The sequence below is a fragment of the Schistocerca piceifrons genome, chromosome 6 (genome assembly GCF_021461385.2).
Source record: "Schistocerca piceifrons isolate TAMUIC-IGC-003096 chromosome 6, iqSchPice1.1, whole genome shotgun sequence".
NCBI lineage: Eukaryota > Metazoa > Arthropoda > Insecta > Orthoptera > Acrididae > Schistocerca > Schistocerca piceifrons.
The window spans coordinates 406,447,366-406,735,723 of NC_060143.1; the positions used below are offsets into that span (position 1 = coordinate 406,447,366).

The following is a 288,358-nucleotide window of genomic DNA, read 5'->3' on the forward strand; positions in this document are numbered from 1 at the left end:
GAGTTGTGGTATTCTTTTTGAATCACCCTGTATTTTATTTTATTTTATTTATTTTATAAGCGTCAAGCAAACGAGCTGTCTGTTCCCCAGTTGTCAGACAAAGTGACGGGTGATCCCCTGTTTTAAGGTTTCGTGCGGGTGACCAGTTTAGAGTAGAATAGAGAAAAGAGTGGTGAGTTTAGCACATACGCAAATCTGATTCAACAACACAAGATAAGAAGAGATGGAAAAAAACCTCTAAGCAGATGGCAGGTTGATATCATAAGAAATTTAATTGAAAAGCAAAAATCATAAGTAAGAGATTGTCTAAAAAGTTACTGTGAACTAAAAAGTCATAACAGCGAACAGTTCGCCTGTGTATTGATCACTGAAAGATTTCGATATAAGTATGAAACAGATGTGATTTATCGGTTTGCGTAGTTAACCGGCATGATTAACCACGCCGTAGATGCAACCACATTGGATCCGCGCCTGTACAGACGTCAGACTAACATATAGTTTCTGAAGAGGGCAGCAGCATTTTCAGTAGTTTCAGGGCAAGAGTGTGGATGAACGACTGACGTGGCCTTGTAAGACTGTCCAGCACGTCTTTGCTATAGATGCTGCAGACGACTGAAAGCAAGGGGGAACTACAACTGTCATATTTTAGAGCGTATAAAACTCTAGTGTATGCGATAAGGATGAAGGAATACATTCAGGTAAAATATTCCGTACGAAAAATGTCCTCCATTCTGATTTTCGCGATATGACAAATTTTGTACCCAGGAAACTAAGTTTATGCGGTTCATAAAGTGGAAGATGAGATGATTTAATTCGTTTAGTGATGCACTACTACTTAGTGGCTTGCACCATCTTATATTTAAGACTATTATACCAAAGACACCCCCCCCCCCCAAGAACCGTGGACCTTGCCGTTGGTAGGGAGGCTTGTGTGCCTCAGCGATACAAATAGCCGTACCGTATGTGCAACCACAACGGAGGGGTATCTGTTGAGAGGCCAGACAAACGTGTGGTTCCTGAAGAGGGGCAGCAGCCTTTTCAGTAGTTGCACGGGCAACAGTCTGGCTAATTGACTGATCTGGCCTTGTAACACTAACCAAAACGGCCTTGCTGTGCTGGTACTGCGAACGGCTGAAAACAAGGGGAAACTACAGCCGTAATTTTTCCCGAGGGCATGCAGCTTTACTGTATGGTTAATTGATGATGGTGTCCTCTTGGGTAAAATATTCCGGAGGTAAAATAGTCCCCCATTCGGATCTCCGGGCGGGGACTACTCAGGAGGACGTCCTTATCAGGAGAAAGAAAACTGGAGTTCTACGGATCGGAGCGTGGAATGTCAGATCCCTTAATCGAGCAGGTAGGTTAGCAAATTTAAAAAGGGAAATGGATAGGTTAAAGTTAGGTATAATTGGAATTTGTGAAGTTCGGTGGTAGGAGGAACAAGACTTTTGGTCAGGCGAATACAGGGTTATAAATACAAAATCAAATAGGGGTAATGCAGGAGTAGGTTTAATAATGAATAAAAAAATAGGCGTGCGGGTAAGCTACTACCAACAGCATGGTGAACGCATTATTGTCGCCAAGATAGACACGAAGCCCACGCCTACTACAGTAGTACAAGTTTATATGCCAACCAGCTCTGCAGTTGGCGAAGAAATTGATGAAATGTATGATGAAATAAAAGAAATTATTCAGATAAAGAAGGGAGACGAAAATTTAATAGTCATGGGTTACTGGGATTCGGTAGTTGGAAAAGGGAGAGAAGGAAACGTAGTAGGTGAATATGGATTGGGGCTAAGAAATGAAAGAGGAAGCCGCCTGATAGAATTTTGCACAGAGCACAACTTAATCATTGATAACATTTGGTTTAAGGATCATGAAAGAAGGTTGCACACATGGAAGAAGCCTGGAGATACTGACAGGTTTCAGATAGATTATATAATGGTAAGACAGAGATTTAGGAACCAGGTTTTAAGCTGTAATACATTTCCAGGACAGATGTGGACTCTGACCACAATCTATTGGTTATGAACTGTAGATTAAAACTGAAAAAAATGCAGAAAAGTGGGAATTTAAGGAGATGGGACTTGTATAAACTGTCTAAACCAGAGGTTGTACAGAGTTTCAGGGAGAGCATAAGGGAGCAATTGACAGGAATGGGGGAAAGAAATACAATAGAAGAAGAAAGGGTAGCTTTGAGGAATGAAATAGTGAAGGCAGCAGAGCATCAAGAAGGTAAAAAGACGAGGGCTAGTAGAAACCCTTGGGTTACAGAAGAAATATTGATTTTAATTGATGAAAGGAAAAAATATAAAAATGCAGTAAATGAAGCAGGAAAAGAGGAATGCAAACGTCTCAAAAATGGGATCGACAGGAAGTGCAAAATGGCTAAGCAGGGATGGCTAGAGGACAAATGAAGGATGTAGAGGCTTATCTCACTAGGGGTAAGATAGATACTGCCTACAAGTAAATTAGAGAGATCTTTGGAGAAAAGAGAACCACTTGTATGAATATCAAGAGCTCAGATGGAAACCCAGTTCTAAGCAAAGAAGGGAAAGCAGAAAGGTGGAAGGAGTATACAGAGGGTCTATACAAGGGAAATGTACTTGAGGACAATATTATGGAAATGGAAGAGGATTTAGATGAAGATGAAATGGGAGATATGATACTGCGTGAAGAGTTTGACAGAGCACTGAAAGACCTGAGTCGAAACAAAGCCCCGGGAGGAGACAACATCCCATTAGAACTACTGAAAGCCTTGGGAGAGCCAGGCCTAACAAAACTCTACTATCCAGTTTGCAAGATGTATGAGCCAGGCGAAATGCCCTCAGACTTCAAGATGAATATAATAATTCCAATCCCAAAGAAAGTAGGTGCTGACAGATGTGAAAATTACCGAACTATCAGCTTAATAAGTCACGGATGCAAAATACTAACGCGAATTCTTTACAGACGAATGGAAAAACTGGTAGAAGCCGACCTCGGGGAAGATCAGTTTGGATTCCGTAGAAATATTTGAACACGTGAGGCAATACTGACCCTACGACTTATTAAGGAAAGGCAAACCTACGTTTCTAGCATTTGTAGACTTAGAGAAAGCTTTTGACAATGTTGACTGGAATACTCTCTTTCAAATTCTAAAGGTGGCAGGATTAAAATACAGGGAGCGAAAGGCTATTTACAATTTGTACAGAAACCTGACGGCAATTATAAGTCGAGTGACATGAAAGAGAAGCAGTGGTTGGGAAGGAAGTGAGACAGGGTTGTAGCTTCTCCCCGATGTTATTCAATCTGTATATTGAGCAAGCAGTAAAGGAAACAATAGAAAAATTCGGAGTAGGTATTAAAATCGATAGAGAAGAAATAAAATCTTTGAGGTTCGCCGATGACATTGTAATTCTGTCAGAGACAGCAAAGGACTTGGAAGAGCAGTTGAATGGAATGGACAGTGTCATGAAAGGAGGGTATAAGATGAACATCAACAAAAGCAAAACGAGGATAATGGAATGTAGTCTAATTAAGTCGGGTGATGCTGAGGGAATTAGATTAGGAAATGAGACACTTAAACTAGTAAAGGAGTTTTGCTATTTGGGGAGCAAAATAACTGATGATGGTCGAAGTAGAGAGGATATAAAATGTAGACTGGCAATGGCAAGGAAAGCGTTCCTGAAGAGGAGAAATTTGTTAACATCGAGTATGGATTTAAGAGTCAGGAAGTCGTTTCTGAAAGTATTTGTATGGAGCGTGGCCATGTATGGAAGTGAAACATGGACGATAAATAGTTTGGACAAGAAGAGAATAGAAGCTTTCGAAATGAGGTGCTACAGAAGAATGCTGAAGATTATATGGGTAGATCACATAACTAATGAGGAGTTATTGAATAGAATTGGGGAGAAGAGAAGTTTGTGGCTCAACCTGACTAGAAGGAGGGATCGGTTGGTAGGACATGTTCTGAGACATCAAGGGATCACCAATTTAGTATTGGAGGGCAGCGTGGAGGGTAAAAATCGTAGAGGGAGTCCAAGAGATACATACACTAAACAGACTCAGATGGATGTAGGTTGCAGTAGGTACTGGGAGATGAAGAATCTTCCACAGGATAGAGTAGCATGGAGAGCTACATCAAACCAGTCTCAGGACTGAAGACCACAACAACAACAACAATACCAAAGACGGGGATGGAAAACGAGATGGTCGACCAATAATTATGAAATGATTTGAATGTTTCTGTTTAATGGTAAATGTTTATTTAAAAAATCATGCACTGGATCCGTTATAAATAACGTTATTGCAACAAAAAATGCTTTAAAAAGTAGGACTCTAGGTGCCTGTGACGAGGAGAAGGACATTCAGACGTTACCGACGAAAGCGATGTGGTGCCTGACCAACCGGAGCACCGAGCCTCAGAATGGGGCTCATATATAGCTTAAACACATAAGTTTACTCCAGTATTATCAGGAACCAGAACCGAATTGTAATGGAGAGGGATCACTCTGAAAATGAAACAGCAAGATACGTGGCCCATGAAATCCGAAATACTAAGTACAGTGAGGGTGCATCATTTCATCTTCGCACGAAACGTGGTAGAAAGCCATGCTGCAAGTGAGTATAATAGGTATCTGACTGAGATGTCTAACACGTATCCTCAAGTGCCTAACACACGGTAGTGGGACCACATCAATTCACCACATACTCGAGACTTGTTTGGACAATATTTGTCGTGAAAAGGTTGAAGACAACGAATTATTCTTTATCCCATAATTACTATGGGCAGCAGCTATTTGTATTGCCTCCTACCTACTAAATTAATTTAGTAACTTTTAGTAACTCACGCAGTTGCTAAATATTTTAGCCTTCTATCCAAAATATTGATTTTTAATGCATTGCATTACCCAAATATGTTTTGGCACCTCATGGTTTCGTCACACATTATAAAAGCAAGAAACATAAAGAAGGAAGGTAGTGAAGATTGAGTTAAGTAGGTTTAGAGTTTGGGGGTTCCATTATAACTGTATGGATATTTTTTTAAGTCTTACTTTCAGTCGCGCGTTTTGGCTTACGAATATTCACTTAACAAAGGACGGAAACACATATCTGAATCTCGATAAATATTTAACATTCTAATAAACAACCGATACAATTGTGGAATATTCGAACAATCCAGCTCGTGAGTCGAACGTGTCATCAGAATAAGTGAATTAATCTTTATTCTACTACTGTGATTCTTTTTCTCCTCATTGGTCCACGTCTTTTTCAATAACTTGCGAAACAAACAGAGGGAACAGCTAATTTGGAAAAACAGAGCGGTTGGGAAAGAGATTTAAGCGTAATCAACAATTTAATGATGATGAATTTGTGCCGGTTGTTGAAGATTTAGCTGCAGAGCAATTTATAACGTCAAAGATATTGGCATGTGGAATGGTGTGCTCCAATTATGGACATGTGTCACCGAGAGCAAGAGGTAACTAATTCAAATAGTCCACTAATTCGTCTTTTGAGGGTACTAGAAGATGTGTCAATAAACATTAGTACTGCCATTATTATGGAAAATTTCAACACATATCAAGATCAACCGTGGTTTTCTTTCTCACAAACTGATAATTCTGAACTGAAGTAGTGGCATTTGAGTTGAGATGTGTCAATAAATACTAGTATTGAATTTATTTATTAAAATTTCACCACATATCAAGATCAAACGTGTTTTTTTTTTTTCACAAAATTCTGAACTGCAGTGAACTAGTGGAATGTGAGATTATGGGCAGTAGTTCTTAAGTTATTTTACAGAAGTAGTGACTGTGCTACTATTTGTTCTTGCGATTATTGAATCTGTCACAATCTCAGAAGGTATGGCACTTCTCCAATGGGGTCACATAACATTGGGATTAACAATTTGGAGAGTAAGGTAAAGAACAATGCAGTCAAAATTTAAAGTCGAAGTGAGATCAGTTGGAACGCGTCTTGCATGGGAAGTGCTAAATGAACAATATGGACATTTCAGCCAGCGGGTGCTGAGTACGTGTTTTGTGTACTTTGCATTTCCCATGTGGGCACTGGGCAGCATCGTCATTGTTCCGTTAATGTAACAATGTGAGCTGCAGCTTCCGTCGCGACGGATGAATGTTGCATGTTGCAGTGAGTGGGGATCGCGACATACCGTGATAAATAGCGACAATCGTACAAGTGTCCATCTGAAAATTAAAATGAAGAGTAGCCATCATCTAGCAGAGCTTTGTTTCTATAAAATTATGTGCAATCAACGTCTTTGTGAGCACTTGCATTAGTCTCTTAGACGAATGTAGATATCAGACTGAAGTGTGAGTACTTTCTTTAAATTTCAGATCACCTTCGGTTTGAATAATTCCTTTCTGGGGGATCTCCAGAAGCGTGAACACATCATCCCCGAACGTAATCCCCTGCTCATCCAGTACTTTGAGGAGTGTTCAGGGAACATCAGATACTGTGAAAGAACTTCATTGACTTGAAAGAATGGAAGACAACTTATTTACCAATATGGAATCAGATAACAAACTGTTTCAGTTTTAAATAGTTTTATTGGAATAATCACAGCCGGTTTCTGGAGATTTTAAGCGTATTCGTATCCGTATATGGACTTTCAGGTGCTGCTCTATCTGCCCACAGCCTCATGTCCAGTGTGCGGCGGCCGCGCGCCTTACGGTTCTTGTTCACCTGAAGATAGGCTTATAATTCCCGAAACCGCTCGTAAACGAACCAGTAAAACTATTTAGACTAAAGCCTTTTACTATCTCATTTTAAGATGCTCAGGTGCAGATATCCAACAAAAAATATTGTGATTTGCGAAGCTGTTATGTCATATATACAGAGAAGACTATAGGGTCTGTAAGAAATTCTGAGTTCCGTAAAGTGACAAGTCACGGACCCTTATCAAAGTTAATTAGACAGCTGAATGATATACAGTATTCATACCCGAGTTACAGAACCATTTTATAGGATGAAAATTAATGTTGACATCACTACAGTACATCCACAGATTATAGGAAACGTGAACCACCCTGAAATGAGTTGAGATATTGTCGTAACAGGGAATTTCAGGAAGTGAACTCTCCTATAACTTCAAATCATTCGATGGTTCTCATATAAAACATCGAACATGAACATGCAACTTTGGTAGTATGGCTGTTACTCATTTTGCATACATATAAATACATTAAATGCAAGACGTACAGAGGTAAGGAAGAAGAGCTTACTCTATATCGACCACATAAGGGTGGATGCCCTATTCACCCCTATAACAACGTATTTACTCTCCTGGAATGTACGCGATTCGAGTAGGAGATATTCAACACCTCCTTAAGAAAAATATATCCAGGTTTAGAATGTAAGGAATAGATTTCTACATGTAGAGAAAGAAATATCGTATATCACTTCGACAGATAATGCGCCTAACTCTTTAATCAATTATGGTAATTTAGCTTCATAAATTTCAGTTTGTGATAAATCAAGAAGTATAATCATAGACTTTGAACTCTAGGTTATTAATAATGCCTATGTATAAATTTATCATCCAACACATTCTCATTCTTAATTTATACTTCAAACCACTCCAAGTTCTCAAGTAAATTAATACACTGTATAACGAACGTGTATTAAATAGATAACTTTTTTCCTGCATAATTTCCTTACAGATGAACTGCGTAAAATTTTGAATCGTCCCAGTGTTGACGATAACTTGCAAGTGAAAGGAATTGCCGTCGCAATACTAACGTATATTGGAAAAAAATATAATATTCTGTCCTACAATTCGTATTTTCCATCAGCTTTGTCAAAATACTCAAAAGAAGAAAAGGTGCTATAACTTTAGAAACATGTCTGTCATTGATTGCTGTTACCATAACTACACTAAATAATTCTCTCCGTCTTAGGTCTTTGACACAAAGTTGGTTTGTTGAACGCGGAGGGTAATGGAGTGAATAGTTTGAAGTGTGACATTACTAGTAAGAAAATGACAGCTTCAAGAACATAAATATATCTACCCGTGTCGGATTCACCTATAACGAACTGAAGAAGCTATTGCAGATGCCTTCGTGAGAAACTACTGGAGTTCAGCACCATTCACCATATTTTTCATCCAAGTGGAATGTAGACCCCTAGTAACATATATGTACAATCATTATGCGAACTGACTTTCGTGTCTTTGTGGATTCGTTCTCATCATATGCGTTTTCATTTCTAGAGCTTCAAGGACTGCAGTTGTTACCAAAAACGATGTTAAACTATAGGATATATTAAATGTTTGATTAATGATCGATACATTTAAACATAAAAAATCACAGAGTCCTCAGTAAAAAAAAAAAAAAAAAAAAAAAAAAAGAAAGTCCGACTGACAGTATCTTCTTCTTCTTCTGCTTCTTTGTTTACCCTGTTTCGCTACGGGGTAGGCATGTTATATTGGTCGTGGAAATAACACGTGTCACTAGCTAGCCATGTGCTATTCCTGACACATCAGACTGACAGTATATTCGCATATATATGCGACACTTCTGAAATTATTGGGACACGTATATAAATATCATCAAGTTTTCTCCCTCTGTTGATCAAACGCCACCCTGGGTAACGCTTGCACGAAGAAGTGAACATAACGTACTAGTAATAAATAGGATCAGAAGTGCTGTGATACTAAAACTGTTCTTGGCCGAACTTTCAAATATTTAAAATAACTACTGAAAATTAAGTCTACTTCAATACTTTGACATACGCGAGAAAGGAGCACGATTATTAACCCATGTAACTACAAATCTACAGATAGCTGAGGATATGCGCGAAGCAATTACAAACGTCTTATTTAAGTAACCTTGACATTCCTCGTGGGATGTCCAACACACAATTTCTAACAGCACTTTGAATGAAAGGGTATCACTCAAACGTATTTCAGTGTTGGATATGAGCGTAGAGACTCTGCTTGCATTCACCATTGTTTTATTTTCAGTGTTCCGCTATTAAGTTAAACACTTGAGATATAAGGAAAAGGAAGTTTCCTTAGAAATACTACATCCGATTAGTATTAGTACGTACATTAAAACGAATTTCTGTAATTGCAAATACCGGGCATATAACTCACTGTAGAGTGATGGAATGAAAGCAACAGTAATATGATGGAATACATTCTCAGATTAAGGACGAATGTTAGTTAATCGTTAGTCGATGTTACGTCTTCTTTGACGTTGCCGATGCTAATATTTAGGTGAACCTTAGCCCAGTGTCATTCTGAGACGGTGCAGAAAATGAGGTATTGAACTCACGGCTAATGATCTTGAATCAGGAATGGATATAAGTTCAGCAAATGACCCTTTTTTCAATGACTTTATATCGCCTTTTAAAACCCTTAATCTCTGCAAACAGCCGAGCGGTGACGGAAAGTCTAGTTTCACAACTGACTAAAGGTTGATGTTATAGGTGGGTAATTAGTACAGTGATAGCTCCCACTTATTATTAACACTAAAAGCAAGGAATGATAGTGAGGTGCTTCGGAAATAAAAGTGGGAAAAGGAAAACAGGCCATCAGTATCCTAATTTACCTTAATAACACCACTCCTATCTTGGGAGACCAATCTGTAAGTGGACAAGTGCTTGCGACACACCGAAACATTACCCCTTGGTGGCAGATACGCAACCACTTAAAATACATATACAGACGTTAGTTCAACAATATAAACAAGATTAAGAAATAACTCACAACGAGATATCTCAAGGAAGGCAAAAATCAACACAGTGCCACGCTGCTTATGTTCAGTACGCAAGTAACATCAAAACACACTACGAGAATGTTAAAGACAGACAATGGTCAAGACAAACCAAACAAATAACTAGATACGACCATGTACGTGCAATACGCAGACAACTAAACTAAAAACTAAACTCCTCCCGAACAAGCCATGAAGGCCCAACGGCACCGACCGGCCGCCGTGCCATCCTCATCCCACAGGCGTCACTGGATGCGGATATGGAGGGGCATGTGGTCAGCACTCCGTTCTCCCGGCCGAATGTCAGTTTCCCAATGAAGTAGCTCCTCAGTTTGCCTCACGGGGGCTTAGTACACCCCGTTTGCAAACAGCGGTCGGCAGACCGGATGGTCACCCATTCACGTGCTAGCTCAGCCCGACAGCGATTAACTTCAGTGATCTGACAGGAACCGGTGTTACCATTGCGGCAAGGACGTTGGCAATACGCAGACAACAAAGAATGAACATGTAGACCTTAACTCGTACCGACACAAAGTTCAATGCTCGCTAGGACAAGGCTCTCAAACAACGAGTTGTTGGACAATGGACACAGGGGACGCACCTGACAGAGTGACAGCTCAAACCACAATGGTGGATTCTGTGGTGTCACCGCCAGACACCACACTTGCTAGGTGGTAGCCTTTAAATCGGCCGCGGTCAATTAGTACGCCGGAACATTTGATTCACCGTGCACGGATGTTTGATTGTGTTGGTAGCCAGAATATCGGTAGAGACCTTACTGCGCCACTAACGGTTCTCATAGCTGCTCTGAAATGAACGACAACTTCTGCACACGAGCGCCGCGGAGCCAGACTGTGAGAATCCTCCTGGTCCGCGGAGGTATGATGTGTTTGTTTCCCATGTATAACCAGCCAGTTTCCTCAACAGATTTACTCGAGTTTTTATTGTTTTACTGTGTTGGAAAGATCTTCATGATTTGTCACCGTTCTGTCTAACGTGACACCTAGGTAGTTTCGCTTACAGTCGTATCTGACTATGCAAACGAAATTAACCCTGGGGCTGAAATTAGTTGATACTACACGATTACAGAGGTGGAGAAGACACCATTCAGATTTAGAAAAATTAGTTCTACGTCAAACTGTCTCAAAATAGAGTTCAGTAAGGCTGTATATTAGGTTTTCGTCGCAATCAGAAAGATCTTCGCTTGGATATAAAATTACAGGGTCAGCAGGGCATTGGAATTTCCACAAGGTCGAGTTCGGCAGGTCTGCTATGTAGGGACTGAATAAAACCGTAGTAGATAGAGAGCCGTGATGCAAGCAGTAGTTCAGTACCAGCCGGCTGCTCTTCTTTTTACCATGGTATACTTCAAACAGCCGTTAGCTGTTGCTGAAGAGGTTACCTAGATTTGTACAAGCTAATGTTTTCTGAGACTTCACAATTAGACTCTCGAGCCACACCGTTTCACAGGTCAACGAAAACTATCCCAGTATTGAGTTATTTGTGTTAGCCACTTTCTATGTCGGTTAAAATATGTGTGAAATCTTATGGGACTTAACTGCTAAGGTCATCAGTCCCTAAGTTTACACACTATTTAACCTAAATTATCCTAAGGACAAACATACACACCCATGCCCGATGGAAGACTCGAACCTCCGTCGGGACCAGCCGCACAGTCCATGTACGTCGGTAGTCAAAGGAAACACTTGCTCGCAGGTGTTTGTTGAGGTACTACCATAGAATAAATTTGTTCAAATGTTCGGTTTATATCATTCTGTCCGAGTTTTGTAAGGATAGCTATTTAATGATATTGTGCGGTAGCGCTCTGCAACCTTTCCGTCCTTCGTGTGCTTTTTGATACTGATAAATTAGTTTCCCTTAAATTTTGCAGAGAATGAAACTACGCTAAGAATTTCCAGAAAAATTGAAGACAGCTAAAATTGTTGCTATCTCGTGTATCTTAAGTATCACCTGGGAAATAGCTTTGTTTACGTAGCTTGTTCTGATGCATAATGTAAGGTACTGATCATAAATAAACTGCAATTTTTCCTGCTACAATTAGACATCAGCAACTTTAATATGACAACAACTACAAATGTACTAGGTGGCTTAGAAAGTGTTTTTAGTACTGACTTCGCGATCTGCTTAAGTTCCATTGATGTTTAAATTATTCTTGTGAATATAAAACCGTCACCAGAGGCATCATTCCTAATCTGTATTCATACGTGTACGTTTTCTTTGTATCTACGACAAATAAACCGTTACACTTTTACTAAGTAGATGCTGAATACTGCAGATCGATATTTCTCTTGATGCTATACAGGGTATTCGGATATTCCCGTTACCAAGTTCTAGGACTTGTAGAGGGGATTGAATACATAACATTTTGAATGAGAACTGTACCGTTTCCCTAAAGCCGTTTGAAAACATGTTGGCTACGTGGGTATGTAATAGGGTAAATATGGTGGGGGGAGGGCTGGTTACTTCAGATCGCTGACGTCATTTAACGTCTGTCCTACCTCTCTGGCCTTTTTCGAACGACATTCACGCGTATGTGAGTGTTAGAGCAACATGGGCGAGTGTACGTTTGCAGAATCCACAAACGTGATCCTTTTGAATGACGAAACTCAACGTAATGGAAGAGCTTCTCGTCACCTTTATCAAGATCGCTCCCCCCAACTCCGACTGAAATCACATGCTCTGTTCGCCACAATTACGTAAGGGATTCAAGAAAAGGTACCTTCACCGTCACCAGACGTGACTGTAGTGCTCCAAGAGACGTCGTGGACCGAAATGGAAGAGGCCGTACTGCGTCGCGTTGAAGAGAACACGTCAACGAGTACACGAACAATTTCTTTGACTATTAGAGAGTGAGATTGTAAAACAAGCAATGTACTGGGTTACGCCTAATCAGTTACTTGCAAAACTGGTGGCATTAACAACATGTTTCAAATGGTTGTAGCACGGAAATGATACGTTTCCGGACATGAATTCCACTTCAAACTCTTATTTGCTCGCTATTCTCTACGTGTTCTAGAAATTTGTAACGGGAATTTCCGAAAACGCTGTACATTCGAACATCCATCAAAAGTGGTACGGCGTTACGTATTTAAATAACCCTTTCCGATTTTAAATCAGTCGATATCAGTTGATAAAATGCAGTGAGGTTCTCACAAGAGGGATGTTACAGATATATCCCTTAAATCGATAATGAATTTATTGGAGGACTATCTATGTTTCAAATCTTGGAACTTATTGTCCCATTACGTGTTCATGAGATTCCATCCTGTTGCTTACTTGGAAACATAGCAGTTACTTTCATTAATGCCCCATTTAACTCATAAATTGGCGTTGGTGGATCTGTCATAATGAAACTTAACATACAACATGAAAATTTGAAATCTACAGACACAGCTTCTAACAGCACCACGTAGTTGTGCTTGCGTCACTGACATGTATATTTCTTTATGTTTTATATTATGTATGTTTTGCATCAACGGAGCTGTCAGTCTGATTTTTTATTTATGGAATAAAACGAGATTATAAAAGATTGGCCATCCATTAAGTTTTACGTGTTTATTTGTGAGGTTCGAATAGCCATCATACTCGCTTCCTACTATAAAGGTCGTTTCAGCTACGTTAGTACGGAAAATGAGAGAGTTCCCTGAGATCCACAACTAAATTTAATAATTATAGTTTCCAAATTATGACATCTACATTTTATTGGTAATATACACATTTTTCTGTTATAAAGAGGAACAACGAGCTGACGGGAGTGTAACTTGGTCATACAGGACAAAATCACAGCGTAGAAAATCAGTTTACCCCTCTCAAGAGAAGTAGTCTACAACCAGCTACCTATTCTACCAAGAAATATGCACACATTACTGAGGTGCAGTCCATATGTTTACCCGTGCTTTTCTGTTGTAAAGACAAGATAACTTGCTCCTGAGTAAATTCGAACTTCCAAAAAGTATACCAAACTTTGAGAGATGCATACTATTTTCACGATTATGAGGAATGTCTCCTAAATGTTGAGCAGTATGGCACCATATGGTAAAAGTTACTGTGATCGTGCAGACACATCATGTTCTGTCTTAGCTATTACTATGAACAATGTCAAGAAATCGGCTGCTTGAAGGGTGTATTAGACCAACGGAAAAGAATGCCTACTGATGATAGAAATATAACTTAATTATACATTTAACGAGTAGAACCAGATAATACAAATGACTTACCAGGTAGGACGTACAAGTGGGGTGATCCAAATACTACTTTCCAACAAATTTCATCTTCTCACATTTCGCTACATGATCTGCTCCATGGCGAAAACTTAAAAAAATGATTACAGTCTCCGAAATGTGTCTTTGTAGGCTTGAAAGTATTTGTTTCACGGATGCATAGTAGTTAATACTGCAGTAAATTTGAAACACCTGTGACGGAAGGTGCGACACCAGTGGAACCGTGTGGTCCACAGGAATCCCCGACAGTACAGTGTCTTCTGATCATGTTTCCAACCCGTCACGTCCCCAAAACGACGAGCTGCGGGCTGTGGTTACTTGCTGAGCCAGCCTGCCGCCTCTGCTCCACATCTGCAAATAAAGATCTGAATTCAGCTCCGTTTTTATGGACTCTGCAGGATCAGGTTCTCAGGGCTCTGAAATAATGTTCGAGCTGACCCTAGAACCTACCTATCCGTTATTTTAACCTGGCGTGGACAGCTCCGTATTATGAGTCTTCGGACTGAACACCACAACAGCACGAACATAAGAACATGGCCGTTACAATTTATAGGTGTGTGTGTGTGTGTGTGTGTGTGTGTGTGTGTGTGTGTGTGTGCGTGTGTGTTTTCCTAATCAGGCATGTATTACGTCTTAGGTAATTGGGTTTGACTCGATTGCAAGAGTTCCCACGACGACTTGTGCTTGTTAACTATAGGTTACATTTTGTTTTTTTTTTTTCTGCAGGCAAACCGAGTAGCCGATAAGTTATTAGTAGGTTGAGTGGATGGTGGTTAGTACGAGACATTATGCTTTGTGATGGTTGACTTTGCCGAATCCGATTGAAATCTTATATGGATTCGCTATGTCGGATGAGCCTTCCACGTCATTCGGGAGGAAAAGTCTCGCCTCTGTGATGTGTGGAGCCGTGAGGAAGTGTAGCTGAATGTGGTGGTCATAATTAAGACAGAATCCACCATTGTGGTTTGAGCTGTCACTCTGTCAGGTGCGTCCCCTGTGTCCATTGTCCAACAACTCGTTGTTTGAGAGCCGTGTCCTAGCGAGCACTGAACTTTGTCTGGGTACGAGTTAAGGTCTACATGTTCATTCATTGTTGTCTGCGTGTTGCCAACGTCCTTGCCGCAGTGGTAACACAGGTTCCCGTCAGATCACTGAAATTAAGCGCTGTCGGTCTGGGCTAGCACGTGAATGGGTGACCATCCGGTCTGCCCACCGCTGTTGGCAAGGGGGGTGCACTAAGCCCCCGTGAGGCAAACTGAGGAGCTACTTCATTGGGAAACTGACATTCGGCCGGGAGAACGGAGTGCTGACCACATGCCCCTCCATATCCGCATCCAGTGACGCCTGTGGGATGAGGATGGCACGGCGGCCGGTCGGTGCCGTTGGGCGTTCATGGCCTGTTCGGGAGGAGTTTAGTTTTTAGTTTAGTTGTCTGTGTATTGCACGCACATGTTCGTATCTAGTTATTTGTTTGGTTTGTCTTGACCATTGTCTGTCTTTAATATTCTCGTAGTGTGTTTTGATGTTACTCGCGTACTGAACACAAGCAGCGTGGCACTGTGTTGATTTTTGCCTTCCTTGAGAAATCTCGTTGTGAGTTATTTCTTAATCTTGTTTATATTGTTGAACTAACGCCTGTGTATGTATTTTAAGTGGTTGCGTATATGCCACCAAGGGGTAATGTGCGTTCGCCATTAAGATCCGCTTTGCTCAGTGGGTATCGTAAGTTGCCTACAAGCAAACACAAGCAGCATCAGCTCTCTCGTCTCTAGCAGCGAGAAATCAGTGCCGAACGCTGACTATTAACAATGCTTCCGGTTGTGCTGGTATACTTCTGTTAGTGTTCATAAGGCTAATAACTGCCTAATTTTACAGGGGTTTAAGCCCCTGCTCTGAATTGGAAACCTAATTAAGCTACGCCGATTCTAACTGGGTACATAATAATATCCGTTACGCATGTAACTACTTTGTTGTGAATGTTGTTTTTCCTAAACATATTACATTTTTCCTGCATATTTAATGTTTATTGAGGTCAAAAAGTTTGAAATCTCTAACGATTACTCAATGCGTGTCTGCTCCAGTTTTAAGGCATTGATCGATTCAGTGCTTTTATTTCGTGTAGCTTCAGATGTTGTCAGCCAGTCGTGGTGGTCGATGGAGTGAGAATAGTTCATTCAGATGTCTGTTTCGGATGAAGAGAGCTACTGCTTTCTACCGGTCTTATACTCTCAGCAGTTGAGGGGTGTGCGCCGTCCTTGCGACCGAAAGTGCGATGGTCGAGGTTGGTCAGGATCTTATATCTCGGTCCTGTCTTTCTCCAACAGACGCCGTGTGTTTCAGATCTCTAACAGATCTTAAGACTCGTTAATGAAATCTGAGAACGCAAAAAGGAAAAAACCTATTGGAACGAAATTTTTCAGCACAAGTGGGTCGCCCTTGCTAACAAATCAACGCTCCTCTCACCAGTTACGTTCTCTGGTACAAAGCTTAATTCAACGTGTGGATTTCATGGTGGAAAAGCATTAATGTAACTCTCATTATCGGAAACATTCTCTCTATTGGTGCCTGTAAACAAATAATTCCAAATGTGAGGAATCAACCGAGCAAAAACCGTATATGTGAACAATAGCAATTGCAACAATAATGTAGCTGTTTAAAAAATTAGATGAATTTTTTTTTCTGAAATGTATCACAAATATTTACGTTTAATGAATTACTTTCAGTTTATGATTACGGTTCGTAATTGTATAATTTCATTTTATAATAATTGTTCTTAGCTTTTAATTTTCATTTTAGAATTATGGTTCTTAATTATTTACTTTCATTTTAAGATTAGTGCTCTGAACGTTTGCCTTTTGATTTTCTATTTAGGATGGCTCGATAACGACAGACGTGCAGTACCCTTCAAACAGGAATTTCGGTCTCTTAGTACTTCACGTCTTATGACGAAATACAGCAAATGATTATCGCTCCACTGCTATTTCGCTAACTATTTTAATCTCGACTTCAAAATTTCCGCTTTCAGAGCTTAGAGAACTTACAAAAGAAGAAGTAAAAGAACATTTTACATATGACCGTATTTTGAATCACAACCTTTTTCAAGAAGATAAATTAATCTTAAGAAATAATAAATCAGTACTACATAGGAATGTGTGATGTTACAAAACTTAACTATTAGTGTACATGGTGTATTATATTTTGACTTACATAGGCTGTCGAGAACCGTAAGAAAAATGGCAAGAAATCTGTTACTTTCTTAAAAGTGCCTAATTACAACAATATGAACTTTTATCGTATCATGGACTTGCAGCTTCTCCTCAACTTCCCTTTGTGACTGCTAACAATTCATTTCAGTGACCTGGCAACTCTTTAAGGTACATTACTTAGAAACCTAGGTAAAGAGAAAATGTCTGTGTATCATTATATGTTTGAATAGGTAACGCTTCATGCCAATTCTGCAGTTTATTAGTATTTACAAATGGAGTTTAACAGAGAAATCATACTTGCGAAGAGAGTAGCTATTTATCTAGTCTGCGTCACCGCAGCAGATAATTCCATAGGAAGGCCTGGAGTGATAGTCTGATTAGCGCCGCCGCGATATTGCTAAGCGCGAATCACCCAGAACTAAGCTTCGTGGTGGATCACTGTACTCTCTCAACTTTAACGCCCTTTTCACCTTCTCTCTACATTTAGTACTTCATTTAATGTAGCACCATGGACGTTTTTCTTTGCTATGGCGGCGATTATCTGCATTTTCTTCTTCGCCTTCTAATTGTAACCATAAATCCTCTCAGTATTCTAGTTGTGAATTCAATGTTTGGTGAAGATAGCGGAATTTATAATGTGGTGTGATACGTGGAAGATACATATGCATGCCCTACTCAGGGACACTTAATTCAAATGCTTTCAGACGGAGAGTTGGTACCTGCATGTGGCAACTTAGAAAGTACATTTCGGTGTGTCGCAAGCACTTGTCCACTTACAGATTGGTCTCCCAAGATAGGAGTGGTGTTTCTAAGGTAAATTAGGATGCTGATGGTCTGTTTTCCATTTCCCACTATTATTTTCTAAGCACCTCATTATCATTCCTTGCCTTTAGTGTTAATAATAAGTGTGAGTTATCACTGTACTAATTACCCACCTATAACACCAACCTTTATTCAGTTGTGAAACTAGATTTTCCGTCACCACTCGACTGTTTGCAGAGATTAAGGGTTTTAAAAGGAGATAGAAGGAGATATAAGGTCATTGAAAAAAGGGTCATTTGCTGAACTTATATCCATTCCTGATTCAAGATCATTAGCCGTGAGTTCAATACCTCATTTTCTGCACTGTCTCAGAATGCCACTGGGCTAAGGTTCACCTAAACATTAGCATCGGCAACGTCAAAGAAGACGTAACATCGACTAACGATTAACTAACATTCGTCCTTAATCTGAGAATGTATTCCATTATATTACTGTTGCTTTCACTCCATCACTCTACAGTAAGTTATATGTCTGGTATTTGCAATTACTGAAATTCGTTTTTAATACCCCTACTAATACTAATCGGATGTAGTATTTCTAAGGAAACTTCCTTTTCCTTGTATCTCAAGTGTCTAGCTTCATAGCGTAACACTGAAAATAAAACAATGGTGAATGCAAGCAGAGTCTGTACGCTCATATTCAACACTGAAATACGTTTGAGTGATACCCTTTCATTCAAAGTGCTGTTAGAAATTGTGTGTTGGACATCCCGCGAGGAATGTCAAGGTTACATAAATAAGACGGGTGTAATTGCTTCGCGCATATCCTCAGCTATCTGTAGATTTGTAGTTACATGGGTTAATAATCGTGCTCCTTTCTCGCGTATGTCAAAGTATTGAAATAGACTTAATTTTCAGTAGTTATTTTAAATATTTGAAAGTTCGGCCAAGAGCAGTTTTAGTATCACAGCACTTCTGATCCTATTTATTACTAGTACGTTATGTTCAGTTCTTCGTGCAAGCGTTAGCCAGGGTGCCGTTTGATCAACAGAGGGAGAAAACTTGATGATATTTAGATATGTGTCCCAATAATTTCAGAAGTGTCGTATATATATCGGAACATACTGTCAGTCTGATGTGTCAGGAATAGCACATGGCTAGCTAGTGACACGTGTTATTTCCACGACCAGTATAACATGCCTACCCCGTAGCGAAACAGGGTAAACAAAGAAGCAGAAGAAGAAGAAGATACTGTCAGTCGGACTTTTTTTTTTTACCGAAGATACTGTGATTCTTTATGTTTAAATGTATGGATCAATAATCAAACATTTAATATATCCTATAGTTTAGCATCGTTTTTGGTAACAACTGGAGTCTTTGAAGCTCTAGAAATGAAAACGCATATGATGAGAACGAATCCACAAAGACATGAAAGTCAGTTCGCATAATGATTGTACATTTATGTTGCTATGGGTTTACATTCCACTTAGATGAAAAATATGGTGAATGGTGCTGAACTCCAGTAGTTTGTCACGAAGGTATCTGAACAACATCTTCAGTTCTGGCGTTATAGGTGAATCCCACATGGGTAGATATATTTATGTTTTCATTTTCTTACTAGTAATATCACACTTCATACTATTCATTCCGCGTTCAACAAACCAACTTTGTGTCAAAGACCTAGGACGGAGAGAATTATTTAGTGTAGTTATGCTAACAGCAATCAATGCCAGACATGTTTCTAAAATTATAGAACCTTTTTTTCTTTTGAGTATTTTGACAAAGCTGATGCAAAATACGAATTGTAGGACAGAATATTATCTTTTTTTCCTGTATACGTTAGTATTGCGACGGCAATTCCTCTCACTTGCAAGTTATCGTCAACACTGGGACGATTCAGAATTTTACGCAGTTCATCTGTAAGGAAATTATGCAGGAAAAAAGTTATCTATTTAATACACGTTCGTTATACAGTATATTAATTTACTTGAGATCTTGGAGTGGTTTGAAGTATAAATTAAGAATGAGAATGTGTTGGATGATAAATTTATACATAGGCATTATTAATAACCTAGAGTTCAAAGTCTATGATTATACTTCTTGATTTCTCACAACCTCAAATTCATGAAGCTTAATTACCATAATTCATTAAATACTTAGGCGCATTGGCTGTCGAAGTGATATACGATATTTCTTTCTCTACATGTAGGAATCTATTCCTTACATTCTAAACCTGGATATATTTTTCTTAAGGAGGTGTTGAATATCTCCTACTCGATCCGCGTACATTCCAGGAGAGTAAATACGTTGTTATAGGGGTGAATAGGGCATCCACCCTTATGTGGTCGATATAGAACAAGCTCTTCTTCCTTACCTCTGTACGTCTTGCATTTAATGTATTTATATGTATGCAAAATGAGTAACAGCCATACTACCGAAGTTGCGTGTTCATGTTCGATGTTTTATATGAGAACCATCGAATGATTAAAAGCTATAGGAGGGTCCACTTGCCGAAATTCACTGTTACGACAATAACTCAACTCATTTCAGGTTGGTTCACGTTTTCTATATTCTGTGGATGTACTGTAGTGATGTCAACATTAATTTTCATCCTATAAAATAGTTCTGTAACTCGGGTATGAATACTGTATATCACTCAGTTGTCTAATTAACTTTGATAAGGGTCCGTGAATTGTCACTTTACAGAACTCAGAGTTTCTTACAGACCCTATCGTCTTCTCTGTACATATGACCTAAACAGCTTCGCAAATCACAATATTTTTTGTTGGATGTCTGCACCTGAGCATCGTGAAATGAGATAGTAAACCGCTTTAGTTTAAATAGATTTACTGGTTCGTATACGAGCGGTTTCGGGAATTATAAGCCTATCTTCAGGTGAACATGAACCGTAAGGTGCGCGGCCGCCGCACACTGGACATGAGGCTGTGGGCAGATAGAGCAGCACCTGAAAGTCCATATACGGATACGGATATGCTTAAAATCTCCAGAAACCGCTGGTGATTGATCCAATAAAACTATTTAAAACTGAAACGGTTTATTTTCTAATCCCATATTCGTAAAAAAAGTTGTCTTCCATTCTTTCAAGTCAATGAAGCTCTTTCACAGTATCTGATGTTCCCTGGACACTCCTCAATGTACTGGATGAGCAGGGGATTACGTTCGGGACCTCTTTTGACGGATGATGTGGAGGTTCCCCAGAGAGGAAATATTCGAATCGAAGGTGATCTGAAATTTAAAGAGAGTACTGATACTTCGGTCTGATATCTATGTTCGTCTAAGAGTCAAATGCAAGTGCTCACAAAGACGTTGATAGCACACAATTTTATAGAAACAAAGCTCTGCTAGCTGATGGCTACTCTTCATTTTAATTTTCAGATGGACACTTGTACGATTGTCGCTATTTATCACGGTATGTCGCGATCCCCACTCACTGCATAATGCAACAATCCTCCGTCGCGACGAAAGCTACAGCTCACATTGTCACATTAACGTAACAATGACGATGCTGCCCAGTGCCCACATGGGAAATGCAAAGTACACAAAACACGTACTCAGCACCCGCTGGCTGAAATCTCCATATTGTTCATTTAGCACCTCCCATGCTAGACGCCTTCCAACTGATCTCACTTCGACTTTAAATTTTGACTGGATTGTTCTTTACATTACTCTCTAAATTGTTAATCCCAAAGTTATGTGACCCCATTGGAGAAGTGCCATACCTCCTGAGGTTGTGACAGATTCAATAATAGCAAAAACAAAGAGTAGCAGATTCACTACTTCTGTAAAATGACTTAGAACTACTGCCCAGCATCTCACATTCCACTAGTTCAGTGCAGTTCAGAATTATCGTCAGTTGGTGGGAAAAAAACACAGTTGATCTTGATATGTGGTGAAATTTTAATAAATAAATTCAATACTAATAATTATTGACACAACTCAACTCACATTCCACTAGTTCAGTTCAGAATTATCATCAGTTTGTGGGAAAGGAAACCATGGTTGATCTTGATATGTGTTGAAATTTTCCAAAATAATGGCATTACTAATGTTTATTGACACATCTTCTAGTACTCTCAAAAGACGAATTAGTGAACTATGTGAATTAGTTACCTCTTGCTCTCGGTGACACATGTCCATAATAGGAGCACACCATTCCACATGCCAATATCTTTGACGTTATAAATTGCTCTAAAGCTAAATCTTCAACAACCGGCACAAATTCATCATCATTAAGTTGTTGATTACGCTTAAATCTCTTTCGCAACCGCTCTTTCTTTCCAAATTAGCTGTTACCTCTCTTGCTTTCGCAAGTTGCTGAAAAAGAACTGGACCAATGACGAGAAAAAGAATCACAAGAGTAGAATAAATATTAATTCACTTATTCTGACGACACGTTCGACTCAAGAGCTGGATTCTTCAAATATTCCACAATTTTATCAGCTGTTCATTAGAATGTTAAATATTTATCGAGATTCAGATATGTGTTTCCGTCCTTTGTTAAGTGAATATTCGTAAGCCATAACGTGCGACTTAAAGTAGTGCTTAAAAAAATATCTATAGAGTTATATTGGAACCCCCAAACTCTAAACCTGTTTAACTCAATCTTTACTACCTTTCTTCTTTATATTTCTTGCTTTTATAAGGTATGACAGAAATCATGAGGTGCCAAAAAATATTTGGATAATGCAATGCATTTAAAATTAATATTCTGAAAGAAGGCTAAAAAGTTTAGCAACTGCGTGAGCTACTAAAAGTTACCAGATTAATTTAGTAGGTAGGAGGCAATAAAAAGAACTGTTACACTTGGTAATGATGGGATAAAGAATAATTCGTTATCTTCAACCTTTCCCGAAGAAGAACTGTCCAAACAAGTGTCGAGTATGTGGTGAGTTGATGTGATGTCATTACCGTGTGTTAGGCACTTGAGGATACGTGTTAGACATCTCAGTCAGATACCTATTACACTCACTTGCAGCATGGCTTTCTGCCACGTTTCGTGCGAAGATTAAATGATGCACTCTCACTGTACTCAGTAGTTCGGATTTCATGGGCCCCGTATCTTGCTGTTTCATTTTCAGAGTGACCCCTCTACATTACAATTCGGTTCTGGTTCCTGATAATACTGGAGTAAACTTGCGTGTTTAAGCCATATATGAGCCCCGTTCTGAGGCTCGGTGCTCCGGTTGGTCAGGCACCACATCGTTTTCGTCGGCAACGTCTGAATGTCCTTCTCCTCGTCACAGGCACCTAGAGCCCTACTTTATGAAGCATCCTCTTTTTTTTTGTGCAACAACGTTGTTTATATCGGACCCAGTGGATGAAATTTTTGAAATAAACAATTACCACTAAACAGAAACGTTCAAATCATTTCATAATTATTGGTCGACCATCTCGTTTTGCATCCCCGTCTTCGGTATAATACGCTGTTCATTCTCTTAAATATAAGATGGTGCAAGCCACTAAGTAGAAGTACATCATTAAACGAATTAAATCATCTCATCTGCCACTCTATGAACGGCATAAACTCAGTTTCCTGAATACAAAATTTGTCCTATAGCGAAAATCAGAATGGAGGACATTTTACGTACGGAAAATTTTACCTGAATGTATTCCTTCATCCTTGTCGCATACACTACAGTTTTACACGCTCTGGAAATATGACTGTTGCAGTTCTCCCTTGCTTTCAGTCGTCTGCAACATCAATAGCAAAGACATGCTGGACAGTCTTACAAGGCCACTTCAGTCGTTCATCCACACTCTTGCCCCGAAAGTACTGAAAATGCTGCTGCCCTCTTCAGAAACTATATGTTAGTATGACGTCTGTACAGGCGCATATCCGATGTGGTTGCATCTACGGCGTAGTTAATCAAGCTGGTTAACTACACAAGCCAATAAACCACATCTATTTCATAGTTTTATCGAAAACTTTCAGTGATCAATGTATAGGCGATGTGTTCGCTGTTATAACCTTTTAGTTCGCGGTAACTTTTGTGACAGTCGCATACCCATGATTTTTGCTTTTCATTCCAGTTCCTTATGATGTCAACCTGCCATCTGCTTTGAGATTTTTTCCATCTCTTCTTATCTTGTGCTGTGATTCAGATTTGCATATGTGCTACACTCATCACACTTTTCTCTATTCTGCTATAAACTGGTTCACCGCACAAAACCTTAAAACAGGGGATCATCAGTCACATGGTCTTAGAACTGGGGAACAAACAGCTCCTTTGCTAGACTCACCGACAGTTTAGTATGTGTTGATAAGTAACTAAAAAATGTTGTACTTTAATCTCAAAGATAGAAGAAGAAAATTTGTTCGACTGTCATACCAGAGGAATAACCTAAAAAACTTTTTTATCATTGAGAGACAAAGGACTAATTTCGAGATTCTTTTATTACTTCTAGTATTAACTACATTTTTGTTCTGATGTGCTGGCGTAAAGACGTACTGTATAGTTTCATGTCTATGTGTGTGTTAAATGAAATGTTAAATGATGAAAAATGTGTTTTATAATATCTGTCAAGATCAAGCCTAAATCCCATACCAATGGAGCACAAATTATTCTGTTAATTCGAGAAGGCAAATTTTAGATGGAGGCGACGATCTTTACGACGCCGCTGCTCAACAATAGAGGTACGTAATTGTGCTAACTACTTTCCTTTGGTGGCCGCTAAGATTAATTTCCATGTGTTTTCGCCGAGACATTCAGAACCTGCAATCTTCCTTTTCGTATAAAAATAGGAGTCCGATTGAAAAAGAAATATTCTTAAATTTAAATAATTGCAATTCTTTTACCCAGGCCACGGGGGATGATAGAAAGTACGTGCCTCTACCCTGATTGTACTTTCGCAATCTTCGAGTGTGTTACAACGTAATTATTTTACACAAAAACAAATTAAGATAGATCTTTCTCATCAGATCGCAACCACGCGTACGCGAATGTACGTACCCTCTGAATGTGTCTAGTCAGTCGTGCGCATTGTTCTAAAGCTTTTCTGTTAATATTCTGTGGATTGCATCACCGAACTTAATTTTTGTTTATGCCGCGAATCGCACTTCACGCGAAATATTTATTAAGCAAGTTTCAGGCTCCATTAAATGTCAAAAAATTCCGAAGTACGGCTGACTAAGCAAACCGCTACAATAATTTCATATCTCCACAATTACAATAACAAAAAACAATAACAAAAAAACAAAAATAATAACAGAGAGGGTACGTTACAGTGTCTATACAGGCGAATTTCCGGCGTAGACAGCACATTATAGGGGTACATTCTGACACAGTTAAATGAACCGTCCTGATTACTATTATCAAATTCTTTTCCTTTGCCTCCTAACGTTTTGGATGATTCGATTGTTCTCTCGACATTTTCACGTCAGATGATTTCTCCTGCAGCGAGCACGAGGCTACTTGGGCTGGTCCACGTTTCCGTTGGGTTCTCTTCAGAGTATCGCTGTAGCTTCGTGTGGTCGCTTTCCTCGAGGTGGCGCGAGTGACGCGGACTGTGACGACAGGTATGGGGCAGTCACCTGCAGCGCGTCTAAGGTGGATGTTACCTATGTAGTAGCGTGGTCCCGCTTGCCATTGCTATAGGCACGTGTGTCTCGAAGGGCTCTGTTATTATCCTGAAGAACAGAGCTATTTGGGAATTCTGAGGGGTGGGTTCTTGTGAAGTCAACAATGAATTGCTGATAAATTGGCAGACTGTTGTGATAGTGTTGTCAATTATTCTTCCACCGGTATTCTGTCACCACCATCTTAATTACAGGCGGTCTTGAGAGCTAAGCTATGTGCAGATTGTTTCCTTCTACCGAGCTCTCCAGAAAGGGGCGAGAATTTTTGTACTAAGTATACCGTTCCCGCGCTCTAGTTACATCTGTAAGCCAAGCCATATTTATACTCATCTGAACACTACTGTGACCTCAAGTTGGTCGTGTTTGTTAACATTCTAACCAATAGCTACTGCACGTAACGTGTCTATAAATGCCATCCCTGATGTTTTAGTTACGTATGTCGATTGTGGTAACAAATATACGTTTTAGCTATTTCTACCCAGATATTCTTCTTTGTTAACGCATTGTAAATGTCACCTTGATGATGTCTATGTGAGTCTGTTTACAGATTTTATGTTTTGACCGCTTTTTACTTCCGATCGCTCGGAATTAATGTTGTGCTTTTATCAAATCCTGCTTTGTTTGCTTTTAAGGATTATGAGAAAGCTCATCAGCGTTTACGACTATTTCATTTCAGTTGCTAGAGCAATCTAATAACCACTAATAATAATTGATTTTTTGAACGACGACTCCCTGAACTAATTTGTCAAGCAATTTAATTTTCTATTCCTTGCGTTGCGCATTGTCTTCTCTACAGGCAACAATGGGGAACATCATATTCTTCAGTCAATGCAGATCAAAGTAGAGGTGATCAACAAGCAGTAATCTCTGAGGCACCTACAACTTTAAATAATTTCAAAGCAACCTCATAGCGAAGTTAGTGGACCAAAATCTTGGTAATGAACTGAGGTATAGTGTGATACTGAAGGAGGTTATTGGTAAAGCTGGATATCCATAGCTCGCATGTTGATTATAGTCTCTGAAAAACTGTTTTCACATGAAAAAACCAAGACCTGATGCGCCTTTCAGTGATCTGAAGAGAAGAAGAAAAAAAAATGAGAGGAAACCGTACAATATGGTATCACCAATTACGTACATTTTGAATGTGTGGTACTGAGTGCTTTTAACTACTGAATCAATTACTGCACTAGAACGTAGGGGATAACCGTATTTAGTGTTTTGTAATTGTAATTTTGACACAGCTATCAAAAGACGAATATAGTTTTCAAAAATTATTCCTGTATTATCATTTCCTGCATGGCGGATCTGTAGCAATATGGTTTGCAAATGAAAATGTAAATATAATTTATCTTATTCGAAATCGTTATGTAACGATTACCGATTATTTCTTTTCGGAGTCTTATAATGACTGTAAAAACACAATTATTTGCTGGAAGCCGCTACCTCAAATACGCGAATAAATAACCTCTATGAGTTTCAGGTAATAGGATAATAGTGTTAGTTCGTTAACTGCATTCTTTTTAAGAATTTCTACAATAAGAGGGAAGAATTAACAGCTACGTGTTTGTTTGTGTCTTGGAATCCCCCCGTTTTATTTTATCAGTGTCTTTTATTGCTTGTACGATCGTCTATCTGTGCGGTTTCAAATGCAAACGTTTCTCAACACACGCTAAACAGTCCTATGTGGGATTTGCAGCTCGCGAGGTGCGCACCGTGTCGATTGCTTAGGGCTGTTGACAATACGTTGTCTCACGCGCTCAATGACGTCGTCAGATGAGCTTGGACGTCGTGATTATTTCCCATGTCTTACAGAGCACCCTGCTTCTGCAAAATCTTTATGACACTTGTAAATTGTAGGTCTACTAGGAAGGTCTTTAGCGTACTTGGTACGGAAATCACGCTGAACTGTTGTCACAGACTTCGATTCCTGAAATCAAAACAGACAGCTAGCACGTTCGGGCCCAGTGAAGGAAGTCATCTTTAGCACAACTGCCGCTAGCGCTCCTGCGGTGTGCTTCGCCACTAGCGAACTACGCGAGACATAACTTCATGTATTTCCCTACAAATTTCCCTACACTCGCCTCTGTGAGTATTATGAATTAATTTATATACATTTTCTGAGTTGTAAAGTCCTTTTTGAAAACCCCTGTAGTTGCTGTTTGTGTGTTCTTAAAATGTATCATGGAGAGCTGCATAGCACTAGTCTCTGGACGGAAGACCACTGCAGCAAAAACAGCGCTATTACACGTTAATAGTGTGAGTACATGTGTGTGTGTGTGTGTGTGTGTGTGTGTGTGTGTGTGTGTGGATGACGATTGACTTGTAAATAGCGAGGAAGATGTCTCGATGTGTAATGCTTTCCAAAGATTTCAGAATCCAGCCCCTAACAGGTAGCGATGCTCTCTGTGACTGTCGGGCTCCCTGACGGCCGTTTTCGCTAACCGAGCGTTGCAGCGAATGGAGATGTTGCGATGCCTATCTTGACAAGCAGTAGAGCGGATCTTGCCAATAATATTGGATACCTCTGGGGTTTATGTGATAGGTTTTCCTCCATAAAACGCCGGAGCGTGAAGTCACGTCTGCAGACGATGTTGTTGCAGGTTCCCATCCCGCTATCACGTGCAGCAGAGTAGAGTTGGATAGTATCCACTATCCGACTAAGAAGCGGAAATGCTTCGAGTATTTTACTCAGTAGTTCAGTTGTGTAGCTACTGAGTTTTTAATTAAGAAAGCATTGCCTAGTTACGCTATATTCTACCAGCTGTAGTTAGTGGCTGACGTCTGTGTGGATTCGTGGTGAGTTAAGTGTGTGTGTGTGTGTGTGTGTGTGTGTGTGTGTGTGTGTGTGTGTGTGTGTGGTGTGTGAGTACCTAGTCATGCATGTATTATGTCTCTGGAAATTGGGTTTGGCTCGGTTGCGAGTGTTTGCAGAACAGCGTGTGATTCCTGATTAAGAGCAGTAACGTTATCTTTGTTTTCTCACACGGATATTGGGTGCAGTGTCAGTCACTGATAGGGTGACTGCCTGGTGTCTTCTATTACCTATTCTTTTTCCAGATCGCTGACTTTGGTAAATCCAATTGAAATTCTGTATTGACTCTCTATATCGGATGCGTAGTCAGTTTATATATGGAAGAAAAATGTTTTGCACGTCATTCTGGAAGAAAGGATCTGTAAGTCTCGCTCCTGTAGTGTGTGTAATCTTGAACAAGTATACTTGAATGTGGCTGTCGTAGTAAAAACTGACTACACAACTGTAGTTTGAATTGTCATTCGAACGGGTGCTCCTCTGTATGCGTTGTCAGAGGACGTGTGGTTTTCCGCAGCCTTGTCCGGTGAGCATTGAGATTCGTTTGGCTACGAATTATGAGTTGGTTTTAAGCTTCTTGGCTGTGTGTGCATTGCTCGCACGTGTATGTGTCTTATGTTCTTGCTTTGTCCTGATTGTATCCGCGCATCCGCTCTTGAGTATTCCCGTGGCGTATTATGGTGTTACTTGTGTATTGAATGTATGCCTCTGGATCGATTTTAAGAGCTGCCATTGTGATGATTGCAGCATGCCTTGAATATTCTCGTCGTATGTTATTTCTTAATGTAGCTGGTGTTACTGCACGAACTTCTGTATATCTGTTTTAAATGGCTACGTTCGTTTGATCAGAACCTGGTAATTAGGAGCAACGTGCGGTTCTTCATTAAAATCTGCCTTTCTCAGTGGGTATCCTAACCTGTCACTCCAAAATTTATAGCAAGAACTGTTCCATCTCCAGCAGTGATTAATCAGTGTACATTGACGACTAATGGCAAGGCTTCCGCCGTTTTCTGGTATGCCACAGTTAATGTTCTAACGCCGGTCTAGGTAAAAAGCGATGAAGTCCCCATTCTAAACTGGAAACATAGATTAAGCTAGGCTTGTGCTGATTATCGTTTTTGTAAGATAAATGGCTGTTGCCATACTGTAAGTGACCTTGTCACTGAAGTTAACAAACAGTAAGGTACAGCTCTAGCCAAAGTATCTCTTTAAGGACGTTAGGTGATCATATTGGCAGCGGTTCCCAAGTCTTGTTAACGAAATTTGAGTTAGCAAAATTTAAAAAAAGGCGACTGAAATAAGTTTCCAGCACAACCAGTTAGCACACGCTAACAAACAAGCGCCGCACTCCCCAACCACATCATCTGGCTCCTGGCTAAATTATGATGAAAATGCGTTAATGTAATTATCATTTTGGGAATTATTTTCTGTCTTGGAAATATTTTCTCTATTAACCACATAAACTGAAAAATGTAGTATCAATTGGGCACAATGCATCTATGTGACTACCAACAAATGCTAAAATAAAACAACTGTTTAAAAATTTAAATCTGTTTTATTTCCTAAAAACATTCCAGGACGAGTGAAATTTAATGTATTACTTCCATTTTATGATTATGATTCTTATTAATTTACTGTCACTTTAGGATTGTGAATCCTAATTATTTACTTTCACTTTAGGATTATCGATCCTCATTTTTAACATTAATTTTAGGATTATGGTTAAATAGGAACACACATAAAAGTATCATTGAAACAGGAATTTCGGCCGTTTAGTGTTCCAAGTCTTGCGACAAAACACAGCAAATGATTACGGCTCCGCCATTTCGATTACATAGTTGTAGTACTCTTCAACTTGATTATCTGCTGCGGCTCGAACTATGGGCTCCGAATCTGCTAACAAACTCTGAAGCACTCCGGCGAGACGTGATTTGAATGTTTGCACTTTCAGAGCTTTCAGAACCTGAAAAAGAAGAAGAAAAAGAACATTTTACTAGTGGCCATATTTGGAACGAAATTCAGTTGAAGAAGATATATTTGAGGGTTCTTAATGTAAGTTTTTTAATATATAACCAAGTGATAACTTATAAATAAACTCAACTTAAAACTGGATGATGTAATAAAATTTTGCTGTTATTGTATTTTTCTATATTATGTTTTGGGTTACACATTCTATAAAGGATCATGGGAACTATGATAAAGCTGTTACTATTTCAGGAACGCCTAGTTACTACAATATTTATACTCTAAAGGATTTGCAGCTTCTCTTTAATTTCCTGCTGTGTCTGCTAACAATCCATTACAATTCACTACTAGATTATTTGCAAAATGTAGAACTTTAGAAGAAAATATAAAGTCACTGGAAAAAAGGGATGAGACAGAAGTTATATCCAGTCCTGATTCAAGTACATTGTTTCAGTACCCAGTTTCTCAAATGGTGCACCATGACAGTATGACACTAAGCTGTACAACATCTGTGTATGATAACTCCCGTTAGAATCAGACTAATTTACGTTATCAAGTAGGGTATAATGCTTCACATAAACGTTAGTCTCACCAATGTCAGAGGAGACGTAAAATTTGCTAACCGTTAACTATCAGTGTTCCGTCATACGAGAAGCATGTGGTGTTTCTGAAGCTACTGACTGAGCAATAACTCTTAAACTTTGTCTAAGCAGCTTCTGAACGAGTGCTGTACCATCACTCCAACTAAAAGTCTGGTATCGATTACTTTCATTTGGTTCCGTACCATGACTTTACACGAATTTTTTCTTTCGAAACTGTCTGTAATACAACTACTAACTAATACAAATTCGATATAGTATTTTTAAGAAAACTTCATGTTAACAGTATCTAAAGTGTCTCAGTTAATAGCGCAACGCCCAACGTACAATAATCGTGTCAATGCAAGTAAAAATGCCTGAGGCTCTACGTAAATATTCAACACTAAATTATGATTGCGTGATACACTTACCTTCAAAATGCTGTTAGCAATCATGTGCCGGATTTCCCACGAGGAATGTCTTGAATACTTCAGCAAGACGGGTATAACTGCTTCACGCATGTCCTCCGAGAGTTGTGGATAAGTGGAAACGTCGATTAGTACGCGTGCTCCCTTCTCTCGTGGGCCAGCCTATAGAAATGGACGTAATTTTCAGTTTTGTTTGACTGATCACACATAGCAAAATCTTGACATTATGTCTAAAAATTACTTAAACAAAAGGATTAGTAACTTAGAAATGTATTCTCAAGTTAGCCCAAGAATGGATTTCGTATCACAGCATCTCTGATCCTATACCTCAGTAGAAGTTTCTCATATTATGTCCTTTTCCTCCCGCAAGTGCCAACCAGTTTCATTAATACAAGGAGAATACTTCATCCAATATAATTTAATATGTGTGTCCCTGCATTTTCACAGGTGTCGTATATGTAATGTATATGGGCGTACTGTCAGTGTGTTGGTTTCAGGAACGATGCATGTCTAGCCACTGTCAGATATCAATGTCACAACCAATTAACAATGCCACCCAGTACGGAAACTGGAAACAGTAAATAATAATATGAAGAAGAAAAATAAGAAGAGGGGGAGGAAGAAAATACTATCAGGCGAATTCTGTTTGCCACAAAGAGATTGTAGTTCGTTACGTTTAAATGTATGAACCAATTGAAACATTCAGTATATTCTACAGTAGTTTCACGAGTGTTTTGGTAACAACTAAATCCTTTGAATCTCTATAATTTGAACACGCAGTTGATTAGGCGGAATCCAGAAAGACTCAGTTGCCACTCCGAACAGTGATGGCACATTTCTGTTGCTAGGAGAATAAATGCCACTTTAATGGACGAGAGGTCTGATGAATGGATCTGATCCCCAGTAAAATATCACGAAGGTATCTGCACTGGCTTTATCAGTTTTTGCATTGCTGGTAAATAACAAAATGGTAGGTATATGTATGTTCTCTAAGCTGTCATTTTTTTACTAGTAATACCATATCTTCTACTCTTTACGCCAACGCCTTCAGTGTTCAACAAACCAACTTTGTGCCAAACACGGTTTGTGGAAAGAACTATTCAGTGTATTTATCCTAACAACAATCAATGAGAGATATATATGGTGAAATTATAGTACCTCTTCTTCCTCTGCGTATTTCTCCAAAGCTGATGTGAAATACGAATTGTAGGACTGATTATCCTCTTCAATTTCAAAGTAAGCTATTGAAGTGGTGGCAATTCTTCTCACTTGCAACTTATCGTCCACGCTCAGACGATTCATAATTTCACGCAATTCATCTGTAAAATAAATTTCCTAATGAAGTACAGCACTACAATTTTCTAACACATTTGTTATTAGCCTCAAAAGTTGAATTTCTCAACTATGCGAGTTACTTACCTCTTGCTCTCGGTGACACACGTCCATAATATGAGGACGCTAATCTACATGCCAATATCCTTGACGTCATAAATTCCTCTGCAGCTAAATCTTCAACAACCGCGACAAGGTCGTCATCAATAAGTTGTTGATTACGGTTCAGAGTCAAATCTCTGTCGGAGTCGTGCTGTCCCACCAGCTTAGTCGCTTCCTCTAAAGGATTCGCAGGCAACTGAAAAACGATAAGGACAAATAATTGAAAAATATAATCACAAGAATAGAATAAATATTAATTCATTTAGTCTATTGATACGTTGCTCTCAACTGCTGGACTCTGCAAGTTTTCCGCAATTCTATCGGCTATGCAAAATGATTCTATGGTTATTGCAACGTCAAACAATATATGGAATTTCAAAAATATTTTTCCGAATTCAAAAAATAAATTTTGGGAAGATGCAACATGCTGCTTACAGTACGATCTAGGAAATTACCTATATAATAAATTCCACATACTCTAGACCCGTTTCACTTACAGTCTTTTTTTCTTTATATTTCTTGCTTTTACAAGATGTTATGAAACATCTTAACTTGGATAAGAGTTTAAATTTACTATCCATATTTTGCAGAGATGGCAGGAATGTTCAGCAGAATTCAAAACCGTTAACATTGAGGAAAACAAGAATAGTTGGTTATTGTAATGAACAGATTGATGAGGAGACGATACTCACCAGTAGCAACAGAGGAACAGATTTATAAGAAAATCAGTTCATCTGTTGCTACATGCGAGTATAGTTTTCCTCATTAATCTGTTCAGTATAGTAACCATCTATCACGATTTTTCTATATGATAATGATTATGAAGTATTTTTAGGTAATCGTTTGATTTTCTGATGAAGATATGCGAAGTCGCTGCCGAAACCAGGTTAAAGTAAAATATAGTTGCAACCGGTTGGCTGTATTATACAACTCATATTGTAGCACGGTTGCCGTCTCATAGCCATGTTAAAAATCGTGTGCTTAGTATTTGTCGTTTCATTATTCATAGACTCTGTATTTACGGCTCCACAGTTCGGCTCTGTTGTATGAGCCTGCTGGAATAAACTTGGCTGCCTTACATCAACACAATGTTAGGCTGGCAGCAGGCTCTGTGTCAACGAGCCCTCCTTGTGTGGTTCGGTGATGCTGTTGTCAGCCACTATATCGCTTTGGACGGCAACACCTGAGTGTGGTTCTCCTCGTCACATATGCCTGGAGCCTTATTTCACTTATTGTTTCTTTTCTTCCGAAACGGCATTATTTATATCGGATTATATACATAACATACTTCATTAATGAACGGTTAACACTGCATAGAAACGTACAGATCTACTCTTGTTTATTCGTCGATCATCCGGCTCCAACGCCTTACCTGTATCTCGTCTTACGTCTTGGTCATCACCAGAATACTGTGTTTATTCTCTTAATTCTAAGCTAGTAAGAGCCACTGAGGTGTAGAATAGAGTATCTTTTATCTGTTTAGGGACATATTCGTCATAGTTTTGTTTTCCTGTAAGGTATTCTCACTATCTGGAAGGATTTGCAAGGGAGGTTAATACCTCTAACTTAAGATGTCTTGTTTCTACGGTAATCTACCAGCTACACGCAGCTATTTGTTTCAACAATATTAATAGTGAATCAGTCTATCGTATTTTCCATTAGTAGTTACCACTCAGATAAAACTGCGATGGTGTGACGCCTGATACATTGATTGTGACTTTCGGCATACAAATTATTCTCTCGCATGTTATCAAGTAGGGTTTCGTCACATTGTCAACAGAACGAAAACACAAAATGTCTTTCGAACTGCAGTGTAGAGACTGTCTATCGCAATTGCAATAGGAGCTAAGTAAATACCTCAGTTACCAGTAAGCATTATGTCTGTTCAATAGTTGGTCCATGCACTCTACCGATTGCACATGGTATCTCTGCGTTAGCAGAAAATCGGATATCCCGTGTTTGTTAATACCTTGTGCGCCTTCTCTATACATATATGGATTGATTGACTGATTCATTCATTTATTCGTCCAGTTGATTATCACTCCAATGCAAGATTCATAATTAATTTTTTTACAGTGGCAACAATACCTGCAAATAATTCGGCAAAGTAAAAGAAAATGAAGGGACGCTACAGCTGTATGAAATCCTTTGCTGCATTCCACACATTGTGACAGTCAAATATTTCCATACTTACAGTTCCTCGCCGATTTAAACTGAGAGTATAAGTTTGCTATATCAGTACTAACTTAACGGTGACTCAGTTACACCTAAGAACTCTTAACTGTCCTTATATGTAAATCTGACAATGTGAAACGAGAGATATATTCAGTGAAACCCACATCGACATATCATCATATACCGTAACTTAAAGATTCTCTACGCTTAGCTCGGTTAGGTATGATGTAATAGCGTCGTATGGCTAACCTGTGATTCCTCTCTCGTAACATCCTTGAAGTAGAATTCCTCTTCCTCTGGTTCTTTATCGGAAGTACGCCTCTTCCTCTTGTAGAGGCAGCCAAAACAGCAGTCCAGCTCCTTGCGGAACAGACGGCTCAACACACGACGAAACATCTGATACAGAAAAGTAAACAGTCTTACGAAGTGTTTAAGAACACCTTAAACATAGCTGATCTACAGTATCACAAAGCAGAATTAGTCCTGTTACCTCTAAACAGTGAAATACCGTGAGACATAGAAATAAACAGAAAAGCTAGAAACTTTTTCCTCTCGTGATTACAACCTTTAGAACAATACAGGTATCGTCTCCCTGTTAAAGTACTCACACAAATGACGAGATTCGTCTAATTACGGTATACTGTCAAATTGTTGACACCAGTTTATCCAAGTATCCCTGTACCTTTCAGAAAAAATCACAAATCTTCTCGATTTCGGTTTTTCATTTCATCAGCCTCTGTAGGACATTACTGAAATATTCAGTTTTCCTAGTCGGAAGAAACAATTCATTGATCGGAAAAGATATTACCCCACAAAAAATAAGATGGTAATACCGTAATATGATATGCAAAATTATACTTTCGTGGCAGTTACATCGGGTCTGTTAAAGTCACACAAATGAAGTATTTTCAATGTACGCTTTGCAAAATTGGTTATAATTTCAAAATCAGTGTGTGTAATTTTAGATGATTCAGAACCCGAAATGTTTTGGTTACTGCTGTAAGTACCTCTCCGTTCGTAAGTAATAGCACCATAGTAAAAGTTCAGCAAATTTAATGGCATCTGCTTAGACTGTTCTCCAGGACAATGCGGTTTGTTTCTTACCACACATTTCTCTTTGTATCATCCATTTCCATCCAGTGTTCGAGTTACGGGAAATGTAAATAAAATTTTCCTTGAAGCGTTGCCCAAAATATTTACGAACCTCCCAAGATGTTACCCTGATGCATTATTCAGATGAGTGGGAAACTATTGTACCTCTCGGTCACTATCCCATTATGTCTATGGACCTGTGTCTTTAATGAATGCTATGAAATAACAGTTTTCTGTCATTCAGTTCGACTGAAATATAAAATATTGCAACCAACAATTAAGGAGAATTTCTAATAATAACTCAAGACTGTAATATGTCAACAAATTGGTTGGTTGATTGATGTGGGGGGAAGGGCGCCAAACAGCGCGGTCAACGGTCCCACCAAATTATGGAAGGGTAGGGAATGAATTCGGCCGTGCCCTTTCAGAGGAACCATCCCGGCTTTTTACAGAAGCGATTTAGGGAAATCACGGAAAACCTAAATCAGGATAGGCGGACGCCGGATTGAACCGTCGTCCTCCCGAATTTGAGTCCAGGATGTTATCAGATTGCTTAAAGCAAATATGATGAATATAAAATACTAAATTATCGATTGACTGACACATCAGTCGAAAAACAACATACGTGTAATCAAGACGATGGGTCAGACACCGCCTTAAATTAGATCCACTCGTAGCAGTCAGATTTACAGTACCATGTCCTAACGTAGATGCAACCGTAGGATAAGATATGTTTTATTAACATGTGTGATCGGAAAGAAATGCTAAACATCGTCATAGAGTATCTCCCCTACCGAATATTCCGTCTAATCAATATTTTTCACTGTTGTGCTAAAACACGAAATACAACAAATAACGAACCATGCGAGTTTAGACATTTTCCTGGGTCAATGAACCAGTGACGCGAGAAACGTATCGATGATTTCCAGAGTTTCATGTGAGAGAACAGTAAATCCCTTCCCTTAACGCACACTTAGTAAACACTTACGCCAAAGATACTGCGCTCTCTACAAATCTCGCACGCCACTAGTGGACTGTTCAACTGTGTGCGAAATCTTATGGGACTTAACTGCTAAGGACATCAGTCCCTAAGCTTACACAGTACCTAACCTAAACTATCCTAAGGACAAACACACACACCTATGCCCAAGGGAGGACTCGAACCTCCGCCGGGACCAGCCGCACAGTCCATGACTGCAGCGCCTAAGACCGCTCGGCTAATCCCGCGCGGCTCCACTAGTGGACTACCTAGCCTTGCTTCCCAACGGCGTAGTGTATCATTGAACCCTGAGTGGGCTGCGTCTATTTTCATATTTCGAGAGTCAAACCGAGAAACAAGTAATGACAGAACTGGCTGGCAATAAAATGAGTGACAGATGACGCTTACCGTGTAAGATACGTAATCTTTCCACGGCAAGCACGGAGAGATTCGTAAGCAGCGAATTAACTCTTTCGTTTTACGCCTCAGACTGTTTCCTAGCAACGTCACTCGCCGCCTCCAGTCATTGCCTACTGCTGGCCACCGATGTTCTTCCACCGCAGGAGATTATCTTTCCAACCCACATGTCACTGGCTGTAACTGATTGATATCGTTATATACGTAACGTAAACGAAATAAACGATAAAATGCACTTTTATTCTCGTTCGTATTTTCAATGTTCTGTTGGTGTTACTTTAGTGATCGCAGTAAATGATCTTTATAATTGTGATCTGAAACTGAAAGCATTCATCTTCCACAGCAGTATCGATTGTTCCACTTCCTCGGTCATAATCGTTTTTCTGTGTTTGTATTTCTACTCCATATAGTGAAACCATACAAAGTGAATATCATGGCCTTGCAAGAAGTAAGATGGACTCTACAGGGTACCTTCCAGAAACAGCAGTCACAATAGTGAACACATATTATTTGAGCGATTTCTGGCCAGTCAAAGCACTGTACAACCAGAGATAGGAATTAGAGCAATAAGTCCAAGGATACGTATGTGCGAGTAAAGGGTAAAATCTTTAACTACAGTCCTCCAGATGTGCTTGCCATGCGACTACTGAACATAAGACAGCTGAAGAGAATAAGAACTCGTATGAGAAACTAGAGGTAGCTTATTAAGAATGTCCAGGAAAAGATTTTTTGATGATGATTGCAGATAAGATTGGTAAGGTAGGGCAGAAGCGTGTCTTCCGTGCTGCCACTGGTAAATGCAGCCTCCATTAACGAGAGTAATATCAGTGGACTCCGCCTCATAAATTCTGCAGCATCACCTAACATGACAGTTTTTACCACGAAGTTCCAGTACATCGATATTCATGAAACGACATGAGTGTCACCAGACGACAGTAATGGGAATAAAATTCGTCCCACCAGTTGGTTGGTTGGTTGGTTTGGGGAAGGAGACCAGACAGCGTGGTCATCGGTCTCATCGGATTAGGGAAGGATGGGGAAGGAAGTCGGCCGTGCCCTTTCAGAGGAACCATCCCGGCATTTGCCTGGAGTGATTTAGGGAAATCACGGAAAACCTAAATCAGGATGGCCGGACGCGGGATTGAACCGTCGTCCCACCAGTCATTGCTCTGATGCACAAGACTGTTGTAGTTTAGGATGTGCTAATATGGACAGTAATCATTACCTTTATGTACAAAAATGACGGTGATAATTTCAAATGAACATAAAGTCAAGGGACAAAGAAAAAATTAGCAAAAAACCTCAGATCGTAAGGGCTCAACGAAGGCTGAACACCAAGCTATTTTTGATGAATAAATTGACTGGTATCCCGCAGAACTATACACATAACATAAATGAGCCGTGCTGTAAAACCAGACACAAATTACAGGCAGTTGTAGACATACAACAACAGGCCAGAAGAAATGATGAAGAGTATGAGGAGGCAGCAAGACCAAAGAATGAACCATAGAAAAAAGATCCGGCCAGAAAAACAAGAGTGCCAGTGAATAACTATAGAGAAAAAAATGCCTGCGGTTAATGGAATTCTGAAGCAAAGAAGGAGAAGCATTTTCTAAAGGCTGTTACAGGACACTGAATAATTGAACGAAAGCATGCTATTTCAAAAATGGTTCAAATGGCTCTGAGCACAATGGGACTCAAAATCTGAGGTCATTAGTCCCCTAGAACTTAGAACTAGTTAAACGTAACTAATCTAAGGATATCACACACATCCATGCCCGAGGCAGGATTCGAACCTGCGACCGTAGCGGTCTCGCGGTTCCAGGGTGCAGCGCCTAGAACCGCACGGCCACTTCGGCCGGCGCATGCTATTTCAGACGTGATCAGAAACCTTAGAAAGGAGTTTCTAGAAAAGACTAGACAATGTACATGAAAAGATGTGAACTAATACCATCTCATAAAGGACTGCCACGTCGTTTGGAAAAGGAAAGTGAGCTGACATCGATGCGAGAGATTTGGCTAACAAATGCGAAATTAGCCAACTATAAGTCACCAAGGAATGACAGCTTGCCAACTGAGGTTATTAAGTGTGATGGAAAACATCTAATTAAAGCGTGTACTCTCTGATCTCAGATATCTATACACAGAAAGTCACCCCAGATGATCGGAATATGGCGGTAACATGTGTTCTACATAAGAAACGGGACATTCTGAATTGTACAGACTATAGTGTCATTACACTATTGACCACTGCATATAAAATCTTATCTTCCCGACTTTAACCCGTACAAAACCTTTTGCAGAAAAAGGAGTTGGGAGATATGGTGTAGCCGTTAGATCTGGCACATCAAGTAATGACGAATCATCCACCCTGCGGCAGATCCTTGAAGAAACCGGGGAATACAATATCGAAAACAATCACATTTCTCTTGATTTTAAAGCAGAGTGTGACACCTTTAGAAAAATATGGTTACCGAACCCATGAATCAACTTGGCATACAACACCAGTTAATGTACTTCATATGCCTCAGAAGTTTGGGCGTAGGAAATGTAATATGTAATTAACTGTGGATACAAGGGAATTTAATGCCAGATTTAAAAAGTAACTGTACAATAAGGCTAAGTGATGCACCCGCACGTATGGTTTTTACCATAGCACAGTTCAAATTAGCTCAACAGGCACAATATACAATAAAATGCTGGAGATTCGGTTCCATGCGGATGATGTGGATGTTATTGAAACAACAGAATTAGTTTGCATGACACCATGTAGAGCCCTGGCGAAATCAACAATAGAAATGGATGTGGAAGCAATCATCAATAAAACGAAATTCACGCGAGTAATACGACCAAAACTAATTATGGGATTATAAATTATCCACGCACCAATAGAATCTGTTAGTGAATTTGTCTATCGGCGCAGCCACCTGCCTAATAATTCCTGTTCTCGACTGACACACAACTAAAACCCAGAAATCACCCATGGAGAACAGTGTCAATTGTACAAAACCTTAAGAAATCCAGAACTAGACATGGACACTGGCACACTGACACAGAAGTGTAAAAAGCTAATAGTGTGCTTCGAACGAATGGTGTTACGCAACATCTAAGGGGCGTCTAAAGAACATGGAGCACGGCGTAGACGATGTAATTTAGAACTGTACAGACTATGTAAAGATCTTGAAATCATAAATTTCATTGAAATGAACCGCCCCAAGTGTGTCGGCCACGTTTTTCTCATAGAACATGAGAACCCCACAAAAATAGTGCTGCTACAAAACCCTGGTGGGACGAAGAAGCCGGGGAAGACGAAGACTTCGATACTTTGGTGACAGAACAATGTTTAAAAATTATTGGTGTCAGGGGATAAAACATAAGACAATGGACAGGGACGTATGGAGAAATGTCCTAAAGGAGACCAAGGCACATGAAGGGCTGTAACGTTAGGAAAAGGAAGAAGTCAAGTACTCTATAGCTTTTACTAACAGCGAAACCAAGTCTCTTTGATGTATTCAACAAATTTGAGAAACCTTTCAGAATTCCGTCTTTCATCAGTCTCTGCAAGTCATGGTACAAATATTGTATTTCATTAGTCGGCAAAAGCGACAGAAAGAAATGATGCAGGAGGATCAATTAGCTGTCAAAACATGCAGAACCTAAGAAATATGATACAGTCGTATCGTTATGATATGCAAAAGTATACTTTCGTGATCATTTCAGCGGCTCTGTTAAATTCCCGTAAAGGAAGTGTCTTGAATACGAGGTCTGCAGTATTGATGAAAACTTCAAAATTAATTTGTGTGTTCATTCAGCTTATCCGCATTCCTTCAAACTTTTCTTTCCTGGTGTATGCGTTCTTCAGCATCTCAGCACCAGGACCACTTTTTATGAGATCAAATTGGTGCAGCATTGCAAAAACGTAATCAAACTTAATTGGATCTGCTATGATAGTTCTTTTGCACAGTGCGATTTGTTTCTTATTTTACTTTTGTCTTCATATCATCCATTTCCATCCAATATTCGAGTTGCGGGAATCATAAATAAAATTTTTCTTAAGAGTATTGTCAGAAATACTAATAACTCTCCCCAGGGGTTACTCTGATGCAATGATCATATGATTTAGAACACTCTTGTACGTCTCGGACACAACACAATTATATCCACGGAATTTTTATATGACATGACAGTTCCCAATGACTCATTTCGATTAAAATACATATTGAATCAAACAACTGTGGAATATTAATAGTCATAATTTAAGACTGTAATCATCATTAAATGGTTAAAGCAAATATACTGAAAACATAATACTAAATTACAGAATGACTGACACATTAATCGAACAAACAACGTATGCACAGTCAAGAAGGCGAGGCAGATACGGCCTGAATTAGCTTCGCTCGTGGCAACCAAATTTGAATTACACGTCCTAACGAACATGCAACCGTATGATAGGATATGTATTATTAACATGTGTGATCAAAAAGTAATGGCAGGCTCCATCGTAGACTAGCTCTCACAGAGAATGTTCGATCTAATCAATATATTTCACTGTTGTGATAAAATACGAAATACAACTAATAACACAGGTCTGCGACTAAAAAACTGCATAGAATTTCTTAACATTTTGTTACAGATTTTGACCTCCCAATAACAGGAAAAAATTCAAAAAATTATCTCACATAGGTTTTTATGTATATTGCAGTTTTTATGTTCATTAGTAATAAACCTATGCGGTTTCTTTAATCTAATATTATTAAAAATTATATCAATTATAATCGTTAAAATAAACTAAAATTTAAAATTTTACAGTGTTAACTATTAATTGTTACCACTTGCAGGTTTTACCGTAAACTCCTGGGCGCCAGAAGCAAATGCAAACTATCTTATTGTTCAATTTTATCGTTTTGCGACAAGTCAAGTAACGATTTGTATATCGCAAGAAATGAAGAGAAACTCTCAGTAGACATATTGCTATTCAAGTAAACAGTGCTGTTGTTTCTGTCTAGTCACTATTGAAGCAACAGAATTAGTTTGCAAGGAACCATGTAGGGCGATGGCGGAATCAACAATAGAAATGGAATTGGAAGTAATCATCAATAAAACCAAATACACGGGAGTAATATGACCAGAACTAAATATGGAGTTATAAATTATCGAAGCACCAATAGAATCTCTTAGAGAATTTGTCTATCGGCGTAGCCACCTGCCTAATAAATCCTTTTCTCGACTGGCCCACAACTAAAAGGTTGTGTTATTTCTCCAAACAGTTTTTGTTACATCTGTGGTGAATACATTATTAAAAGTCAACAGAGAAACATAAGTGATTTTGTGAGGTAAGTTTATTTTGCTTACTTTAAATTAAAACTTTGTGATCAAGATAAAACATGGGCCCACCATAAAGTGTGTAGAAGATGTGAAGAAGACCTTCGTTTGTGGTTTAAGGGTAAGAAAAACGCATTTAGATTTGAAATTCCTATGATATGGTGTGAGCAGAAAAACCATACCACTGATTGCTACTTCTGTTCAATTGACGTAAAGGGATTCAATTCAAAAAACAAAAGAAGCATAAGTTATCCTAACCTTGACTCAGATATACGTCCAGTACCCCGTAGCTCTGAAATTCCTATCACACAGCCACCTTCCAGTTTAGATGAATACTCAAGAGATATATTACCTCCTCAGGGTGAATGAAGCTCAGATTTTTCATCAGACGAAGATGAAAGGACGCAACTATTTTCTCAAAGTGAGCTCAGTGATCTAGTAAGAGATTTAGATCTTTCAAATGATGCAGCCGAACTGTTAGGTTCCAGATTAATAAATAAAAACTTTTTATCTTCCGGCTTCTCATTTTCACGGCACATACATCGAGGAAAAGTATTTTCCAAGTTTTTCTCAAAAGAAAGAAATTTTTTTCCATTGATGTGGAAGGACTCATGCATTGCTTTGGTATTCAGTATGGCTCATCTGAATGGCGCCTATACATTGATTCATCCAAAACTAGTCGTAAGTAGTATTATTGCACAATGGAGATAAATTTGCATCGCTTCCCATGGAACATCCTGTGCACATGGACGAAAGCTATAACGATTTGGCCATTATCCTAGAAAAAATCAAACATCGGGACCATCAATGGATGGTTTGTGGGGACTTCAAAATACTCACGATGCTTTGGGGTCAGCAGGCAGGCTATACTAAATGCCCATGCTTCTTATGCTTGTGGGATAGTAGAGCCAGAGAACAGCACTGGACTAAAAGTGATTGGTCACCCAGAGAATCTTTAAAACCTGAAGAGAAAAATGTTATCAGTACTACTTTGGTACCACCAGAAAAGGTTTTATTGACCCCTCTCCGTATCAAATTGGGGTTACTGAAACAATTTGTGAAATCTCTACAAAAGAATGGGGACTGTTTTAAATATCTGTGTACAAAATTCTCGAAGCTGTCAGAAGCAAAGTTGAAAGAGGGAGTTTTAACTGGCCCCGACATAACAAAACTTTTAACCGACACCCTTTTTGTGTACAGTATGAATGAGAAGGTAAAAGACGCTTGGGTGTCGTTCAAGGATGTAGTGCGAAAGTTTTTGGGAAATACTAAGGATCCTGACTACAAGACCATTGTTCAACGCATGCTAGCAGCATACGAAGCTCAAGGCTACAAGATGAACTTGGAGTTCCATTTTTTACACTCCCACATAGACAGTTTTCCTGATAACCTGGGAGCTTCCAGTGAAGAACAGGGAGAGCAGTTTCACCAGGATGTCCGTGATATCGAGAGACGGTACCAAGGAAGATGGGATGTCACTGTGCTTGTTGACCACTGTTGCATGCTTAAACGGGGAACTAAAGATGGAAAGCGGAAAAGACTCAGCGAAGTATCAAGGAAAGGAAGAAAAGGTTTCATAAAAAACATGAATAAGTATAATGTTGTTACTATATGTCTCAAAATAAAGTTTCATTGGTCGTAAACAAGTATTATGTTTAGCAATTTTGAATAAACGAGTCCTTTACCAATTCTTTGTGTTTGAATTTGCAAAATAAAACATGTGACAGAGAACAATAGACATCACCACTGAAATCATAGCATTATAAAACATATAATTCTTTAAAAACATGTCATGCAGCTGACAAATGCGAGAAAAGTTCGATGATTTCCATAGTTTTATCGATGGGAACAGAGACACTTTCCCAATGCACATTTAGAAAACACTTGCGCCAACTATACTACGGTCTCTACAAATGTCTCTTGTAGTTAGTGGACTACCGAGATAGGAAACTATGCTGTGTACTCCTCAACAGCTTCGTTTATCATTGAACTCTGAGCGGGCTGCGAGTCTTTTCAAATTTCTGGACTCAAACAGAGGAACAAGCAATGACAGCATTAACCGGCAATAAAACAAACGGCTTATCGCGTAAGAGACGTAGTCTTTCCAGGCAAGCACGAACATATTCGTAAGCAGCGAATCAACTCTTTCGTATAACGCCTCAGACTGTTTCCTAGCAACGTCACCCGTCGCCTCCAGCCATTTCCTATTGTTGACAGATTTGCTGGCCACCGATTTACGTAGTGGAAAGAGTGCTTTTTCGTCGCACGATGATCTTTCAATCCACATGTCACAGACCATCACTGTTTGAGAGCGTTATATAAATGAGGTGAACGGAAAAAACAAGAAAATGTAGTTTCTTTATCGTTCATATTTGAAATGCACAGTTGGTGTTAGAGTAATAACTGCATCATGTAGTCATATTTGTGAGCCTTGAATTGAAATCATTCACCTTTCACAGCAATGTCGGTTGTTTTAGTTGCTAGGTTGTAATTTTCCCGAGTTTCTGTTTTTATTCGAAATAGTGAAACCATGCAAGGTGAATACCACTGCCCTGCAAGAGATAAGATGAACTGTACAGGGTACCTTTCAGAAACAGAAGTGTCCTATGTAATACAGCGGCCACAATAATGAACACGTATTTGTTGTGCTAGTTGTAGTCAATCAAAGCATTGAAGAACTAGTGATATGTTTTAAAACAATATGTCCAAGGACATTTCGTATCCTAGTAAAAGGGAAATACCTTAACTATAGTCTGCTAAATGCACATACCAAACCACTACTGACCTGTCGGTGAAGAGAAGAAGGCCTTGTATGAGGAATTGGAGCTAGCGTCTCAGCAGTTTAAGGTAGGGGAGAAGCGAGTCTTCCTTCGTGCAATTGGTTTACGCAGATTCCCTGCACAAACTAATATCAACTGACTCCGGCTCCTAAATTTTGCTGCGTCACTTAACATAACCGTTTCTAGCCGAGGTTACAGCATAGCAGTGTACATAAAATGGCATTTGTCTAACCATATAACAATACTAGGAACCCAGTCAATCTTCTATTAATAGGTACCAGTATAGATCTGATGCACTAGGCTGCCATAGTTTCAGAGGTGCTAATATGGACACTAATCATTACCTCAACATAGCAAAAAATACGGGGACAATTTCAAATAAACAGAGCCAAGGCAGAAAGGTAAAATGAGCAAAAATCTCAGAATGTAAGGGCGCAAGGAAGGCTGAACACCTAGTATAAATTTTGAGAAGAAACACTTTAAAGAAAAACTGAGAATAATAATACAGAGTTGTACTCATAACCAAAGTGAGCTGTGGAATAAAATCAGAAAGACATTACTAGCAGGTGCAGAGGAAGTGATTAGTATGGATAAACAGACCAGCAGGAGTGACTTATATGATGAAGAGTGTAACGAGGCAACAAGACCAAAGAATGAAGCATAAAATGGATGTGAGCTAGAAGTACAAGAGTCTAGTGGATAACTATAGAGAAAAAATGAGTGCGAAATATCGGGTTATGAAAGCAAAGATGAGAGGCATTTTCGAAAGGCAGTTATAGGACACTGAGGAAGAATTCGTTGATCAGAAAATGTACTACCCTAGAAAAAATGGTCATATTGTACTATGAAATGCAAAAGTTTACTTTCGTGGTCGTTTCAGCGGCTCTGTCGAATTTCCTTACAGCAAATCCAGAAGCCTACAAAGTACGCGCTCCTCAGTTCGTTAGCGTCAGAAGCACTTTTAATGTTATCAAACTGCTGTAGTTTAGCAAAAAGTTCAGCAGATTTAACGACGTATGCTATGATGGCTCTCTTGGAATTGCGATTTCTTCTGTCCCCATTGTCCCCATGTCATCTGTTTGTATCGACTACGCAATTCATTGGGATCATAAATTCAAGCTTATTTAAAGATTTTCTGGATATACCAGTAACTCCCCTCTGATGCTCTATTTAGGTCAGCAGAGGAAACACTGTAGGTCTAGGACACTATACTGTTATATCTGCAGAACTTCTGTATTTAATGAATGATTCGAAACGGAAGTTCACAGTGATTCAGTTCGACTGAAATATGAAACGGCGAAATTAAAAATTAAGGGTAATTCCTAATAATAATAGAACATTGTAATACTTTATCTAAATGAGAAGGGAAATCTACTGAGTAGAGGATACACAATTATTTTGTGTCTGACTCACTAGTCAATGAAACATCATTTGTGTAATCAATATGATGAGTCAGATGCCACGCTGAATTAGCTCCGCTCGTTGCAATCAAATTTAAATTAGCGTGTCGTGTCATAACTACAACCGCGTGATAATGTATATGTTATTAACATGTGCAGTCAGATAGCAATGGTTAGCTGCATCATAGAATATTCGGTTTAATCAATATTTTTCAGTGTTATGATAAAGCACGAAATGCAGCTGATAGCAAACCATCCAAGTTTAGACATTTTCCTACATCGATGTTACCAATGACACTAGAAAGGTATCGATGATTTCCGTCGTATTATCTAAGAGAACAGTTAAGGTCCATACCTAACGCACAATTAAAAAATATTTGCGTCAACGATACAGCGGTCTCTACAAATCTCACACGTCGATACTACTCTTACGAGTTGCGAAATAAAGCTGCGTATTCCTCAATTGCATCCTGTATCATTCAACTTTGAACGGTCTGCGTCTGTTTTCAAATCTGGCACTCCAACGGAGATAAAAGTAAACACAGCTTTAGTCGACAATAAAGCGAAAGACAGCTGACGCTTACCGCGTACGATTCGTAGTCTTCCACGGCAGGCACGAAGAGATTCGTAAGCAGCGAATTACCTCTTTCGTTATACGCCTCAGACTGTTTCCTAGCAACGCCATTCCTCGCCTCCAGCCATTGCCTATTGTTAACGGCTCTGCTAGCCGCCGATATTACGTTACGTTCCACACGGCACTGCCTGTCACTGTTTGACACCATACTATAGATGACACAAACAGAATAAGTAATAAAATGCAATTTCATTCTTTTTCATATTTCCAATAAAGAGTTGGTGTTATTTAGAGTAGTTATAACAATATCAAGTACTCATTATTTGTTAGAGATCCCTGAATTAAAATAACTCGTCTTCGACAGCAAAGTCGATTGTTCCATATTCTTGTTCGAAATCATTTTCCCGAGTTGTTATGTGTGTTCGTCGCTTTACCTTTGTTAGAGTTTCCTTTCTACTTTCGGAAGGCTGCAAGAAATACATTGCAGTAAAACCTAGAAATATACCGATTTCTGTGCTATTGACTGACATAACACTTTACGGAACCCTTCCCTACTTTCATAAGAACACACCTCAGGGGCACTTACTCGTACTGTCATTATACACATCGTTTTGCGAACGACGAATATAGAAGATATACTGAAACCTGCAACACGAACAGAAGAGAACACGTACTTGCTTATAGCAGCATGGATGCAATGATGAAGTGTGTCTCTCTTCTTCTTCTGTGACTTTGTATTTCTCACTGTCAACTACTCGTAATGGTTTGTAATATTTCACGTCAGTTCCATGCGTCTTCGTCGCTATACTTACACCTTTATTAACCCATGTCCTGATCGATGCTTTGAAAACAAAATAAAGGAATTTGTGAATGCTGCAAATGTACCGTCATGAGTGGAAACAAACATTGAATATACAATGCTGATATTTCAATTGGTGACTGAGTACGTCGTACTGAACAACATTACATCAGTATTTATTTCGTTTACTGATTAGTTAGTGCCTCCAGCTACTTGTGGAAAGGGCAAGCCATTAATGTATATTTTCCCTGGGCAGCAGGTCATCTGTTGGAGTGTGGGCACGTTGACTATCAACGGTTAGTCTATACTCATTGCCGTAATCGATTTAGTGGAGCAGCTACAGACATACCGGACACATTTTGGGCAACAACGAATCGTTTGCAGTGGACTTACAATTTTACGTGTTGGCCAGCTCATATACTGTCAGTGCAAGGACCTTTCTGTCGAACACATAAGTTTGATCATAAATTGATTGTATCGTTCGTCAGCTCGTAAAGTCCTAGACGCTGGAGGGGTATTCCGTATCTTACTACCTCTAGCGATTTTCTAGTTTACAGATTGACGGGCATCGCATCAGACATTGGAGAATCTGTCTGGCGCTAAAACGTTGAACGGAATCCGATACGTAAGATGGAAGATCTCGCATATTTCGATTTTGGTACTGATTTGCAATGTATGGCGAAGTTAATTATCCCCCATAACATACTGTCGATAAATGGTTCTATGTAGCAACAGTTAGCTGTGAGTCACTAATTCATCACGTTGGTACAGTCCAATGCAGTTAACGACATGTTGTGAAGAGAGCACTGATGTTCCAGGTGGCGCCCATGCTTGCTCAAAGACAACACAGAAGCGACTGACGCAGTTCAAATGTGCCATCCAGCAGACGAATGATGTCTCAGGCAGTAAGGGTTCGTTGTTCCAGAGCCTGCACGTCTGCAATGGGTTTCGCATATACATCTTTCATGTGCTCACAGAGTTAAAAATATAAAGGTTTGAGCTCGGGTGACTTGGAAGGCTATGCGTATGGACCACCTCATCACTTCTGTGGGCCAGGGTAGATATGGTCGAGGTACCTCAAACGAAAGTGCGAAATTGAGCTGTAACATGCACATGTAGTAGCCACGTTACCCTTCATTCGACCAGAGTCACGTCTTCCAATCGGGCAAACGAAGTCACTCGCAGTAGGTGCAGACATGTCTCTCGTCTAAGAGATGGCAGATCGCACGAGATGGTCGCCAATGATTCCCACACCTTGGACTTTTCCGTAGCCAATAGGGGGATGTTGCGAATGTTGAGAATACTCCCCCATGCAAAATTATCATCGTCAGTGATTACAATTGACTACAATATTGCACCGTGGTGGTCCTGAGCGACAAAACAAGACATTGAGACAAGTCTGTACGTAATAAGGTCGACAGCGCTGTAAAATAATATGCATTGTGTCATATCTAGTGGAGGCGGTCGTCTGTGTTACATCATTGTGGCAGGCACCCTGCATGGTTCCAGTACCGGGACCATGTTCTTCTGTGTTCAACCTCTGTTCCCCCGATCTGCAGCCGCCTTTCAAGTTTTATCCAATCAGGGAAGCAAGCCTATCTCACACTAACAACGAAACAAAATTGCTAACGGTTTATGGTGCGGTTGTGTCGGCAGGGATACTTTTCCCATTCATGTGCAAAGGCCTTCTCGGCGTGCTGCTGCTTGGTTGGTTGGTATATCGGACCATCACTCTGATTACTGCACTTCACGACACACATCAGACCAGTGTCAGTCAGCAACATCAGTGAAGCCGATGTCCCTAACGCTGATGTGTGGGCGCGTCGCCGATCTAGAAAAAATTGCAGCCGTACGGAGTGTGGGCTAAAATGCTAGCAAGGATAGAACGTTCCCAGTTGGCAAGTGAATTCTATGTATGCCATCAGCCATTGAAGCCTACACTGTACACTGACAAAATATTTTTACCTCCATCTTCCAGTGGGTGTACCCTCTGCAGTGTCGTCGACTGTAGGAACTCGAAGCAAGAGGTCGACATCAAGAAGACGCTCATATCGTGGACATTAACATATATATATATATATATATATATATATATATATATATATATATATATATATATATTAGTTATCAGTCTTCTGGTTGGTTGAGACGTGGCCCATCGTGAAATCATCTCCTGCTCCAATCTCTTCATCTCAGAGTAGCACTTGCAAGTCAATCATTTGCTTGATGCTTCCCAATCTCAGTCTTCCTGTACACTTTTCATTCTCTGCAGCTCCCTCTAGTACCATGGAAGTTATTCCCTGATGTGTTAACTGGTGTCCTATTATTCTGTCCCTTCTTTTTGTCAATGTTTTCCACAAATTCCTTTCCTCACCGATTTTGTAGAAACTCCCCTCATTCCTTACCTTATCAGTCCACCCAATTTTCAGCGATCCTCCGTAGCACCAAATCTCAAATGCCTCAATTCTCTTCTCTTACGGTTTTCCCACAGTCCGTGTTTCACTACCATACAGTGTTGTACTCCAAACGTACACTCTGAGAAATTTCTTCCTCAAGTTAAGGCTTATGTTTCACAGAAGTAGACTTCTCTTGCAGGAATGCCCGTTTTGCCAGTGCTAGTCTGCTATTTGTGTCCTCCTTGCTGTATCCATCAAGGCTTATTTTGCTGCCTAGGTAACAGAATTCCTTTATTTCATCTAATTCGTGACCATCAACCCTGACGTTTAGTTTGTCGCTGTTGTCATTTTTCCTGCTCTTAATTACCTTCGTCTTTCCTCGATTTACTCTCAGTGCATACTCTGTACTCATTAGACTGTTCATTCCATCCAACATAGCCGGTAATTTTTATTTCCCTTTCACTGACGACAGCAATGTCATCAGCGAATCTTATCATTGATATCCTTTAATGCCAGTGTTGAACCTTTTATTTCCATCATTGCTTCTTCGATGTATAGACTGAGCAATGGGGGCAAAAGGTTACACCCCTGTCGTGCAGACGGTTCAATCCCCTAAATCGCTCCAATGCCGGGATGGTTCCTTTGATAGGGCACGGCCGACATCCTTCCCTAATCCTATGAGACCTATAAGCTCGCTGTTTGGTCTCTTCCCCCAAAAAACTAACCAACCACCCCGTCGTGCACCGTCTTTGATCCGAGCACTTCGTTTCTGTTCTTCCTCTTTCTTTATTCCCTCTTGGCTGTTGCAAATGTTGTGTATTACCTGTCCCATCCTTTAGCTTACCCCTATTTTCTTCAGAATATCAAACATCTTTAACCATGTGACATTGTCAAATGCTTTCGCCAGGTCGACAAATCCTAGGAACGTGTATTGATTTTTCTTTAGTCTTGCTTCCATTATCAGCCGCAACGTTAGAACTAGCTCTCTGGTGCCTTTACCTTTCCTGAAACCAAACTGGTGGCCATCTAACACATCCTGAATTTTATTTTCCTTCCTTCTATATACTATTCTTGTCAACAGCTTAGGTGTATGAGCTGTTAAGCAGATTGTACGATAATTTTCGCACTTGTCAACTCTTGCAGCTCGCACTTGCAGCTGATCCATGGTCAATTTAAAACTATTTGATGGACGATGTCTGTTACTTGCCGCTACAGTATTGCCATATCGGCTGCCGGCTACCGCTCTGTTATGGGTGACACACAAATGCTGTTAATGTGTAACGTGGAGCAACGTTGGAAGTGGCCGCCTTGAGGTGTGTCGGAAATGCGAGATGCTCTTTCGACTGCTGATTACAAGTGACAAATGACTGAACTAAGGCCGACGATGCGTTCTGTCGACCTGAATTTAAACTCATGTTCAAAGCCAACCACAAAATCATCATGTTCGATATATCCGAGGAAATGTCAGTCAAAAATGTGCGGCCGAACTAAAATCGCGATCGCTTTGTTCACGGCGATTAAAGGTAACTTTTAAGAACACACCGGAGATGGGAACAATTCAGTTTCAGCACTAAAAGCAAACCGTATTTTTTCGCTATCATTGGTTACCTGACACTATCCTCACACTATCTACACGAGCTGCCGGGCTTACCAACCGACGAGCAGTTCTTTTTGGCAGTGGGTTAGAGGTTAGAGGCGACACATCCAGACCCCAGACGAAGAAAGGATGGTAGGAAGAAATGTAAGAGCATATAAGAAAGTGAATACGACGATGAAAAATGATGCGAAATAGAATCAAAAATTTAAAAAATTTCATGAGGACCAATTAATCGAATAAAAATTAAAATAACAATGTAACTCTTTTAGTTGGACATAGAAAAAAAAAGTTACATTTCACGAGATTTGAGGCTGCTGCCTTCTACGCACATCAAATTAATACGCCAACCATTGCGATGCGGGTAAAGTAGTTACTTAAGACTGTTGTGACCCAGTCGGAAAGATAAACTGGAGCCTTAAAAAGTTCTGTTTCACGTTGTATTGTGAGAGGCTCATCTAACGTAAACCTTTCTCTGCGGGTATGTCAACTATATATGCGACGCTAGCACATCTTGAAGTATTCTGTTGTGTATGTTTAATGCTGTGTAAGGAAAGTGTGTTTTGCCATTGGCACCGCTGTGTGTGTGTGTGTGTGTGTGTGTGTGTGTGTGTGTTTGTGTGTGTGTTGTTTTTGGTGTGGTTTCATGTGTGGTGAAATACGAAATAAAAGCGCCAGTCCCATGATTCGTGATTCAAATGCATCAAGAAATAATGACGGAGAAAGAACTGAAAGTGAACTGACAAATTTTGGCGACAGAAAACGGCGAACGGTTCGGGTATGATGTTGAGCGCTGTGATTGCAGGAAACCAGCTCCAACGCTTGAAGTGTCAATATCAAGTAATTTTACTCGGTCTATGGTGAACCAGGAGTCTCCTTGAAGTTACAGTGTACCTCTAGTGTTATTAGTTTGTTACCGTCGTCGAGGAAGTTTACAGAACAGTTGTCAGGCTAATGAGTCAAGTGATTCTTGTTGTGCACTAAGCCTGCAGCTATTACGTGTTGACTGTACGCCTTATACTACTGTCTTCAAAGTTTATCAATTCCGAGCAGTGCACCTACTCATCCGAAGCACTGGGCTGCATTTTTCAGGCCCCTTACCTAATGGCACAGTTGTTATTTGGCTGCTTCATACTTGAGACAATTTGTCCACCAAGCATCAAACAACCACACACACTGTTGTAAACTGCCACACCTGGAGCTATTCGTGAATGATAAATTGTTCCTTAACTGATTAAGTGTTGGTTTTTAACGTGAGTTAAATGTTTGCTGATTTCTTTCCTTAGCGCTGACACTACATTTCCCTAGGATCGCGTTTCTAGCCTCATGGTCCAATAAAGTTATTGCTCCTTATACTCTCAGGAATCCTTTCCTGCAGCTTGTCCCCATTTAACAAAATTACTCTGTATAAATTACAGTTTAAACTTTTACTACGTCGACATTCCACCACATAACTTCTGTGAAATTGTGTGTGTGTGTGTGTGTGTGTGTGTGTGTGTGTGTGTGTATGAGTTTAATTTAAGACATTGTGTAAACAGACAATATGTCTGAGTGCGTTTAAGTCAACTTTGATAAATGACCTCCTAGTGGAAGCTGAAGAAATACCTCACGATTTAAATTACAATACCTTACGGCCAAACTGCTACTAAAGCAAGGAGAAGACCATTTACCACAAAGTTATTGCTTTCTCAGATATGAAACAGAGAAGGTATAAACGCTATCGACCTATCACTCGACAATCCTTAATATATAAATATTTTTTAATATTATAACCAAATCTCTTACAAGAATATTAGAATCAAAGGAATTACTTCTCTTCATCTCTCCACAGCTATTGCAACATACATCTAGTTGCACGAGATCGCTGCTATCAAGTACTGGAGTTCCTCTGCTATTCATCCTCCCCCCTCCGCCCTTGGACTTTCTGCCACTATCAGCGTAGTTACTCTTGATGACTTGGACTGCATCCTATCACCCTCACACCCTCTTTTACGTCAAGTCATGCCATTAATTTCTTTCTCGTTTTGAGTACTTCTTCATTTTTTACCGAATATTTCTACATTTTTCTATAACACCAACCTTCAAAAGTATTTATTCTCGTCTTTTCTGAAGTATTTACAGCCCAGTTTCAGACAAACGCTTCCAATAAAATCATCTTCGTAGCGAATTGCGAAAGTGTTGCGGGTGCAGGACCTGCGGACGAACTATACTCTCGATCATATCCCAAAAGTGTTCGATGGAATCCATGTCGGGGGATGTGGATGGCCAAATCATTCGCTCGAGCTGTCCAGAATATTCTTCAAACCATCTCGAACGGTAGTAGCGCACTAACATGACAACATGACATCGGTTTTTTTTTTAAACATGAAGTCTATGAATAACTGCAAACGTTCGCTGAACATAGTCATTTCCAGTCAATGACCGGTTCTGTTGGACCGGGGGTCCTAGTCCATTCCATGTAAACAAAGTCCACAGCATTATGGAGTCAGCTTGTACAGTGTTCTCTTGACAACTTGGCTCCATGTCTTCTTCTGGTCTGCGCCACACTCGAACACCACAATCAGCTCTTACAAGCTGGAATCAGGATTCACCTTCCCAGGCCACCATTTCACGTTTGTCCAGGGTCCACCAAATACGGTCCCAAGCCCAGAGTGAGAGGCTGCAGACGATGTCATGCTGTTAGGAAAAGGCATTCGCGTTGGCCGTCTGCCGCCACAGCTCATTAACACCAAATTTCACCGCACTATCCTACCGGATACGTTCGTCATGCGTCCCACACTCATTTCTATTGTTATTTCACGCATTATTTCTTGTCTCTTAGCACTGAGAACTCTACTCATTACGCTGCTGCTCTCGGTCGTTAAGTGAAGGCCTTCGGCCATTGCGTTATCTGTGATGAGAAGTAACGGCTGATTTTTGCTATTCGTGGCACATTCTTCACACTGCACTGTGGATCTCGGAATATTGAACATCATAGCAATTTCCGAAATGGAATCTCCCAGGCATCTGGCTCCAGCTACCATTGTGCGTTCATGGACTGCTAATGCCCGTAGTGCGGCCATAATCACGTAGGAAACATTTTCTCATGAATTTCCTGAGTACACATCACAGACCCGCCAATAGCATCTTATACCTCGTGTATACGATACTACAGCCATCTGTATGCATGTATATCGCTAGTCTATGGCTTGTCACCTCAGTGACATGGATAGCGATGTGTTTGTTGTGCACGGGCACAAATGAAATTGTCGCTGCCGAGAGACAAGTAGAGACTGCGTTGGCTATGGTTGAAGCGCTATAGGCCGCTGCGCCAAACACCTCTGGAGAATGCTGCGACACCTGGGGTACCGTTGGGATCCTCAGAAGAGCCCGTTGACGTCGTTCCTTGTGCTGAGTCATGCTGGGTGCTCGTTTCAGACGCTCAGCCCAGGCCTCTCTGCCCCCAAGGTGCACGGGCTTTCGGGGCCCAACAGGCGATCGCAATCTGCCGACCAGGCCGGTCTGCTTGTTTCGCCTCGCCTCGTCTCGCCGGCGCGTTGCTTCCACAGAACAGTTACACGCGCCAGGCTAGTCTACCGCCTCCGCTTCGGTAGGTTGCTACGTCCGACAGCTAAGCCCTGTACGTATCTGACTTCACTGCCGTTTTGATGAACTATGCAGAGGCAGCTTAGTAGCGATTCGTTGAGTGTTCGACCTTCACTGTAGTGTCTGCGTGTCCATTCTTTTTACACACGGTCTGTTGCAGCACGAGTCAAGCAACACTGACCAGATGTGGCGAACGGTCATCTCCACATTTTCACTGCAGTGCCAATTGTCCAGTCATTTTTACATCCATTCAGTTACCGTAACACACCTAAGATGTGGCAGACTGTTATCTCAACATCAGAATTAAGTTAACTTGTGATTCACAAACCCCTCCAGGTAACAATGTAATTTACATATGAACAAAATTTTACTTCAATTTTGATTCATGTTTTACTTGTATTACGAAGCCAGACGACAGAAACCACATAGACACTAATGGAGATGTAAATCATAATAATTTGTTGCAGTTACAATCAACTCAGAAGTTAGTAATTTTCGTCAAGATGGGCTTATCCTTTTGCCTTTGTGCCAAGTTTGACCAGTCCTTCACGCGTGAGTACACCAGAGGGTAGCCCGAAAAGCTGATATGATCACTGGAAGTAGCCAGTGTCTGACCACCTTGCATAACTAAGCAACCTGCCTAAAACTGTGCAGGTTACCTCTGTCTATTAGTCTAGACAATGAGAGCCCTTTACGCATCGTGAAATGCTCTAGTGTGAGCTCTTGTTCAAGCCTCGCAGGTGGGAATACTGTTTCACCTTTTTCCATATCCATACTAATAATAAATCTGTAAGGCAATAGTGTCTCTTTGTCTGTTTGAGCCTGCTTCCCCAAAACTACCAGACGAATTTCAATGGAATTTTGTAGGTAACTTAAGCGTAACCTGGGACACTGTATGCATTTTATTTCATCAAAACCGGATTGAAAAAATCGTGTTTTCAAGTGTTACTAAAACTGTCTTGTCTGTCTGTTTGTCTGTTTGAACACTATAATTTCCTAAATAATCTCCAGAACTACCGGACTAGACGAACCTCAGCATAGCTTGGCCACTGTATAGGTAATATTTCATCAAGGCTGGGTCACCGAAAAAAGATTCGTGATTTAAAGTTTTATGCAAAACCGTCTTTTCTGTCTGTTTCCCCGTCTCAAGACGCTAATATCGTTAACGGGGATTTCATTAGTAGCGTGGGCAAAGCTTGATGCGCCGTAAAGGCTTTATTTGATCAGAATCGGATCAAGCAAAAAAGATGTAGTAACTATAAGTTTGTAAATATGTAAGTAAGACATTCTGCTACGTTATCACAACTATCTCGCTCAACCGTTTTGATTGACTTTGGTATGAATATAGACTGAACCATTACGAAGAACATGCGGCACTTTAGAAAGTGTGTATTACAAAATATTTATTGATTTGGGGAATATTACGTTAGTTAACAAAAACTATTCACTACTTAAAAAAAACTACTTACTCTTCGTCATATGTGTGTGAAAACGCTTTCGTGGTATAATACAGTATGTGATACATGATGCAATTCAAGTTAATGAATACAGTGTTTACATAATTTCAATGTGTTTAATTCATACTTCCACATACTAGATGCATAATGTACACGTTGTATGATGTATAGCTACTTCAATAGTATTGTATATAAATGCCCTTCTATACGCATTGCTCGCTGGCGACATGCGGACGCATCATGCTTCGGGAGAGCTTGCAAGGGGGGAGAATTGGGCACGTGTCAACAGCCATGGTTAGCTGAAGAGACAGACGTATGAGGGCAGCTGACGTTGCTACACGTACAGCAGCTTACTTACTCACCATTTCTCATAAAAGAGGACAGCCACAAGTACAGCTACTGCAAAATATTTACGTTGGTCTCGTATTTTGTGATTAGCAGTATTAATCACAGATTAATAAATTTTTCTAATTATACTTCTCCATTCCCGTATAACGCAAATCAAGCATTTCTTAAAGGATTTTGTAGACATGCATTCTTGATTGGTAGACCATTACAAAACACAATACCAAAATCTACTGATGTACAACAGAACTCTCGCAGCACACAATGTAAAAAACATGTTTTTTCGTAAGTTTTCGGAAATCGCAGACAGGCGTACATGCAAGGCGGAATGGACGACGTCCTCTCAAAATTGTTGACTTCGTTTTGAGAGTATACTATGACTAAATAATCAAACTGGTATGTAAAACACATTTGACATTGCAAATTCCATAATACTTTAAGAACATTGCAGTAACTATAGCTCCAAGAAATTTTGACGCGGAAAGGTGTGAATATGACTGTAAAATATTGACACAAGTTATCTACATGAAATAGAGAGGCTGATAGTATCCCCACAAGATAAGATCGGTTTTGGTCAGATAAATGTACGGACTCCCCATGTTGTACAACGTATGTCAGAATACAGACTAATGAAATACAAACGTAAGTTTCTAGTAATGTATATTTACAGAAAGTTCTCGAGAACATTGATTGGAATACTTTCACTTTACGCATGTATCTGGGATAAAATACAGGGAATGAAGAGTTATCTTCAGCTTACAGATATGCACCACCGCAGTTATAAAAGTTAGAGGACATGAAAGGAAATCAGCAGTTGAGTAGGGGATGAGACAAGTTTGTAGCCTATTCCTGGTGTTATTCAGTCTGTACACTAAGCAAATATTAACGTAAACCGAGACGAAACTGGAAAGGATATTGAATTTCTTGAAGAAGAAATCAAACCTTTGAGGTTTGTAGATGACACTGTAAATCTGTCAGAGTCTCGAGAGGTTGCAGTAATCATACAGATAGGAGAAGATTTGCACAAGATACTTCAGAGCTGCATAACACCAGTCTTTGGGCTCAAAAGAATAACAACAGCAGCAACACTTGGAAGGAAGGCTACTAACATTTCATCAGTGTGTATGAATGTGTGCCTTTTGTGTATGTGTGTGTTCAACAATAATTACGTACAATAAAACAACTGTTTAAAAAATTAAATATGTTTTATGTTCTGAAAGGTTCCAGAATGAAAGAAGTGTAAGTACTTGCTTTCATTTTATGACGATGGCTGTTAATCATTTACTTTCGTTTAAAGGTTATAGTTCAATAAGAACAAATGTACATGTATTCTTAATACACGAATTTGATCTTTGCGACAAAATCCAGCAAAAGATAACGCTTCTCTGGTATTTCGATTAGATAATTGCACTAATCTTCAGTTTTATTCTCTGAAGCCGTACAAACTATGGGCTCCGAATCTACTAACAAGCTCTGAAGCACTCCAACAAGACATAACTTGAATATCTGCGCTGTCAGAGCGTTCAGGACCAAAAAAAGAAGAGAACAAGAATATCGAACTAATCACGTTATTTGGCACCACCATTTATTCAAGAAGATAAATGAATTTTAATAAACTACTGAGTCGTCCGATCAAGACACAGCCAGGGCAAAAGCACCACAGGCGCAAAGATGCGAGCTGATGCGAGTGCCATAGAGACTCGCCGCTTGCGCGAGTTCTACTAGCCGCCACGAGCAACTCTGAGGATGAAGATATTGACTTCACCTCGGCTTAATTGTCGGTCGAGTACATTCCGCAAATGACCGGACGACAACAGACAGAAGCCTACTCGGAAGGCAGAAGAGCAGCTCTCACCCACTTGGTTATAGATCTTCGTCCAGGGCTGACTTAGACAGAGAACGTCGTTTAGTGACATCTTAGAAGTGAACAGGAGCTGTTCTAAATTGCATTTGCTATATACTGTAAAGTTTACCTACGATTATTTGCACTTAGCCATTGAGGGCCGTTTTTGTGTTATATTAAATGCAATGTTGTAGACGTCATTTTTCAGCAAGTCACAAAATTAAGTAAACCTTTTAACTCATTTGTATCACTTTGTTACTAATTTGTTGGAGTGTTGTAGAACCTTCGTTCTCCTATCCTGTCACGAGACCCTGGTTCACAGCTGTGTAACAGAGGCAGGGAGAAATTGTCTTAGCGGTGTACGGCACCAGAAGCCACTTTACGAACTCACAAACTCGGCCTACCCTACAACAGTGGCAACTCTACCTCCACAGTACTATCGACGTGGCCTTTACAAAACTGGCGACGAGGGTTTACAAAATAAATAATACATTAGCCGTAGGACTCTATGATGTTTCAAAACTACTATTATTTTACCTACTATATTGTAGATTTTTTCTTAGCAAGCTGTAAAACGTAATGAATAGGAACAGTGGCAGTTTTTTCTCAATTTCCCTCTTTATGGCTCCCAATAATTCATTACAGAGACCTGGCTACATTTTATAGATTCTGTCTTCGAACTCTAGACAGAGAGATGACATCTGTGTTCATGTTATATTGTTTATACAGACAAAAAGTAGTTATTTACTGAGTCGTGTCACCCTTGCAGATAATTCCATAGGAAGAAATGGAGTGAGGATTTGGCAAATAATTCATCATCGTATAATTCAGATGACTGCAATATTAGTAAGTTTGAATAATACAGAGCTAAGCTTGTTGTGGGTTCTACAAACTCTTTTAATTTTAGCACACTATTGAGCTCGTCTTGCAATTGGTACTCCATTTCATGTATATGTATTATATTATGTATTATGTAATATATGAATGTGTATGTATGAAATTATTGTACCAGCATACTCTTACAGGAACGTGTCTGGTATACAGTCTGGAACGAAGTCCTTGCTCTTCTTATATGTTTTAAGCTGATCCGTTACACCGTGGATATCTAACTTTTAAGTTACACATGTTGGTGTAGTTCCTGATCCGATTTCTAGAAAATTTGCTTTTCTTTCGTGAAGAAATTTCGGTAAATTGTGTTTAGTAACTCTGCTTCAGTGGCACCATTGTTATCGTGAAGTAAAGGAATTGATTGTGCTTTGCCACTTATGTACATTACAAACGACGACAATCTCTTCAGATATTCAATGAGATTTTGAGACTGAGTTTCGTTTTGGAAACTATTAAAAGCATCTCTCATGGAAATTCGCTCTAAATTTCGAGCTTCTGTTAAACTTCGAAAATTTGGTGGGTTTTGCTTTCTTTGAAATATGGCTTGCTTTTTTCGTTGCTTCTGCAATATTATTGTGACTTGTTTTGTGTACCATGGGTGATCAGTATCTTTCCTTATTAGTTTATATGCCGTATCTGTCGCAATAACCATCGATACTACTTCTTTGAATTTAAACCACATCTGGTTTACGATTAGGATTGGGAGGAATGGAGATGGTCTCTTAGGAAGGTGTTAAGCGAATTTTGATCTGTTTCTTTAAATAGGTTTATTTTGCGTTCATTTTTGTTTGGTTTTGATGTTACGGTATTTACTCTCGTTACAACAACCTTGTGGTCACTAGTCTCTGTACAAAGCATGATGCTCCCTATTTTCACGTGATTATTTGTCGCAAAGAGCTCAACTACGTTGTCGCAAACATTTACACTTCGAATGCGCTCCTAAACTAATTTTTCAAAATAATCTTCTGAGAACCCATTGAACGATTTCGGACGACATTTTATGCCTGAAACCTACTTAAAACATGTATATTCGCCTAGATATCGAGCGTATACTGAAGTCACTACAACTATAATTCTATGAATGTGGTAACTATTTGAAATGAGACCCAAGTTTTCTTTGAACTGTGCGGAAGCTAAATCGTATGAGTCGGGGATCGGTAAAAGGAACCAGTTATTCATTTATTCCAGTTGTAAAGCATAACCTGTACCCATACCAACTCAGTGGAACTATCTGTTTCAATTTCACTACAAGGCAAACTTTTTCTGACAACAGCAAACACTACATCATCAAGTGAAACATAGAATTTCTGAACATATTAAGGTCCTTTGTAAAAATTTTCGGACATAGCCAGCTTTCCACACCCATAAAGATTTGAGCTCTTGTGCTTGCTATTAGTGCTTGGAGCTATGGTTATTTTCCAGCAAAGCTACGACAGTTCACAGCTACAATACCGGCTGTTGGTAGTTTGTATTGCACCATTTGAGACTGACGACCTTTCTGTAGTTTCTCGAGACCCTCCAACCCAAAAAACCGCTCAGTTCCATCCAAACAGCCCCCGCCATCCCTGTTCGATATATGTATACTGATGTTCGAAGAACCCTGATGGGGTAGTTGGTGCATACTTCAACATTTGACGCTGTAGCGTCCCCAGTGAGATAATAAGAAAAGACTTAAAAAACAGTATTTTTAAAGTAGAGACATTTAAAAGTTGAATAATATATAGATTTTTTATCATGTACCCGTATTATAATAATTTCTCTCTGTAAGTTTCGAGTGCAAGGAAACATAACAAAATGATCTAAAGAGGCGACAAGATACGCTCTTGTGTTAATTTTTTAGTCGTCTTCACTTCTTCTCTTGTCTTTGTTGCGTGTAGACGGACATCTTGCGAGTGCTGGCAAATGTAAGCATATTTGTGCTAATTAAGAAGATAATATATTGACTTAATATTATTGTTCACTTTTAATTTGTAAGAGGTGATCCCGATTTCATGTCCGCCTTCCTTTGAATTAACCTGCACTCGAGTAATATACAGTTCAACAATCGCAGCGGCCGATACAGCCAACGACGCCATTACGTGGCGATATTAACTTATAAAGAATTTGCGGAAGGGAAAAACTCGAACGCTATTAACATAATAGACATTTTTCTACACAGCCGCCCGACGTTGCAGAAAATACGAGAGCCAGAGCAAGGACTCCGACTACAATGCAATGGTTAACGGAGGTGAGAAAAAATACTCTCGCGCGTGTGTGGGCCGCAATTGTAATTAATAACTAAAGATTTTTTGCTTTAAAATGAACTGACTAGCCGAGGAAATTAATATGAAAAGTTTATTCGATTGTTCAACTTATATGCTCATGTTTTGAGATTTAGCGAGTCTAACATTCATTAACGTAACAAATAATTTAAGATTAATATTGTTAAAAAGGAAAATTGAATGAGATATCATTTTTATTAAGGCCCACCACGTAAATAGGCAACAATGAAAAATAATAATAATAATATGTTAAATTACGACTGCCGACGGACGCCAGAACGTGAAGGTTAGGAAAAAGTTACAAAAATGGCGAGGTAATTGATGTCTATCATCGAGTGTCGACAAATTCTGCTCCTTCAGTATTTCGGTGACACACTGGTATGACTTTGAGCAAGAGATATGTTTTACGAACGGTACGTTTTACGTAAGTGTCTCCCATAAGTCCAACCCCTCGTCCAAGTCGTGGGAGATGGGCAACGGCACAAAGTAGGGGATTGCCTTTAGGGGCGATGTACAGCGGGGACTTCGTGTGCCCCAGGACCGCTACGGTAGCTGAGAAGGCCCTATGGGAACCCTGAAACGTGACGGCTAACGGGGCTCTGGTGAAGCTGCGATAGGCCTAGCAAGCCAGTAGTGGATAAATCAACTGCTTTCAAAAAGGGAACATGCCTCGGATCACGGAACGGATTTAAAGGAAACGGACCAAGCAATGGAAAAGGATTACGAGATGGTTTACGGCTGGGCACCTTAAACATAAGGACTCTAACTGGGAAGTTAGAAGAAATTGTAGAAATGATGGAAAGGAGGAAATTGGACATCTTGGGACTTGCTGAGACTAGGTGGAGAGGAGTTGGTGAAAAACCACTAAGTAAAGGATGTAAACTGTACTGGATAGGGAATGAGAGGGGAAGAAATGGAGTGGCAATAGTGGTCAGAGAGGGTCTGCAGGAGGAGGTGGAAGGTATCAATGATCGAATGATAAAAGCCAGAGTACGGGTGAAAGGAAAAAGCATTGAAATCATCCAAGCATATGCCCCACAGGTGGGGTGTACAAAAAAGGAGAAGGAGGAATTTGAAGATGACATGCAAAAGCAGCTAAATGGAGGAAATCAGATTATAATAGGGGACCTCAATGCACATGTTGGCACAGACAGGAAAGGATTCGAGGAGATAATGGGACCAGAGGGCTGGGGGAACCGAAATAGAGAAGGAAAATTGTTGCTGGAATTCTGCAAGAGGAATGGGCTGGCGATCGCAAATTCGTGGTACAAGAAGAAGAGTAGTCACAAAATAACTTGGTACAGTGGGGACTGGTCCCAAACTTCAGTAGTAGACTATGTACTAGTGGATAGGCAGATGATGAGCAGCCTCACAGATGTTAAGGTCATACCATCTGAGGCCTTAGACAGCGACCATCGGCTGTTGGTAGCCACCCTAAGAGAGAGAAAAGATAGGAGGGCAACAGATATACAGGAGAAAAGGTTGAAGACATGGATGCTGAAAGAGGATGAACGGAGGACCCAGTACCAGACACTGATCAGGAAGAAGCTGCCAAAGGAAGATCAGAGAACAGTGGAAGAAGAATGGGGCGATTTTAAGAGGGCTCTAGTTGAGGCAGCTGAGACTGTGTGCGGAAGAACTAGCACAAAGAGGAGAAGTAGGGAAACCCCATGGTGGAACAACATATGTAAAGAGGCAGTACTTCGAAAGAACAAAGCCTTCAGAGAATGGTTCCAGACCCGAACAGAGGAAGCTAGGGTAAAATATAAGGAAAGCAAGAAAGCGGCACAGACCATAGTAAGGGCGGAGAAGAAGAAGTGGATGGAAAAATGGACAAGAATGTTAGAAGAGGACAGTGAAGGGAACAAAAAAGTACTTTACACCATGGTAAGAAATAAGAGGAATGACAGAAGCGAGTGCCTGAGGATCATGGATAATAATGGAAGAGTTGTGGAGGAAATGCATGAGCTCAAAAAGATTTGGAAGGAGTACTTTGAAGATCTGTTGAATGCTGCCAAGCAGGTAACTAACAGCGATGGAGAGCCTAAGGCAGCAGACGATTATAATAGTGGGGAAATTGATGATCTAACTTGGAATGAAGTGGAAGAAGCCATAAAGAGGATGAAAGGGGGCAAGGCACCAGGTTGGGACGAAGTAACAGTGGATATGATACGAGCAGCAGGAGAAGTAGGAACCCAGTGGCTATACAGAGTGCTGAGGGTGGTGTGGAAGGAGAACAGAATTCCTGAGGATTGGAAGAAAGGAATTATAGTCCCGATCTTCAAGAAAGGGGATAAAAGGAGATGTGAGAACTACAGAGGAATCACCCTGCTATGCCACTGTGGAAAAATCTATGAAAAGATGCTGGAGAAGAGAATAAGAAGCAGTATTGAAAGTAGACTGCAAGAGGAGCAGTACGGTTTCAGACCGGGAAGATCAACAACGGACCTCATATTTGCGGTAAGGCAACTGCAGGAAAGGCACTATGAGTACGGGAAGGACTTAATCATGGCCTTTTTGGATATTGAGAAGGCGTATGATAGTATCTGTAGGGACAAGCTCTGGGATGTGCTGAACGCAAAAGGGATAGATGAAGAGATTACACGAAAAGTCAGAAAAATGTATGAGGGAAGTGAGAGTTGTGTGAAAGTGGGGAGGGAACGTACTGCATGGTTCAAGCTGGAAAATGGGCTGCGACAGGGAAGTGCACTTTCGCCTTTATTGTTTATTATTGTTATGGATGAAATCCTACAGCAAGTATCAGATGCAATTGGAGATCATAAAATGAAAGCAGTGCTTTTTGCCGATGACCTGATGTTATGGGGAAATTGCGTGAAGGAGGTGCAAGAGCAGTTAGATGCATGGGAGGCAACGGCAGCACAATATGGAATGCATTTCTCTGCAAAGAAAAGTGAAATAATCGTCACAACAAGGAAGAAGAATAGGCCAAATGTGGATATAACTTGTGGAGGGGAAAAACTACAAGTGGTAGAGAACTTCAAGTACCTGGGAAGCGTGATTGAAAGTAAGGGGGGAAACGCAATGGAAATAAATGAAAGATGCAGAAAAGCAGGGCAGTTCTACAAACGCATTAGGGGGCTTATTTGGAGCAAGGAGGTGCCACAGAAATCCAAGGGAATTATATACCGAACCTACTTTGTCCCCATATTGACATACGGAAGTGAGACATGGGTAATGCACAAAAGCGACAAAAGTAGAATACAGGCTAGTGAAATGAAGTTCCAGAGGAGCAGGTTGGGTGTAACAAGACGAGACAGATTGCGAAATTTGTATGTGAGGGAAAGACTAAAGGAGGAACCAGTACAGGACAGGATAGAAAAATCAAGACTGCAGTGGTATGGACACATGAAGAGAATGGATGAGGGAAGAATTCCAAAGAGGATGTTTGATCTGCAACTGGAGGGGAAGAGGCCCAGAGGAAGACCAAGAGATAGACGGGTGAAGGGAGTGAAGGAATGTGTGGTGAGAAGAGGAGAGAACTGGACGAAGGTGGAAGAGGGGGAATGGTGGAAAGACAGAACACGGTGGAGAGGCTTGTGTTCCCGACAGACCCAGCCAGTGGCTGGAAACTGTCCAAGATGATGATGACGTTTTACGTAAGTCCCATGTGCGACTGTAACGAAAGAAGCATATATCATACAAAAGAAGAAGTAAACTGTTAAAGACAAGTCGTCATTTCCAAGCGCGAAATGGGAAGAAGCATGAAGGAAAAGCAGAATTTCAAAAAAAAAAAAAATTGTTAGGAAATACGTTCGTAAGAAAAATAAAAGACTAAACCACGACGAACTACGAAGGAATTGTCGGAATGGGATGTGTATTTACACACACGGATATGCTCACAGTTCAACAAAAACTGAGTAATTTCTTCAAGAGAAAAAGCTTCATAAATTGATCAAATCAATGACAGGTTGGTCTTCTTCTGGGCGTAATGGTAGCTTTTGTTCAACTTGACAATGATTGACAGAGTTGTTGGATGTCTTTCTAAGGGATATCAATGACACGTTGGTCTTCTTCTGGGCGTAATGGTAGCCTTTGTTCAACTTGACAATGAATGACAGAGTTGTTGAATGTCTTTGTAAGGGATATCGTGCGAAGTTGCGAAATTTTGTCCAACTGACGCATTAGGTCATCAAATCCAGAGTTGGTTGAACGTCGTGCCCATAATGCTCCAGGTATGCTCTGATAGGCAGTGATCCGGCGACCTTGCATGAAGAGAAGCAGCAGAAACTCTTGCCGTGTGTGAGCGAGCGTTATCCTTTCAAAATGCAAACCGAAAATGAGTTGCCGTGAAGGGAAACACAACGGGGCTTACATTATCGCCGACATTCCGCTGTGCAGTAGAGGTGCCGCGGACAACAACTAAAGGTGTCCTCATACGAAAAGAAATGGCGTCTCTGATAATCACACCCGGTCGTCCGACGGTATGCTGCAGTCAGGTTAGTGTGTCACCACTGACCATGGAGTCTCCAGACATGTCTTCACTGGTCATCGGAGCTCAGTTCGAATTGAGGCTCATCACTGAAGATAGTTCTACTACAGTCACTGAACCTTGCACGTCAGCAGTTGGAGATCACAGGCAAAAGAGTAGTTCATCAGAACGAAAAAGTGACGCATGCAGCAGTTGGAAACGGAACACATGTGGGTAACCTGAAATCCGTCTCAGCATAACAAATATGTTACTTTTTAGTCTGGGGTAGAGCATAGTGAAAATCACCGGACTACAAGATCATATACGAGGAAAACTATAGACTCTGCTTGAAGGTAGTACCAGAAGCGAGTTACTTCAGTGGCATTTGGAAATTAACTGTTGCTTATATGAGAGTAAATAACACAGGGAATGAGGGATAAATTGAAAGTAATATGTATTGAGGGCGTTGTTGAATAAAATTAAGTTTGAAGATAATTTTTTGTCGATACACTATGTGATCAAAAGTATCCAGGCACTCTGTTGAAAATGACTTACAAGTTCGAGGCGCCCTCCATCGGTAATGCTGGAATTCAGTATGGTGTTGGCCCACCCTTAGCCTTGATGACAACTTCCACTCCCGCAGGCATACGTTCAATCAGGTGCTGGAAGATTTCTGGAAAAATGGCATCCCATTCTGCACCGAGTGCTACCCTGAGGAGAGGTGTCGATGTCAGTTGGTGAGGCCTGCCACGAAGTCGGCGTTACAAAACATCCCAAAGGTGTTCTATAGGATTCAGGTCAGGACTCTGTGGAGGCTAGTCCATTACAGGGATGTTATTATCATGTAATCACTCCCCCATTATGAAAAGGTGCTCGATCGTGTTGAAAGATGCAATCGCAATCCCCGTATTGCTCTTCAACAGTGGGAAGCAAGAAGGTGCTTGAAACATCAATGTAGGCCTGTGCTGTGATAGTGCCACGCAAAAGAACAAGATGTGCAAGCCCCCTCCATGAAGCACACGACCACACCTTGAGATAACCGCCTCCGAATTTTACTGTTGGCACTACGCACTCTAGCAGATGACTTTCACCAGGAATTCATCATCCGATCGCCATATTGTGTACCGTGATTCGTCATTCCACACAATGTTTATTCATTGTTCAGTCGTCTAATATTTACGCTCCTTACACCATGCGAGGTATCGACTGGCATTTACCGGCGTGACGTGTGGCTTATGAGCTGCCGCTCGACTATGAAGTTCAAATTTTCTCACCTCCCGTCGAACTGTCATAGTGCTTGCAGTGGATCCTGATGAAGTTTGGTATTCCTGTGTGATTGTCTGGATGGATGTCTGCCTATTACACATTACGACCCTCTTCAACTGTCGGAGGTGTCTGTCAGTCAACAGATGAGGTCGGCCTGTATGTCATTGTGCTGTACGTGTCCCTTCACGTTTACACTTCACTGTCACATCGGAAATAGTGGACTTAGGGATGTTTCGGAGTGGGGAAATCTCGCGTACAGACGTATGACATAAGTGACAGCCAATCACCAGACAACGTAAGAAGTCCGTGAGTTCCATGGAGCGCCCCATTCTGCTTCCTCACGAAGTCTAACGACTACTGAGGGCGCTGATGTGGAGTACCCGGCAATAGGTGGCAGCAAAATGCACCTAATATGAGAAACGTATGTTTTTGGGGGAGTCCGGATACTTTTGATCACATAGTGTATGTTAGTGTTTTCTATAGAGCTCGCAGGATAAAGAACAACAGAAGAGATGTTGTGAATATTATGCAGATAAATATTACATGCATTGCTTGTTTGGTTTGTTAGTTTGTATGTTATCTTTCTTTAGAAGCAGAAGGATTTTATTGGATTGTTTTCAGGTTATTCTTTCGATAAGATAGAGATTATGTTGTACTTGTTATGATAAGCGTCGTGCTGTTCGGTATGCGCCAGTGGCAGACACTGAAGTAGCAGACCACCAGACGGCAGTGGGACTGAATGGGACGTCCTCACAATGGGGAACTTCCCAAGCGGGCAAGGCAGCTGTGCTCCGCACAGGAAAAAGTAGATGGGCAGACAGCAGGAAGGTGCTGAATAGACTGCATTCCTATCCTTCTGCCTACTAACAACAGAATATGCATACAGGCGCCATCCAGTCAGCGAGAGCTAATCTTATGTCTGGAGCGGACCATATGCACCACTCTGCGAGTACTATAGCAAATGACGACTGGACCAGGTAGCGACAAGGACAGCAAGCATGCCGCAGAAAGAAGCAGCAACATGGGTGTGACTGTTTGTAACCCCTTCAAAGTGCAGACTATGAACTTTGAGGATATCTCTGCAAGCATCCTGAGGCATAGCCAGCACTAAACTATTTTTATGATAAGGAAAATTTGTGCAGTCTGCCATACTGGGCACCACTCTACCGGAGAAAGCAACATTTATTTTCATCTCTATATTGAAGGCACCTGTATTCTCAACCGTAACTCAACGGGTGGGAGATACGTGATTTTTTTACAACTTCTGGACGGAATAACACGTCTGGCAATCTTGTCAACATCTTCCTGTGCGCCATGAGTGTATTACTACCATTTTGCTGACGACAGTGCAGTTAGAGAAGCAGCAGCATATCAATGATGTTAGCCTATTAAACCAAGGTAGTATCATGAATTTCCATTTGTCTCTGTGGGCATAGATGTCTAGCTTCAGTAAAACAGCAAAAGGCATGGCGTAGAATAAGAGTGTAAGTCCTTTGGCAATTAGGATAACTGAGACCACTGAGTGACAGTAACTAGCCCTGTAAGAAAAGTTTCTGTATTTTAGTCTATCATTACAAACTTGTTAGATCCTAAATTTACCGGTTTCGGCCAGGAATGACTATCTTCAGGTCTGCAGCAAACATGGAAGAACACAAAAAAATGGTTCAATTGGCTCTAAGCAGTATGGGACTTAAAATCTGAGGTCATTAGTCCCCTAGACTTGGAACTACGTAAACCAAACTAACCTAAGGACATCACACACATCCATGCCCAAGGCAGGATTCAAACCTGCGACCGTAGCAGCCGCGTGGTTCCGGACTGAAGCGCCTAGAACTGCTCGGCCACCGTGGCCGGCTGGGAGAACACAAATCCGTTTGTTTTCTGCAGATATGAAGATGTTCATTGCTGACCGAAATCGGTAGTCTGAGAACCTAACAAGTTTCTAACATAGACGGATATAAGAAATTTATTCTACACTTTCTGGATCACTCTTCGATTCGCGAAAATGAAGCAACTTGTGAAATTGTTATCTGAGTAAATAACTGTCTGTGGTTAAAGAACATGATTATTTTTCTTCTCTGCCATAAATGGAAAGATTAAGGTTTTAAAAGCTTTCAGTTTACAAGTGTTATTATATTATTATCTAGATTTAAAGTTTATTTCCTATTCTGTATATATTATTTCGTGATGTAGCTATCGATAAATGTGTTGAGGAACGAATCTTAAATATTGCAGAAGTGGAAAGCTGTAAATGGATAACAAAAGGGCTGTGAATAGAAAGAGTATTCAAGCGATTCTGACAATTATGGCTGATTATTTGTAGCTTCACAAGAATGAGAAGATAAGGATCTTTGTAGCAGAATTTTGCTTAGGAAAGGAATGGAGTATGAACTGGTTTCCCCTTTTTAATATTTGCATATAAACAATAAGGCCGGTAACTCACTCTAGAATTCACAGTGAATGAAAGTGATGGCCCTAAATCAAGGCGAAAGAGGCAAAGCAACACTCTACTTATTTTCCATCTCATCCCCCTTCTTAATTAACAGTAGAACATGTAAAGCATGAAATCTTTTGATGATTGACACACTATGGTCTGTCTAAGTACGACATAATTTGCACAAACGTTCCCCCGAGTGATGAAACGCTCCACGCTGGTGCCATAATAAACCTCTAACTATAATTAATTTTTCATCAGTCAGTGTGACGGTTATTTTTTCCTTTTTCTTCTCGATTATTTCAAACTTTGATGTTAACAATAAGTGATACCGATGATTGAAGAGATCAAACAATTTCATTGTTATAGAAATCTGATTAATTCCGAGTATTTACTAGGTCTACATCTTTGCTTCCGCTGTTTTTTTCTCAAAGTTCGGAGCTTTATCATGAAAAACTTAAAAATAAATTATTATTCATAGTATTGGCCATTGCTGGTCACAACATTCGCCCATCTTTTTGATAGCATACGGATCCAGTGGCGGAATAAGTGGGCGTCTTTTATGGGGATCGATGAATCGATTCAATTTTACACTTGTTCATACGATCGGAAGTGCTGGTCAGCCAGACTGTACGCCACTGATTGGAAAAGGCGGTAGTCAGAGAGAGCAACGTATGGAGAATACGGCGGGAGGGACAGGACTTCTCATCTAAACGTTTCCATGTATATATTGGCGGGTTTTGCGACATGGGGTCAAGCACTGACCGGCTGCAAATTTACCTTTACGTGTCTATCGCTGTATTGTGGCCGTTTGTGTTTCAGTGCTGAGCTCGAACGCATAAATTGCATACGATAATGATATCCTGTGACTGTCTTCGTCTGTTTCAGTAGCTACGAAAACGTTCTGTCTTCGACATCAAAATCACCGTTCTTAAGAAGTTTAAAATATTCTTTGCACATCCTTCCACTAATAGTTCCCTCACCACTGGTCTTACACAGCATTTTAAGAGCCACAGCCACAGCTTTGTTCATGTTACAGCAGAAAATTAAAACTTCCCGCAAGTGGCGAGAAATGGGTACTTAAGTTGACGTACATACTAGAGAGTAACCTCATGATGCGATCACAAATCGACTAATATTTTTATGGCATTATGTTAACAGATGCCTAAGCTTATTGTATTACACCTATGACCAACCACCTGAACCTCACTTGCCGCTACTGCCGTCTATTGCAAAACGGCGGAAGCAAAGTTGTAGACCTAATAGTTTGAGTGGAGTACGAGGCTAGAGACATTCACCGACTCTTGGCGAGCCATACGAGTAGGTACTACTTGCTAGTCAGGGGCCAGGGAGATGCTCTCAGGTGACAACTTAATCTCAAATCTGAATATTCTCACCGCGAAGAAGAGCTTTCGCAGCAGAACTTTTCGAAGAAATTTCAGAGGCCATAGGAAATCAGGAGTCGCCAAATAGCAATTAACAATGTGCACTAATTAGAAACGTTTGACTGTACGAGACCTCCTCAATTCTTTACATGGTGCCCTGTACTGCTAAAGCAGTATAGCGTGGTGCTAGCTGGCTACATGGAACCGCGTGACCGCTACGGTCGCAGGTTCGAATCCTGCCTCGGGCATGAATGTGTGTGATGTCCTTAGGTTAGTTAGGTTTAAGTAGTTCTAAGTTCTAGGGGACTGATGACCTCAGAAGTTAAGTCCCATAGCGCTCAGAGCCAATTGAACCATTTTTTTGCTGGCTACACTGTTCGTAAAAAAAGGGTGGTCAGATAGAGATATATAAGATCTTATTTAGCTCATCACAGTGCATATCCGTGCGATGTCAGCCAGTCTTTGTAAGAATTCGGGGTGCGGCACTGTGTCACTATGTCGTGGACTTCCTACACTTCCATTCAAGCGACTTGAGAGAACAGGGAGAAGAACGACAATTTGCCCGTTCTTCGAAACGTAGCTTGACTGGGGGATTGGGCGCGATTCGTCAAAAGGCAAGTGGGTTAGTAGTTACTCTTGGGTAGCGCTATAATGTTAATCTAGCAAGGTAAATGGTCGATAAAATTGTTGACGTTTTCTCATAGTGGAAAAATAAGAGATGGGCTAGATATTAAATAACTTTTCGCAGAAGAATGGTTAAGTTTTGCTATCAGGTACTTTTTCCATGCTGAATTGAGAACAGAGAGGATTTTTCGGAAGTTTAGTTGTCAGGTAAGTAGTCGATTGGTTGCTCGGGACAGACGTACCTCCTCATTAGTCTTGAATGTGGATGCTAAACTTTGAAAGATAGAGACTTTTAAGAGAGGAACATTCAGTGGCTACAGTCTTCAGATGAAGCTGGCATCCATCACCCCACATGCAGGAATATAGTCCGTGTTGCAGCGGAGAAGGAAGACAGTAAAAACTTTTTGCAATGGCGAACGTGGTATGAAGGCAGTTAGGAATACGTAGGCGTTAGTTAATGAGAGTTAACTTCAGAATTCCGATAACTAGCTCACTAATGATTCCGGAACTTTGGGGTCCTTTCTCCCTACGGCAGATCGTGGCAATCATCATTTCCTCAGCGGAATCGTGCATTTGCTCCTTTTCATGAAGTACGAATTATTAATCTGATCCTTTTCCTCGCGCAAACCTTGTGGTATTTGTCATATTACATTCGTGTCTAACTGAGAAGGTTTAAAAATTTTGTGTTCTGATTGTCTTTTAATTCTGATCGGTTAGAATTAATCTTCTGCTTTAGTGAAATCGTGTTCGTTTTCCTTCAATTAAGATAGTAACAAAATTTTAACTTGGAGCACACTTTTATTTAGGGACTGTATGAATCCAATAACAACTAATTACCAGCGATTTTTATAAAGCTCAGACCCTAGACACATTTGTTAGGCTCATTAACTTTCTAACTTGGCAGCAGCTTCTCATTTCAATTGACATGTGAGTCAGGGCAGGAGGCGGCGGTGGGGAGGAGTGGTAGGGAGTGATCAGTGTCTCGACAAGGATCAAGTCTGTTGCATACCAAATTGCCAGCAGATTAGAAGTCGTGTGCTTAGTGACACCTTACAAGTTTAAATCGTTTCAAGATTCTCTCACAGCAGAGCTAACTAACCAAAAACATGGTGACAGACTAAGATGTCGTCTGATACACTACTGTCGCACGTAAGACGGTCCGAGAGAATGGTGGATGCCAGTCCCTTAAATAGTGATTGTAACCCCTGAAAAACAGTTCTCGCAAGAAAAAACGAAATACTCTAGTATTCTCTCAAATGGAAATAAGCTCCTTTCACATACCTTTCAGTAATCCAGAGGGACAATAGTTCCATCTCTGGAATAATATAAGGAGTGGAAATCCTAATTTTATGAGTGCATTGCCTACCCCTTACGGCGTAGGATTTGAGGGTGAGGTATTGAGTACTACTGACTGTTGGATAATTTCTGAACTAAACCGTAGGGGACGCAATCATTATGGACAAGTATCTATGGCGTAACGTTGGTATTAAATGACAACACATAATCTTCAAAAACCATTCTGATAAATCAATCTTAAGGAGTGCATGGTTAGCAGTAGGATTCATTTACGAAAACATAATTTTTTTTCAGAATTTCTAATTTAACAGGGAAAAACTAGCAGCTAGGGGTTGGCTGGTACCCTTGATTTCTTTTTTCTTTTTAGAGAGCAGTTACAACTTACGGCAGCGAAACTTCGTTACTTCCATCTCAGAGAAGGTTTCAAAGACTATCATTATTATCGTATACATAAATTCCGAAAACAAATTCAATAGACATTAAGAAAATACAGACGTGCAGCCGGCTGCTGTGGCCGAACGGTTCTAGGTGCTTCAATCCGGAACCGCGCTGCTGCTACAGTCGCAGGTTCGAATCCTGCCTCGGGCATCGATGTGTGTGATGTCCTTAGGTTAGTTAGGTTTACGTATTTCTAAATCTAGGGGACTGATGAGCTCATATGTTAAGTCCCATAGACCTCAGAGCCATTTGAACCATTTTTAGGAGGCGTTTAGTATTTGTATCCGAATGGTGTCGACTTAGAATGCAAAGTGATGCGGATTTTCGACGCCATATTTGGTTTACAGATTAACCGTAGTTTACGAAACATGGACAAATCTATTTTCGCATATATAGATGATGTCCATTTATGATCGAGAGCAGAAATGAGCTTACAGAAGGTGGACCAGCAGCTTTTAGCTCATACGTATCGTTTCGTTTTCTGTACTCCTCACGAGCTTCTGAACAGAAGTGAACACCCTTTTTTTTACATGTTTCAGCTGTCCCACATATTTAACTTTGCAGGTTATATTTTACAGGTGTTTTTAATTTGCTTTATTTTATTTCTTTTACTTTTCTATTTTTTATTTACTTTTTGCTTACTTGCTGCATTTACCCAAATTTTAGCAGGGCCACAGTTATACAAGGCATATATACGAAAGCAGTAGGACATGAAAGGTTTTTTCTTCTTTAATTATGTTGCTATAAAGCCAATTTTGAAGCCGAACCTAAGAAAATAGGTATTTGCTTCTCAGTCAGAAATAAAGAAATAAATGTTTCAGTATTTTTAGAAACTTAAGCCCCATGGTTATGAAATAGGGGGAGCAATTTTTTTCTTTTTTTTAATGAATCTTTATTACATAACTACTAAAGCTTTTAAAGCTACGTCCATGATATTTTGTACATGTCTTATAGCTTGGAAATAAAAATATATGTTTCAATGTTCTTCGAAATTCAACTCCTAAGGGAGAGAAATGGGGCATGGCATGTTTTGTCAAATTATGAAAGCGTTTTAAAAGCTAAATCTACGACAGTTTTTATTTCATTTGTCTGTTGGAAATGAAAAAAATACGTGTTTCACTGTATTTGCAAATTCCACGCCTAATAGGGCGAAACAGGGGACGAACATTTTTGAGAAAATATTACATGGATAAAGTAAAGCTAAATCTATGAAAACTGGCATATCACTTCTCGGTCAGATATAAAGTACTATGTGTTAGCGGATGAATGTTTCTGCGGAGATATCACCACAAGGACGCAGAAAGCATGACTGATATAAATCTTGGACTCCAGCTAACTGAAATGCTTTTTGTCAGAAGTACATTCGGAAAAGACGATTTTTCTATGGCCTTAATTAGCGTGAAGAATGTAGTTGTGGCAATTCGTGAACAACATAAAATACGATTACAGAAAAAGAAAAAGAAGACGTTTGTGTGGACTATACATTCTACGCGAGGGGAGCAGCGGGCACTAAGCTAGTCACCAAATAAAAATTAAACGGTGCCAACAACACACGAATGGCGGAACGCTCAGTCCACCTGGGCGCCTCGTCGGGTGCTACATGCAGACTCTTGATAGCACTAGGTAATCCTATACTGCACCACCGTCGTAAACACTGTCAGTACAAAATCCCCATTTGTGCATTTTCTATTCGCACATATCTTTTCCTGACCGCTACGTGTTAAGCTGTACCCACATTTACGTGGGATGAGGATAACCTGAATCTTTAACAGTTTGGTTGTCAAAAAAGTCGTGCTTCTGGGATTTCATGGCTTACCAGTCACGTTTCAGTTCATTGTCTCGGTCGAATCAAGTGGACAGCATTTTCACTGGTCTTCAAGTGCCAGAATTCTGTTCTTCAGGCGAGTCCTAGGTAGCAAGAATAAATCTTGGTGAGTACAGATTGATTCATTCTTAGAAACTTGATATCAAATGTTGTCGGGAGCCGCCTTTCGGCGCATTCATCGTGGACGGATGTTTCATTGTGTTGGTAGCCAGCATATCGATGGAGACCTTACTGTGTCACTAATGTTTCTCATAGTTGTTCTGAAATGAACGACAACATCTTCACACGAGCGCTGTGGAACCAGACTGTGAGAAAATATCCTCCTGTTCACGGAGGTATACTATATTTGTTTTCCGTATATTACCAGCTAGCTTCCTCAACAGGTTTACTCGAGTTTTTACTGTCCGGCGTGATAGCTAGGTATTTTCCCTTACAGTAGTATCTAACTATGCAAACGATACTAAACCTGGGGCTGAAATTAGTCGAAACTACACGATTACAGAGCTGGAGAAGACACCATTCAGATTTATAAATATTAGTTTAAGTCACCATGTCTCAAAATAGAGTTCACTTGTTAGGTTTTATTCGCAATCAGAAAGATCTTCGCTCAGATACAAAATTATAGAGTCAGCAGCGCATTGGAATTTCCGAAAGTTCGAGTTCGACACGTCTGCAATGTAGGGACTGAATAACACCATAGTAGATAGAGAGCCTTCATGCAAGCAGTAGTTCAGTACCCGCCAGCTGCCCTTCTTTTTACATTGGTATACTTGAAACAGCTGTTAGCTGTTGCTGAAGAGATTACCTAGATTTGTACAAGCTATTGATTTCAGAGACTTCACCATTAGACGCTCGCGCCTAACCGTTTCACAGATCAACGAAAACTATCCCAGTATTGAGTTATTTGTGTTAGCCACTCTCTATGTAGGTAGTCAAGCGAAACACTTACTCACAGTAGCTTGTTGAGGTACTACCATAGAATAAATTTGTTCAAATGTTCGGTTTATATCATTCTTTCCAAGTTTTGTAAGGACAGCTATTTAATGATATCGGGCGGAAGCGCTCTGCATCCTTTCCATCTTTCGTGTGCTTTTTGATACTGATAAACTGGTTTCCCTTAAATTTTGCAGAATTTCCAGAAAAACAGCTAACGTATCTTCAGTATCATCTGGGAAATAGCTTTGTTTACGTAGCTTGCTCGGATGCATGACGTAAGGCACTGATCATAAGTAAACTGCAGTTTGTCGTGCTACGATTAAACATCAATAACTTTAATACGAGAAACAACAACAAATATACCAGGTAGCTTAAAAAGTGTTTTCAGAAACGACGTCGCGAACTGCATAAGCTCCATTGATGTTTAAATTTTTCTTTTGAATACATAACAGTCACCAGAGGATCATTCCTAATCTGTATTTGTACCTGTACGTTTTCTTTGAATATGCGACGAATGAAGCGTTACAATTTTACTAAATAGATGTTGAATAGTGCAGATCGATATTTCTGTTGATGTTATACAGGGTATTCGGATATTCCCGTTACAAACTTTTAGGGCTTGTAAAAGGGACTGAATGCATAATATTTTGCATGAGAGTCTACGTGCGGTAGCGTACCGTTCCCCCAAAGCAGGCCGGTCGTTTGACCGAGCGGTTCTAGGATCTTCATTCCCGAACCGCGCTGCTGCTATGGTCGCAAGTTCGAATCCTGCCTCAGGCAAGGATGTGTGTAACGTCCTTAGGTTAGTTAGGTTTAAGTAGTTTCTAAGTCTAGGGAACTGATGACCTCTGATGTTAAGTCCCACAGTGCTTAGAGCCATATGATCCCTAAAACCATTCAAAAAGATGTTGGCTACGTAGATATGTAACAGGGTAAATATGGTGGGAGGAGGTCTGGTTACTTCGGATCGCTGATGTCATTTGACGTCTGTCCTACTTCTCTGGCCTGTTTCGAACCCCATTCACGTGTCTGTGAGAGTTAGAGAAATATGAGTGAACACACGTTTGCAGAATACACAGACATGATCGTTCTGAATGGCGAAACTTAGAGAAATGGAAGAACTTCTCGTCGCCTTTATCAAGATCGTTCCCCATAATGTCCGACTCAATCGCATGTTCTTTTCACCACAATTACGTAACGGCTTCAATAAAGGGTACCTTCACTGTCAAGAGCCGTAACTGTGGTGCTCCAAGAGAAGTCGCGGACCCTAACTGGAAGGGGCCGTACTGCGTCGCGTTGACGAGAGCCCGTCAATGAGTGCACGAGTAATTTCTTTGGCTATTAGCGAGTGGGATTGTAAAACACGTGATGTACTGGGTCATGCCTAATCAGTTACCAGTAAAATTGGTTGCATTACCAACATGTTTCAAATGGTTGTAGCACGAAAACGGTACGTTTCCGGACAAGAGTTCCACTTCAAAATCTTATTTGCTACGTGTTCTAGAAGTTCGTAACGGGAGTTTCCGAGCACGCTGTACATTCGAACATCCATCAAAAGTGGTACGACGTTATGTTTTTTTAAAAAAAAAGGTCTTCCAATATTAAATCAGTGGACAAAATGCAGTGAGGTTCTCACGAGAGAGATGTTACAGATATATCCCGTAAATCAATAGTGAATTTAGTGGAGGACTATCTATGTTTCAAATCTTGGAACTTAGGGTCCCATTATACGTTCATGAGATTCCATCCTGCTGCTTACTTCGAAACATAGTAGTTACTTTCATTAATGTTCCGTGTAGCTCATAAATTGGTGATGCTAGATCTGGCATAATGAAACTCAACTTGCAAAATGAAACTTGAAATTCTACAGACACAACTTCTAACAGCACCACGTAGTTGTACTTATGTCACTGACATGTACATTTCTTTCTGCTTTGTATTGTGTATGTTTTGCTGTCCGTCTGATTTTTCATATCAAGAATAAAACGAGATTACAAAACGTTGCACATCCATTACATTTTCCGTATTTACTTGTGAGGTTCGAACAGTCGTCACACTCACTCCCTACTCTACAGGTCGTTTCAGCTAAGTTAGTACGGACAATGGGAGAGTTTCCTGAGGCCCTTAACTAATTTTAATAATTATAGTTTCCAAATTATGACGCCCACTTTTTATAGGTACTACACACATTTTTCTGTTATAAAGTGGATCTCAGCGAGCTAACGTGTGTGTAACTTCGTCATATACGACAAAATTACAGCGTCGAAAATCACTTTACCGCTGTCAAGAGAAGTAGTCCTGTGAGCAGCTACCTATTGTACCAAAAGATATACAGACATTACTGAGGTACAATTCATATGTTTACCTGTGCTTTTCTATTGTAAAGTTCAGATAACTTGCTCCTGAGTGAATTCGGACTTTCAAAAAGTATACCAAAGTTTGAAGGATGAATACTATTTTCGATTATGAGGAATTTCTCCTAAGTGTAGGGCAGTATGGCACCATATGTTAAAAGTTATTGTGATCGTGCAGACACATCACGTCCTGTCTTTGCTATTACTATGAACAATGTCAAGAAATCGGCAGCCGAAGGCTTTATTCGACGAACGGAAACGTATGCTTACTGATGACAGAAATAAAACTTACTCATACATCTAACGCGTAGAGCAGATAATCCAAATAATATATTCCAACAAATTTCATCTTTTCACGTTTCGATAAATGAACTGCTCCATGGCAAAAATTTTGGAAAACGATTACAGTCTCCGAAATGTGTGTTTGTAGGCTGCAAAACGTTTGTTTAACGGATGCGTAGTAGCTAATGCTGCAGTAAACTTGAGACACTCGGGACGGAAGGTGCGACATCTGTTCCTCCGTTATGTTCCACAAGAATCCCCGTTACTACAGTGTCTTCTGATGATGTGTTGCGCATTTCCAAACCGTCTCTTTCCGAAAACGACTAGCTGCGCGCTGTGGTTACTCGCCGAGCCAGCCTGCCGCCTCTGTTACGTTACGTTGCTACATCTCCAAATAAAGCCATGAATTCAGCTGCGTGTTTATGGACTCTGCAGGATCAGGTTCTCAGGGCTCCGAACTAATGTTCGAGCTGTACCCTGGAACCTAACTATCCGTTATTTTAACCTGGCGTGGAGAGCTCCGTATCATCACTCTTCGGGCTGAACACCACAACAGCAAGCACATAAGAACATGGCCGTTACAATTTATAAGGGTGTGTGTGTGTGTGTGTGTGTGTGTGTGTGTGTGTGTATGTATGTTTGTGTGTGTGTTTGTTTGTGTGTGTTTCCCTAATCAGGCCTGTATTACGTCTTAGGGAATTGGGTTTGACTCGATTGCAAGAGTTTCCACGACGACTTGTGCTTGTTAATTATAGGTTACATTTTGTTTGTTTTTCCTGCAGGCAAACCGAGTAGCCGATCAGTCATTAGTAGGTTGAGTGGATGGTGCTTAGTACGAGACATTATGCTTTGAGATCGTTGACTTTGTCGAATCCGATTGAAATCTTATATGGATTCGCTATGTCAGATGAGCCTTCCACGTCATTCGGAAGGAAAAGTCTCGTCTCTGTGATGTGTGGAGCAGAGAGCAAGTATAGCTGAATGTGGTGGTCATAATTAAGACAGAATCCACCATTGTGGATTCGGCAGTCACTCTGTCAGGTGCGTCCCCTGTCTCCAATGTCTAACGACGCCTTGTCCTAGCGAGCGTTGAGATTTGTCTGGCTACAAATTGTGTGTGTGTGTGTGTGAAATCTTATGGGACTTAACTGGTAAGGTCATCAGTTCCTAAGCTTACACACTACTTAACCTAAATTATCCTAAGGACAAACACACACACCCATGCCACAGGGAGGACTCGAACCTCCGCAGGGACCAGCCGCACAGTCCATGATTGCAGCGCCTTAGACCGCTTGGCTAATCCCGCGCGGCTGGCTACGAATTATAGTCTACGTTTTCACTTCTTTGTTGTCTGCGTATTGCACGGTCATGTTCGTATCTAGCTATGTTGTAGGTTTGTCTTGACCATTGTCTTTCTTGAATTTTCTCGTAGTGTGTTTTGATGTTACTTGCGTATTGAACACAAGCAGTTTGGCACTGTGTTGATTTTTGCCTTCCTTGAGAAATGTCGTTGAGTTATTTCTTAATCTTGTCTATATTGTTGAACTAACGTCTGCGTATGTATTTCAAGTGGTTGCTTTTGTTCCCTTAGTAGCAATGCTACCGCTTGTGCTGATATACTTCTGTTAGTGTTCATAAGGCTAATACCTGTTGAAACACGTATGTAACATAGCAGCGATGGCGAGGCATTGTAGCATCTGTGACCAGAGAGTATGCGCTTGACCGCGCGAGTGTTGCGAGCGGTTCTCAGTCGGTCAGTCAGTCGTTGCGAGTCTGTCAGTCAGTCTAGTTGCGAGCAGTACTCAGTCAGTAGTCGTCGCGTGCAGTACGCTAATAGTCGTCATGGAGAGCGGTCGGCAATACTGGTCAAGATGCTGAATAAGGTATACTGTTAATTAATATAATCATTAGATAATGTAAAAATTTATTTATTGTAACTATTCTCCAACAAGTCCCCAATAATAATTTTTATTTCAAAAGCATTTTTTTCAAAAATTTAATTTTTATTGAACTAAAGATTTCGTTGCACTTCCCATTTCACTCCACTTCTTTAAAAGAAAATTTTTAGTAAAATCACAAAAAAAGAGAATATTATTATTTGCAATGCAGTTCCTCCAAGCGGTGCGCAACAACAAGAGCAGAAATGTGACATCCATTTATTCTGAGGTAAGACTTTAACTCTGATTGTTTTACACAGGGCCAAAGACCGATATTTCGGTTTAATTGAATTTCCTTATCACGGAATGGACTTTAATTTTTTTTGAAGGATTTACATTCGAGTCAGATTGCGTATTTCACATTTTTGTTGCCATTGTCAGTACATTTCATTGTGGGCAGGTTACGCTTACAGCAATGTCCATTAGCATCCCTAATTAAATATTGTCGTGTTACTTTCTTTCAAATTTTTGTGGGGAGGTTACACTCGGCTCCCATTTGTATTAAGTATTGTCATGTCTTTTTTTCTTTTAAATTTTTGTGGGGAGGTTACACTTGGCGACACCCAGTCCAGGATCGTATTTCGTTGAGAGTCTTTTGAAAAACAGTCAGATATCTGCTCTTATTTGCTTAAGTATAATTAGAATTTGGCGCAACGCTTTTATTAATCTTGTGACTTTCTTTCCACAGATCAACGACAATTCGTTTGCTCTGTTGTATTTGTGTGTTGCTTTTGCATTGTGCTTATTTATTTTGTGAATATTTGTGACTATTGTGAAAATGCCGCGAAAGACTATGAATAGTGTATCGCGAGGTATTTTGAATGAAATTACCGACTTAAACAGCGTGACCGATAGTAATTGTGACACGCAGTGTAATGATGACAATCCTGCGTTCACCAACAATCAGTGCATTACAACCACTAATGATGACTTTTACCTTAATGATGAACAAACGAACCCAATTGTCTCGTCTGTTAATTTAACGACAATTGATGACGCGGAACGCTCTATTGTAATGCGCGCTACCCAGCTTAACATACCCGATTTGGAAAATTCAGATAACGTACAGACAAATTTGTCTAATGAAAATGAACAGGATACTCAAAGTACGACGGATTTATTTAATTCCGAAATAATGTCTGACAGTGTACATCCGACTGACAAACCTTTTTCTAAATCTCAGAATAACCAAATGGTTACAGTAAGCGAGAAAATTCCAGATCCACCACTAAACAGCACAGAGAATATAAACGCTAGTTTTGACTTGGTTCGAATTATGAGAAGTTTGCTACAACAGCAAAGTGAGAAAATAGACAACAGTAGTAAAGATTTCAAACAACAATTTAGTGAACAGAACGAAAATTTCAAACAACTTAGCGAACAGGTCAGACAACAGAGGGAAGATAACAAACAAGATAACGAAAAACTCAAACAATACTTAAATGAAAAATTAGACGACAATTCCAGACAGCTTAGTGAACAAATTAGAGCCGTTGCCGCGCAATGTCATGACACTAAGGAACAGTTGCGCGTGGAAATTGAGACTTGTTCACGAAAAAATAGCGAAGAAATTAAGTCTGTTGCGCAGGAATTAAGGGAAATGCAAACAGCCGCAACAGACACACTCAGAGACGAAATTAGCGGAGTCGCTAAACAATGCTCTGAAAAAGCTACACAATTACGGGACGAGTTTAAAGCAATGACGGTAGAACTTTCGCGCACAATGGACGCAAAGATAGACGCGAAATTCGAACAACAGAACACTCAGATGAACGAGCGCTTTAATCAGCACATACAAAACAGTGATACGCGTTTCCGCAAATTTATTCAAGATCAAAACAAAGTAAAACGACAAGTCATGGAAACAATCACTGCACAAAGACAAGAGGACAAACGTAAAATGTTCGCGAAAGCGAAGACGTATGTAGACAATAATATTACTACAGTGTCCGACAAAATTAATACCATAGAACAATTGAACGCCGAATTACGGGATGAAATTTCTGATCTTAAATCAAAAACAGATACACACACAGTAAATATTCAAACAGTGACAGACAGATTCGAACAATTAGATCTAACACAGGATTGCGATGTCATCAAAGCTGATGTTAAAAAACTGAGCGAAACTACGCGTAAGTTGCAAAAACAGATTAATGCGTCTGATTCTAAAACCGATGATCAGGTTAAAATATTGACTGAAAAATGTGATGAATTGGCCAGTCGTATTGATGTTATCGAAAATACTAATGACAATAAATCAGACGATACTGCACCGGTTTCATTTAACCAAACACCTGAATTTCAAAATTTACAGCAGACAATTAATGAGATCGATTCATCTAACAACACGTTACGTAGGAAGTTGTCAAATTTACAACAAGAAGTAACAGAGATGAAAAACATTTCAGTTAATAACATACCACAACAGACACCACTTTATGAACATTTGTCACTCACGCAGCGCGTATAATTTGGGTAATCTACAGAGAGTGCGGGACTTAGATTCCGATCAACCACAGTTCAATAGATTCTCTTACGATCCTGAACCTGTTCCATTACACAGAGATGATAATTTCGACTACAAACATTTTCTGTCAGTGAGAAAGTTTAAGGTTTTCAAAAACGATAGAACGCAGATTCACCCACTGGATTGGATTCAACAATTTAGCTTTGCTCTTCCACCGACTTGGCCAGTAACACACAAACTTGAATTTATTTGCAGTTTTTTGGAAGGCGAACCGGCAACTCGTATGAGACCGATCGCGAGACAGTGTTACTCGGTAGAGGAATTTCAGAATGCTTTTCTGTCAGCGTACTGGTCGAAGACGACACAGCGCGGAATTAAAGATCAGTTAATTAGTTTGCCGAATTACGAGAACTCAAATTTTCCCAGTGTGACGCAATTTTTTGAGCATATGGTACAACAAAACCAGTACCTAAGTGAACCGTACAGTGAATCCGCACTTATACAATTATGCATCTCTAAATTACCACGGTCATTACGAGTGTCACTTCTAACGGGCCAGCAAAAAGAAAACATTTCAGCATTCAGAGATCTTTTACAGCTCTTGGAAGTACAGCAATCCGATTACTCTTTTGTAAACAAAAACTTTTCTTATAATAACCAAGGTCAACAAAAGTACAGCAATTATGATCAGACACGTAATTTCAATAGGAAAAGTAACAGACGCTTTAGGAACGACAACTATCAGGACTTAAATCACAGACAGAATTCTGTTTATCAATATCGTCAAAATCCTCAGCAACAGGAACCACATTTTGGTAATAATAGAAGTTTTCCACCGCAACAGCATGAAAGTCAGACGGTTAGCATACCTAACCAACAATGGAATACACAAGGTCAACCAGGCTTTAATGTTTCGCCGCGTGGACGTATAGCCCCTGGTCCAACAAATAGTAACGCACGGGAGCAGAGAAACAACTATGTACAAAGAAGACAGTATTTCAATTCCCATCGCAATACACCGTATAGGAATGACTATTACGACAGACGTAAAAACGACGAGCACAATTATCAGCGTACATATAATAACAGTCGGTCTCACCAACAGCAAAATTATTCACAAGAACATATTCTCATGAATGAACCCGACAGTAGATACCATCCAGAGCGTAACACGTCTGGAAGAAGTAATAGGACAGTTCAAATAGTCGAAATGCCACAGAATCCTCCTAATAATAATAACACGTCAGATAGAATCTGACTAGATAATGTACAGGACGCATCTTCCAATAATACAAGCACTACCTTAGACACGCAAAATGTTGTTCACGAAAATGTAATTACTTTTGACGACATCAGAGACACTCTTTTACAGGAAAGACCAGTTATTCAGAAAACCATTTCACATCCTGTTATCGAAATTAAAATTGGTTCATCGAAATTCTCAGCAGTAATTGATTCCGGCTCACCTCTATCAGTAATAAACGAGGAGACTTTTAATGAGTGCAACAAAGAGAATACCTATCCGACACTACCTTTAGGCAAAACAAAAGTGAAAGGAGCAGTATCGAGTAAAGGTGTAGACGTTAAATTACAGACGCATTTATCATTTTGTATTGGAGGTCATACTTTCCACTCTAATTTTTGGATTGTTCCTTTATTGACAACAGACATTATTTTAGGCACGAATTTTCTGGTACAACACGACGCAGTTATCGACTTTCAGAATTCTTATTTAATGTTAAAGGATGAAAATGTACAATTGGCTTTAGAATTTCAGCACTCTTTATCTGCGGAAGAACAAACAATTAACCGCACAGAGGTCATTTCCGCAACACGTAACATAGACTGTAATCCCACATTGTTCACGGATACGTACGTACATAACTATAATACTCCAGACGAAGCTGACTACGACGTTATGCAGTTAATTTCTGATAAGGTTAAAGAGAGCAGTGCAACTACAGACGACGAACGAACGCAATTACACAAAATTCTTTTACAGCAAGCTCCAGTTTTTGACAACATTCCTGGTACTATGTCCGGCTTTATGTATGAATTTCAAGTCAAACCGCACGACACATTTAAAGCAAAGCATTATCCCATTCCATATATTCACAGAGAACAAGTTAAAAAAGAATTGCAGGATATGCTCGACCAAGGAATTATTGAACCGGCAGTTAGTCCGTACATAAACCCGCTACATATTGTTAAGAAAAAAGATGGCTCACTTCGCCTTGTACTTGATTCACGTCACATTAATGACATTATTATTAATGAAACAGACCGACCACAGACATTAGAGGAACATTTACAGAAATTTCACGGCACTGCTATTTATTCCACATTAGATTTGAAATCGGGATTTTGGCAAATTCAACTTCATCCGAATTGCAGAAAATATACAGCTTTTCTCTGTTTCGGCGACTGTTATCAATTTTGCAAATTACCGTTCGGCTTAACTATTTCTTCTGCAGCTTTTATTCGCGGTTTGAACACAATACTTCCGACAGAACTTAAAGACAGAATTACGACGTATGTAGACGACATTCTTATCGCAGAAGCTAACTGGTCTGAACACAATCTGATTCTTGAACAACTGTTACAAACTTTCCATGCACAAGGACTTACAGTTAATCTTAGTAAATCGCACTTTGGCAAAACTTCTATAAAATTTCTTGGACACGTAATTTCAGCAGAAGGCATTGCACCTGATCCAGAAAAACTTCAAGCTCTACGTGACATTACTGTTCCTACGACAAAGAAACAATTACGCAGTTTTTTGGGCTTAATTAACTTTTTTCGTAAATTTATTCATCACTCTGCTTTAGACACACCCAGATTATGCCAATTAACAGGTAAAAACACTATTTGGTCATGGGATAAGCAAGCACACTCTGAATTCATGAACCTGAAACATGCTTTGTTGAATGCACCACTTTTATCGCACCCAGATCTTACCAGAAATTTTTCCATTGCCACCGACAGTTCCAACACCGCTCTAGGCGTACACATTTTTCAGGAAATAGAAGAAGATGGTTCAACAGTAATTAAAAACATCGCATTTGCGAGTCGCATTCTGTCACCTGCTGAGCGAAATTATTCCGTTACAGAACTGGAAACATTATGTGTTGTATGGGCTTTTACGAGATTTCGGCATTTTCTTTATGGCAGACATACCACCGTTTACACAGACCACAGAGCGATACAATTTTTACTTTCGGCTAAATTTACTCACGATAGACTAAGTAGATGGAAACTTTATTTACAGGAATTTAATTTTACGATAGTTCACATTCCCGGCACACAAAATGTTATAGCAGACGCACTATCGCGTTCTCTCGGCAACAATCAGCAAGACGTAGCAACCAACTTCTGCAAAACAAATTTCAGTGTCATGTACATTCAGCAAGTTGCATTTGAAAACTTTATTTCATCGTCATTACAGGACATAGCACAAGAACAAAACAAAGACAATGTGTGGAAAGAAATTAAACACCTTTGGCAAGATAGGAATAATGTTACGATTAGGAACCACTACACTGTACGCAATGACATTTTGTTTCGCCGCTCTCATCCTGACAGCAACAATTGGTTATTATGCATACCTGACGAACTGGTTAACAAATTAATTTGGTACACTCATTTAAGCTACGCACATTACGGAGCAAGAAAATGTTTTCTTATACTGAGACAGAACTGTTATTTTACCAACATGGAGAAACGTATACGACGAGTTTTAGCGTCTTGTAAAATTTGCCAGAAAGCTAAATCAGACACCACTTCACATATTCCTCCATTATATCCCATTATACCTGTTAAATTAAGACATATGGCCGCTGTAGATATTTTTGGTCCGATTCCCAGAACTAACAGAGGTTTTTGCTACATTTTTGTCGCTGTTGAGCTCACTTCAAAATTTGTTACTTTCACTCCGTTACGCAAAGCTACTGCTAAAACTGTTTCGAAAGCATTTTTAAAACATTTTCTATCTCATGTAGGGCATGTAATGAAAGTAATTTCTGACAATGGATCTCAATTTCGTAGTAGCGTATGGACACGCATGTTACGAGCCAGAAACATTTCTCCGATCTATATATCCAAGTACCACGCTTCTTCGAACCCCTGTGAACGATTAATGAAAGAAATTGGTAAACTGTGCCGAATATACTGCCACAAAAGACATATTGATTGGGACACACACATATTCTCATTCCAAGATGTAATTAATTCCATTCCAAATGAATCCACTATACTATCTCCGTCTGTTATACTGAAAAATGCTGAACCACCTAACAAAATTAAAGAATTAATAACATTTCCTACATCTCGTCGGTTACGACACCACGAAATAATTGACATTGCGCTGAACAACATCAAACGTGCCGCAGATCGTCGGAGAAGACAGCAAAAACAGGTTTGTACACGCCGTGACTTTCACGTTGGACAGAAGATACTAGTACGTACACACTATTTATCCAGTAAATTAAAAGGTAAGTGCAGTAAATTTGAACTTCTATACGCAGGTCCATATCGGATTCGCAGCATCCCTCACCCCAATGTTGTACACGTCGAAACTTTGAGAACCAGAAAATCGAAAGGCAATCACCATATCTCAAACATTAAACCGTTTATTGAGTGAAACCACTGTATGATTCAACACACTATGATGCCATTTACTAACGCAATTATTTCACGTGACTAATTACTGATGATTATCGTATTTTTTCTTGGCAAGTGCCCGGCAAGGTAAGGTTAGCAGGTCGCTCTTCTTGTCGTTACACATCAGACCGTGCATATTTTTTCAGACACACTTACGTATTTTATGACTAATTATGCAATGTTAGCTAATGACATGTTAATTTCATTATATTTTTTTATTAAAGTCTTTAATTCTCGCCTTGATTAATTACACTACATACAAGCTGAACACAACGAACGTCACATTTGTCTTTTTATGTACGATTGTAATCCAGTTTTGTTTGTATGCACTGTGAAATAGTTAAGATATAACACACCTGTTGACTTTGACATTCTTTTTGCCCTATGACATCTCAAGATCGTGACTGTTTTACATTTTTTGCTGCTGCATTGTGATATTCTCTGTACATTTTGGCTTTGAACACTGTCAATGTCTTTGACATACTACGTTTTCTGTCATGTTATGCTGTATGGTTAATTGTGTCACCATAAACCAGTCATTATTTAGTGGGTATATGATTTAAATGCAGGACATTAATCTTTGTTCATCAATTTCAGAAAGGAATGATGTATGTAAGAAATAAATTCAACAGAAATGGGAATTTCACCTACGGAATAAACGAAAGGAGATGCAATAACTTTATGAGGAAGAGTAAATGGATCAGGATTAACAAGCATTAACAAGAATATACAATACTCATCGTAGAATAGCAGTCTTAACTAATTTTTTCTTTCAGAATACAAGGTGATTGATGCAGGCTGTCAGACTGAACTACACATCTTAGTTTTAGTGATGAAATATGCTAGAGATAAGGAATAGTTGTATAATGAGTAATGAAGTGATTTTTTGCAGATGATAATGAATACTGATGAATAATGATGAAGGAAATGGTATTATGAATAATGAAGTTTTTCTTTACAGGTGATGATGATAATGAAGTTATGATGATATGGATAATGAAGTTTTTTCTTTACAGATGAGGATAATGTTGAAGTTATGTGTTTATGTTATGTAGTTATTTAAGTATTTGTTGCAGTTTGCTTTGACAGCAGGTGTTATATTGCATAGTAGGATCACGGAAAGTTTTGGAAAGGACAGCTATGGAACACATTTTGTACACATTTCACTACCTGTTAATTCGAAGTTCACTACTTTTCAGCATAGTGTGCGTTTCTTCTTTCTGGTCAATAATCCGTTTTTGTACTTTTTTCCAGGAGAAGCTTTTCATGATACTTACTAAACCTGTTAGTTATTATACGTGTTCTAGTACTTGCATTTTATTTTTTTTACCCATTTGTGTTTATCATTTATAAATGTGATCACATATACTGCCTTGTTGCATAACCTTGCTACAGCTGACTCATGACGAATGACGTTACCTACCCTCATTTGCAGCAGTAGGTCAAAAGCAAATAGTGTTATGTCTCAGCAATTAATTATCGATCCCAACGCAATGCATTGCTAACAAAAAAAATGTATTACCAGTCCCAAATAGTGATACCAGTTTGAGAAAATTCTGACTAATACTGATTAGCTCTGAATAGTATGTCACTTGAGTAATGACTTCTTAATGAGACAAAAAAAAAGTATATATTTAAAATAATGCTTTGTCACTAGTTAATAACTGCCACTGTTTATTGTAATGAGACTACTTATAATGCCTATGATTACTAGTGCTATGACTAATTAACTGATTTTAATAATGACTTTGTAATGATCTGAATACTACTGAAGGAGAAACACTGTTTATTGTAATGAGACTACTTATAATGCCTGTGATTATTAATGCTATGACTGTAATTAACTGATTTTCAATAATGACTTCGTAATGATCTGAATAATACTGAATGATGAACTATGTTTTATTCTATTCAATACTTGCTGGCCACTGAGTGCCAATAATTAATGTCACTTGAAGAATTGTTATTAATTATGCCATTGATTAGCTCTTGTTTCCAATGTTGATACTTTGTAACCACAAAGGAATGTGACTGTTTAATAATGCTTTGTAATTAGGAGAAGACTAATGATTCTTACCTTTGGAATGACAAATGATTAATTAACGACAAATGATTAATTAACTGTAATTAGACAAATGATTAATTAACGACAAATGATTAATTAACTGTAATTAGGAAAAGGCTAATGATTGTTATTGGAATGACAAATGATTAATTAACTGTAATTAGGAGAAGGTTAATGATTCTTAATTACACTCTGTAACTGAAAAGAATGCGATTATTTAATAATGCTTTGTAACCAGGAAAAGAAGGCTACTGATTCCATGTAAAACAATTAATGAACATTTTTCTGTAATACTACATACTTGGTACAGAAATGTTCAATAACTGGGCTATGAATGCCACAAACTAATTAAGTCTCTAATTGTCAATATTATGTGACTTGATGTCCTTCACCTCATAAGCTGACTACCCTGAATTATTGCAATGTCCATTTGTCCTGTTTATCCTAGTGATCATGGAGCACTATATTTGGTTTTGCACTAATTCTACATTGGTGTGCCTTGTAAGAGTGTGGTGTTGACACGACATGCTGTCCACCACCATGAGCGATGAAGACATTATTATGGTCCCACTGTTTGGTGTACCTAATGTACTGCCAAAATGAAAACATGGAATATTACTACGACAATTCAGTGTCTTGGGTACGCTGATAAATTCTGATGGGAAAAGAACTTCAAGTTGTGTCACTTGGTGTTGCACTTCTGTGGAAAGATATGGACTTTCAGAGCAGCTGTGTGCAATCTAAAGTGCTACAACCATGATGCAATCCTTCCCTTTCCTATCCTGATTCTTGTCACATAAAAAAAAAAAAAAAAAAAAAAAATTTTTGTTCGTAGGTTATACATTTTTCGATTTGTTGAATTCCAGTGCGAGTACACTTGTGGCACTGGTCGACATGATTTTTTGCCATTATGTTTATTTGTTGTGAAAATGCTAAAGACATTTCTCCAGTGTGTGTGCACTTTGGACATGATTTTTTGCCATTATGTTTATTTGTTGTGAAAATGCTAAAGACATTTCTCCAGTGCGTGTGCACTTTCGACATGATTTTTTACCATTATGTTTATTTATTGCGAAAATGCTAAAGACATTTTTTTGATTTGTTCTGAAGTACAGTATATGTACACTCTTGTCTTTTATATTGTATATACATTTTTATTTTTATGATATGTTCTGAACTACAGTGCATGTGCAGTTCTGTTAGGTGTTAATATGTTTTCTACTGAACTTCAGTGCCTGTGCATTTTTCTCATTTTTCAATATGATTTCTACTATTCTGTATATTCAATACTTTAATGCGAATGCACTTATGCCATTTGTTACTAATTGTACATACATTTCATCAAATACTGATATGTTCTCAACTGCAGTGCATGTGCACTCATGTCACTTGTCAACATAATATTTTTTGCCAGTCTGTTTATTTGTTCTGAATATGCTAAAGAATTTTTTCAGTGCCCGTGCACTTTGTTATCTGTCAAATAATTTGTATATACATTTTTCTGATTTGTTACTATGTTTTGTACTCACATTTTGTCTTTGTCTGATATATCTTGTACTTAGTGCGTGTGCACAACATTTACTTTATGTACTACATCTAATTATTCTGTAAATTGTAGAAGTTTATTAGTTAATTAAAAATTTTGCCGCGATTGGCAAGTCCAAATGACTCACCATCGCTGCCAAATTTTTGCCCCCCCAGTGGAGGGTTATGAAACACGTATGTAACATAGCAGCGATGGCGAGGCACTGTAGCATCTGTGACCAGAGAGTATGCGCTTGACCGCGCGAGTGTTGCGAGCGGTTCTCAGTCGGTCAGTCAGTCGTTGCGAGTCTGTCAGTCAGTCGTTGCGAGTCTGTAGCTCTGTCTAGTTGCGAGCAGTACTCAGTCAGTAGTCGTCGCGTGCAGTACGCTAATAGTCGTCATGGAGAGCGGTCGGCAATACTGGTCAAGATGCTGAATAAGGTATACTGTTAATTAATATAATCATTAGATAATGTAAAAATTTATTTATTGTAACTATTCTCCAACAAGTCCCCAATAATAATTTTTATTTCAAAAGCATTTTTTTCAAAAATTTAATTTTTATTGAACTAAAGATTTCGTTGCACTTCCCATTTCACTCCACTTCTTTAAAAGAAAATTTTTAGTAAAATCACAAAAAAAGAGAATATTATTATTTGCAATGCAGTTCCTCCAAGCGGTGCGCAACAACAAGAGCAGAAATGTGACATCCATTTATTCTGAGGTAAGACTTTAACTCTGATTGTTTTACACAGGGCCAAAGACCGATATTTCGGTTTAATTGAATTTCCTTATCACGGAATGGACTTTAATTTTTTTTGAAGGATTTACATTCGAGTCAGATTGCGTATTTCACATTTTTGTTGCCATTGTCAGTACATTTCATTGTGGGCAGGTTACGCTTACAGCAATGTCCATTAGCATCCCTAATTAAATATTGTCGTGTTACTTTCTTTCAAATTTTTGTGGGGAGGTTACACTCGGCTCCCATTTGTATTAAGTATTGTCATGTCTTTTTTTCTTTTAAATTTTTGTGGGGAGGTTACACTGTCTAATTGTAGAGGGGTTTAAGTCCCTTCCATGAACTGGAAAACTAATTAAGCTATGGCATGTGCCGATTCTAACTGGGTACATAATAGTATCGGTTACGCATGTAACTACTTTGCTGTGAATGTTCTTTTCTATACATAGTGCATTTTTCCTGCATATTTAATGTTTATTGAGGCCAAAAAGTTTGAAATGTCTAACGATTACTCAATGCGTGTCTGCTCCAGTTTTAAGGCATTGATCGATTCAGTGCTTTTATTTCGTGTAGCTTCAGATGTTGTCAGCCAGTGGTGGTGGTAGTTGGAGTGAGAATCCATTATTCAGATGTCTGTTTCGGACGAAGGGAGCTACGGCTTTCTACCGGTCTTATACTCTCAGCAGTTGAGGGGTGTGCGCCTTCCTTGCTACCGACAGTGCGCTGGTCGAGGTTGGTAAGGTTCTTATGTCTCGGGCTGGGCTTTCTCCAACAGATGCCATGTGTTTGAGATCTGTATCAAATCTAAAGACTTGTTAATGAAATCTGTGTACGCAAAAAGTAAAAAAAAGTAAAAAAAAACCTATTGAAATGAAATTTTTCAGTCTAAGTGGGTCACTCTTGCTAACAAATCAACGCTCCACTCACCAACCACCTTCTCTGGAACAAAGCTTAATTCAACGTGTGGATTTCATGGTGGAAATGCATTAATGTAACTCTCATTATCGGGAAAATTCTCTCTATTGGCGCCTGTAAACAAATAACTTCAAATATGAGGAATCAACCGAGCAAAAAGCGTATATGTGAACAATAGCAATTGCAACAATAAAGAAGCTGTTTAAAACATTAAATGAATTTTATTTCCTGAAAAATTTAAGAATTATTTAGGATTAATGAATTACTTATTGTTCTCAATTGTTTAATTTCATTTTATAATTATTGCTCTCAGTGTTAATTTTTCATTTTCATTTTAGAACTATGGTTCTTAATTAATCACTTTCATTTTATGATTATTGTTCTGAACGTTTAACATTTGTTTTTCTTTTTAGGAATTTGGTTCTATAACGACAGACGTACATGTATCTTTCAAACAGGAACTTCGGTCCCTTAGAACTTCAAATCTTGTGACGAAATACAGAAAATAATTACTGCTCCGCTGCTATTTCGTTAAATAGTTCAATCTCGACTTCAAATTTCCACTTTCAGAGCCTTCAGAACTTACAAAAGAAGAAGTAAAAGAATATTTTACTAATGACCGTATTTTGAACCATAACCTATTCAAGAAGATAAATTAATCTTAAGAAATGATAAATCAGTACTACATAGGAATGTATGATGTTACAAAACTTAACTATTACTGTATTACATTTTGACTTACATAGGCTTTTGAGACTCGTAGGAAGAGTGGCAATAAAACTGTTACTTTGTTAAAAGTGCCTAGTTACAACAATATGACTTTTCATTGTATCATGGACTTGCAGTTTCTCCTCAACTTCTCACTGTGACTCCTAACAATCCATTTCAGAGACCTGGCAATTTTTGACGGTACGTCACTTGGAAAACTAGATAAAAAGAAAATATCTGTGTTTCATTATCTGTTAGAATGCAACAGTTTGTTACTGGTTACAAATGGAGTTTAGCAGAGGAATTATACATACGAAGGGAGTAGTTATTTACCTAGTCACCACAGCAGATAATTCCATAGAAAGGCCTGGAATGATAGTTTTATTAATGCTGCCGCGATATTGCTAAGCATGAATCAACCAGAACTAAGCTTCGTAGTGGATTCTCTGTATTCGCTCGCCTTTAACGCACTTTTCACCATCTCTTTCCATTTAGCACTTCATTTAAGGTACCACCATGGACATTTTTCTTTGCTATGGTATCAATTATCTGTATTTTCTTCTTTCCCTTCTAATTGTAACCATAAATCCTCTCAGTATTCTAGTTTTGAATATAGTGTTTGGTGAAGTTGGCGGAACTTATAAGGTGGCGTAATACGTGGAAGATAAATATGCATGCAGTACTCAGGTATACTTTATTCAAATGCTTTCAGACGGAGAGTTGGTACCTGCATGTGGCTCTTAGAAAGTACATTTCGGTGTGTCGTAAGGACTTGTCCTATTACATGTTAATCTCCCAAGATAGGAGTGGTGCTATTGAGGTAAATTAGGATGTTAATGGGCTAGTTTCCATTTCCTACTATTATTTTCTAAACACCTCATTATCATTCCTTGCTTGGAGTGTTAATAATAAGTGTGAACTATTAATGTACTATATATGCAGCTATAACATCAACCTTTATTCAGTTGTGAAACTAGATTTGCCGTCACCACTCGACTGTTTGCAGAGATTAAGGGTTTTAAAAGGCGATATAAAGTCACTGAAAAAAGGATCAAGATTTGCTGTCACCACTCGACTGTTTGCAGAGATTAAGGGTTTTAAAAGGCGATATAAAGTCACTGAAAAAAGGGTCATTCGCTGAACTTATATCCATTCCTGATTCAAGATCATTAGCCGTGAGTTCAGTATCTCAGAAGGACGCTATGCTAAGGTTCACCTAAACATTAGCATCGGCAACGTCAAAGAAGACGTAACATGGACTAACGATTAACTAAGATTCGTCCTTAATCTGAGAATGTATTCCATCGTATTACTGTTGCTTTGATTCCATCACTCTACAGTAAGTTATATGACTGGTACTTGTAATTACTGAAATTCGTTTTTAATACTCATACTAATACTAATCAGATGTAGTATTTCTAAGGAAACTTCCTTTTCCTTATAACTAAAGTGTCTGACTTAACAGCGGAACACTGAAAATAAAGCAATGGTGAATGCTAGCAGAGTCTTTACGCTCGTATTCAACACTGAAATACGTATGAGTGATACCCTTACATTGAAATTGCTGTTAGAAATTATGTGACGGACTTCCGAAAAGGAATTTCAAGATTACATTAGCAAGTCGGGTATAATTGCTTCGCTCACATCCTTAGATATCTGTGGATATGTTGTAACATGAGTTAATAATCGTGCTCCTTTCTCGCTTATGTCAAAGTATTGAAATAGACTTAATTTTCAGTAGTTATTTTGAATAGTTTAAAGTTCGACCAAGAGCAGTTTTAGTATCACAACACTGCTGATCGTATTTATTACTAGTATGTTACGTTCATTTCTTCGTGCAAGTGCTACCCAGGGTGGCGTTTGATCAATTGAGGGAGAAAACGTGATGATATTTATATGTGTGTCCCTGTAACTTCAGAAGTGTACCATATATATCTCAACATACTGTCAGTATGATGTGTCAGGAATAGCACATGGCTAGCTAGTGTCACGTGTTATTTCCACAACGTATGTAACAGACCTACTCCGAACAGGGAAAACAAAGTAGCAGAAAAAGAAGAAGAAGAAGATACTGTCTGTCGTTTTTTTTTTTTTTACCGAAGACTCTGTGATTCTTTATGTTTAAATATATGGATCAGTAATCAAAAATTTAATATATCCTATAGTTTAACATCGACTTTGGTAAAAAGTGAAGTCTTTGAAGCTCTATACATGAAAACACATATGATGAGAACGAATCCAGAACGACACACAAGTCAGTTCGCATAGCGATTGTAAATTTATGTTGCTAGGGGTCTACATTCCACTTGGAAGAAAAATATGATGAATAGTGCTCAACTCCAGTTGCGTGTCACGAAGGCATCTGCAATAACCTCATCAGTTCTGGTGTTATAGGTGATTCCCAAATGGGTAGGTATATCTACTTTCTCGAAGCTGTCATTTTCTCACTAGCAAGGTCACACTTCATACTGTTCACTCCAATGTCCTCCGCGTTCAACAAACCAACTTTGTGTCAAAGACCTAAGACGGAGAGAATTATTTAGTGTAGTTACGCTAACACCAGTCAATGACAGATATGTTTCTAAAATTTTAGCACTTTTCCTACATTTGAGTATTTTTTAAAAAAATGATGCAGAATACGAATTGTAGAATTGAATTTTATCTTCTTTTTCAATATATGTTAGTATTGCGGCGGCAATTCCTCTCAACTGCACGTTATTGTCAACGCTGGGACGATTCAATGTTTTACGCAGTTTATTTCTGAGGAAATTAAACAAGAAAAAATTATCTATTTAATACACGTTCTTTAAACAGTAAATTAATTTCCTTGAGATCTTGGAGTGGTTTGAGGTATAAATTAAGAATGAAAATTTTTTGGATGATAAATTTATACATAGGCATTATTAATAATCTAGAGTTCAAATTTTATGATTATAGTCCTTGATTTCTCAAAAACTCAATTTTATAAAGCTAAATTAGCATAATTGATGAAAGACTTAGGAGCGTTGGGTGCCGAAGTGACATACACTACTTCTTTCTCGACATACAGGAATCTATTCCTTACAATCTAAACCTGGATATATTTTTCTTATTGAGATGTTGAATATCTCCTGCTCGAATCGCGTACATTACAGAACAGTAAATACATTGATGAATTCTTCTCGGATTATCAGCCGAGTGATGGCGTCGTCTTGTCGCAACGTTTCAATGAGTTTCGTACCCATCATCTTCTGGCGAAGAGTCGGGATGTTGTGTTCTGCACATCTGTATAGCTGCTTGGCCGTCGTCCGCTACTGTAGGCCGGCCAATGCGGAGCGGCGTCGAGACCCGGTGGCTCTACAATCTGTCTGCGGACGCTGCTGCCTTCAGAGCGGAGCGTTCCTGGCGTATTTTGTCAATTGTGGAATTCCACACTGCACTGAGCTGAAAACCACTATCCCTGTTTACTAAATTGTTGAGCAGACGTATCTTCACTGCCTCTTTGAAGCTCGAGTCCCAGAAACCGTTGGCGCTGCACAGCTTCTTCGTTTCTTCGAATTCGAAGGTGTGTCCCTCGATAATGCTATGTTCTGCTACCGCGGACTTGTTTGTCTGTCCAAGCCGTACGTTCCTGATGTGTTCAATACAGCGCTGGGAGATACATCGTTGTGTCTGCCAGATATATTCTGTCCCACATTAGCACTCAATACTAAAAATGCCCGGCGTCTGCAGCGCCAGTTGGTCCTTGGTTGAGCCAAGTATATCTTCAACTTTTGTCGGTGCGCGAAAGATGGTCGTTATTTCGTGCTTCTTTAATAGTCTTGCAATCTTGGCTGTTGGCGGTTCAGCAAACGGTAGAAACGCCACAAGTTTTGCTTCGTCTTCTTCTGGTTTCTCCTCCCGCCTCTCGTCTGCACGCAAGGCGTGTCTTATTTGTGTCTCGGTGCAGCCATTCTTACGGAAGATTTTCCGCAGATGTGCTAACTCACGCGGCAAACTCTTGCTGTCACAGATCGACCTGGCTCTTTGTACTAAGGTGTTACGTTGTGCTGGATGGTGGCAGATCCGAGCTTTGAGATGGAAGTCCGTGCCCGTCGTCTGCCTGTAGACCGAGTGTCCCAACGTACCGACCGGATTCTTCTTGATCAAAATATCCAAGAAGGGAAGGCAGCCATTCTCTTCTACCTCCATGGTGAATTTGATGCTGTCATGTATGCCACTGAGATGGCGTACGAACTCCTGTAGTTTTTTCTTGTCATGGGGCCACACTACAAAAGTGTCGTCTTAGTATCTGTAGAACACGCCACGCCCCCCCCCCCTTCCACTACCGACGCAGTACCCCTTCACGGAGGAACGTGATTGGCCGGCCTACAGTAGCGGACAACGGCCAAACAGCAATATACGCGTAGATATGCAGAACACAGCATCTCGACACTTCGCCAGAAGATGATGGGTACGAAACTCATTGAAACGTTGCGACAAGACGACGCCTCCACTCGGCTATTAACCCGAGAAGAATTCATCAGTGGAATACGCCGAGAAAGACTGCAATCGCTAGAGTAAATACATTGTTATAGGGGCGAATAGGGCATCCACCCTCATGTGGTCGATATAGAGCAAGCTCTTCGTCGTGACCTCTGTACGTCTTGCATATAATGTATTTATATGCATGAAAAATTAGTCACACACCATACTACCAAAGTTGCATATCCGTGTTTGATGTTTTCATATGAGAACCATCGAATAAATTTATGCTATAGGGGAGTCTACTTCCTAAAATTCCCTGTTACGACAAGTGACCCAACTCATTGCAGGATGGTTCGTAACTCCGGTGTGAATACTGTATATCATTCAGCTACCTGATTAAGTTTGATAAGGGACCATGATTGGTTACAACTCAAAGTTTCAAAAATGGTTCAAATGCTCTGAGCACTTTGCGACTTAACTTCTGAGGTCATCAGTCGTCTAGAACCTATTAAACCTAACTAACCTAAGGACATCACACACATCCATGACCGAGGGAGGGTTCGAAACTGCGACTGTAGCGATCACGCGGTTCCAGACTGAAGCGCCTAGATCCGCATGGCCACAGCGGCCGGCAACTCAGAGTTTCTTACGGACCCTATAGTCTTCTCTGCATACATGAGCTAAACACATTCGCAAATCACTTTTTTTTTTGATTGGATAGCTGCACCCAAGCATCGTGAAATGAGATAGTTAACTTCTTCAGCTGGAAAAATTTTTATTGGTTCGGTTACGACCGGTTTCGGGGTTATAAGCCTATCTCCAGATAAACAACAACCATAACGCGCGTGGCCACCGCACACTGAACAAGAGGCCGTGGTTATAATCTCCCGAAACCGGTCGTGATTGATTTATTAAAACCGTTTAGAACTGAAATGGTTTATTATCTGATTGCATATTCATAACAAAGCTGTCTTTCGTTCTTTCAAATAAGTGAAGTTCTTTCACAGTATCTGATGTTCCCTGGACACTTCTCAAAGTACTGAATGAACAGGAGGATTACTTTCAAATGGTTCAAATGGCTCTGAGCAATATGGGACTTAAATTCTGAGGTCATCAGTCCCCTAGAACTTAGAACTACTTAAACCTAACTAATCTAAGGACGTCACACACAGCCATGTCCGAGGCATGATTCGAACCTGCGACCGTAGCGGTCGCGCGGTTCCAGACTGTAGCGCCCAGAACCGCTCGTCCACTCCGGCCGGCGAGGATTACGTTGTCGACCTCTCTTGACGGATGATGTCTTCACGCTTCTTTAGGTCCCATCGAACGTAATTATTCCAATCGAAGGTGATCTTCTGAAATTTAAAGAAAGTACTGACAGTGCAGTCTGACCTCAATGTTAGTCTAAGAGTTTAATGTACCTGCTCACAAAGACGCTGATAGCACACAATTTTGTAGAAACAAAACTCCGCTAGATGATGGCTTCTCTTCATTTTAATTTTCTGATGGACATTTGTACGATTGTTGCTATTTATCACGGTATGCCACGATCCCCACTCACTGCAACATGCAACGTTCCACCGTCGCGACGAAAGCTACAGCTCACGGTGTCAGACTAACGGAGCAGTGACGGTGCTGTCCAGTACCCACATGGGAAATGCAAAGTACACAAAACACGTACTCTGCAGTTGCTGGCTGAAATCTCCATATTGTTCATTTAGCACCTCCCATGCTAGACGCCTTCCAACTGATCTCACTACGACCTTAAATTTTGAATCCATTGTGCTGTAAGTAGGCTGTTTAGGTTTTTATGTTGGTATCGCCACGTAGTGCTCTGTATGAAAATCACTGACTGTGCTGTGTGCAGTTTGTGCCTGGCTGGACTCATTGTTGGAATATTCGCTCGTGTAGCGTTTGGCAGTTAGATGTGAACATCAGCACGTAGCGTTGGGCAGTTGGAGGTGAGCCGCCAGCAGTGGTGGATGTGGGGAGAAAGATGCCAGAGTTTTGAGAGGACGATCTCGACGTGTATCCGCCAGAAAAATGAAATTTTTAAAGATGGATGTCATGAATTGATAGATATACATATGATGACTTTTGAACATTATCAAGGCAAATACATTGTTTGTTCTCTGTCAAAATCTTTCATTTGCTAACTATTCTTATCAGTAGTTAGTGCCTTCAGTAGTTAGAATCTTTTATTTAGCTGGCAGTACTGGCGCTCGCTGTATTGCAGTAATTCGAGTAAGGAAGATTTTTATGAGGTAAGTGATTCAGGTAAAGGTTATTGTTAGCCAGGGCCTTTCTTTTGCAGGGATTATTGAAAGTCAGATTGTGTTGCGCTAAAAAAATATTGTGTGTCAGTTTAGTGATGATCAGAATGAGTAAAGAAAAAACTGTCTGAGTACTTCGAGTTTTGCTCAGGTGTTTGTAAATCAAATAACGTAAGAGGTTTACCAGCACAGTAATTCATAATTTTTCCAAGGGGACGTTTCATAGAACTTTACCTTACGCTCTACATTTTTAATCCCAAAGCTATGTGACCCCATTGGAGAAGTGCTATAGCTTTTGAGATTATGACAGATACAGTAATCGCAAGAACAATTAGTAGCACAGTCACAAATTCTGTAAAATACTACCACCCATCAACTCATATTCCACTAGTTCACTCCACTTCAGAATTATCATCAGTTTGTGGAAAAAGAACCACAGTTTATCTTGGTACGTGTTAAAATTTTCCTAAATAAATGCAGTGCTAAAATAAATTGACAAATCTCAACTCACATTCCACTAGTTCAGTTCACAACTATCATCAGCTTGTGGAAAAAAAAACCGCATCTGATCTTTATATGTGTTGAAATTTTCCAAAATAATGGCAGTAGTAATGTTTATTGATACATCTTCCAGTACCCTGCAACAATTAATTAGTGAACTATGTAAATTAGTTACTTCTCACTCTCAGCGAAACATGTCCATAATAGGAGCACGCCATTCTAGATGCCAGTATCCTTGACGTTATAAATTGCACTGCGGCTAAATCTTCAACAACTGGCACAAAGTCATCATCATTAAGTTGTTGATGACGGTTAAATCTCGGTCGCAATCGCGCTCTTTTTCGAAATCAGCTGTTCCCTCTGTTGTTTTCGCAAGTTTTTCTTAAAGAACTGGACCAATGAGGGGAAAAAGAATCACAAGAGCAGAATAAATATTAATTCACTTATTCTGGTGAAACATTCGACTCAAGAGCTGGATTCTTCAAATAGTCCACAATTTTATTGGCTTTACGAAATGATTATCTGGCTATTAGAATGTTGAACTTTCATCGAGTTTCAGGTATGTGTTTCCGTCCTTTGTAAAGTGAATATTCGTAAGCCGCAACGTGCTACTTAAAGTAAGACCTAAAAAAAATCTATATAATGAAACCCACAAACTCTAAAACTATTTCAATCAATCTTTACTACCTTTCTGTTTTATATTTCTTGCTTTTATAATGTATGATGAAATCATGAGGTGCTAAAACATATTTGGGTAATGTAACGCATCAAAAATGAATATTTTGCATAGAAGGCTGAAATGTTTAGCAATTACGTGAGTTGCTAAAATTCCCAGACGAATTCAGTGGGTAAGAAGCAATAAAAGTAAATCTTACACTTAATAATGGCGGGATAAAGAATAATTCGTAATCTTCAAGCTTTTCCCGAGAAATATTACTCAAATAACTCTCGAGTATGTGGTGAGTTGATGTGATCCCATTACCGTGCGTTATTCAGACACTTGAGGACGGACACGTGTTAGACATCTCAGTCAGATAACTGTTATACTCACTTTCAGCAAGGTTTTCCGCCATGTTTAGTGCGAAGACGAAATGATGCACCCTCACTGTACTTAGTATTTCAGAGTTCCTCGGCTACGTATCTTTCAGTTTCATTATCAGAGTGATTTCTCTCCATTACAGTTCGGTTCTGGTTTCTAGTCATACTGGAGTAAACTCGCGTATCTAAGCCAACTACTGGTCCTGTTCTGATGCTCGGCGTTGTGGTTGGTCAGGAACCACATCGCTTCCGTCGGCGACGCCTGAATGTTCTCTTCTTCTCAGGCACCTAGAGCCCTACTTCTTTTATGCATTTATTTCTGCGACAGCGTTATTTATATGTGATCCAATGCATGAATTTTTTAAATAAACAATTAGCACTAAACAGAAACGTTCAAATCTATTCATAATTATTAGTCGATCATTCGACTCTAATGCTACACCCTGTATCTCGTTTTACATCCCCGTCGTAGGTATAATTGTTTACTCTCTTATATATAAGATGGTGCAAACCACTAAGTGGTAGTACATCATTAATCCAAATCAATCATCTCATCTTCCACTCAGTTTCCTAAACCAACTTTCGCCCTATCGGGAATGTCAGCATGGAGGACAATTTTACATACAGAATATTTTACCCGGAAGCATTCCTTCATCCTTACCCCAAACACTAGTTTTATACGCACTGGAAATATAATTGCTGTAGTTCCTCCTGGCTTTCAGTCGTCTGCAGAATCAATAGGAGACATGCTCGAAAGTCTTACAAGCCCACTTTAGTCATTCATCCAAATTCTTGCCCTGAAAGTACTGAAAATGCTGCTTCCCTCTTCAGAAACTATATGTTAGTCTGACACCTGAACAGGCACCGATCCTATATAGTTGCATCTACGGCCTGGTTAATCATGCCGGTTAACTACACAGACCAATACACCACATCAACTTTCATAGTTATAACTTAATCCGACAGTGATCAACGTATAAGTGATCTGTTCGCTGTTATGACCTTTCAGTTCACGGTGACTTTTGTAACATTCGCTTGCTCATGATTTTTGCTTTTCATTCGAGTTTCTTGTGAGGTCAACCTGCCATCTGCTTAGAATTTTTTTCCTATCTCTTCTTATCTTGTGCAGTTGATTCAGATTTCCATATGTGCTAAACTCATCACACTTTTCTCTATTCTGCTCTAGAATAGAGGTCTAGAGAGCTAAACTACGTGCAGATTGTTTCCTTCTACCGAGAGCTCCAGAAAGTAGCGAGAATTTTTGTACTACTTACACCGTTCCCGCGCTCTGGTTACATCTGAAAGCCAAACTATATTTATACTTATGTGAACATCTGAACAGTACTGTGACCTCAAGTTGGTCGAGTTTGTGAACATTCTAACCAATAGCTACTGCACATAACGTGTGTATAAATGCCATCCCTGATGTTTTAGTTACGTAGGTCGCTTGTGGTAACAAATATACCTTTGAGCTATTCCTACCCAGATATTCTTCTTTGTTAACGCATTGTAAATGACACCTTGATGATGTGTAAGTGGGTCTCTTTAAAGAATTTATGTTTTGACCGCCTTTTACTTCCGATCGCTCGGAATTAATATTGTGCTTTTATCAAACCCTGCTTTGTTTGCTTTTAAGGATTATGAGAAAGCTCATCAGCGTTTACCACTATTTCATTTCAGTTGCTAGATATAATTGAGGTTTTGAACGACGACTCCCTGAACTAATTTGTTAAGTCCTTTAATTTTCTATTCCTTTCGTTGCGCATCGTCTTGTCCACAGGCAGCAATCGGGATCTTCATACTCTTCAGTCAATGCAGATCAAAGTAGTGGTGATCAAGAAGCTGTGATCTCGGAGGCACTTACAACTTTAAATAATTTCAAAGCAACCTCATAGCGAAGTTAGTGGACCAAAATCTTGATAATAAACTGAGGTATAGTGTCATACAGGAGTTATTACCGTAGCGAAACTGAAGGAAGTCATTGGTAAAGCTTGATATCCATCGCTCGCATGTTGATTACAAACCCTGAAAACCCGTTTTCACACGAAAAAGCCAAGTCCTGACGTGCCTTTCAGTGATCTGGACAGAAGAGAAAAAAAAAAGAGAGGAAATCTGTGGCGTCACCGCCAGACACCACACTTGCTCGGTGGTAGCTTAAATCGGCCGCGGTCCATTTAGTACATGTCGGACCCGCGTGTCGCCACTGTGTGATCGCAGACCGAGCGCCACCACAAGGCAGGTCTCGAGATACGATATAGCACTCGCCCCAGTTGTACGACGACATTGCTAGCGACTACACTCACGAAGCCTTTCTCTCATTTGCCGAGAGACAGTTAGAATAGCCTTCAGCTAAGTCCATGGCTACGACCTAGCAAGGCGCTATTAGCCTTACATAGCAAGTGATAGTTTGATAGTTATCGTACGAAATGTCTCATCCGGAATGCTGTATTCACAACAAGGATAAATAAAAGTTAAGTATTCGAGGAGCTGCATACTTTTCTTATTAGCATTCAATACTTATCCTGTTCCAGAATTCACGCCCGTCTGCGTTAGATAGCTTCCTTTTCGGCCGCCTCTATCTACAAGGTGTTGGTACATTTACCAACACATCATTGGCGACGAGACAACGAAAAGGGTCTTGTCCTTTCTAATTGCTTACGTTTACTTGTGTCATGGCTTCGCCAGATGTACTGTCCGAATTTTATCGCTTGCAGAATCAGCAGACGCAGGCGTTATTGGATGCCCTTGGACAGCTCGTCCAGGGTCAACGTGCCATTCAAACCGATGCGGCAGCCGCCGCTTCACCGCTACCACAGCCACAACATGCAGTTGCACCGCCTTTTAGGCCCTATGACCCTGACGTGGAATCGTGGACCGAGTGGTCCCGCCAGTTTGGATTCCATCTCGCCGCCTACAGAATTCAAGGTAATGAGCGGCAGCCATTTTTGCTTTCGTATGTAGGTGTGTCCACCTACCGTGTGATAGTGAAATTATTTCCCCGCCGCGACGTAGCAACTCTGTCCTACGAGGAAATTTTGTCGGCATTGGACGCCTATTTCAAAGAAACAGTAAATGTAGTTGCCAAAAGGTATACGTTCTTTCGTACGAAATGTACGGCCGGTCAAACTAATAGGGAGTGGGTTGCAACTTTGCAAGGCCTTCCTAGGGATTGTGCGTTTGAATGTGACTGTGGCCTTTCTTATTCAGATGCAATGGTACGTGATGCAATTGCACAGAACGTTTCTGATATTCGCATATGGGAGCAAATTTTGAAACTAGTTAATCCCTCCCTTCAGCAAGTGATAGACATATTGGATAGGCAAGACACACTTGACTGTGCTCAGGAATCTTTTGAAACTTCGCCAGCAGTGTGTAACATTAACCGGCCCGCCGGCCGTGCTGCGCGGCCCGGTAAACTACCCTCGCACACGTCTGCGCAGCTGCCGCCACGCTCTAAACCAGGTGAGCCGCACCAGCACACAAATGCAGTGAAATCATGCCCGCGGTGTGCTACTAGACATTCGCGTGAAAATTGCCCGTCACGCCAAGCTATTTGCTTTTTCTGTAATAAGAAAGGACATGTTCAAAGTGTTTGCCAGAAAAAGCTCAGATCAGACAATCACAACCATTCCAGGCCCTTTGCTTCGCGCCGGAATCGAACCAAGAATACTCAGGCTCGTGGACCTTCGCCCATGGACATTCATGTAGTTAATTCCACTCCGCCCAGTGCCACTTTCTCTAACAGTGACTGTGTTCGTCCCACAAAAAGTGTGCGCCGACGTCGCCGGAAATCACGTCAATTAGCAAGTTATTCTGTACCAGTGTCTGTTCCAATTGCACGAGACAGTCGCTCTTGTCATCAGCGGGACAATAAACTTTATGTAGATTTGGACTTTAATGGCAAGGTCGTACCATTCCAGCTCGATACCGGAGCTGCAGTTTCACTGCTCAATCACGACCCGTACAAACAACTGGGCAAACCTCCGTTGCGTGCCGCAAATGTTCAGTTAAAAAGTTATTCAGGACAGCAGATCCCTGTGTTAGGACAGTGCACCCTTCTTGCCACATACAAGGGACAAACAAAACTTGTGTCATTTTACGTTCTTCGTTCTTCTACTGCAGTGAACTTGTTTGGTTTAGATTTATTTCAATTGTTTAACATGTCTATAGTAAATCAGGTCCTATCAGTGAATCAGACTGTGCCTTCAGACAGTGTTTCTCGCCTGTGTGAAGAATTTGCAGACATTTTTGCACCGGGCCTTGGTTGCGCTAAAAACTATGAAGCACAATTGGAACTGACAGTCAACGCGCAACCGAAATTTTTCAGAGCGCGCAATGTTCCTCACGCATTGCGTGATGAGGTCGCAAGAACATTACACGATTTCGACTCACAAGGTGTGAGTGAATGTGCGCAATGCCTCTTCCATTTCAGCTCCGCTTCATCGCTTACGCCGTACAGGTGTTCCGTTTCTCTGGACGGCGGAATGCGAACGCGCTGTTCGCCAGTTGAAATCGGCGTTGCTTTCAAATACTTGCCTTACGCCATTCGATCCCCAGAAACCCCTTTTGTTGATGGTAGATGCATCGGATTTCGGGATCGGTGCTGTGCTTGCGCACAAAGTTGCCTCGCGTGATCGCCCTATTGCCTTTGGGTCAAAATTGCTCTCGTCTGCGCAAAGAAATTATTCACAGATAGAGAAAGAAGCTTTGGCTCTCGTGTTTGGTGTTACTAAGTTCCATGATTTCTTGTATGGTCGTCACTTTACCATCTTCACAGACCACAAACCTTTGACGTCGCTTTTTCATCCGAACAAGCCTGTACCTCCGCGTACAGCGCAGAAATTCATTCGCTGGTCTATTTTTCTCTCACAGTACCGCTACGATATCTTGTATCGGTCCACTGCTAAGTACGGAAATGCTGATGCGTTGTCCCGTTTGCCTGTTGCTGAGGATAAAGCATTCGATTCTTCCGAACTTGCTTGCATGTTCATTGATGCGGAAACCGATGAAGTGGTCGAATCGTTTCCGATTGATTTTCGTCATGTAGCTACGGCCACAGCTGCTGACCCGGTCCTTGCTACCGTTTTGCGTTTTGTTGCTACGCAATGGCCTTTGTCAACGTCTCGGATCGAGGATCCGTTGGTTCGCCGATTTTTTGCTCACAAGGAGAGACTTTTTGTTCGACGTGCTGTTTTGTTGTTGCGTTCTGATAATGATCAGTCCAGAGTCGTGGTCCCACGTTCGTTACAGTCCTCTGTTTTACAGCTTCTTCACCAAGGACATTGGGGTATAGTGCGAACGAAACAACTTGCTCGTCAGCACTGTACTTGGTTCGGAATCGATGCTGCGATTACGAATATGTGCTTCTTGCATGGCGTGTGCCGAACAACAATCCGCACCGCCGTGGAAAGTCTTTGCATGGCCAAAAGCCACTTCCCCTTGGCAACGCTTGCACATCGATTTTGCTGGTCCATTCTGGAATGCTCGATGGTTGGTTCTGGTAGATGCCTTCAGTAATTTTCCTTTTGTTGTTCGGATGTCTTCCATGACGTCCTCTGCCACCATCCAAGCGTTGTCTGCTATCTTTTGCATTGAAGGTCTTCCGCAGACTATTGTTTCCGACAATGGCACACAATTCATGTCCGCCGAATTTCAGTCTTTCTGCAAGGCCAATGATATTCAACATCTGACATCCGCGCCGTTTTCGCCTCAGTCAAACGGTGCCGCTGAACGATTGGTCCGGACTTTCAAGTCACAGATGTTGAAGTTGAAAGAGTCGCATTCTCGGGAGGACGCGTTGTTGCACTTTTTGTCATCGTATCGCTCTCAGCCCCGAGATGGTGGCTCGCCGGCTGAGTTGCTCCACGGTCGTCCTCATCGAACCTTGATGTCTTTGCTGCATCCGCCGCATCAGGTTCCTGTGCCGCGCTCAAGGCGACGTTGTATTTTATCGCAACTATCGAGGTTCACGGCGTTGGCTCGCAGGGCGCATTCTTCGCTGCCTCAGCCGCGCGATGTATTTGGTTTTGGGGGCCTCTGGTGAGGTGCGTCGGCATCTCAATCAGCTGCGCCTCTGTCGTCGCACGGGTTCTGCCGCTCCCCGTCTGCTTTCAGCGACCGTGCCGTCCGGTCAGCGCCCTGGGGACCCATCTACTGGCTCGCCTCATCCCCAGGTGTTACCGACGATGCCTTCCATTTTGCCCCATGGCGACGCGCCGCCGCAGCCGCCGCCGCCGCCGCCGCCGCCGCCGCCTGTCCTCCAGCCGGCGCCGCCCGCATTCGACACTTCGCTGCAGCCGCCAAGCGCCTCCCTGGGTCACGCGCCGCCGATCGCTTCCCGTGACCAGCTGTCCTCCGACATGGAACTCTTGCCCGCTCCGGACCGCATGGCGTCTTCGCGCGTCGGGTGCCCCGACACAATGGAGGTCGACCCTTCGGCCCCTCCTGTCTCTTTACGGGCGCATACACCGCATGTTGACGTGCACCCTGGACTAGGTTTTCAGGCGTTTCCTAGCTCCCCTCGGCCCGCCGAAGTGGCCGTGCGGTTAAAGGCGCTGCAGTCTGGAACCGTCAGACCGCTACGGTCGCAGGTTCGAATCCTGCCTCGGGCATGGATGTTTGTGATGTCCTTAGGTTAGTTAGGTTTAACTAGTTCTAAGTTCTAGGGGACTAATGACCTCAGCAGTTGAGTCCCATAGTGCTCAGAGCCATTTGAACCAAGCTCCCCTCGGACCGAATGGCCGGGTGCGGGTGGCACAGCCTCGCCTGTTGTTAGGCTCCCCACCTCATCGCATACGTCAACATGGGGTCCTCCCCACAGCGGGCGGAAGCCTTATCACACGACCGTTTGCCGATTTGCGGGGGAGGAATGTGGTGTCACCGCCAGACACCACACTTGCTCGGTGGTAGCTTAAATCGGCCGCGGTCCATTTAGTACATGTCGGACCCGCGTGTCGCCACTGTGTGATCGCAGACCGAGCGCCACCACAAGGCAGGTCTCGAGATACGATATAGCACTCGCCCCAGTTGTACGACGACATTGCTAGCGACTACACTCACGAAGCCTTTCTCTCATTTGCCGAGAGACAGTTAGAATAGCCTTCAGCTAAGTCCATGGCTACGACCTAGCAAGGCGCCATTAGCCTTACATAGCAAGTGATAGTTTGATAGTTATCGTACGAAATGTCTCATCCGGAATGCTGTATTCACAACAAGGATAAATAAATGTTAAGTATTCGAGGAGCTGCATACTTTTCTTATTAGCATTCAATACTTATCCTGTTCCAGAATTCACGCCCGTCTGCGTTAGATAGCTTCCTTTTCGGCCGCCTCTATCTACAAGGTGTTGGCACATTTACCAACACATCAAAATCGTACAATACTATGTCACCAATTACATACATTTTGGAAGTGTGGTACTGAGTGCTTTTCACTACTGAATCAATGTCTGCTCTAGAACGTAGGGAATAACCGTATGTAATGTTTTGTAATTGTAGTTTTGACACTGCTATCAAAAGACGAATATAGGTTTCAAAAACTATTCCTGAATTATCATTTCCTGCATGGCGGATCTGTAGCAATATGGTTTGCAAATGAAAACGTAAATATAATTTATCATATTCGAAATCGTTATGTAACGATTAAGGATTATTTCTTTTTGGAGTCTTATAATGACTGTACAAACGCAATTATCTGCGGGAAGCCGCTACCTCAAATACGCGAATAAATAACTTCTCTGAGTATCAGGAAATAGGATAACAGTTTTAGTTCGTTAACTATATTCTTTTTAAGAATTTCTACAATAACAGTGTCTTGGAATCCCCCCGTTTTACTTTATCAGTGCCTTTTATTGCTTGCACGATCGTCAGTCTGTGCGGTTTCAAATACAAACGATTCTCAACACACGCCAAACTGTCGTATGTGGGATTTGCAGTTCGCGAGGTGCGCGGCGTATGGATTGCGTAGGGATGTTGACAATACGTTGTCTCACTCGCTCAATGACGACGTCAGATGTGCTTGGACGTCGTGATTGTTTTCCATGACTTACAGAGCACCCAGTTTCTGCAAAATCTTTATGACGCTTGTAAATTGTAGGCCTACTAGGAGGATATTTAGCTTACTTGGAAAGGAAATTAATAGGAACTGTTGTCGCCGAGTTTGATTCTTCAAACCAAAACAGACAGCTAGCACGTTCATGGGTATTATGTGCTGTCCTTAGGTTAGTTAGTTTTAAGTAGTTCTAAGTTCTAGCGGACTGATGACCATAAATGTTAAGTCCCATAGTGCTCAGAGCCATTTAGCACGTTCATGCCCAGTGAAAGCAGCCATCTTCAGCGTAACTGCCGCACCGCTCCTACGGTGCAAATCGGCGCAAGCGAACTACGCGAGACAAAACTTGATGTATTTCCATACAAATTACCACCCACTCACCTCTGTAGGTATTAACAATTAATTTATATGATTTTTCAAAGTTGTTAAGTCCTTCTTGATAAACCCTGTAGTTGCCGTTTGTCTGTTCTTTAAATCTAGCATGGAGAGCTGCATAGCACCAGTCTCTGGACGGAAGACCACTGCAACAACAGGACTATTACACGTTAACAGTGTGAGTACATGTGTGTGTGTGTGTGTGTGTGTGTGTGTGTGTGTGTGTGTGAGTGCGTACCTGTTTACAAGTGGATGACGACTGAGTTGTTAATAGCGAGGAGGATGTCCCAAGTTGTAATGCTTTCCAAAGATTTCAGAATCCCGCCACTAACAGCTAGCGAAGCTCTCTGTGAGTGTCGGGATCCTTGACGGCCGTTTTCGCTAACCGAAAGTTGCAGCGAATGGAGATGTGGCGTTTCCTATCTTGACAAGCAGTAGAGCGGATCTTGCCAATAATATTGGCCGCCTCTAGGGTTTATGTGATAGGTTTTCCTCCCTAAATCGCTGGGGGCCTGAAGTCACGTCTGCAGATCATGTTGTTGCAGGTTCCCATCCCGCCGTCACGTGCAGCAGAGTAGAGTTGCATAGTATCCATTATCCGACTAAGAAGCGGAAATGCTTCGAGTATTTTACTCAGTTGTTCGATTGTATGGCTACTGACTTTTTAATTAAGAAAGCATTGCCTAGTTACGCTATATTCTACCAGCTGTAGTTAGTGGCTGACGTCTGTGTGGATTCGTGGTGAGTTAAGTGTGTGTGTGTGTGTGTGTGTGTGTGTGTGTGTGTGTGTGTGTGTGTATGTCAGTACCTAGTCATGCATGTATTATGTCTCTGGAAATTGGGTTTGGCTCGGTTGTGAGTGGTTGCAGATATTGGAGTATCAGTCACTAATAGGGTGACTGCCTGGTGTCTTCTATTACCTATTCTTTTACAGATCGCTGACTTTGGTAAATCCAATTGAAATTTTGTATTGACTCTCTATATCGGTTGCATAGTCAGTTTACATATGGAAGAAAAGTGTTTTGTACGTCATTCTGGAAGAAAGGGTCTGCAAGAGTCACTTCTGCAGTGTGTGTAATCTTGAACACGTATACTTGAATGTGGCTGTCGTAATAAAAACTTACTACACAACTGTAGTTTGAACTGTCATTCGAACGGGTGCTCCTCTGTATGCGTTGTCAGAGGACATGTGGTTGGCCGCGGCCTTGTCCGGTGAGCATTGAGATTCGTTTGGCTACGAATTATGAATTGGTTTTAAGCTTCTTGGCTGTGTGTGCATTGCACGCACGTGTATGTGTCTCATGTTCTTGCTTTGTCCTGATTGTATCCGCGCATCCGCTCTTGAGTATTCCCGTGGCGTATTATGGTGTTACTTGTGTATTGAATGTATGCCTCTGTATCGATTTTAAGAGCTGCCATTGTGATGATCGCAGCATGCCTTGAATATTCTCGTCGTATGTTATTTCTTAATGTAGCTGGTGTTACTGCACGAACTTCTGTATATCTGTTTTAAGTGGCTACCTTCGTTTGATCACTACGTGGTAATTAGGAGCAACGTGCGGTTCTTCATTAAAGTCTGCCTTTCTCAGTGGGTATCCTAACCTGTAACTCCAAAATTTATAGCAAGAACTGTTCCATCTCCAGCAGTGATAAATCAGTGTACATTGATGACTATTAGCAAGGCTACCGCTGTTTTCTGGTATGCCACAGTTAATGTTCATCCGGCTAATGCCGGTCTAGATAAAAAGCGATGAAGTCCCCATTCTAAACTGGAAACATAGATTAAGCTAAGGCTTGTGCTGATCATCGTCATTGTAAGATAAATGGCTGTTGCCATACTGTAAGTGAGCTTGTCATTGAAGTTAACAAACAGTAAGAGCTCTAGCCAAAGTAGCTTAAGTAGCTACATTCTTTAATAATGTGTGGCAATTTTTATTACTAATTGGGCATAGTAATATTCGTTACGCTTTTAACATTGCTGTGAGTACTTTTTCTTAGTAATAGTGCCTTTTAATTTCACATTTAACATTTACTGAGGCCAAAAATTTTGAAGTCTAACGATTGCTCAGTGCGTTTCTGCTCAACTTTTGCGGAATTGATTGATTGACCGCTTTTATTTGATGAGAGTTTAAATGTTATCAGCCAGTGATGGTGTTACTCAGAATGAGATCACTTCAACGTCTGTTGAGCAAAAGAGCTTCCGCTTTCTGTCGGTCTTATACTCTCAGCAGTTCAGGAGTGTGGGCCGTCGTTGCAAACGACAACGCGCTTTTCGAGGTGTGTAAGGTTCACATATCTGGCGCCAGGCTCTCTCCGAAGGACATTAGGTGTTCCAAACTTGCATCGAATCCCAAGTCTTGTTAACGAAATTTGAGTTAGCAAAATTTTAAAAAAAGGCGACTGAAATAAGTTTTCAGCACAACCAGCTAGCACACGCTAACAAACAAGTGCCGCACTCCTGAACCACATCATCTGGCTCGTGGCTAAAATATGATGGAAATGCATTAATGTAACTATCATTACGGGAAATATTTTCTGTCTCGGAAATATTTTCCTCTATTAACCACATAAACTGAAAAATGAAGTATCAATTGGGCACAATGCATCTATGTGACTACCAACAATGGCTAAAATAAAACAACTGTTTAAAAATTTAAATCTGTTTTATTTCCTGAAACATTCCAGGTTGAGTGAAATTTCCATTTTATGATTATGATTCTTATTAATTTACTGTCACTTTAGGATTGTGAATCCTAATTATTTACTTTCACTTTAGGATTATCGATTTTCATTTTTAACATTAATTTTAGGATTATGGTTAAATAGGAACACACATGAAAGTATCCTTGAAACAGGAATTTCGGCCGTTTAGTGATCCAAGTCTTGTGACAAAACACAGGAAATGATTACGGCTCCGCCACTTCGATTAAATAGTTGTAGTACTCTTCTACTTGATTATCTGCTGCAGCTCGAACTATGGGTTCTGAATCTGCTAACAAACTCTGAAGCACTCTGGCGAGACGTGATTTGAATGTTTGCACTTTCAGAGATTTCAGAACCTGAAAAAGAAGAAGAAATGGAACATTTCACTAGTGGCCATTTTTGGAACCAAATTCTGTTGAAGATATATTTGAGGGTTCTTAATGTAAGTTTTTTAGTATATAACCAAATGATAAGTTATAAATAAACTCTACATAAGACTGGATGATGTATTAAAATTTAGCTATTATTGTATTTTTCTATATTATATTTTGGTTTACACATTCTATAAAGGATCATGGGAACAATGATAAAGCTGTTACTATTTTAGGAACGCCTAGTTACTACAACATTTATCCTCGAAAGGATTTGCAGCTTCTCTTTAATTCTCTGCTGTGTCTGCTAACAATCCATTACAATTCACTACTAGATTATTTGCAAAATGTAGAACTATTCCTGTACCCAGTTTTTCAAATGGTGCACCATGACAGTATGACACTAAGCTGTACACCATCTGCGTTCTGTAACTCCCGTTAGAATCTAATTTACGTTATCAAGAAGAGTATAAAGCTTCACTTAAACGTTAGCCTCAGCAATGTCAGAGAACACGTAAAATTGACTAACCGTTAACTATCAGTGTTCTGTCACACGAGAAGCATGTGGTGTTTCTGAGGCTACTGACTGAGCAATAACTCTTAAACTTTGTCTAAGCAGCGTTTGAACAAGTGCTGTACCATCACTACAACTAAAAATCTGGTATCGATTACTTTCATTTGTTTTCGTACCATGACTTTACCGTAAGTAAATTATACTACTCGAATTTGTTACTTTCGAAACTGTCTGTAATACAACTACCTACTAATAGAAATTGGAAATAGCATTTTTAAGAAAACTTCCTGTTAACAGTAACTAGAGTGTCTCAGTTAATAGCGCAACGCTGAACATGCAATAATCGTGTCAGTGCAAGTAAAAATTCCTGAGGCTCTACGTAAATATTCAACACTAAATTATGATTGCGTGATACGCTTACCTTCAAAATGCTGTTAGCAATCATGTGCCGGATTTCCCACGAGGAATGTCTAGAATACTTTAGAAAGACGGGTATAACTGCTTCACGCATGTCCTCAGAGAGTTGTGGGCTTGTGGAAACGTTGATTAGTAAGCGTGCTCCCTTCTCTCGTAGGCCAGCCTATAGAAATGGACGTTATTTTCAGTATTGTTTGACTGATCATACGTAGCAAAATCTTGACATTATGACTAAAAATTACTTAAACAAAAGGATTAGTAACTTAGAAATGTATTTTCAAGTTAGCCCAAGATTGGATTTCGTATCACAGCATCTCTGATCCTACACCTCACTAGAAGTTTCCCATATTGTGTCCTTTTCCTCCCGCAAGTGTCACCCATTATAGTGTTTCATTAATACAAGGAGAAAACTTGATCCAATATAATTTAATATGTGTGTCCCTGCATTTTCACAAATGTCGTATAGGCCTATGTAATGTATATGGGCATACTATCAGTGTGTGTGTTTCAGGAACGATACATGTCTAGCCACTGTCAGATATCAATTTCACAACCAACTAACAATGCCGCCCAGTGCGGAAACTGGAAGCAGCAAAGAATAAGAAGAAGAAGAAAAATAAGAAGAGGAGGAGGAAGAAAATACTATCAGGCGAATTCCGTTTTCCACAAATAGATTGTAATTACGTGACGTTTAAATGTATGAAGCAATTGAAACACTCAGTATATTCTGTAGTAGTTTCACGCGTATTTTGGTAACAACTAAATCCTTTGAATCTCTATAATTGGACACGCACTTGATTAGGCGGAATCCAGAAAGACTCAGTTGTCAGTGCGGACAGTGATGGTACATTTATGTTGCTAGGAGAATAAATGCCACTTTGATGGACGAGAAGTCTGATGAATGGATCTGAACCCCAGTAAAATATCACGAAGGTATCTGCACTGGCTTTATCAGTTTTTGCGTTACTGGTAAATAACAAAAGGGTAGGTATACGTATGTTCTCTAAGCTGTCATTTTTTTAGTAGTAATACCATATCTTCATAATATACTATTTACTCCAACGCCTTCAGTGTTCAACAAACTAACTTTGTCTCAAAGACGGTTTGTGGAAAGAACTATTAAGTGTAGTTATCCCAACAACAATCAATGCGAGACATGTATGGTGAAATTATAGTACCTCTTCTTCCTCTGCGTATTTCTCCAAAGCTGATGTGAAATACGAATTATAGGACTGCTTATTCTCTTCATTTTCAAAGTAAGCTAATGCAGTGGCGGCAATTCTTCTCACTTGCAACTTATCGTCCACGCTCAGACGATTTATAATTTTGCGCAGTTCATCTGTAAAAAATATTCCTAATGAAGTACAGCACTAGAATTTTCTAACGCATTTGTTATTAGCCTCAAAAGATGAATTTCTCAATTATGCGATTTACTTACCTCTTGCTCTCGGTGACACACGTCCGTAATATGAGGACGCTAATCTACATGCCAATATCCTTGACGTCATAAATTCCTGTGCGGCTAAATCTTCAACAACTGCGACAAGGTCATCATCAATAAGTTGTTGATTACGGTTCAGAGCTAAATCTCTGTCGCAGTCGTGCTGTCCCTCCAGCTTAGTTGCTTCCTCTAAAGGATTCGCAGGCAACTGAAAAACGATAAGGACAAATAATTGAAAAATAGAATCACAAGAATAGAATAAATATTAATTCATTTATTCTATTGATACGTTGTACACAAGAGCTGGACTCTACAGGATTCCCGCAATTCTATCGGCTATGCAAAATGATTCTATGGTTATTGCAACGTCAAACAACATATGGAATTTCAAAAATATGTTACTGCATTCAAAAAATAAATTTTGGTAAGATGCAACATGCTGCTTAAAGTATGATCTAGGAAAATATCTGTATAATAAATTCCACAAACTCTAGACCCGTTTCACTTATTGTCTCTTTTTCTTTATATTTCTTGCTTCTACAAGATGTTATGAAATCATGAGGCCTGCCATAACTTAACTTGAGTAAGAGTTTAAATTTACCATCCATATTTTGCAGAGATGACAGGAATGTTCAGCAGATTTCAAAACCGTTGACACCGAGAAAAAAAGAGTAGTTGGTTATTGTAATGAACAGATTTATGAGGAAACGATACTCACCAGTAGCAACAGAGGAACAGAGTTATAAGAAAACCAGGTCATCTGTTGGTACATGTGAGTATAGTCTCCTCATTAATGTGTTCAGTATAGTAACCATCTATCACGATTTTTCTCTATGTTAATGGTTTTGAAATATTTTTAGGTAATTGATTTTCTGATGAAGATACGCGAAGTCGCTGCCGAAACCAGGTTAAAGTAAAATATAGTAGCAACCGGTTGGCTGTATTATATAACTCATATTGTAGAACGGTTGCCGTCTCATAGCCATGTTAAAAATTGTGTGCTTAGTATTTGTCGTTTCATGATTCATAGACTCTGTATTTAATGCTTCACAGTTCGGCTCTGTTGTATGAGCCTACTGGAATAAACTTGGCTGCCTTACATCAACACAATGTTAGGCTGGCAGCAGGCTTTGTGCCTACGAGCTCTCCTTGTGAGGTTCGATGATGCTGTTGATCAGCCACTATACCGCTTTGGATGGCGACACCTGAATGTGCTTCTCCTCGTCACATTTGTCTGGAGCCTTATTTCACTTTTTTTCGAAACGGCGCTGTTTATATCGGATTATATACATAACATCTTTTATTAATGAACGGGTAACACTGCATAGAAACGTACAAATCTACTCTTGTTTATTCGTCGATCATCCGGCTCCAACGCCTTACTTGTATATCGTCTTACGTCTTGGTCATCGCCAGAATACTGGTTTTGTTTACTTAATTCTAACCTAGCCACTGAGTTGTAGAATAGAGTATCTTTTATCTGTTTAGGGACATATTCGCATAATTTTATTTTCCTGTAAGCTATTCTCACTACCTGGAAGGATTTGCAAGGGAGGTTATACCCCTAGCTTAAGATGTCTTGTTTCTACATTAATCTACCAGCTACACGCAGCTACTTGTTTCAACAATATTAATAGTGAATCAGTATCTCGGGTTTACCACTCAGATAAAACTGTGATGGTGTGACGTCTGGTACACTGATTGTGACTTACGACCTACAAATTATTCTCTCGCAGGTTATCAAGTAGGGTTTCGTCACATTGTCAATTACCGTCGATTCCCAATGGCACAGAACGAAGACACAAAATGTCTTTCGACCTGCGATTTAGAGACTGTCTATCGCAATTGCAATAGGGGCTAAGTGAATACCTCAGTTTCTAGTAAGCATAATCTCTGTTCAATAGTTGGTCCTTGTACTCTACCGATTGCGCATGGTATCTCTGCGTCAGCAGAAAATCGGATATCCCGTGTTTGTTAATACCTTGCTCGACTTCTCTATACATTTATGGATTGATTGACTGATTCATTCGTTTATTCGTCCACTTGATTATTTCTCCAATCCAAGATCCTGAATTAATTTTTTTACAGTGGCAGCAATAACTGCAAATAATTCGGCAAAGTAAAAGAAAATGAAGGGACGCTACAGCTGTATCAAATCCTTTGCTGCATTCCACACATTGTGACAGTCAAATATTTCCTTACTTGCAGTTCTTCACCAATTTAAACTGAGAGTATAAATTTTCTATATCAGTCCTAACGTAACGGTGACTCACTTACAACTAAGAACTCTTAATTGTCCTTATATGTAAGTAACAGTCATTGACACGTTTGTTCAGTTTCCTATCTGACAATGTCAAACGAGAGGTATATTCAGTGAAACCTACACCGACATATCTTCATGAACCGTAATTTAAAGATTCTCTACGCTTAGCTCGGTTAGGTATGATGTAACAGCGTCGTATGGCTAACCTGTGATTCCTCTCTCGTCACATCCTTGAAGTAGAATTCCTCTTCCTCTGGTTCTTTATCGGAAGTACGCCTCTTCCTCTTGTAGAGGCAGCCAAAACAGCAGTCCAGCTCCTTGCGGAACAGACGGCTCAACACACGACGAAACATCTGATACAGAAAAGTAAACAGTCTTACGAAGTGTTTAGGAACACTTTAAACATAGCTGATCTACAGTATCACAAAGCAGAATTAGTCCTGATACCTCTAAACAGTGAAACACCGTGAGACATAGAAATAAACAGAGAAGATAGAAACTTTTTCCTCTCGTGATTACAACCTTTAGAACAATACAGGTAACGTCTTCCTATTAAAGTACTCAACAAATGATGAGATTCGTCTAATTACGGTATACTGTCAAATTGTTGACACCAGTTTATCCAAGTATCCTGTACCTTTCAGAAAAAAATCATAAATCTTCTCGATTTCGGTTTTTCATTTCATCAGCCTCTGTAGGACATTACTGAAATATTCAGTTTTCCTAGTCGGAAAAAATAGTAGAGAGAAGTAATTCGAAAGAATCAATTCGTTGATCGGAAAAGATATTACCCCAGAAAAAATAAGATGGTAATATCGTAATATGATATGCAAAAGTATACTTTCGTGCTAGTTACATCGGGCCTGTTAAATTCACACAAATGAAATATTTTCAATGTACGCTTTGCAAAATTGCCTATAATTTCTAAATCAGTGTGTGTAGGGTCCCGAGTTCGAGTCTCGGTCGGGCACACAGTTTTAATCTGCCAGGAAGTTTCATATCAGCGCACACTCCGCTGCAGAGTGAAAATCTCATTCTGGAAACGTCCCTCATGCTGTGGCTAAACCATGTCTCCGCAATATCCTTTCTTTCAGGAGTGCTAGTTCTGCAAGGTTCGCAGGAGAGCTTCTGTAAAGTTTGGAAGGTAGGAGACGAGGTACTGGCAGAAGTAAAAGCTGTGAGTACCGGGCGTGAGTCGTGCTTCGGTAGCTCAGTTGGTAGAGCACTTGCCCGCGACAGGCACAGGTCCCGAGTTCGAGTCTCGGTCGGGAACACAGTTTTAATCTGCCAGGAAGTTTCAGAGTGTGCAGTTTTTGATAATTCAGAATCCAACATGTTTTGTTTATTGCTGTAAGTACCTCTCCGTTCGTCAGTAATAGCACCATAGTAAAAGTTCAGCAAATTTAACGGCGTCTGCTGAAATTGTTCTCCAGGACAATGCGATTTTTTCCTTACCACACTTTTCTCTTTGTATCATCCATTTCCATCCAATATTCGAGTTACGGGTAATGTAAATAAAATTTTCCTTGAAGCGTTGGCCACAATATTAACGTACCTCCCAAGATGTTACTCTGATGCATTATTCAGATGAGTAGGAAACTATTGTACCTCTCGGTCACTATCCCATTATGTCAATGGACTGGTGTCTTTAATGAATGATATGAAATAACAGTTATCTGTCACTCAGTTCGACTGAAATATAAAATATTGCAACCAACAATTAAGGATGATTTCTAATAATAACTGAAGACTGTAATACATCAACAAACTGGTTGGTTGATTGATTTGGGGGGGGGGGGGGGGGGGGAAGGGCACCAAACAGTGCGGTCAACGGTCCCACCAAATTAGGGAAGGGTGGGTAAGGAATTCGGCCGTGCCCTTCCAGAGGAACCATCCCGGCACTTTCCAGAAGCGATTTAGGGAAATCACGGAAAACCTAAATCAGGATAGGCAGACGCCGGAATGAGCCGTCGTCCTTCCGAATTTGAGTCCAGGATGTTATCAGATTGCTTAAAGCAAATATGATGAATATAAAATACTAAATTATCGATTGACTGACACATTAGTCGAACAAACAACGTACGTGTAATCAAGACGATGGGTCAGACACCGCCTTAAATTAGATCCACTCGTAGCAGTTTGATTTACATTACCACGTCCTAACGTAGATGCAACCGTAGGATAAGATATGTTTTATTAACATGTGTGATCAGAGAGAAATGCTAAACTTCGTCATAGAGTATCTCCACTAGCGAATATTCAGTCTAACCAATATTTTCACTGTTGTGCTAAAACACGAAATGCAACTAATAACGAACCATGCGAGTTTAGACATTTTCCATGGGTCAATGAACCAGTGACGTGAGAAACGTATTTATGATTTCCAGAGTTTCATGTGAGAGAACAGTTAGTCCCTTCCCTTAACACACACTAAGTAAACACTTGCGCCAAAGATACTTCGCTCTCTACAAATCTCGCACGCCACTAGTGGACTGTTCAACTGTGTGTGAAATCTAATGGGACTTAACTGCTAAGGACATCAGTCCCTGCTCCCCAACGACGTAGTGTATCATTGAACCCTGAGTGGGCCGCGTCTCTTTTCAAATTTCAGGACTCAAACCGAGAATCAAGTAATGACAGAATTAGCCGGCAATAAAATTAGTGACTGACGACGCTTACCGCGTAAGATACGTAGTGTTTCCACGGCAAGCACGAAGAGATTCGTAAGCAGCGGATTAACTATTTCGTATTACGCCTCAGACTGTTTCCTAGCAACGTCACTCGCCGCCTCCTGCTTTTGCCTATTGTTGCTGGCCACCTATGTTACGTAACAGTGCGTTTCCACAGCAGGAGATTATCTTTCCAACACACATGTCACTGGCTGTAACTGATTGATACCGTTATATACATGACGTAAACGAAATAAACGATAAAATGCACTTTTATTCTCGTTCGTATTTTCAATGCTCTGTTGGTGTTACATTAACGATCGCAGTAAATGATCTTTATAATCGTGATCTGAAACTTAAATCATTCATCTTCCACAGCAGTATCGATTGCTCCACTTCATAGGTCATAATCATTTTTCTGTGTTTGTATTTCTACTCAGATAGAAACCATACAAAGTGAATATCAAGGCCTTGCAAGAAGTAAGATGACTCTACAGGGTGCCTTCCAGAAACAACAGTGTACTATACACTACAGCGGTCACAATAGTGAACACATATTATTTGAGCGACTTCTGGCCAGTCAAAGCACTGTACAACCAGAGATAGGAATTAGAGCAATAAGTCCAAGGATACGTTCTGTGCGAGTAAAGGGTAAAATCTTTAACTACAGTCCTCAAGATGTGCATGCCATGCGACTACTGAAAATAATACAGCTGAAGAGAATAAGAACTCGTATGAGAAACTAGAGCTAGCTTATTAAGAATGTCCAGGAATAGATTTTTTGATGATGATTACAAATAAGATTGGTAAGGTAGGGCAGAAGCGTGTCTTCCGTGATGCCACTGGTAAATGCAGCCTTCATTAACGAGAGTAATATCAGTGGACTCCGCCTCATAAATTCTGCAGCATCACTTAACTCGGCAGTTTTCACCACGAAGTTCCAGTATATCGATATTCATGAAACGACATGGGTGTCACCAAACAACAGAGATGGGAATAAAATTCGTTCCATGTTAATGGACACCAGTCATCACTCTGATGCACAAGACTGTTGTAGTTTAGGGTGTTCATATGGACAATAATCATTCCCTTTACATAACAAAAATGACGGTGATAATTTCAAATGCACATAAAGTCAAGGGACAAAGAAAAAATAAGCAAAAAGTCTTAGATCGTAAGGGCTCAAAGAAGGCTGAACACCAGGCTATTTTTGGAAAATAAATTGACTGGTATCCCGCAGAACTATAGACATAACATACATTAGCCGTGCAGTAAAACCAGACACAAATTACAGGCAGTTGCAGGTATACAACAACAGGTCAGAAGAAATGATGAAGAGTATGAGGAGGCAGCAAGACCAAAGAATGAACCATAAAAAAAAAGATACGGCCAGAAGAACAAGAGTGCCAGTGGATAACTATAGAGAAAAAAAATGCCTGCAGTTCATCGAATTCTGAAGCAAAGACGGAGAAGTATTTTCTAAAGGCTGTTACAGGACACTGAGTAATTGTACGAAAGCATGCTATTTCAGACGCGACTCAGAAACCTTAGAAAGGAGTTTCTAGAAAAGACTAGACAATGTAGATGAAAAGATGTGAACTAATACCATCACATAAAGGACTGCCACGTCGTTTGGAAAAGGCAAATGAGCTGACATCGATGCAAGAGATTTGGCTAACAAAAGCGAAATTAACCAACTAGAAGTCACCAGGGAATGACAGCTTGCCAACTGAGGTTATTAAGTGTGATGGAAAACATCTAATTAAAACGTGTACCCTCTGATCCCAGATATATATACACAGAAAGTCATCCCAGATGATCGGAATATGGCGGTAACATCTGTTCTACATAAGAAACGGGACATTCTGAATTGTACAGACTATAGCCTAATTACATTATTGACCGCTGCATATAAAATATTATCCTCCCCACTTTAACCCGTACAAAACCTTTTGTAGGAAAAGCGGTTGGGAGATATGGTGCAGCCGTTGGACCTGGCACAACAAGTAATGACCAATCATCCACCCTGTGGCATAATTTGGAAGTAACCTGGGGATACAATATCGAAAACAATCACATTTCTCCTGATTTTAAAGCAGAATGTGACATCTTTAAAAAAATATGGTTACTAAAGCCATGAATGAACTTGACATACAACACCAGTTAATGTACCTCATATGCCTCAGAAGTTTGGCCGTAGGAAAAGTAATATGTAATTAACTGTGAATACAAGGGAATTTAATACCAGATTTAAAAAGTAACTGTACAGTGAGGCAAAGTGATGCTCCCGCACGTATGGTTTTTACCATAGCACAGTTCAAATTAGCTCAACAGGCACAATATGCAATAAAATGCTGGAGATTCGGTTCCATGCGGATGATGGGGATGTTATTGAAACAACAGAATAAGTTTGCAAGAAACCATGTAGGGCCCTCGCAAAATCAACAATAGAAATGGAACTGGAAGTAATCATCAATAAAACCAAATACACGCGAGTAATACGACCAGAAATAAGTACGGGATTATAAATTTTCCAAGCACCAGCAGAATCTGTTAGAGAATTTCTCTATCGGCGCAGCCACCTCCCTAATAGTTCCGTTCTCGACTGGCCCACAACTAAAATCCAGAAATCACCCCTGGAGAACAGTGTCAACCGTACAAAACCTTAAGAAGTCCAGAACTGGACCTGGACACTGGCACAATGACACAGAAATGTAAAAAGCTAATAGGGTGCTTCGAACGAATGGTGTTACGCAAAATCTAAGGGGCGACTAAAGAACATGGAGCACGGCGTAGACGATGTAATTTAGAACTCTACAGACTATGCAAAGATTTTGAAATCATAAAATTCATTAAAATGAACCGCCCCAAGTGTGTCGGCCACGTTTTTCTCATAGAACATGAGAATCCCACAAAAATAGTGCTGCTAAAAAGACCTGGTGGGACGAAGAAGCTGGGGAAGACAAAGACTTCGATACTTTGGTGACAGAACAATGTTTAAAAATTATTGGTGCCAGGGGATAAAACATAAGACAATGGACAGGGACGTATGGAATAATGCCCTAAAGGAGACCAAGGCACGACGGGCTGTAGCGTTAGGAAAAGGAAGAAGTCAAGTTCTCTATAGCTTTTACTAACAGCGAAACAAAGTCTCTATGATGTATTCAACAAATTTGAGAAAGTTTTCACAATTCCGCCTTTCATCAGTCTCTGCAAGTCATGGTTCAAATATTGTATTTTATTAGTCGGCAAAAGCGACAGAAAGAAGTGATGCAAGAGGATCAATTAGTAGTCAAAACACGCAGAACCTAAGAAATATGGTACAGTCGTATCGTTATGTAATGCAAAAGTATACTTTCGTGATCATTTCAGCGGCTCTGTTAAATTCCCGTAAAGCAACTGTTTTCAATATGAGGTCTGCAGTATTGCTGAAAACTTCAAAATTAATTTGTGTGTTCATTCAGCATATCTGGAATCCTACAAACTTTTCTTCCCTGGTGTAAGCGTTCTTCAGCATCTCAGCACCAAGACCACATTTTATGAGGTCAAATTGGTGCAGCATTGCAGAAACGTAATCAAACTTAATTGGGTCTGCTATGATAGTTCTTTTGCACAGTGCAATTTGTTTCTTATTTTACTTTTGTCTTCATATCATCCATTTCCATCCAGTATTCGAGTTGCGGAAATCATAACCAAAATTTGTCAGAAATACTAATAACTCTCCCCAGAGGCTACTCTGATGCAATATTCATATGATTTGGAACACTGTTGTACATCTAGGACACTACACAATTATATCTACGGAATTTTTATATGACATGACAGTTTCAAACGACGGAGTTCGATTAAAATACATATTGAATCAAACAACTGTGGAATATTAATAGTCATAATTTAAGACTGTAATCATTATTAAATCGTTAAAGCAAATGTACTGAAAACATAATACTAAATTACAGAATGACTGACACATTAATCGAAGAAACAACGTACGTACAGTCAAGGCGAGCCAGATACGGCCTGAATTAGCTCCGCTCGTGGCAACCAAATTTGAATTACACGTCCTAACGAACATGCAACCGCACGATAGGATATGTATTATTAACATGTGTGATCAAAAAGTAATGGCAGGCTCCATCATAGACTAGCTCTCACAGAGAATGTTCGGTCTAATCCATATATTTCACTGTTGTGATAAAATACGGAATACAACTAATAACACAGGTTTGCAACTAAAAAACTGCATAGAATTTCTTAACATTTTGTTATAGATTTTGAACTCCCAAAAACAGGAAAAAATTCATAAAATTCTATCACAAAAGTTTCTATGTATATTGCAGTATTTATGTTCATTAGTAATAAACCTGTGTGATTTTTTAATCTAATAATTATTAAAAATTACATCAATTATAATCGATAAATAAACTAAAATTTAAAATATTACAGTGTTAACTATTCATTGTTACCACTTGCAGGATTTCCCGTAAACTCCTGGGCGCCAGAAGCAAATGCAAACAATCTTATTGTTCAGTTTTATCGTGTTGCGACAAGTCAAGTGACGATTTGTATATCGCATGAAGTGAAGAGAAACTCTCAGTAGATATATTGCTATTCAAGTGAACAATGCTGTTGTTTCTGTCTAGTTATTATTGAAACAACAGAATTAGTTTGAATGGAACCATGTAGGGCCATGGCGGAATCAACAATAGAAATGGAAATGGAAGTAATCATCAATAAAACCAAATACACGCGAGTAATATGACCAGAACTAAATGTGGAATTATAAATTATCCAAGCACCAATAGAATCTCTTAGAGAATTTGTCTATCGGCGTAGCCACCTGCCTAGTAAATCCTTTTCTCGACTGGCCCACAACTAAAAGGTTGTGCTATTTCTCCAAACAGTTTTTGTTACATCTGTGGTGAATACATTATTAAAATTCAACAGATAGACATAAGTGATTTTGTGAGGTAAGTTTATTTTACTTACTTTAAATTAAAACTTTGCGATAAAGATAAACCATGGGCCCCGCATAAGGTGTGTGGAAGTTGTGAAGATCTTCGTTTGTGGTTTAAGGGTAAGAAAAAAGCATTTCGATTTGAAATTCCTGTGATATGGTGTGAGCAGAAAAACCATACCACTGATTGCTACTTCTGTTCAATTGACGTAAAGGGATTCAATTCAAAAAACAAAAGAAGCATAAGTTATCCTAACCTTGACTCAGATATACGTCCAGTACCCCGTAGCTCTGAAATACCTATTCCATAGCCACCTTCCAATTTGGATGAATACTCAAGAGAATTGGAAGACGAAGTTACATTACCTCCTCAGGGTGAATGAAGCTCAGATTTTTCTTCAGACGAAGATGAAAGGACGCAACTATTTTCTCAAAGTGAGGTCAATGATCTAGTAAGAGATTTAGGTCTTTCAAAAGATGCAGCCGAACTGTTAGGTTCCAGATTAAAAAATAAAAACTTTTTATCTTCTGGCTTCTCATTTATCTTCTGGCTTCTCAGATATCGAGAAAAAGAATTTACCCAGATTTTGTCAAAAGAAAGAAATTTAGTTTTTTTTCCATTGATGTGGAAGGACTCATGCATTGCTTTGATATTCAGTATGACTCATCTGAATGGCGCTGTAATATTATTGAGATTTCTGTAGTACGAAAGCTGTGAGTACCATTGGATAGGCATTCACCTATCTGTATATTAAATGATTAACTTATGAGATGATATCTAGTTTTTTGAAAGACATTTGTTTTATATAATTTACGTAACTGTAAAGATGCTCATCTAGCGCGGCCACTAATACATCGATTGCGCAGTCAAAGAAACATTTTAGCAGAAGCTGAACTGAACGTTCCGCTTCGATCCAAATAAAAGATGACAGTAAAAACTTTTGTAGATCTTCAGATTTTATCGTACTTCTGCTTGTAATGTAAAAGCGTAAAGAAGGTCGTCTTTAAGCCACAAAAGTGAGCGGTCTTGCCAGGGTGCAGACATTATTAATTAATAAAATTCGTGTAATTTATGTTCGATACTGTAAACCGGCAAGTTATTGTTATGAAGGTGTTGAACGGTGCAAGAACTGTCTCGAAGGAAGGATAAAAGTAATGACTTTAATTTGTGACAAAAACGTGAACCAAGAAGTTAGCACAGGACAGGCTGAAATCTGATCGCACCGTACAGTTATAGAATTACTTATGTAAGTTATACTGTTTATAAAGAAGCTCGAATTCCTTGTGAGAATTATTAGAATATATTTAGTGTTTACCAGATTTCTTATTCTATTCTTTTCCTTTTTTTTTAACCTAAATGTCATATTGTTTTTGTAAATGTCAGACAGCCTTTACTACAGCAGAGTATACCGCGGCATCCTGGTCGTAGACAGAAGGCCATTCCTTGTCTTCTATACAACTCATAGTTGCCCCATTTATTAATGATTTCATTTGCAAATGAAAATTTTTTTTTTGTTCATTGTTAAAGGTACCTTAGGTAATTATAAATTTCATACTGATATCGTAAAGAAATCCGGGTTGTTCTTTTCCAAATAATAGAAGCCTTTGCGTAATCAAAAACTAGCCTCCTTCTGACAACGATCAGGAGCCGACCAGAAGACGATTGTCTTCGACCGCTTTCGTGTATAATTATCAGATTAAAATTGAAAAAAAAATTCAAATATATTTAACCTATTTTTTGTCATACTAGAGCGCCTATTCATTGATTCATCCAAAACTAGTCGTAAGTAGTATTATTGTACAATGTAAATAAATTTGCATCGCTTCCCATGGAACATTCTGTGCACATGGACGAAAACTATAACGATTTGCACATTATCCCGGAAAAAATCAAATATGAGGACCATCAATGGATGGTTTGTGGGAACTTCAAAATACTCACGATGCTTCTGGGCCAGCAGGCAGGCTATACTAAATACCCATGCTTCTTATGCTTGTGGGATAGTACAGCCAGAGAACAGCACTGGACTAAAAGTGATTGGTCATCCAGAGAAACTTTAAAACCTGAAGAGAACAATTTTATCACTACTACTTTCGTACCACCAGAAAAGGTTTTCTTGACCCTCTCCATATCAAATTCGGGTTGATGAAACAATTTGTAAAATCTCTACAAAAGGATGGGGACTGTTTTAAATATCTGTGTACAAAATTCTCGAAGCTGCGAGAAGCAAAGTTGAAAGAGGGAGTTTTAACTGGCCCCGACATAACAAAACTTTTAACCGACACCCTTTTTGTGTACAGTGTGAATGAGAAGGAAAAAGACGCTTGGGTGCCGTTCAAGGATGTAGTGCGAAAGTTTTTGGTAAATACTAAGGATCCTGACTAAAGGCCATTGTTCAACGGATGCTAGCAGCATACGAAGCTCAAGGCTGCAAGATGCGGCTGGAGTTCCATTTTTTACACTCCCACATGAACAGTTTTCCTGATTTCCTGGGAGCTTACAGTGAAGATCAGGGGGAGCGGTTTCACCAGGATGTCCGTGATATCGAGAGACGGTACCAAGGAAGATGGGATGTCACTATGCTTGTTGACCACTGTTGCATGCTTAAGCGGGAAACTAAAGATGGAAAACGGAAAAGACTCTGCGAAGTATCAAGGAAAGGAAGAAAAGGTTTCATAAAAAACATGAATAATTATAATGTTGTAACTATATATATCAAAATAAAGTTTAATTGGTTGTAATCAAGTATTATGTTTAATAATTTTGAACAGACAGGTGCTTTTACCAATTATTTGTGTTTGAATTTGCAAAACACATGTGACAGAAAAAAATGGAAATCACTTCTGAAATCAGCGCATTCTAAAACATGTAATTCTTCAAAAATATCTCATGCAGGTGACAAAAGAATTTTTTTTTCAGACATGTGTAATAAACCATGCAAGCTTGGACAATCTCCCGTGTCAGTGTTACCATCGATGCAAGAAAAGTTCGATGACTTCCATAGTTTTATCCATGGGAACAGGGACCCTTCCTTTAACGCACATTTAGAAAACACTTGCGCCAACTATACTATGGTCTCTACAAATGTCTCTTGTAGCTAGTGGACTGCCGAGATCGGAAACAATGCTGTGTATTCCTCAACAGCTTTGTTTATCATTCAACTCTGAGCGGGCTGCGTCTCTTTTCAAATTTCTGGACTCAAACAGAGAAACAAGTAATGACAGCAATAGCCGGCAATAAAATAAACGGAAGATGTCGCTTACCGCATAAGAGACGCAGTCTTTCCAGGCAAGCACGAACAGATTCGTAAGCAGCGAATCAACTCTCTCGTATAACGCCTCAGACTGTTTCCTAGCAACGACACTCGTCGCCTCCAGCCATTTCCTATTGTTGACAGATTTGCTGGCCACCGATGTTACGTAGTGGAAAGCGTGCTTTTTCGTCGCAGGATGATCTTTCAATCCACATGTCACAGACCTTCACTGTTTGAGATTGTTATATAAATGAGGTGAAGGGAATAAACAAGAAAATGCAGTTTCTTTGTCGTTCGTATTTGAAATGCACAGTTGGTGTTAGATTAATGACTGCATCAAGTAGTCATATTTTTGACCCTTGAATTGAAATCATTGATCTTCCACAGCAGTATCGGTTGTTTTACTTGCGAGGTTGTAATTTTCCCGTGTTTCTGTTTCTATTCGAAATAGTGAAACCACACAAGGTGAATACCATTGCCACGCATGAGATAAGATGAACTGTACAGGGTACCTTCCAGAAACAGAAGTGTCCTATATAATACAGCGGTCACAATAGTGAACTCATATTTGTTGTGCTATTTGTAGTCAATCAAAGCATTGAACATCTGAGAAAACTGGTGACACTACAAAATGATGTTAGTATGGAAATTAAGTGGGGATCTATCCAGGCAATAAATGCTACTATCGCCACGCCGCTCCACTTTAGTCTAGAGATCTGTCACGAAGAACAAAAAGTAAACTGTAAAAATCTATAAGAAACTCAGTATTAACATACGGCCCAGAAACCTGGACACTGACACAAAGAGCTAATATGATGTTTTGAACGAATCTATGAGGCGACTAATGAAGATGGAGGATGGTGTAGACGATATAATTTTGAACTTCACAGGCTATATAAGCTCTTAAAATCATATAGTTTATTAAAAAGAATAGCCCTAAACGTGCCGGCCTTGTTTCTTATCATAGAATATGAGAACCCCACAAAAATAGCGCTGCTACAAACTCTACTTGACGAAGGAGGAAGACGAAGACTACTATAAATGGATGACATACTACAAGATTTAAAAATTGTTGGTGTCTTGGCATGAAAATGGAAGATTTCTGGACAGGGGCGAATAGATTGGTGTCCTAGAGCACGCCAAGACTTATCCAGGGCTGTAGACGCAGGAAGAAAGAGGAGACAAGTTCTTCGTAGCTTTTCCTATTAATAGTCAAACAACGTCTCTCTTTAGTTTCAATAAAGATCAGGTACCTTCCAGAAGTCGGTCATCCATCAGTCTCTGTGGGTCATGGCCCAAATATTTTATTTTATTACTCAGATAAAACAACAGAAAGAAGTAATGCAGGAGTAATAAGTCGTTGTCAAAAAAATACATAGCCCCAGAACAAGACAATACGGTCATACCGCAACATGATTTGGTAATTTATAGTTCGGTGATCATTTCAACAAAGAAAAAATTACAGAAATGCTGTCTCGGGAGTTTCTAAACACAGTACGAGACAAAGAAGGACCTGATAATGCCAACGAGTACTCGAATTTGCTGAAAGAAGGAATCATTAAAGCAGGACAGCAAAATATAGGATATGCAAAAGGGAAAAGCTCAAAAAAAAACCATGGATCACACATGAAATGATTTCCAAGATGGAGGAGAGAAGAAAATTGAAAAACACGAACACTGAAGATGCAAGAATGATATACCGTAGGTTAAATAATGACCTGCGAAGAGAAATTGAGCAGGCTAGGAAAAAATGGCTAAAAGAGGAATGTGATGAAATTGAAGAACTGGACAGGAAGGGAAGATACCACTTACTATTCAACTGAGTGAAGACTATGACATGGGAAGAAAACAGAGCAGAAAGTGCTACTATGGAAATTTAGAGTAAAGACGAAGAGGTAGTGTACAAAGATCGTGACGATGTCCTCCAGAGATGGGAAGAATATATAAAAGAGCTGTATGACACAAATAGCTAACCAGAAACTCTGGAACTTGAATCACACAACAGTGTAAGTGATGACGAGAAACGACCGACCATCATAATAGAAGAAGTAAAGTCTGCCACAGCTGCAATGAAAAATGGCAAAACGGTAGGTACAGATACAATACCGGGAGAAATACTAAAATGCTTGAACCACGAAGGAATAAGAGAAATATTGAGGTTATGTAATAAAATACATGACAGTGGTGAATGGCCTGAGGATTTTCTGACAACAGTAATGATTCCATTACCGAAAAAACAAGGAACCAAGAAATGCAACGAGAACAGGTCAATCAGCCTCATTTCACATGCAGCCAAAGTGCTGTTAAGAATAATTTTTTTAAAAGACTTGAAAAAGTAATGGAGGAGAAACTTGCCGAGGAGCAGTTTGGCTTTAGACGAAATACGGGCACCAGAGATGCAATAGGGCTCCTACGAATCTTGGGAGAAAAGCTTATTGAAAAAGGAAGAGACCTATATATGTGCTTCATCGATCTTGAAAAGGCATTTGACAGTGTGGTTTGGGGCAAGCTGGCGACTATAATGGAGGAAAAGAGAGTGGACGGGAAAACTAGAAGACTTATAAACTCATTACATCTTAATCAAAAAGTTTCAGTTAAAGTGAGAGGAGAAAGTACAGACTGAATCAGACTAGGAAAAGGAGTAAGACAAGGATGCTGTTTATCACCTACTCTTTTCAACTTCTACTTGGAAAATATGATTGACCAATGCACAATTGATGACAAAGGAGTAGAAACTGGAGGAAGAAGAGTAGGGTGTTTGAGATTTCCTGATGACATGGTCTTTCTAGCCACAGGGGAAAAAGAATTACAGGATTTGGTGGACACCGTTGCAACTAACGGAAAAAAATATGGAATGAAAATTAACACAAATGAAACAAAAGTACTGGCACTAGGAGGAAATAAGAAAATAAAAATTATGCTGAATGGAGAAATACTAGAACAGGAGCAAAATTTTAAGTATTTTGGACGCAGGATAGACACCGACTGGAAGAGCACCACAGAAATTAAATGGCAAAAGAGGCGTTTTATAAGAAAAGGAGAATCTTCTGCAGCGGTCAGGACAGAGAACTCAGAAAGAGACTCATAAAATGTCTTGTATGGAGTGTTCTTCTATGTGTCGCTGAAACATGGACTATGAGGAAAAAAGACAGAGAATGGCTTGAGGCTTTTGAGATCTGGACACGGCGGCAGATGAAAAGAATAAGTTGGATGGACAGAGTAAAAAATGAAGAGGTACTGAGAAGAGTGAGAGAGACAAGACAGTTACTAGATGTAATAAAGAGAAGAAAAAGAAATTGAATTGGGCATGTATTAAGAAAGAATGACGGACTGATAAAAACAGTTTTAGAAGGTTATGTAGAAAGCGAAAGGAAGCGAGGAAGGAACAGATTCCAGATACTGGATGACATGATGGTCGGTACAACATAAAGCAGCCTTAAGAAGGAAGCAATGGATCGCAGAAAATGGAGAGGCAAAGGACCTGCTAATATAGCAGATAACTGATGATGAAGATGATCATTTCAGTGGCTCAGCTAAATTCCCGTAGAGTTACTGTTCTCAATATACGTTTTGCAATAAAGCCTAAAAGTTGAAAACCAATTGTTTGTTAATTTAGCTTATCCGGAGTTCTAGAAACTTTTGTATCTCGACGACAGCGCTCTTCAGATCGTCAGTGTCAGAAGCACTTGTTAGGATTTAAAAATTACTGCAGCATAGCATAAAGGAAAGAAAAGTTAATTCGATCTGCTATGATAGTTCTCTCGGACAACGCAATTTCATCCATACGTTACATTTGTTCACATGGCTCTGAGTACTATGGGACTTTACATCTGAGGTCCTCAGTCCCTAGAACTTAGAACTAGCTACTTCAACCTAACAAACCTAAGGACATAACAGACACCCAAGCCCGAGGCAGAATTCTAACCTGCGATCGTAGCGGTCGCGGGATTCCAGACTGAAGCGCCTAGAACCGCTCGGCCACACTGGCCGGCTTTACATCTGTATTCGTAACATCCATTTCTATCCGATAATCAATTTATGGGGATCATAAATAAAGCTTTCTTTAAAGCGTTGCCCGAAATACTAATAACTCTCCCCAAACCCTCCTCTGATACACTATTTAAATGAGTAGGAACACTATTGTACACCTCGGGCACTTTACCATTATTATATGTGGAACCCGTCTCTAAAATAAATGATATGACATTAAAGTAAGTCAGGGGCTTTAGTATGGAACCGCGTGACCGCTACGGTGGAAGGTTCGAATCCTGCCTCGGGCATGGATGTGTGTGATGTCCTTAGGTTGGTTAGGTTTAAGTAGTTGCACGTTCTAGGGGACTGATGACATCAGATGTAAAGTCACATAGTGCTCAGTGCCATTATTTTTAAACTAGTACCCAACCATGCAAGTTCAGGCATTTACCTACATCAATTTTACCAAGGAGGAGAGAAACATATCAAAGATTCCCATTGTTTCATCTATGGGAACATTAAAGCTCTTTCGTAACAACTAACAAATGCTTCAGCCAACGATACTGCAGTCTCTACGAATGTCACACGCAGCTATTTCTAGACTCAAACAGAGGAACAAGTAATGTCACCATTAGCAAGCAATAAAATGAACGACAGATTGCGCTTACCGCGTAAGATACGTAGTCTTTCAGGCAAGCACGAACAGATACGTAAGCAGCGAATCAACTCTTTCGTATAATGCCTCAGACTGTTTCCTAGCAACGTCACTCGTCGCCTCCAGCCATTCCCTATTGTTGACAGATTTGCTAGCCACCGATGTTACGTAGTGGAAACAGTGCCTTTTCGTCGCACGATGATCTTTTTTAATCCACATGTCACAGACCATCACTGTTTGAGATCGTTATATAAATGAGGTGAAGTTAATAAACAAGAAAATGTAGTTTCTCTGTCGTTCGTATTTGAAATGCACAGTTGGTGTTAGAGTAATAACTGCATCAAGTAGTCATATTTGTGACCCTTGTATTGAAATCATTTACCTTCCACAGCAGTGTCGGTTGTTTTACTTGCGAGGTTGTAATTTTCCCGTGTATCTGTTTTTCCTCGAAATAGTGAAACCATACAAAGTGACTAAAATTGCCCTGAAAGAGATAAGATGAACTGTACAGGGTACCTTCCAGCAGCATAAGTGTCCTATGTAATATAGCGACCACAGTAGTGAACACATATTTGTTAGCGATTTGTAGTCAATCAAAGCATTGAACAATTAGTGATAAGGTTCAAAACAATATGTCCAAGCATATATTGTATCCTAATAAAAGCGGAATACCATAACTATAGGCCTTGTATGAGGAACTGGAGCTAGCTTACCAGCAGTTTCCAAGAAAATATTTTCAGATCATGATAGGACACATGAATGGTAAGATGGGGGAGAAGCGAATCTTCCTTCGTGCTATTGGTTTACACAATCTCCCTGCAGAAACTAATATCAACTGACAACTTTGAACATGGCTGACGTTTGGAGCAAGCTATATACAACTTTAAAAAATACGTAAAAATCAGCCAACTGGATGCATAGGTTTTCTATTTGCCTTGACCCGGTTTCGTCACCTCTAAGGGTGACTTCGTCAGATGGTAAGGTAATTGACGATATATTCTTCATGTAACTACGACCTATACTTGAGTATTGCTCATCAGTTTGGGATCAGTACCAGATCGGGTTGACGGAGGAGATAGAGAAGATCCAAAGAAGAGCGGCGCGTTTCGTCACAGGGTTATTTAGTAACCGTGATATCGTTACGGAGATGTTTAGCAAACTCAAGTGGCAGACTCTGCAAGAGAGTCGCTCTGCATCGCGGTGTAGCTTGCTCGCCAGGTTTCAAGAGGGTGCGTTTCTGGATGAGGTATCGAATATATTGGTTCTCCCTACTTATACCTCCCATTGTTTCATCTATGGGAACATTAAAGCTCTTTCGTAACAACTAACAAATGCTTCAGCCAACGATACTGCAGTCTCTACGAATGTCACACGCAGCTAGTTGTCTACCAAGACAGGAAGCGATGCTGTGTATTACTCAACAGCATCATGTATAATGGAACCTTAAGCGGGCAGCGTTTCTTTTCAAATTTCTAGATTCAAACAGAGGAACAACTAATGTTACCATTAGCAAGCAATAAAATGAACGACAGATGGCGCTTACCGCGTAAGATACGTAGTCTTTCCAGGCAAGCACGAAGAGTTTCGTAAGCAGCAAACCAATTCCTTCGTATTACGCCTCAGACTGTTTCCAAGCAACGCCACTCGTTGCCTCAAAAAAATATGGTTCAAATGGCTCTGAGCACTGTGGGACTTAACATCTGTGATCACCAGTCCCCTAGAACTTTGAACTATGTAAACCTAACTAACCTAAGGACATCACACAACACCCAGTCAACACGAGGCAGAGAAAATCCCTGACCCCGCCGGGAATCGAACCCGGGAACCCGGGCGTGTCGCTGCCTCTAGCCATTGCCTATTGTTGACAACATCGCTGGCCACCGATGCTACGAAGTAGAAAGAATTCTTTTTCGTTGCATGGGATGATCTCTTCAATTCACATGTCACTCGCCGTAAATGTACTAGAGCGTAATATACGATGACGAAAACAGAATAAACAATAAAATGCTATTTCCTTGTCTTTGGCATTTGCAATATAGTCCTGATATCATTTACGGTAGGTATAATAAGTTCAAGTGGTCTTTATAATTATGACATCTGATTATAGTCAGTCATCTCCACTGCAGTGTCGATTGTTCCACATTTTTAGTAGTAATTATTTTCCTGTGATTTTATTTTTATTCGTAACAGTGAGAACATACAAGGTGGGTATCACGGCTGTGCAACAGATAAGTGGAAATGGAAGGTGCAACTTCCAGAAACAGCTGTTTAGTACGTACTACAGCGGCTACAATACTGAACACGTATATGTTGTGCTGTTTCCAGTCAGTCAAAACACTGAACAAGTAGTGACAGGATTTAGAACAAAAAGTATAAGAATGTATTAAAAGCGAGTGGAGGGAAAATTTTTAACTGCAGTCTTCATATGCCTGCCTCTACTGAAAAGAAGGAAGCAGAAGAGAAGGAGACCTTGGATGAGGAACTGAAGCATGCTCATCAACAGTGGTCAAGAAATGATATTAAGATGGTGATGCGAGACATGAATACTAAGACAGAGCAGGAGCGTATCTCCTCTAATAGCATTCGCAAATACAGATTCCATAAAAACAATAATATCAATGGGGTCCGAACGATAGATTGTTGGAGCATTGCTTAGCATGATTTTTTTTAGCACGTGATTACCTCATATGAATATGCATAAAATAACCTTGGTATCATCAGAAAACAGTGTTAGAAATTCAAAGTGATTGTTTATTAAAAGGCACCAGTCATGGCTCTGAAGTACAAGACCGAAGTAATTTCAGAGTTGCTAATATGCATCTGATCATTACGCCCCATAGCAAACATTTATGTAGAAGTTCAAATGAACATACGATCACTAACCACCATAGCAAAAATTACACGCAGAATTTCAAATGAACATTAAGTTAAAAGTGAAAGACAAATTAAGCAGCCGGCCGGGAAGGACGAGCGGTTCTAGGCGCTACAGTCTGGAGCCGCGCGACCGCTACGGTCGCAGGATCGAATCCTGCCTCGGGCATGGATGTGTGTGATGTCCTTAAGTTAGATAGGTTTAAGTAGTTCTAGGGGACTGATGACCTCAGCAGTTAAGTCCCATAGTGCTCAGAGCCACTTGAACCAACAAATTAAGCATACTATCTCAGAATGGAAGAACTCAAGCAAGGCTGAACACCTAGTCGTTAACGTGGAAAATACATTGACAGATATCCTGCTGAACCATGTTCATAACATAAATGAGCTGCTGAATAAAAACATAAATGAAATACAAGCAGCTGCAGAGAAGGTGATTGGTATGGAACAACAGACCAGAAGGAATGAATGGTACGATAAAGAGTGGACATCCTGGAATGTACAAACTATAGGGGAATTATATCATTGTACACCACATATAAAATATTCTCCTCACTGCTCTGTACCTGTGTAAAATCTTTTGTAGAAAAAGAAATTGGGAGATGTCAGGGAGGCTTTACATCCGGCAAAATAGCTGTTGGCTAAATGTGCGTCCTGAGGCAGACACTAGAAAAAACAAGGGAATACATTACAAAAATACCTCAAATTTCTACTGATATTAAAGAAGCATGTTACACTGTGAAAAGAAGTAAACTATTGACGCACTGAATGAACTAGGCATACCACAACAGTTAATAAGCCTCATGTTGTTGTTGTTGTGGTCTTCAGTCCTGAGACTGGTTTGATGCAGCTCTCCATGCTATTCTATCCTGTGCAAGCTTCTTCATCTCCCAGTACCTACTGCAACCTACATCCTTCTGAATCTGCTTAGTGTATTCATCTCTTGGTCTCCCTCTACGATTTTTACCCTCCACGCTGCCCTCCAATACTAAATTGGTGATCCCTTCATGCCTCAGAACATGTCCTACCAACCGATCCCTTCTTCTGGTCAAGTTGTGCCACAAACTTCTCTTCTCCCCAATCCTATTCAATACTTCCTCATTAGTTATGTGATCTACCCATCTAATCTTCAGCATTCTTCTGTAGCACCACATTTCGAAAGCTTCTATTCTCTTCTTGTCCAAACTATTTATCGTCCATGTTTCACTTCCATACATGGCTACACTCCATACAAATATTCAGAAACGAATTCCTGACACTTAAATCTATAGTCGATGTTAACAAATTTTTCTTCTTCAGAAACGCTTTCCTTGCCATTGCCAGCCTACATTTTATATCCTCTCTACTTCGACCATCATCAGTTATTTTGCTCCCCAAATAGCAAAACTCCTTTACTACTTTAAGTGCCTCATTTCCTAATCTAATTCCCTCAGCATCACCCGACTTAATTAGACTACATTCCATTATCCTTGTTTTGCTTTTGTTGATGTTCATCTTATATCCTCCTTTCAAGACACTGTCCATTCCATTCAACTGCTCTTCCAAGTCCTTTGCTGTCTCTGACAGAATTACAGTGTCATCGGCGAACCTCAAAGTTTTTATTTCTTCTCCATGAATTTTAATACCTACTCCGAATTTTTCTTTTGTTTCCTTTACTGCTTGCTCAATATACAGATTGAATAACATCGGGGAGAGGCTACAACCTTGTCTTACTCCCTTCCCAACCACTGCTTCCCTTTCATGTCCCTCGACTCTTATAACTGCCATCTGGTTTCTGTACAAATTGTAAATAGCCTTTCGCTCCCTGTATTTTACCCCTGCCACCTTTAGAATTTGAAAGAGAGTATTCCAGTCAACATTGTCAAAAGCTTTCTCTAAGTCTACAAATGCTAGAAACGTAGGTTTGCCTTTCCTTAATCTTTCTTCTAAGATAAGTCGTAAGGTCAGTATTGCCTCACGTGTTCCAGTGTTTCTACGGAATCCAAACTGATCTTCCCCGAGGTTGGCTTCTACTAGTTTTTCCATTCGTCTGTAAAGAATTCGTGTTAGTATTTTGCAGCTGTGACTTATTAAGCTGATAGTTCGGTAATTTTCACATCTGTCAACACCTGCTTTCTTTGGGATTGGAATTATTATATTCTTCTTGAAGTCTGAGGGTATTTCGCCTGTTTCATACATCTTGCTCACCAGATGGTAGAGTTTTGTCAGGACTGGCTCTCCCACGGCCGTCAGTAGTTCCAATGGAATATTGTCTACTCCGGGAGCCTTGTTTCGACTCAGGTCTTTCAGTGCTCTGTCAAACTCTTCACGCAGTATCATATCTCCCATTTCATCTTCATCTACATCCTCTTCCGTTTCCATAATATTGTCCTCAAGTACATCGCCCTTGTATAGACCCTCTATATACTCCTTCCACCTTTCTGCTTTCCCTTCTTTGCTTAGAACTGGGTTTCCATCTGAGCTCTTGATATTCATACAAGTCGTTCTCCTATCTCCAAAGGCCTCTTTAATTTTCCTGTAGGCGGTATCTATCTTACCCCTAGTGAGATAGGCCTCTACATCCTTACATTTGTCCTCTAGCCATCCCTGCTTAGCCATTTTGCACTTCCTGTCGATCTCATTTTTGAGACGTTTGTATTCCTTTTTGCCTGTTTCACTTACTGCATTTTTATATTTTCTCCTTTCATCAATTAAATTCAATATTTCTTCTGTTACCCAAGGATTTCTACTAGCCCTAGTCTTTTTACCTACATGATCCTCTGCTGCCTTCACTACTTCATCCCTCAAAGCTACCCATTCTTCTTCTACTGTATTTATTTCCCCCATTCCTGTCAATTGCTCCCTTATGCTCTCCCTGAATCTCTGTACAACCTCTGGTTCTTTTAGTTTATCCAGGTCCCATCTCCTTAAATTGCCACCTTTTTGCAGTATCTTCAGTTTTAATCTACAGGTCATAACCAATAGATTGTGGTCAGAGTCCACATCTGCCCCTGGAAATGTCTTACAATTTAAAACCTGGTTCCTAAATCTCTGTCTTACCATTATATAATCTATCTGATACCTTTTAGTATCTCCAGGGTTCTTCCATGTATACAACCTTCTTTCATGATTCTTAAACCAAGTGTTAGTTATGATTATGTTGTGCTCTGTGCAAAATTCGACCAGGCGGCTTCCTCTTTCATTTCTGTCCCCCAATCCATATTCACCTACTACGTTTCCTTCTCTCCCTTTTCCTACACTCGAATTCCAGTCACCCAAGATTATTAAATTTTCGTCTCCCTTCACAATCTGAATAATTTCTTTTATTTCATCATACATTTCTTCAATTTCTTCGTCATCTGCAGAGCTAGTTGGCATATAAACTTGTACTACTGTAGTAGGCGTGGGCTTCGTATCTATATTGGCCACAATAATGCGTTCACTATGGTGTTTGTAGTAGCTTACCCGCATTCCTATTTTCCTATTCATTATTAAACCTACTCCTGCATTACCCCTATTTGATTTTGTGTTTATCACCCTGTAGTCACCTAACCAGAAGTCTTGTTCCTCCTGCCACCGAACTTCTCTAATTCCCACTATATCTAACTTTAACCTATCCATTTCTCTTTTTAAATTTTCTAACCTACCTGCCCAATTAAGGGATCTGACATTCCATGCTCCGATCCGTAGAACGCCAGTTTTCTTTCTCCTGATAACGACATCCTCTTGAGTAGTCCCCACCCGGAGATCCGAATGGGGGACTATTTACCTCCGGAATATTTTACCCAAGAGGACGCCATCATCATGTAATCATACAGTAAAGCTGCATGCCCTCGGGAAAAATTACGGCTGTAGTTTCCCCTTGCTTTCAGCCGTTCGCAGTACCAGCACAGCAAGGCCGTTTTGGTTATTGTTACAAGGCCAGATCAGTCAATCATCCAGACTGTTGCCCTTGCAACTACTGAAAAGGCTGCTGCCCCTCTTCAGGAACCACACGTTTGTCTGGCCTCTCAACAGATACCCCTCCGTTGTGGTTGCACCTACGGTACGGCTATCTGTATCGCTGAGGCACGCAAGCCGCCCCACCAACGGCAAGGTCCATGGTTCATGGGGGGGGGAATACGCCTCATAAGTTTGACCATAGCAAAAGTAGTATGTACAGTACGGATACAAGGGAATTTAACACTAAGTTTTGAAACTAACTGTGGACTGAGGGAAGGGGATGCACTCTCAAGTATGCTTTTCACCATAGCACTGGAGAAGGTAATAAAAAAAGCTCAAATCAACATAACAGGCACGATATACGAATGAACGGTGCAAGTTCTGGCCTAAGCGGATAATGTGGGTATTATTGCAAGAACAGAACTTGCTGCTAAAGAAATATATAGAGCACTGGCGGAAGCAGCAAGAGAAATGGGACTGGGAGTGAACATCAGTAAAACTAAACAAATTACAGTATTAGAAACCGACCAGGTGCAAATAGCATCTGTTAGTGAATTTTTCAGTAAGGCAACGCTGATAACATAGCAAAATTGTATTAGTACGGAAATAAAGTGGTGCATGCGCGTAGGTGATAAATGCAATTATGGGGTGGCCGCACAACGTAAGTCCAGAAAGCTGTCCGCAAGAGCAAAACGTCAACTGTATAAAACTTTGAGAAGTTTAGTATTAACATATGGCTCAGAAACCTGGACATTGATACAAGACTGTGAAGAGGTAATCGGATGTTTTGAACGAAGAATGCTATGCTAAATCTATGGGCCAGTCAATGAAGACTGAGCTCGGCGTGGATGACATAATTTTTAACTTTACAGACTATATAAAGTTCTTGAAATCTCAATGTTCATTAACCCCTTCAGGTCCTCTGCCTACAATCGTGCACGTTAACTTTTACTGTGTCTTAGGTGCAGCAGAAATATTTTTTTCCAAATAGTGAACGTTCAACATTTTCATCAAGTGAAAGTCTTGCCAACTGTTGGACATCGCTATGAAAATATCAACAGAACACTGTAGCAGTGCGCAGCTGCTCATGACCGCCAGAATACACGGAAATGTAATTGGTTCATTATATTCCATGGTATAATTGAATGTTGTTACTTTTGTTTCGCTTGGTAATAATGGAATGATCATTTTACTATTTATTACAATAGATGATATTTCGTAATTAGTTATTGTGTTCCATTAAATGAAGAAAAGTGTATAAAGTTTGTTTTGAAATTAGGTACATATTTTTGTGTCAGTCTAGCCTCTAAAAATCATTAAAAATTACCACGCTTGGTAATAATGGAATGATCATTTTACTATTTATTACAATAGATGATATTTCGTAATTAGTTATTGTATTCCATTAAATGAAGAAAAGTGTATAAAGTTTGTTTTGAAATTAGGTACATATTTTTGTGTCAGTCTAGCCTCTAAAAATCATTAAAAATTACCAAAGAGCATTATCACATAAAGAAAAATTTTAGTTCCTGTAGAAAACATTCAATTCTGAAAGGATTAAAATAAACGGCATGAAATGGGTAGGCCACGTTCTCCTCATGGGACATGAGAACCCCAAAAAATTAGAACTGCTACAAAACCTAGTGAGACAAAGAAGCTGGAAAAGAACAACGTTTCATTACTTGGCTGACATACAATAAGATTTAAAATTATTGGTGCCAGAGGATGGAGACGCAAGACACTGAACAAAAATGGTTCAAATGGCTCTGAGCACTATGGGACATCTGAGGTCATCAGTCCCCTAGAACTGAGAACTACTTAAACCTAACTAACCTAAGGACATCACACACATTCATGCCCAAGGCAGGATTCTAACCTGCGACCGCAGCGGTCGCGCGGTTCCAGACTGTAGCGCCTAAAACAGCTCGGCCACCCGGCCGGCGAGACACTGAAGAGGGACAAACGGAATGATGTCCTAGAACACGCCAAGACTCATCAAGAACTGCAGGGATAGGAGGAAGAAGTGAAGTTCTTGTAGATTTTTCTGTTAACAGTCAAATCAAGACTCTAGTTTTCAACAGATATCAGAAACCTACTTGAATAAGAGTTTTTTTTCAGACCCTATGAGTCATTGTTCAACTCTTGTATCTCATTAGCGGACAAAAAGCAACAGAAAGAAGTAAAGGAAGAGGATCAATTCGTTGATCAGAAAATGTACTACACTAGAAAATAATGGTCATATTGTAATATGAAATGCAAAAGTTTACTTTCTTGGTCGTTTCTGCGGCTTTGTTAAATTTCCACACAGCAAATGTTTTCACTAGGTATTTTTTAACACTGCCTAAACTTTCAAAACTGATTGTGGACAGTTTCGGCTTATCTAGAATCCCACAAACTTTTGTTTCCTGCAGTAGGCGCTCCTCAGTTCCTTTGCGTCAGAAACACTTTTAATATTATCAAACTGCTTTAGTTTAGCTAAACGTACAGCAGATTTAACGACGTCTGCTATGATGGCTCTCTTGAACAATTCGATTTCTTTTGTCCCCACATCATCTGTTTGTATCCCCTATGCTATTCATTGTCGGCCGAAGTGGCCGTGCGGTTAAAGGCGCTGCAGTCTGGAACCGCAAGACCGCTACGGTCGCAGGTTCGAACCCTGCCTCGGGCATGGATGTTTGTGATGTCCTTAGGTTAGTTAGGTTTAACTAGTTCTGAGTTCTAGGGGACTAATGACCTCAGCAGTTGAGTCCCATAGTGCTCAGAGCCATTTTTTTATGCAATTCATTGGGATCATAAATAAAAGCTTCGTTAAAGATTTGCTGGATATACCTGTAATTATCCCCAAAGCTACTCTGACGCTCTATTTAGGTCAGTAGAAAAAAACGGTGTAGTTCTAGGACACTATACTATTATATCTGCAGAACGTTTGTCCTTAATGATTGATTCGAAGTGACTCAGTTCGACTGAAATATGAAACGGCGAAATCAAAAATTAAGGGTAAATCTTAATAATAATAGAACATTGTAATACATTATCTAAATGAAAAGGGAAATATGCCGAAAAGAGGATACACAATTATTTTGTGTCTGATTCACTAGTCGATGGAACATCATTTGTATAATCAATATGATGAATCAGATGCCACACTGAATTAGCTCCGCTCGTTGCAATCAAATTTAAATTAGCGTGTCGTATCATAACTACAGCCGCTTGATAAGGTATATTATTATTAACATGTGCAATCGGTTAGGAACGGTTAGCTGCATCATAGAATATTCGTTTTAATCAATATTTTTCAGTGTTCTGATAAAACACGAAATGCACCTAATAACAAACCATCCAAGTTTAGACATTTTCCTGCATCGATGTTGCCAATGACACGAGAAAGATATCGATGATTTCCGTCGTCTTATCTTAGGTAAAAGTTAAGGTCCCTTCTTAACGCAGACTTAAAAAATATTTGCCTCAACGATACAGCGTTCACTACAAACCTCAAACAACACTACTACACTACCGAGTTGCGAAATGAAGCTGCGTATTCCTCAACTGTATCTTGTATCATTGAACGATGAACGGTCTGCGTATGTTCTCAAATCTGGCACTCAAGCTGCGATAAAAGTAAACAAAGCAATAGTCGACAATAAAACGAAAGACAGTTGACGCTTACCGTGTACGATTCGTAGTCTTCGACGGCAAGCACGAAGAGATTCGTAGGCAGCGAATTACCTCTTTCGTTATACGCCTCAGACTGTTTCCTAGCAACGTCATTCCTCGCCTCCAGCCATTGCCTATTGTTGACGGCTCTGTTGGCCGCCGATATTACGTTACGTTCCACACTGCACTGCCTGTCACTGTTTGACACCATACTATAGATGACACAAACGGAATAAGTAATAAAACGCAGTTTCATTCTTCTTCATATTTGATAAAAAGAGTTGGTGTTACTTACAGTAGTTATAACAATATGAAGTACTCATTATTTATTAGAGGTCCTTGAATTGAAATAACTCACCTTCGACAGCAAAGTCGATTGTTCCATATTCTTGGTCTTAATCACTTTCCCGAGTTATTATTGGTATTCGTCGCTTTACCTTCGTTAAAAGTTCCTTTTTAGTTTCGGAAGGCTGCCGTGAAGAGAAATATATTGCACTAAAACCTAGAAATATACCGATTTCTGTTTTACTGACTGACTTAACACTTTACGGAACCCTTCCCTACTTCCATAAGAACACACTTGCAGAGGTACTTACTTGATACTGTCATTACACACATCGTTTTGCAAACGACGAATATAGAAGATATACTGAAACCTGCAATACGAACATAAGAGAACACGTATTTACTTATAGCGGCATGGATGCAAAGATAATGTGTGTCTCGCTTCTTCTTCTTTGACTTTGTATTTCTCAACTAATCGTCATGGTTTGTGTTATTTCGCGTTTTTTCCATGTGTCTTCGTCGTTATACTCATACTTCTATTAACCCATGTCCTGATCGATGCTTTGAAAACAAAATAAAGGAATTCGTGCACGCTGCAAATTTACCATAATGAGTGGAAACAAACATTGAAAATTCAACGCAGATTTTTCATTTGGTGACTGAGTGCGTCGTACTGAACAACATTACATCAGTATTTATTTCGTTTACTGATTAGTTAGTGCCTCCAGCTACTTGCGGTTAGGGCAAGCCATTAATGTATATTTTCTGTGAGCAGAAGGTCATCTGTTGGGGTGTGGGCGCATTGACTATTAACGGTTAGTCTATACTCATTGGCATAATCGGTTGGAGCAGTTACAGACATGTCGAACACATTTTCGGCAACAACGAATCGTATGCAGTGGACTTACAATTTTACGTGTTGGCCAGCTCATATACTGTCAGTGCAAGGAGCATTCTGTCGAACACGTACGTTTGATCATAAATTGATTCTGTCGCTCTTCAGTTCGTAAAGTCCTAGACGCTGGAGGGATATTGTAAGTTGTAGCATCGCTACGTGCAGTACATATTATTGGCACTTTTCTGTAGTTGTTTCAAAGCCCGACAGAGGTATCACATGAAGCTGTCGAGCAGTTATGAGTAAATATAACGTTTGCCTCCATAATCCATTTGAACAGAATGCAAATCAAGTTTTGACATAAAGTTCTGCTCCCTACTTTTGATTGTAAAAATCACAGCGTAAGCTTCCTCGTTTTTCTGTATCTTACTACCTCTAGTGATTTTATCGTTTACAGATTGACGGGTATCGCATCAGACATTGGAGAATCTGTCTTTCCCTGAAACGTTGAACTGAATCCGATATGTCAATGGAAGATCTCGTATATTTCAATTTTGGTACTGATTTGCAATGAGTATTCACAAACGTAAAGGAAATGTACGGCAAAGTTAATTATCTCACATTACATACTGTCGATAAATGTTTCTATGTAGCAACAGTTAGCTGTGAGCCATCATTCACTTTACCGTGTTTCTGTCTGTAGTTTCTGATATAGTTCTAGTATACACGGTATACCTTGTAGGGTAATTGCACATTTATTTTAATCCATCGCTTGACCACTATCCGTAACTGCAGTCATTGGGACAATGTACCACATTTAACAACGAATGTGAACATTTATTTCTCCGCTATAATACGAGGTGATCTTAGTGAGGACTATCTGCACAAAACGATCCCTTAGATGATAGGAATAAAAAAAGGGATCAGACGGACATATAGAAGAAAATGCATGGGTCTTATGCAACAGACGATTTACTAATTGATCATACTAGTGCAGTTCAATGCAGTTAACGACATGTTGTGAAGAGAGCACTGCTAAACGTGATGTTCCAAGTGACGCCCATAGGTCATTTTGCTTGCTCAAAGACAACACAGAAGCGATTCGCGCACACGTTCAAATGTGCCATCCAGCAAACGAATGATGTCTCAGGCAGCAATAGTTCATTGTTCCAGTGCCTGCACGTCCAGAATGGGTTTCGCATATACATCTTTCATGTGCTCACACCGGTATAAATATAAAGGTTTGATGTCGGGCAACTTGGAAGGCTATGCGAATGGACCACCTCATCACTTCTGTGGGCCATGGTAGAGATGATCGATGTACCTCCTACGAAAGTGCAGAATTAAGGTGTAGCACGAAAATGTAGTAGCCACGTTACCCTTAATAAACCAGAGTCACGTCTTCCAGTCGGGCAAGCGAGGTCACTCCCAGTAAGTGGAGACATGTCTCTCGTCTAACAGGTGGCAGATCCCACGAGGAGGTCGCCAATGATTCTCATACCTTGAACTTATCCGTAGGCAACAGGGGGATGTTGTGAATGTTGAGAATACTCCCACTTGCAAAATAAAATCGTCAGTTTTTATAATTGATTATAATATTGCTCCGTGGTAGTCCGGAGCGACAAATCGACGCACAAAAAGCGTCGCCATTGAGGCATGTCTGTACGTAACAACGTCGACAGCGTTGCAAACGATATGCATTGTGTCATATGTAGTGCAGACGGTCTGTCTTAACTCATTGTGGCTGGCAACCTGCATGATGCTGGTACCGGGACCATATTCTTCTGTGTTCAACCTCTGTTTCCCCGAGCTGCAGCCGCTTTTCATGTTTTACCCATTTAGGGAAACAAGCCTGTCTCACACTAACAACGGAACAAAGTTGCTAACGGTTTATCGTCGTGCTTGCTGCCCACCCACTTCCACTCGCCTATTCGTGTGTAAAGGCCTTGTCGGCGTGCTGCTGCTTGGTTGGTTGATATATCGAACCATCACTCTGATAGTTCCACTTCACGACACACATCACACCAGTGTGAGTCAGCAACATCAGTGAAATCGATGTCCCTAATACTGATTTGTGGGCGCGTCGCCGATCTAGAAAACATTGTAGCAGTACGGAGTGTGTGCTGAAACGCTAGCAAGGATAGAACGTTCCCAGTTGGCAGATGTATTCTATGTGTGCTTTCAGTCATTGAAACCTACACCGACAAAATTTTTTTACCTCCACCTTCAACCTTCAAGTGGGTGTACCCTCTGAACTGTCGTCGACTATCGGAACTAGAAGCAAGAGGTCGACAATTCATCTCCTGCGCCTATCTCTTCCTCTCAGAGTAGCACTTGCAACTCAATTATTTGCTTGATGCTTTCCAATCTCTATCTTCTTGTACAGTTTTCACTCTCTGCAACCCCGTCTAGTACTATGGAAGTATTCCCTGATGTGTTAACAGGTGTCCTACCATTCTGTTCCTTCTCTTTATTAATGTTTTTCACAAATTCCTCTCCTCGCCGATTTTGTGGAGACTCTCCTCATTGCTTACCTTACCAGTCCACCTAATTTTCAGCAATCCCCTGTAGCACCACATCTCAGATGCCTCGATTCTCTCCTCTTACGGTTTTTGCACAGTCTGTGTTTTTTACTACCATATAATGCTGTACTCCAAAGGTACACTCTCAGAAATTTCTTCCTCAAGTTTCATGCTAGTAGACTTCTCTTGCAGGAATGCCCTTTTTGCTAGCGCTAGGCTCCTATTCATGTCCTTGCTCCGTCCGTCAAGGCTTATTTTGCTGCCTAAGTAGCAGAATTCCTTAATTTCATCTAATTCGTGACCATCAATCCTGACTTTTGGTTTCCTTCTGTTCTCATTTCTCCTACTCCTAATTACCTTTGTCTTTCTTAGATTTAGTCTCAGTCCATACTCTGTACACATTAGACTGTTAATTCCATCCAAGAGAGCCCGTAATTTTTTTTCACTTTCACTGACGACAGCAATGTCATCAGTGAATCTTATAATTGATATCCTTTCAGCCTGACTTTTAATGCCACTCTTGAACCTTTTTTTTCCATCATTGCTTCTTCGATGTATGGACTGACCAATGGGGGCAAAAGGCTACATCCCTGCCGTACACCGTCTTTGATCCAAGCACTTCGTTTCTGTTCTTCCTCTTTCATTATTCCCTCCTGGCTGTTGAATGTTATGTATTATCCTTCTCAGCCATTAGCTTACCCTGTTTTCTTCATAATTTCAAACATCTTTAACCATTTGACACTGTCAAATGCTTTCTCCAGGTCGACAAATTCCAGGAACGTGTGTTTTCTTTAGTCTTGCTGCCATTATCAGCCGCAACGTTGGAACTAGCACTGCAGTGCCTACAACTTTCCTAAATCCAAATTGGTGGTCATCTAACATATCCTCAATTTTTTTTTCCATCCTTCTGTATACTATTCTTGTCGGCAGTTTGGATGTATGAGCTGTTAAGCTGATTGTACGATAATTTTCGCACTTGTCTGCTCGCACTTGCAGATGACCTATGGTCAATTTAAAACTATTTGATGGATGATGTCTGTCACTTGCCGCTACAGTATTGCCATATCGGCTGACGGCTACCGCTCAGTTATGGGTGACACAGAAACACGGGTGGTGCTTCGCAAATGCTGTTAATGTGTAACGTGGAGCAACGTTGGAAGTGGCCGCCTTGAGGTGTGTCGGAAGTGTGAGATGCTCTGCCGACTACTGATTGCAAGTGGCAAATGACTGAACTGAGGAAGACTATGCGTTCTGCCGCCCTGAATTTAAACTCATGTTCAAAGCTAACCACAAAATCATCATGTGCTCGTGCTTGGGTAGCTCTGTTGGTCGGAGGTACCACGTCTCGAGTGGTAGTCAATGGCCGTGTGGCGGGCCCTATTAATGTCATGCGATCGGTCCGTCAAGGCTGTCCGCTGTCGATGCTGCTTTTCGCCATCGCCCTTGAGCCACTGTTGCACGGTTTGAGGATAACAACGAGGGGGAATGCTTTCATCTGTCGCGCCTACGCAGATGACGTGGTGTTCTTGGTTCTTCCGGAGGATGAAGTGCGAGAAGCACTGGCATGGATCAACCTGTACGGGACTGCTGCGGGCAGCCGTGTGAACCTGACGTAATCTAGTGCTATGTCCGTCGGTAGAGGTCTACCAGCAGAGAGTGTGGCTCCATTGCTATTAATGTACAAGCTCAAATTTTTGGGGATCACCTTCACGCATGTTATACAGCGCACTATCTCATTTAACTATAAACGCCCACTTCAAGCTATCCGCGCAACGTTCGTGGCAACCTTTGAGAGCATGGGACATGTTAAAAAGGGTGGATTTTGTTAACACACATCTCGTCTCGCGACTGCCACATTTAGCACAGATTTTACCGATGCCAAAGGCAATGGCACACAAACTTCTGGCGGCCTTCGGCTACTTTGTACGCGCGGGTCTTATCCTCAAAGTCCGCTACGACACGCTGACACTTCCTCCCCGAGATGGCGGCCTCGACCTTGTCAACGTCCAAGCGAGAGCAGCTGCCCTTTATGTAAGTACGATGGTTAAGTCGTGGACCCGCCGTCGATTATAGGGAAGCCTGATTGACGAACTGCCCCCCCCCCCCCCCTCTGGAGTGGCACCCGTTGCAGTAGCCCAAGTTTCTTCGTCGCTCTCATGTGTCACGACCTTTTCATCCAATACAGTGACGGCCATGCCGACTTGTCTAATACCAGGAACCCTACGCCACGTGATGTTTACCGCCCAATGATGAGACACCATACTAGAAATGTTGTGGAAAGCCGACATCCTACGATCACATGGCCCGTGGTTTGGCGTTCTGTGCACCATATCCTCTTCGACACGAGCGCTCGTCCGACCTGGTATCTGGTCCTTAATGGAACATACATGACATAACTTCGTCTACATGCCTAAAAAATGACAGATTCGCCGCTTTGTCCTCGTTGTCACACGCTTGATACGGACGTACATCGACTGATGTGTGGATCTTCTGCAGAGGTGTGGCAGCTGGTACAGAAGATGCTTGCCTTTCTTCTACGTACGGCTCCCCTTGCAATTACACCGAAATCTCTTTTGTTCCCAGATGAGACATACTTCCCACGTACGAAGACCAACGCTGTGAACTACACAGGGTACCAGGTTGAGATTTATTGAGAGAGTCCTTAGAAAATGTAGTCCATCAACAAAGGTGGCTTACAAAACACTCGTTCGACCTATACTTGAGTATTGCTCATCAGTGTGGGATCCGTACCAGATCGGGTTGACGGAGGAGATAGAGAAGATACAAAGAAGGGCGGCGCGTTTCGTCACAGGGTTATTTGGTAACCGTGATAGCGTTACGGAGATGTTTAACAAACTCAAGTGGCAGACTCTGCAAGAGAGGTGCTCTGCATCGCGGTGTAGCTTGCTCGCCAAGCTTCGAGAGGGTGCGTTTCTGGATGAGGTATCGAATATATAGCTTCCCCCTACTTATACCTCCCGAGGAGATCACGAATGTACAATTAGAGAGATTATAGCGCGCACGGAGGCTTTCAGACAGTCGTTCTTCCCGCGAACCATACGCGACTGGAACAGGAAAGGGAGGTAATGACAGTGGCACGTAAAGTGCCCTCCGCCACACACCCTTGGGTGGCTTGCGGAGTATAAATGTAGATGTAGGTAGAACTGGATAAAAAGCCTCTCGATCTCTTATTTGTTCCATGAACGTGATGAGAGTATTTTTGATTTTTGGACGTTCCTGTAAGATCGCTTTACTTTTCTCGTGCACCATCCACGATACCGTCAGTACTATGCCAACTTTTTGGGTAGTGCCTTCTTCGATCCCCCCTGCAGCTGGGGTGTCCCAGGTATGAGAAGGTGCTTTCAGTGAGGTTGTGTAATAGCAGGACTCGACCCTATATATCGGCAAATGCAATATTCTTCGTGAAGACGTGCCTGGAACTTGCCTGACTGCCTTGGGATTCAGTGTGCGTCTGCCCACAAGTTGACGGGATGCGGATGCCACTCTGTCTGTTCTGCCAGGAGGGCGTTTTCTTTAAATTCTATAGTTTCCTTTTTATTTTGTTTGTTATTGATGGTAATTACACATAATTTTTTGTCGCCTGGAAGGCGCCCTATGTTATGTCAACAAATATAATTAAGAAAAGTTGGTACAGCACTTGACCCCCAAAGGCAAAGGTCCCGAGTTCGAGTCTCGGTCCGGCACACAGTTTTAATCTGCCAGGAAGTTTCATATCAGCGCACACTCCGCTGTAGAATCAAAATCTCATTCTGTGTGTGTGTGTGTGTGTTTTTAATTTAAGACATTGTGTAAACAGACAACATGTCTCAGTGCGTCTAAGTCAACTTTGATAAATGACCTCCTAGTGGAAGCTGAAGAAATAACTCACGACTTAAGATTAAAATACTTTACGGCCGAGCCGGCCGGTGTGGCCGTGCGGTTAAAGGCGCTTCAGTCTGGAACCGCGTGACCGCTACGGTCGCAGGTTCGAATCCTGCCTCGGGCGTGGATGTGTGTGATGTCCTTAGGTTAGTTAGGTTTAATTAGTTCTAAGTTCTAGGCGACTGATGACCTCAGAAGCTAAGTGGCATAGCGCTCAGAGCCAATTGAACCTTACGGCCGAATTGCTAGTAAAGCAACGAGAAGACCAGTTCCCGCAAAGTTATTGCTTTTCCAGATACGAAAAAGAGAAGGTATAAACGCTATCGTCCTATATCTCGACATTCCTTAATACATAAATGTACTTAAAATTATCACCAAGTCACTTACAAGAATATAACAAACAAAGGAATTAGTTCTCTTCATCTCTGTACAGCTACTGCAGCATACATCTAGTAGCACGATATCGCTGCTGTAAAGCATTGGTGTTCCTCCCCGCCCCCTACCCCCCCCTCCCCTCCCAACGGACTTTCTGCCACTACTAGCGTATTTACTCTTGATGACTCCGGCTGCATCCTATCACCCCCACGCCCTCCTTTACCTCAGGTCATGCCATGAATTTCTTCTCTTGTTTTGAGTACTTCTTTATTTTTTACATCTATTCTACCATCTGGTGGGCAAGATGTATGAGACAGGCGAAATACCCTCAGACTTCAAGAAGAATATAATAATTCCAATCCCAAAGAAAACAGGTGTTGACAGATGTGAAAATTACCGAACTATCAGTTTAATAAGTCACAGCTGCAAAATACTAACGCGAATTCTTTACAGACGAATGGAAAAACTGAGAGAAGCCGACCTCGGGAAAGATCAGTTTGGATTCCGTAGAAATGTTGGAACACGTGAGGCAATACTGACCCTGCGACTTATCTTAGAAGAAAAAATAAGGAAAGGCAAACCTACGTTTCTAGCATTTGTAGACTTAGAGAAAGCTTTTGACAATGTTGACTGGAATACTCTCTTTCAAATTCTGAAGGTGGCAGGGGTAAAATACAGGGAGCGAGAGGCTATTTACAAATTGCACAGAAAGCAGATGGCAGTTATAAGAGTCGAGGGGAATGAAAGGGAAGCAGTGATTGGGAAGGGAGTGAGACAGGGTTGTAGCCTATCCCCGATGTTATTCAATCTGTATATTGAGCAAGCAATAAAGGAAACAAAAGAAAAGTTCGGAGTAGGTATTAAAATCCATGGAGAAGAAATAAATCTTTGAGGTTCGCCGATGACATTGTAATTCTGTCAGAGACAGCAAAGGACTTAGAAGAGCAGTTAAACGGAATGGATAGTGTCTTGAAAGGAGGGTATAAGATGAACATCAACAAAAGCAAAACGAGGATAATGAAATGTAATCGAATTAAGTTGGGAGATGCAGAGGGAATTAGATTAGGAAATGAGACACTTAAAGTACTAAAGGAGTTTTGCTATTTGGGGAGCAAAATAACTGATGATGGTCGGAGTAGAGAGGATATAAAATGTAGACTGGCAATGGCAAGGAAAGCGTTTCTGAAGAAGAAAAATTTGTTAACATCGAGTATAGATTTAAGTGTCAGGAAGTCATTTCTGAAAGTATTTGTATGGAGTGTAGCCATGTATGGAAGTGAAACGTGGGCGATAAATAGTTTAGACAAGAAGAGAATAGAAGCTTTCGAAATGTGGTGCTACAGAAGAATGCTGAAGATTAGATGGGTCGATCACATAACTAATGAGGAGGTATTGAATAGAATTGGGGAGAAGAGGAGCTTGTGGCACAATTTGACTAGAAGAAGGGATCGTTTGGTAGGACATGTTCTGAGACATCGAGGGATCACCAATTTAGTACTGGAGGGCAGCGTGGAGGGTAAAAATCGTAGAGGGAGACCAAGAGATGAATACACTAAACATATTCAGAAGGATGTAGGCTACAGTAGGTACTGGGAGATGAAGAAGCTTGCACAGGATAGAGTAGCATGGAGAGCTGCATCAAACCAGTCTCAGGACTGAAGACCACAACAACAACAACATTTTTCTATAACACCACACTTCAAAAGTATTTATTCTCGTCTTTTCTGAAGTAGTTACAGCTCAATTTCACTGGAGACAAACGCTTCCAATAAAATTATTCTTACTCACCAATCTGTATACGATGTTACTGTTATCTTTTTTTCTTATATGTGCAACTGTACAAAAGTCCTACGCTTTCGCCAGTCGCACTTAACTTATTTCCATTATAACTACTTTCAATCCATCGATATGCCTTTTCATATTCCCTAGGCTACCTATGACATTAAGGCATCTCTACATCAACATCATACTTCGCAAGCCACCTAATGGTGTGTGGCGGAGGGTACTTTCGGTACCACTATCTGATCCCTCCAACCCTGTTTCACTCGCGAATAGTGTGTGGGAAGAATGATTGTCGGTAAGCCTCTGTTTTGGCTCTAATTTCCCGAATCTTCTCCTCGTGGTCAATACGCGAGATATATGTGGGGGGGCGGGGGGTAGTAATATGTTTTCCGGCTCCTCCTAAAAAGTGCTGTCCCGAAATTTCGATAGTGAATCTCTCCGTGATGCACAGCGCCTCTCTTGTAACGTCTGGTAGTGGAGTTTGTTTAGCTTCTCCGTAACGATCCCATGACGAAACCCTCCGCTACTCGTTTGACATTCTCTATCTCCCCTACCTGACAGGGATCCCAGATAGATGAACAATACTCAAGCATCGGGCGAACAAGCGCCTCATAAGCCACTTCTTTCGTGGGTGAGTTACATTTCCTTAAGATTCTTCCGATGAATCTGAGTCTGGTGTCTGTTTTTCCCAATATCTGTCTCTTGTGGTCGTTCCACTTAAGGTCGTTCTGGATAGTTGTTCCTAGATATTTTACGGGAGGTGCTGTCTCCAGTTATTTGTCATCAATAGTGAAGCTGTACAGTAGTGCATTTCTTTCCTATGTACCCGCAATACGTTACATTTATTTACGTTCAGGGACTACTGCCAGAGCCTGCACCATACATCAATTCTCTGCAGGTCGTTCCTCAAATTCTTACCACTTTCTGGCGTTGCTACTTTGGTATAGACAACTGCAACATCTGCGAATAGTCATAAAGAGCATCCTACGCTTTCTAATAAATCGTATTGTAAACAGCAGCAGTCCTATCACACTTCCCTGTGGTACTCCGCATATTACCTTTACATCTTTCGATTTAGTTTCGTGAAGAGCGACGTGTTGAGTTCTATCTGCAAGAAAGTCTTGAATCCAATCGCAAGTCTGCTCCGATAATCCGTAAGCTGGAATTTTGTTCATTAAATAGCAATGCAGGACGGTGTCAAATGCCTCACTGAAGTCAAGGAACACGGCATCAACCTGAGCGCCGTTGTCCACTGCGCTGTGGATCTAATGGAGGAACAGAGCGAGCTGAGTTTCGCAGAATCTTTATTTTCGAAATCCATGTTGATTTTTATAGAGGAGATATTCATTTTCCCAAAATGTCATAATTCTTGAGCATAAAACATGTTCCACAATTCTACAACAGATTCACATCAACGATATAGGTCTATAATTGTGGAGATCTGTCCTACGGCCTTTCTTGAAAACGGGAATGACCTGGAAACTTTTCCAGTCGTTAGGTACCTTCCGTTGCTCAAGTGATCTACGATAAATTACTATTGGAAGGGAAGCAAACTCCTTAGACAATCTTGTAGGTATCTCATCTGGTCCTGACGCCTTTCCACTACAAAGCAATTGTAGCTGCTTTTCAATTCCGCGATCGGTTATCTCAATATCGGCCATTTAGACGTTTGTAAGACGATTGAAAGGAGAGAAAGTGTTACGATCTTCTGCGGTGGGACAACTTTGGAAGACTGAATTCAGTGTTTCGGCCTTCTCTCTGTTATCTTCCGTTTCGGTGCCGGTGTGGTCGCTGAGAGAATGAATAGATGATTTTGACCCACTTACTGATTTTACATACAATCAAAATCTCTTATGATTTTTACTCAGGTCGGTTGACAAGGTTTTACATTCAAAATCATTGAACGCTTCTCTCATTTGATGTTGACTGCTGGGGTACTTTGAAATTTGTATCCTGTCACCCTTGCTGAGCAAATATATCTTCCTACCTTTCATAGCATTCCTTGTAGTACCCGTCGTCGTAGACGCTGTCACAGCCTTATGATCACTGATACCTTCCTCTACGTTGACTTATTCGATTAGTTCAGGTATGTTTGCTGCCAGGACGTCTAAGACGTTATTCTCACAAGTTGGTTCTCTAACTATCTGCTCAAGGTAATTTTCGGACAAGATATCCAGAACAATTCCACACGAGTCCCTGTCTCTGGCACCAGTTGTGATGGCATGACACTCCCAGTCTATATCTGGCAAGTTGAGGTAACCTCCTATTACAACAGCATGATTCGGAAAATTACTAATGATGTTCTTCAGGTTTTGTTTGAAACTCTCTACAACTACACATCCTGATCCCGGTGATCTATAAAAGCATCCGATCACCATTTTTGACCGTTCTTTAATATTCAATTTCACCCAGATTAATTCACATTCGGAATCCGTGATAACCTCTCTAGGTTGTATCGAATTTTTACTCCAATAAACACGCTGCCGCCATTGGCAACTAACCTAGCCTCACCATAAACATTCCAGTCTGAACTTAGGATTTCCTTGTCATTGACGTCTGCTCTCATCCAGCTTTCTGTTCCCAATACTATCTGTGCATTATAACCTTCAGTAAGCGATCCTAGTTCTGGGACGTTTCCTTGGATGCTCCTGCGGTTTACTAAAATCATATTAATATTTTTTATCTCTGATCTGCGAGGACCAAGATTCTCTGAGGTCACTGTTGCTGATTTAACACTCAAATCGTCTTTGATCCCGTGGGAGTGGTTCTCTAACCTAAAAACCCCATGTGCATGCCACACGTACTCCACTACCCTAGTACCTGCTTCCTGCGTGTAGTGCACGCCTGACCTATTAAGGGGAACCTTACAGTTCTGCACCCTATAGCGGAGGTCAAGAAATTCGCATCCGTTATGGTCGCAGAGTCGTCTGAGCCTCTGGTTTAGACCTTCCACTCTGCTATGAAACAGAGGACTGCAATTAACCATCGGTACCATGTTACAAATAGACAGCTTCACCTGCACCCGGCTTGGGTTGTTATTTGTCTTCACCAAATCATCCAGCCGCCGAAAGGAGCCTCAGAACTGAAGTGGCAAGCACCACTCGTGCCGACATGTGCCACTACATACAGCCAGTGGCACCCAGTGCGCTCGATAGCCGTAGGTAGGGCATCCTCCACATCACGGATGAGACCTCCCGGCAAACATACAGAACGCACACTGGAATTCCTTCCCGCCTTGCCTGCTATCTTCCTGAGGGGCTCCATCATCCGCCTAACATTGGAGCACCCAATCACAAGCATACCAAGCCCCTGTATGTGTCCAGACTGGGCAGGAAAATCGACTGCTGGCCCAACAGGAGAGGCAACAGGCTAGCTCAGAGTTATCATCAACACTTGGTAGCACCTCATATCTGTTGCTGAGACGTAGGGAGCCAGCCGCATGCCGGTCGTTGTGGCTGAGCGGTTCTAGGCGCTTCAGTCCGGAACCGCGCTACTCCTACGGTCGCAGGTTCGAACCCTCCCTCGGGCATGGATGTGTGTAATGTCCTTAGGTTAGTTAGGTTTAAATAGTTCTAAGTATAGGGGACTGATGACCTCAGACTTTAAGTCCCATAGTGCTCAGAGCCATTGGAACCATTTGAGCCAGCCGCACGGCCTGCTCCCTCTTTTTGCCTTCCACCCAGTGACACGCGAACGCACCACTGTCTGCCACCCACTGTCGAGTGAGAACGGAGCGGTCAAATGGTGCATATCAGAAGCTGCAGCGACGTCCGGGTCACCACAGATTCCAGTGACAACAATGGTGTCGCACGTCTCGTCACTGCCGCCCAGACGCCACCGCAATATTGTGCATTAGCTAGAGGCTTGTCAACGGTAGCTAACGCAGCTTCCAGCTGTTTACGGACAGAGGTCACCTCTTCTTGTGTCGGCTCACAACAAGCACAGTCCCTAGTCATACCGTACTGTGTATAAAATAGATATACGGTCTCAAACGGCGCTACTGAGTTTGAAAATATACCAAAAGAGAATAAAGTAACACTAAAAGTTGCCGGCCGCTACGGTCGCAGGTTCGAATCCTGCCTCGGGCATGGATGTGTGTGATGTCCTTAGGTTAGTTAGGTTTAAGTAGTTCTAAGTTCTAGGGGACTGATGACCTCAGGAGTTAAGTCCCATAGTGCTCAGAGCCATTTTAACCAACACTAAAAGTTGCAGTGCAGATTTCTCACTGCACTCTGAGACCGCAAGCTATTGACAGAAATAAATTTCTCTACTGAAGTTGATATATTTACAGAAATCCGTTATTGGAAATCCTGTTTACCGAAAAGTTACTGCTCGAGATGAATATTCGAACTAGAATACACTGAACTAAGCTGTGTGCTTTCTACTAGCACAAAATTAAAACTTAGTGGTGTGACGGAGTTTCCGCCGACGGGAAAGTTTACACTAGGTTTTCCTTGCAGAACATAACTATTCATATAAGCCATGCCTTGATACAAAATGCCATGATGCAAAATGATAACAAATTTATTGAAATATTAAACAATTTATCACGTTGAGTAAGCCAAATTTGTGTTTCCAGTAGCATAGAAAAGATGCTACATCTATACTGGTATGCCACAACTAACTCATGTAGTGTGTTCTTAGAAGTGATGCAATGAGTGGCAACAAATTCTTATAACACATTATGTAAAGACTAATGACTTTTTATAATTTTATTATTTAAAACAAGATTTCTTCAAACTGTGACACCTGCTTGAATTTAATCTGGTAATGAAATACAATTACAATCAAATTGCATATCTAGAAATGGTTATCAGAGAAGTGAGCATTTTTTCTGTTATAAATTCCTTTTGAGATGAAAATAAATAAATAAAAAATTTTAACTGGAGAAGATACTACAACTTCACGCATTTATTTCATAATCAGAAATGTCCTTCCTTAAGAAATTATTCCAGATAGTGAGAAGCTCATACTTCCGTTTTTACATATCCAAAAAGATATTAGGATATCGGAAATTATGATTTGAGTAATGTTCTGTGTCTCAGTGTTCAAGAATGAGACATGTTTCCACAAGTAACCATATGAATAGAAAATTCATTTATGTACTGATGTAGTGCACACGTCATTAGTTACGTAGAACATTACGTATCATTCTCAAACATGAAATTAAACCCATAACTTGCAATTTTGAAAGTACGAAGGCTCATAGAGAAGCGGAACTTAGAAGCGTTTTCCACCATGAAAGAAAATGGTTTGTAATTTTTGCCAATTCCAGTGCCACAAGATTTTCTCCATTTATTAATAGCGTGTAGCATACAATTTATACAACATCTATACTGAAAAACGAAAGGAACAAGGAGGGTACGCTTTTCGCAGTGAACGTAATGTTTGAATAAATTGTGAGAATGTAGGCAGTCGACCTGGACACGTTATCGAGACTCATTCAAACAAAGGAAGACACAAATGGCATATCCTGATCAATTAATTAATGAATCAATAGTGATTCCGAAGTTGATTCAACCCCCACCAGTGTGGTCCCATCCCACTGTTTACACAAAACACCCACCCTCTGACAATCATAACAGTGATTGTAACAAGTCTTATCTACAGTCAACGTCAGCCAAACTGCACTGCCATTAGAGGTAGCACTGCATTGTTCATTATTCAAATTGCGACACAAACAAAACAATTCAATTTCAGCCATTGATTTGGAGGCTGCTGGTGCAAAACGACAATATACATTTACAGTTGTCATTTCGGAAATTTGAATGTGTTTCTTCATTATTCACTTTAATTTTCCAGTACTGTTGAAAGGATGAAGTCGTACATTGATCAATTTTTCATAAAAATGAACAATATTTTCATCCACGTGTATCACTTTCAACATGTTTTTCCTTTTTTTTCACACTTGGTGGTAATGAAATTATGTTTCCTCCCTCAATGTAACATTTTAGATACCACGTGGATATCAACACCCAACCTAACAAGAGGGTTCGTGCAGCCAGACTTCCTGATTTAGGATTTATTCAGAGTGCTTCTATTTATAGTAACATAATGCTGGCCAGATTCTGTTTCTAGTGGTAAAACGGGAGAAGAATATTTTTTCGAAACTTTCACCTTTCTTTATGCAAAAGGGTTAGAGGAAACCTGCGGCACTTTCAAATCAGTCACGCGATTGTGCAATTGGACACTGTTGGTGGGAACTTCTCATTCCCAAAACGCAACGAGTCTTCACAAAATTACATGTCTTCGGGAATATACCATTGAAACAAAGTTACACATCTCTTTCAGCTGCAGCAAACGAGTTGCTTCGTTCAGAGACCTTGTAAAATTTTCCAAATAGGAAACTGAAAGCTGATTGGGCCCAAGAAGATATTGTGGACGTGAGAAGTACGATGAAAAGGTTGTATGGCGATCTGGAGTAGTCACACTCATTTATCCCTACTTTGAATAGCACAAAACTTTCAAAACATGTCAAGGCAGGTTTCCTTCGCTTAAGTATGCAGCCCTATGTCCCCATCTCAATATACTGTTTTCAATGCTATCGCTTTGGGCACAACACTTTAGGATGCAAGGGCGAAGCCACTTGTTGCAAATGTGAAGGAATCGTTTGTTACTCTCCTTTGAACTGTATGAACTGTTCTGGGGCTCATCGTGCCTGAACCAGGACTGGTATCCCCGCCCAACGAGCTAGAAAGCCAGCCAGAAAGCGTGGACCAAGATGACAGCCGCTAGGCTTCGCTCCTAATATTTGCGAGCGCTGATGTCGCCGCCTCAGCGCTAGGCTCACGACCCCTCCTCCTCCCTCCATTCCCCCCCCCCCCCCCCCCCCCCCCGTCGGCGCCCTCGGCCACGCTACAGAGATTTCATCAGCGTAAGAACCCGAACCTCAGTTGTGTTACGATTGCGCTCTAGTGGTGTTCACTGTACTCTGCGTTGCTTGGTTCCTGATGTTTCTGCGTTTAGGCTCTCGATTAAGTTTACTCTTGGACTCGTCATTCTGTCATGTTGTCTTTGTTTTCATCCTTCGCTGTTGTTGGCTTTCTTGTTTTCCAAGAGACTGCATCTGGTCATGACCAAATCCGATACAACATGTTGCAGAACTTGAAACTATTGTTAAAGGAAGACCTCTTACAATGTTTAATTCGATACGGCAGACAAGTCACTTCCCCAACTCCTGAAGGGACCTGCCCTCAGACCAGGAAATGACACAGTATTTACTGGAGCGTCGGCTTAACGAACTGTGTAGGAAAGAACTTGAATCGAATGGTTAATAGTCGTTTGATCTCGTTGTTAGAGAACAGGCAGTTTCAAAGTTACTCTCATTGTGGATTCAGAAAATGCCGATCCACTGTCGACAACCTGACCTTGTTAGAAGTTGTTATCCACCTTGCGTTCCTACGTAAACAGCACTCTACATGTATATTCTTTAAGATCAGTACAGTGTAAACACTACTTGGAAACACAGTAGTCTCGGGAAGCTCCACCAATGGGGCTTCTATGGCCATCGTCCCATCTTTATTCGGTCTTTCTTATCAAAGCGTTTTTTTCAGTAAGAGTTGGTGACGCGCTGTTGAATAGTTTTGAGCAGGAGAATGGTATTCCTCATGGTAGTGTCTCAATACTCCCTCTTCCATAGCCATAAACAGTATCACATCTACGGTAAGAAGTCTTGTGCAATGCTCCTTACTGTTGGACGATTTTGCAGCTTTCTGTTGCTCTTCCAGTATTGCTACAGCAACTCATCAGTTGCAACCTACAGTGAATACGTTGTAGGAGTGGGCTCCAAAGACTGGTTTAAAATATTCTGCAGAGTATGCGTTCATTTTAAACGTACTCGTTGTATTTTTAATTTACTTGAATCTCATAGGCCCAACACTATTCTCCCTCTTAAAGACTCTGTCAGGTTTCTGAGCCACATTTTTGACTCCAAACTGTCGTGGTTACCACACCTGATAAATCTGAAGGCAAGAGACCAGAAGGCACTGAGCTTTTTGGAGTGTTTTAGCCAAAGGTCTTGTGGGGCAGGGAAGACGCGTGTCCTCCAGTTTGATAGGGAATTCGTGCGTTCGCACGAGTCAGCGAGGCCATCTTACCTAAAGCTCAACGATGCTATACGCCACGAGGTGATCAGGCCGGCCACAGGCGCTTACGGGACCAGCCCCGCAACCAGTACCTGTGCTGAGACTGGTACACGGACACTTACCATCTGTCAGGCTTATATGTTTCTCGGTAATCCCACTTCACTAGCATATCACACCGCTGTTCATAAAGCTCTGAAAGGCATCTTTACCAGTCTTCCAAAGGCAATGGCGCCGTTTGGAATCTGCACCAATTTTAGGCTGGATTCTATTCATGTGGAGCACACACAGGTTCAAATCCTTGGCTTTAACCCACTGCCGCTCTAGTTACTGCAGAGGCTCAGAGTCATTTTGGATTCAGCGTATCAGAGGAGAGTTTACTCTCCTGACTCTTATTTTAATACGTTATTTTCCGACATTTCAAATGAGCACAACACCCGTGTACCTGTCGTCACGAATGGGTCCAAACAGCAGGTTCCGTTGGATGCTCTCTTGTTTTCCCTGACCGTTTCCTCAGTTGTCTCGAGTGCTCGCTGTATTCGATACCGAATTATCAGTGATCTTGAGGGCGCTGAAGCACATGAGGTGGTACAATTCCTGCTGAATTCCTCGTCTATTCCGACACCCTAAGCGCCTCCCAGTCTCTTATTTCTAGCCAATAAAGGGATCCAGGATATGCTGGACCCCTTTTACCACTTACAAATGCTGGGGATGGAGATGTCTCTTTGCTGGGAGCCAGGACACATGTCTATTGCGAGGAATGAAACAACAGATGTAGCACCTAAGGAGGCTTGTCATGATCCTCAGCTAGTTCAGCCTGCCGTCCTCCCGCATGCTATCACCCTGCTGTTGAGGTAAAGACACGCTTTGCTGCGAGGAAGAGTGCCTGGAAGTAACACAGAGTATACTGCTTCTAATAAGATTCACAATGCGGCAGTGACATACCTCCTTCTAGCCTTGCAGGCATGATGATGTCCTCTTTGCTCATCTTCGTACAGGTCACAGCCCTATGAGACATGACTTTTTGCCCAAGCAGAGGTCATTGTGAGCCAGCAAGCCCACTGAACGTTGGCGCACCTGTTACGAGTGCAGTGCGGCCGCCATTTTTGCACTGCTGTGCAGGATGTAACAACTAGTGACCGTTCAAAACCATTGACGAATTACGCACGTGGCCCGAGGAATAAAAGGTTGCTTGTGCTCTTTCAGTCCTTCTGTTTCGCGTACTCGAAGGTTAGGGTTGGTTTCATAGATACCCTTTATACAACCCCTGCACGTACGTTCCGAGCGGTGGTGTGTCTGAAATATTTTACTCGTCGACTGAGAAGAAAAACCGCATGATTTCAATGCTTGGCGTCGCGGTGCTGCCCTCCATCACACGGATGTCAAAGAAAGGGTGAAATGTGGGTGAAACTGGGTGTGATTACCGCATTGCGTGACTCATCCTCTGTGACGTTAGGCTGAATTCTGAGGAATCTGGCGACACTGTGACTTCATTACCCCACCCCACAACCCACATGAAGTTCTGAGCTCTTGCCTTTCTTTCAGTCGTGTCGACAAGTCAGTTTGAAGCTTAGCTGAGGTCTGGGGTGACGTCACTGTGCGCCATGCCTTTGCGTCATTCCGGAGGAAAGTTGTAGGCATCCGTGAACCAAATTTCGTACTTATGCGCCGCAATGGGAGGCAATTACGCGGTTTCGAAAAACCGATCCTTTAATTGTGTTGCTAAGTGTAGTTCACAGTCTGTGGCTAAGCCATGTCTCCGCAATATCCGTTCTTTCAGGAGTGCTAGTTCTGCAAGGTTCGCAGGAGAGCTTCTGTAAAGTTTGGAAGGTAGGAGACGAGGTACTGGCAGAAGTAAAGCTGTGAGTACCGGGCGTGAGTCGTGGTTCGGTAGCTCAGTTGGTAGAGCACTTGCCCGCGAAAGGCAAAGGTCCCGAGTTCGAGTCTCGGTCGGGCACACAGTTTTAATCTGCCAGGAAGTTTCAAATCTAAAATTCTTTGATTCGATGTTGATCGTGTAGAATTTTGTGTTTCACCTTAAAGAAAGTAGTATGGCAGCTAGTCGATATGTTGACATCACTTTGGAATCCTACAAGTACACCATAATTAATCATTTCTAGAATAAATTTCTTTCTTGCCTCATGGCTCTCTCCTAGTATTTTTTTCTTTCGTTCAGAGCACTTAACGGTACCGTCGCTCCAGGTGCAGTGATCCCATGTTTTTCTTGCTAAACATTATGCACTGAGGTGACATAAGCCATGGGATAGCGATATGAACATATACATATGACGCCAGTGTCGCGTACAAAGGTACAAGAGCATAGTGAATTGGCGGAAATATTTTGTATTCAGGTGATTCAAGTGAAAATCAACGCAGTTATGGCCGCATTACGGGAACTAACACACTCTGAACGCGGAGTGGTAGTCGGAGCGAGAAGCGTGAGACATTCCATTTCTGAAATCGTTAGGGAATTCAATATTCCGAAATCCACAGTCTCAAAAGTGTGACGAGAATACCTAATTTCAGGCAGTACTTCTCATCACGGATAACGCAGTGGCCGACGGCCTTCACTTAACGACCTAGAGCAGCTGCGTTTGCGTAGAGTCGTCAGACGAGCAGCACAGCATTAAATAATTTCAGAAGTCAATGTGGGAACTACGACGAGCGTATGTGTTAGGACAGTGCGGTTAAAGTTTGTGGTAATGGGCTATGGCAGCAGAGAATCTATGCGAGTAACTTCGCTAACAGCGTAACATCGCCTGCAGTGCCTCTGCTGGGCTCATGACTATATGGGTTTGAACCTAGACAACTGGAAAACCATGGTCTGGTCAGATAAGCTCCGATTTCAGTTGGTAAGATCTGATGGTAAGGTTAGAGCGTGGACAGACAAGACGAAGACATGGATCCATGTTGCCAAAGAGGCACTGTGTGAGCTGGTGGTGGCTCAATAATGGTGAAGGCTCTGTTTACATCGAATGGACTGGGTCCCAATGGACTGTGAATGGTTATGATCTGCTTCTTGTAGACCATGTGCACCCATTCATGTCCTTCATTTTTCTAAACAACGATGTCATGTCACCGGTCCACAATGGTTCACAACTGGTTTGAATAACATTCTGGATAATTTGTGTGAATTATTTGGACACATATGTCACCCAGTATGAATCCCATCGAACATTTATGGGATGCAATGGAGAGGTCATTTCTTGGACAACAGCCTGCACTGGCAACACTTCTTCAATAAATTATGGACGCTTATAGAGGCAGCATGACCTCTGCATAGGACTTCCAATATTTTTTTTTTTTTTAGTCTATACCTCGCCGAGCTGCATTGGGCAAAAAGAGGTGGGACACGATATTAGGAAGTATCGCATGACCTTTGTCACCTCAATATAATTTTCGCCTCAGGTGAGCAGTACTTCAAACTGGCTCTGAGCACTATGGGACTTAACAGCTGAGGTCATCAGTCCCCTAGAACTTACAACTACTTAAACCTAACTAACCTAAGGACATCACACACATTCATGCCCGAGGAAGGATTCAAACCTGCGACCGTAGCGGTCACGCGGTTCCAGACTGAAGCGCCTAGAACCGCTTGGCCACCACGACCGGCTGAACAGGACTTATCAATAATATGGGAGTGTCTTGTGAAAACTGACATGTCACCAACAATATGGATGACTATATAAAGCAGACTATCACGGCCCCATTACTGCTGATTTTTGTTTTATTGGCGTTAGGTCTGGTACAAAACGTATTTTTGTCTCTAAAACTTTGTGTCCCAGTGCGGCAGTCATCATCGGAGGCTACAAAGACTGAGTAGAAATTGGAAAGTTAAGCATGCTCAGCAAACCTAACTGTTTGTTTCAAGCAATAGTCGTTTCTGAAGTCATCAGGCCGCTGCCTAAGATCACGGACCGCGCCGATGTATGTTATGGAGCCTTTAATGTGGAAAAGAGTTGTGCTGTTCCCTTTACCGAGCATTAAGGTCCACAGATTCTCTTAGCCCTTCTTCTTTCCTGTTAATATCGTTGCTGTGCTTCTGAATCTCTTTTACCTCTCTCCACATCCCAGCATAGTAGCGACTCGATCTTGAGCAATCTATTGCTCGTTTAACTTTGAAACTGTTACCTGAATCTTTATAGCCCCCTTGCGTCATGAGACGAAACTCGAGGTACGGAAATACGTCATTGACCTCGGTGTAATGCTCAGGTATACTGATGTTAAGGGTCCCTATAAATAAAATCAAATGTCTCATAAGGTAGAAGCAAGACTCCTTCTTGTTCCACCTCTGTAATACTTACTCAGTAAATATTCCACGTAATTTGATGCCGCCGCCACCCAAGCCGTTTTGTTTTTAATTCTGCTGCGGAGTGCAAGGTGGACGCTCTTAAGAGGATTCTCGCTCGGCTGGATAAAGTGTGCTGGAGAGCGCTGGGAGGATTCCAGCCACAGGCGCCTGCGGCCGAGCCACAATTACATTCAAGAGGATGGCACCAGGTAATGCTGCGCCAGACGCAAAGAGCGCAACCAACATGTAAAGCCGCACTGCTCGGTCCGATTTCCTAATATTTCTCTAGTCACTGATACCTCTGCCTCTTAAAGATGAACTCTGTAAAACACCCAGTAAATTCGTGCAGCACTCAATCTTCCTTATTCGTCAGCTGTTCCACTGTCTGTCATCTTGTTTTCGTAGTTTACAGACGGTGACAGTGAAAGTTACATAGCGGAAGTCTTCACAGTGAAGTTGATGAGGAAACTAGAAAATTTAAGTGAAACATATTGCAAAACCACACACCCACACAGAATGTTCCACATAGGATTAGTTAACGTCCAGCCTAACCATAACATTCTCGTAAAATTTCAAAGTAAATAACTTTTCTACATTAAGTTCTACATGGTTGCAGATGACACATTGTGAAATAAAGCAAGTTCAATAAAAAAAAAAAAAACGTAAAATCGCAGGGAAACCGCAACATATGGTACAAGGTATGTACGTAAAACTTTGTTTGCTCCTCGAATTTATGAATACTGTCTTAAAAGCTGAAATTTATGCATGTTACATGTTTAGCAGGAAGAAAATAAAAACCCCACTGGTGATGCTGAATCTTCAGCAAAATATGTCCAATAAATAGAAGAAAAGATAAAATGGTGTTCTGCTCAAAGTGAACCCCTCCAAAAGCAGATCTATTTGTAATCCACATGTTTTCGAAAACAGCTCGGAAACAGATGAAAGAGTTAGTGTCCTCAAAATCTTTATAAAACTAGTAATTCTTTCAAGGCCACAATGAATTCTTCAGACTTCGCCTTTTTTAACACCAGTGAGCTTTGCGGAACTTGACTTCCTTTGTCGGAACGTGTCCCTTCTACAATGTGATTTTCTTTTTAAATACATCTCCATCAACTCAATTATAAATTACCCTGCGCTGTCTTACTTCGGGCAGAGTGCAGTCAAGTCCACTTAAAACGCTAAGTCTGCACTCCATTCCGGCTATTTTAATTTTAGTTCCTGCACCATGTTTCCTTCACAGATTCAACAATAGCAAGTTTAAAAACCCAAAATCGTTCCAGGCATGCCCCTTGACTTAACTAACTACTTCGCAGTAATAGATGAGGTCTCCATACTCTTCAGTTAGTTCCATTGGAAAGTGTGACAACTGACAATGGAATATTGCGCGCGACATCACCAATTTCTTCACATGCTCCTGGACTGCAAATGTAGCTGAAAGTGCTTTCTGATGTGCAGAACAATTAATCCCGTCTGACGATCGTTATAACTTTCTGCTCTTTCATTGTAAACTAAATCTTTAAATCCTTTCTGCTTCATCTTTATATGTTTCATTGCAAATATGCAGTCCGTGTCACTAATGCGAATTGAGAAATCTCACGCCTCTCTTCTGTCATTCCCATTCTTTTTAACGGATGGCTACAACAGATCATTAGACTTCCTCTTTTTGGGCAAACAACCACTGGATCTGTGAACGTCTTTCATAATAGGAACAGATAGCGAAGAAAAACCAGTACTGCCAACAGGATTCTGCCGAACTCAGAGAGTTGCGCCGACCGCAAAATGCCTCACTGCAATGCTGAATGAAATGTCGCGCTGTACTGAGTACTGCCGGGAAGGACCGAGCAAAGCCACAAGACAGACTAGGACTTAACCCACCCGTAGCCCGCACACGCTGCACACGTGAAGCTCGGTACGCCGTGGTCGGCCGTTCTGATAATCGATCTCCTCCCTTACTGACAAAGGCTCCACTGTCGCTGAAATGAATGTCCAAAGTTTATTAGGAAAGCATCTGCTTTTAGTTTGCAACCGTCTATTAGTCCACCTATCTCTCCTCATCTCCTCCTCCTCTCCTCCCTCCGTCAATATCCTTTTGGCCCTCCCCCCTCCCCACCTCCCTCCTGTTACTCTGTAGATTCCATCCAACCTATCTATCCACCTACTCAACACCTCATCCTCCATCCATTTCTTCCTGCCCCTCTCTCCGATCTCCACCCATCTGATCCTACACCTCTCTCTGTTTATCTGCTCTACCCTCCATCTCTCTGTCCATCTGCCCCTCCTCCCTCTGTCCATCTAGTCCTTCACCCTCTGTTGATCTCCTCCTCTCCATAAAATTCCATCTCCTCCTCCCCCTCTCTTTGTCTATCTCCTTCTCCCCTCTTTTCATCTCCTTCTCCTCTTTGTCACTTTCCCCCTCCCCTCTGTCTGCTGCTTCCCTCTATCTGTGTCCGCCTCCTTCTTCAACCTCTTCCCTTCTCTGTCCACATTATCATCCCCTCCACAATAGGAGTCTAGTGGTTGTTTCCCCCACTGCATTTCGTTCCAGATCTTAATTAATATTTGTACCAAGTTTAGTTGAAATCTATCCAGCGGTTAGGAATGAGCCTTCTACTCGTAGATTTGCTCAATCGTGCTCATACCAAATATACCTTATATATATTTAACATATTTCGCAAGTATTTGTACAAATCTCTAACAGTTTCATTTTCAAGCAGCTCAATGTTTATGGCGTCGTATGTTATTAACTATGCGTTGTACAGTGATATAATTTTCCCTGAACATCCAGAGGTTCACGTAGCTACTGTCTGCGAAACTGTGTTGTGAATAGAGTTAGTAGTAAAGAAATATTAAATTAAAATGTCATACATGATTCAGCACTTTTCACGCATATTTCCTGAACTATATGTCGTACGAAGATATAATTTCGCTACTCCATTCAGTGGTAAGTGGGAATACTGCCTGCAAACCGTGTCGAGAATACAGTTAATTACAAGGAAGCAGGAACAGCGAAAATGAAATGTAGTAAGTGATAATATTTTTCCTTTCATTATTTTCGGTGGTGCGGTAACCGGTGGCGGTGGTGGTGGAGGGGGGGGGGGGGAGGGGAACCAGAGGCAAACGGTTAATCAATGAATAAAGTATGGATGTTCGCACGTAATGGGCTATACTGATTTTGGCCTCTACCCCCAGCCCTGTGATAGGTAGCGGTTCTTTGCAGACAGTAAGTGATATGTGCACCAAGTTTTGTAGAAATCGGACCAGTAGTTTACGAGGAAATGCGGAACATTTATTTTTATAATATGTATTGATTTCATCAAATAAAGCCGAACACGTACGACAGAAATTTTGTGATAGCAAACGTGCCCCTACGAAAGTCCGACGTGAGGAACTTAATCGTCTGCTTTATTGGCAAATATAATCCTTTTACTTAAATAAACAATGGAGAAACTGCACGTGCTCCGCAAATTACATTACATATCCTAAGTTCAGTTACTCACGCCTTTGCTTTCAGATTCGCGGTTTTGTATAGACACTGACATCCGTTCCACTGTACCGTACGGCCCATCTATTCCGACTTGCAACTAGCAACTTCCGTCTGGTAGCAGGAATAGTTTCGCTGTGTGGCAATTCGATGCATAACCAGTGACATACGAGGAGAACTTTGTTGCTGATCTACTCTTCAGAAATTAATATTAAAAGTGCTTGTCATGGAGAGTTTTCCCCCACCATTATAAACTGAAACTTATTATACTTAAGTAATTATTCATAGGTTTTAATTTAAGTTTTGGAACACTGGCACGGCGGCAGTTTATCTGTGATTAGTCCCAGTAGCCAAACAGAGCACAAGATTATTTACTTGGTGCTATTCCTCAATGAAGTTATTCTTGTAGTACCATTTTCTGCTCGTACCTCGCTCCACTTTACTGCGTAGTTCGTCAGCCACAGCATTTTCTTTCAATTGAGTTCGTGCGAATAACTCTTGCTTCAAAATTTCCCGATGCGTCTGCGTATCTGCCTGTCATCTTCGTGTGGGCCCTGGAAAATCGAAACAGCAGCAGCCTCCGACGGCTCACCCGACAGAGTTTGACAGGTTCCAAGAGGAAAGATCGCTCGTGGTGGAAAACGTCGACTAGTTGCACTCACAAAGTACCATCGAGTTTTCAGGAATTATTTGCACGCTGTCGACAGAACGCAACCAAACAGAGACTCACAGGAAAAAGAAAATGACGTTGGACAACTCGGACTCTTTAAGAACAGTCGTAACGTAGTGCGTGTCGGGGCACACGAGATTATTGCTCTGTGATGTGCCGCGTCTATTTCAATTACTATGGCGTATCATTAGTCATCACAAAACGGTTTTCATGTTTTAACGGATAATACACACTCATATATAGTCGAACTGGAGAAAGCCATCGCGTTTGAGGTAGAGGGCACCATGCTCAGTGCCGTAATATATGTTGTCATGTGACTTGTATGTCGCCAGACATCGTACCAGCCTTCGTCGTAACAATACAGAGTAGTACGTGTAACATGCGCGATACGAGTGTGATAACGAGCAAGTCGACAGAGCTATCAAGGGGAAGCCGCCAATTGTGAAATTCAGATTCGATTCATACTGCGCATAGTAAAAGCTCATGGCCAGATGTGTAATGTGGCAAAGCACCAAGATGCACTTCTCAGCCGTTGTCGAGAAAATCGACAGTTAAAAGAAACCGTTGCGGTGAAATACTCTCTACGATTAATAACTTTCCACAGCGTCGTGGCGCAACGGTAAGCGCTTGGGTTTGTAATCCAAAGGTCACCGGATCGAATCTCGCACCATGCAACTTTTTTTTTAGTATTTGTTTTTTGTAATTCAAATATATATATATATATATATATATATATATATATATATATATATATATATATATCCCCAAGAGCGAAAGATTGTACAGAGGAGTGACAACCAGAGCTCTCCTATTTGCTGGATGGATATATTTCCCGGCAAACTGTTGCAACAATTGTGCATATAATAAGTTGTTGAAAGTCGTTTGTCGTGGAAAAACTGGCGACTTGGAACATCATTATGTTTTCCGCAAACAAAGTTGTATTTCACAAATGTTATTAATTGTCTTCATAATGTTAACCACGTACAGTTAACGGAAGACGTAGAAACGATATTCCGAAACGAATACGTATAACGTAAGTCAACGTTCGAATTAGAAATGAGACCCCACGAACACAAATTCGCTGTGGCAGGTATGAAATATAAACTCCGTTACACGCTCGTTACACTTGAAGGACAGATGTTGAATGGGCCGAAACGAGCCGCCGCATAACAGCGTAGTTGCCTGCTAACTTCGAAAGAAGGTAGATGTGGTCCCTAGCGCAACTTATAACATCGTCGAAGATCAGTGCGGACAGGAGAGTTTTGATACATCCTGTTAAAAAAAAGGAAAAATGGAGGCGGTACAATTGGAGAGCGATCCGCCTTCACCAACATGCATAAGCAATAGATTAATAGTTTATATATATATATATATATATATATATATATATATATATATATATATATATATATATATATACACTCCTGGAAATTGAAATAAGAACACCGTGAATTCATTGTCCCAGGAAGGGGAAACTTTATTGACACATTCCTGGGGTCAGATACATCACATGATCACACTGACAGAACCACAGGCACATAGACACAGGCAACAGAGCATGCACAATGTCGGCACTAGTACAGTGGATATCCACCTTTCGCAGCAATGCAGGCTGCTATTCTCCCATGGAGACGATCGTAGAGATGCTGGATGTAGTCCTGTGGAACGGCTTGCCATGCCATTTCCACCTGGCGCCTCAGTTGGACCAGCGTTCGTGCTGGACGTGCAGACCGCCTGAGACGACGCTTCATCCAGTCCCAAACATGCTCAATGGGGGACAGATCCGGAGATCTTGCTGGCCAGGGTAGTTGACTTACACCTTCTAGAGCACGTTGGGTGGCACGGGATACATGCGGACGTGCATTGTCCTGTTGGAACAGCAAGTTCCCTTGCCGGTCTAGGAATGGTAGAACGTTGGGTTCGATGACGGTTTGGATGTACCGTGCACTATTCAGTGTCCCCTCGACGATCACCAGTGGTGTACGGCCAGTGTAGGAGATCGCTCCCCACACCATGATGCCGGGTGTTGGCCCTGTGTGCCTCGGTCGTATGCAGTCCTGATTGTGGCGCTCACCTGCACGGCGCCAAACACGCATACGACCATCATTGGCACCAAGGCAGAAGCGACTCTCATCGCTGAAGACGACACGTCTCCATTCGTCCCTCCATTCACGCCTGTCGCGACACCACTGGAGGCGGGCTGCACGATGTTGGGGCGTGAGCGGAAGACGGCCTAACGGTGTGCGGGACCGTAGCCCAGCTTCATGGAGACGGCTGCGAATGGTCCTCGCCGATACCCCAGGAGCAACAGTGTCCCTAATTTGCTGGGAAGTGGCGGTGCGGTCCCCTACGGCACTGCGTAGGATCCTACGGTCTTGGCGTGCATCTGTGCGTCGCTGCGGTCCGGTCCCAGGTCGACGGGCACGTGCACCTTCCGCCGACCACTGGCGACAACATCGATGTACTGTGGAGACCTCACGCCCCACGTGTTGAGCAATTCGGCGGTACGTCCACCCGGTCTCCCGCATGCCCACTATACGCCCTCGCTCAAAGTCCGTCAACTGCACATACGGTTCACGTCCACGCTGTCGCGGCATGCTACCAGTGTTAAAGACTGCGATGGAGCTCCGTATGCCACGGCAAACTGGCTGACACTGACGGCGGCGGTGCACAAATGCTGCGCAGCTAGCGCCATTCGACGGCCAACACCGCGGTTCCTGGTGTGTCCGCTGTGCCGTGCGTGTGATCATTGCTTGTACAGCCCTCTCGCAGTGTCCGGAGCAAGTATGGTGGGTCTGACACACCGGTGTCAATGTGTTCTTTTTTCCATTTCCAGGAGTGTATATATATATATATATATATATATATATATATATATATATATATTTGAATTACAAAAAACTAATAATAAAAAAATTGCATGGCGCGAGAATCGATCCGGCGACTTTCGGATTACGAACCCGAGCGCTTACCGCTGCGCCACGACGCTGTGGAAAATTACTAATCGTAGAGAGAATTTCACCGCAACGGTTTCTTTTAACAGTCGATTTTCTCGACAACGGCTGAGAAGTGCATCTTGGTGCTTTGCCACATTACACCTCTGGCCATGAGCTTTTATTATGCGCAGTATGAATCGAATCTGAATTTCACAATTGGCGGCCTCCCCTTGTATGTGGCGCGGTGGGTCAGCACACTGGACTCGCATTCGGGATGAGGACGGTTCAGACACGCGTCAGACCATCCTGATTCAGGTTTTCCCTAATTTCCCTAAATCGCGCCAGGTAAATGTTGGGATGTTTCCTTGGTGCAAGAACACGGTCGTCTTCCTTCCCCATCCTCCCTCAATCCAGTGGGACCGATGACCTAGCCGTTTGGTGCTCTCCCAAGAATCAAGCAACCAACGGGCAAGTTGACGCACTGAACGCTCCATTTCGGCCTCAGACTATAATTTGGTTTGCCACTGGTCACGGAATCACGTGTCCCTTAATTTTGGGAAACATTAAGCCGTCAGAACCAACTGCCGTTGACAACAATGTGTTAACGAAACGGGTCACAACCAAGAAACTCACAGACCGTTAAACAAAGTTTACGGAATTGTGATGGATGAAAATTCGTAAATGGTGTACCATATTCAATAGCAAACGAAGGGATGTCTATGATGAAGAACGATCACGCAGACTTTCAATTGTAACTGAAGAATAGTAGTCAAGGACTGTGGAAAATATTCAAGTTGGTCCCGTTTTTCAACCACATTGTTCCTGGCGACGAGACCTTGGTTCCGCATCAACGTCCTGAATCAAAGTACCAATCAAATTAAAGGCACCATTCACGATCCTCAACAAAACAAAATCAAGCATCTTTTGGAACGTTGTTCTTCGGAAACAGCGATCAAAAAATTAAAATTAAAATGTTAAATGAATACCGTCTACGTTCGGATTAAATTGTTAAAATTTTAAATTTATCAACCAGGTGACCGGGTTAGATCGTGCTACAACCACTGTCAGGCCATTACAACTCTGCGAAATGAGTAATACGAAGTTTCAGGTGACAAGATTCAAATGGTTCAAATGGCTCTGAGCACTATGGGACTTAACTTCTAAGGTCATCAGTCCCCTAGAACTTAGAACTACTTAAACCTAACTAACCTAAGGACACCACACACATCCATGCCCGAGGCAGGATTCGAACCTGCGACCGTAGTTGTCGCGCGGCTCCAGACTGTAGCGCCTATAACCACTCTGCCACCCCGGCAGGTGACAAGACATAGGTATAAGTTTAAATAATGTAATTAATTCGAAGTACGATTCCATATCAACAAGATAACGGCTGGAGAGAGTGCTGCGGAGCGGCCCGATATGAACTCTGCAAACCACGAATGGACACTTGCAGTTATGTAGCAGATGCTCCACCCACTGTCTCCCACGTAACAGTTTGATACTGCCTCAGTGTCTTGAAAACGAAATGGCATTTTTATGATGTCAGCATATTTATCTTTGTAGAAGTACCTACGGAGCACAGTCACTCTGTGAATGTCAATGACACTTTTTATTTTCTTGCTTGCTGCTATTATTTTATTGATTAAAAATAAGTAAGTTCAAGTTGGTCCTGTTACCTGTATAAGAAACTGGCGTTCATACGAGGCCATATCTAATACGCTAAGGTAACAAAAGTCACGGGTTAGCTACATTCACATACATACATGTCGGTAGTATCTCGTACACGAGGTGAAAAAGGTGTAAGTAGGCTGTTTAGGTTTTTATGTTGGTAACGCCACGTAGCGCTCTGTATGAAAATCACTGACTGAGCTCTGTGCAGTCTGTGGCTGCTTTGCATTGTTGGAATATTTGCTATTGTAGTGTTGGGCAGTTGGATGTGAACAGCGCGTAGCGTTGCGCAGTTGGAGGTGAGCCGCTGGGCAGTTGGATGTGAACAGCGCGTAGCGTTGCGCAGTCGGAGGTGAGCCACCAGCAGTGGTGGATGTGGGGAGGGAGATGGCAGAATTTTGAGAGAGGACGATCTGGACGTGTGTCCATCAGAAAGAGTAAATTTGTAATACTGGATATCATGAATTTATATATATATATATATATATATATATATATATATATATGATGACTTTTGAACATTATTAAGGTAAATACGTTGTTTGTTCTCTATCAAAATCTTTCATTTGCTAACTATGCCTATCAGTAGTTAGTGCCTTCAGTAGTTAGAATCTTTTATTTAGTTGGCAGTATTGGCGCTCGCTGTATTGCAGTAGTTCGAGTAACGAAGATTTTTGTGAGGTAAGTGATTCATGAAAGGTATAGGTTATTGTTATTCAGGGCCATTCTTATGTAGGGCTTATTGAAAGCCAGATTGCGTTGCGCTAATAATATTGTGTGTCAGTTTACTGTTGATCAGAATAAGTAAAGAGAGAAATGTCTGAGTACGTTCAGTTCAGCTCAGCTGTTTGAAAATCAAATAACGTAAGAAGTTTATCAGCACAGTAATTCCTTAATTTTTCAAAGGGAATTTTTCAAAGGGCAGTGCATTGGCAGAACTGTCATTTGAACTAAAGAGATTTATGCGAAAATGTATTCGATGCAATTATGGCCGCATGACGGGAACTAACACATTTTGAACTCGAAACAGTAGTTGAAGCTAGTCGCATGGGACATTTCTTTTAGGAAACCGTCAGGGAATTCAGTATTCCGAGGTCCAAAGCGTCAAGAGTGTGCCAAGAAAGCCAAATTTCAGGCATTAGCTCTCACCATGGACAACGCAGCGGCTGACAGTCGTCACTTAACGACCGAGAGCAGCGGCGTTTCGTTGAATTATTAGTGCTAACAGATAAGCAACACTCTATGAAATAAGCACAGAAATCTGTGAGCGACGTATGAGGAACATATCCGTTAGGGCACTGCGACGAAAATTGGCGTTATGAGCTGTGGCAGCAGACGACCGATGCAAGTGTCTTTGCTAATATGGGACGACATCTCCCAAAGTCTCCCTCCTGGGCTCGCGTGCCTGGGCTGGTCAGATCAGTTCCGACTTCAGTTGGTAAGAGCCCAAAGTAGGAGTCGAGTGTGGTGTAGACTCCACGAAGATGTGGACCCAAGTTGTCAAAAGGCACTGTGGAAGTTGGGGTGGCCGGTGTTTACATGGAACGGACTGGTTCCTCTGGTCCAACTGAGCCGGTTATCGACTTGAAACGGTTGTGTTCGGCTACTTGGAGACCATTTGCAGCCATTCATGGACTTCCCAAACGACGATGGAATTCCTAAGAGTGACAGTGTTCCTTCTCACCGGACCGCAATCGTTCGCGATTGGTTTGAAGAACATTCTGAACGATTTGAGCGATTTATTTCGCCACCCAAAACTTGCAACATGAATCCCATCGAACATGGGATCCTGTACCGCTATAATAAACGGCTATACACGTAGTATGCCTTAGTATTTCTGTAAAATATGTCCAACGACATGCTGAGTCCAGCCACGTCGAATTGCTTCATTACGCCGGGTATAGGGAGATCCGATAAGATGTTAGGATGTATCCAATTACTTTTGTCTTTACAGTGTATATTCATACAAATAGTTACTGATATTTCATCGAAGGTACTCAGTCAACTGACAAGAAGCAATAAATTGGTTCAGTTCTTGCTTCTTATACAAGCCTAGATGTCTTCGTGAGTTCTGTGTTACCACTTTATATTTTATTGCATAATGTCAAATACTCTTGAAGCCTTCATTATCTTCATTATACATATTTTACTAAACTGACGTAGGAATATATAACTTGCATTTCTGCTTATAATCATGCAAATTACATTTATCTTACGCAGCTCACTTCTACTTTACGATACATCAATATTTTAAGGTACAACATAAGCTTAACGATTTTTACTGGTAATGTCATACTGTCATAAATGATGGCTAAGCATTTTCCTGTTGATTCTAGCCCGCGCCAGACAACCACTGATTCTATGATATTGCTGATCGACAACAATATGTATCGACTAAGGTTTCATCTCATAGGTAAACACGTGGCCCTCTTCGGACTAGGTGTAGCTATTGCAACCTCCTACAGTGGGCAGGCCACAATGAAATATCGTATGTTACAGGTTATTACCTGTTTTTCAATTCTCTGTGGTAAATAAAACTTGTTTCGTTGTATAATTTTATTTGTCGTTCAACATTTTATTTTACATGTATAATAATTACGGTGTTCTGCAATCTTATTATGGAATTATGTCGTACACTGTAACATTGGCTGTAAACGACGTTATGTGGGAGACAGTCGGCGCAGCCTCTACTATTGAACTGCAAGCGTCCCTGTCCCAGCCAGCAGTGTTTACCGCCACTACACAGCAGCTGTTCCTCGCCACATTCTTTCCTGCCGATATCATTGTCAGACATGGAAGCGTACTTTAAATTAGTTTCATTACTTACATTAATTTATACCTAATTCCTGTCGTCTGAAACTATGCATTACTCTTTTCACAAAGTTTCAACTCTCTGGAAATGAACGTATCACGATCGAAACTGGTTGCCTGATTAATCAGTTTCTAAACTTTAACGACTTAAGCGCCTTCTTGAATGTTTGTATTTATAAAATGTTAAACCAATATGAACCGAACAAAGTGTGAGCACCATACAGGGATGGCCACCGCGTTTTGGGACCGAAAGGACGCTCTATTAAGCGATTTTATGTTTAGAGAAGTGACCGTAAATGCAGCGGCCTTCACAGATTACGTCAGTCCCCACCGTACAAAACAAAGGTCTGTATTATTGACCAGAGGCATTGTGCTTCTGCTACGAAGGATTTCCTCCGAAAGTTTAAGTGAGAAGTTCTTGGAATGGTTCAAATGGCTCTGAGCACTATGGGACTCAACATCTATGGTCATCAGTCCCCTAGAACTTAGAACTACTTAAACCTAACTAACCTAAGGACATCACACAACACCCAGCCATCACGAGGCAGAGAAAATCCCAGACCCCGCCGGGAATCGAACCCGGGAACCCGGGCGTGGGAAGCGAGAACGCTACCGCACGACCACGAGCTGCGGGCGAGAAGTTCTTGGACATTCAGTTTATATGTAGGAAGCATAACAGCATCAGCTGTATTTACTGGTTTAACTTACACCGACCGGCCACGTTAATGCGACCACCTGTCGAAAGCTTGAATAACTACCTTTTATAGCGTGGATCGCTGCGAGGCGTGCTGGAAGACAATGAGGTTCTGGAAGGTACCGACAGGGATGCGGAGCCATGACGATTCCATCCCCGTGGGCAGCTCTGCTATTTTTCTCAGTTGAGGATTCATGGGGCGAACAGCGCTATCGAGGTGGCCCCGCGGGTTCCCGATTTGATTTAAATCCGGCGAGTTTGATTGCATATCCTGGTGCTCTTCAAACCACACACGTCCACTACGACTGTGTGACACAGTCCTTGGTGCAACTCATTTGCCTCGGCGCCGGTTTTGGATGGTGCCCTCTTGCCATTCATGGTACACTTTAACGACAGTGGCATGTGAACAGTTTCCAAACATAACCGTTTCGGAGTCCCTTCCATCCTTGTTCTGGAAGTCAATGATCGAGCCCTGTTTCCGCATGACGACAGCTGCTCTTTTCCCACGTTCCCCATTACACATTATATACGCTCCAGTGCTAGTGCTGCCACCTGTTGTCTGTGAGTGGGTACTGCACGGTGACGTCGAGCATGGGCGGTGGTCATATTAATGGAAGTGGTCCATGTAATTGTAAACACTACAACCAAACATGTAGCTGTAGTTGCAGTGTAGCAATTTAGTTAAATTTCCACTCAGGTAGTAGTCAAAGAAAGGCACCGGTGGTTCTTCTACAAGAAATAGCTTGCTTTAATCATAAATATACGTCTAAGTGAAGCTCAATGTTACTATCCATTCATAAAGAAATATATTTCCTTGGCATTAACTTTCAAATCGTGTGCTACACTTTTAATTTTTATATATGAATTAGTAAATTTCCTCATGGCACTTTTGTTGCCCCATGCCTGTAATCACTTTCAGAACTCAAACTAATAATCAAATTAATTAATTTAATAAGACTGGCCCTTAAATTGCTGGTGTACCTATGCACAACCACAATAAAATGAAAACAGTGAATAGTAGAAGGAGTATGAATGAGAACCGTGGCCTATTTAAGTTTACAAAATAACGACAGGTTTTATTAAACCTTTAGTAACTATAATTTTCTGGGGCACAAGCTAGTAAATCTTACCCAAAAATGATAAATACGAATCAGTTAAGGAATTTTGTTTGATAAGCAAAGCATTTATTGGGTGGAAGATATACTAATTCTCCCCTGAATCAATCCCTTTTACAAAGCTATCAGACTTTCTTTAAGGGAACCCACTGTGAGGCCCAACTCTATTCAAATTGATTCAACTGAAATCAAGTATATCATAAACTATAGTTCACCCGAGAACAGGGAGCTATGAAGTCTCTTAATAATTCTACGCCAGTGCAGCAGTACTTTGCACTTTCACCTACATTCACGCGTCAGTAGAGGACGGAGCGCTGTGTGTGAGGAACGGTGTGCTGTGGCAGCTGTGTGTTATGACGCGTCCACGAAAGTATGCAGATTACACGGCCTGGTGTCTTGACTAACAAAACGAGGGAAACTTCCCTATCATAGCCCTGAAATCTCGGTAGTTATCAGTCTGAGGTGCACCTGTTCGCTGGCCTGGCCAAACCAATTTGACTCATAAGCATGACGGTGCATGCCGAAATTGTCAAACGCCAGACGGCCAACTCAGGATGAATACGTTCACCCTCATGACACACAATACGTCTGAGACGATACGCAGTTTCACTATCACTACAGCTGGAAATTGCCATTGGCTCTTAGTCCACCGCAAGATACAGACCACAAGTCTCACTCAGTAGGGAAAGACCTGACGTTCTCCACCAGAAGAGGTCCAGAAGAAGAAGAAGAAGCCAAAGAAGCACAACCACTTTCCACCAAGCCTCAGTACAGGAGCCGAATAAGCGAAAACGAAGCCCCTCTACATTGCGCAAACCAATCGAACACTCCTCAACTCATCGAATCTCCCATCTTGACCGTTCTGTTGGCCTGCTGCCCAATCTAGGCACAGCACAGCGTTCCACGCTGGGAGAGAAAGCCTCTACTTTGTATATCCTGAGAGGAACCATTTAGCGACTCCAAATCTAAAAGGAAGAAGATTTTAGACTAGGAAGACGTCGTTCTCTCGGTAAGCAAGAACATGTTTTGGTGAGAAACATCTACGACATTCACGACTGATCTAATCTTTCCGGGCCGATCATTTCCAATTTCTGAAAGAAGGCCCTTAAGTTTCCCGGATAGTCATGCCCATGAAATATATGTTTCTGCAGCTCGCTAACGAACGTGGCGATTTCCTGGCGTCAGGGGGGTTGCAGTCCTGTCTCCACTAAACACGTGTACCAGCCACTCTGTCTGTATCGTCCTAGCTTCTAAGAAGAGAACCCACAGAGTTTTCGCTTATTCGGCTCCTGTACTGAGGCTTGGTGGAAAGTGGTTGTGCTTCTTTGGCTTCTTCTTCTTCTGAACCTCAGTTTGAGCCATCTGTCCACATTCGCGACAGATTGCCGACTGGCCCAGGAAAATGTTTCGTGAACCAGCGCCCTTCTGTCCAAACCTAAGTGGAAGGAGCAGAGCTGTCGCCAGAAGTCCCTTTGCAGATAAGATCCGCTGCATATTGCTTCCCATAATCACTCACACAGCCTAGTAACTGCACTCAGCCGCCAGTTCATCTCTCTCCCTGTTATCCATCGCCTCCACTATGGCCGCTCGGGTACAAATTCTCTACAGGTTACACATGCAGTTATAAGAACATTCTGCCCACAGTTTCTCCACGTAGCAAATTTAGTACTGGGGAACACCGAGAACATAACCCAAAATATGAGTGTTAGTGTTATTCTCACTGACAATATTGTTAATGTGAGAGAGTGGCAATGCCACCACTCTCTTCGAGTACATCCGTCTTTCACTGCCCCCTGTTGACTTGCACATCTACCACAAGATCCGATTACGAGAGTTCAAGAGGTGAACTCAGGCTTATGTGGCACTCTCCCAGCTGTGTCGCCAACTGTATCCATTTCGATTTCTGGAGGGCATCACACTGCGGCATTTAAATCGTTTTACTTTCTCCAGGAAAGGAGTAATACGATGATCAACAAGAACATAATGACCACTAAGATACCATAGATATAAACCCATCCAGGTGACAGCATCATCACCTGGTGGGGAACGACTGCTTGTCAGACACACGCACGGTGGCTGCAGTATCTGGAAGAGTGATGTCTGTGTGTAGAATGGGGAAGGTACGCAGTTTATCTGAGTTTAACGGAGGGCAGTTTGCGATGATCCAGAGGCTCAGTGCAACCATTTGATAAACTGCATGACTTCTTGGATGTTCAAGCGGTGCTGCATAAGTGTCTTCAACATATGATGAAACCAAGGTGAAACCACATCCAGAATTCGTGGGGTTTTGCGACCACCCCGCATTACAGATGCCAGAAGTTGTAGGCCGGGTAGACTGGTAAAACAGGACAGACAGCGAACTATGAGGTGAATAACACCAGACTCTAATGCTGGACAGAGTACAAGTGTGTCTGGACATAAAATGCACTGAACGCTCCTAATGACGCACCCCGACAGCTGATGATGTACGCATGTGCTAACGTTAACAATACAACATTGGAAAACACTACTGAAATGGGTTCATGGCCATTGGCACTAGAAGTTGGCTCAGTGGCAGAGCTTTGCATGTTGTGATGAATAACAATACCTTCTTCATAATGCCAATGACAGGGTCCAGTCCGTCGTCCTCCTTGATGCCTGTGCTGCAGGATGGAGACAAGCTGATGCCGGCTCCGTTATGCTATGGGGAACATTCATGTGGACATTCGTGGGTCCAGTGGAGATTGTGGAAGAAATCATGACAGCTGAGGAGTACTGTACACTGGTTGCGGACCACATACCATACACCTGCTTATGGCTGACACCTCTAGAATTTTTCAGCAAGATAATACGCCATTTCACAAGGACTGGAGTGCGATGAAGTGATTCAAGAAACACAGTGGCGAGTTTCAATTGATGTGTTGGTCCCCATCTCGCCAGATCTGAAACCGCTCGAACACGTCGTGGATGTGAGTAAACGTGGCGTCAGAGCTTATCTCCGTTCTCCCCGGAATTTGCGGGTGGTAGGTGGCTTGTGTGTGAAGCTGTAGTGCCAGGTCTCTCCAGCGACCTAGCAAGGCCTCATTGCATCCATGCCACGACACTGCGCTGCTGTTATCTGTAACAAAGGGGGACATACCGGCTATTAGGTAGGTGGTCATATTGTTCTGGCCGATCTGTGTATACGCATTGAAAATATTTTGCCAAGCATTCACCAGGCACATAATCCTATGTTTAATATGATGTATGAAACACATTCTATTCACAGCTCTCACATCGTATGAACGAACACAAGAAACGTAATGTCATATGACTGAAGCAACGCGTCACAGTTTGAGAAATATTTGTCACACAGTCCATCCCACATAGTCCCGAAGATATGTCAATTTGATTTCATCAAATTATGAACCATAAAGTTTTTGTTACTCTAAATTTTGATTATTTGTCAAGTATCGTGCGACGATGTAAGCCAAAGCTGTTTGAGATGGCGCGTTTCTGGCGACAGTTGCCATCGATTCTCATTTTGATCCTTGAGTCGACTTCGATGTTGATTGCTCTTCTTCATATCTTTGGCGGCGGGCATTTAACTGCAGCGCGTGCGTTCTGCTGGGACTCTTGTGTGCGTATCCGCGGTGTGAGGTGCAGTGACGTGGGATGTGTACGTAGGCAGCAGGCGGAAAGGCCGAATCGGCACGACGAAGGACTGTGACCAGCCACTACGGTGTGTTGAATCGTGCAACGCCGATCCATTGCCCATGCTGATTTGGTTTTCCTAGAGGTTGGAAGGACTAGTTCCTTCGAGTCTCTTACAAGCTACACAGCCCGAATGAATTGGAGTCGTCGAGTTGCTTCGGTGGGTTATGTGGATCTTAACTGAACATAGCCGGCCGCTGTGGCCGAGCGGTTCTATGCGCTTCAGTCCGCAACCGCGCTGCTGCTGCGGTTGCAGGTTCGATTCCTGCCTCGGGCATGGATGTGTGTGATGTCCTTAGGTTAGTTAGGTTTAAGTAGTTCTAAGTCTAGGGGACTGATGACATCAGATGTTAAGTCCCATAGTACTTCGATCCATTTGAACCATTTTGACTTGAACATGCCAGTGTACTAAAAACTATTTGGAATTGTTCTAGTTGTTTATCATGCAACTTCGTGTCGTGACTTGATACGTGACGGCAGTTATAGAAGTGTGGCTACGTCCAACAAACCGACATGAAATGTGACTAAATACGTAGCTAGAAGTGCAACGAGTAGTGCGTAAGTCGGTGTCTGATGTTCCAAGCCATGCCGAAATATTTCTTCCATTCTACCTAGCAGTTCATTATTGTAGTTGGGCGTTTAAATGTGTGCCGAGATAATTCTTGCCATTTTAACTTTAGGACATTGTTTTAGTGGTCCTTTTGCGAATTGGTTAATCAAACTTTAAGGGCCGTCACTGGCCAAGTAACTCACGGAGGCTGATTTCATTGAAAGTATTGATCACCTGTTCTCTAGACAAGACTGTGTATCTCATGCCTCAGAGTATTGTTCGCCGCTTATGTGTTTTGTGCTGCAGATAACTGGCCGTGGTCGACGCGAGGAAACTGGGAGCAGAGTACCACGGTGGCAGAGTGGTATTTAAGGTGCTGTCCCCCACCCCCTCCACCTTTGCGTCTCGGGTTATATCGTTACTGTCTTGTGATTCCATCCTTCCCATGAAGAGTTATGGTGTCTGAAGTTCAATTGCAGAGCAAAGCTGAGTACATTTCTATATCATTTGCTGTCTCGTTGATCTCTGGTATTGATTAAAATCCTTTGGTGTGCAGTATTGAAGCGGCCTCATTTTAGGGGCTATTGTCGTATGGTCTTGTTCTAGTAGTAATAATTTGAGCATTGTTGATTAATCAACTGAGTTAAGTAAACTTCAAAATTTGTTTAATCATACGAGTATTAAAGCACTTCCTTAGTCGTGGAAGTGATCTTTATTGTAATAAAGCTTTTAGTAATAGTGTTTTATTTACGAAAGTCGCCTAGCCAAATCTTACAACATCTGTGTTCTGTTACTTAATGTATTCTTTAGCTGATTGGAAGTAATTAGAGTTCTGATAGGAATAGTTAGGATATTAGTTCCATCTAAGTAATGAACTTTATCTGATTCAGTTTAACTAGTTATATACAGTTTTCAATTTTTTATGGGTTTTGTTCTAGTTAAAGAAATTTGTTCGTCATTTATCCAAGTGATCTGGCTTTATAAGGGATTGGGATTTGATAATGCTTTATGATTGAATAAAGAACTATAACGGATTTCTATTGTGATTTCGGTGTGTCCTTATGACCCATACCCCACTGTTAGAGGCAGTCAGTACACAATTTACAGAATTGACAGGAAAATTAATAAACGAAGAACTGAAGAATTTGTTGTATTCTGTCTGGAACACACATACTAGTGAACAAATGAAACAGTCCGTTAAATGAACACTCAAATATCCTAAGCACTTCATTCGTGCAAAAAATTCACTTACCTTCGACTCTCAACAGCTGTGGCTGTGTAAACACACGTAGAATTAATTATGAAATTAAATGACTTGCTGAGCAGTTATTATTCGCTTCTCTGTCTTAAGCTTACTTCAATTTAACGGAAGAAGTTTTGCCCCAACACGTTTTCGCTTTTATTTACAATGAGTCTTCTGTCGTTATTCTGCAAACTGGATAAATTTATTTGCACATTTTTGGTAGATTTATATTGGAAACAGAAATATCTTTTATACAATTGGTTTAAACTTTACTTACAGTGTTCTTACCTCCTGTTTACATATTCTGAAACTACTGTTTCTTCACTCCTTGTCAGCAGAGGTTGACGTCGAAAGACTTTCTTCCATATATACTTGGCACTTTTTGCCTTTCTGCACTTCTTCTTTTGCTTTATTTACATTTCACTCCACTTTTGGAGATCGAACTGAAGTCATGTGCGTCCTCACTCAGCACGGTGTTACAGTGTTAATGTCTGTTCGTTTATTTTTGTTTAGGTTTTGGGCATTGCCAACAGGTGCTATGTGTGGGGAGGGGAATGGGAAGAGAAAGAGAAACGGAGAGAGAGAGAGAGAGAGAGCAGGAGATGGTGGAGGGTACCGGGTGAATATGTGTGTGGGTGTGTGTGTGTGTGTGTGTGTGTGTGTGTGTGTGTGTCAGTTAGTGTAAATTAATGAAAATTTTTTGTGTGTTCGGCAGAGATGTGAGAAGAGATTTTTTTGGGAGGAGGTGGGGGTGGAGTCGTGATTGTTAGTTGTGGCTCGATTTTTCTGGGGGAGCGGGGAAGGGGGGTGATTATAAGAAAGAAACTGGGAGGAGATGACAATGGTAAATGGAGCCTGTGTTTAAAAGTGTGTTTTGTGTATTTAATGTTATATTAAGCGGTCAGTCAATTTTAAGAGTGTGTGGTTTGCCAATTTGATCTAATCATTAATGGGTTGTTTCTTTCCTGTCATGGTTTATTGAATTTGGTAGTTTTATTGTAAGATGAGGAGGTGTTTTTTGCTGTTGATTATCCTTCTTATTACCATATCTGTGTCCCTGGTACTTATTTTATGTTGATGTAAATGTTCTTCAAAAGTCTAGTGATTAGTCCTGTACTTTAATGCTCTCATATGTTGTTTGTATCTGGTGACTAATATCCTCCTGGATTGATCTATATATCTTCCATCAAATGCACTGAATTTCAGTCGATTTATCCCTGATTTCTGATATAGACACATATATCCTGTTGTTTTTAGGAAGTATTTTTGTACTGAATTGTTGCTTTGGTAGGCTATTTTTCCACTTGTTTTTTGGAAAATGTTTGACATTCTGTGTACATATTTCGGGCAGTGCGTCATTGTGTAACAGCTTTTGTTTCCTTTTTTTTCTCACTTTGTGCTGCTCCTGTTCTCTTATTTTGTATGTTAAATTGTATGGGATTGTGCCCTTGTGTTAGTGTCGTCTGAGTTTTTGTTTTTTTCCGTTTCTTCATTTTATTGTTCAGCTTTGTTACTAAGTTTTCTTTTTAGTTGTCTGTGCCTAATGGTAATGTGTTCAATCTGTGGAGCAGATATGTAAGTGCTGCCTGCTTTTGAGAAGTTGGGCGCTGTGGTTTCTCATGTACAATTCTCTGTTATTGTCGGTTATCGGTATATGTCAAATATGTGTTGATTGTTTTTAATCTTTATGCCTAAGTTGCTTTTATTCTATTGTAAAATGTATCATATCATGAACAGAATTTATGTCTCTCTGTAACTGGTCAATATTCCTGCTTGGTTCACTTATCAGTCATAAAGTGTCGTCAATACATCTAATCTAATAGAAAGTGTTGTATCTATTTTGCATAACTTTGTTAAATATGACCTGTTCTACATTGTTCATAAATATGTTTTTATGGTTCCAGAGATTGGAGATTCCATTGGTGATTCACTTTGTAAATAGAATTCATTATTGGATTGGAAATAGGTCTGTTCTGTTATTAGCTCTAGCGGATTGACTGTTTCTTTGATGTATTCATGTAGAAGTGTAACATGTCTTAAGATTTCGTTCTGTAATGTTTATTGTTTCAGTTATTGATATACTGAGATGCAGATCCTCTACATCAAATAACAAGGTCGTGGCTGTATGTGGGACCTGTACATCTTTTATGTAATGTGTTACCTGTATTGTTTTCTTATAGTATTATCCTCTTGTAATTTGTAGCTCTCTCATGTGATTTTCAACATACATCATGCAAGTGGGTGTATGTGAGTATTTCTATAACACGCAATGGCTCTGGCGCAGAGGTCTTCTTATGCGGCTTAGGTCGATATCAGATAGAAGGTGACCTGGAATCTGTCTATAGTAATTTTCTTTTTCCATTGTCTTCTAGTGTATTTTCAATGTCTTTCAGAGCGTTTGGCCACTTCATTTGAAATCTATAGTTTCATCAAATTTTAGCTTTGTAATTTTTTTTTTTTGTGAACTCTTGTGTCTTTTTGACGTATTGCTCTTTATCCATGAGAACCATTGTGTTTCCTTTACCTGCCCTTGTGATGATGGTGTTGTGTTTCTGTAGTTGCTTTTCAAGTTTTGTCACTGTTGTGGAATCTGTATTGTTTTGGTTACGTGTGTTTTCTTGTATTTGTGTTACTTTCTTTTTGATTTCATTACTGACGAACTCTCGTCAGACCAACGATTACCTCATTCATTTCGTTCCTGTTTTCCTGTATGGGAATGGTCTCTGAGTCAGTTATGATTTTTTAAAATGTATTTTTCGCATATTTGTGTGCTGACGCTGTATTTCAGACACTTTTCCAGCAGTTTTATTCTTTTGTATGCAAAACAATGTCAGTGAAGTTGACTAGTCTTGGATGGAAATGATGTTTTTCGTTAGACTGAATGTAATTCGAGAGCGTGTTAAGCGTTCATTTAGCTTTTAAATTTGTAGTCTTTCTTCTGTGGGTTTCCCATTTTTTTACCACTGTATATGTACGATTTTCAACTTTGGTAACAAGATAGCAGAGAACAGCGCTATTATTCAGATGTGCTATATACAAATCCCAATTTAGGGTTCGTTCTTTGGCATGCGGTGACTTGATTTCATTGTATAACCAATTTTTTGAGCAACTCGTTTTGTTTTCTGTGGATTGGAGGAACTGTTTCTAACCTGTACGTTAATATAGTAAAGTGTAACGCCGTCGACGAAATATCGATATTTTATATACTGATATGTTTTCCAAAATAGTCGATATGTACGTCATGTATTTCTCATTCCGGTATATTGATATAACGATATCGTGGACTCAATATCGGGTTGCCGATATTTTTATTGTATATTATATTTTTTCCCAATTTTCGGTAAATATTTGAAATCGTAAAGTGGTAGAACGTAAATTTACTTTCACAATGTGAAGGAGTCTTATTACTGTTTGAGCTCTGATCAAGTCATCGCGTCCAGTATTTCAGTTTAACTTTGAGAAGCAAGTATAGGTGGCACAAAGAAGAAGTCCGTTTGCACGGAGGAGAGGTGGGGGGGGGGGGGGGGGGGGGGGGGGGGGGGGGGGAGGAGGTGACAATATGAATAGAATACGAAATATCAGATGTGAAGAAGTGGCACATATGTTGCGTTAAAAAACAAAATTTAACGCAACTTGTGATCCACTTCTTCATATTGGCATTCTTCAAAAGCAGTAGCTGAAACTAATGTACAAAAATCTAAATGACAAGGCTGGTCTCTGCGGTGGACAGAGACGTGTGACGGGAAATGCTCGGCGCTACAAACAGAAATTGCAACGTTTAACTTCACCACGCAGTTTTGACACTACAACTGCTGTGTTCTGCAGAAATGAAAAAAACAGGGGCTCGACATGAAGTGTCCAGACAAGTCCGATATGCGACGAAATCGAACAACGGACCCATCGGACATCTTTTATTGTGAACTTACATGCAGTTACCGTTGTTAGCAAAACGGTAATCGTCAAGCGGTAACGTGCATCATTTCCTACCAATTCTTTCTCTGAGAGGGATAAGCATGCTGATAGCTTGTTGATATACAGAATACCTAATAACAAATCAATACTTAAACGTATCACTCTATAATCGGCAGTATATTTACATTGTACAGCCCATACTTTTACAGACCGGTACGTCGATGTTTTCCTTCTAGATACATCGACACTTCCTTCGATTTATGGCTACCAACACCTTTTTAAATATCGATGTATCAGATTCCCGATATTTTTAAAAATATCAACAGTCCTTTTGGGTACATTATTATTTGATCTGAGAGTATTGTTCATCTTTCTATATTGGACAGTTTTCTATGGGTTTAGATGTGTCCTTCGAAAGTTCATGTAGACTTGCTGTTCAGTTACACATGGGACAGCTGTACCCACTGAGCTGCGTTAAAGTAAAAGTCTGCTGACAGTAAACTCTGAATGTTTACTGCAGCTGCGACGAACAAGCGTCCGCTGATAGCATTCAACGCTCTGTACAGTTAAGAGCGAAGTAGGCTCTACTAGGTGACGATACTCAAACACTGTCTCTGGACGCGAAAGTAGGACTTCGACGCACTCGTGACTGCACTCGAGATGGAACTGTAGACCCAACTCGTAGACAGGACAGAACTGGCCATTCTCGTTCCATGCGGCGGTACTCGAAGTGTAGCGACGGTGCCTCGTACCTACGGGAGGCATGGCTCACTGTTTACTTCTGAGTGGCGCCCGACGGTGCTGCTTTGGCTTACAGCATCTCTGCGCTGGTCACCTGTTGTTTAGCCACAGTCGATCGTCGACGACATTCCGGCATTAATAAAGAGTTTAGTCACTTAACAGTGATATTAGCGACATACTAGATGCATTCAATAAACAGGACAGAAATTTAAACTTCGTGGTGGAATATCAAAACAATGGTAGCGTAAATTTGCTAGACTATAACATCAGTAAAAAAACATTTCACACACTTTCAAAGCTTACAGAAAGTCAACAGCAACGGATACCACCACACAAAGCTCATGTAGTGGCCCCGCATTGCACAGGGATGCTGCACACAGAGCATTAATTAACAGAGCCAGGAGTATACCAACTGATAAATAAGTGAAGTTTGATGAACTCAGTACAATCAAATGAATAGCTACAGCATATGGCTACGATGACACACTAATTGATAGCCTCACATAAAAATGAAGAAAACTGTAGTATACCTACTTCCACACAGAAAACGGAAAAGAAATTCACTGCTTGCTGTCTTCTCACAGGCAAAATCTCCTGTAAAGTTTGAGATCACACAACGCCACACGACTTCATCATTGCCTTCACAACACATAGCGAACTACAACACACACTAGATACGATATTAACACACATACAGGTAGCACTCACAATGAAGCACTTATAGAACAATATGTAGTTCCTGCAAAACCTGTTATGTAGGTCAAACCGGACGAGACTTACAAAAAATATATAAAGAACTTGTAAGTGCTCACCACATTAACAACTGAAATAAATCAGCAGTAGCCTCTCACATAAAAAATACAGGCCATTCATTCTATGATATTGTATATAATCTTCGTATATTACAAAAAATGGACAAGGGGCACCAAGTCGAGCTATACGAAGAACTGGAAATATTCAGTCACGGCACAGGACATGGAGACATGTAACAAAATGACAAACTTGACAGTAATAATATTAACGTCTTTAAAAATTTCTCCTATGTTCAACGCCTATTTCATGAAAAAAATTGTCATTACCAACTACTCACCTAATATTTGCCATGTCAAATACAGCTAGATATTAATGTTTCTTTTTCACTGTCCACTACCGTTTTAGCCACAGAACTTTGTTTATCTTAGCTTTTAAGACTCCTAGGATTGATCTAAACAAATGACTGTGAAATTATTAAGTAGTGATCTACTTGATACTGTGCCCAGTGCTCCACACAGCGAAATTGCCAACAGAAATGAAAGTAAATGCTCTAGCAAAATGATTAATCATGTTTACCCTATAATGTACGCACTATAACACATCTATTTTCCTGAACAGACGTCTATTCGACAAATAACCTTCTGGCAAACACAGCAAAGGAATCTAACCTCACTTTATATTAATTACAAAGTAAAAGTAACTGTAAATCCACGTGTTTATGACATAATTTCCTCGTAAATTCTTACAATACAGCCGCAGCCCTCAAATAGTATCCATATAACATGGATCAATTTAAAAATTAATAAAACCTCTAAAAGCAGAGAGTATACGAATAACTGACACATTAGACGGAAAAATTATCAACAAGTGGTACTTCCAAGAAATCCATCTACTCTCAGTCCTAAGAATTTAATAAGATCAACTTCATTGACCTTTGAAAAACATGATTTTGCTAGCGAAGAAACCAAATGTCAACATGTGTGTATGTTACCATATCGTTAGTGCAATACAATACGTACACTAAACTGACAGGAGTCACGGAATGTATCCTAATATCGTGCCGGACCTCGTTCTCCCAAGCGTAGTGCAGCAACTCGCCGGCCGGCCGCCGTGTTATCCTCAGCCCACAGGCGTCACTGGATGCGGATATCGAGAGCCATGTGATCAGCACACCGCTGTCCCAGCAGTATCAGTTTACGAGACCGGAGCCGCTACTTCTCAATCAAGTAGCTCCTCAGTTTACGTCACAAGGACTGAATGCACCTCGCTGGCCAACAGCGCTCGGCAGTCCGGATGGTCACCCATCATAGTGTTAGCCCAGCCCGACAGCGCTTAACTTCAGTCATTTGACAAGAATCGGTGGTACCACTGCGGCAAGGCCGTAAGCGACCTCACGATTATGCCTCATAAATGTTCAACGGGATACACGTCAGCGATCTTAGTGACAAAATCATTAGCTCGGTTTGTCCAGGAACAGTAATGAACAGTTGTGGTCTCTTGACATGACTTCGTCGTTTGGAGCATGAACTTCATGAATGGCTGAAAATGGTCGCCAAATAGCCAAACATTGCCATTTACGGTCAGTGATCTGTTCAGTTGGACCAGAGGACCCACTCCGTTCCATGCAAACACAGCCCGCACCAGTAGGAAGTCACCAACTACTTGCACAGTGCCTTATTGACAACTTGGGCCCAAGGCTCCGTGGGATCTGAGCCACCCTCAGATCCTGACATCAGCTCTTAGCAACTTAAATCAAGATTATCTGACCAAGTCACGTTTTTCCAGCTCCCTGGAATCCAACCGATGTCCCTGGTAGGAGGTGATGTCTGAAATTTGGTACTCTCGGCACACCCTTACACTGTGGATCTTGGGATATTGAACTGACTAACGATTTCCGAAACTGTAGGTGTCATGAGTCTAGCCCCAACTACCACTCCACGTTCAACGTCTATCAATTCCTGTCGTACGGCCGTAATGACACTGTAAACCTTTTCATGTGAATCATCTGAGTACAAAAGACAGCTTCGCCAATACCCTGCTCTTTTCACAGCTTGTGTATGCGATACTATCGACGTCTGTATATCAGCATATGGCTATCACACGACTTCTGCCACTTCAGTATATTACTATATCACCAGTCTGGTTCGTCATGTAATTTATTTAATTGTCTTCATCGCAATGTTTTTGAACAAGATATCCGTCTTCGGCTATGCAATAGCCGTCATCAGAAAAGAATAAATTACAGCAAGATTTCATAAAAATAAATGAGATAGCATAATTTGTAGTGGGAAGATACGAAATTGTTTCGGTCAGCGCTTGATGGTAGAGGCTACTCTCAGTTCCACGATTGTTTATGTGGTGTCACCGCCAGACACCACACTTGCTAGGTGGTAGCCTTTAAATCGGCCGCGGTCCGTTAGTATACGTCGGACCCGCGTGTCGCCACTGTCAGTGACAGCAGACCGAGCGCCACCACACGGCAAGTCTAGAGAGACGTACTAGCACTCGCCCCAGTTGTACAGCCGACGTTCATAGCAATGGTTCACTGACAAATACGCTGTCATTTGCTGAGACGATAGCCTTCAGCTACATTTGCTACGACCTAGCAAGTGTGGTGTCTGGCGGTGACACCACAGTTTATCTTAGCTTCAGTTCTTCGTCGTCGAAGGCCAGCGTAGGTCAATACCTACAGCTTTGTGTGGACGTACAGCATACAGGGCAGTGCGTCGCTTCCTGCTGGAACGTTCGGTGTATTCAACAGCATAATAAAAACTGTAGCCAAGGTAAGCCAACGTGGAACTAAGTGTATCCTGCACAATGTAGCGACGAACGCTGCAATTTACTATTTTCTCATAATATATTGTGTTATTTCATTTAGTATTTGTAACGTTGCTGTAATTTACTTTTTTCTGTCACTTCACGTCCCATATTATTTGCATCTCCCTTTGTTATTTTTCTAACCACAGCACAAACTGGGATATGTGAAACAGGCTAATTTATATTTGCTGGTGCGTACGTTCTGTCAAATACAGGGGTGACAGCAGTGAAGGCGGCTGCCAGAAACATTTGTGCCGTGTAGGGGGATAATGCGATTTGACAGAGTCCGGCAAGCAAATGATTTTCTCTTGTTAAGGAGGATCGTTTTGACATTAGGGACTCTCCACGTCCAGGAAGGCCTTCAGGGTTTGATGAAGATTGTTTAAACGCATTAATGCACAATGATCCACGTCATTGTACTAGAGGACTGTAAAATGTAATGAACCGTTATTATTCCACCATCATGCGAAATTTGCATGACTTGGGGAAGCTTCAAAAATCGGGTGCATGGATAACGCATGCTCCAAGTCAAAATGACAAAAATCAGCGGGTGGTCACATGTGCATCTCTGCTTGCTCGTCATTAATTGGCTCGTGAACAACACTAGCCATTCCTCTCCTGCAACATTACTGGTGAAGATAAATGGTGTCTTTATGCTAACATAAGGAAAAGTAGGGAATGGCTGAGCCCAAAGAAGGCAGCGACTTCCCGTCCAAAGACCTGCCCGAGAGCACAAATGATAATGTTACGCATCTGGTGGAACAGCAACGGTATGATGTACTACGAATTGTTTCTCAGGGACTTCTTGAAGCGATACCATTCCACGATAACACCTGCCCGCGTTCCGACAGACCGGCAAAGAACACTATACAGGTGTTGGGTTGGGAAGTGTTTGCAGTGTTTGCAGACTATTGTAAATAGTGAAGGAGAATATGTTATTGATGAATAAAATCTCTGTTATGTGAGTCTGTTGTGTTTATTGAAATTAGGGGAAAACTCTACGAACTTATACACAAACCCAATATGCCCTAGAAGTTTTCCGTCATCTTCTTTCGTAAATACTAATTCTATAATCATCATAGCATCTTTGAACACCATTTATGTTATCAACTTTTGTTTCTGGAACCATTTGTTGAAATCGGATCAACTAATAACTGTCATAAAACTAATATTATAAACTAATGCTATATGGTTGAATATAAATTTTTTTCTTACATCCTGACAATTCAGATTTTTTTTAACTGTACCTCTAAATGAATTTTCTTTTAATTATGTTCTACAGTCGCTTGTACATTATGCTTGCATCAACGACCACTAAGAGTGCACTCGCACCCTATACACACTAATGAGCCAAATCAGTACGACTACCTGCTTAATAGCTTATCTGTCCGTCTTTGGAACGAAATACTTCACCGATTTGCGTATCAGGAATCCGGCAGTTTGTTGGTAAGACTGCATGGAAATCCACTACTTCCGTGTGCATTTTCTTTTACTGCTCTGACTTCGAGAAAAAAACTGCAATTACTACTGTGACGAGTAATCAGGACTGTCTTTATGGACTGTGAGAAAATTTTAGCTTTTGACCAACATTGTATCGATAAGTGTGTGCATTTGATATATTTGTTAGCGTTAATATAAAAAATTTCAACAAATATGTATTGGCCAGTGCCCAAAACAATTTGTAAAACTTTTTGTGGGGAGCATGGGGGCTATGTAAGTAGGCTGTTTAGGTTTTTATGTTGGTAACGCCACGTAGGGCACTGTATGAAAATCACTGACTGTGCTGTGTGCAGTCTGTGGCTGATTTGCATTGTTGGAATATTTGCTATACAAAAGAATGGCCCTGACCAACAATAACCTATACCTTTCATGAATCACTTACCTCACAAAAATCTTCGTTACTCAAACTACTGCAATACAGCGTGCGCCAATACTGCCAGCTGAATAAAAGATTCTAACTACTGAAGGCACTAACTACTGATAGGCATAGTTAGCAAATTAAAGATTTTGATAGAGAACAAACAATGTATTTACCTTAATAATATTCAAAAGACATCATATACAGAGTGTCCCAGCTATCTTGTCCACCCAAAATATCTCTGGAACAATAACAACTATTGGAAAACGACTTTCACCGGTATCAATGTAGGGCTGGAGCCCATGAATGTACATATTTGGAAACATTCTAAAACGAAAGCATATGTGTTTTTTAACACAAATTTATGTTTTTTTTAAATGGACCTCCTATATTTTTTCTTCTACAATCGATAGCATGACAAAGCACATACACAATGGCGTTGATTGCATCGCAATATTCCCATTACATCCAGAGATATTGAGACGCGAAGTTGACCCCTGAAACACCCGACATGCGCTGCTAGTGCACGTCCCGAGGCTCAGGCGTGAACCCCATGCTGCCCGTAATCGCGAAGTGGTCGACATGTGTAATCACACCTCCGTACTTACCAAGAGGTCCGAAACGAATAATACGGTCTGCTGCCATCAGCTCTCATAAGCACATAATGGTTTCCCTCTTGCACATTTTACGTATCTACGTACACAATATGAACCAGTACCGATCGGTGTACACCCGTCAGGTAGTCTTATTTATCCTGCACATCTAAAATAAGGTTTATCTAATGTGTTATATGACCCATTGTGCCTGTTCCCACTACTGCCACAGTTACCACTTCGCCTTGTTTATGATTTGCGACCCATGCAAACTCCTGTACTCCACCACCCTCCGAGCATCCCATTTGTTGTTGCTTTGGCGTGCAGTACACCGCTTGCCAGTGTAGTCGTGCATCAGAGTAATCTAGTGACGGCACGGAGGTAGTACACATTGTGAATAAACGTTGTGTTGTGGAACTTATACTGTACAGTATAATGTACACACATGAAGATATGGTAGAAATGCTGCTGATCCATGGAGAATGTACGTTGACGGGAAATACGTTATGAGATTGCTTGTTTGTTGATAGTACTGTTAGCGAACATTATGATTATTAATTTAATATGTCTCTTTTCTACCCTACTCTACATACCTGTACTGTACCCTGTTGTAGGTGGACGAAATGCTGTTCAGGCAGAACGACTGTACAGAAGACGATTCCCTCACAAGCCATCGCCTTCGCGCCGGATGTTTGGTCGTCTCACATCTCGTCTACGTGAAACGGGAAGCTTAAATCCAAGAACTCGACATCGTCCTAGAACACGCACAGATGAACGTGCTGAAGTTGCTGTGCTCGCTACCATTGCTGTGAATACTCAAATCGGCACACGTCAAATTGAACGTCAAGTTGGTGTGTTGAAATCAAGTGCACAGCGTCTTCTTAAACGTCATAAATTTCATCCTTTCTGTGTTCATTTACACCAGGATCTTCATGGAAATGACTTCCGCAATAGGGTAACATTTTGTCGGTGGGCTCAGCAAAAACTTCTGACTAATCCAAATATTTTTGCAGATGTTCTCTTTACCGACGAGGAATCATTCTTCAACAAAGGAACTGTCAATATGAGGAATATGCATTATTGGTCCGCAGACAATCCAAAATGGCTCCGTCAGGTAGAGCATCAACGTCCGTGGAAAGTTGATGTTTGGTGCGGGATTATTGGAGATACCATTATCGGACCTTTCTTTATAAATGGCATCCAAAATAGCAGACAATACTCCAGATCTATACGACACAATCTTCCTGTTCTCTTGGACACCGTACCTCTGAAACGGAGAATGGTCATGTGGTATCAGCATGACGGATGCCCTGCACGTAACGCCTTACGAGCACGACGACTTCTGAACCGTAAGTTCCCTAGTAGGTGGATTGGACGAGGTGGCCCAGTTAGGTGGCCTGCCCGATCTCCGGATCTTACACCGCTGGATTATTTTATTTGGGGAGCAGTGAAGGATGCTGTTTACCAACATGAACCAACAACACCAGAGGACATGAAGCAACGCATTATTGATGCTTGTACAGCCATCAAAGAGGAAACAGTAGCACGAAGTAGGGCATCCTTCATCCGCAGAGTGACCCTATGTATGTAAGCCAATGGGCATCACTTTGAGCATGAGATGTGAACACTATGTTTAGTATGTAGTGCTGGTATCACAGTGGAAGTTTCTACAAAGGGCCATTTTACCCAGTGATGTTAGAAAACACTTGTTTGCAACAATCTGTCATTTAACGCATTAGATAAACATAACATTGATAATTATGTGATAATAAAACTAATTGGTTAAACATGTTTACATTCATCTTCTATGTCCTACCTGAACTTCCCAAATCAAAACATTTTTACCTAAACAACGGTAAAACTTTTAGTACACTTGCTCGTTTCACTAAAACCATACCGAGCGAGGTGGCACAGAGGTTTGACACTGGACTCGCATTCGGGAGGACGACGGTTCAATTCCGCGTCCGGCCATCCTGCTTTAGGTTTTCCGTGATTTCCCTAAATCGCTCCAGGCAAATGCCGGGATGGTTCCTTTCAAAGGGCTCGGCCGACTTCCTTCCCCGTCCTTCCCTAATCCGATGAGACCGATGACCTTGCTGTCTGGTCTCCTTCCCCAAACCAACCAACCAACCACTAAAACCACCAACAGGAATTTTACTATTACGAGTGAATGATTAACTGTCATTTGCGCTAGATCTACAGTAAAGTAAACTTTAAACGTTGAACGGCATTACCTTTTTAGTAACGGATTAACGATAAGCGAAGTTAACTTTGTGACTAACGTTGCTGTACACAGATATGTTATAGAACCGCATCGCCCCTAGCCTATGGGATAAATACCTGCTGGAATGTACGACGTTAATGCAGGATGGCAGAAGACCGTATTATTCGTTTCGGACCTCTTGATAAGTATGGAAGTGTGATTACGCATGTCAATCACATCGCGATTACGGGCAGCATGGGGTTCACGCCTGAGCCTCAGGACATGCGCTAGCAGCGCATGTCGGGTGTTTCAAATGGTTCAAATGGCGCTGAGCACTATGGGACTCAACTGCTGTGGTCATCAGTCCCCTAGAACTTAGAACTAGTTAAACCTAACTAACCTAAGGACATCACACACATCCATGCCCGAGGCAGGATTCGAACCTGCGACCGTAGCAGTCGCGCAGTTCCGGACTGCGTGCCTAGAACCGCGAGACCACCGCGGCCGGCTCGGGTGTTTCAAGCGTCAACTTCGCGTCTTAATATCTCGGGATGTAATGGGAATATTGCGATGCAATCAACGCCATTGTGTATGTGCTTTATCATGCTGTGGACTACTAAAGAAAAAATATAGGAGATCCATTTAAAAAAAGTAAGTTTGTGTTAAAAAACACATATGCTTTCGTTTTAGAATGTTTCCAAATATGTACATTCATGGGCCCCAGCCCTACATTGATACCGTTTTCCAATACCTGTTATTGTTCCAGACATATTTTGGGTGGACAAGATAGCTGGGACACCATATATATACACTCCTGGAAATTGAAATAAGAACACCGTGAATTCATTGTCCCAGGAAGGGGAAACTTTATTGACACATTCCTGGGGTCAGATACATCACATGATCACACTGACAGAACCACAGGCACATAGACACAGGCAACAGAGCATGCACAATGTCGGCACTAGTACAGTGTATATCCACCTTTCGCAGCAATGCAGGCTGCTATTCTCCCATGGAGACGATCGTAGAGATGCTGGATGTAGTCCTGTGGAACGGCTTGCCATGCCATTTCCACCTGGCGCCTCAGTTGGACCAGCGTTCGTGCCGGACGTGCAGACCGCGTGAGACGACGCTTCATCCGTTCCCAAACATGCTCAATGGGGGACAGATCCGCAGATCTTGCTGGCCAGGGTAGTTGACGTACACCTAGAGCACGTTGGGTGGCACGGGATACATGCGGACGTGCATTGTCCTGTTGGAACAGCAAGTTCCCTTGCCGGTCTAGGAATGGTAGAACGATGGGTTCGATGACGGTTTGGATGTACCGTGCACTATTCAGTGTCCCTTCGACGATCACCAGTGGTGTACGGCCAGTGTAGGAGATCGCTCCCCACACCATGATGCCGGGTGTTGGCCCTGTGTGCCTCGGTCGTATGCAGTCCTGATTGTGGCGCTCACGTGCACGGCGCCAAACACACATACGACCATCATTGGCACCAAGGCAGAAGCGACTCTCATCGCTGAAGACGACACGTCTCCATTCGTCCCTCCATTCACGCCCGTCGCGACACCACTGGAGGCGGGCTGCACGATGTTGGGGCGTGAGCGGAAGACGCCCTAACGGTGTGCGGGACCGTAGCCCAGCTTCATGGAGACGGTTGCGCATGGTCCTCGCCGATACCCGAGGAGCAACAGTGTCCCTAATTTGCTGGGAAGTGGCGGTGCGGTCCCCTACGGCACTGCGTAGGATCCTACGGTCTTGGCGTGCATCCGTGCGTCGCTGCGGTCCGGTCCCAGGTCGACGGGCACGTGCACCTTCCGCCGACCACTGGCGACAACATCGATGTACTGTGGAGACCTCACGCCCCACGTGTTGAGCAATTCGGCGGTACGTCCACCCGGCCTCCCACATGCCCACTATACGCCCTCGCTCAAAGTCCGTCAACTGCACATACGGTTCACGTCCACGCTGTCGCGGCATGCTACCAGTGTTAAAGACTGCGATGGAGCTCCGTATGCCACGGCAAACTGGCTGACACTGACGGCGGCGGTGCACAAATGCTGCGCAGCTAGCGCCATTCGACGGCCAACACCGCGGTTCCTGGTGTGTCCGCTGTGCCGTGCGTGTGATCATTGCTTGTACAGCCCTCTCGCAGTGTCCGGAGCAAGTATGGTGGGTCCGACACACCGGTGTCAATGTGTTCTTTTTTCCATTTCCAGGAATATATATATATATATATATATATATATATATATATATATATATATATATATATATATATATATATATATATTGGGTGTCATTATAGGTCCCTACCTTACACCTCGCTGTCGCAAACGGACGTTACACCACGTTTGAATAAAGCGAGCAGCGAAAAAAAAAAAATAGGATTGACAAAAGGGAGGTGTGAACACGGCTCGGCCCCTTGGCAGTGCAAATTCGTAACCATGACGTCATTTCTTTTGTCGGCTGATCTACAGGGTGTTACAAAAAGGTACGGCCGAACTTTCAGGAAACATTCCTCACACACAAATAAAGAAAAGATGTTATGTGGACATGTGTGCGGAAACGCTTAATTTCCATGTTAGAGCTCATTTTAGTTTCGTCAGTATGAACTGTACTTCCTCGATGCACCGCCAGTTGGCACAATTGAAGGAAGGTAATGTTGACATCGGTGCTTGTGTTGACATGCGACACATTGCTCTACAGTACTAGCATCAAGCACATCAGTACGTAGCATCAACAGGTTAGTGTTCATCACGAACGTGGTTTTGCAGTCAGTGCAATGTTTACAAATGCGGAGTTAGCAGATGCCCATTTGATGTATGGATTAGCACGGGGCAATAGCCGTGGCTCGGTACGTTTGTATCGAGACAGATTTCCAGAACGAAGGTGTCGCGACAGGAGGACGTTCTAAGCAATTTTTCGGCGTCTTAGGGAGCACGGAACACTCCAGCCTATGACTCGGGACTGGGGAAGACCTAGAACGACGAGGACACCTGCAATGGACGAGGCAATTATTCGTGCAGTTGACGATAACTCTAATGTCAGCGTCAGAGAAGTTGCTGATGTACAAGGTAACGTTGACCACGTCACTGTATGGAGAGTGCTACGGGAGAACCAGTAGTTTCTGTACCATTTACAGCGTGTGTTCATCCAACAATGTGTCAATCCTCATTTCAGTGCAAATGTTCTCTCTGCGGATGAGGCTTCATTCCACCGTGATCAAATTGTAAATTTTCACAATCGACATGTGTGGTCTGACGAGAATCCGCACGTAATTGTGCAATCCCGTCATCAACACAGATTTTCTGTGAACGTTTGGGCAGATATTGTTGGTGATGTCTTGATTGGGCCTCATGTTCTTCCACCTACGCTCAACAGAGCACGTTATCATGATTTCATACGGGATACTCTACCTGTGCTGCTAGAACATGTGCCTTTACAAGTACGACACAATATGTGGTTCATGCACGATGGAGCTCCTGCACATTTCAGTCGAAGTGTTCGTACGCTTCTCAACAACAGATTCGGTGACTGATGGATTGGTAGAGGCGGACCAATTCCATGGTCTCCACGCTCTCCTGACCTCAACCCTCTTGACTTTCATTTATGGGGGCATTTGAAAGCTCTTGTCTACGCAACCCCGGTACCAAATGTAGAGACTCTTCGTGCTCGTATTGTGGACGGCTGTGATACAATACGCCATTCTCCAGGGCTGCGTCAGCGCATCAGGAAGTCCATGCGCCGGAGGGTGGATGCATGTATCCTCGCTAATGGAGGACATTTTGAACATTTCCTGTAACAAAGTGTTTGAAGTCACGCTGGTGCGTTCTGTTGTTGTGTGTTTCCATTCCATGATTAATGTGATTTGAAGAGAAGTAATAAAATGATCTCTAACATGGAAAGTAAGCGTTGCCGGACACATGTCCACATAACATATTTTCTTTCTTTGTGTGTGGGGAATGTGTCCTGAAAGTTTGGCCGTACCTTTTTGTAACACCCTGTATATATATCAGTTCATGATATCCAATATTACAAATTTACTCTTTCTGATGGACTCACGTCCAGATCGTCCGCTCTCAAAATTCTGCCATCTCTCCCCCCACATCCACCTCGGCTGGCGGCTCACCTCCAACTGCGCAACGCTACGCGCTGTTCACATCGAACTGCCCAACACTATAAAATATTCCAACAATGCAAACCAGCCACAGACTGCACACAGCACAGTCAGTGATTTTCATACAGAGCGCTACGTGTCGTTACCAACATAAAGACCTAAGCAGCCTACTTACAGTCTACACGTTTCGAGCCGCCATTCTTCTCGATGACGGCGTTTGTGGAGACGACCATCGACCTAGTGTAGCAAAAATGTGATTCATCCTAAGAGCCGATACGTTTCCACTGATCAACGGTCGAATGCCGATGGTTCCATTCCCACTGCAGTTGTATTTGACGATGTCGTTCGGTCAACATGTGAACACGTATGGATGGTCTGTGCGGAGCTCGATTTCAATAATGTATGATAAACGGCGCGGTCTGAAACTCATGTGCTTGCACTAGCATTTTGCTCTTTCGGAGGAGATGGCACAGATCACCATCTACGCTTCTTTACAGAGCAGACAAGCCTCCGAACCCAAACGTTCTGTGAAGAGTAGTGGACATCGCACCATTTAGCACCTAGTGGTCGTTTCATTCTCCTTCTACGCCTTTTTGTAGAAGCTCACAACAGTAGGACGTGATCATTCGACCAGTTTCACCATTTTCGAGATACTCGTTGACAGGCTCTGCGTAATTATGCTCTGCCCTTTGTCAGGGTCTCTTACCTCATTGGATTCCCTCATTTGCAGCCCATATCTTCGCTTGGGTGATCCTCCGCCCGTGTCTGCTCCGATTACTTATTTTTCTTACCACGTTATATGTCCGCAACGCCAGCAGGTGGCATCCAATGTCGCTGTGGGATGTGGTCTCAATGTTCTGGATGTTGAGTTTATACTAGATTAAGCAAGCATAGCAATTTTCATATCTGTTATTTTGCAGAAAAATGAGAGGTATGTCGTGTTCATGTTATAATTTCTGTTTCCTTTTTTAACCTCTTGATGTACTAGACAGTAAAGCTTCTTCTTTTACTTCTGTTGTAGAGGCTGAAGATAGCTATGACATTGCCGAAGCCGGCAATGTTGTTCAAAAACATTGCGATCGAGGCAGTTTCATAAAAAATTATGCAAATCATATGATCGTTCTCCAGATCGTCATTTTAATTCAGAATTTACTTTATATGTCATTGTTCCAAAATATTACTTAGAAACAAGGGGAAACACTGGTAATATCAAATGGTTCAAATGGCTCTGAGCACTATGGGACTTAACTGCCGTGGTCATCAGTCCCCTAGAACTTAGAACTACTTAACCCTAACTAACCTAAGGACATCACACACATCCATGCCCGAGGCCGGATTCGAACCTGCGACCGTAGCTGTCGCGCGGCTCCGGACTGTAGCGCCTACTGGTAATATCCAACCCAGGGTATCGTCACGTTGGATTCCGGAGAAGTGTAGGACCACGCAAGGTGACTCTGACCCTAGAACATATCTTAGAAGATAAGTTGAAGAAAGGAAACTTATGTCTTTAGCATTGTAGGTTTAAACAAAACTTTTAACACTGTACACCGGACTAAGAATGAATAACAGGAAGCGAAAGATTATTGAAGACTTGTACAGAAACCAGATTGCAGTATAAGAGTCGAAGGACGTGATGAGAAGCAGCAGTTGAAAACGTATTGAGACAGGTTTGTAGTCTGGCCCCAATGTTGTTGTTTAGCGTGTGCACACAGTAGGCTGTGACGGAACCCAAGAAGAAATCTGTAGAAAGAGTTAAAGCTGAGGGAGACGGAATAAAAACTTTGAGGTTTACCGAAGATGTTATCAGAGACAGCAAGAGACTTGGAAGAGCGTTTGAACGGAATAAATGTATACTGAAAGGATGTTACGAGATTAAAATGAACAAATTCGAAACAAAGGTAACTGGGTAAAGTAGAATTAAATCAGCCGATGACGACCGAATTGGATTTGGAAGTAGGACACAAAAGGCAGTAGAACAGTTTTGTTATTTGGGCATCGAAATAACTGACGGTGGTCGCAGTGGAGAAGATATGAAGATTTAGACAGGCGTTAGAAAGAAAAGCTTCCTTGAAAATGAGAAATATACTAACACCGAAATTGAATTTAAATGCTGGGAAGTAATTTCTGTATGTATTCGCTGACAATGTATCCCTTTATGGAAGTGAAATGAAGACGATAAACTACTCAAATAAGAAAAGAATTTAAGCTATCAAAATTTGGTGCTACAGAAGATTGTTGGAGATTAGATAGATGCCCCGACTAACTTATGAGGACCTTCTAAGACATCATGGAATCATCAGCGCAAAAGACCGGGTTCCGCGAAAGTAGTAGTACAATATCCGAAGCATATGAGCATCGAATTTACTGTGAAAATAGTAAATGCATGTAAGCATAAGTAATCATGACGGAATTACAAAGTTTGTTTCACAACACGACTAACAAAATTGGTGTTTGCATTTTCTGGGTTGAAATTGGTGTTAAGGTACTCACTGTCCGGTGGTGTTATTGCATTGTTGGTACTTTGTCTAACCTCCGTTCTTCCTAATTTCTTGAAAAATTCTCTTCAGCAATGATTTTGCTAGGGTTTGGGGTTCTTGCAGTGAAATTGTCGCCCACTCTTCTACTGTCGCTCTTTTCAGTTCACACATGTCCTCAAATTACCTTCCATTGCGTTAAACACGCCTTACAAGTACTCCACAAAGGTTTTCCACTTGGTTCAAATCCGGGCTACGTGTACGCTAGGGTAAGGCGTCCATATCTTTGTGTTCAAACAACTTTTTGATTCCAACAGAACCATCCACAGACATTATCTTGTCATTATAGTGTTCAGCCAAGCAATGCATTATTTATCTTTAGCGCAGAAGGCTGCCCAAATCGAAACTCTTCTACCACCAAATTTTTCCTCATTCTTACCCGCTGCTATGTTTTCATATCATACCAATAGTACTGAATCCATACCTCCCATCTAAATCAAAGTTCTCCTCATCCCTGCAGATCATTTCTTCCCATTCTGAAGTCCATGATACACGTTTTTTAGCAAAATCCAATCTAAAATGTTTATGTTTGGTTGTTAATACGGGTCTCTGTAGTCGTTTCCTGAATCAAAGATGTTTGTCACGTGTCAAAATTTGTCGTAAACTATTGATAGTTACTAGCAACTGCAAATCAGTGACAAGTCAAGAACAACGTTTTGCGGTTCTTGCTTTGCGCAAAAGTTACCATTTGTATGCCCCAAACAATTTTCTTCTTTCCCCATATTTTCCGTTCTGTCCACATTGTGGGCCCAGTCAAATGAAATTATCAATCACTGTACTTGATCAGTTCATCATCTTGGCAGTTTGACGATTAGAGAGTTCCATTTCCTTCTACGTGCCGATTTTTGTCTTTTCATTACGTGATAACTGTTTACCGCATGGCATTGTCACACTCGTGGAATTTGTGTACAACATTCACTGTTACAAATGATGTCTGTCTCCTATCTAGAGTAAAGGCTAATACATACAAACTAACACCGCACAGAGCCGACTGTCTCTATACCGAAGTCAATCCTCTACTACCTGAATCGTTGATATGTTGTTATATACTGTACAGCTGACATCAAATGCAATACCATTTGACTACATTTGTCGGTACACTGGTTTTCATATTATTGCATATAAATTGTGCACAAGAATTTCAATCGACAATGTTAATTTTCCAGCAGATAACCGTACCCTGATTTTCAGTACTGGAGAAGGCAGACTCAAATGAGTGTAGGTTACGGAGGCTATGCAGGGATCAAAATGTTCCCAGAGAATAGACTAGCTTGAAGAGCCACGTCGAAACAATCTTCGCAAAAAGAAATTAAGCTGAATTCGCCAATTGCGTCAATTCCAACATTTTGAGGTGTTAGCTGCACAGGACGTCATCGAAAAAAACGCTACCATATTCCACTGCTCGAAAAGAGTTCATGTTACACGGAAATATAATTTCCAAATAAAAGTGGAAGCAGTTTTCACCATCCTGGCACCGTTGTGTCTCTTCCAATCTGCAACCGTTATAGTGTGCTAACGGAAAGCGCAACCACTCGAAATTAAATCCGTTAGGGGCTCCCCGAGACTGAAAAATCGAAAAGAAGAGGGTTTCTTTTTTCTGTGTGGCGAGAGCACGGCACCTGCCAGAGGGTGGGATTTGTCGGGCACGGTGCTGTATCTTTTTAACACCCTCGCGCAGTGAGAGGGGAATTACGTAGTGCCCCGTCTCGCTGGACCAGGGAGGGATTCGTTCCGCCGGATTAACGGCGGCTACGTGCGCAAGCGAGCACCTGCGCCCACGCACGCCTGCCTCGGGCTTGTTCGCAGCGGAAGTGCGGGATTATGGGCTACGAGCGGCTCGCTATGGTGCCTTATATTACGGCATGTTCTGAGCCTCAACAGCGATTTCGATAAACGGTATGGCGATCAAACACTACAAAAACGCGGATGGTATATTTCTCCAATAGAATGTGACGCGTCAATGCCCAGTACAAAACGCCCTCTGCATATTGCCTCCTCTGCGTTACCACAGATAGTAGGTGACTGTCCTCTTTTGTCTTGGGAATGCAAGGATGTGTGAGTGTCCTGTTTTTACTCTGCCGCATCAGGGTAAAAACAGAGACTATGAAATTGTCCACCCAGCTGGTGCCTTCTTAGATGTCTCTGTACGGAAGTAGCACTCAGGTCGCAGATACTGATCAGTGTGGCGAACAGACCTCTCGCGCTAGGCTTCCGTGCACGCTTATTTTTGGCTAGAGGGCGTCCAAGGGCCGCTTCTAGCAAGGGAAGCTCCCCATCTCACCCCCGACAGATCTATATTTTGTGGTAAGAGGATCCAGAGGACAGCCATCAAGCATGAAAACATGAATAAGGTGTCCAGAATGAGATTTTCACTCTGCAGCGGAGTGTGCGCTGATAAGAAACTTCCAGGCAGATTAAAACTGTGTGCCCGACCGAGATTCGAACTCGGGACCTTTGCCTATCGCGGGCAAGTGCTCTACCATCAGAGCTACCGAAGCACGACTCACGCCCGGCCCTCACAGCTTTACTTCTGCCAGTATCTCGTCTCCTACCTTCCAAACTTTACAGAAGCTCTCCTGCGAACCTTGCAGAACTAGCACTCCTGAAAGAAAGGATACTGGCAGAAGTAAAGCTGTGAGGGCCGGGCGTGAGTCGTGCTTCGGTAGCTCAGATGGCAGAGCACTTGCCCGCGAAAGGCAAAGGGCCCGAGTTCGAGTCTCGGTCGGGCACACAGTTTTAATCTGCCAGGAAGTTTCATGAATAAGGTGTACTGGACTGTGAAAAAAAAGCAAACCAGGAACATTGAACGCTCCGAAAGCAAGAAGTGCAATATATAGGGTGTTACAAAAAGGTTCGGCCAAACTTTCAGGAAACATACCTCACACACAAAGAAAGAAAATATGTTATGTGGACATGTGTCCGGAAACGCTAGAGCTCATTTTATTACTTCTCTTCAAATCACATTAATCATGGAATGGAAACACGCAGCAACAGAACGAACCAGCGTGACTTCAAACACTTTGTTACAGGAAATGTTCAAAATGTCCTCCGTTAGCGAGGATACATGCACCCACCCTACGTCGCATGGTATCCCTCATGCGCTGATGCAGCCCTGGAGAATGGCGTATTGTATCACAGCCGTCCACAATACGAGCACGAAGAGTCTCTACATTTGGTGCCGGGGTTGCGTAGTAAAGAGCTTTCAAATGCCCCCATAATTGAAAATCAAGAGCGTTGAGGTCAGGAGAGCGTGGAGGCCATGGAATTGGTCCGCCACTACCAATCCATCGGTCACCGAATCTGTTGTTGAGAAGCGTACGAACACTTCGACTGAAATGTGCAGGAGCCCCATCGTGCATGAACCACATGTTGTGTCGTACTTGTAAAGGCACATGTTCTAGCAGCACAGGTAGAGTATCCCGTATAAAATCATGGCGGTGAATCGAGGAAGTACAGTACATACTGACGAAACTAAAATGAGCTCTAACATTGGAATTAAGCGTTTCCGGACACATGTCCACATAACAGCTTTTCTTTATTTGTGTGTGAGGAATGTTTCCTGAAAGTTCGGCCGTACCTTTTTGTAACACCCTGTAGTTCAGCCGACAACAGAAATGACGTCGTGGTTACGCCTTTGCACTGCCAAGGGGCCGAGCCGTGTTCACACCTCCCGTTTGTAAATCCTATTTTGTTTTCGCTGTTCGCTTTATTCAAACGTGGTGTAACGTCCGTTTGCGACAGCGAGGTGTAAGGTAGGGACCTCTAATGACAGCTGATTCGGCACAACTACTCTATTAGCAGCTGAAAGGAAGTAGCTTTCGAATAGGAACCGCAAGCGTCTTGCGACAAGTGAACCGAGTCCTGAATCGGATAACATATCTGATGTGTCATACACGGCATTAGTGATAGCACGTGTGTCATATAATGGGAATCTCTCATCAACGCACCTAATTTATTCGACTGCACTGTACTGTACATATCCTTGCTCAATGTAAGTGTTCGTATGAATGTCAATGTGATCACTCCAGAGGAAATGATGAAAACGTAATAGTTTGTCACATAACCTGCAAAAAATGAACGCAACAGTTTCGCCAATGAGACACTTTCTCTGTGCTCTGTCAAAACATTTTTTTAATGTTTTTGAAGTTTCGTTGGGTTTTGGAGGTCTTGACTCTTGAATTCCTTTCCTGTAACTTAGTTGTCACCCGTTTATTTGTTGTTTTCATTTCTGGGAGACGTCTACGTGGTATATCGGCTGCTCTCACTATTCATCACATTTACTTGTGACGGTAACGTATACTTACCACATGACTCGTATTCTACAAATAATGTATAGTATGACAACTGCCAAGACTGCAGAAAGAGAACAAACCTTTCAATAACCGGGCGGACCGTTCATGGTCGTTGAGAAAAAAAAATGGCACGAGAGACTGTTCAACACGGCTCGTCCGCTTGTCAGTCCAACACGATGACCACTTACCCACGGTACAGTTTCGTCCCCGTGGACTGATACTATTCAACCAATATCCTGGATTTTTGTTTTGAAAGTTTTCACAGAAACGAAATAGCTACACCAAGACGCCGACTGTAAAAAAATGGTCAGTCCTATTAAAATATCAGGAGTAGCACAGAAGCAACAGGATTAGACGAGATAAAACAGAATGGATCGGAGATGTGAATGAGGCACGAAACAGAAAGAGGCAAACACTGACGAGGAAGGGTGGTTGTAACAGGTGTTGTTGTTGTTATGGTCGTCAGTCCTGAGACTGGTTTGATGCAGCTCTCCATGCTACTCTATCCTGTGCAAGCTTGTTCATCTCCCAATACCTACCGCAACCTACATCCTTCTGAATCTGCTTAGTGTATTCATCTCTTGGTCTCCCTTTACGATTTTTACACTCCACGTTGCCCTCCAATACCAAATTTGTGATCCCTTGATGCCTCAGAACATGTCCATCCTACCGATCCCTTCTTCTGGTCAAGTTGTGCCAAAAACTTCTCTTCTCCCCAATCCTATCCAATACTTACTCATTAGTAATGTGAACAGGTGATGGTATTATATTATCACATTGTTGTATCTAACAGAAAAAGAATACAATAAAAGTAACGAGTTGAGCCACGAAAGTGGTATGCGATAGAGCCCAATTACATGCAACAAATAATGTGTGACACTAACGTGTGACAAAATAATCTATAATTAAACTACTAACATACAACATAATGACAGATGATATGGCTTACGGTATGAATGCACATCAATACTGAATTGAAAAATAGGGATATAAGTAGCGCAAAAGAATAGTGTAAGAAACAAGGCTTGTAATGGGATACATTTCTTAAGTAAGATGATATCGGAAGATACAAGTAACAATAAAACAATACAGTGGCGTATTAATATAGTAATAACATTAAAATGTTACAATAAATAAAGCACACAAGGAAGGCCCTAGCAGCATCAGAAGTGACTTTCGAGACAGGTGATAGCCTAAGCCCAGGGTGACAACTCGCTGAATGAGTCTGAAGGGCAGAGGAATGAGACCAGATAGCCTCACTACTGTGTCCCCCAACCCAAGCGGATCAGCTGTACCCAAGTCACAGCAAGGAAATGGAGAGACCCCATTGGGACCTGAGTGAAGTGCGGCAGTATCGGCAGCCAGCTGGATAAGGTAGTGGTCACATGACAACAAGCACAGGTACACGACCAAAGTGGAGAACACCAACCTATCCAGGAGGTAAAAGAATGAGGTCCTGTCATAACTGGGGAAACGACGAGGGAACGAGTCTAGCCATTCCTCTTAAAAGAACGCCCAGTCAGTCAGGCTGCAACACAGGCGGCACCATGCAGGAACTTTATAACATATGAAAATTTTGTCATTTTGAGAATTATCCACTGTCTCCGGCCACACAATGCAGCTCCAAACTGTGATCGACATTTACTGTCTGTCACACCCAAAGATGCCTACACCACATCTGGTAGCGCTAATCTGCTCAGATGATATGCTAATTTTCTGTACAAGAAGCCCTACTGCATCTTCCTGCGTTCACGCAACAGAAGACGGCAATACTAACGACTTATATAGAGGCGCTCTGAGCTCTGACGTCCTACACAGACGAAAACACACGTATTGAAGCTCTGATAATGGTGTTCTACTCGTATACATAAATACCTGGACTGGTACCATTGCCTAGGGGTCATAAGCCAACACATATTCGACAACGTATGAGATGGAGACGGTCCAACATCTAGATGGGCCATTGCCACGAAGAAAGGATGAATGCTAAAATGCTTGCACTGGCGAGGCTCCTAAATTCACAGAGAAGCAGGGCGCAAACGATGAGGCTTCATCCACCCCTTTATCCATCTGCTCCCTGTGACTACATACACTCACTTGGCAGTGCCATATTACCTTTTTTGCGAGTGACAACGTATCACAGAGCTAGCACGTGACAACTGCTGCCATTACTTCTGTTATATAAAGATAGAATATTCTGCTCTGTAGTGAATAAATTGAGTTTTTCTTTTTCAGCGAATTAACGATTTAAGTCTTCTGAAACAACTGATACTTACATGATATGAACATGACAGCGGCATGCATTGATGTGTCTATTAATATTGATACTTTTAGTGCTTCTTATTTATTTGTGCATGTAAGACTAACACAGAATAACGTACAGATACAGGATAAAGAGAGTGTGTCACCTCCGGTGCAAAATTTTCGTTTCAAGGAGGGAGTTCTCAGAGGTGGCTAACTTGTAATGCTAGCCACATCTTACCGTTGAGTAAAGATATAGCAGACAGGATGTAGCAATTGCACATAGAATCGTAAGGTCGGACACAGCATTGATCGAAAAGGCAGTAATAACCATACTTGCGCTTTCTTTATTGGGATTCCATAACAGAACGTGTATAAGACGGGCACTAGGCTGTTCGAACAAATGATAAAAAGGCAGCAGAGGGCCGAAGAAACGCTCCGTCTGGACGTCCGTAGCATTGTCCTTTCATGGCTGAGCCGTGAATACGCAGCAGGGATAAACGGGAAGATCGCCTGGTACCGGCTACCAGCACGTCCTGATATAGGATAGTGGGGTCAGACTGTACAACGGTGCTAAAAGTACGATCTCCCCACCACTTCCACCGGCTCAACCTGCAGAAAACTTAGACCATTTGCAGGGGGATGAGAAGAAACACGCCCGTAACGTGAGGGAATTCGAAGAAACGTTATTTCAGCATACGGGAAGGTAGGCTATAGAGCGAGATAGCATCTCTGAAATAGGGCCAAAAAACACCACGAGCTATGTCGTTATAGTTGTGCGGATGGCTCACCCAAGCAATGCTACAATAACAGAATTGTTTTCATTTTGTATTGAAACGGTGGCGAAAGCTCGCAGGAGGAAAGAACATGCATTGATATTTATGGATAGGATGTGACATCCATCTTACATCCCACTTTTTGAGAAGAGAAACGCGATGGTCAACTCCATTGGAAGACAATACGGAGCCGCTAGAAGGAGTAAGAGCCGATAAATTGGTACTATGAGTCGATGTTGGTGCAAAGCGGCACATTGAATAGGAGTTAGAAGAGGAGCGATAAGGATCAGTTAGAGGAGTCGGACAGAGGACGCGGAAGAGAGAAGATTCGGACACAGGATGCGGAAAGGAGGGTTCCGGTCAAGAGAGATGCAGAGGAGAACAGACTTACGTTAAGATCGTTGGCACCAAGGTTAGCAGAGCATACACTCACGCAACGGGCTCTGAGGGAGGGCCAACTCAATACTTCTGTTCCATGACACTCATTGCAATTCACGGCAAGGATACATTGCGGAGGCAGAGTGCCCTGGACGGATAGGCGTCACAATTTGTTCGTCAGATAGAAGCGGCGGCCTGCAGAATGGTCGTTCTGTCCCAGTTATTCGCTCTGCAATCACTTTCAACCTAATACACAATTCCGCGTGTCTCTAAATATGATAAGATTGTACCACTTCAGATCCCTAATCGTCTCCGGACCTTGCCAATACATAAGGATTGTTAATGTGTTGATTCACATGTGACAGTGAATTATTATGATTAGTTCTTGCAGATCACAACACGATGTACAGAATGACTTCTAGATACTGTAATTGATGCTTTTAGTTTCGTAGCTATTATATCGCGTGTCACAGTAAAGAGTTAACAGTTAAACAGACTCCATGCCGGATAATTTCCTTAGGGCCCTTTACATTAGATCTTTACATTAGATCACATTATACCGTTACCTAACTTCGTTAATTAGCATTGCACCGTGAGAGAGACTTGCTACTGGAATCAGACCAACCACGTCCGAATGTAGAAGCACAACCAAAGTCGACGTTTACAAGAAGCGGCCTGCGTCTCCCAGCTGGGGATATCCAGGACGGTCAGAAACAGTCTGAAAAGCCTCTAGGTTGTTGCAGAGTAGGATGTGCTGAAAAATAATTGTTAAGAAAAAGCAATTCTATACATACGCAGTTTTCGAGTTAATTAGCCAATCAGGCCATTGAGCGCTGAGATTCAAGCGGCCCGCCACATAAAATTACACTGAAGAGCCAAAGAAAATGGAACACATGCCCAATATCGTATATGGCCCCCGCGAGCACGCAGAAGTGTCGCAACACGACGGGTATGGACTCGATAAATGTCTGAAGTACTGCTGGAGCGAACTGACATCATGAATCCTGCAAGATTGTCCGTAAATCTGTACGAGTACGAGGGGATGGAGTCTCTTCTGAACAGCACGGTCCAAGGCATCCCACATTTGTTCAATATGTTCACGTCTGGGGAGTTTGGTGGCCAGTGAACATGTTTAAACTCAGAAGAGTGTTCCTGGAGAAATTCTGGACGTGTGGGGTGTCGCATTATCCTGATGGAATTGCTTAAACTCGTCGGAATGCACAATGGGCAAGGATGAATGCAGGTGATCAGACAAGATGCTTAGTACGTGTCACCTGTAAGAATCGTAACTAGACGTGTCTGGGGTCCCATATCACTCCAACTGCACGTGCCCCACACCATTACAGACGCTCCACCAGCACGAACAGTTCCCTGCTGACACGCAGATTCCGTGGATTTATGACGTTGTCTCCATACCCGTACAAATTTATCAGCTTGATACAATTTTAAACGAGACTGTTCCGACTAGGCAACATGTTTCCAGTCATCAACATCCAATGTCGGTGTTGATGGGCGCAAGCGGGGCTTAAAGCTTTGTGTCGTGCAGTCATCAAGAGTACACGAGTGAGCCTTCGGCTCCGAAAGCCGTATTGATGATATTTCGTTGAATAGTTCGCACGCTGACACTTGTTGATGGGCCAGCATTGAAATCTGCAGCAATTTGCGGAAAGGTTGCACCTCTGTCACGTTGAACGATTCTCTTCAGACGTCGTTGCTCTCCTTCTTGGGCCGGCCGGTGTGGCCGAGCAGTTCTAGGCGCTTCAGTCTGGAACCGCGCTGCTGCTACGGTCGCAGATTCGAATCCTGCCTCGGGCATGGATGTCTGTGATGTTGATGTCCTTAGGTTAGTTAGGTTTAAGTAGTTCTAAGTTCTAGGGGACTGATGACCTCAGATGTTAAGTCCCATAGTGCTTAGAGCCATTTGAACCATTTTTTCTCCGTCTTGAAGGATCTTTTTCCAGCCGCAGTTATGTCGGAGATTTAATGTTTTACGGGATTCTATCCAATGAAGACGTCCTGGACAGTTTTAACGTAAAAATAGTTGTCATTAAATGTAGAATAACCTTGCACGTCAATTACACTATTGTCCAAAATTGAAGCGACAAACGGAAATTTTGCAAGGCTGCATTTATTTTGACACAAAACAGTATACACAGGTGATCGTTAAATTAAATCCATGTAAAGAAAACAGAACGTAAACAGCTGCAAAATGTATAACGGTAGACAAAACAATTCTTCGCTTCTTTCCAACTTAACGGTTTCCACATACATTCTGACAAGTGATTAATGTGCTCAGTATGGGGTGTGATCACCGTCGGCAGAAATACAGACCTGACAACGACGGGACATGCTATGAATGTTGCCATCGATGTCATGTAGTGGCAATAACGCCTATTTTTCCAGCGGGCTGCTGACAAGTTTTGGAGAGTCGTTGGTGGATACTGACGTGATGCAACACGTCTCCCTAGTGTACCCCAGACACGCTCTATGGGATTTAAATCGGGAGAGCGAGCAGGCCACGCAATATCTTCCTTTTCCAGAAAATATTAAGCACCCATGCGCTATGAGGTCAAGCAATTTCTTTCATCAACAAGAAGTCTGGGCCCACGGCACCTCGCAACAACCGCGTCTGAGATCCCAAGATCTTCTCACGGTGCCTGAAAGCAGTTAAGTCTTCCTGATTTACTCGCACATTTTCATGAAGAGATCTTCGATTGGTCAGGACGATCTCTGTCCACTTCGTTAGGGATCCACGTCGATATCGGTCTCTTTCCACAATGTTTGGGTCCGAGGAAATCGTGTTCCACGTGCCCTCCAGAAGCGAATCTGTCGAGAACTATTCTCCATACCAAATCGGGACTCATCTGTGGAAGGACATCGGCCCACCGTCCAGGTGGCATGTTGATGGCTCTACTGTAGACGTCCCCTTATGTGAAGAAACTCCAGATGTAAAGAGACATCGGATATCCAACAATAAAAGCTACCCTGCTGAACCCTTCTGTACACCGTTTGCCTCGATACAACACGTCCAGTGGATGCTGCGAGTACAAATGCCAGTTGCAATGCAGTACTAAGAAGCTACCGGTCGTGCCCTTATAGGGAAGTAACGGTCCATTCTTACTGATGTCACACGTGGTCGGCTCAGTCCTGGTCTCCAGAAAGCAGTTTCGGTCACCTCAGTCAAGAAATAACGATTCAGATTAAGGTATCAAGGCACATCAGTTTGCGACTGTCCTGATTTCATTCTTCCAATGGCCTTCCACAGCAGAGTCTGTAGACTTCTTCTCTGTGGCATACTGCACCGTCTGCGACTGTGTACAAAGAGACTGTAGATGTGGGACTGCCCTGCAAACATTATCCCATTAGACAGGTGCCCTGACGTCATTCCTGGAGTGGTTGTCCGTTGCTGGGAGTGCCATCTTCCGTGTACAACACGACCGTAACGACTTCTGTTGACAGTTTGTTTGATTATGTCGTGAATTAGACACAGGACGTGGCAATAGCAGTTTTTTGCTTTAATTTTGGACACCAGTGTAATTACATCTATATATGCCCAGGCGCTCGCTTGCAACTGACAAGGCAAACGCTTTCTAAAACAGATGTCAGATTGACAGTGACTTCGAAACATTTAGAAAACTATCCCTGTAACTCTTTCAGGGACACAATGAGTTATTCACATCTCGTGTTTTCTGTAACGGCAAAGAGATTAGGAAACTGGACGGATCTGACACAATGTGTAGCTATTTTAAGGCGATTTCTTTTTCAATGCATCCCCATCAAATCAGAAAGAAGTTGTTTCCACCCTGCAACATCTTACTGTGGCCAGTGTGCATTAAAATGGTTCAAATGGCTCTGAGCACTATGGGACTTAACTTCTGAGGTCATCAGTCCCCTAGAACTTAGAACTAATTAAACCTAACTAACCTAAGGACATCATACACATCCGTGCCCGAGGCAGGATTCGAACCTGCGATCATAGCGGGCGCGCGGTTCCAGACTGTAGCGCCTAGAACCGCTCGACCTCTCCGGCCGGAAGTGTGCAGTCAAATTCACTTAAAATGTACGTCCTGCACTCTAACGTGGATGTTTTAATTCTCGCTCTTTCTCTCCTTTCTCTTTCATAAATTAAACAATAGCTAATTTACCATCGTTAAATTCTTCCGGGCGTGTTCCTGACTTAACGAAAGTATTTTTCAATTTTCGATCAGTTTCATCAAAAACTGTTGCAACTGGCAACAGAATAATGTGTGCGGATTAAGAAATTTAATAATTATACCTCCAGTTTGTTCAGAACAGAGAGAGCCTCTATCTGTGCAAACGGCCACTGCACCCGTGAATGTATTCATATAACGAACAAATAGCAAACGCTAAATAGCGTCGACACCTCAATTCTGACGAACTTAGAGAGGTGAGTCAACAGAAAAATGCAGCAAAGCAATACTAAATAAAACGTCGCCATGTTCCGGGTACTTCCGGGAAGGAGTAACAAAGCCAAGCGACACGATGGGCCTTGACCCTCATGCGGCCCGCACACGCTGAGTGCGTGAAGTGTAGCACGCTATGGTCACCCCTCGTTTAGCAGTTATTGCATAAGAGAATGATCATACAATGTCTTGTGTGAGGCGTTAGACATATTATGTCTCTTTTTGCCTGCAAGGGAAACGAAATCAATTTCCGTAGTGATTGTTTTAGATTGCGGTAGACATGTATTTTGACGAGTTATATAGAAATTTAGTTAGGACAATATTTAATTTGTGTTCCCAAAGTGTGAGACGTCTCACAACACTTGGTAAGTCGTTTTTCCGACGCGTCACCTCTGACATTGTCTTTGGAAATGTGGCTCCTCTCACTGTTACCATCTTTGCTCCCGTAATTACAAGCAGTAGGCCCACATGTTTCTCTGTAGTCAAAGTAATATTATGGTACTGTATTAGCTTTTCATCTTCTTTCTTCCCTAATTAGACAATGGCGTTGTGAGTATGTGTGTGTGTGTGTGTGTGTGTGTGTGTGTGTGTGGCTGCGCTAGTGTAGCTGGTTACAGGTTTTATTTTAAGGAGCCATAGTTTCCAGAAATGCATCTGAACGGTTAACGCACACCTTACGTATTTAGATGCTATTAACACATGAAAATTGCTGTTGTCACGCTGCTGACGTACATTTTGGAATATTGTGAGCAATAATATCGGACAAATGCAGTCTTTAAAACTTTTAGGGAGCATTCTAACTGCAAACTGCTGTTATTGTGTTTTGCCTTCAGTACGACTTTGTCATTTCTAATAGTAGCTATAACTGCCAATGAATAGCTCCATTTATATTTTTTTCTAGTGAATAACACATTTTTGTCCCTTCTAGAATGGTGCTGGAGAGCTTTCTTAAATGTGGGAATGTACACTTTTATGATGTTATGTCACATCAAGTTTAGGCCTAATTTGTTACATTAAGAGAATGTATTTGGCTACTTAGCTAACACCTATTTTTCTGCAGTTAAATAACTGGTATGGGTAGTTTAACTTCATCAAATTATTAGGCTTAACTTATTAAATGTCAACTGTTATTATGAGTTGAAATATAGCACTGGAGTACATGCATTAGATGTTTGGACACTAATTTAGCAATTTATCGTATATGTAGTTTACTAGCGCTTTCTTTCACATTGCTGGCTTTTTTCGAGATATTATGTAGCAAACAGCATTTTTCATGTATTAATCTCAGCAAGAAATGTAAACATCGCCATTTTTCGCACTGTTGACGTATTTTGCAGACATTTAAGAATTTTTCAAAGTCTTAGATACGGAACGTTATTAATTTACTTATTATTAATGTTGCGTTTTTTAAATGTTCATGAATATATTGGTAGTACGAAATTGTCGTATAGAGAACCGACTTCCTTGTTTTAAAAATAGCGACGTCTGCTGTATCTGTACAGTGCAGCACCTACTACTGGCAGGAGCGAGCAGGGTGTGAAAGAGGTCTTGCTTTTATTTGGATGTACAGAGGTTGTTAAGGTATTTAAGTTAAAAAACTCATTTTCACCAAATACGATTTTTTATTTCATTATATTTTGCAACTAAATGTTGATATTTAATTATTTACGGAGAAATGCACCGTCTACTCATTCCAGTATTCCATGGTGAATGATTCATAGCGTCAAATCAAAGCTACCAATGTTACTGTTGATCCAGTCCTTAAACGCATTTTTGGAGTCAAGTAACGCAAGTAACGCAAACATAGTTGGCAAATTTTTCTGAAGTTCAGTCATTTTGACGTATTTGGCTGTTGTGCGTGAGGACGTGGTGGGGCTTCATGCTGTACTCTCCTGTCCTTCCTCCATTCCCCTCCCCTCCCCACCCAAACCCTTCCATCCCCTCACCCCAATTCTCTCATCTCCCATCCTCACACCTCCCTCCATGGGCTTGTCACGTAACAGGATGTCATAATGTCTGGAATGACCTTGCAGGCAAAAAAGTGTTGATGTTGCTGTCAGCGAAATATAACATGTGCAGTTGCATTCCTCTCCCCTCCTTGAACATGGCACGTGTGATTCCTGGTAAGGCCTTGGAGATGGGGAAGTGTTGATGTTGACGTGAGTAGAATGTGAAAAACACAGATTCCTGTGTGTGGTACTTATAATCTCTGCTGTAATACAGTCCCAAAGGTCACAGGAAGTTTATCTCGTGTGCTTAATGTCCTGCTGTTGGTATGCACCCAAAAGACCAATAAACAGAATTAGTAATAAGATCAACACTGCTGTTTCCATTCACTCCTCTATCTACAGTGAATCTAAACGCCATTTTTTCCATTGTAAAAAGCAGGAGCAAGGGCCAAATCTGATTGTTAATTTCAAATTAATGACGAAGCCTATAATCTTATATAATTTTGGTTTTATATATCTTTTTAAATTGTCAATTTTTTTTTCTCGATACGAAAACTTTTTCAGTTCAACCGATTTTATGTTACCGTAACTATGGCAATGTTCGTTACTTCTCCTTGCAGCAATAAAAATTTTAGTGAAACTATTACTCAAGCGCTGTATACGTTCATACGGTGTAACAGAGAAATATGTGTTTGATGTCACACATTTTAAGCACAGCGGGTAATGAAATTAAATCACTTGTGTGTTATGTCAGAAGATCTGTAGCACTATTAAAATCAGTACTTATACCTAAAGTTTAGGTGGTTCCTCGGTCAACGGTCTGGTGACAGGATGACGGCAAAGTTGGAAGCAAAATCCACCGGTGGACGCAGGTGGATAGAAGATTGGATGCACCAACCGTAAACCCAGCGGAACGTGCACTGCGCACCAATCTCTGGATACGACTTTCCGTTCAGCGCCCGTGCACGAGATTCAACGGTGCCTGTGATGACAGATATCTAACACTTAGATTACATCGTAGGTGACCCTCACAGGGGCGTAAATTGCTACTGCATCAAACGTTCCCACGGAATCTCGTACCTCACCGGTTTCCTTACACCACACGTGCCAGGAATAATCAAAACCTGTAGAACTGAACAGGTAGCTTGAAGCATGCGGTGTTCTGTCCCCAATAAATGTCATCGAAAAGAGCGAAACTGCTGCTCCAAGCACGCTGTGAAGAAGTGTGCTTAATTTTTTTACGTCTCATCGAAGTTTTTAGAAACGTACTATTATTTTTGATGAGGCAGTAAGTCGACGCCTTTCTTTACGGGGATTCATTCAACTATTCAGGTAAGGTGTGGTAAACTTAATGCAGAATTTCTAAAAATCCGAACTGAACCTCATTCTTCCGAAATAAGATACTCTTTTTTTTTTTTTTTTTTTTTTTTTTTTTTGTAATTGTTACTCGGACCAAGTCACGGTATTCAGATTCTGAATCTACGCTTGGTGATGTAATTTAATTATTATCTGTCACAGAAGCAATGTTGACCGCCACAGCTGACAACAAATTCTATGACCCTTATCAAAATTTATAGCATGTGAATTCCATTTTTTCTACGAAATACATAGTTATGACAACAGTAAAATAATGCTTCAGGAATCTTATAAGGATTCGACACTTTGAAAGTTAAAAACATTTTACCACGTAGTTTGCTACCTTTGGCTGAGGTTCGATGACAGAAAAAGTCCTCAGTAAGAAGTTTCGTGTGGGATCTCATTTGCCTAATTCTAAAACTATTTCACATATCAAACATAGAAACTGTTTTCTGATATTCAGATTCAATTCGAAGTCTATTTTGAAAAGAAATATTAATTCAGAAGATGACAAAAGAAAAAAAGACAATGTTCTCTCATACATCTGTAATCCAACCGCATATTACTAAAATAGAAACCAGGCATTTACCCCTCCATAACTTCGATAATATTATGGACTTATCACATGTAATATTAACTTAGGAATAAACACAAAAATTTTGTTATGATGAGACATTTTACAAACAAATTCTCAAGCCTTCAGCAGATTTATTCTACTACTAAATACACTGAAATAACATTATGATCACCTGCTTAATGCTTGTTTGTCCGTCTATGGAACGAAATATATCACCGATTCGCCTGTCAGGGATCCGGTAATTTTTGGTGGGTTTTTGGAGGTACGAGATTAGGTGTTTAGTCACAGGTCATGTAATTCACTTAGGCCCGCCGCTGTGGTCGAGCGGTTCTAGATGCTTCGGTCCGGAATCACACGGCTGCTACGGTCGCACGTTCGAATACTGTGGATGTGCGTGACGTCCTTAGGTTAGTTATTTAAGTAGTTCTAAGTTATAGGTGACTGATAAACTCAGGAGTTAAGTCCCATGGTGCTTAGAGCCCTTTGAACCATATTTTTTTCTTTTTACTTCGCGTAAATAACTGGCCCCTGATTTGCGTTCGCAGTGATGACGTCCAATAGTGACACAGATAAGTCGAATCTGGTGGCAGAGACAGAGACATCATTGCGGGTTCACTATAATGCTCCTCACCAAGAATAAAAAAGCAGTGAATTGGCGAACCTATCATTTATTCAGGTGATTCACGTTAAACAGTTTCCGATGCGACTACACCGTCACGACGGGAACTAACAGACATTGAACTTGGAATGGTAGTTGAAATTAGGTGCATGGGGTGTTCCATTTCGGAAGTCGTTGAGGAATTGAATACTCTGAGATCCACAGTACCAAGAGTGTGCCGGGTATACCAATCTTCAAGCATTACCTCTCACCACCGGCAACACAGTGGTCGACGACCTTCAGTTAACAACAGAGAGCAGAGGCGGGTGGATAGAGATGTCAGCGCTAACAGACACGCAACAATGCGTGAAATAATCGCAGAAATGTGGGAAGTACGAAGAACGTATCCGTTAGGTTAGTGCGTTGAAATACGGCGTTAATGGGCTATGGCAGCAGATGACGACGTGGGTGCTTTTGCTAACAGTGCGAAATCGTCTACAGTGCCTCTCCTGGGCTCGTGATCGTATCAGTTGGACCCTAGACTATCGGAGAACCGTGGACTGGTCAGATGAGTCCCGATTTAAGTTGGAAAGAGCTGTTGGTAGAGTTCGAGATTGGCGTAGACCCCACGAAACTATGGACCCCAGTTGTCAACAAGGTACTGTGCAAATTGACGGTGGCTCCATAATGGTATGGGCTGTGTTTGCATGGAATGGAATGAGTCCTTTGGTCCAGTTAAACCGATCATTGACTGAAGATGCTTTTGTTCGGCTGTTTGGAGACTATCTACAGCCATTCATGGAAGGAATTCTTGAGGATGAAAATGCGCAATATCACCAGACCACAATCGCTCGCAACTGTTTTGCAGAATATTCTGGACAGCTCGAGTGAATGATATGGCCACCCAGACCGCATGAAACGAATCCCATCGGACATTTGTGATACATAATCCAGAGGTACGTTCGTGCAAAATCCTATACCGGCAACGCTTTCGCAATTATGGGCGGCTATAGAGGCAGTTTTAGGGAAAAAATTGGAAGAAAAGGTTACAGAGGAATATGGGCTTGGGACAAGGAATGAGAGAGGAGAAAGACTAAGTGAGTTCTGTAACACGTTTCAGCTAGTAATAGCGAATACTATGTTCAGGAATCACAAGAGGAGGAGGTATAGTTGGAGAAGGCCGGGTGATACGGAAAGATTTCAATTAGATTACATTATGGTCAGACAAAGAGTCCGAAATCAGATTCTGGATTGTAAGGCGTATCCAGGAGCAGGCATAGACTCAGATCACAATATAGTGGTGATGAAGAGTAGGCTTAAGTTTAAGACTTTAGTCTGGAAGACTGAATACGCAAAGAAGTGGTATTCGGAAGTACCAAGGAAAGACGAGATACGGTTGAATTTCTGTAAAGCTATAGATACAGTAATAAGGATATAGCTCAGTAGGCAGTACAGTTTAAGAGGAATGGATATCTCTAAAAAGGGCCATCGCAGAAGTTGGGAGGGGAAACATAGGTACAAAGAAAGTAACTGCGAAGAAACCATGGGTAACAGAAGAAATACTTTAATTGATCAATGAAAGGAGGAAGTACAAAGAAACTCGGGAATATAGAAATACAAGTTGCTGAGGAATGAAGCAAATATGAAGTGCAGGGAAGCTAAGACGTAATGCCTGCAGGAAAAATGTGAAGACATCGAAAAAGAAATGATCGTCGGAAGGACAGACTCAGCGTACAGGAAAGTCAAAAAACCTTCGGTGACATTAAAAGAAACTGTGATAACGTTAAGAGTGCAAGGGGATTTCCACTGCTAACTGCAGAGGAGAAAGCCTCTATAAAGGGGAAGATCTGGCTGATGTGATAGAAGAAGAAAGAGGAGTCAATTTAGAAGAGATAGGGGATCCAGTAGTAGATTCAGAACTTAAAAGAGCTTTGAAGGACTCGAGATCAAATAAGGCAGAAGGGATAGATAACATTCCATTGGAATTTCTAAAATCACTGAGGTAAGTCACAACAAAACGACTATTAACTTTGGTGTGTAAAATGTTTGCGTCTGGCGACATACCATCTGACTTTCTGGAAAGCAGCATCCACACAATTCCGAAGACGACAAGAGCTGACAAGTGCGAGAATTACCGTACAATCAGATGAACAGCTCATGCATTCAAGTTGCTTACAAGAATAATATACAGAAGAATGGAAAACAAAATTGAGGATGCGCTAGATGACGATCAGTTTGGCTTTGGGAAATGTTAAGGCACGAGAGAGGCAGTTCTGACGTTACGGATAATAATGGAAGCAAGACTAAAGAAAAATCAAGACACGTTCATAGGATTTGTCTATCTGGAAAAGCGTTCGACAATGTAGAATGGTGCAAGATGTTCGAAATTATGAAAAAAGTAGGGGTGGGCTATAGGGAGAGATGGGTCATAAACAACATATAAAACAGCCAAGAGGAATGAAAACAGTGGACGACCAAGAACGAAGTGGTAGTATTAAAAAGGGTGTAAGACAAGGATGTAGCCTTTCGCTCCTCCTGTTCAAACTGTACATCGAGGAAGAAATGATGGAAATAAAAGAGAGGTTCGGGGGTGGAATTAAAATTCAAGGTGAAAGGATAACAATGATAGGGTTCGTTGATGGTATTGCTATCCTCAGTGAAAGTGAAGAAGAATTACATGATATGCTGAACGGAATGAACAGTTTAATGAGTGCAGAGTGTCGACTGAGAGTAAATCGAAGAAAGACGTAGGTAATAAGAAGTGGTAGAAATGAGAACAGCCAGAATCTTAACATCAGGATTGATGGTCACGAAGTAGATTAAGTTAAGTAGGCAGTAGGCAGTAAAATAACCAATGAAGGACGGAGCAGGGAGGACATGAAAATCTGACTAGCAATGGCAAAAAGGGCGTTCCTGATCAAGACAAGTCTACTAATAACAAATAACTGCCTTAATTCGAGGAAGAAATTTCTGAGAATGTACATCTGGAGTACAGTATTGTATGGTAGTGAAATATGGACAGTGGGAAAAGCGGAGCAGAAGAGAATCGAAGCGTTTGAGATGTGGTGCTACAGACGAATGTTGAAAATTAAATGGACTGATAAGGTAATGAATGAAGAGGTTCTGCGCAGAATCGAAGAGGAAAGGAATATGTGGAAACACTGATAAAGAGAAGGGATAGGATGATAGGACATCTTTTATGACATGAGGGAATAACGTCCATGGTACTAGAGGAAGACAGAGATTGGAATACATCCAGAACATAATTGAGGACGTAGGTTGAAAGTGTTACTCTGAGATGAAGTGGTTGTCACAGAAGAGAAATTCGTGGCGGGCCGCATCAAGCAAGTAAGAAAACTGATGACAAAATGGAAAAAAAAATCGAGGCAGTGTGGCTTAATATTTCTGCAGGGGACTTCGAACGACTTGTACAGTCGATACCATGTCGAGTTGCTGGACGGCGCCAGGCAAAAGGAGGCCCGACACGATATTAGAAGGTATTCCTGGAGCTTTGTCACCTCACTGTTCTCACTGTTTCTTATTTCCTTCATAACACCTTAATTTCAGCGCATTCGTGACGTAGTCTGTTCTTGATAACAAGTCACTTATTTTCCGAAGATTGTTGCCACGTAAATCTCATTACAACGAAACAAGGTGAATTTTGGGAAATAATCATGTAGAACCATTTCACACTCGCAAGCGGAAGTCCTCAGACAGGTTCAACCAATCAGATCATGTTTTGGCAAGCCGCTTGTATACAATCTAAAACTGAAAATCCCTAGATGTTTTGTAGCCTCAATAACCACCTGTTTTTTGAGAAAACCACTCTATACTTCATGACTCTCAGTCGACTTATAATTGACCCGATCGACACATAGTTCAAAGTTCAGTGTTTTTCATCATTATATATGAGGGACGCACGCACGTATTTTCCTATAAATCGAGAAAATAAACTTTTACGACCTCCGTTTGCGTACCGATAAGGTAAGCGTTGTCCACTTGACAAAGGCATCTGTATGCGGTGAAAACGTCCTGTATTCGATTCCTAGATGCATTCCGCAGAAGTATTTTTTTTCTTTTTTTTGTATCGAAATCGGGCAAAGTAAGAGGGTTAATAAAGTAAGTAAATAATAAGGTAAGTAAATCAATAAGGAGTGATAACAAAGTAGGCAAATAAATTTCTGAAACAACGAAGATTATTTAACAGTAAAAATTTTAATCCTGAACGCTCTATAACGCGTCTCTCACTCATTATGTCGTATGTTTTCACTTTCCTTCGAGCAACTAGATGGATGGTACTTGTCATATCAGTACGGATTTACATCTCTTATTAATCCTCATATTTTCACCAGTTTCTATACAGAAAATAATAGAAATGAAAAAAAATCTGTTGAATGTATTTGGATTGCCTGCTCCCCAGTCAGATGCTTTTGATGTTATATGTCAGTGGCATTTTTGCTAAGGAGCATCTAACTAATGTATACATAAGCGACAGTCGCAAATGTTTCTGTCCTAAATTTCTGGAAAAAATGCATTTTCTGACGCCATGTACAACGATGACAAATGCTCAATTACCCATCGATCCTGTCAAGTCTCAGTCGACTGCACTTCGTGAGTATTAGGGCTGGTTTTCTCGAAACCAGAGGGATATTGAACCAAAATATCTTAGAATCTTTCATTTTAAGCCGTACACAAAATACCTAACAATTATGAGACAAATCGTTTGGCAGTGTCTGAGGCCCCCAATTGTCAGCAAGAGTGCGTATCGCGAGGCGTTAGACTGTTTTCCACAAGGGTCTGACTTCGTTCTTCTGCCCACATTCATTACTGTCCACTTATACGTCTTTATTTATGTTTACCCTCTGATGGTCAGTACGTCAAGGAGCATGGCGGAGGCCATATCGCATATCACTGACTGCCCCCTACCCCCCTTCCCTCCTCTCTTCCCCTTCTGACCTTCCCCCTCCACCTTCGCAATCCATCCACCCCTCCCTCACCAACTCTCTTCCCACGGGTTCCAGTCGCGCTCAACAATCGGTTAATTTCGTATGATACCTGTGAGTCTAAGAAATGTATTTCTTGTCACTTCTTAGAGGGCATAAAGAAGGAATTTTAATTCTAACCTTTTACAAAAAATGGTTCAAATGGCTCTGAGCACTATGGGACTTAACTTCTAAGGTCATCAGTCCCCTAGAACTTAGAACTACGTAAACCTAACTAACCTAAGGACATCACACACATCCATGCCTGAGGCAGTATTCAAACCTGCGACCGCAGCGGTCGCGCGGTTCCAGACTGTAGCGCCTAGAACCGCTCGGCCACTCCGGCCGGCCAACTTTTTACAGTCTACATGAATCAAAAAGCCCTTTTGAAGCGTTTGCAACAATCTTTGACTGCGCGCGCTCGTTTCATTTTCCATTGAGCACCCTTTTGACATTGTCCATGATTACTACAGAAATCCTATTCCTCTCAAGTGACCTAATCGTAGACCGACCGTTACACCAGTTTATTTATTTTGTGGCTAAAAGACCCAATGACGAAACGCACAGTTCTTCTGTGAAGCCTACCTGTCACCTCCTTGAAGTTTACTTCTTCAGAGTAAAACGAGCAGTATTCAAAAGTGTTTACTAAATAGCACTGTTTACGATGCTTCAAATGAACCTGCCTGGCATCTGCCTTTGCGACAAATACACTGACAGAAAATGGACCTCTGCATCAATGAGTAATTAATGTAGTGCAATGAAATTTTGGGAGACATTTATCTAGGTAATATGAAAAAGTGATATTTACAAGATGACGAATTAGACACTGCGAACGTGAGAGGATGGTACATTATTAACCAGTGCAGCCACCATAATGTTGAATGCAACTATGCAGACGTGCATGCATTTTTTTGTACAGGTACCTAATATCAGTTTGTGGAACGGAGTTCCGTGACTGATGCACTTGGTTGGTCAATACAGGGCCAACATTTGCTATTTTTGAAATTACAGTGAAATCCAGACCATTAGCTGCTTACAGGCGTTGATAAATATCAACGGGGACAGTTCAAAATATTTGTCCCGACTGTGTTCGAGACCAGGCTCTTTTGCTTACATGGCAGACGCTCTATCCGACTGAGCCGTGAGGACACAAAGTACAGTGCAGGAACTTATCTCTGGCACGATCCCCGTGAGACCCACACTTCTAACTTACTGTCCACACACTACAATAGTAGTGCCCCTGCCAACTATACTCGTTACTCGCGGCAGTCAATCTACTGATTCCCGTAAGAGTTTGAGAAATGTGAGTGCATCCACACTGAAGAATATCGTTGGCCGGTAAGCCTTATCTATATGAAGAAGGTAACTGTTCTTTCGGACATGTTCGAAGGAAGAGATATCATCTCCATATATTCATATAACACTGTTTGTGAATGACGCTGGAGCTATCGTCCGATGATGCATCATATGTGGTCGATTGGAGACAGATTTTCTGACCTAGGAGGTCAAGGCAAAATGTCGAAATTCTGTATAGCATGTTGGGTTACAACAACGGTATGTCATAGAGCATGATCTACATCTGCATCTACATTTACATACATACTCCGCAATCCACCATACGGTGCGTGGCGGAGGGTACCTCGTACCACAACTAGCATCTTTTCTCTCTGTTCCACTCCCAAACAGAACGAGGGAAAAATGACCGCCTATATGCCTCTGTACGAGCCCTAATCTCTCTTATCTTAACTTTGGGGTCTTTCCGCGAAATATAAGTTGGCGGCAGTAAAATTGTACAGCAGTCATCCTCAAATGCTGGTTCTCTAAATTTCCTCAGTAGCGATTCACGAAAAGAACGCCTCCTTTCCTCTAGAGACTCCCACCCGAGTTCCTGAAGCATTTCCGTAACACTATCGTGATGATCAAACCTACCAGTAACAAATCTAGCAGCCCGCCCCTGAATTGCTTCTATGTCCTCCCTCAATCCGACCTGATAGGGATCCCAAACGCTCGAGCAGTACTCAAGAATAGGTCGAATTAGTGTTTTATAAGCGGTCTCCTCTACAGATGAACCACATCTTCCCAAAATTCTACCAATGAACCAAAGACGACTATCCGAGTTCCCCACAACTGCCATTACATGCTTGTCCCACTTCAAACCGCTCTGCAACGTTACGCCCAAATATTTAATCGACGTGACTGTGTCAAGCGCTACACTACTAATGGAGTGTTCAAACATTACAGGATTCTTTTCCCTATTCATCTGCATTAATTTACATTTATCTATATTTAGTGTTAGCTGCCATTCTTTACACCAATCATAAATCCTGTCCAAGTCATCTTCTATCCTCCTACAGTCACTCAACAACGACACCTTCCCGTACACCACAGCGTCATCACCAAACAGCCGCACATTGCTATCCACCGTATCCAAAAGATCATTTACGTAGATAGAAAACAACAGCGGACCTACCACACTTCCCTGGGGCACTCCAGATTATACCCTTACCTCCGATGAACACTCACCATCGAGGACAACGTACTGGGTTCTATTACTTAAGAAGTCTTCGAGCCACTCACATACTTGGGAACCAATCCCATATGCTCGTACCTTAGTTAGGAGTCTGCAGTAGGACACCGAGTCAAACGCTTTCCGCAAGTCAGGGAATATGGCATCCGTCTGATACCCTTCATCCATGGTTCGCAAGATATCATGTGAAAAAAGGACGAGTTGCGTTTCGCAGGAGCGACGCTTTCTAAAGCCGTGCTGATGCACGGACAGCAACTTCTCTGTCTCAATGAAATTCATTATATTCGAACTGAGAATATGTTGCAGAATCCGGTAACAAACCGATGTTAAGGATATTAGTCTGTAATTTTGAGGATCCGTCCTTCTACCCTTCTTATGTACAGGCGTCACCTGCGCTTTCTTCCAGTCGCTCGGGACTTTACGTTGGGCAAGAGATTCGCGATAAATGCAAGCTAAGTAAGGAGCCAATGCAGTAGAGTACTCTCTGTAAAACCAAATTGGAATCTCATCGGGACCTGGCGATTTATTTATTTTCAACCCATTCAGCTGCTTCACAACCGCAGGGATGTCTATCACTATGTCCTCCATACGGGAATCTGTACAAGACTCAAACGGCGGTATGTTTGTACGATCCTCCTGCGTGAAAGATTTCTCAAATGCTAAATTTTTAATTTCAGCTTTCGTTTTGCTGTCTTCCGTTGCCAGGCGAGACTGATCAGTGAGTGACTGGATGGAAGCCTTCGACTCGCTTACCGATTTTACGTAAGACCAGAATTTCCTTGGGTTTTCGGCAGGATCTTTTGCTAAGTTATGACGGTGGTAGTGGTTGAATGCTTCGCGCATCGCTCTTTTTACAGCAGCACGAATCTCTACTAACTTTTTCCTGTCCTCATTCTCCCGATCTTTCTTGTACCGCGAGTGCAACTGCCTTTGCTTCCTGAGCATTCTCCGAACTGCGCTGTTAAACCACGGTGGGTTTTTTTCCGTCCGTAACCCACTTTTTCGGCACATACTTGTCCAAAGCGTGATTTAAAATGTGTTTAAAATTTGCCCATGATTCTTCCACGTCCATCGTACCGGAAGTAAATTAAGTCGATTCATTTACTAAGTGGGATGCTAACAACTGCTTATCTGCTCTTTCTAGTAAGAATACTCTTCTAGCCTTCTTGACCGACTTTTTAACTTTCGTAACCATAGTCGTAATGACAACATCATAATCACTAATCCCTGTCTCAACAGTGACACCGTCGATGTGGTCTGGTCTGTTCGTGGCTACCAGATCTAAAATATTTCCATTACGCGTTGGCTGTCGATTTAGCTTCTCAAGACAGTTTTCGGATAATGTGTTCAAAAGTAATTCGCACGACGGCTTGTCTGTACCATCTGTAATGAATCCATGGACATCCCAGTCTATAGTAGGTAGGTTGAAGTCGCCTCCAACTAATATAGCGATACAGAATGTAGACTCCCTCTGAATGATTCTAGAACTGTCACGGTGGAACCTGGTGGCCGGTAATAACACCCCACAATTAACTTTATTTCCCCTAGCCCTGTTAAACGTGTCCAGATAACTTCACAATCACACTCTACTTCGACGTCAGTAAACACAATATTTTTGCCAACTGAAATGAATACACCACCTCCTACGGTGTCTAATCTGTCTTCACGATACACGTTCCAACCCTCACTAAATATTTCAGAACTTCCTATCTCAGGGTTCAGCCAGATCTCAGTCCAGAGAATAATTTGCGCGCCACACGCTTCCTGGAGGGCAGTAAATTCAGGAACTGTCGGGAAACACTCCTTGGAATGCTGTTCATGGATGGCAGCACAGCATATCGAATAGCCACACTGATGTACAAATTTGCAGTTAGGACGAGTGGGATATCCAGTAGAATTCTCCTGCTGTCATACGAAATCGCACCACAAGCCATATTTCCAGGTGTAAGTTCTATGTGTAGCACGAAGACAGGTTGGTTGCAGGCCCTCAACTGGGCTCCTTCTAACCAAAACACGGGCATCACTGCCACCAGTGCAGAACTACATTTCATCGGAAAACAACAGATCTCCACCCAGCCCTCCAATGTGCTCTCGCTTGACACCACTGAAATTGTAAACATCGGTGCTTTCGTGTCATTGGTCTGTACCCTATTGAATTGTATTGAGTTCGTGTGGTTCTGAAACATCCTTGAAGTAGCCGGGTATTAACAATTCGTTGTGTCACTCTGCTCAGATTTCTCCTTCAGACGCAGCGTGATACACCACAGTCACAGGCTGAACACGGTGGTCTTCCCTCTCGGTAGTGCCATGTGACCGCCTGGAGCCCGGTCTTCTAGCGACCGTACATTCCCGTGGCCACCCCTGCCAGAAACCATGTACAGTGATCACATTCGTACGAAGTCTTTCTCCAGTATCATAGAAGGAACATCCAGCATTCGAAGTCCTAGTTCACGACCTCGCTCAAAGTCAGTGAGGTGTTGGTAATGGCATCTTTGTCACCGTAAAGGCATTCTTGGCTAACATCAACTCGCCACGTCCTATCTCAAAGGTAACTAACACCCACAACCGCTACAACGGGTGTCTAAAGCATACCGTAAATGTATCCTCATAGTGGTGCTACTAGGACCGCTCTTATGCATCTGTCTTGAAATATGAGTAGACATCATCTTTCAGCTGTAGAAAAACGACTACTAACTTTCGTTTACGTAGAACAAGTCATTCCTGGTGTGGCGATTTTTTTTATCTCAGTTTTACACCGTCGTTCAGCTGAAGTATACCTATAGATATTTAAACTTAATGATGGTTTTCAATGACAGCTCGCCTGTTCTTTGGTAAAATAACAGTTTCTTTCCGTCTCATTACGTGCAGTACGTGATATTACTTTCCATCGTCTATCAGCTGTCAGTCTGTGTACCAATAGACAACAACAATTTTCTTGTTGTTGTGATACCTCTTTATACAGTAGTATCATCCGAATATTGACTTACGAAACTGCGGCGTGAATGTGGTACAAACTGTGGTCGTCCAGCTAATGTCACCAGAATTACTATGTTACTTATCCATTTGCAAGTGATCACAAGACTAGCTTTATACAGTACACAAAAAGAACAGTCCTTGGGAGAACGCCTTCTCCAGTTAATCGAAGTAGTAGCAACTACAGCCAGTGGCGAAACTGCTTTTGTGCTTAGGTTTCATGATTTTCTGTAGACTCTGGAGGGCAAAACCACAGAACTTGCATTGAAGAAGTAAGCAACAGAATACAGAGATTTCATTTTTTAAATTCAAAAAATAAATTATGTCCAAGGATAATCAATATAAATGATTTTATAGTGTCTATTGGTAGAAACCGTATTTCTAATAAGAACTTTCATTAAAAAGAGTCTAAAACGTAGTTCATTAGAAGATGTTACTGCCCTAATGGTCATTACGAGTACCACCAGTACTGGACTATATGATGCATGCGCTGTATCGACGGCCGCTAAAAAGTCAGATGAAGTTTGAACCAAGCCGAAATCACAAACATGTAACATATTTGTGATCTGATTGATTTTACACCATATTTCAGTAATAAGTAAGAAGCCTAAAATAACTACCTAACTTGTCCCTGAAGACAAATAAAGTTGTATTTAAAATAGGAAAGGAACTAGAGCAGCTAGAATTTTCAAGGTGCAAGCACTACATAAAAAATCTAAAGGAATCAGAAAATCTATCCTTAGAGAACACTATACGTACAGGTGGCAAGCGCCCTAGGTCCAAGGTCTTTGGTTACGGAATTAACACAATAATAAAATTTAAAATATTTATATTAACCATTAGTTTACCGTTATTAAATATCTCATTTTAAAAAGTACAACGTTATTTCCACAACTCATCTGGAGATGACCATTGTTGTAAAATAGTTCAAATGTTATCACACAGCGCCTGGTCCTCCTGTGCAGCAACTGGACCTGAAGATGACCGTTTGAGTCTCGATGAAACGGGTCATCTGTAAAGATAAATGTGATTATGTCGGATAATAGTTAAGGAAAACCATTTCAGTAACTCATTTTCTGTCCAGGCATCACATATTTACTGCATCTTCTGTGATTGAGGCCATTCGAAGGCACACTCCGTTTTCAAGAAAATGTCTAAGTGGTTTGGGTTCTGAACAACATAGGCAAAAGTGATAAGAATAGCCATACAGAGACTGGAGTTGGTTTGCATTATGTAAAATACTAACCAAACAAAAACTAATGTGTACCGGTAAAACAAAAAAAATCCATATGTGACACTGAAACATAATATTTGGAAAACAGCTCAAATTATGCGAAACACGATACGTAACACTCGAAGGGAAAATATATTAGTGCTAAACTAGTGGTCCACCCAAACGAAACCTGGACTTGCCGTCGGTGGGGTGTATTGCGTGCCTCAGCGGTACAGATAGCCGTACCGTAGTGCAATCACAACGGATGAGTATCTGTTGGAAGGACTGACAAACGTGTGGACCGCCAATAAGAGCAGCAGCCTTTTCAGTAGTTGCAGGGGCAAGAGTCTGGCTGATTGACTAAACTGGTACCATCAACCAAAACGGCCTTGCTGTGCTAGTTCTGCGAACGGCTAAAAGCAAGGGGAAGCTACAGCCGTAATATTTTCCGAGGGCATACAGCTCTACTACATGGTTAAATGATGATGACGTCCTCTTTGGTAAAATATTTCAAAGGTAATATACTCCCACATTCGGACCTCCGGGCGATGAATACTCTGGAGGATGTCATCATCAGGAGAAACAATACTGGCATTCAGCGGGTTGGAGCGTGGAATGATGGATCCCTTAATCGGGCTGGTAGAGTAGAAAAATGAATAGAGTGAGTTAGATATAGTGGCAATTAGCGAGGTTATGTCGTAGGAGTAAAAGGGCTTCTAGTCAGGTGAATACAGGGTTATAAATACAAAATAATACAAAATCAAATAGAGGTAATAGAGGAGCGGATGTAGTAATAAATAAGAAAATCGGAATGCGGGTAAGCTGCTATGGAAAGCGTAAAGGTCGCATTATCGTAGCCAAGTCAGACACGAAAACCAGGGCTACTACAGTTGTACAAGTCTACAGGGCAACTACCCCCTCCGATGATGATAAAATTGGCGAGGGAGGGGGGGGGGGTTCAGACTGGAAATCGACAGTAAAAAAAGGAAGAGAAGGAAAAATAATAGTTGAAATGGATTTGGGGAAGAGAATGAAAGGGGAAGCCACCTGGTAGATTTTGCACAGAGCCTAATTTAATCATAGCTAAAACTTGTTTTAAGTATCATAAAAGAAGGATGTGTACGTGGAAGAGACCTGGAGACACAGGAAGATTTCAGATTGATTATATAATACAGAGGTTTAGGAAGCCGATTTTAAGTTGTAGCACATTTCCAGGGGCATATGTGGACTCCGACCACAATCTGTTGGTTATGAACTGTACATTAAAACTTCAGAAACTGTAAAAGGCTAGGAAATTAAGGAGACAGGACCTGGATACTTCGAAAGAACCAGAGGTTGAATGAGAAGAACAGGGGGAAGGAATACAGCAGAGGACCAATGGGTTGATTTAAGTGATAAAATAGTGAAAGCAGCAGAGGATAAAACAGGTAACAAGACAAGGCGTAGTAGAAATTCTTGGGTACACAAGAGATATTGAAATTAATTGACGAGAAAATATAAAAATGCACCAAATGAATCACGCGAAAGAGAATGCAAACATTTAAAAATTAGACTGACAGGAAGTTCAAAATGACTAAGCAGGCATGGCTACGGGAAAAATGTAAGGATTTAGAAGCATATTTCACTAAAGGAAAGGCAGATATCGCCTACAAGAAAACTAAAGAGACCTTAGGAAGAAAGAGGACCACCTGTATGAATATCAAGAATATGAATATCAAGGTACTGGAAAACCTGTACCAACAAAAGAAGGGAAAACTGGGAGATGGAAGAAGTATATAGTGAGTCTATACAAGGGAGATAAACTAGAAGGCGAGATTATAGAAAGGGAAGTGGATATAGATGAAAGTAAAATGGAGATATGATACTGCGAGAAGAATTTGACAGAGCTCTGAAAGATCCATCTCGAAACAAGGCCCCCGGAGACGACGATATTCCGTCAGAACTACTGCCTTGGGGGAGTCAGCCTTGACAAAACTCTTCCATTTGGTGTGAAAGATGACTGAAACAGGTGAATTACCCACAGACTTAAAGAACAATACAATAATTCTAATTCTAAAGAAAGGAGGTGCTGACAGGCGTGAAAATTAGTGAACTGTCAGTTCAGTAAGTCATGGTTACAAAATACTGGCACGAATATTCTTTACAGAAGAATGGAAAAACTTCTAGAAGCCGAACTCGGGAAAAGGCAATTTGGATTCCGTAGAAATGTAGCAACACGCAAGGCAACACTGATCCTACGACTTATCTTAGAAGATAGATTAAGGAAAGGCAAACCTTCGTTTATACCATATGTAGACTTAGAGAAAGCGTTTGACACTTTTGAATGGTATACTCTCTTTCAAATTCTGTTGGTATCAGGGGTAAAATAAAGGGATCGAAAGGCTATTTTACAGAAACGATACGGCAGTTATAAGAGTCGAGGGGCATGAAAGAAAAGCAGTGGTTCAGAAGGGAGTGAGACAAAAAAGTAACTGATGATGATCGAAGTAAAGAGGATATAAAATATAGACTGGCGATGGCAAGAAATGCGTTTTTAAAGAAAAGAAATTTGTTTTCATCGAATATAGATTTAAGTGATAGGAAGTCTTTCGGAAATCATTTGTCTGGAGTGTAGCCATGCATGGAAGTGAAATATGGACGATAAACAGTTTAGACAAAAAGAGAATAGAAACTTTCGAAATGTGGAGCTACGGAAGAATGTTGAAGATAAGATGGGTAAATCACATAGCTAATGAAGAGGTACTGAATAGAGCTGGGACACAACTTGACCAAAGGAAGGGATCGGTTGATAGGGCAAATTCTGCGACCTCAAGGGATCACCAGTTTAATATTGGAGGGAAGTGTGGGGAGTAAAAATTATAGAGTTAGACAAAGAAATGAATACAGTAAGAAAATTCAGAGGGATGTAGGTTGCAGTAGTTATTTGGAGATGAAGAGGCTCTCAAAGGATAGAGCAGCATAGAGAGCTGCATCAAACCAGTCTTAGGACTGAAGACCACAATATAAAGTTTAAAATTTTTCGCTTCTGAAGCAGAGATCCAAAATACTACAGACAAAAAGTTCAGAATAAGAAGGATTATTCAGATGTTCAGAAGTTCAGGCTGGAGATAGATCTGATTGTATAAAGTGGCCAGGAATAGTCTGAAAAGCTTCTAAGGCTGTTACAGGGTAGTTTATTCTGAGAAATAGCTGTTAAGAAAAGAATCGATACTTTGCACTGTTTCCGAGTTAACTAGCATTGAAGTTAGCCAGTCAGGTCTTTGTGTACGCAGATTCAAGCGGCTCGCCCTAGACTGTGTTGCCAAATTAGGTCTTCGTTTGGTTTCCTAAACCTGAACAACAGAAAGATACAGGAACTGGTGTTGGGCCGGTAGTAAGAATGGAACGCGACCCAAAGGCTGAACAGTCTCGTGCCATATCATGTACACTATGAGGACAACTGACACTAACTGTATGTGCTGAGCCGCTTGAATTTGCACACGCAGCAGCTTGATTGGCTCTGTTCAATGCTAATTAACTGGAAAACTGCGCAAAGTATCGAATTTGTTTCACAATTATTTCTCATTACATCCTACAAGTTTTTAAGCTTTTCACAGAAATGGTTCGTTAGCTACTACAAAAGAGTTTTCAGAGAAACACAGTATATACAAATGAGGAGACCCACAGGACATTCAAGACCAGCTAATTTGTCAAATGAAACAGTATGGAGAGTGAAGGAATTAGAGTTAGCTGAAATGAGAATTCTTACAAATTCACAACATATCGTATGGACATATGCGAGGATCGTTCTCAAAAAAAAAAAAAAAAAAATAGGAAAAAGCTTTCGTTTCTCCAGACAGTTTTGACAAATAGTAAAAGAAAATTTATTTTACAACATTTTTCAAATATTAGCTACGTAGTCACTGTTCAAATGTGAACATTTGTCTACTGTTCCATAAGATTTCCTGTGGAACCAGTCAAAAATTTACTTTTTCAGTTCATTGTCATTTCCATAGAGCATTCCGCCCAAAAAATCCTTCACTTTGAGAATAACTGATGATGAAGTCCCATACTTCTAAAAAATCCTTCACTTTGAGAATAACTGATGATGAAGTCCCATACTTCTTGACAATGAGTACGGGAACGATGCGGGAGACCCGCACCGCTGAACTAGGCAAGGTCCTAGTGGAGGTGATTTGCCATTGCCTTCCTCCGACCGGAATGGGGATGAATTATGATGATGAAGACGACACAACACCCAGTCATCTCGAGGCAGGTGAAAATCCCTGACCCGGCCGGGAATCGAACCCGTGCTCGAGAAGCAAAAACGCTACCGCGAGATAACGAGCTACGATTATGTGATGTCAAATCCGGAATAAGGTAGACATCCGGAATCTTCACATTAAGAGAAGACCAGACTCTTGTCAACGTTGTAGAATGCACGCGAACGTTATTCTGAAGAAGCACGATGCCTTTGGACAACGATGCATAAAGAATTTTTTTTTTTTTTTTGGTACAACATGGCGTAGTCGGTGAAGGCGCTGACAGTAGGCCACCGTATTTGTGGTCTCCTCCTAAGCATAAAATAGATCAGTTGGCCGTCCTCTTGATCCCGAAACGAGTTTTTGGTGTTCAGGCTTGGTTTGGGTTAGTTTGGTTTTATTGGGAATTGCGAATGGTTCCTTTAATGTCACTAATGCTTTGTTTCTTGACGTTTTTGTGGAACCCAGGTCTCATCACCAGGAACAATATGGTTCAAAAACATCTCACCACCCTTAACGTACCGAGACAGAGAAATCAGTGCAGCTCCCATTCGTTGTGTTCGCGTTCATCTGTCAAAAGTCGAGCACGCACTGCTCTATAGGCCAAAACACCACCAAAACTTTGCTAAAGAGTCTATCGTCGAATTTCAGAAATGCACAAGCTCAGTCCGTCGGTAGTGAAACACCTATCCTGTCGATTTCTTTCTTCAATCCTTTAGTTCGTCAGTCACAACTGAACATCTCCCTATTCGTTCTTCGTCATGAACGTTGGCTCTCCATTAAACTTGATGCACTGTTTTCATTACAGCTAAATATATTTCGATTATTTGTCTGTAAGTTCCGATTGGGCGGACTCTTTTTGCAATAAGGAACTGTATTATAGTACGAACCTCACGTGTGGTGGGATCGTTAATTTCGTCACTCATTTTAAATTCACACAAAAAAAAAAAAACAGTAATCGACAGTTTCTCCTCTCCAGGCATGAGGAAGGCCTATGGCGTGACCAGAGGCATGGGGCAAAAAGTGCACTACTAGTCAGCTCACACCTTTCAATACTGTTAGAATGACATTCGTACATGGACGACCGAAGACCTTACTTATTAGCCTTAACGCATAAGGTGAGAGACTGAAGTGGTGCTGGAAGACCCATGAGAACTTGCATGGACAAAGCTCTGAAGACGGAACAGGTTTCAAAGGAAGTCGATGTAGAACTGCAGAGAAATACAAGTATTAATGCACAGAAGTTGTACAGCAAAACTGTTGTGCTTATAAAAGCATGTCCGTTCAAATTCAGTTCCACTTTTCCATTTCCCCACGTTCGTTCGTCTTCCTCTTTACAGTTTAAGATACACTTACATTTTATTTTAACTGACATTTACTCGAGCCCCCACTAATACGCGAGATTCACAACTCCCGTGGATATGCTTATCCTGTAGCCGTTTGTGGTCCAGAGTTGCAGGTTCACAGCTCGATACGTATGATTGAGTCACCCTAAGAAAACACATATATGGACAATCCTTATTTTTTGTCCTTGCAACATAAGCAACACGCATCCAATATGAGGAAGATGAAAGTGTGAGGCGGGCTGGGAAGTCAAACCTGCGGCTGTAGATATTCTTTAGTTTTCGTATACATCTTGTGTTCGCCATTTTTCGCCTTTCTTTTCTCGATGTTTGTTCTTCGGCAAACAAACGCTTCGAATAAACTTGGTCTCTTGTTTTCTATACATAAACAATAAAACGACTGGAGTATCTTGCCGCCTCAGTGAGTCAGCATTGTCATAGTCACCCTAAGAAAACACAACGCAACAGATAAAGTCATTCCCACGGCGGCAGACAAGCCCTACCTCAGAATTGCGACATACACTCCTGGAAATGGAAAAAAGAACACATTGACACCGGTGTGTCAGACCCACCATACTTCCTCCGGACACTGCGAGAGGGCTGTACAAGCAATGATCACACGCACGGCACAGCGGACACACCAGGAACCGCGGTGTTGGCCGTCGAATGGCGCTATCTGCGCAGCATTTGTGCACCGCCGCCGTCAGTGTCAGCCAGTTTGCCGTGGCATACGGAGCTCCATCGCAGTCTTTAACACTGGTAGCATGCCGCGACAGCGTGGACGTGAACCGTATGTGCAGTTGACGGACTTTGAGCGAGGGCGTATAGTGGGCATGCGGGAGGCCGGGTGGACGTACCGCCGAATTGCTCAACACGTGGGGCGTGAGATCTCCACGGTACATCGATGTTGTCGCCAGTGGTCGGCGGAAGGTGCACGTGCCCGTCGACCTGGGACCGGACCGCAGTGACGCACGGATGCACGCCAAGACCGTAGGATCCTACGCAGTGCCGTAGGGGACCGCACCGCCACTTCCCAGCAAATTAGGGACACTGTTGCTCCTGAGGTATCGGCGAGGACCATTCGCAACCGTCTCCATGAAGCTGGGCTACGGTCCCGCACACCGTTAGGCCGTCTTCCGCTCACGCCCCAACATCGTGCAGCCCGCCTCCAGTGGTGTCGCGACAGGCGTGAATGGAGGGACGAATGGAGACGTGTCGTCTTCAGCGATGAGAGTCGCTTCTGCCTTGGTGCCAATGATGGTCGTATGCGTGTTTGGCGCCGTGCAGGTGAGCGCCACAATCAGGACTGCATACGACCGAGGCACACAGGGCCAACACCCGGCATCATGGTGTGGGGAGCGATCTCCTACACTGGCCGTACACCACTGGTGATCGTCGAGGGGACACTGAATAGTGCACGGTACATCCAAACCGTCATCGAACCCATCGTTCTACCATTCCTAGACCCGCAAGGGAACTTGCTGTTCCAACAGGACAATGCACGTCCGCATGTATCCCGTGCCACCCAACGTGCTCTAGAAGGTGTAAGTCAACTACCCTGGCCAGCAAGATCTCCGGATCTGTCCCCCATTGAGCATGTTTGGGACTGGATGAAGCGCCGTCTCACGCGGTCTGCACGTCCAGCACGAACGCTGGCACAACTGAGGCGCCAGGTGGAAATGGCATGGCAAGCCGTTCCACAGGACTACATCCAGCATCTCTACGATCGTCTCCATGGGAGAATAGCAGCCTGCATTGCTGCGAAAGGTGGATATACACTGTACTAGTGCCGACATTGTGCATGCTCTGTTGCCTGTGTCTATGTGCCTGTGGTTCTGTCAGTGTGATCATGTGATGTATCTGACCCCAGGAATGTGTCAATAAAGTTTCCCCTTCCTGGGACAATGAATTCACGGTGTTCTTATTTCAATTTCCAGGAGTGTATATTATGCCTCAAATTAAGTATTATGTAAATTTAAATTAATAATACAGAGAGTTCAGTGCATCCAAATCTCTTCGGGAATCCTTCACAGTCACATATCAATTGCGTTCATAATGTTTTGATTGAACTGGGTTGAAATAATACAAAGATACGAAAATGTGGACCATTAGGAAAATAGCTAAATAAACGCAAGCATAATGTTATCATGATGAGCATCAAATTATTCTTTTTGATCAGAGACTTACAAACCTGTAATAGGATTTCGTCTACTCAAAGTGTTATCATAGTAATTCAAACGTGTTTATTGCCGTTTTCTTTAATTAATTGCTATTAAAACATCGTCCTCTAAGTGATACTTCGGGTATGAAGCGAGGTATTTGACCTCCTGCTTCGATTACGATACATTTATTGCTTCAGAAGTCTTTTTGTAAAATAGTGTCAAAATTTATATCAGTGTTCGTATACCAGGCTTTGCAGGATTACACAAACCCAATTATGTCACTGTGAATAAGAGGTGGTTCTGACTTCCAACGCATGTTACGTAAGCTGTCGATAATTTCTAAAAGAAAATCCAAATATTACCACTTGAACCACGCGAAGAAAGGTGATAAAGTAAATATGAGTAAAAAAGTTCGATGTACGGGGTGATTAAACTCACGGCCTTCCGAGTGCTGTAGTGCAGGCTGCATACATTGCAGGACGTTGAAACCTCGTAGATATGTTTATTAATGGATGCACTAATGGACCATGCTGAAAAATAGTAGTTCCACTTTTTGCCACAAAGTGAAACTATGGCGCTGTAGACAGTCAGAATGTGAAACGTTTCATCCTGTTTTGACGTCAGTATGCTTTGTGTCGCCTGGCGACACATGTTGATTTCTTTTTTAAAGTGGCTGTTGGTCCAAAGTGTTAAAAAGATTCAAGTTTTCCATGCAAAATTCAATGGCTGTTCAGAAGAAAGATCGTTCGTTGCTGGTAAAGCTGTGTCATCAGAAGTATAGAAATAGCAACTCTACTTTGTGGAAATATCGCTGACAGAGAAAGATGCTAAGAGGCACTATGTCAGTAAATCGGTTACAGAATATGATCAGGAAATTTTAAGAAACACGTGTGATAGGTGGTGCAGCATGCTGTTGTTGCAGTTGCTGCAACTATAGCCGACCATGTAGCACATGCCTCAAATTGTGCAGCGAGTGCTCGAGCTTTGTCACAGGAATTGTCTCTCCCACACTCAACTGTTTGAAAGATTTTGCCATGAAGTTTACACAGATATCCCTATTACATACAGAATGTTCACCAGATGAAGCCCCCAGATAAGCTAAAATGCCATGACTTTGCACATTATGTTTTGTCGTGCAAAGAAATGGGTGATATCTGGCTTGGAAATATTCTTTGGATCGACAAGGAACAGTTTGCTCTGCCGGGTGACATGATTGCACTTAGCTGTCGCAGATGGAGTTCTACTCCGGCACATGTTGTGCGGCAGGAACATCCACTATGCTCAGCTTATGTGACTGTGTGGTGTGGTTTCACAAGCTCTTCATTCTCAGTCAATTTTCCTTCGAGGAGGCGACACTTAACGGGCCTGTTGGGTGTGTAGTAACATCTGCACGTTATAAGGACCTCCTTGTGCGCCACATGATTCCAGATTTTCAAGAACGCAACAATATCCACACCACTATTTTCATGCAAGCGGATGCAGCAAGACATGTCGTTTGCCAGGTGAATGATTTTCTTCGAGCAGCCGTAGGTAACGATGCATCGTCTCTAGGCAATTTCAACATATTTGGCCTTCCAGATACCCCCAAAATAAATCTATAACGCTTCTCGTTGTGAAGATATGCGAATGTATGCGTTTATCAGGGTTGCATGTGGTCTCTTCCTGATCTGAAGGGCAAAATTTGACAATGTGTCACTCTGATTACACCGAATATGCTGCGGTGTCGACCATGCCGTGAATGCAAACAGTTTCTGTGTAGGGAAACCGTATCTGATCTGATCTAAATACTCGCTTTAACGCTCGTTAGTTTTAGTTACTTTTGGTATTGGACGTGGTGATTTGTTGCTAGTCAAAAAGCCTTCAAGGCGACAAAGAATCCATTATCAACAACTCATTAAGATTTAATGAGATCGTGTAACAGGGCTACGAAGAGCTGGATATTCCTTCTGTGTTACTGCAGAAACACCTGGAAGGAATGTAGCCACTGCAGATGATCACTGGCAGCAGTTGACACGAGAACGTAAGTTCGCAAGACGACCGGGTTCCAGATGGCCATGTGACACTCCCGACAGGGAAGACTGTCGAGAACGTCAAATTGAACACGTTTCCGCCGCCTAGTTTCCACATTATTTTATTTAGCAACCAGTTTCCGCGTTTTACTGCACCATCTCTAGGCGCCGGACCGAAGTGTAGGAAGAATCTACCTTGCTTGTGATCACAACAGAGACCAGCAATACTGATATTAGTAGATTTTTTTCTATAGTGATCAATTCAACCGTCACTTGCTGGTTGGATCACAACCGAGGTAGGTTCTTCCCACTCCTCTGTCAGGGGCCTGAAGATGGCGTAGTAAAACGCTGAAACTGGTTGCTAAATAAAATAAGGTGGGACTAGACGGCTGAAGGGTGTTTAATTTGACATCCTCTATCGAACAGCCGAGTTCCACAATCAACTCTAAAAAGATGGACTTACAGAGGAAGACTGTCGTGTTCGGTGTATGGGTCTGGCCCATAGCACTGCATCTGAAGCAGCAATTTGAACAGCAGTCGGCTGCAGCGTACATTCCACTGATCCGAAATCAGCGCCATCTGTGGCTTCAGTGGTGTGCAGCGAGAGCTCGTTAGAGGGCCAGATGGAGATCTCTTGTGTTTCCTGATGAGAGCTTGTAACCTCCCCCTCACTTATCGACCTTAATGACAGTGAAAAATTAAACCGCGTGCACCTAATGGAAATTTGGGGAAAGCAATCGTCACCGAAGTTAATCTGTCGGTAAAGAGGGAGGAAAGGGTTACATCTAAATGAAAGGAAAAATGCAAATGAAATTGGTGGAAATTAATTTCGAGAAAAGGGTAAAATTAATAACGGAAGTAAATGTGCGGTCGTTACGTTAACAATTAACTGGCGTTAATTAGATATTTGAGATTTGGGGAAAATTACGGTCGCCAGTCCTATGGAGAACTACTACAATAACGGAAAATTAAAGATTATTGCACATATAATTAACACTAAAAGCGTGGCAACTTTGACACGTGTTGTGTGAAAACTGAATGTTTGTCAGAAGTAATGAATTTCGCTACACTCTGACTTAATTTAGCAAAAGAATTAATAAACCCGGAAAATTGAAAGTTAATTTAGTGACTGAAATTAATAGTGAACTTTGTTTCTGAAGCACTAAAATAAGGTTAGTCTTGGGCTACCTACCTCAACAATCATTTCAAAAGCTACTTGAATCTACGCAATTTACAAATAAAAGATTTCACTTTGAACTTGAACTAAATGATTCTGAACAATTAACAATAGTAAAATTTAGTACGTACCAAGCTGAGCTGCAGCCATAGGTAAGCTAAAATATGGTAACAAAACTCGCACTCTTAATTTGTGCTTGTGTAATCTAAATAGTGTAGCCAGGTATGAATACCTTAACTGAACTTTGAAATTAAAGCAGTGAAATCGAATGATATGACTTTAATGCTGGCGTTTGAATTTCAATGACGCTCGAGTTCATTTAGAAAAGGAAGGGACCTGCTTGGTAATGCAATTGGGACAATGAGCAACAAAGGTTCATGCTAAGTTGCTGTATTTTAGTGATGATAATTTGAAAAGCTGAGGTCTGCCATACAGTTCTAAATCTTTACACGTGCTTTCAGTGTTGGTTGAGTGAAGGTTTGAAGTTGTCGATCGAGGAGTCACTCATTGTCGGCCGTCGCTGTTGCAGAAGCTGGATGTTGGCGCGCCTTCTTCTCGACACGGTCACCAGGCGAAACGGGCTCTCGATGTGCGCCAGCTGATGCTTCCCGTCCGCGACGCCATGTCAGAAACTATCATAGCAAGTCGAGCGCAATTGCGTGCTGCCAAGCCCCGAAAGCAGGGCAACTCGCGGGAGCGTCACACAACACACCTGCTCCACCGCCCTACTCCAGCCAGACTCCTCTGCCCGCGCTCCATCCTAAACACTATTGTTCTCCACACGACCTATCGATGTAATCGCTCGATAGCATAGTTTTCCCTAGGCCAGACTCAGCGTAAAATACAAATAATATTTACAAAACAAACCAATTATACATCGACATAAATAGTAAAATAATTACAATATATAAAGACATAGAAATGTCATATCTTCAGGTAACAAAATAAGGAAAAACTTTATAGTACAATAAATGGAAATAGGAGGATATACATTTCCGGCGTTACAAGCTGATTCTACCTTGGTGCCAGTGATGGTTCAGTGCCGGTTAGAAGGCCACTCTAGGGTCTGCAACCAAAGTGTCTATGTTCTAGACACACCGGACCTACCCCAGAAGTTTTGGTCTGCGGTATGGCATCAGGAGTGCTCTCTTATTAGCGCACGCTCCCTGGCTGCAAATTTGTACGTCTGTCTGGTGATGCGACCTGTTAATTAATTCATGAACAGGATACAATGGGGTGTTTTTCAATAGGATAACACTTGGCCACATACAGTTGTTGCAACCTACATGCTCTACAGATTGTCGAAATCTTGACTTGATGTACTCTGTCACCATATGTGTCTCCAATCGAGCATACATGCGACGTTATCGGACGACAACTCCAGCGTCATTCACAAACAGTATTAACCGCCCTATATTGACTGACGAAGTGCAAGAGGCAAGGAACTTCCTCGCTCTAAACTGACATCCGACACTTCTACGAAACAATGCATGCACGTCTGCATGCTTGCATTCTTGCCTTCACATTTTGGCGGTTACACAGGTTATTAATATGCCAGCATTTGCAATGGCTTCTCTCGCGCTTACATTGAGCTGTGATGTTGCGGTGTTAATCACCTACATATTACAGTACTGGCCATTAAAATTGCTACACCACGAATATCACGTGCTACAGACGCGAAATTTAACTGACAGGAAGAAGATGCTGTGATATGATTAGCTTTTCAGAGCATTTACACAAGGTTGGCGCCGGTGGCGACACCTTCAACGTGCTGACAAGAGGAAAGTTTCCAACCGATTTCTCATACGCAAACAGCAGTTGACCGGCGTTGCCTGGTGAAACGTTGTCGTGATGCCTCGTGTAAGGAGGAGAAATGCGTACCATCATGTTTCCGACTTTGATAAAGGTCAGATTGTAGCCTATAGCGATTGCTGTTCGCGTTGGTCGAGATCCAATGACTGTTAGCAGAATGTGGAATCAGTGGGTTCAGGAGGGTAATACGGGACGCCGGGCTGGATCCCAACGAAATCGTATCACAGGCAGTAGAGATGACAGGCATCTTATCCGCATGGCTGTAACGGATCGTGCAGCCACGTCTTGATTCCTGAGCCAACAACAACAACCATCGGCACGAACAGTTCGACGACGTTTGCAGCAGCATGGACTATCAACTCAGAGACCATGGCTGCGGTTACACTTGACGCTGCAACACAGGCAGTTGCGCCTGAGATGATGTGCTCAACGACGAACCTGGGTGCACGAATGGGAAAACGTCATTTTTTTCGGATGAATCCAGGTTGTATTTACAGCATCATGATGGTCACATCCGTGTTTGGCGACATCGCGGTGAAAGCACATTGGAAGCGTGTATACGTCATCGCCATACTGGCGTATCACGCGGCGTGACGGTATGGGGTACCACTGATTACACGTCTCGGTCACTCTTGTTCGCATTGACGGCACTTTGAACAGTGGACGTTACATTTCAAATGTGTTATGTCCCGTGGCTCTACTCTTCATTCGATTTCTGCGAAACCCTACATTTCAGCAGGATAATGCACGACCGCATGTTGCAGGTCCTGTACAGGCCTTTCTTGATACAGAAAATGTTTGACTCCTGCTCTGGCCAGCACATTCTCCAGAGCTCTCACCAACTGAAAACGTCTGGTCAATGGTGGCCGAGCAACTGGCTCGTCACAATACGCCAGTCACTATTCTTGATGAACTGTGGTATCGTGTTCAAGCTGTATGGGCAGCTGTACCTGTACACGCCATCCAAGCTCTGTTTACGGCCAGATGTGGTTGTTCTGGGTACTGATTTCTCAGGATCTATGTACCCAAACTGCGTGAAAATGTAATCACATGTCAGCTCTAGTATAATACATTTGTCCAATGAATACCCGTTTATCAGCTGCATTTCTTCTTTGTGTAGCAATTTTAATGGCCAGTAGTGTATGTTACCTAGACAAATGCATTCCCTAATTTCATTCCTCTACGTTAATCACCTTTTTGTGTTGCGATTTTTTTTCCGTCAGTGTATTATTTTTTCTGCACACTCCACTAGCACACCGATTAATGAACACAAGTTTCATGTTTCAGCATCCTGCGATGAACACAGCCCACAATGCAGCACACGGAACGCCGCCGGCTCAATTTAAGCCAGCCAGTAGAAAGGGACGGATAATTCCAAACAATGTTACGCAGAGGCCCAAGGTGTCTGCTACGTTATCTCAGAACCAACTTCTGTTGTACAGAATTTAGGTTATGACGAACAAAACTGTTTTTATCTGAAGCAATCGATTTGTAGTAGATCGACTGCTCGCAATCGATCTCGGATATACTATAAGCGCGACGATTTGAAAGCAATTACAGCCTGCCCTGACGTAAATCCGTGCAGAGGGCAGTGGCGAGGACAATGAGCCACTAGATCCCGCCGTCACGTTGAGTGGAAGACTGCCGGCAGCGATTAGAAGGGGAAGGCGCCTTCTCGACGCAGCTGAACGGCTCGGCCGGCTCTGAGAGGCAGGCGCGACGCCATCGCTGTGGAGCGGTGATCGATCGCTCCATTAGCGCCGCCTCCCGTACCGGCGGCTCCGAGCTGCGGCCGCCACCACAGCCGCCCCGACACTGCTGCATCGTTTGTCAGCCTACTTGCGTCACGGGAATTTGAGCCTTTTATGACGGGTGCTATTACGGAGCCGCTTGGCGTATTTTGTAAGAGACACTTGTCCAGCATTGTGAGAGAACTGACACCTTTCGGCCCTTTTGATTTATTCATTTCAGCCGTTTTGATTTACTCATTTCGCTTTGCCTCCACAATCATCTGAGGATGATGGTTGCCTGTAATAGGTGAATGGACCAATATTTAACTAAGAACTTGTGTTAAAAGATCATATAACACGCCACTTCAATAACGTCTGTACACTGACTTTAACAATAAACATAATTTCGGGAAAGAAGTGCCACTGAATGACACGTCATTATTACTAAAACGTAAATCTTCCAGTTACGGGGAGGAGACAGCAAGAACCCTACCCCGATTACTCACAAACTTCGCTCAGAGGAAAAGGAGTCAAAATAAGAGAACACGTGTCATGGCTTACCTGCATCTTTCAAATCCTTAATATGTCTCCGATATTATGAGAAGAAATGGTGGCACCGTGGTTAGTATCGTGGGTTCTTAACTTTGTTTCCCGCGTTCGGAAACCGATTACTACTTTTATTTTTGTTTTCCATTTATATATTACTACAAGAATTTCTTCCCGTGAATAGTGATACAAAGTTTTTCTTATTCATCTACTAACTACAGGGCGCAAATTTAAAATTTAAAATGGGAACAAAAATTTTTTATTGCAGAATCAGTTTCTACATAAAAAACTACGTATATTTTGTCTTAAACATTTGTTTTGATTCGTGGTAGTTGGCACTGTAATTGAAGAAAATCCATGTTCTCATTTTTGTGTGGAAAGTGGTTGCGAATACATAAAAAATAGAGTTTTAGTTTTAGCGAATCAAAATTGTTTACTTCGTAAATTTTGATTCGCTAAAACTAAAACTCTCCCTCTCTCCCCATATGGTGAGCTTTCAGAGAGAGCAATTAGAGTTTTAGAAATGTTGACCCAAATATTAATTTTTATTATAAAAATTAGGTTCGTGAGTCAGTTAGGTTTTTAGTTAATGAGTTCACCCGTTGGTAAGTAGGATGTTTGGCTAGTTAGTTAGCTAGTCAGATGATTTGTTTGATAATTAAAATTTTTGTGGCCTCATGACCACTGAACAATCAAAACTTATACAAATCTGCGGAAAAAAATAATATTTGGGTCAACATTTGTAAAACTCTAATTCTTCTCTCTCAAACCCCACACTATGGTGAGAAAGGGAGAGTTTTAGTTTTAGCGAATCAAAATTTACGAAGTAAATAAGTATTTTTTATTTATCCGTAACCATTTTCCATGCAAAAATGAGAACATGGATTTTCTTCAATTACTGCGCCAACCACCAAGAATCGAAACAAATACTTACGACAAAATGTACTTAGTTTGTTATGTAGAATCTGATTCTGCAATAAAAAATGGGGGTTCCCGTTTAAAATTTTAAAGTTGCCTCCCGCCCGAGCCCCAGAAGGCTGGGGTGGCGGACTAATTTTAGCACCAGCAGACGTGCCCCTCGAAAATAATCAACTTTGTTTTCTGCACAATTTTTCGTGTGAAGCTTATTCCTCGAGTTATTCTGGTTTGTCAACTTAAAATTTACACCCTATATAAGCCAGATAAATGAATTAAAAAGAATAAGAAAATTATTTGAAATTATTTTATGTGAAATTCCTGTACTGTATCTTGATTCATTACCAGTTATCGGAAAAGTGACCCCTTATGCGTGATTTGTCGCGAAATTACTGAAAACGCGTGAAATGTTGACCAACCTCAAAAACGGTTCTTCCCCGAGTGGGGTACATACGAATAAACTTCACTATGGCAATCTTGCTTTCTTGCGATGTTTGAGGTGTTGGGAATATCTGTGTTTCGAATTTTTCTACCATCGGCATCATCCAACGTATGCCCTAACTCTTCCTGAAGAATAAACATGTGAATAAAATATAAGAATTAGTATCGCAGTTGATATGAGAGTGAAATATCACAATATGAGGATTTAAAAAGATTGTAACTCTTCAACATACCGTGCACACATATATTGTATAAAAAATATGTGACACTTATTGTGAAATACAGTTGTAATTATACAGTTAATGTAACGCCCTTTTATTCCCTAAATTGAAAAAAAAAATTCATTCGTAACCCTCAGCCGGGATGAATAAATAAATAAAAGCAACATAAATCAAGTAAACTAGAGTAAATAGAAACAAAAGTCTGGTTTTAAATAGGGGCTACAAAATTATAAAGCCTTGCGCTAACCACTGAGGCAACTCGTCCTCAGAAGACACGCGCGATAAAAAGCACATAAAGTACTTTGAAAAATTTGATCGTCGCTTCTTCCGGAACGGTCGAGTATTTAGTCGTCATCAGAAATATCAATGGAAATGTTTACAAAATTTTTACATAAATCTCCGTTTAAATGTTATAATACTTTGCTTAAACATTTATGCAAATAATTTCACAAACCGATATGCTAAAATCTGAGTTAATTTAATTTATCCAAATGTTAGATATGTATTAAGTAAAATTGCAACCAACAAATTTTATAAAGGTGGATATATATACAAATTTGCCAATTACATTTATCTGAAGAGAGTGATGTATATTGGTATCAAAGATTTCAAGACGTGTATTCAGGCCTGATTACGTAACGATTTCTTTATTCATTTATTTCAGTTTGGAAGATTAGGTACACCAGGTTCTTTCTTACATCTAACTAAGCGTTGTAAATAGGAGTGTGAGAAAAGTAATGACACTGGTTTTTTATTTTCCAAAGTGTTAGTGTTTTTCAGACAAAAATATTTTCCCCTTCAAAGTAGTTCCTTCCGGTAGCTACAACCTCGTTAGCAGCACTGAAAAGCTTCAACTAGCATAGCCTTTAACCTGTGAGTCACATCCTTTTGATCGTTTTCGTGAGTTCCAAATTGACGTCCTTTCAAGATATTATTCAATTTTTGGAAAAGAAAAAGGACACAAGGATTCCGATCAGGTGAATAGGTGCTGTGAAACAACAAGAATACCTTTTGAGGTCAAAATTCCGTGATAGAAGTGGTCATGTGGCACAGGCGTTTTCATGATGCAGCAAGCACTTGTCTGCAATAACCGGTCGCACGCAGTTCACCCTTACCCTGAGTCTTTCACGGACGTCTTTGTAAAACACTTGGTAGACAGTTTGTTCTGGAGCAACAAAGTCGTTAAGCACGCACACGTACGACTTTTTCGTCAGTTTTTGAAGCTCGAAGTCGGCCTGAGCCACGTTCACCTTCAGCGCATTCTCGGCCTTCATAAAATGGCGCTGTAAAAAATCACGGGATGGCTGCAAGGAGCTGAAACTCGGACTGAGCATCTGGAGTCCATTAAATGAATACATCGGTCTGCAAAACACAGCGTTGCCATATAGCTCGCGCTGTTGCAGCTCTCATCATTTTTCTCACACACTTCATATTTTGCGTTACATTCATTACGTTAAGTATGTTACACGTTACATCAAATATACAAGTGGTTATAAGGAAATATTCGCGCCTAGAGCCATTGTAGACGGAAAACTACATACCGTGTTGGTACCAATGCCGTTACGACCCAGTACTGTTACCGGCGACGAACGGTTGAAGCATAAGCATCAGTGTACATTGCAGTTGCCGGCGAGTTTGCAGTTTTGGGCGAAGTGTGCAGGCTTTTACTTGTTAAGCTGGTTTTTTTTCCAAAACAGCAGCAATAGTGCTATTGCTCTTCGCGATTATCGACGCATTAAAGCAGGGGTTGGCAACTGTCTGCCAGCTGTCCGGATGCAGCCTGCGCTGCGATTGGTTTCAGTCCGGCTTGCGAAAGAAATTCATGTGTGTGTGAGAGAGAGGGAGGCGCTCGCGTGTTATTCCACATGGGGTGCATTTTCGCATATTTCCGCTGCCGATGCTCGGCTCGTCTCAGATTTGCAGCTCATGGCGCAGACCAGTTAAAATTTGCTTCTTCCGCGAATGCGTAATGCCATTTTGCCGCTGCTGGATTTGTACAACATAAAGCGAAGGCTTTCCAGACTGGGCGAGAAATTGTTGTCCATGTGCTCATGTGCGTTCAGAGAGTGGTGTAAACAGTACTCCACCATGAAAGGGCTGACAACACAAACACATTGTGTCTCCTTACGACCTACGTCTGTGTGCATATTGACAGATAGGACACTTTAATAGGAGACAAGAACACGAAAATTATAGACTATTCTTTAAATGTACCGATATGAACAACGCTATCATAGGCCACTATTTTGTACACAGTCTTCGAGATGTATTCCAAAACTAGGTTCCGTTTGGTCATAAAAAAGTAAGCTCATGAGAAAAGGTTTTTATTGACAGTAGAATTTTGCTTCGTATCTATTTTACTTTTACACATAATAGCTTTTCACATCTATACACTTTCTATAACGCTACACTGCACTCCCTACCACTGGGAACTGAAACAGTTGGAAGCCCCAGTCTCGAGTTCTTCATCGTTTTGAAATCATGTCCACTCAGCCACTTTTTCAAATGAAATTAGACGAAATACTCGCTTAGTGCAAGAACGGGACTGTTCGGAGGGTTCTCAGAATGCCCCCAACGAAGATGTTGAATCTTATTTGTACTGGCAGCGATGTGAGGGCGTGCGTTGTCGAGAAGGAGAACTATGCCAGGAGACAGTTTGTCGCGGCCTTAATTTTGGACCAAATGTCTCAGTTAGGTTAGCGTTTCACAGTATAAATCAACTGTAATTGCTGACCCCCGGTCTATGAGATAAATCAAAAGAGCGCCCTTTTCATCCCCAAATGCGGTAGCAATCATATTTATTCTCGCTTTGGGTGAACTTGAAAGGCGCCACTGTATTGAAAGTTGCTTCGATTCTGCGTTGGTATACGATATCCATGTCGCGTCGCTCATAACAATGCGGGGAAAAAATCATCTCCGTCTTGTCTTTAGCGCTCAAAAAACTGTCTTGCACTATGCATCCTTCGTTCTTTCTGCTGATCACTGAGCATTCTTGGAGCCCACCTCGCACACAGTTTGTGGTATCCAAACTGTCCAGTGACAGTCCTGTAAATTGAAGTTCTACCAGCATTTTGGAATTCGATAACCACATCATTAACTGCCAGTCGCCAAGCACTTCGAAGGTTTTTGTTACTTGACCATCGATGTCGTCGGTCCGTATACTGGGCTTGCCGCTACGGTGTTCATTGTGAACATTTTTGTGGCCATTTTTAAATTCTCGACACCATTTTCGAACTAGTTTTTACTCAATATTTCAGATCCCTACACTAGACGATTCACTATGGATTTCAGCACTTGAAGGGCCTTTTGCAAGCAAAAATCTAATCACACCGCACCCTTCATAAGTGGCGGGATCGACGATTGTCTCAGTCAACGCGACCTGCATTCATTGACTGACAGACCACTACTGAATCAAACCAACAATGTAAAAGTTTCCTAAAGAGTCGGTAAACAGTTCTGGATGCGAGGAACTTCATTTAGCCATACCATCAGTTAAATGTTGATCATCGGACCTAGTTTTGTATGCGCCTCATACTTGCCTTGATATTAATTTTAGTGCTTTCCAGCAAACGAATAACAAATTAACTCTCAAAATGCCTATTATGAGGCACAATTCGTTAGCGTGCCCTGTCAGGAAATGCGTGCCACTCTTACCGGAGCGTTACCCAAAAGATTAACATCACGGACGTTATAGTGTGGACTATGTGCTACGAACGCTGCTGTCGCGTCACGTGATGAGGCGGTGCGTGTGCTCAGTTAAGTGCCTAATTCAAGTCTGCGGATCACCAAAGTTTGCACGTGCCTGCGTTAAAGAAATATAGAGAGATCCTCTTTCCGCTCAGAGGTTGAAGAAAGCGACTCCGAAGTTCGAATCAACTGACGATTGAAGTATTTTTCCTAGGAGAGGCTCTGAGCACTATGGGACTTAACATCTGTGGTCATCAGTCCCCTAGAACTTAGAACTACTTAAACCTAACTAACCTAAGGACATCACACACATCCATGCCCGAGGCAGGATTCGAACCTGCGACTGTAGTAGTCGCGCGGTTCCGGACTGAGCGCCTAGAACCGCTAGACCACCGCGGCCAGCTTCCTAGGAGAGGAAGACGGACAATTATGACACAAGTTAACCGTGAAAAGGAGTTGTTACTTCTTTGTATCATAACTGGTGTTGCGGAATCCAAAAGAGTGTCGCTTGGTTTCACTAATGCAAAGTAAGTTATTTTACTTTCATCACAAATATTGATTCATAAATGTTATATTTGTATACTTTCCAATATAAAACATCAGTTTGACACAAAAAAAACACATAAAGTAGGAAAGGGAAACATGTTTATGTAACTCTGCAAGAGAAAGAAGCGAAATCAAACATAAAATTTCAAACTAGTTTAGTGTATAAGAAATAACATGAAGCAGTGATAGATCACTGTAAGATGAACACATAGGGCGAGAAAAATTAGTAGCATATGATGAACTTCACATAGAAATTGATACACAATTTTTCACAAAATTCACTCCAGCTCTCCTTTCCACACACTTCACATAAAACTGAACGACAGGTCTGGCAAACTGGACGACTGTAGCTGGTACAACACTGGTTGGTCTTCATCTCGCTGCATGGGGACTCAGTGCACATCGTTTCCTCATTGGATCTAGTAAGAGTAATCGTAATTTCAGGAGAGATTTCTTCTAAACTCAAGAGATTCTTGTTGTTAGTTCAGAAAATTTAACTCAGTCACATGCATGAATGAAAGCATGAAGCCAAAGTAACACCGAAAATAAACGAGAAGGAACAAAATGTTGTTGTTTTGGTCTTCAGTCCAGAGACTGGTTTCATGCAACTCCCCATGCAACTCTATCCTGTGCAAGCTTCTTCATCTCCCTGTTCCTACTGCAACCTACATCCTTCTGTATCTGCTTAGTGTATTCACCTCTTGGTCTCCCTCTATGATTTTTACCCTCCACGCTGCCATCCAATACTTGATTGGTGATCCCTTGATGTTTCAGATTATGTCCTACCAACCGATCCCTTCTTCTAGACAAGTTATGCCCCAAATTTCTCTTCTCTCCAATTCTATTCAATACCTCCTCATTAGTTATGTGATCTACCCATCTATTCTTCAGCATTCTTCTGTAGCACCACATTTCGAAAGCTTCTATTCTCTTCTTGTCCAAATTATTTATCGTCCATGCTTCGCTTCCGTACAAGAATACAATCCTTACAAATAATTTCTGAAAGGACTTACTGATACTTAAATCTATATTCGATATTAACAAATTTCTCTTCTTCAGAAACGCTTTCCTTGCCATTGCCAGTCTACATTTTATATCCTCTCTACTTCGACAATCATCAGTTATTTTGCTCCCCAAATAGCAAAACTCCTTTACTTCTTTAAGTTTCTCATTTCCTAATCTAATTCCCTCAGCATCAGCGGACTTAATTCGACTACATTCCATTATCCTTCTTGATGTTCTTGATGTTCATCTTATATCTCCTTTCAAGACACTGTCCATTCCGTTCAGACGATCTTCCAGGTCCTTTGCTGTCTCCGACAGAATTACAATGTCATCGGCGAACCTCAGAGTTTTTATTTCTTATCCATGGATTTTAATTCCTACCCAGAGTTTCCTTTTGTTTCCTTTACTGCTTGCTCAATATACAGATGGTATAACATCGGGGATAGGGTGCAACCCTGTCTCACTCCCTTCCCAACCACTGATTCCCTTTCATGCACCTCGACTCTTATAACTGCCGTTTGGTTTCTGAACAAATTGTAAATAGCCTTTCGCTCCCTGTTTGAAAGAGAGTATTCCAGTCAACATTGTCAAAAGCTTTCTCTATGTCTACAAATTCTAGAAACGTAGGTTTGCCTATCCTTCATCTATTTTCTAAGATAAGTCGTAGGGTCAGTATTGCCTCACGTGTTCCAACATTTCAATGGAATCCAAACTGATCTTCCCCGAGGTCGCCTTCTACCAGATTTTCCATTCATCTGCAAAGAATTCGTGTTGTATTTTGCTGCCGTGGATTATTAAACTGATAGTTCGGTAATCTTCACATCTGTCAACACCTGCTTTCTTTGGTATTGGAATTATTCTTCTTGAAGTCTGAGGGTATTTCGCCTGTCTTATACATCTTGCTTGCTAGATGGTAGAGTTTCGTTAGGCCTGGCTCTCCTGAGACCATCAGTAGTTCTAATGGAATGTTGTCTACTTCCGGGACCTTGTTTCGACTTGGGTCATTCAGTGCTCTGTCAAACACTTCACGCAGTATCATATCTCCTACTTCACTTCATCTACATTCTCTTCCATTTCCATAAAATTGTCTTCAAGAACATCGCTCTTGTATAGTCCCTCCATATACTTCCTCCACCTTTATGCTTTCCCTTCTTTGCTTAGAACTGGGTTTCCGTCTGAGCTCTTGAAATTCATGCAAGTGGCTCTCTTTTCTGAACAGGTCTCTTTAATTTTCCTGTAGGCAGTATCTATCATATCCCTAGTGACATACGCCTCTACATCCTTACATTTGTCCTCTAGCCATCCCTGTTTAGCCATTTTGAGCTTCCTGTCGATCTCATTTTTGAGACGTTTGCATTCCTTTTTGCCTGCTTCATTTACTGCATTTTTGTATTTTCTCCTTTATCAATTAAATTCAATATCTCTTTTGTTAAACAAGAATTTCTACTAGCCCTCGTCTTTTTACCTACTTGATCCTGTGCTGCCTTCACTATTTCATCTTTCAAAGCTACCCATTCTTCTTCTACTGTATTCCTTTCCCACATTCTTGTCGATCGTTCCCTAATGCTCTCCCTCAAACTCTCTACAACCTCTGGTTCTTTCAGTTTATCCAGATCCCATCTCATCAAATTCCCACCTTTTTAGTTTCTTCAGTTGTAATCTATAGTTAATAACCAATAGACTACTGGAAATGTCTTACAATTTAAAACCTGGTTCCTGAATCTCTGTCTCACCATTATATAATCTACTTGAAACCTTCCAGTGTCTCCAGGCCTCTTCCATGTATACAACCTTCTTTCATCATTCTTGAACCAAGTGGTAGCTATGATTACGTTACGCTCTGTGCAAAATGCTATCAGGCGGCTTCCTCTTTCATTTTTTGCCCCCATTCCATATTTACCTACTACGTTTCTTTCTCTTCCTTTTCCTACTATCGAATTCTAGTCACCCATGGTTATTAAATTTTCGTCTCCCTTCACTATCTGAATAATTTCTTTTATCTCATCATACATTTCATCAATTTCTTCGTCATCTGCAGAGCTAGTTGGCATATAAACTTGTACTACTGTGGTAGGTGTGGGCTTTGTGTCTATCTTGGCCACAATAATGCGTTCACTATGCTGTTGCACTCCTAATTTTTATTCATCATTAATCCTACTCCATCATTACCCCTATTTGATTTTGTATTTATAACCCTGTATTCACATAACTAGAAGTCTTGTTCCTCCTGCCACCGAACTTCACTAATTCCCACTATATCTAAATTTAACCTATGCATTTCCATTTTTAAATTTTCTAACTACCTGCTCGATTAAGGGATCTGACATTCCACGCTCCGATCCGTAGAACGCCAGTTTTCTTTCTCTTGATAACGACGTCCTCCTGAGTAGTCCCCGCCCGGAGATCCGAATGGGGGACTATTTTACCTCCGGAATATTTTGACCAAGAGGACGCCATCATCATTTAACTATACAGTAAAGCTGCATGCCCTCTGGAGAAATTACATCTGTAGTTTCCCCTTGATTTCAGCCGTTCGCAGTACCAGCACAGTAAGGCTGTTTTGGATAGTGTTACAACGCCACATCAATCATCCAGACCGTTGCCCCTGCAACTACTGAAAAGGCTGCTGCCCCTCTTCAGGAACCACACGTTTATCTGGCCTCTCAATAGATAACCCTCCGTTGTGGTTGCACCTACGGTACGGCTATCTGTATTGCTGAGGCACGCAAGCCTCCCCACCAACGACGAGGTCCATGGTTCGTGGGGGGGGGGGGGGGGGGCGGGGGGGGGGGGAGAACAAAATAAGCCTAAAAATAAAATGACAATTAGGTCATAAGAAAACTTTGCACCTGTAGAAAACAGAACCACTTACGGTGTCGTGGCGTTAATAGCGGCACCACCCACACTTACAGTTGAGCGCTGAGAAAGAGGACAATGCTTCTACTTCGTCGGCAGGTCGGTTTTCAACTGCCGACATAGTATGTATAGCCGCTAACAACAATGCAACCAACAGAGGAAATGATGGCAGCGTACAATTTCACTGGTATCATAAAGGACCCCACGATTCCGCTTAATGGTTATGTTGCAGTTTCCATAGCTGATAATGCTGGACACAATGTGCGGTCTTCAATAAGTGCACCGGCTGTGTCACGACAGCTGAACATTCCACGGTACACGGTTGGAAAAGCGCAGCCAACAACTGTGAAACGATATCTCTAGTGCGGTTCCAAGCCATCAGTGATACAGATAGTCGTCAGTTCAGCTACGTTTGTAACCTCATCTCATGTCGAAATTTAAATCTTTATCTCTCATTGGTTTATTCTTTATTTCTCTTCCGCTTGTCCTTACAAATACACTCTTCAAAAGAATTGGGGGAACACGTGTATCAACGTACGGTATGTAAACTCTGTTTTCCTACAGACCGGACGTATGGTGCATGGCACATGACCTTCGTTTCCAGTGAGGCAACAAAGTCATTCAACAACTCTTGGCTTTGTTAGCATTACAGTGTCAGACCCATCACAAACACGTGACTGCCAGTGGCTCAGTGTTTTCTAGTGAGGTATACAGAAGGCATTTGTCATTTCTGGACGTTGTACACAACAAAACACACGCAGTGCGAGATTTTAAGGCAGTGCAACTTATAAGTGCGGCCTATTTGATACAATGCCTCTCCACGTGTCATCCACGTGTTGTGGACACGCTAGAGGGGACACCTCAGTTCACAAGGTGAGTTGGACAAGTCACCGACGCATTACAACCTCGGTGAAGATCGGTACCTGGCCATCACTGCGTTGGGATATCATACGGATAGCGTCAGAGTACTGCAGGAAGATCTCAGAAGGGCCACTGCAGCTACTGTGTCCTAAGAGACTGTAGTGAACAGGTTACGAGAAAGGACCCTACGATCCAGACGTCCTCTTCGATAACATCTTGTAGCTTGGTTTCAGTTCCTCCATTCCTATGTCAACTGACATGAAACGCTCTATTTACAGATGAATCCAGATATCCTCTGACGCAACGTGATGACGTATTCATGTGCGGAGACACTTGGTGAGCGGGACCTGCCAACCGTTGTCTTGGAAATCGGTATGTTTCCAAGGTTTTGTGATTTTGTGGGGAGGATTAATCGTTAAGTGATGCGGATCTTATCGTTGTCCATGGTCGTCTTACCGCCAGGCAGCACATCGAACAGATTGTGTCAGACCACGTGGTGGGTGCTGCATGCGGTGATGGTACTGAATCCATTCTAATGCCTGGGCTTATGTGGGCGAGCAGGGATGTCTTGAGAAATCTGTACTTTGAAGTAATGTGAAGGCCGGCGATGAGTCCCGACCTAAACCCTGTCGTGTAGCCGGCCGGGTGGCCGAGCGGTTCTAGGCTCTACAGTCTGGAACCGCGCGGCCGCTACTGTCGCAGGTTCGAATCCTGCCTCGGGCATGGATGTGTGTGATGTCCTTAGGTGTGTTAGGTTTAAGTAGTTCTACGTTCTAGGGGACTAATGACCTCAGTAGTTAAGTCCCTTAGTGCTCAGAGCCATTTGAACCCTGTCGTGCATATGTGGGGCACACTTGACTGACGCCTTCGTGTATTGCACTATCATGAGATCTCGTTGAATAAACTGAACGAACAGCACAGGGTGACCTGTAGACTTATGCTATGTCTCGTAGGTGTCAGGCAGTGATAAACGCTTTCAAATTCCAATGAAAAGTACTCAGCATGACGGGGTGAATGATTGGTTCAAATGGCTCTGAGCACTATGGGACGTAACTTCTAAGGTCATCAGTCCCCTAGAACTTAGAACTACTTAAACCTAACTAACCTAAGGACATCACACACGTCCATGCCCGAGGCAGGATTCGAACCTGCGACAGTAGCGGTCGCACGGTTCGACTGTAGCACCTAGAACCGCTCGGCCACCCCGGCCGGCTTGGATGAATGATTGTTTCTACTTTATATTCGACACCTGTCTCACATGTCAGTTCCTTTTATGCAAACTATCGAGGATATAATTTTGTTATGTTGTGTATTTAAGTTGTTGAAGATAAAGGTTTAATTTGGTAACACACACAATCCTCATTTTCTGTTCAGTGGGTATGGAATTGAGCCGTGCGCGGCTAGTGTTCGTACCGTTTATTGCTTGACATCTTCTCTTTGTGGTACTGGCGTCCCGTTTCGTATTCGCCGTAGTGGCGTCACTGAGTTGCTGGCTTGCCTGCCCGTGATTGGCAGCAGCAGCGCTTATCGATAAGATCACTGTCGTACTATCTTTAGAGCGACCGCTAGTATTTCCGGGTCGTCGTGTGTCGGGAGTTCAGTTGGACGGAACAGCAATGAGGTCCGGATAGCCATGACTTGCCCGACCGTTGCCGACACACATGACGGGACGACCCGGGTTGGTCGTTCTGTCGGTCGCCTCATCGGACGACGTGTATTTGGTCGCCGAACGCTTCTGGTTTTCTGTGTGTGTCAACTTGAGATTCGTCCTTGTTGTTCCACTGTGACAGTTTTAGTATTGTTCGAGTTGTTTGTGGAAGTGTTTTCGCTCAACAGTGTGTAGTTTGTGTGGTTTTGCCTGAGCAGTTATTTTAATTTTGTAGGGAGCACATTGTGCTCATGTGGGAGCGATCTAGATGCTTGTAAAACAATAAACTGGTAGCCAAGATCGCAGGAATTCTTTCTATTCCATGATTACCGATTTCGGCTTTAGTTCCGCCGAAACCGGTAATCATGGAATAAAAAGAATTCCGGAGATCTTGGCTAGAAGTTTATTGTTTTACAAGTTATTTTAATGCTATCTGAGTGCTGCATTGAGTCAGTCGGTTGGGACGGAGCAGCGAGGTAGGTTCCTAATCGCGAAGCCAGGCTGGGACCGTTGGCGACGTGTAAGCGCTGTCGGATCGTGAGGCGCTAGCTGCGAGAGCGTCAAAGTTCTTTGCCCACCGAACCTGGACGCTGAAGTTGAGTGATCAGTTAACTTGTTATGAAACCTCAACTTTTGTGACATCTCTTCGTTCATTTGTGGGTTGTTGCTCCCTGGACCGTTCGGGCTACCAGCAACGTATGATGTGTTGGAGTCGGTCAAATGTTGCAGCCGTCTTCCTAAATTGTGGATAATTATTACGTTGACTGTTACCTGCGACTGAAGTGCACCAGCTGTATTCCCTGCCCTGTGGACGTTAACGCCCCAGTTACCAGCCCTTGTCGTTAGCGTAGTTTTCCGGCAGTGTGTCTTTCCTCGTCCTCTTGATGTTGTCCGGCACGGCGTAAAGCTCGACAGCCTTTTAAGTTCATATTTTGCTTCAAGTGGTTATTGTTACCTTGGCTGTTTTTAGATGCAATTTTCTGTAGACGTAGTGCTGTTCGTATCCTCGTCCTCGGCCGATATTTTCCATCGTTGTGCCTTTGGTCGGACGGAAGGGAATTGATTATTGGTCGATCCTTGGGCTGTCCCTAGTTTGGGTTGCCTTCCAGTTATTTAACTTCAACTCTTGGCTACCTGTCTCACCTCACATTACGTTTGAGCTACCTTCACAGGTCGAGCCTTGAAACAGTTCTGAGCACCACTTGTTCTGTTTGTTTTAGACTGTGATTTTCATTTTAGGTTCCAGTATTGTGCAGTTCTTTTTAAATTTTACATAAAGTCCTTCAGCCGTGTTAAATTAAAATTTTGAAGATTGATTTCGTTTTAAGAAAAGAAAAAAAACTTTTCTTTAAAATTTGTTCTATCTGAAATTGTCTGTAATCCAGATCCGAAAGCTGATAGTTGTTCGATGTACTATGTGTAGCCGTCAGCCGAGGATTTACGTCAACCCCTTTTAATAAGGCCTTCAGCTCTTATAAGGAAGAAGGGGTTTATTTTAAATTGTTTGTCTGACTTGTTGTTCAGGCCTTCAGCCGTTCTTTCACATTTGTTTGTGGCCTTCAGCCGTGCAATTATTTAATATTTCTTTAATTAGGCTTTGGGCCGTCCTGTTGTAAGTTTACAAAGAAATTTCTCCGTTAGTAAAATTGTTTATTAGTGTGTTTCAATTATAGTTGTCCTTCAGACGTGTAGTGTAGGCCTTCAGCCGCTAATTGTTTTCAATTGCATGTTTCTTTGAAGGAAAAATTTTACCTTCTATTTTTAATTGCTTTTGATTTCTAAGCGAGGCCATCAGCCGTTTTTGTTTTTGGTGTGGTTTTGGGCCTTCAGCCCGGAAAGTATCTCAAGTTCTTTATCTAGGCCTTCAGGCGTAGTGTTTGTGATCCCTTAAAGCAATGTGTAAATGAGTGGTTCTCAGAAAAATAAAGTTGTGTTTGATTGTGCAGCTCACAGTAACTGTTTACGGCCCCATCCACAATCATAACCTTATCCTGTGAACTCTCTGCGTACCTACCAACCTGTTTTCAGGCATATTGTTCAAAATGGTTCAAATGGCTCTGAGCACTGTGGGACTTATCATCTGAGGTCATCAGTCACATAGAACTTAGAACTTCTTAAACGCAACTAACCTAAGGAAATCACACACATCCATGCCCGAGGTAGGATTCGAACCTGCGACCACAGCGGTCGCGCCGTTCTGGACTGAAGCGCCTAGAACCGCTCGGACACACCGGCTGGCCAGGCATGTTGTTCCCCAAATTATTTTGAGCAATGTATTTCCATCAACTTTATCTGTCCTACGATCAATCGTTTTTCGTGGCTACCCTCTCAAGTAGCGAAAATTAAATCATAACCATCCTGTTCATTATAAAACGTTTTGTAATGACCATAGCTCTAACAGAAATATTTATAAATATTTTCTTTAGTTCTTGAGAGAAACACCAACAAAGATGTGTTACATATGTAAGCTAGCACCAGTGAACATGAAGATTAAATGGAAGAAAGAGAGGCACAGTAACGTGATGCAGCACATTTAATGAAGATCAGGGACGCGACTGTTTAAGAAATGAAAAGAGAAAGAAGAGTAAATGCTAGCAACCATTTGCTTAAATCTTCGACAGAGGGAAAACTGTCTATATAGGTGAATTTTGGGGAAACGCTATGAAGGTGCTTCATCTTATACTTAACAAGGCACTTAATTGTGCCCGGAGTGCAGTATAGGTTGCACCAGGGACGAAAGTGGCAACAGAGAAGGTGTTTGAATGAATGGGCGCAGTTAGGGAAACCCTGTGTTTCGATTACGATAAGATAGCAGGTACTTAACATCTGTTGTAAGGTACTGACATGCTTGTACACTTAGGAGCCGATAAAATAAACGGAGCGAGTGGAACTCACGTAACTTATCATGCCGCAAACAACCTACTTTGGTGGAAAAAGTACTGACATGGTCAAACAGACAGATGCTGCAGATATAATGTATTCGTCCATTCATGGTTAGTTCTAAGTGTCTGGTGTTCTCACTACTCGTGCCATCCTGTGTTACACCGCAATAGTGGAGCTACGGTAGGAACAGTGACTGCACAAGTTTACATTTCTCATTCTGAGGAATCACGTTACGCGATCTTTTATTTGAATAGAGGCAATCGGAAGTCTTCTTGTATTTGTAGACAGTGTTTCCTATAGAGCTGAGAAACTGTTACATCCACGTACTGCACATTTTTCGTAATGTATTGCGATACCATTCGGAAAAAAATGAGGGAATTGCTCGAGGAATTCAGCACTTATTAATTTCTAATGGGTTGTTAAAATTACTCGCACTTTTTCTCATTTTGCGCATTTCTTACCACGGGATCGTAGACATTGCAGCATGGATGTGTTTTGGTCTGGCACTTACGGTGAGGCTGGAGATCCTCTTCATAGAAATGTTATTTCGAGAATGACTTACAGCGGAAGTAATAGGGTACTTGGACTGATCCCTGTAGCACACCTAAGGAACATGTTTAAAGTCATGTCTACATTGTAGCAGGTCGATTTATATCCTGTAATCAGCTCAAAATAAATTATATAGGTCGGTCAACCAGTCTAATAATTATCTAGATATTTTCCTAAACATATTCTCTTGTTCAGCTACGCCGTCAAGTCACATTAATGTGGCCACCGACTGTGTTCGACATCAACGTGCAGTAACCACTCAAATACTGCAGGTAGCAATACTAGCTCTTGAGGGTATATAAAGCACGTACGGAGGACGCGGAGGATAGTGCAGTCGTTGTCGTAATGCAGATGCGGAGTGACTTATCTCACGTTCATAAGATTTTAACGATTGGCTTTTGGGGCAAGGATGGGAGCATTTTCGAAACGGCTCAGTTTGTAAACTGAGTCCGTGGTTAAAGTGTGTTGTGGACGGTAAGATAGTTGTATTCAAAATCGGCGCCAAGGTAACTGCGGTGCTCGTCGGACCATAGATGGTTGGGGTGAACGACGGTTTCGGATAGGGCTACGGACGAGTATACGAGGGTTGACCAGAAAGTAATGCACCGCATTTTTCCCCAGCTGAAACAATCCTATGAGTTCGAAACCTACGTATGTATTCTTTGAAGTCTCCTGAGTGAGTGCACCAAGTTTCCGCCTCTTCCGACAGATATCGTAGCTGCAGGACAGTTTCACAATGGCATCTGTAGGTGATGTACGTTACAAGCAACTTGCCGTCATTGAATTTCTCACTGCACAGAAAGAAACTGTGGGGAATATTCACAAACGCTTGTGCAAAATCTATGGAGCATCTGCATTCGGAAAAAGTACAGTTAGTCGCTGGACACTTAGAATGAGTTCATCAGATGACGATGGTCCACGATTTGCAGCGGTCGGGGAGACCATCCACCTCTGCCACAATTGACATGTTGCAGCGAGCTGATGTTGTCATTCACGAGGATAGACGCATTACGATTCGGCAGTTGGCGCTGCGTCTGTCACTCATCAAAGAAAGTTGACACAGGGAAGCCCCGGCTGCGCCGCCAGAACAAGGATTGTTACCAACAGGTTATAAATTCCCTTGTTTCTCGCTGGGGGAAGGCCGCAGAACGGGATGGACATTAAGTGGAAAAATAGGGTGTGTAGATAAAACTCCATTCTTTCGTGTGTGTAGTTCTCATTATGGGTTGGGGTTGTTTGGGGGAAGAGACCAAACAGCGAGGTCATCGGTCTCATCGGATTAGGGAAGGACGGGGAAGGAAGTCGGCCGTGCCCTTTCAAAGGAACCATCCCGCCATTTGCCTGAAGCGATTTAGGAAAGTCACGGGAACCCTAAATCAGGATGGCCGGACGAATTCTCATTATGTTCAGTAAAGAATTGTTGAAGAAAAAAATGCATTATATTACATTCTGGGCAACCCTCGTATGTGCAACTGTTGAGCAAATCACCGCCCTCATGAACCAAGGGCTACCAACAGCGTATCCTCAACGACCGATCAGCAAACGTTGCTGTGTATGGATCTCCACAGCAGGCCCCTGGTTCATGTACCCATGCTGAATGATGTTCATCAGCGTCGAAGGTTGGAATTTGCACATCAAAACCACAACTGAGTGGGGACAGGGGGCCTTTGTACGAGTAGATACCAATTAGCCGTTGGCATGTACAGCATGAAACGAATGAAAGCAGAAACCCTGCAATAATCGTCGGAGTGGTCCAGTCCGGAGGAGGGAGCTTTATGGTCTGGAGAATGTCTTCGTGGCATTCCGTAGGTGAACACGTGGTACCTCCTCGATCGGACTGTTAGTGCCATGTATCCTCAATCGAGATGCCTAGAGCCATATCCCTGTCGCTAGCTTCCACAACAGCATTGACTCCCTTCCTGCAGATCCGCCCAGCAAAGTATTGTTGTTCAGATTCTTGAGAGTTGACCATATTAATGTGACTGGACAGCGTTTAATTCATTGTGGCCTGCATGCCTCATCACAGGTTCTCTCTTTCCCCGAACTCTTGACAATGAAACTGCTCTCAGTGCTCTCGATGTGACCAGCCAGTGTCGATCGAGAGAGAAAATTCACGTGTTGGCTGCTGGCCGCCTCCGAAGAGCGTCAGCTCCAAGCCAAGAGCTCTCTATAGCACCAGCACTAGCTAGATATGACTTTAGCTCTGAAATTACAGACTTACGTTCTTAACAGGATCACCACGCAGACTGGCTGGTGGCCTAGCAAATCTTCTTGGTGTAACATTTCTGACCCTATCACGCATAAGAAACTGACGGAACACCAAAAAGGCATTGTGCGACATATGCGAAAGTTGCCACCAGTCTCACAAATTCTACGCACCAACCAGAATAGTCGTTTGGTTGCCATTTCCCCCAACGATCTGAGATATTCCTATGGAATGTTATCTATTCCTTCTGGCTTGTTCGATCTCAAGCCTTCCAGAGGTCTTTTAAATTCTGTCTATAATACTGAATCCCTTGTGTCTACCACTTCCACTTCATTTTCTTCTCCTATCTCGTCATCAAACATGTTCTCCCTCTCATAGAGGCTTTCGGGGTACTTTCTCACCTATCCACTCTCTGCTCTGCGTTTAACAGTGGAATTTCCAAGTTACTGACGTTACTTTAAATTTCATCGAAAGTTATTTTGACTTCTCTATATGTTGAATGGGTCCTTCAGACGATCATTTAGTTTTTGATTTCTTCACATGCTTTCTCCAGCCGTTTCGCCTTATTTGCACTGCACTTTCTATTTGTTTCATTCCTAATGGAACTATAATGCTGTATTCCTACCTTACATGTAGCACTTTCGTACTTCCTTCTTTCGTCGTTCAACTAAAGTGTTTGCTCTCTTATCCAATGTTTCATCACAGTTAGCTTTCTTGTGACTATATTTGTCTGTACAAAATATGCCTTTGCTTTTTTCAGAGATGTCAACTCCTCTGCAAATGAACTTCCTGCTCTGGTATTGTTTGTCGCAGTAAAGATATATACAGCGACCTTCAAACACGTGTCGTCATTCCTCAGTACTTCAATATCCCACTTCCTTCCTATCTGATCCTTCCCTACGGATCTCTTAAACTTCAGTCTACTGTTCATCATTATTAAATTGTCATATGAGTCTATATATGCACCTAAGTACATCTTACGATCCAGTATCTGATTTCGAAATCTCTCTCCAACCACCATGTAATGTAACTGTAATCTTCCCGTGTCTCCGTGTCGCTTCCGTGTATACCTACTCCTCTTGTGATTCTATAACAGAGTATTATTAGCTAGTACCATCTGAAATTTATTGCAGAAACCAGTTAGTCTTTCTGTTCTTTCACTGATACTGCTGAGAATATATTCTGCCGTAATCCTGTCTTCTATTACTTTCCCCACAACCGCGTTTCAGTCCCCCACGGTTATTAGATTCTCTTCTCGTCTTACGTACTGAAGTACTCGTTCAGTATCCTTATGTACTTTCTCTGCCTCTTCATCTTCAGCTTGCGACGTCGATATGTATAGTTGAACTATCGTTGTCAGCGTATATTTGCTGTCGAATATGACGAGATCAACCGTGTCACTGAACTATTCGCAGCAAATCAACCTCTACCCTAGTTTCTTACTGATAACTAGTCATACGCTCGTTGTATAATTTTTGTATCTATTGATATTACCCAATATTCGTCTGACCAGAAATCCTTATCTTGTTTCCTTTTCACATCACTAACCCCCTCTATATGTACAAGATATACAACTTTGCTTCCGCCGTCTTTTCCCCAACATTTGAGGCTTTAATGAAACAAATTGGTTACACATGTATCATTCAAAGTATTTTCCATCGCTGGCCACTACTTTCTCCCATCTTTCGGGCAATGTACGAATCCCGCGTCGAAAAAATTGTTCGTCTTTTGAAGCGATCCACGAATCTCCATGAGATCGGAAGTGTTGGTCAGCCAGGCCATGTGCCAGTGATCTAAACAGGTTATAATCGGAGGGAGTGATGTCTGGAGAATACGGCGGGTGGGGTATGACTTCCGGTTTTAACGTTTCCAAGTACTTTTTGACCTCTTTTTGCAACGTGGGGTGGAGCGTTGTCGTGCTGCAAAATCACTTTATCGTACCTCTCGCTGTAATGCGGCCGTTTGTCTTTTAATGCTCTGCTCAAACGCATGAATTGCGTTCAATAACGAGCACCTGGGATTGATTCACTTGGTAGTAACACCTCATAGTACACGATGCCGAGCTGGTCCCATCAAATGCAGAGCGTGATCTTGGAGTCGCGAATATTCGGTTTGGCCGTCGACGTGGAAGCATGGCCGGGATACCCCCACGATTTTTTGCGTTTAGGGTTATCGTAATGAACCCATTTCTCGTCCCGGCTCGCAATGCGATGCAGAAATCCCTTCCGTTTTTTCCTCTGAAGCAACTATTCGCAAATACATAAACGCTGTTGAATGTCTCTTGGTTTCAGCTCACACGGGACCCCAAGTTCCTTCTTTCTGAATCATGCCCATAGCCTTGAAACGTTTTGCTGTTTCACTCCCACTAATCATGCAAATAATTTTTGAGTTTGACACGAGTCTTCACTCAGCAACGTCTCCAATTCTTCATCTTCGAAAACATTCTCTCTTCCACGAATATGCCGGTCTACGACGTTAAAATCACCGTTCTTGAAGCGTTGAAGCCACTCACGACACGTTATTTCACTAATAGCGACCTTACCATACGTACATAAGAGCATTCGATGAGACTCATCCGCTGTTTTGTTCATATTGAAACAAAACAGTAACACCTCCCGCAAATGACGAGAATTAGGCTCGGAAACTGACATTTTCAATCAAGAACAACTTTATGATGGAGACACAAATCGATTAATGTTTGAATGAGGTTATGTTGACCGAGGTCCAAGCTAACTGCCTGGCGTTTGCGATCTGTTTCTTTCGACCGCTACTTACCGTTGTCACCGGCAATCGGCAAACGGCGGAAGCAAAGTTGTACACCTTGTAGATTGAGCATTAGCATTTTCCTTTTCAAATACCCTAGGTTTCCTACCACGCCCAGGTTCCCAACATTCCATGCTCCAACCCTTAGAAAGTAGCTCCGAGCTTGATTAATCCGTCTCCTTCTCGTGGTCACCATCTCCTTGGCAATGCCTTGCTGGAGATCTGAATGGGGCATTAATCCAAAATCTTTTGACAGTGGACACTTTTTACTCGCAGGATACACATTATGTATATTTATTGCAGTTGTTTTCATTGTCCTCTGCATCTTCCTGCTTTTGATCATTGTTGATTCATCCTTCTAGAATACCTTTACAGAACTTCATTGTCTGCTAGCACAGATCACTGCCGTGGGGCATCGTTATAATAGTACAACGTGTAAGTAGGCTGTTTATGTTTTCTGTATGTAAGTAGGCTGTTTATGTTTTCTCTATGTAAGTAGGCTGTTTATGTTTTCTCTATGTAAGTAGGCTGTTTATGTTTTCTTATTGGCAACGTTACGTAGCGCTCAATATGAAAATCACTGGCTGTGCTGTGTGCAGTCTGTGGCTAGTTTGCATTGTTGTCTGCCATTGTAGTGTTGGGCAGCGGCAGCTGGCTGTGAACAGCGTGTAACGTTGCGCAGTTGGAGGTGAGCCGCCAGCAGTGGTGGATGTGGGGAGAGAGATGGCGGAGGTTTGCAGTTTGTCATGAACTGATATATATATATTATGATTTGTGATGATATTAAGGTAAATACATTGTTTGCTCTCTATTAATATCTTTCATTTGCTAACTACCCCTATCAGTAGTTAGTGCCTTCAGTAGTTTGAATCTTTTATTTAGCTGGCAGTAGTGGCGCTCGCTGTATTACAGTAGCTTGAGCAGCGAAGATTTTTGTGAGGTAAGTGATTTGTGAAAGGTATAGTTTAATGTTTGTCAGGGCCATTCTTTAGTAGGGAGTTTTGAAAGTCAGATTGCGTTGCGCTAAAAATATTGTGTGTCAGTTTAAGGACAGTCATGTATAATTGTTCTAAGGGGACGTTTCATATGGCGACCCTGCCTTTCAGAGCACAGGAAAACACCTGGAGAACAAGCCATTAGGGTGTGCCTTTCATCGCTAATGCGACACCCTCGTTACTTGAAAACATATGATTACTCGCACTTTGTGCTAATTGCTGAAATGCTTATGAATTGATGGGAAATATTCATACATCTGCACACCTGATTATGACAAGTGTCTTTCTATGAGAGTTGAGAGCTACTGACTTACGAAATGCCACATGACTATTGAATGATGTTTTTATGCTTTGGTTTGCGTAATTGCTTATTTCACTTGATATCTGGTTTCCAGCTGTGTTGCAGCATTGCTTTTATAAAATAAAATGCATTTGCTAATGTGAACACTTTCTGTCAACAGATCTATTAAATAATTATTTTATGATCCACATTCTTTAAAAAAGGAGCACTTGGAAAGGAAAGAACAATAAGAAGGAACTAGTAACTGCATACATAATATTCTTTTCAAGTACATGGTAATATTTCTTTTACAATAAGTTGTTGTGGTGCACCACTTTAATTACATAGACATTAAGATGTGAATATACATTTCCCTTATCTGCATTGTTGTTTTTACTGTAATATTTTTTCTTCTTGAGCTATGTCATGTTTAGATATAAGCTGCTGTTTGCCAGGCATAGTGCTACTGAACTTTAATTTGTGTTACTCTGCTAAGCCAATTTTACTACTCATTGATTTTTCATGTTGCTGCACATTGGCTCATATTAGTTGTAATTTTGCATTTTATCTGTTAATTTAGATTTACGGTAGCTTGCTTTGCAATTTTCCAATTTTTTGGTAATTGCTGTTTATATTAATTGTTATGTGATGCTGCATTGCCTCGTCCCTTAGTTTAGCATCTGAGCTCAGTAGATTTAAGTTAGCTTAAGAGGGGGTAGCCTCTAAGAGAATGAGTTGCGATGAATTGGAAGAAATGCATTGAGAAAACAGGTTTAGGTAGGATTTTCTTGGAAATAAATGTTGAGGTAAGAAATGTGTGAACATATAAATACAGAAAGCATGCTTAGATAGAATTTTTTTGGTGGAAACAAAGGATGAAATAAGAGGAAAGATATATGAAGTTTTGGGTTGGACTGCAGTACCAAATGTTACACTGAAAACGAACCCTGTCCTTTCCTATTGGTGTTATCCCACTATGTGTTTGTGTACCCTTGAGTATTTGTTTTCTTCCTGTCTCTGTGTACTGTTTCATAGAATTTTTTTTCTCTTCTAATACTAAGCTATATTCACTATGAGGAGGAATACTGTTATCCTCAAATATAAGTTGCATTAATAATATGTTATTTTCTTTGTAAAGTTGTTTACAATTCTGTTCTGTTTCAATGTTCATGTGTGAAATTAATGTTTCGAAAACTATTCTCATTATTTTATGTATGTACTTATGTCACTATTTTTGTAACACTCATGTATATGTTTATTTCTATTCTTTTGTAAAGCCTGTACTACAAATGTTATCTGTATTATTATGTTTTTAATGATGTATTTTGTACCTTTGTAATTGTATTCTTATGTTATAAAATTGTAATTGTCACCAGTTCATGACATTATTAACTTGTTAGTTACATTTCACTGCACACGTTTCTGTTGGTCATAGTATGTGGACAATATATGAGAAGTAGGGACTGTTAGTGTTTGCACGTGTGTTGGTAATTCAGCAAGGGACTGGATAACAGCATTGCTGGTTCTAAGGACAATTAAAAGAAAAACTTTCTGAGTGCACAAGTGGTGGTTTATGGACTTGCTATATTCTCTGCAAGAATCTTCGATGGTGATTGTGCACCTGCACAGTCGCAACGGATGGCTGCTGGCCGTCTCTACCAGGACTACAGTGGGTCTGCACCTCTGGTGGCCCACCAATACCATTATCTCTACAAGGACTACAGTGGGTCTGCATCTATGATGACCTACCAACGCCATTATTTCTACAAGGACTGCAGTGGGTCTGCACCTCTGGTGGCCCACCAATACCACAATCTCTACCAGGACTCCAGTGGGTCTGCTCTGTGATGACCTACCTAACAATATTCTTCAAAACGTCGAATGAACTCTGCTGTGGGTTTGATCTGTTGTGGCCCATTACCTGTCAGCATGTCAAGAGTCAGCACTGTCTTTCCGTTGGAAGGACAACACTACTTCTTCAAGACTGCATGGAAATCCACTACTTCTGTGTGCATTGTCTTTTACTGCTCAGACTTTGAGAAAAGAAACGGCAGTTTCACTGTGATGAATGATCAAGATTGTCTTTATAGACTGTGAGAAAATTTTAGCTTTTGACCAACATTGTATCAATAAGTGTGTGCATTTTATATCTTTGTTACTGTAATTGTGAAAAATTTTTGTCAAATCTGTATTGGCCAGTGCCCAACACCATTTGTAAAAATTTTTTGTGGGGAGCATGGGGGCTATGTAAGTAGGCTGTTTATGTTTTCTGTATGTAAGTAGGCTGTTTATGTTTTCTCTATGTAAGTAGGCTGTTTATGTTTTCTCTATGTAAGTAGGCTGTTTATGTTTTCTTATTGGCAACGTTACGTAGCGCTCAATATGAAAATCACTGGCTGTGCTGTGTGCAGTCTGTGGCTAGTTTGCATTGTTGTCTGCCATTGTAGTGTTGGGCAGCGGCAGCTGGCTGTGAACAGCGCGTAACGTTGCGCAGTTGGAGGTGAGCCGCCAGCAGTGGTGGATGTGGGGAGAGAGATGGCGGAGGTTTGCAGTTTGTCATGAACTGATATATATATATTATGATTTGTGATGATATTAAGGTAAATACATTGTTTGCTCTCTATTAATATCTTTCATTTGCTAACTACCCCTATCAGTAGTTAGTGCCTTCAGTAGTTTGAATCTTTTATTTAGCTGGCAGTAGTGGCGCTCGCTGTATTGCAGTAGCTTGAGCAGCGAAGATTTTTGTGAGGTAAGTGATTTGTGAAAGGTATAGTTTAATGTTTGTCAGGGTCATTCTTTAGTAGGGAGTTTTGAAAGTCAGATTGCGTTGCGCTAAAAATATTGTGTGTCAGTTTAAGGACAGTCATGTATAATTGTTCTAAGGGGACGTTTCAAACGCACAAAGTGATTCCGTATGTTCATAACTTTTCTTGCGTTTCATGTATTATTGCCTGATAGCTTTCATTGATTTTCTTAATGACATAAAAAATGAGGAAGGTCTCTGCAGAATCGGCGACGAAGAGAACATTTAGAATACAGTGAGAAGAACAAGGAACAAGATGGCAGGGTTCGTGTGCAGACATTGGGGAATAACCAGCATATCACTGGAGAGAGCTATAGAGGGTAATAATTGTGGGAGAGGACAGAGATTGGAATACATCAACAAATATCTGAGGACGCACGGCGACTGCTACTTTGAGACAAAGAAGTTGGTACAGAAGAGGCATTCGTGGCGCCCCGTATCCAACCAGTCAGAAGACTGATGACTCAAAAAAAAAAAATGTGATTACAGATCACAAGCATTGCAGGCAGCCATATGTGTTACCCCCTGCGAACATGCGAGCAATGCAGACCAGTTACATACTACTGTTCATTTAGGTATAAAATTACATGAATTAGATGTGTGTGGATTATTTTTGTATGTGAATTTGTAGATGAACTGCCAATGTGAGCACACCAGTTTCTGAAGCTTGTGCTTTTGTATTTTAAGCAATGCTAAAGTCGTGAATAAAAACCATTTTGAAGTATTGACTATGCAACTTTAACGTCTGCCGGAGCCTACATATGGTAGTCACGTACAGTACTAAACGACAGCAGCCAGAAGTACCTGATCAAGATACGACGCCTAGCTTTTCACTGCGTTGGGTCAACTAATTGAAGACGTCAGGTCAGTACAGTTTACAGAACTTTGCCATCTGTTCGGTGCGTTTCGCCAGAACTGTGATCACATGTACACTGCAGTTTCAATACATATGAGGCCAGTGAACGGAATGGTAACTGTTGGGAATGTAAATATTCCAACAACTAAAGATAGAATGATATTTGTTAAAAATGAAGAAATACTCAAAGGATGCTTCGTCTTGTGAAATGTCCAGCGTAAATATTACACGTCCTGTAAAATGTTAAAGTTCTGACACTGTGCCTCTGAGTGTAGCCTACGTAGAGTCCAGAGCTGGCCTACGAAGCCAACTGAGTTTAAGTCTCGGAGTCGACGGACGAACGCTGCAGTTGTAGAATCGGCGGTAAATGGAGATTGTACATCAAACCACACTGAAGAGAACTGTCCGCCGAAGCTCAGTGTTCCGGAATTTAACGAGGCATCGACGAATCGCCGTCCACACACGTGATGACCATGGGTTGACAGCTTCGGCCCTGGCAGACATCGGTATAGTTCGTATTGCCAACCAACACAGCTGCTTTGTTACGAGTGTTTCGAGCGCGGCTTATCGGCTTTGGTGCGATACACACTGGAGGTGTGAGTACCGTCACCACAGTAACATTTGCAGCCTGCTGGCTACACTCAAATAACAATACAACGATCGTACAGCGCGCGCCCAACTATGCGCCGTACGTGTAACAAACTTATTTGTGAAACAGGGAAAACTTAATCTAGTAATTAAGGCCTCCCTGAAGGTGTCCACACTTGGACTATCATGACAAGGATGACCCTGCACTTGAACAAGAATAAGCTGCTAAAGATTTCAGTGCCGCTACCAGCTGTATGGGATGCATGTGAGACTGCTGTCATACTTGCAGTATAGCAGCGCATTATTGTCAACCATTGTTAACTAATTTTGAAAAAAATGTGGCTCAAGCCACGTTATTTTTCATTTTGTATTGGTTCAAATGGCTCTGAGTACTATGGGACTTAATATCGGAGGTCATCAGTACCCTAGAACAGAACAACTTAAACCTAACCAACCTAAGGACATCACACACATCCATGCCCGAGGCAGGATTCGAACCTGCGACCGTAGCGGTCGCGCGGTTCCAGACTGAAGCGCCTAGAAGCGCTCGGCCACTCCGGCAGGTATTTTATATTATTTATTTGCTGCTGTTTGGTGTATATACAATGGATCTGTCACCATAATACATAAGTGGTACAAAACTAAGTACATAAAGAGGGTGTAGTGGTTTTTATGGATCTTTTACTGCACAATGGAGTGTGCGCATTTTTGAAACTTTCTGGTAGGTTCAAACTGTGTGACAGATTGGGACTCAACCCAGAAACCTCACCATTCACGGAAAATTCTCTTACCGGATGAGTTGTACAAGCACAGGTCAAGAAACGTCCTCACAGCTTTTCTCCTTCTACCTCTCCCTCACCCTCTTGACACTCGCTCTCTTGCATACCTTGTAGACCACCACTCCTGGAAGAAACGATATTGTAGAAAAGGGGCTTAGGCACAGAGTGGGAGATAGTTTACATAATGAAACCTTCAACCTAGTTTGAAAACAACGTATATTTCTAGTGTAACGTCTTGATGGGATTTGTCTAGGATGGGGAAGGAAATATGCTCTGTTTTCTTCAAAGGAAACCACACAAGCTTCGCCTTAAAAGTAAACTTCGCAAAAGGTTGCCTGGGTTGCCAATTTCGTAAGTTCATTGCCCGCGTAAGGCCAGTTTTCGAATTCGGGTTGCGGTCCGACATATACTTTCCATCTGCCAAGAGGCGACTGGAGTGGCTGAGCGATTCTAGGCGCTACAGTCTGGAACCGCGCGACCGCTACGGTCGCAGGTTCGAATCCTACCTCGGGCATGGCTGTGTGTGATGTCCTTAGATTAGTTAGGTTTAAGTAGTTCTAAGTTCTAGGGGACTGATCACCTCAGAACGTAAGTCCCATAGTGCTCAGAGCCATTTGAACTTTTCGTGGCCGTGCAGAAGCAAAGAAACGTCATTTTCTTCGAATCTAGGTCAGTCGCCACCAAGACATGAACCCAGTTTATCTTCGGAGATTACACGAGGCATGGTGACCTGTGGGATTTATTCACATACTTTATTAAACTCGCTGGCTGGTTCGTTACGTGAAGCGATAGCAGCGTTCGTATAGCATATAATCAAAACTACAGAGTCCATGACCTTAAATATATGGGGTAAAGTAATAATATGAATGGCACTCCCCCGACGTACCGCGGCAACAAATCCTGTCTCAAAACACGTTTTATAGAGTGTACACACAATTTAAATTTACCGCGTCTTCAATTATTTTCAATTACTTATGCATTGCTAACACTATTTCTTTACATATGAAACTTTACAATAACTGTCTTGAAAAGTTCTATTGCAAAATTCACAAGGACCATTATCCCTTTCCCTGCTGCGAACGTGTATACACTACTTACTACGGCGTTCCCTAGGTGTTGTGGACGTGTAAACGCACGTCGCTTGCGTATTCCTACAGTGCTATCGATTTCTGAATGCGTCCTGATGCTTTTCTCTGTAACCTTCAAAATAATCAGCGAAGGGAATATTTATTTAGATAGGTTAAAATAATAAACATTACTATTTCAAATGAGTTATGAACGTAATTTATGAAGTTATTATCTTGAGCTCAACAAATTTTTGGCTGGAACATTATATTTCCTATTATGGAGCTGATACTTAAACCACCTGTATACAAATCAATTTAACTCAAATTTCTATCAATTTTAGTTTTGGAGTTGCAAAAGCATTCTTGTAAAGGTGTGGAAGATTATATGCTGTTTGGTGGCACCATCAGTAAGTGGTGTGGGTGAGTATGGGCGACAGTTTCTCTATTGGATGTGGAGGATAAGTACCGCTGATACAGGCAGCCATTCGTGACAAATAATACATTTATTTCTAGGTTCGACAGCCGTACACTGTCGGGCAAAAGTTGTTGATCACGTATCACAACTATGGAATTATGTTTAAAACAGGGGTTTTGTTTTGAATGTTGTATGATATCCCCGTTCTGATAATAAGCGCCCTCTTATGTATTTGACTGGTTGTTGGCGTAGAGGAGCGGTGATCAGTATTCACAACAACCCTGATGTGGCTTTACATAAGATGGTTTCATGCCAATAGACTTCATCCCTTCAGCTGCTTGCGTAGGAATTGGTTCACATTAGGTTACAGTACATTGTAGGCATGTAGAAGTGGGCCAGTGCATCCGATCACTTTCGTAACATATTACCTCAAAATGGGACCGAAGCAGAAAAGCTGAATTGATAAACGTGCTGTAATTGTAGCTGAGCACCAGGAAGGCTTTTCTAGTACGACACAACAACAAATTTTGGGATTCAGGACAGGAGAAAGGGCAGCAGTGCTCGTAAATTTTTAATCTGTTTAATGCAGATCAATTTCAGCTACTATGTAGCTATCGTCAGTGGAATTATAACATAAAATCGATTCATCATGACTTTTTTATAATTACACTGAAGGTAGCTACACATTAACTGGAATCGATCTTCATTGAACAGATTAACAGTTTACGACCGCTGCTGCCGTTTCTCTTATGTTGAATCTCATTAATACAGTCATAGAGCACGCAGTTCCTGATAGAATGAAATTTGAACAAATTTTGAGGTAGCCCAATCTCCATTGGTGTATACATTGTGACAGATCAAGCGAATTTGCTGTCTGCAAGGTCCCTAGTTCCATCATGCTAAGGAAATGTGTTCATAAGTGTAAACAGTATACATTGGAGCACTCGTACTACCCCTGAAGTACGCGAGGAAGTAAATGGTATGCGAGCAGCTCCAGTCTCTGTCTTAACAGTGTAACACCGTCTTCGTGAACAATGTTTAAAGGGGTGTCTAGGGGACAAAAAGCCTTTATTATGCAAAAAAGTGAAAAAATGGCAATAGGCACAGCAATATAAAATCTGGAGTTGCAGCAGTAGTCCACGGTGTTATTCACACACGAATCTAAGTTTGGAATATGTGGAAGTCGTCTTCGACCCTGTCGAGGACGTATGAGGAATCAGTGTGTTGAGGCGTAGCGCCGTATACCGATCCTGCCTCGGAGGCGGTTAAGTGGGAGATGTGTCTCAGAGCTGGATAGTGACAGATGGTGACGCGAGACTGGACGCGCATGTAGTTTATGTATCAGCCGATAGAGGACAGTATTGGATAGGGGACTGTGATTTAGATTCGATTGCGCCCACTAGAGAGCACTAAAATAATAGAATGTTTTTCATAAACCTAGTATTTTCAGAAAGTTTTATTATGTCTTTTTCTGTATGTAAAAAGCTATAAATGTACGAATGATGCGTGAGTGTGGTTTAAGGTTAATATGAAGATAATTGTTTAACGAGTTATGTAGTGGGATTTATTGTGGGAACATTTCAAAGAAAGTATGGATGTGGACGAAGGGGATTTTTGTAGAATAGATTTGTAAAGTAAGTTTACGGTAAAGGGAATGTTAATTCGGTATAAATAACAATAGTAAATAACTTTATGCATAAACAAAACTTCAGCATATTGGATAACTGCGTCGGTAAAAAGTGCAGTCGTTAGGTTTACTATTTTGCGATTGGTTATTGATGAAAAGCGCGGACTGACGTGGGAGAATGTTGTTTTGCTATTGGCTGTTGAGTAAACTGACCAAAGGTAAGGCAATATTCTTCGCGCACCTTTCTCTGCTGGTAGAGAAGACTCGGAGTATTCTAGAGAGGAGTCGGACCTAGCCATGAAACAGTTCGGACGTGTGTAGTAGTAGTTCCGATGGAAATGATAAGTTGCCGGAACTAGCAGTGTTTCATACATCAAAAGTGTTGTAAAGTGACGGCATAATGTAGGAATTTCGAAATTTTTAAGTGAATTTTGTGACGAGAAAAGACATAAATTCATCGTGGCGTACTGAGCAAGTTGGTGGCTAAAAACTGTGACTGCATTAGGTACCGACAGACTTACTATTAGGCGAGCATTCTCAACCAAAATAATCCGTATTTTTGTAGCTATTACGTTTTCGGGAAATGCAACACCATAAACTAGCTAACGTGAGTAAAAGGGATTGTGAGTGACTGTGTTAAGACTAGCACGGGCTTGGCAGTGATACTTGTTCACCTAAGATTCAGAATATATTAATTAAGGACAAAATTTCCAACCTTTCATTTCGTGTGAAAACTTTCTCCCAAAACGTAGATTAGTGACTTTAATTGCAGCCTGATTCACGTCGAAGTACAGTAGGTTTCGCTAGGCTTCCCTACTGATGATATGCATAGACAATGTTCACAGGTAGGTGCAGATTCGTCGTAAAGGGACGGAAGGAACCGCGCCGCCGCAGTGTGACGCCAATAGTGAAGGATGGTGGAGGGTCGCTCGTGATGTGACGATGTTTAGTGGGTATTAAAGTCGGTGATCAAGTGAGAGTAATGGAACATTAAAGAAGGAAGGCGGAGTCGCTGTCACTGGCCCTCCTGCATTGCAGAGGCAGAGGCGCTTGTGGTACCGAGCCGGTGGAGGCATAGCTCAGCAGGCGTGCTCCATGGATCCACCGGATCCTGCACGAGCGGTTTCTGTGTTGGACAGACACTTGCAATTCCGTTGTCAACCGTCGTGGAATCCCCGTGGAGGTGGTATGGATGCGTGATACCACAACAAGAATCCGGGTTTCGCCTCTGGGGCCTTGCTTGTGACAGCGTCTCTGCATGTCAATCACTTATGGGTGGATGCAACATGCTGTACATAACTGGCAGTGTTCAATAGATGTTTGGCGAAGGAATGTTCATTTCAGTGATATATTCAAACAAGTGCCCATTTCTTCTGATTTCGCAACTACAGTGTTATTACAAATGATTGAAGCGATTTCACAGCTCTACAATAACTTTATTATTTGAGAGATTTTCACAATGCTTTGCACACACATACAAAAACTCAAAAAGTTTTTTAGGCATTCACAAATGTTCGATATGTGCCCCTTTAGTGATTCGGCAGACATCAAGCCGATAATCAAGTTCCTCCCACACTCGGCGCAGCATGTCCCCATCAATGAGTACGAAAGCATCGTTGAAGCGAGCTCACAGTTCTGGCACGTTTCTTGGCAGAGGAGGTTTAAACACTGAATCTTTCACATAACCCCACAAAAGAAATCGCATGGGGTTAAGTCGGGAGAGCGTGGAGGCCATGACATGAATTGCTGATTATGATCTCCACCACGACCGATCCATCGGTTTTCCAATCTCTTGTTTAAGAAATGCCGAACATCATGATGGAAGTGCAGTGGAGCACCATCCTGTTGAAAGATGAAGTCGGCGCTGTCGGTCTCCAGTTGTGGCATGAGCCAATTTTCCAGCATGTCCAGATACACGTGTCCTGTAACGTTTTTTTCGCAGAAGAAAAAGGGGACCGTGAGATTGCACAAAACACGTTAACTTTTGGTGAATTGCGAATTTGCTGCATGAATGCGTGAGGATTCTCTACCACCCAGTTCGCACACTGTGTCTGTTCACTTCACCATTAAAAAAAAATGTTGCTTCATCACTGAAAACAAGTTTCGCACTGAACGCATCTTCTTCCATGAGCTGTTGCAACCGCGCCGAAAATTCAAAGCGTTTGACTTTGTCATCGGGTGTCAGGGCTTGTAGCAATTGTAAACGGTAAGGCTTCTGCCTTAGCCTTTTCCGTAAGATTTCCAAACCGTCGGCTGTGGTACGTTTAGCTCCCTGCTTGCTTTATTCGTCGACTTCCGCGGGCTACGCGTGAAACTTGCCCGCACGCGTTCAACCGTTTCTTCGCTCACTGCACGCCGACCCGTTGATTTCCCCTTACAGAGGCATCCAGAAGCTTTAAACTGCGCATACCATCGCCGAAAGGAGTTAGCAGTTGGTGGATCTTTGTTGAACTTCGTCCTGAAGTGTCGTTGCACTGTTATGACTGACTGATGTGAGTGCATTTCAAGCACGACATACGCTTTCTCGGCTCCTGTCGCCATTTTGTCTCACTGCGCCCTCGAGCGCTCTGGCGGCAGAAGCCTGAAGTGCGGCTTCAGCCGAACAAATCTTTATGAGTTTTTCTACGTATCTGTAGCGTGTCGTGACCATATGTCAATGAATGGAGCTACATTGAATTTATGAAATCGCTTCAATCATTTGTAATAGCCCTGTAAATGCGTCTTCTAAACGATCTGAACGCTAGACTATCACACAGGATAAGCCATGGCTGCTTCATTGGCTTCATATCAACATTACCTGAACATCAGCCACATTCATTGCAGTCGCTGGACGTGCATGCCATGTTCATCCGTGGCGTCCCAAACCTCATTTGTGGCTACTTTCTAACACGCCTCGTATCTGTCAGTGGAAGGATACATTCTGCAGTCAAATAAAACATACTTCAAACAATGCAGCGAGGAAGCTTGTCTATCCACGACTATCTGTCAGTGGAAGGATACATTCTGCAGTCAAATAAAACATACTTCAAAGAATGCAGCGAGGAAGCTTGTCTATCCACGACGCCAGGTACTTTACGTCTGATCACCAGGTCGTTTAGAAGGCCCATGGAGCCGTGCATTAAAGAAAATGGATCCTCGTTTGAACATCTGATTTAAATGAACAATCTGCCAGTAGAACGTCTATGTGGACGGAGCTAAGTACATACACCCATAACATTTTGACCTTTACGATGTCCCTCACAAAAATTGCTAGAAATTTTATTTTAATTAATTTGTACGCAACTAATGTAAATCCATCGCCTACACTACAGAAAAGTTTAATGTTCCACACAAAATTAAAAGTTGTTTCTGCAACTCGCTGGAAAATAACCAAACAACCTGTGTTCATAACGCCGCAGAAGCAGTAACGTTTCATTCATTTGCTTCTATAAATAAATATTTCAGTTACACATTGTTTTGTAAGTTGCATAGAAAAACCGATTATCTGCTACACGATGTATGTAGCGCCTGCCTTCAAAGACCTTTTATCATATAAATTTATGAAAATGATACACAGTTAAAAAACTGCGGCTCATAAATAAAAGGTTGTACAAAAACGAGTGTATTTATGACAAATATTTCTCGTCGGTCCTCTAATATAAAATAATACAGTTAGCTATCTTATTTATTTGTTGATAAATATCAAAACGAAAGGGGTAATAACAGCATAGCTTGTCGTTCAATACAGCCTATGCTTGCAAAAATATGGATATATTAATAACTGTATTAATGTATTTTTCCTCTTGCCCAATGCACATGTCTCTTTTACAAAGCAGTTTAGAAAACAATGTGGACAGTCTCCTTTTCTGAGCCTCGGCTATATTTAAAAATACAGGTGTCAGAAGATGCCAGTCTATAATATTTCTGAGCATAACTCTGGTACCTTGGATAGTTAGCTGCCGATAAGAACGCTGTTTCTTGTAAGTGTTCTTTACAACGAGATACTATGATGAAGAAAGAAGGTATGACAGGACTGTTTGCAGTTCTACAACAATAGACGAAAGCTATACCAAAGGTTACCTCAAGCAAAAACGTGTACCACTATATTAGGGGATTTATCAGAGCTATAAACAAACAATTTGTAAAACTGATCATACAATTTTTATTTCTTCGTAATCAGATTCTCCCTCCATTACATGCTCTGACTGGTTTATCACCTTTACATGCGGACAAACTTTATTATTTATCGTTTGTCAACGCACTTCATAATCTTTTCTTTAGAATGAAACACATTCATGAGCAATGTAAACCTTGTCCACTAGCACTCTGCTTCCTAGTGTGTTGAAGAAAAAGTGAATGAATGCAGAGCAATCATAGGAGAAGCTACGCCAGAACTCTTGTTACTGAATCTTACTTTATAATGTAGATCTTCTCAACGAGAAGTATTTCGCTGTATAAGTTCGAAATATCGAATGATAGAACCCTACCATTCTTAGTAATTAATATGTCTTTAACCATTTGGACACATCACACATCATACGAACTGTGAACTGTGTATTTGCATTCGTAATTATTTTTACTTTATTTCTTTTTGATTTCTAATTGTTAGACTTCTTTTTTAGATCTTTACTTACAATGTAAGACAAAAAAGTGACACACAAGGGCATTATCAGAATGTGGCGGAAATCAACAGATGTGATGAAATTTGACGATTTATTCAAGTGAAAGAGCTTCACAAATTGAGCAAGACAGTAATCCGTTAGCAAATCTCTGGCCCTTATGCAAGCAGTTATTCCGCATGCCGTTGACTGATAGCGTTTTTGGATGCCCTCTTGACGGATATCGAGCCAAATTCTCTACAATCTCTCCCGAGATAGTAAGAGGGCCTGCCCATAATGTTCACTGTCCATAATGATCTATATCTTCTCAATTGGAGAGAGATCTTGGGGCATTACCGATCACGGTAGGCTCTGACAAACACAAAAAAATACAATAGAAACTGTCGACGTGTGAGGACGGGCATTATCTTGCTGAAGTGTAAACCCAGGATGGCTTGCTATGAAGGGCAGTAAAACCGGGCACAGAACATAGTCAACCTCTCGCTTTGCTGTAAGGGTACAGTGGATGACAACCAAAGCGGTCTTGCTATGAAATAAAATAGCACCCCATACCATTGCTTCTGACTGTCGGGCGTGTGGCGGGCGACAGTCACGTTGGTATCCCATATCCCACCGCTATCTGGAGCATCTCCAGACACTCGTTGAATTGAGTAGAATTGTCCTCAGCAATGAGTGCTGCTCACGACAGAGCCCCGATGACCACTGAAGGCCTCTCTGGAGACGCTCCGAACAGTGGACACCCACTTGACTGTCGCGCTCGATATGATCCGACAATCAGGAGTGATGGCATGCCATCCCATTTCTCTTCATAACAGGATCCTTTTGGTTGTCATAAGCGGCAACCGTACAGAACAGCGGTACATCGACAGTATTCTTCACTCCGCTTTTTGGTCTTAATGGCGAGAGTTTCTGCTTGTCTTCATTGTTGGCAAACTCTATAAAGTCCCCAACTGTCAACGTTTGGACCATTACGGACAGGACTCTCCAGCTACCTATGAATATTAACGATCTAACGCGCAAGTTGGACAAAATTTGGCACGATATCCTTCACGAGGACATTCAACAACTCTATCAATGAATGTCAAGCCGATTGACTGGTTGCATAAGTGTCAGAGGTGGAACAATGCGTTATTCACTTGATCACTTCGTGAATGTCTTTATCTAGAAAAAGTCATCCAATTTATCTCAAATTTATAATAATCTGTTTGCCTGTACATGAACATCACGTCTACTGACTTCCATCCCATTCGGACGATTCCTTCGTGATGCTTTTCTTCTTTTTGTTAGAGTGTATTATATACAGTACATTCACATTAATCTGAGCATCTGTCAAGCCTGAATAGCCACCTTTTGCAGGCCGGACATGTAGGAAGACAGTCAGCGAGGTTCTGGGAGGTCTTGACAGGGATGTATAGCCATATCGATTCCAGTGCCGTAGCCTGCTTCGCGGGTGAGGATCCATGGCCCGAACTGCTCGATCTAGGAGCCTCACAGATTCTCAATTTGTTTTAAATCTGGAGAGTTTGATGGCCAGCGGAGTACGGCTAATACATCCTAGTGCTCTTCGAATCAAGGACGTACGTTGTGAGCTCTCTGAACATAGCGTAGTCGCTTTGTCCTTTTGATAGATACCATCGCACCGCGGAAAGCCGGCCGCTGTGGCCGAGCAGTTCTAGGCGCTTCAGTCCGGAACCGCGCTGTTGCTACGGTCGCAGGTTGGAATCCTGCCTCGGGCATGGATGTGTGTGATGTCCTTAGGTTAGTTAGGTTTAAGTAGTTCTAAGTCTAGGGGACTGATGACCTCAGATGTTAAGTCCCATAGTGCTTAGAGCCGTTTGAACCATTTTTTGCACCGTGGAGAAACAAACTACGTGTAGGAGCGTACATGGCGCCAAGGATACATGCATACTTGTGTTGATCCATTGTGCCTTCCAGAACGAGGAGATGCCACGGAAACATTCCCCATGCTGTACCACGCTCTCCTCCTGCCTGGACCCTTCCGAATATTTCTGCAGCATGTTTGCTTTCACTGTACACGCCAACGGCTGTCTGTACGGTGGAGCATAAACGTTATTGATTCGAAAACGCCATCAGTCGTCAATCAGTAGACGTCCAGTTGTGGTATTGATGTACCAGTTCCAGTCCATCACCGATGAATAGCAGCCAGCATGGGTGCATGAATAGGCACCTGCTGTGGAGGTACATACACAGCCATGTTGAGGAAACACTGTTGGTAGACCGCTGGTTCATCTGGGCGCTCAGCTGGTGAACAGTTGCACGACCATTCGGCCGTGCACGTCGCCATAGCCACCGTTTACGTCTGTCGCTTATGGCCCATAGTGCACCACAGCTGCTTCAGCGCCAGTTTTGGATAGTGCCATTTTGACATGCATATTATACTTTAACCACAGTGCCACGCCTACAGTTTAAAGACTTTGCCATTTCGGAAAAAGTCTCTCAGGCATTGCAAGTCTAAATGTTTGTGTGGAATTACCTTCAGTGAAGTATTTTCGCTTGATGCTAATACACAGAATGTATCTGGCTCAAATGCACTACACCTGTCATTTGATCACAATGCTCCAGACACTCAGTCTCATATACAGAATATTGTTCAAGTAGTTCATAACAGAGCTCAGACATACAGTAAAAGCAGTAGAAGAAAGAAACTCGTAGCACACGGCGTGTGTTACAAAGCTCTAGGTAAATAATATGTTCTCTGTGCTTTTCGAGGCATAATCGGAAAAACTGCCCGTTTCGTAAAGCTAGTTTCTTTCAGCGGAGACTTGAAGGTCATATTCAAACTATATGTTTACGAAGCTGGCAGGGGATGGGCGACAGCTGCCGTCTGCTGGGGGTGCGGTGGCTACAAATTCGCTGTCAACAAGCGTACACTGTAAAGGCCGTGCCACATACTCAGACGTGAGCCGAACCAAGTACTTCCGCACCGCGGAAAGCTTCCACTGCAGTTTGGAGGCAGACAAAGCTTTTCGTTCATTTAAAAGTGAAACGAAAGACAATTAAGTTTCAGTTCGACGCTGGTGCTTACGTTTCCCTGATAAATAAAGGCATTTATACCAGAATCGGTAGCCACTATTACAGCAGTCTCATTCTACTTTGTCAGGATATGGATAAGAATCTCCAGATGTTGGAGTGTTTAGTTTGCCAGAAACTTTCCGTAAAGTGACGAAGTGTGTTTCTTTTTATGTTCTCAATTTTAAACACACTGAAAATATTTTTGGGTTAGATTTATTTGATTTTTCAACTTGTGCATTCCGAACAGTGTGTTACAAGTCAGTGTTTCTGTGCCTCAAATTAACGTTTCTGACTTACGCAGTAACTACAAGGAACAATTTGAAAGAGGCATTAGTAAGGGCTAAAGAATTTGAAGCGCACATCGCTGAAAAGGATAACGCACAGCCGTATATTTTCGCGCACGATCTCTCTCCATGCACTACTTGAGCAATAGTTCAGAAATTGAAAAGCTGGTAATACAATGGGTTATCAAATCCATTGCTGCAAGATAATGGCCACCACTGTTGTTCATTTTGAAGAAGCCCTAAGGTGGTTTACGTTTGTGTGGTGGCATTAGGGCGACAGTAAATCCATAAACTGTAGTGGATTCTTTTCCTCTTCCATTTCTGAAACAATTGGTGGACAGCGTGGGGAAGGAAAGACATTTTCAATCATAAATTTGCGAGAAGCATTTGTACAGTTATCGCATGACGTACAGTTCAAGCAATACTTTTTAATAAGCACTCACTTAGGTTTATGCCAGTTTCAAAGATTACTGTTCGGAAGTGCTCCACCTCCAGCAATTTTTTAACGGTTCCTGGAGCAGCTAACAGAAAAAGTCCCAACTACCTGTCTGGACGATATTGTCATCACCAGTAGTATGTCTGCGGAATATTTAGCAAAGTTAGACAGTTTTTTTTCAAGTTCTTTCTGCAACTAGCTTAAAGTGCAACAAGTAAAAATGCTGCTTCTTCCAGACAAAACTGAACTATTTACTTAATTAATGCACAGTGTATACATCCAACGACGTCGCACTTGGCTGCGATTAGGAGCTCCTGTCAGTCATGTGGAAGCACAAATATTACATCAAATTTATTCCTAACGCTGCACAAATTGCTCCATCGCTTAACCGGCTACGTCGGAAAAATGTTCCTTTTGCGTAGTCTAAAGAATGCCAGAACGCATTTCAGCGATTGAAAGAGCCATTGTTAAGTCGTAGATGTTTGATTCTCTTTGATCCAGGTAAGCCTGTTATATTAGGTATGGACGCGTCTTCTTATGAGATCTTCTTAGGATGCTTTCCCATAAAATTGGTTCTTCTTACAGACCTATTACTTTTGCCTCACAAACAATATTGTAACTGCAGTCAGTTTGAAAAAGAGATGTTCGGCATTATCTATGGTGCCTCGAAATTCGACCAGTGTTTCTAATGTCGGAAATTCTAATTGCTGACAGATCATCGGCCTTTGATGGCACTGTTCATTCCTACCGAGCCTGCTGCATCTTCGAAAAATTCAACATTCTGCTCTAATATTATTTAATTACGAGTTCTCGTAGAAGCCCACTGCCCAACATTGGATCACTGACATGTTGTCTCGGTTACCTGTCAGTACCAACACGGCATTGAGGAAATGTTTTCAGATCGATTCGCAGGATTTTGAATGTCTTCACAGTTTTCCTCTCTACTTTCGGCGTGTCGCTGCAGCATGTGTATCTGACGCAGCTCTTTAGGTTGTTTT

The 288,358-nt window shown here is 41.5% G+C and overlaps 1 non-coding gene across 1 annotated transcript; it reads left to right on the forward strand.

The window, feature by feature from the left end:
• Nucleotides 1-164,927: 164,927 nt before the first annotated feature.
• Trnas-cga lies at nucleotides 164,928-165,002 on the forward strand. The gene has a single exon. It is a non-coding gene; the product is annotated as a tRNA-Ser (tRNA).
• Nucleotides 165,003-288,358: the final 123,356 nt, after the last annotated feature.